Source organism: Mustela putorius, unplaced genomic scaffold (assembly GCF_011764305.1).
Source record: "Mustela putorius furo isolate JIRA1106 unplaced genomic scaffold, ASM1176430v1.1 tig00003898_pilon_pilon_pilon, whole genome shotgun sequence".
NCBI lineage: Eukaryota > Metazoa > Chordata > Mammalia > Carnivora > Mustelidae > Mustela > Mustela putorius.
The window spans coordinates 441,968-719,974 of NW_025422047.1; the positions used below are offsets into that span (position 1 = coordinate 441,968).

The following is a 278,007-nucleotide window of genomic DNA, read 5'->3' on the forward strand; positions in this document are numbered from 1 at the left end:
AAATTCATTTTCTCCAATGCCTTCGAAATTCCATTGAACTTCTGATTTGAGTTGCAATAAGTTTGTATATTAACTTTGAATGAAGTAGCATGGTTATGATAGTGTCTTTCCATTCAAGAACATAGCCACCCATTTGTTCATTTTTTTTTAAGATTTTATTTATTTGAGAGAGAGAGAGAAAGCATGAGCAGGAGGGGAGGAACAGAGGGAAAAGGAGAAGCAGACTCCCTCTGAGCAGGAAGCCCAACACAGAACTTGACCCCAGGACTCTGGGATCATGACCTGAGCTGAAGGTAGACGCTTAACTGACTGAACCACTGAGGAATCCCCATCCATTTGTTCAAACCTTGTTTCATCTCCTTCAATATGATTTTGCCATTTTCTTTACATATGTTCTATGCTCTCTTTATTAAAATTATTCTTATGTATTTTATAGCTTTTTTCCTTGGCATTATAAATGAAATATCTTTTCTCACTTCCATTTCTAGGTTCTTTTTGCTAGAATGGGAAAAAGTTATTTCTTTTGATATGTGTAGTCACCTAACTACCTTCTGTTATTGGGTGAATAGTTTTTTACTGAAATAGCTTGGGTTCTCTAGATTTATCATAATGTCGCCAGCAGAAAGATACAACTTTTTCATACTTAATTTTTGCTGGTTTGGTTAAAATCATATCCATTTCATCATCCCCTTATTAACATGAAAATCCTACTATACTTTCCTTTTTCTTTTTCATGTCTATTGTCCCTTTTCTAGTGATACATTTCTCTATTCTTATTTTATTTTTTCTTAAAGACTTATTTATGTACTTAGTTGACAGAGAGAGTGACAGAGGGAACACAGGCAGGGGGAGTGGGAGAGGGAGAAGCAGGCTTCCCATTGAGCAAGGAGCCCGATGTGAGACGTGACCCAAGGACCCTGGGATCAAGACCTGAGCTGAAGGCAGACTCCCAATTGACTGAGCCATGCAGGTGCCCCATTTTTCTATTCCTATTTTAAAATAAGATGCCAATGGGGCATCTGGGTGGCTCAGACAGTTAGGCTACCAACTTGATTTCAGCTTGGCTAATGATCTCAGGATTGTGAGATGGAGCCCCATGTCAGATTCCATAGGGGGCATGAAGCCCGCTTGAGACTCTCTCTCTCCCCCTGTCCCCCTGCCCCTCCTTCCCCCCCAACCAAAAATAATAATAATAATAATAATAATAATAATTTAAAAATAAAAAATAAATAAAATATGATGCCAACTATTTTCCCTACCAATATGTTCTATTTCCTTCCTGCCTTTCCCCACACCAATTAAGATAAGAACTTTAAAATACCTTTCTCCCCAACTTCTTACCTCCTCCCTCCCATTTAAATAAAATTAGTTTCTTTTTGTGTTTCTTGAACTTCTAATTATTTTACATATTATGCCTCCTGAGTCAATCCCCCCTGTTTGGTTTCCCTTCATGATTTCTATCTCATTATCTTTATTGTATATTCTTTAAAGTATCCATTGCCCCTAACCTTCTAGTCTCAAAACTATTGCCAGTGAATTCCTTTACATATTAATACTACTTTTTATTGAAATTAGCATCTACGGGGCGCCTGGGTGACTCAGTGGGTTAAAGCCTCTGCCTTCTGCTCAGGTCATGATCCCAGGGTCCTGGGATCGAGCCCCACATCGGGCTCTCTGCTGAGCAGGGAGCCTGCTTCCCCCCCCACCCCCTCCTGCCTCTCTGCCTACTTGTGATCTCTCTCTGTCAAATAAATAAATACAATCTTTAAAAACAACAAAAAAAGATGGGACGCCTGGGTGGCTCAGTTGGTTAAGCAGCTGCCTTCAGCTCAGGTCATGATCCCAGCGTCCTGGGATCGAGTCCCGCATCGGGCTCCTTGCTTGGCAGGGAGCCTGCTTCTCCCTCTTCCTCTGCGTCCCGCTCTGTCTGCCTGTGCTCACTCTCCTCTCTCTTCTTCATTCCTCTCTCTCTCTGACAAATGAATAAATAAAAATCTTAAAAAAATAAAAATAAAAAATAAATAAAAAATAAAAAAACAACAAAAAAAGAAATTAGCATCTGCTTCTTACAACATTCTTGTGTCCAACATCAGTCTAATATCACATATACTTAATATATGCTTTATACATATAAATTCTAATATCTGAGATGAAATTTCAGAAATCATCTATACCAATCTCTCTGATTTCAAGATTTACTCAATATATCCAGTCTAATCTTGCACTGTTATTACTCTTCTAAACTCTCAGGGTTGTAAATGCCACCTAATACATAGTGTTAGACTCCTTGTTAATTGTTGTTGGAATAATAACTTGACAACAGAAAGTGCCTAAAAATCTGAAGTAAGTAAACATCATGCCATTGGTCATTTGAAGTAAATTGTAACTCTCAGTTACAATATTCTTATGTATTGCTTTACGATAAAGTGATTAAAGAAAAGCCAACTTGAGAGTTTTATTTTTTTAATTTGATTTTTTTAAGGCTCCAAACTATGAATTAATCTCATCCCAAATATTTTCTGTTACAGTGAATGTTGATCTTAAAGACAAGTGAAATTTTCTCTACAAGATAACAAAGAACTGGAATTTAAAATAAATATCCAATCCTGTTAATCTTTCTATATATACAGATTTAGGTACTAGGTAGTTTATTTAAATTGGTTCATTCATTTTCTTCCTATATTTCTTGTTCTGGAGAGACAGATCTAAAATATTGGTTAAAAGTGAACAATCACAAAATAAAATATAATAAAATAAAATAAATAAAGTGAACAATCACAGACCATACTACTGGGTTTAAACTTGCCTTCACCACTTGCCTTACCAGTAACCCTTGAGAGAGGATTTCAACTCCCTCCATGTTGACCTCAGTCTGTACTTTTTTCACTCCCCAACCCCCCACTCCCCACACAGCTGTGCTTTCTAATTGATTAAATTATTCTTTCTAGCTTATCTCTGAATTTAGACAACAGACCCTGCAGGCAAAGCAACCCCTGATGGGAACCAAATTCACCCCCTTAAGCAACAGGGACTACCCTGATACCAGCATGACCTTGCATGAATGACCTTAGGAGGATGATCCACTGGATCTTTACTGACCACCTGCGGGTACCCGCTGACCTTTGTCCCACATTTTCCTTACATAAACCTAGAAGCTTTTTCAGCACTTTTGAGACAGGCTTTGGGACGCTAGTCTGCTGTCTCCCCAGTGCGGGCCTTACTGAACAAATTTCTTTCTTGTTTCAGCAAGCTCTCATCCCTCTGCCTTTGGATTTTGTCAGTGGTGAGTGGCCAAACATAGTCTGAATAGGACCCCCAGAGTCAAGTCCTCTTGCACCCCTATGCCCCACTTACACCCTGACCTCAGATAACTTACTTAATCTTATTGTGTCTAAGTTTACTCGTCTGTTAAATTGAAGTAATAATAGTCTGGCCTCAAAAATTGTCATGAATAAAGAGCTTAGTAAAGATCTTAGAACACATAGCAAGAATTCAATAACTGATAGCTATAATGATTTATTATAACATCCTTGGTTCACTAAATTCTCCTGGTAGTCTTTTTTTTTTTTTTTTAAGATTCTATATATTTATTTGACACAGAGAGAGAGATCACAAGTAGGCAGAGAGGTAGAGAGAGAGGAGGAAGCAGGCTCCTGACTGAGCAGAGAGCCCGATGCGGGGTTTGATTCCAGGACTCTGGGATCATGACCTGAGCTGAAAGTAGAGGCTTTAACCCACTGAGCCACCTAGGCACCCCTCTCCTGGTAGTCTTAATTCTCACTTGTCTCCCTCATTTTTTTGTCCTCTGTTCATTAGATACATTGTTTAAGATCTTGCCTTAGTCTCCTCCTAACCAGCTTCTTCTATATTCCAATTATACCCTCCCCAAAAGCTTGACCACTGTGGGAAAGGCAGCATATATGAAAGGTCTTAATACTTTCAGTACAAATGCTAGCTGAATCCAAATAGGTGTATCACTCATTCCCTGATTCTATCCTAAACAGTATAGTCATATTTCCCATTGTCTACTAAACACTGTCACCTAAATGTTTATATATCAGTCTTGTGCTTGTGGAATTTCACATGACTGCCATAAAGCTAATAATCATCTCTCTCCTCCCCATGCAGCTTTTCTTTCAGGTCTAGTATAACATTACAAGCATCTTATCCACTCAGCTCTTCTCAAATCCTCTATTTGTTTTCACTAATCCTTACCAAAACCCTACTATACAGGACAACACATCTCTCCCTTTCTAACCTGAATATGGCCAACAGATTACTCTTTCTAAGCACTTTGGTTATGTACCTAGCACCACCAAAATATGTTCAGTGGTTTTCATTGCCTCTGAAAGTACAAAATCCTAATTTAGAAGGTACTGCTATAATTTGTCTCCATACCATCTTTCTAGAATGCTTCTATTTGCAAGAAATATTTATTCCTCCTTAATACTATGTGATCTATTGCCTATAGAGGACTTCCTCTTTAACTCCCTGCATTCTGACAGCTGTCCCCTGGACTTTTAAACTGGTCTCATTGTTGTGGGGCTACTGAGGGAATGGTCAAGAAATAATTCTTGAGACATCGTCTGTACAAAAATGTGCTTTTATTATAGCTCAGGGATAGGACCCATCGGGCAGAAAGTGCTGCACTGGGATCGTGAGGAGTAACTGATTATATACTTTTTAGGTAGTGAGGATTAGGAATAACATAGTCTTTAAGGAATTTGTGTATGCTGAAAGCAAGGTCCCCAAGACCTTGGAAGGTCAGCTATTATCCAGTTAAGGTTATTCTTTATTGTTTTAGTAAAGCATTATTCATGAGACTGTTTATATATGTGTTAGTGGGCCACATGTTGAAAGATGATTGTTATCATATCCTGGAGGTTTGCAGTTATCAGATTGAAATTACACTAACCAAAGCAAAGCTGTATTGGTCAAACATTAAAGAAAATCCTTGAAGGAGTTGTAGGAGTGTTATACCCTGTATGTCTCAGGGACTTATCAGTGGGCTACAAGTTGTAAGGAAACTTCATTTTAGGTACAATTCTCTTGCTTTTGTTCCCCTTATCATCATGAAGATCACTAAATACCTTGGAGTAGCTACATCTTCATCCTTAAAATCTCTCTGCATCACTTCATACTGTTCACCATTTCCTAGTTGTGCATTTTCATTATGTTGTACACCTGAAACTAATATACTGTTACATGTCAATTATACTTCGATTTTTAAAAAGACAAAAAAAGTGGCGCCTGTGTGGATCAGTCGTTAAGCCTCTGCCTTTGGCTCAAGTCATGATCCCAGTGTCCTAGCATCTAGCCCTGCATCGGAATCCCTGCTCAGTGGGAAGCCTGCTTCTCCTCTCCACTCCCCATGTTTGTGTTCTCTCTCCTGCTGTCTCTCTCTCTCTCTCTCTGTGTCAAATAAATAAATGAAATCTTTAAAAAAAAAAAAAAGAAAGAAAGAAAGAAAAAAGAGGAATATTTAGACAAAGAACAGAGAAGAACTGAAAGTAGTAGATAAAGAACAGTGTGAACATTATTGGAGCCTTGAATTGTCACTCCATGGGGAAAAATGGGTTAATTTTTTTTTTTTTCTACCTGGTTTACAGTGGATGAGAAAAATCAAAAGTTATTCCTGGTACAGGGGCCAGAGACATTTCTGTTCATTGAACTTACAGAAAGATTCATAAAGGAAAAGGAAATGATCCAAGAGCATAGGTAGTAGAATCTATGATACTAATATAATATTATTTTAAAAGAGTCTCTTCCAGATAGCTAAGTAGATCATCTTATTTAATTTTCCTCTTTCTGAGCATTCTTTTGTGGGCACAATTGGGGGGGGGGGGGAAGACTTCTAACTAGAGTCATTAACATATAAAAGGAGTTAAATGTCAAAGCTTAGAGGCCAAGGGCAGAATGTGTCTAAACACAGTGCATAACTTAACTTTAAATATATGCAAATGTGTAAATTCTAAAACCCACTTTGAGCATCCTTTTGAGTGTTTCCTAAATGATTTTCTTTACTCTTCTCCAAACCCTCAGATAAAATGTTCTTAAGATGATTATTTAGGAGCAATTACTTTTGTTGGATCCTCAGTATAGATGGAAACTCTTATTAACCACCAGATATTGATCTTTTATACACGTGGAAAATGTCAAATGAGCTATCAGCTAAATCTGCTGATCAATGAGTCAGCTATATCATTTTTTAAACTCTTATACCTCTTCTTAATCTTATCATATCCAGAATAAATACTTAAAATCTTTTTTTGAGTATAGTTGACACCAGTGTTACATTAGTTTCACAAATACTTTTTGTTATTAGTGGTGTCTTTTTTTTCCCCTTAACTCCTTTAACATATTAGTAGTTCTCTGATCCTATTCACTGTCTATACATCATTTCCATTTCCTTATTGTTCTAATGAATCTTGGTTGTAAAACATTAGCAAGAGTCTAATCATAAATATAATACAATTATTTCCTAAATGTTATAAGTCAGACTTCTCTTAATTCTGATCTCATGTTGGCTTCAGAAAACACTAATGTTATATATTCTATTAGTATTATATATAATAGCTATACTATATCCTCTAGAAATAAATATACTGTATGTGAGAATATCATTAGTCCTCATGACTAACCAATGAGTTATAAATTCATCTGAATTAAGAATGTTTCTATCTTCTCACATAATTACAACTAAGACAATTTCTTCAAGTTCTGCCCTACCATGAACACTGCTATCTTTACCTTATTTCATTAATCATTTCCTACAGGATATGAATACCAAAATTTACAACATTATTTTGCTTTTTTCTAAAAGCTTACAGCCTCTAAAAACTTTCACATCTTTTATAGTACAATACCCAGGGAAGAGTAGAAAGAGAATATGATCTACATTTTAGAGATTAGAAAACAAGAACTCAAAGAGATTAAACAGATCACCTAATTTTGCACAACTAACAAATTCAAGCCCAATTCTTGCAACTGTTGTAAAGATGCAAGTGAATAAAAGATGTGAAGAAAATGCTAAAATTTTAACAGTTGCTATTTTCCCATGAAGGGGCTGTCAGTGATTTTTTCCCTTCTTTATACTTCTATAAATTTTCTATCTTACACATCTATTTCTCTTTTTAAAAAATATATTAATTTTGAAAATAAGTTGAGGGTGCCTGGGTGGCTAGGTCAATTAAGAATCTCCCTTTGGGGCGCCTGGGTGGCTCAGTGGGTTAGGCCGCTGCCTTCGGCTCGGGTCATGATCTCAGGGTCCTGGGATCGAGCCCCACGTCAGGCTCTCTGCTCAGCAAGAAGCCTGCTTCCTCCTCTCTCTCTCTGTCTGCCTCTCTGCCTACTTATAATCTCTGCCTGTCGAATAAATAAATAAATCTTTAAAAAAAAAAAAAAAAAAAAAGAATCTCCCTTCGGCTTAGTTCATTGTCTCAGGGTCCTGGAATTGAGCCCCAGAATAGCTCCCTGCTTGGCAGGGAGTCTGTTTCTCTCTCTTCCTCTGCTGTTTCTCCCATTTGTGCACTCTCTCTTTTTCTCAAATAAATAAGTAAAATCTTTATTTTAGAAAAAAAAAAAAAAAAAGTTGATTCCAGAGTCCAGAATCATCACACTGCTCTGTAAGTCACTGACAACCTACAGTCAAAAATAACTTCAAGGACATGGGGAAGTAGCTTCTACTACCAAGGTGCTTGATGGAAGTTCCTAGAAGGTAAAGTAGGTCTTTAGTGCCTACCTCCTCATCTCCTGCTCCTCTACCATGTACTGTCATACTGCTTTCTACATTTGCTCAATCATCTACTACCCTCATGTTGTCTCCGGCTGTCCAAGACCTTCACTATGTCATTCTTATCCAGATCTAGTCTCTTCTAAGTTCCCAGCCCCCGGTGTTATCCTTTCCAGGTCCTTTTCAGTTAAACCATTCACATGCTAAGCCATATCCACATAAAGTGTGTTAAAAAGAAATCAATAGTTACCTGAATTTCTATAAATTTAATTCTCATAAAATTTTCATTTTAGTTCTATATGTTCCTAATTGTACCATTCTTCCTAACTATTCCACACTACTCCAACTCTTCCACTCTCAATCTGCACTCCTTGCATATCAGAAAGAGACATCAACAGCTTGGCACTCAATTTCTAAAATGTTGACTATACCTAATGTTATATCCTTATAGTGAAATTTTCACACAAGTATTGTAGTTTACAGCATTCCATTGTCTGTTTCATCTATGTTGCATCAAAAAAACAACACAGAAGAATCTTTTCTGAGCCCTAGAAATGGCTCACACTCAATGCTGAAAATGTCATTAATCCTATTTGCAAAGAAAGGCAGTGGGAACCAGACTCTCTCTTACCTGAGTTAGACCAAAGAATCTATTCTTCTCAAATAGTAGATCAATTCCCTCCAATTTTTGTGACAAGACAGAGAGCTTCCATTATGTAAAAACTATAATTTCTAAAAGAGAAAAATAAGAATTAGTTCAATGGATACTGAGAACCAAATGACAGAAATTGGGAGTATCTAAAACACAGAAACGGAAAATACAACTTAGGAATTAATCTACCACAAAAAAAAAAAAAAAAAAAACCTAAAAGAAAATACAGAATAGGGGCGCCTGGGTGGCTCAGTGGGTTAAGCCTCTGCCTTCAGCTCAGGTCATGAGCTCAGGGTCCTGGGATCAAGCCCCACATCGGGTTCTCTGCTCAGCAGGGAGACTTCTTACCCCCCCCTTACCCCCCCTCTCTCTGCCTACTTGTGATCTCTCTCTCTCTGTCAAATTAATAAACACAAGAAAGAAAGAAAGAAAGAAAGAAAGAAAGAAAGAAAGAAAGAAAGAAAGAAAGAAAATACAGAATAGGGGAATAGAAAAGAATAAGAAATAGAAAAGATGAAATATACTGTTTCCTCCTCCTGGAACATCCTCTTCTAGTCAAAATCCCGCCCTTGATTCATGATCCAGCTTATTGTACTCCAAATACCTTTAGCAATACCTTCACTAGTACCCTTGGCAAAAGCCATAGTCCATTCATCTTGATACTCCTCCCCATGCCTTGCCCAGAATATATATATCACAAATATGTGGACTAGCAATTTAACTGCGTATTAGATTAAAAGAGGAAATAATTACTGAGCAATCATTGGAGAGAGACCCAAGAGTAGATTGGATTAATGTTCAGTCTGCTAAACTGTAAAACATTTGTTTTGCATACATTTTACATGATAATTCTTGAAATAGGAGCATTTTTCTAGGTTCAGGGGAGGATAATTTCACATTCTGATTGGGACTGTAACCTTTTCCAAAACAAAGAGCTTACTATTGTTTTCCTCAAGTAAAAAGGATTCTAATTAGCAACCTTGAATACTGGTGACCAAATGATGTTGTGAGTCTTGGGAATAGCCAGTTTTTCCTTGATTAGATTTTCCTGGAATTATTCCTTGGATTCCACACTGATTTTGCTCCTGGGGAATTAAAAAGGCCAAAAAGGACCAAAAAAAGAAAAGTACCTTCTGGCTATTGGATTTAATGGTGTTTTAGATGGATGTACAGAAATATTGTTGCTTTAAAATGAATCAGTAGAGGGTGGCCTGGATGGCTCAGTTGTTAAGCATCTCCCTTCGGCTCAGGTCATGATCATGGGGTCCTGGGATTGAGCCCTGCATCGGGCTCCCTGCTGGGTGGGAAGCTGCTTTTCCCTCTCTCATTCCCCCTGCTTGTGTTCCCTCTCTCGCTGTCTCTCTGTCAAATAAATAAATAAAATATTCTTAAAAAAATAAAAAATTAAATAAAATTAGTCAGTAGAGGGGCACCTGGCTGGCTCAGTCAGAAGACTGTGCAACTCTTAATCTCAGGGTCATGAGTTCTACCCCTACATTGGGTCTAGAGATTACTTACATAAATACATACATACATACATAAGCTTTTTAAAAAATAATAAAATAAAAAATAAAATGAATCAGTAGAAATATCTAAGAAATCCAGCACACTAGAAAGTTTGAGAAGCAGCTAGAAAGGGAAAGAGTATTATTCTACTGTAGTAACTAGAAATTTCCTGGCAAAAACACTCATCAATGCGAACAAGAAGATAACTGCAAATGAAAAACCACAGGACAAAAAGCTACCTCTTACTCTAGCAATTTGGGCTTTCTAGATGCTTTTCAGTCCCACAAAATCCAAAATCCAGGACTTTAGACTACATAAATTTTTCACCAGAGTGCTATCCAAGTTATAAAGTGGTAATTATTAGAGTGTAAAAAGAATTATGTCAGAAAGTTTTAAAATAAATCATTGCCCCACAATGCTATGATATTGAACAATTATAAATGCTATTAACAATTGAATAAATAAGCATGATCTAGATGAAATATATGGAACTCTGTACCCAACAATTAAAAAAGACACGTGGAGCAATTACAAAACTGACCAAGTACTTGTGGAGCATAAGGAGTTACACAGAGGATATTGGAAGATGGAGAGGAGAAGTGAGATGGGGGAAACCATAGGGGTAGACAAACCATGAGAGACTGTGGACTCTGAGAAACAAACTGAGGGTTTTGGAGGGGAGGGGTTGGTGGGTTGGGCGAGTCTGGTGGTGGTTATTATGGAGGGCATGTATTGCATGGAGCAGTGGGTGTGGTGCATAAACAATCAATTTTGGACCACTGAAAAGAAATAAAATAAAATAAATTTAAAAAAATAAAAACCTGACCAAGTAAGAGGACATAAGTAATTCTTAACATACTTCAAAGAATCAATATCAAGTAGATCTGAATCTCTGATCATAATACTATCAAGTTAAAAGTTTATAGAGAGGAGCACCTGGGTGGTTCGGTCAGTTAAGCATCTGCCTTCAGCTCAGGTCATGATCCCAGGGTCCTGGAATCAAGCCCCCAGTGGGGCTTCCTGCTCAGTGGGGAGCCTGCTTCTTCCTCTGTCTCTGCTACTCCCCTGCTTGTGTTCTCCTTCTCTCAAATAAATAAGTAAAAACTATTTTTAAAAAAAGTTTATAGAGAATTTTTTCTTTTTTATTCTTTTTTTAAAAAATATTTTATTTATTTATTTGACAGAGAGAGATCACAAGTAGACAGAGAGGCAGGAGAGAGGGAGAGGGGAAGCAGGCTCCCTGCTCAGCAGAGAGTCCAATGCGGGCCTCTATCCCAGGACCCTGAGACCATGACCTGAGCTGAAGGCAGAGGCTTAACACACTGAGCCACCCAGGTGCCCTAGAGAGTTTTTTTCCTAATTCTCATACATTCTCAAATTTTACAACTTCTAAATAATTTGCATTTCAATGAAAACCTTGTGGAAATTTAAAAATACTTAGTGTAAAGTTTTTTCTGGCGAGATAAACACAACACCAGGCAAAGTGGGTGCAAGGCAAGATTTATTAAAAACGCTCTCCAGCGAAGTTTCAGGGCTCAGGAGAAGGGGAGCCAGGAAAGTTGCACCAGGAGGCGGGCGAGGTTCCTCCACTCTGGAAAGCAGAGTGGCAGAAGTCGCACCCAAGGCAGGGAGGAGGGGGCTTTTAAGGGGTCTCGGAGGAAGCTCAGGGGTCTTTTGGAAGTTTCCCTTATTTGGATATCCCGCCTGCTCATCAGGATCCCATTGGCCCACAGGAGCCCGGGGCGGGGGTCTCAGATTCCTGCTTGGGCCTTTGTTCTCCTGTCCAAGCTCAGGTCTTGTGGCGGGAACTTTCGCCATCTTTAGTAGCCCTTCCTGCCAGCCCAACATTCCGACCTTTTGCTTAATATAATGGTGTCAGGGGCGTTGACTCGGTTCTGGCTACTTCCTGCTGACAGGGGGCGTCGTCATAGGGGTAGTCGGAAGTGGGCAGGCGAGAGTAGGGCTGGAGGCAGAGTTGATTGACAGATACTCAGGCAAGTTCTTGTAGGCGACCTGCAAGTACTGGAAAAGACAGGGAGCAACTGAGATTAGGAGGAGGATTATGCTTACAGGTCCCGCCAGAGGGAGCAGCCAGGTTACCCAGTTGTAGGGGTCCAGTCCCCCACGTGTCTCGCCACCGTGCTTGGATCCGATCCCTGAGCTCTTTGATCCTGGAGGTAACTATATGATTGGTTAACAAAGTAACAACATTCTTAATTTAATAATAGGCAGGTCCCCCCTTTTTCAGTGGTCAGAAGGTCTAAGGCCCGTCGGTTCTGTAGAGCTAAGGCTGCCAGGCTGGTGACTTGCGTCTGTAGGGCTGTGAGGGAGTCAGCAACCCGTTCCGTGTCATCATTCAGGGCTTGGGAGAGTTTGTAAGAAAAAGTCTATGGAGGTTCCTATCCCCGCTGTTCCAGTTGCCACCCCTGTGGCTATTCCTGCCCCTGTTATGAATGGGAGGTGGGCAGCCCTTCCTCCATGGTGTTGGGGAAATAGGATGGACAGCAGCTGGGATTCAGAGTAGATGGTGGTAGGAGATAGTAGAATGAATATACAGCCCAGGGAGTCATTAGTGGTCAGGCAGCGATAGATTCCCTGAGGGCACAAGAGAAATATTCCCGAGGGAGTACAGTACAGGAGGGAGGAGTTAGTGATATGGCAGCTGCGGTGGTAAGGGAGGACACATTAATAATAGGTATGTTTCCCCCATGGGGCCCATATGGACCGTATTATTTGTGGCCCTGAAGTTGGGGAGTGGCCAGTCAATAGGGTGGGGTATCCCTACGACAAGGAGTGAGGTAAGGTAGATAGGATAAAAGAGGTGGGGAAATGGCTGGAGGGCTGTGATTTCTAAGAAAGGGCCGGACGTATAGTAATTCAAATGGGCTTAAGCCTGAAGACCCGCGGGGCGTAGCCAGGAGTCTGGTGAGAGCCATAGGCAGAAGTGTAGGCCAGGAAAGACGGGTTTCTAGAGTAGGTTTGGTGAGTTGGGCTTTGAGCAGCCCATTGGCCTTTTCTACCTTACCAATGACTGTGGGTGGTATGGGATGTGAAGTTTCCAGGTTATGTTGAGGCTCTCAGCTACCTGTTGGGTTACACTGGAGATGAAGGCAGGTCCGTTGTCCGACTGGAGGGTCTGGGGCAATCCGAACCTCGGGATGATGCGCTTGATGAGTATTGTAGCCACTACGTCTGCTGTTTCCTGGGCGATGAGGTATGCTTCGATCCAGCCTGTGAATGGATTTTATGGCAAGGCATGGGAGTGAAGTCCAGGTGTCAGTCTTCCCCCGGCTGATGACCTCGGAGCTGTTGGTTAGGCCCTGGTCTGCAGATTCCTCCTTGTGAATTCACGGCAGAACAGGTTTTGCAAGCCCTGTGGACAACTTCGATTACCTTAGATAAGGAAGGATGATAGAACAATGGCTGAAGAAATTAGTGGAGAGCCTATGGGCCACGATGGAGGGATTGGTGGATGTCAGTAATCAAGGTGCACCAGATTGCCTGGCAGGGCAATCCTGTCCTGGATCCACCCCTTATCTGGCAAGGGTTTAGGCAGTAAAGTTGCAGGGTTTAAGCGGGGGGAGGTAGAGAGAGAGAGATGCGGGTTCTCTAGGAATAGCAGATGGAATAGCTGGAGACGGGAGTCAGATGGGCCAGGGATCGGTGGCTAAGGAGCTCTGTGAGTCAGCAGGAGAGTAGACTATGATGGGCTGCCCTAAGGTCATGTTGAGGGCCTTAGAGGGGGGTACTTGATATCCCTTGGCCCCCAGAAAGCTAAGTAGGGTGGAGGTGTCGTCTTGGGAGACCGAGAGGGAGGGGCTACAGAGGAGGAGGTCATCCACATATGTAGTAGAGTCCTGGCCTTAAGGACGCACTGCTGTTAAGTCTGTAGGCCTGGCCGACAATGTGAGGGCTGTCCCTGAACCCCTGGGGTAGAACAGTCCAAGTTAATTGTCCAGAAGCATGCGTGTCAGGATCCTCCCAGGTGAAGGCAAAAAGAAAATAGGAATCAGGGTGCAAGGGGACGGTGAAAAAAGCGTCCTTTAGCTCCAGTACAGTAAAGTGAGAGGTGTTTGGGGGAACGCGAGACAGTAGGGTTAGGAACGACTGGGTGGAGGGGGACCACGACCTCGTTGATAAGCCTAAGGTCTTGTACCAGTCGATAAGCCCCTGAGGGCTTGCGTACTGGGAGGATGGGGTGTTACAGAGGGAAATGATGGGGATCAGGAGTCCCTGATGTTAAAGCCGTTCTATGATAGTTTCAGGCCCTGGCGGTGGGCTAAGGAAATAGGCAACTGAGCTTGAGGGAAACTTAGAGTTATCCTTAAGCTGTACTTGAACCGGGGTAAGGTGGGAAGCAATGATGGGTTCTGAGGTGTCCCACACCTGAGGGTCTACAGTAGGTAGGTCATCTGGAGCGGGGGTCGAGGGAGTGGAGAGGTGTAGGATGAGACGGGTTGAGGTGGATAGAGGGGAGGAAGGGGAGAGGCAGATAGTTGCCCTTAGTTTCTGGAGAATGTCCCTACCCAGTAGAGGGACCAGGCAGGAAGGAATCATAGGAACGAGTGGGGGAAGGGAAACCCATCCAGGCTACAGGTAAGGGGAAGGGTCACCCTAGGATTGGAGGAGGTCCCATCGATCCCCATAACAGTAATTGGTGAGGTTCGAGTAAGTCCCGAGTAGGAAGGCAGAACAGAGTAGGTAGCCCCCGTGTCCAGCAAAAAAGAGATGGACTTACCCGCTACCTGGAGCATAACCCTGGGCTTGGCCTGGGTGAGAGGGGTGGCTGAGTCTGGGCTTCATCAGTCGTCCTCCAATCCAAGCAGTTGAAAGGCCAGACTTACTATCTCGGGGGGTCCCCCATGTTGAGGCGTCGAAGATACCCCGAGGTTAGGGCAGTCGGATTTCCAGTGGCCCATCAAATGGCATTGAGGGCAAGGCCGAGTTGGCGGCTTTGGATTGGGGCACTGGCGAGCCCAATGTCCCTCGGCCCTGCATTTGAAACAGGCCCCCCGACGGGCTGCGATTGGTTTCCCCTCTCTGCTGGCTCCCAGAGCCGGCCGGCCGCAGGGCTGCTACCAAGGCTTGGGTCTGCAACTGAACCTTTTGCTAGAGTCTGGCTTGTCGTTTAAGCTCAGCCGCCTCCTCACGGGAATTAAAGACCTTAAATGCCATTTTCACCAAGTCAGAAATGGGGGTCTGAGGGTCCTCCTCAGCCTTCTTTAACTTTCTCTGTATATCCAGTGCCGATTGAGAGATAAAATGAGTAGCCAGTACCGTGGCCCCCGCAGGAGAGGCAGGGTCCAAGCGAGTGTACTGGGTTAAAAGTTAGGTCAACTGGTTAAGAAACATGGTGGGGTTGTCGTAGGGGCCTGGACAATATCCCTAATCTTGTCGTAATTAACGGCCTTATTAGAGGCTGCCCTCATGCCGGCTATGAGACACTGGACCATGCGGTCGCGGTGCCAGTGGCCATCTTGGCCATCCTGATAATCCCAACCTGGTTCTACAGCTGGGACCGCCCGGGCTCCAGCATCAGTGAGCTGGACCTGATCCGCGTGCTCCTGGGCAGCAGCCTGGATGCGTTCCCTCTCCTCTATGGTGAGGGTGGTGGTCTGGACCACATGTAAATCATGCCAGGTGAGGTCATAGGCTTGGGCCAGATACTGGAATTCTTTAATGTAGTTATCAGAACTGGCCCAAAAGGAGCCCAAACGTTTCTCAATTTGGGAAAGGTCCTGTAGAGAGAAGGGCGCATGAACTCAAACTTCCTCAGCTCCAGCAACCTCCCTTGGGGGTCAGACTAACTCAGCGGGGGGCTTTCGAGCCCTAGTGCGGCTGGAGCCACACAGACACATTCACGCAGTCAGGCACTCTTCAGATTCAAACAGATTGGACACCCTCCCCTTTGGGTATCCCTGGCTAATGGGAGGTGATCAGTCTCCCCTTCCATTCTTTACGAAAGGATCTAGCTCAAACAGTAGCCCTGCGGCTGTTACAACAGAATTCAATTAAGCACAAAAGGTGTTTACCAACAGATTTCAAAAGCGTAAACCTAGTTCTGGCGACCAGTGCTCGGGTATTTTATCCCATTCTGTTAAAGGTTACCAAAGACTTTGAATGCTACCTTAAGAATGACCCATTAAAACTCTGAGACACAAGTAACCAGCAGTTCTAGTCATCTCTTTGCTAGCAGATTTTAACAAATAACAAGAGCCTATTTGACCTTCAGTAAACTTTGATTGGAGTTTCTCGTTTACTGCGGATAAATTTGTCAGGAGTTCGGATAGGAGTGGGAGGGGGAGAAGGAGGGGTAGACGAGAGCGCTGGTTCAGAAATCCTGAATTTAAGGGACCTTGGGGTGAAGGATCGCGGTAAAGAGGAGGAGGAGGAGGAACCAGAGGCCCTCTTGTCAGTGGATGGGTGAAGCTCTCCGGGGGTTCAGAGAGAGGAGACGGGGAGGAGAGGTCCGAGTCTTTGGGAGCAGTGGGTGGCAGGGTAGGGGGAGGGGAGCGGGCCAAGAGGACCTGTGAGGTGGAGCAGTGAGAGCAGAGGAAGGGGCGAGAGTGCAGAGTCCAGAAAGCTGGACATAAGGGACCTTGGCCCATCTGCCTTGGTGCCTGCCGAGGTTATTTAGGTCCATGAAAGTCTGATAGTTAAACGTGCCTTCCGGAGGCCATTGGGACTGATTGTCTAATCGGTATTGTGGCCAAGCGACAGTACAGTAACGTCGTTTTCGCAGGTCCTGGTCCAGTTCCAGGGTTTTAAGATTGGCCAGCAGGCCTAAAACACCCCCGGGATGTTTTAGGGTCGAATTTGGATTGGGAGGTCCCCACGATTCGTTGCCGGGCAACCCGAGGGCTGGAGGAAGGCGTCCCCTCGTCCACCACTGGGTTGCGGAAAAACTGTGTCGACTGCCGTAGAGGTTAGGACGTCTCCCAGCCTCTCGGAGTCACGGAGGTCACCTGGTGACCGGCGGGGTCCACCCTGACGCGGCCGCGATTAGGGCAGGGCTTTCCGGAAGGAGGCGCGGAATCGGGGAAACTCACCACAGCTTCGGAAGTGGCGTTCGGAAAGGCAGGTCCGGTTCAGCCAGGGAAAGGAGAGAGCCTCCCCACTGTGTGGGGGCTCAATCTCCTTCCCGGGTTTCGGCACCAAATGTAAAGTTTTTTTCTGGCGAGATAAACACAACACCAGGCAAAGTGGGTGCAAGGCAAGATTTATTAAAAACGCTCTCCAGCGAAGTTTCAGGGCTCAGGAGAAGGGGAGCCAGGAAAGTTGCACCAGGAGGCGGGCGAGGTTCCTCCACTCTGGAAAGCAGAGTGGCGGAAGTCGCACCCAAGGCAGGGAGGAGGGGGCTTTTAAGGGGTCTCGGAGGAAGCTCAGGGGTCTTTTGGAAGTTTCCCTTATTTGGATATCCCGCCTGCTCATCAGGATCCCATTGGCCCACAGGAGCCCGGGGCGGGGGTCTCAGATTCCTGCTTGGGCCTTTGTTCTCCTGTCCAAGCTCAGGTCTTGTGGCGGGAACTTTCGCCATCTTTAGTAGCCCTTCCTGCCAGCCCAACACTTAGAACTAAACTTGTAGTATGAAAGCCTACATGTACTTCAATGGAAATGCACATATAATGAAAAAAAAGAAAACCAAAAATTAAATATCTAACTTTCCAACATGAGAATTTGGAAAATGAATAGAATATATCCAGAGAAATTAGAATAGATAAGAACAGAAATCAAAGATTCTGAATATAAATATAAAATAAAAAAGAAAAGGCCAGAAGTTGGTTTTTTCAAGAGACTTATAATTACAGAATACTTTTCTTAACTTGATCAAACAAGAGAAAATTATATACTTCTATATCTTCTTTGGAAAAATGTCTGTTCAAGTTCTTTGCCCATTTTTTTTTTCAGAAGCCAATGTAACTTTTATTGTCTGTAAATGTTACTTCTTTATTAAATATCATAAAAGAATTTTACATTACATATCATTAGTTATTAAATTCCACGTGTAGCATGTTATATGCATAATGTTACAGAGTATATACTTAAAAGGCATTTGTATAATTGTTATAAACCTCAAGTATTATTTGTCATGTAAATGGTATGCAAATCTTAATATACTGTTTTAAAAGTGTAATTTAACAGTGCCAAAATTTGATAATAGTATGTCTAAGTTAAATTTAAATATGTGAAACAGAAAACTTTGGGCAGAGTTAACCTTTCTTCTTAGAGATTTGGAACTTTTTAAATTGTCAAAGCAATTTAATTTTTTTATGCTCATGAAGAAGTGAAAACTCAAAATATCTATGATAGTACCTACTTGTAATTAAATTTTTCCTTCATCTCACTGTTTACAACAATGGTTTCTTCTACAAAATCTCCCTAGAAATATATTCTCTAAGGTCTTTGCCCATTTTTTAATCTGGTATTTCGTTTTCTACTCTTGAGTTGTATAAGTCCTTTATATATTTATATAAATATATAAATTTATATATTTATATAAATTAACCTCTACGAGATACATGGTTTACAAGTGTTTTCTCCTATTCCACAGGCTGTCTTTTGACTCTGTCAATTGTTGCCTTTGCTGTAGAGTAGATTTTTAGTTTGAGGTAGTTCCACTTGTTTATTTTTGTTTTTGTTACCTGCGTGCTGTTGATGTTATGTCCAAGAAACCATTGCCAAAACCAATGTCAAGATGTTTTGTCCTAGAAGTTTTATAGTTTCAGGGGGACATTTAAGCTTTTAACCATTGTGAGTTAATTTTTGTGTATGGTGTAAGTTAGGGATCCATTTTTATTATTGTTAACCTTAAAAATAAAGCTGCCATTTATTTTACCAGCAAAAAGATGTTTATTCGGGAATAGCAGAGAATTACAATCAGGGACATGCACTCTACAGAAAAGCCTAGGCAAGTCTGGAGAACAAAAGAGAGGAATACTTTTTTTTCAGAGGGATATAGGGGGAGTTGGGAAGGGGTGCTATAAACAAAAAGTCTGGGGTACCTGAGTGGCTCAATTGTTAAGTGTCTGCCTTTGGCTCCAGCAGAGCGCAGGCTCCCTGCTCAGCGGGAAGCCTGCTTCTCCCTCTCCCCTGGCTTCTGTTCCCTCTCTCACTGTCTCCCTCTCTGTCGAGTAAATAAATAAAATCTTTAAAAAAATAAATAAATAAATAGGGGGCGCCTGGGTGGCTCAGTGGGTTAAGCCGCTGCCTTCGGCTCAGGTCATGATCTCGGGGTCCTGAGATGGAGTCCCGCATCGGGCTCTCTGCTCAGCAGGGAGCCTGCTTCCCTCTCTCTCTCTCTCTGCCTGCCTCTCCATCTACTTGTGATTTCTCTCTGTCAAATAAATAAATAAATAAATCTTTAATAAATAAATAAATAAATAAACAACAAAATGTCCACTGGAATAAACTGGGAGTTCAAACCGTAGTGCTTTCTCATTGGCTAAATTACAACAGTCCCTTATAGGCTGGGCTGTTGACAGGGCAGGAAGAAACCTTCCTCCCCTCTGCTGGTATAAGAAAGTACTATCCAGTCCAAGGTCCTTCTCTTTCTGTTTGGTTTGCAATTGGCAACAAGAAGTAGGACAGGAAAGCTCCATCTTTTGGCTTTATCACTCCATTTTAGTGAGGTTTCCCTGCATTAATTTCCACATTCTGCATGCAGACATTCAGTTTTCACAACATCATTTGTTAGAAACTATCCTTTCCCCATTGTGTATTCTTGGCAGTCTTGTCAAAGATCAGCTGACCATACACACACATATGTTTATGTCTTGGCTCTACAGTCTTTTCCACTGGTCTCTATGCCTGTCTTATTCCAATACCATACTGTTTTAATTATTGTAGGCTTGTAGTATTTGAAATCATTAATTTGAAATTAGGAAGTGTGATGCCTCCAATTTCCTTTTTCTTTCTCAAGATCATATAAATGGTCAACAGGGATATGAAAATATGCTCAACATCATTAATTATCAGGGAAATGCAAATCAAAACTATAATGAGATATCTATCACCTCACACCTATTAGGATGGCTATTATCAAAAAAAGAAAAACAGATAGGTATCGATGTGGATGCAGAGAAATTGGAACCCTTTGGCACTATTTGTGAGAATGTAAATTGATGCATTCTTTATGCAAAACAGTGTAACAGTTCAAAAAACTAAGAATAGAATTACCATATCAGTATCTCAAAGAGATATCTGCACTCCCACATTTATTGCAGCATTATTCACAATAACCAAGATATGAAAATTACCCAAGTGTCCACCAACAATGAGTGGGAAAGGAAAATCTGGTATTCATATTCAATGGAACATTATCTCACTTTCGAAAGGAAGGAAATTCTGCCACTTGTGACAAAGTGAATGAAACTGGATGACATTATGCTAAGTGAAATAGCCATTCACAGGACAATGCTACAGGATTCAACTTATAAGAAGTATCTAATATAGCCAATACCACACAATAGTAAGAATATAATAGTGATTGCCAGGGGCTCAGAAATGGAGTTGTTTTCCACTGGGTATAAAATTTCAGTTCCTACAGATGAGTAAGTTCTAGATATCCACTGTACAGCATAGTGCCTATAGTTAACAATATGGTATTGTACACTTCAAAATTTGTTAAAAGTATAGATGTGTTAAGTGTTTTACCACCAAAAAAAAAAATAAAGAGAGAGAGAGAAGTAAAGTAAAACTAAGGGACACAAGGAAACTTTGGGAGGTGTTTCATATTATCTATTATTTTAATAAGTGATGGTATCATGGATGTTTGCATATATCCAAACTCATAAAATTGTACACATTAAATATGTGTAATTCTTTATATATCAATTATACCTCAATAATACGCATTATACACAGAGAGAGAAACAAAGAGAGAGAGAGAGAGAGAAAATCAAGTAGGGATATAGCCACATGGTACAGATATCTTCTTTTTTTTTTTAATTTTTTTATTTTTTATAAACATATATTTTTATCCCCAGGGGTACAGGTCTGTGAATCACCAGGTTTACACACTTCACAGCACTCACCAAAGCACATACCCTCCCCAATGTCCATAATCCCACCCCCTTCTCCCAAACCCCCTCCCCCCAGCAACCCTCAGTTTGTTTTGTGAGATTAAGAGTCACTTATGGTTTTGTCTCCCTCCCAATCCCATCTTGTTTCATTTATTCTTCTCGTACCCACTTAAGCCCCCATGTTGCATCACAACTTCTTTTTTTTTTAAGACTTTATTTCTTTGACAGAGAAAGAGAGAGTACACAAGCAGGCAGAGTGGCAGGCAGAGGGAGAGGGAGAAGCAGGCTCCCTGCTCAGGACTGGATCCCAAGACCCTGAGATCATGACCTGAGCCAAAGGCAGACACTTAAACTGAGCCACCCAGGTGCCCAGATATATACTTCTTTAATAAAATTACTTCTGAAAAAAGCAAAAGAAGTATAAACAAAAAAATCCAGAATAGTGATTGTTTCTGGATGGAAAAATAAAACGTAAAGGGATAGGGGTTGGAAGAGTGGATGCAATGATAGATAGGCTAACAGGTATTTATTTTACTATGGTTTATAACTCAAATATATGTTACATATTTTGTAAATATGTAATATTTCAAAACAAAAGGAAAAACCATTTAGATCAGTAGATAACTTTTTTTTAAGGGTTTTTAAAAATTTATTTATTTGACATACACACAGAGCACAAGCAGGGGGAGCAGCAGGCAAAGGGAGAGGAAGAAGCAGGCTCCCCACCAGGCAGGGAGCCCAATCCGGGGCTTGATTCCAGGACCCTGGGATCATGACCTGAGCCAAAGGCAGACACTTAACCGACTGAGCCACCCAGGCACCCCAGTAGATAACATTTTTTATCTTTCAGGTTTGCAGAGATTCAAATTAATTATATATCCACTATATGCAAAGATGGGAGAAACTCATGCTCTAATTCACTGCCGATGATGGAACTTTAAATCAGCCCAATCATTTTAGAAGGCACTTTTGCCATATTTAATCAAGCCTTACAAATACATTTTGGCATAACACTTTCATTTCTATTTTTATTATAAGGGATTAATCAAAACCATGTGTAAATGAAAATGTACATCAATATCTTTCATAGCAGAGTTGTTGAAAACTAAAAATTGGAAATAAATGTCAACAGTAAAGTATTGACTAAAGCAATATGCAACAGATTACTATATGGTGACCCAGAACAACATGGTAGAAGTAGATTTATCAACATAAAATGACTTGTACCTCATATCATTAAATGGATTATAGAATAATGTGGTCCTATTTTGTACAATTTTTTCAAATGCATAAAGGAAAATCCTAAAAGAAAGATAACAGAATTGTGACAATTATATTTGAGTGAAATAATTTTCGGTGATTTTTTTTCTTTTCTTCCTTGTGCTTATGTATATGTAACCTGCAAATATACTTTAGATTGCCCAAGTTTGTTATCCTGAATAAGTTTAACATTTGTATATATACAATGGAATACTATGCAGCCATCAAAAAAATCTTGCCATTTGCGATGATGTGGATGGAACTAGAGGGTATTATGTTAAGCAAAATAAGTCAGTCAGAGCAGCCCTCAGTTTGTTTCCTGAGACCGAGAGTTTCTTATGGTTTGTCTCCCTCCCCGGTCCCTTTTTTTTTTTTTTTTTAATTTTTCCAATTATCATATCATCTCTCTGATATGAGGAATTTGAGAGGCAGGCAAGTTGTTCGTGGGGAGAAGGGAGGGAAAAAAGAAACAAAATAGGACCGGGGAGGGGGCGCCTGGGTGGTTCAGTGGTTTAAGGCCTCTGCCTTTGGCTCAGGTCATAAACCCAGGGTCCTGGGATCGAGCCCCACATCAGGCTCTCTGCTCAGCGGGGAGCCTGTTTCCTCCTCTCTCTCTGCCTGCCTCTCTGCCTGTTTGTGATCTCTGTCTGTCAAATAAATAAATAAAATCTTAAAAAAAAAAATAGGACCAGGGAGGGAGACAAACCATAAGAAACCCTTGGTCTCAGGAAACAAACTGAGGGCTGCTGGAGTGGTAGGGGGATAGGGTGGCTGGGTGATGGACCTTGGGAAGGGTATGTGCTATGGTGAGTGCTATGAAATGTGTAAGCCTGATGATTCACAGACCTGTACCCCTGAGGCAAATAATACATTATATGTTAATTAAAATAAATTTTTTTAAAAGTACCATGGATAACCAAAACAAACTTCTTAGAAATATTGCACAGCTCATAAGAAGGCAATTTGAATATAAAAGAAAGTGTAGAAAGTAAATTGAATTGTGGCATTTTGAAATCTCTATGTACAAGGAATTTTATCACTTAAAATACTTCAGTCCTGGGATGCTGGAGTGGCTCAGGTGGTTAAGCATCTGCCTTTGGCTCAGAGTCCTGGGATTGAGCACCACATCAGGCTCCCTATCAGCAAGTAGAGGGCCTGCTTCTTCCTCTCCCTCTGCCTCTCCCCCTACCAACGCATTCTCGCCCTCTCATGCTCCCTCTCTCTCTCTCTCTCAAATATATAAAGTCTTATAAATAAATGAATAAATAAATAAATAAATAAAATTCTTCAAACCCGTTAGGAAAACTGCATATTCTTGTTCAAGTTCTGATGAATAGACTTAGAAAAGAAAGGAAATAATTTGTAGACAGCATGGAAGAAGGTCATCAAAACTAAGAAGTGGTTTTAATATTTTATTTCATTTTATTGAACAGACACTTAAATAACACTATAGATCAAGAATTGTTTAAGTAATTTACAAATATTAATTTGGTCAATCCTTATAATTTTATGGGGAGGGTACCCTGACCATAAAGAACTATCATTTCAGTTAAGTCAAAAACAAATACCAGAAATTTCATATGGCTCAACTTACCTCTATTTTATAGATGACAGAATTTAGGCATAAAGAGGTTAAGAAATTTGTGTGTTAGTAAAAGGCAAAGCTAAGTTTTGAAGTCAATCAGTCTGGCTCAAGAGTGTGTACTTGTAACCATGGCACTCTAAAAGGAATGGGTTTACCTAACTCTGAGGTATTGTTGCTGTTAGGGGGAAAAGTAGCACTACTTGGGATAGAATTAATAAACAGGTCATTGTCTTTGCCTGGCCCCCATTTAAATCTCCTGACATTAGGAGAAGGAAGGGAAAAATGAAGGGGGAGAAATCAGAGGAGAAGATGAACCGTGAGAGACTACGGACTCCCAGACTCAAACTGAGGGTTCAGAGGGGAGGAGGTGTGGGGATACGTGAGTACATATTGCATGGAGCACTGGATGTTATATGCAAACAATGAATCATGGAACATTACATCAAAACCTAATGATGTACTGTATGGTAACTAACATAATGTAATTTTTTAAATTATTATTTAAAAAAAAACCCAGACAGTACAGGAATACAGCTTTTGAAAGAACTGTATTTTGAAAGAATTCATGCGTTAGTTGAAAAGCTTTAGAAGCTATAACCCAGTGATCCAATTTCAGGCTGATGTTGCAATAAAACACACACACACACACACACACATACAGACATAAAGATAATACAAAATAACTTTAGCTCTTTGCTTTCATTTATCAAAGAGCAATATATATTGAAAGGTAAGAAACAGACAACAATGTCTTTTTAAAATCTTCTTTTTGTCTTCTATCTATATTCTTCACATACTATGGCTACTCCCACACATCTCACTATAGAATCTCAAAAGAAAAAAAAACTATCCCTAATAATTGTAATTTTTTAAATATTTCCAAAGCACTTTTCTTCAGATTCTGCATTATAAACCCTGAAAATCAATCTGACAAGGTAGGATTCTCCTCAGAACACAGAGTAGGAAAGCAAATAGCAAGGCCTGTCCAAAATCCTCCTTATCAAGGAGAGGTGAGAAAATGTGGAAACAATTGTATAGTAATACTTCTTATTCCATCACATTACATAAGAAAGAACACCATATCTTCCTTGATTATGGGCAGAAAACTCATTAAGAAAGTCCTGGAATTAATAATTAAACTAGTAAGTAGAGCATCCATGGTGATATGCTTTGTTGGATTCGTGTCTGCAGCAGGGGCAGGAAATGTTAGAGATGCTTGTCTTCCTTGATATCAAAATCACTTAAAACATCTTCCTGGAGCTCAACACCTGACTGAATATCCTCCTCATTGCCACTTTCATCTCTTTATTCCTGAAAGTGTAGATGGTAGGGTTCAGAAATGGGGTAATAATTACATCGAAAATGGCAAGGAACTTATCCACTGGTACTGTGGGAAATGGCCATGAGTACACAAAAATACATGGACCAAAAAACAAGACCACAACTGTGATGTGAGCTGATAGAGTAGAGAGGGCCTTGGAGAAGCCACCTGAAGAACGTTGCCAAACAATGACCAAGATGAAGATATAGGAAATAACCAAAATGAAAAAAGTTCCCAGAGAGATGAAACCACTATTGGCAGTGACCATGAGCTCCAATTTGTACGTGTCTATGCAGGCAAGCCTAATAAATCGAGGAAGATCACAGTAAAAGCTGTCCACTTCATTAGGGCCACAAAATGGCAGGTTTACAACAAATCCAAGTTGGATCAATGAGTGAATGATCCCAATGGTCCAAGCTACCACCAAAAGTAAAACACAAGTTCTGAAGTTCATGATGGTCAGGTAATGGAGAGGCCTGCATATAGCAACATAACGGTCAAGGGCCATGGCAATGAGCAGAACCATCTCAGTTCCTCCAATAACATGAATGAAGAACATCTGAGCAACGCAGCCTTGGAAAGAGATTACTTTTCTCTCCTTGAAAAGATCAGAAATCATCTTGGGAGCTGCAATGGAGGAAACCCACATGTCAATAAAGGAGAGGTTGGCCAGCAGGAAGTACATGGGGGAGTGTAGATGGGAGTCAGAGATCACTGTGAGCACAATGAGGAGGTTTCCTAAAATACCTATTACATAAAACACAGAGAAAACTAGAAATAGGACAAGCTGCATCTCCAAAGAATTGGTGAGTCCCACCAACACAATTTCAGACACCACCGAATTATTTCCTCCCCCCATGGTTTCAGTCACTTTGGGCTCCAAATTTGCCTGAAAGAACAGGAAAAAATGAGAAATTGGGATTACTGACCATATCAGTCAAGGTTCCATTAGCAAAGCAGAACCACTAGGAGAATACATACTAAGGGATTCATTAGTGATTTGACCTTACACAATCATGGAAGGTAATACAGCAGTCTCTGTAAATCTGTTGTTTTTGCATCTGATGCTGTAGCTTGATGTCCACAGGATGGGCAGCCAGGAAGAGAAGATGAATGTAAAGTGGAGGAAAACAAAAAGAAGCTGGAACCCACAAGCGAAAGCTAAAGGACAGATGAAAATTAGTGTCAGTGCTCATTGTCCCTAACCTCGATAATGCAGATGTACTGCAAAAGTTAGAGCCCTCCACCACAGACCTGGACACACAGCTGGCCCACAAGTCAGAGAAGCTCAAGAAGGATCCCAAAGGAGGTGTGGCAGTTGCAATCCTGGCCACTGCCTCATACCAATGAGATAAGCCAGCAGAGAAATGACAACGTGCATGAGCTACAAATATGGCTGCTGTTTCACTTTAACCTAGTCATATCACAAAAGACTCTCCCTTACAATGTATTCTAGCTGGAAACACAAAGAAAAAGGAATTCTAGAGTATGTAACAATCTATTGAAGCTGACACAGTACCAAGTCACCATACTGTCTATTTAAAGGAATATAGGGGCGCCTGAGTGGCTCAGTCAGTTAAGTGTTGGACTCTTGCTTTCATGATCATGATCATGGACATGATCTCCGGGGCATGAGCTGGAACCCTGTGTCTGGCTGAGCACTCATTGGGGAGTCTGGTTCTCCTCTCCCTCTCCCTCTTCTCCTCCCCCTGCTTACACGCTCTCTCTCTCTCTCTCTCTCTCTCTTAAAAAATAAATATTTTTAAAAATAGATTTCGAGGGATGCCTGGGTGGCTTAGTCAGTTAAACATCTGCCTTCGCCTCAGTCATGCTCCCAGGGTCCTGGGATCAAGTCCTATGTCAGGCTCCTTCCTCAGCAGAAAGCCTGCTTCTCCCTCTGCCTGACACTCCCCTGCTTGTGCTTGCTCTCCCTCACTCTCTCTGACAAATAAATAAATAAAATATTATAAATAAATAAATAAATAGGTAAATAGGTAGATTTCAAAAAAAAAAGGTACGGATTTTGAAAATTAACTACCACCTCTATTCATTTGGTCAAATCATGATTACAGTGGAACTTAAGCAGACTTGAAAAAGGCTCTAAATTTATCGGTCCTAATCTCGTGTCATCTCCCACCAACTTCCCTTGTTATTACTGACTCTGTTTAAAATTTCACCATGGGTTCTCTTCTGATGCCAGGAAGTCACTTAAAGAGAGAAAAAGAAAAGAGTTTAAGTAGAGTTTTGGTGTGAAAGGAAAAGAAACGTTCTAAGTATTATATGGCAGTAAATTGTTGTTTCTACTAGATAGCCCACAGGGACTTCAAAATGCCTAAAAACATTTTTTTTAAAGTGGCAGAACTACAAAAAGAAAGAGAAATTCTGTATACTTGTGGAAATAGTGGGAGAGTGAAACACATTTCCCTCAGTGAACAGTAGGAAAAACCAAAAAATATCAGTCAGCATAATGAAAGTTTAAAAACATGATTAATCAAAATAAATTCTATAGATTCCCTGTCCCCAATACATGCAGAATACTCAAGCATTTATAGAACATTACAAAACTTTACCATATGCTGTATTATGAAGCAAATCTTAACAAATTTCAAAGATTACTACAATGTAAATTGTATTCCAGCCCCAAAGCAATTAAGGTATAATCACTAACCAAAATATACCTAGAAAATCTTCATACATTTAGAAATTATATAACACAGTTTAAATAACTCTTGGGTCAAGGATGAAATCACAATGGAAATTAGAAAACATTTTAAACTGAGTTATTTTTTTTTTTAAGATTTTATTTGTTTATTTGACAGACACATCACAGTAGACAGAAAGGCAGGCAGAGAGAGAGAGAGGAGGAAGCAGGCTCCCTGCTCAGCAGAAAGCCCGATGCGAGACTCGATCCCAGCACCCTGAGATCATGACCCGAGCCGAAGGCAGCGGCTTAATCGACTGAGCCACCCAGGCGCCCCATAAACTGAGTTATATTTTATACCAAATCCTGTAGGATGCAACAAAGCAGTATTTAGAGGGAAATATATAGTCTAACTGCTTACATTAGAGAAAGAAAAAAGGCTTAAAATTATTTAAAACTTAATGAGCTAAGTATCCATCTTTAAAAGTAATAAATACAACCACAAAACAAAAACGTTTTCTATTAATGAAAGAGAAAATAAAAATAAACTACAAAGAATCTACAGAAAGAAAGGCTGTTCTTTGAAGAGACAAGTAAAATTGAGAAACCTCTGATGAAATGAATCAAGTAAAAAGAGAGGTGGCACGTAGAACTAATATCAAGAACAAAAGAGGAATGTGAGCAGAGATGTTACAGACATCGAAAGCATAAGAGACTATAATAAACAACTTTATGCCAACATATTCCAAAATTTTGATAATATCAGCAAACAGCTAGTAAAACATAACTTACCAAAACTCACTGTGTTGGACATTCTGGATCCACTGTCCCTCTTCATCCTGCTACACACCTCTGGGGAGGGCCTTTAAGAACTGCACAAACCCCAGGGTGTCCCTGCGGTCACTGTTGGCTGGTTTGGGTCAGTAAGAGGCATTAACAAGAAACAGAAGACCAGGAAGAGAAGGTAAAAGATAAGGATATCTATCTCCTGACAGTCCCGTCTAGGCTTCAGGCTGGCAATGTCTGCATTTCTGTTTAATGGGGCAGCCCTCTCCTCTAACTGCCTTTATAGATCCCAACAACCACCTTGGGATGCTTCACCACACCTTACTGCTTTCCTTAATCCTATCCTCATCTTTCTAAATAGTCTACTCATTGTGCACCTTCCCCTATTACTCTACTTGAATGTGCTGTCTTCTGTGGGACCACAACTGATAAGATAGAAAAACGAAATAATACTATAACTGCATTAAAGAGATTAAAGAATTTAAATAGAATTTTAAAAATCTTCCCGTGAACATAACTCTAGTTTTAATGGCAAAATCTACCAAAAATTCAAGGAACCAATAACTATAATTCTACTGAAATTGCATAGAAAGAGAGAAAAACTTCTCCCCTACCTTATTTTATGAGAAGAACATAACGTTGATACTAAAATTTGACTGGGACAATACGAAAAACAAAATTTTTCAGGGTAATATCAACCAAGAATTTATTTTTTTTTTAAGATTTATTTATTTATTTGAGAAAAGGGAGCACATGCATGAGAGGGGATGGGGAGCAGAGGTAGAGGGAGAGAAAGAGAATCCCAGGCAGACTCCCCACTGAGCATGGAGCCTTAGTGGTGCTCAATCCCACAACCCCAAGATCATGATCTGAGCCAAAATGGAGAGTCAGACACTTACTCAAAGGAGCCACCCAGGTGCCCCTATCACCCATGGATTTAGATGTAAAATTGATTAAAAAAAAATAATAACAATAATACTTATGCTAAAAGGAGGAAAAGTGGGACAGTGTAGCAGTTCAGGTTTCCCAAAAGCAAGCGCTGAGGTGGAGGTTCAGATACAACATGGTTATGAGAGATTAATACCTTTAAGGAGAAGTCAGAGGAGGCAGGTTTGGGCCAAAGACAAAGTCTAACTGTGATGCAGACCCAACAAATCCCCACCACACTGAGGCCAGGAGGGAGTTTTGCTCCATCATATTGCCCCAAGTTGGGTGAAAATAGCTGGGGACTTATACTTCCCTTCACTCAGTCATCCACCACTGGTCAGGGTGTGGCCTCAGGGCTGTCTGCTGATAGCACTCCCCATGGCTACGCAGCAAGTCCCTCCTTGAAGGGAAGCTCAGGTGACAGAGAGGGCAGGAGATGAAGGATTCTAGTCTAGACCTGTAAAGTGTGAATTGAAAGATGGACCTCCAGGTACCAGTATCCAGTAGAATTCATCTTTAATCAATGCACATTTTTTTCTTTTGCCTACTTTGCATACATAAGTGACAGAATAATAGGAAAAGAAAAAGCAAGGGCTTTTTTTTTTTTTTAATTTTAAGATTTTGTTTATTTAGGGTACCTGGGTGGCTCAGTGGGTTAAGTCTCTGCCTTTGGCTCCGGTCGTGGTCTTAGGGTTCTGGGATTGAGTCCTGCATCGGGCTCTCTGCTCAGTGGGGAGTCTGCTTCCCCCTTTCTCTCTCTGCCTGCCTCTCTGCCTACTTGTGATCTCTTTCTGTCAAATCAATAAATAAAGTCTTCTTTTTAAGATTTTATTTATTGATTTGACAGAGAAAGAGAAGATGAGAGCACATGGATGGGGAGCAGCAGACACAGGGAGATGCAGACTTCCCGCTGAGTGGGGAGCTTGATGCAGGGCTTGATGCCAAGACCCTGGGATCATGACCTGAGTCAAAGGCAGACACTTAACTGAGCCACCCAGGCATCCCAAAGCAAGAGACTGTTAACACAAAAATCACATGGAGGTGAACTGTGTAAAGGAAGGAGAGGAACAAAAACAAACACAGGAGCATTGTGAGGTACTAGAAAAACTCTATCATTTAACATGAGTGATGAGTGCACAGGAATTCACATTATTTTTAATATACCTATGTTTATACACTCTTCTGTATGTAGAATATTTCACAATTTTTTTAAAAATAACAGAAAAAGAAGATGGATGGGGATATTCCAGACAGGGGACATTATGTGCCCAGGTACCGAGGTGAGAGTAAGCAAGCAGTTTTGGGCAGAGAACAATTTTTATGGTTTCAATGCAAGGTTGTGTAGGAGGAACATAGGAGATAAAAGGTAAAGATAAATAGAAAACAGACTGCAGAGGCCCTAGAAAGCCAGGCTATGGGGGATGAAATACTCCATGATGGGGAAGTAAGCATTTTGGGGATTTAAGTTGAGGAAATCGATACTTGCAAAGTAATGTTTTGTTTGTTTTTTAAAGAAGTTAAGTCTTCTTTAAAATCACTTTGAATAGGGGCACCTGGGTGGCTCAGAGGGTTAAGCCTCTGCCTTCAACTCAGGTCATGATCTCAGAGTCTTGGGATGGAGAGTCTTGGGATCAAGCCCACATGGGGCTCTCTGCTCAGCAGGGAGCCTGCTTCCTCCTCTCTCTCTGCCTGCCTCTCTGCCTACTTGTGATCTCTATCTATCAAATAAATAAATAAAATCTTTTTTTAAAAATCACTTTGAATATTATAAAGTCATAAATAAAGTTATAAATCACTTCATAGAGAGGTGACTTAGAAATCATCTGCATAGGTATGAGCATTGAAGCCACAAGAAATATATATATCTAGAGGAAAAGTCAAATATGCTATGAGGAAAGCCCAAGATTTAAAGTCTGGGAAAAAGAAACAAAAACGGGTGGTGGGGGGTGCACCTGGTTGACTCAATTGTTAAGCACCTGCCTTCGGCTCAGGTCATGATCTCCAGGTCCTAGGACCGAGCCCTGGGTCTTGGGATCCAGCCCCCGATCAGGCTCCCCACTCTGCGGGAAACCAGCTTCTCTATCTCCCACTCTCCCTGCTTGTGTTCCCCCTCTCGCTGTATCTCCCTCTGTGTCAAATTAATAAATAAAATCTTTAAAAAAAAAAAAAGAAAAGAAAAGAAACAAACAAACAAAAACAGGGAAATAAGTTTCCATAGAACTAGAGAGTTGAGAACTCTAGAAGTCAAGAAATGAGATTATTTCAGAGGGCAGATAGTGTTGCAGTGGAATGAATTATTTCAGCGTTTCTAGGATCAATAATAAGAAAATTGGTATTTGAAAACAAGGCACTTCTAGGAATTTTTCACTAATGTATTCCCAGTGCCTAGAATGTAATACATCAGATGTGCTCCATAAATATTTATGGAATAAATGAATAATAAATGGAGGAACTCAGTTTGACCAGGGTTAAGGTAAAAGGCTGTTAAGAAAGTCTGTTGAGAGTATACAATTTAAAAATAAAATAGGAGAAAGATACATGGAGAGAGCCCAAAATAAAGTACTTTTTAATGATTAAATAAAGAGGAGAAATGAGTGTTTCATAGGAACCAGTGGGGGAGAATATGAAAGTGCCGAACAGCCAGAGGTAACTGGTTGTAAGGCCCTGGAGTAGTAGAAATGGATGAAATATAAAACAAAGATAAGCAGGCTTCGCCTTGCAAAATACAAGAGCCATGTATTGTTCTAAGTCAGGAAGGGAAAGGGAAAAATATTTGTGAAGACAGAAATATGTTATAATAAGACTTCTTACTATAGCAAGAACACTAAAGTAGTAACAGGTCAGTTTGAACTGTACTAGATCAGAAGGTCTGTCTTTTAGTGGCTATACTGTCAATGAGGTCTATGAACTACAGATTTTCAAGCAGATGTATAAAATGATTTCTGCCTATTACCATCCCTTTTTTTATTTGATCATATTACCATCATATAAATAAGAGAGGGGCACATGGATGGCTCAGTTAGTTGAGTGACTGACTGTTAATTTCAGCTCAGGTCATGATCTCAGGGTCTGGGATCAAGCTCTGCATCAGACTCCCCACTGAATGGGAAGTTTACTTGTCTCCCTATCTCTCTGCCCCTCTTCCTGTTTGCCCTCTCCCACACACTCTCTCTCTCAGATAGATAAGTCTTTAAATAAATAATGAGAAGCCCCTAAACCAAGGAAAAGATCATCTGACATCCTGCAGTTTTACCTCTTGAAAAAGAAAAAAATCAAACTTTTCCATGATCTGTCTAGAATCTGGTTGGGATGGTGTGGGATCCAGAGAAGATGGGAAGAGAAACCAGTAAGAAATAGAGGATGAACCAGTAGACCAGAGATCCAAGATGATACAGTAGTGAGGACTGATGAGCCAACAATGGAAAATGCAAGGGTCCTGCAAAATCCAGAGTGCTCCAGGTTTCCAGTCTCTGCCCACCTCCACCTATTCTACAGCAAAATAATATTCCAGAAACACTAGTTGTGTCTCTCTACTACTACAAATTGGAGATTTCCCATTGACTAAAAAATAATCCGGGTATTCTAGGGCCTCTGTGTTTGGGCTCCAGCACTAATTCACCCTATGTTCAGCTAAATCAGACCCTTCACTATCTCTGAAACTATCTTTTCCTCCTTTTCTTCAGACTTTCCACTCCAAATTAAAAAAAAAAAAAAAAAGCCTCATCTATCTTGAAATATTCGTTTTTCACAGCCCCATTTAAGTTCTACCCATTTCATGAAACCTCTCCACTATCCTAGCAGGGAAAAAAAAGATCTTGTTCCCTCTCTTTCCTGTAGCACTTCCGACCTCCCACAGCACCTTTTGCCCTGCAGTATAGTTACATGTGCATGACTTGGTTCCTGTGTTTCCAAGCATAAAAGGGCAGGACCTCTGCATGAATCATCTCTGTCTTCATCCTAGAAGAGTTTTGGAGAGCAGGATTGTCAATTCTAGGAAGTTAGTGTTTGCTAAATTAATTTGAATTAACTCCTTTGCAATTTTAATGTAATTGTTTAAAATAAGATATTTTAGAAGATTAAGAAAACATACATAGAGAAGAAAAATGATGGTGAGGAGTGGAGAGAAAAAACAACTTAAGGATAAAGAAAACAAAAATTAAACAAAGGAGTAAGTAATAGGGAAAGAGTAAGAAAAAGAATCATGTGGAAGAGAAAGAGGAAAGGAAACAGAGTGAAACTTCCCTTAAGTTCTGAGACTAGAGACTCACATGACCAAGTGGAAAGATACAGGAAAGGAATTAAAAACTATCGTACACATTGAAAACCCAGTAGAAGGCTCTTAGAAAGAAACTAATCTCACAAAGACAAGGACTCAAGTTTTCCTTCTCGGAAAATATCTGACAGAAAGCCTCATCTGCCACGGAGAATGGCAGATCCTAAACCAGAAACCAAAGCTTTCCCCATTCGTTCCACTTCTTTTGTAATGAGCCATTTCCCTAAATGGTTTTCCTCCCTTACCTCTCCACCCCTCAGCTGTTCCTGCTCCAGGTGCAGGGATGCAATGTAACTTTCAGTTTCTATCTCCTACTCTCACTCATCCAGCTCAGGGCGGGGAGAAATTGTGTATTTTTCTCTGTATTCCTGGAACTCTGATTAATGTGGAAAACATAACAGAAGCTGAGAAAATATTTTTTGTTGACTGTAACAACAGATACACAAATAAGCCAGATATCAAGGTTTTCTGAATCCTTCAGGAAGACAAAGGGCCAATTAAATGAATTAGAATATTTGACCCTAGTGATTACTTCAGATTTTTTCCGCCAGTCATTTATTATAATAACTAACTAAATGGTTAGTGTAAGAGGAGAGAATATACAATTCCTGCTTCTTTGGCAAACAGTAACTAAATTGGATAATTCTGCTTGTGTAGAATTTGTGTTCCACCACCAAAACCAGACGCTATTACCAATTCTGAAGTGGATGTTTACTGCCAGACTAAATCTGAGTCAAATCTATGTATTCCATGTGCATCCTAATGTCATTTACACTCCTGTGTACCTCCTGGATCGTGCCTGACTCTTCCACATCATGGTTCTTACCCTTGCAAACATGACACTGAATACCTCTCTATCCCTTTTGAAAGTCAAAGCAAGTTCCCTGCAAAATATTTTTCAAGTCCTGACCATTGACTCAACTACTCATCTCAGCTCTTTCTCTTCTGGGTGCCCTCTTCTCATGGACCACAACTAAATCACAGTTTGAAATCTTCAGTGGTGATTTCAAACTCTGATTTAGTACCAGTAAACATCTTAGTCGAAACACAAAACCAACAATATGATTGCATGTGTTCTGCCTATCCTTCTCACCCACCTGTTTCCTGGCAGACCTGAGCAGCATCCCAGAAAACACACATCTGGCATATGGACCTATTTGAAATTCCCCCAGTGTGGAAAAGAGATAGCTAATTAGCAATGCAGAGGTTAGTCAAAAATGGTACCACATAGCAGCGGGAACACCAATATGATTTCAGTCTGTGCTGGGAATGGTCTCAGAATAAGACTGATTTTCCCAGAGCAATGTAAAAGGAGATCGTTAATGAGTCACCTAGGGGAAGAGCTCCCTCGTGAATAAATAAGTTTTATTAGGTTGTGGTTTTGGTTATGGGATTTTTGTTTCTTATTTTTACCTCAGGGCTTGAGGTGAAGATAAAGTCTTAAGATTCATGAAAATATCTTTTGATTACTGTTTTTAAGTAGGCTTTATGCCCAGTGTGGAGCCCAATGCAGGACTTGAATTCAGAACCCCATGATCAAGATGGGAGCTCAGCTAAAAAGTCAGACACTTAGCTGACTGAGCCACCGAGGCAACCCTCTTTTAATTGCTTTTTACTGAAAATAATCTTTACTGTCCTCCCATACGTTTACATGAACTCCTTGTTTTTGACACTATTCTGAATCTACCTATTCATCCATCTCAGGGTCTCATCAATATTCTTACCTCTAAATGCCCATTGCTCTGCCAAATAAATATTTATAAGATTTTTATGAATATGGTTATATCCTTTGTTTCACTTGTGACTTTTGCAATGTCTAATGAGTTCTCATGACAAAATATTTTTCTTTACATGTTCAAAGACCCTTTATCAGGATGGTAGAGAAGAGGGTAAAAATTTCAAGGAATTCACATCATTTCTAAAAACACTAATTGAGATTCTAATATACCAAGTTCTGTTATAGATGATAATTATACAGAAGGGGGAGGAAGAGGACATATGGATTCTCCCTCAAAGAATTCACAGTCTGTGAATAGGAGAAATGTAAAGAAATATTTTAAATAGAGGATAAATGTAGTATTAAAAGCTCCACACACTGCCCTATGACCCAGCAATTGCACTATTGGGTATTTACCCTAAAGATACAAACGTAGTGATCCAAAGGGGCACATGCACCCGAATGTTTATAGCAGCAATGTCCACAATAGCCAAACTATGGAAAGAACCTAGATGTCCATCAACAGATGAATGGATCAAGAAGATGTGGTATATATACACAATGGAATACTATGCAGCCATCAAAAGAAATGAAATCTTGCCATTTGCGACAACATGGATGGAACTAGAGCGTATCATGCTTAGTGAAATAAGTCAAGCAGAGAAAGACAACTATCATATGATCTCCCTGATATGAGGAAGTGGTGATGCAACATGGGGGCTTAAGTGGGTAGGAGAAGAATCAATGAAACAAGATGGGATTGGGAGGGAGACAAACCATAAGTGACTCTTAATCTCACACAACAAACTGAGGGTTGCTGGGGGGAGGGGGTTTGGGAGAAGGGGATGGAATTATGGACATTGGGGAGGGTATGTGCTTTGGTGAGTGCTGTGAAGTGTGTAAACCTGGTGATTCACAGACCTGTACCCCTGGGGATAAAAATATATGTTTATAAAAAATTAAAAATTAAAAAAAAAGCTCCACACAGAAGATAAATAATTAGATAGCAGTGGAAAGTATAAGAAGGCTTCATCAAAAAGGTAATAGGTGGGTGATAATGTGACTTTGAGCAGTGACAGATGGAGCAGCTCATATAAAGATACGAAAAATCTGAAAATCTGAAACAGCACAGCATGTACAGAAGCTTGCCAGCAGTTTGCTCATGGAAGGCCATAGTTCGTGAAGAAAGCTGAGGATTCTTAGAAATAATTGTGTGCACCCTGGGCTGGTGAGAGAAGAAATGACCAAAAATCACAGATCAACTTCCTGTCAAAGAGCACAGAAGGTGAATACAGGAGGGAGATTGGCCATTTGACAATGCACAACAAAATGAGATTGTGATCCCCCCTTTTTTTAAGAAAAATGAAAATAAACATTTTTAATCGAAGTATAATAAACATACAATGTGGCTTTAGTTTCAGGTATACAACATACTGATTCAACAATTCTGTATATTACTCAGTGCTCACGAAGGTAAGTGTAGTTTCCACCTGTCACCAAACAATATTGTTACAATGTTATTGACTTTATTCCCTATGCTGTACTTTTCATCTCCATGACTTCTTTATTTCATAAATGGAAGTTTGTACCTTTTAACCCCCTTTATCTATTTCATCCACCCCCCTCACGTACCTCCTTCTGGCAATAAGAAGTTTGTTCTCGGTATTTAAGAGTCTGTTTTTTTGTTTGTTTCCTATTTCTTCATTTGTTTTGTTTTGTTTTGTTTTTAGATTCCACATGTAAGTAAAATTATATGGTGTGTGTCTTTCTCTGCCTGACTTATTTCACTTAACATAATACCCTTTAGATACATCCATGTTGTCACAAATGGGAGGATATCCTCCTTTCTCTTGGCTAAATATTATTCCATTGTGTATTTATAACACATCTTTATCCATTCATCTATTGATGGACACTTAGATTGTTTCCATATCTTAGCTCTTGTAAATAATGCTGCAGTAAAAAGAAGGGTGCATATATCTTTTTGAATTACTGTTTTCACTTTCTTTGGGTAAATACCCAGTAGTGGGATTACTGAATAGTAAGGTATTTCTGTTTTTAATTTTTTTGAGGAAACTGCATACTGTTTTCCACAGTGGCTGAACCAATATACAGAACCACCAACAGGGCACCAGGGTTCCTCTTTTTCCACATCCTCACCAACACTTGTTATTTCTTGCCATTTTGGTACTAGCCATTTGACAAGTGTGAGGTGATATATCTCACTGTGGTTTTGATTTGCATTTCCCTGTTGATTAGTGATGTTGAGCATCTTTTTCATATGTCTGCTGGCCATCTGTATGTCTTCTCTGGAAAAATGTCTTTTCAGGTCTTCTGCCTATTTTTAAAAATTATTTATTTATCTAAGTAATCTCTACACCCAACATGGGACTCAAACATGACCCTGAGATCAAGAGTCACAAGCTCTTCTGACTTAGTCAACCAGACACTCTTTCTGCCCATTTTAATCAGATTATTTGTGATTTTGGTGTTGAGTTGTATAACTTCTTTATATATTTTGGATATTAACCCCTTATCAGATATATCATTTACAAATATCTCTCCCATTCATTAGATTGCCTTTTTGTTTTGTTTCCTTTGCTATACAGAAGCTTTTTATTTTGGTGTAGTCCTAATAGTTTAATTTTGTTTTAGTTTCTCTTGCCTGGGAAGACATCTGGAAAATTTTTGCTAAAGCCAACATGAAAGAGATTTCTGCCTATGCTTTCCTCTGGGAGCTTTATGGTTTCAGGTCTTACATTTAGGTCTTTAACCCATTTTGAGCTTATTTTTGTGAATGGTATAAAAAATTATCCAGTTTCATTCCTTTGCCTGTAACTGTCCAGTTTCCCCAGTATAAGGGCCTGTTTAGCCAGAGGGAGTCATTTTGTGTTTATGCAGTGAACTTAGATTGACCCTGCCCCTCCCAGAGGAACTTAACATGCAAAGCCTAGATACAAGGGCAGGTCAGGCCCTTGTATCAGTGAGGCACGAGTATATCTACTAGGGTAAATTGAAATTCAATTGGCCACCCCTGTGTAACCTAGCAGTTTTCTCTGTGTGTTGCAGACTTAGCATGACTGTGCAGTTTTCTCTGTGTATTGCAATCTCATTGGCCACCTGTGTATAGCCCGGCTAAACTACCTCTATAAAAGTACATCTGTGAGGCTGGGAGGGGTCACCGCTTTGTAAGAGATGGCCCTGACCAGTCTGTTTGATTCTCGATGCTTGGCATGAAATAAAGCTTTGCTTGACCTTCACTTTGTATCAGTCCTGCTCCTTTGATTACGGACCCTAACACCCAGCATAATTTGATGATGAGACAGTCTTTTCCCCATTGCATGTTCTTGCCCCCTTTGTCATAGATTAATTATATAAGTATGGGTTTATTTATAGGGCCTCTAATCTGTTCTGTTGATCTATGTGTCAATTTTTGTGTCAGTACCATACTATTCAGATTACCACAGCATTGTAGTATATCTTGAAATATAGAGTTGTGTGATACCTTCAGTTTTCTTCTTTTTCAAGATTGCTTTAGCTACTCAGAGTCTTTTGTGGTTCCATGCAAATTTTAGGAATATTTGTTCTATTTCTGTAAGAAATGTTATTGGTATTTTGATAGGGGTTACATTGATAGATTACTTAATTTCTTTTTTTTTAAGATTTTATTTATTTATTTGAGAGAGAGAGTAGGAGAGAGCATGTAAACAGGGTGAGGAGCAGAGAGAAGCAAACTCCCTGCTGAACAGGGAGCCCAAGGCAGGGCTCAATCCAGGAGTCTGGGAACATGACCTGATTGGAAGGCAGCCACTTAACCAACTGAGCCACCTAGGTGCCCCAGATTACTTAGTTTCTTAAGAGAAGCCATTTGTGGGGCACCTAGAGAGTGCCGTCTGCTCAGGGTATGACTCTTGGTTTTGGCTCTGGTTGTGATCTCAGGATCATGAGATCATCCCTGTGTCAGGATACATGACATAGCGTCTACTTAGGACTCTCCCTCCTTCTCCCTCTGCCCCCAACTGCCGGGCTTGTGCACACTCTTGTTCCTTCTCTCTCTCTCTCTCAAATAAATAAATAAATAAATAAATCTATCTTTTTTAAAAAAAGAAAGAAGTCATTTGCTCTCATTCTATATGCAATGAATCTTTATTTATCTGGCTGCCTTTAAGTTTTTCTCATCACTGGTTTTCAACAATTTGTTACATGCCTTGGTGAGCTTTCACATCATTTTCTAATATTTTTATGTCATTCCTGAAATCTATTCTTATGGATTTATTTTTCTTCTGGAGGTCACATTTATATGCTTCATAGTGTGCCCAAGGTTGTTTTTTTTTTCCCCCCACAGTGTAGTTTTAATGATTTAAGCATAGGGGTATCCCAACATGCTTTCATACATATGTTTAGAGTCCTTGAATCTTCCTTTGGGCACCTAGGTGACTCAGTCCATTAAACCTCTGACTTTTGGTTCCTGCTTGGGTCATGATCCCAAGAACTTGGGATCCAGCCCAAGTCCAGCTCTGTGCTCAAGTGCTCAGTGGGGATTCCGCTTGACAATTCCCTCTCCCTCCACATCTCCCCCTGCTCCTGGGCCCACTCTCCCTCTCTTTCACTCTTTAAAATAAATAAATCTTAAAAGGAAAAAAAAAGATACACTTATATCTTCTAGACAAATATCCGAACCTCAAATTGCTAAACCCTAAACCCTAAATCTAACTTTAACACTAACCCAAAAACTACCCAGACCCAATAGTAACCCTAAAACCAACCCTAAACAAAACCCTAAAACTAACACCAACTCTAATCCTGAACCACAAACCTTAACCCTCTGGAAAGCTTTCTGAACGGCAAAATACCATGCACATACCCTCAACCTAAAACAAATTTTAAGCATAACTCTCACATGAGCTTATAGTAACCTCAGGATTTGGGGGGGGGGGGTTATTCCCTGGGATACCTGTGCTCTGGAAAACACCAGGCACATACCCTATCAAAACCCATAACCGTAACCCCTATGCCTAAACACTACCCCTGAATTCTACCCCTAAAACTGACCCTAATCATAACCCTAACACCTAACCTACCCCTAACTGTAAAATCCCAGGTGTGTACCATAATGTTGACCCTATCGCAAACACTAACCCTAGCCCTAACTGTAACCTTAATCCCTAATTTAAACCCTAATCCCTAACCCTTGATGACAAATGCCTAATGCTAATCACTTACTTCATAATTTTTTTCTTTTTGTGTTTTAATTAGTTTTTAGTTTTTATTTAAATTCCAGTTCATTAATACAGTGTAATATTAGTTTCAAGTGTACAATATAGTAATTCAACACTTCCATACAACACTCAGTGTTCATAACAAGTGCCCTCCTTATCCCGATCACCTATTTCTCCCATCCCCCTACCCACCTCCCCTCTGGGAACCAGCAATTTGACCTCTATAGTCAAGAGTCTGTTTCTTGATTTGCCTCTCTGTTTTCTCCCCTTTGCTCTTAAATTCCATATATAAGTGAAATCATACAGTATTTGTCTTTCTCTGACTCATTTATTTCCCTGAGCAAATACTCTCTAGCTCCATCCACGTGGTTGCAAATCATGCCTGAGAATTTTTGCTTGGATGCTAGTTGTGATTTCTACATTGCTGATAATTGCATTTTATTGTATTCCATTAAATAGCTTCGGATTTTGTCCTATAATTTAGGTCATTAGAATCTTCCATCCTGCTTTTAACATTTGTTATAAGATTTGGTGAGATATTCTCTAAAGAATGCTTACAAAGCATAACCAAAGCAGAAGAAAAATCAAATCTTCTTTGGCTGATTCAGTCCAACCTAGAACTATTGTTTTGTTAAAAAAAAAAAAAAATACACACACACATATAATGACTTTTGGGGTGTTCTTAGATTACTAGGAGGGGAATTTCTTTGCCTAATACTTTCTTTAAGTAAATGATTGATTCTATTTCCTGAAACACACCGGAGCCTTTAAAAGCTAAAAAATAAACAGATCTTTTTTTCTTGTCCCCTCAAAATATATTTCAGCCATGGTTACTAACAAAGCAAGAGTTGATCTCTCATGCTTTCAAGGGTTGCCTATTGGTTGTATAACCAGCCTTTCCCTTCCAGAGAAGTCAGTCCCTAATACATTAAATGCAAGTAGCTATTCACAGTGTTTTTTTAAATAATATCAATATATCTTTTTATAAAATATAATTAGTTTTCCATTTATGTAACAAGCTTATTGTCTCACTTGTGCTATATACATATTGAGAATAGCTAGTCAAAATTCTGTTTGTTTCTTGCTTTACTCTTTAGCTTTTTTTTTTTTTAAGATTTTATTTATTTATTTATTTGACAGAGAGAGAGAGATCACAAGTAAGCAGAGCAGCAGGCAGAAAGAGAGAAGGAAGCAGGCTCCTCACTGAGCAGAGAGCCCAATGTGGAACTTGATCCCAGGACCCTGAGACCATGACCTGAGTTGAAGGCAGAGGTTTAACCCACTGAGCCACCCAGGTGCCCCAAGAACAAGTATCTTGATTAGGAACTTGAGACTTAACACAAAACTATGCCTCTTGCAATTTCCATTGTACTCTCCATTTCAAAGTAAATAACCATATTTACTTTTCATCTGTAATGTTTTATAGGTCTGTGAGTGCCCCACATTTTCTGAACAAGGCTACCATCATTGGAATAAGTATAACATTTTTTAGGTAGCCATTTGAAGGTCAGTTTTCTTTTACCTGTATAGATTTTTTTTTATAATTGACGTAATAAAGCCTGTATGCATTATTAATAAATAAAATGATCTCACTTTAATTATTTTAACTTTTAATTATTTCATTTTGTTTCTGTGAATATGGTTATTTTAGAGACATATATCCATATTTACAAAAAATATCTGTAGTGGGTATGACCCTAGGTTCATAAATTCAAAGACACAAGAAATAATGTGTTTTTTTATTTTCTTTTCATCACCTTAAACCTGACTCTGAGCCCATTCTGCCAGGCTGCTGGAGATGCGCACTTCCATCCATTATTTGGGTTCCCAATTCCAAGTTGTGCCAAGATCCTGGGATCTTTTGGCACTGAAGCATAAGAGAGTTTCTTCGTCATCTATCCAGATTGCCAAAAGTCCATGGTCCCAGTGGATTGTGATCCCCTCCTGTCCAGCCTCCCCCCTCTTCTGTGCATACTCGGAACACTGAACTCTTGGGCTGGGGGTCCTGTGCCAGGGGCCCTGGTTTCTAACAAACATGAGTTCTAGTAATTTTTATCTCCTTCCAAGTCTCTAGTACCTTTTATCCCTCTCTGTTTGTCCATTCTCTTCTTTTTCTTACCCATCCAGGACATAAATTATATTCAGTAGAGGTGATACTCTATCAAAATCAAAAAAGACTTATTGACGTAAAAATTTGTATTTCTATCTTATTAAAAAAATATCTGAAGCAAGGAATTTCTCAAGGGCCTGCCTACACACTTAGATTGGAGAAGCAGAAATAAACATATGGCAAAATACAAAGTAATACTTCCAAAAATTATGCTTCTACACATCAAAAAACTCGATTCAATGGCTTTTCTTATTTGAAAGTCTTGGCTCTGAGCAACTTCTATTTCAAGAAATAAAATCTACTAACAATGAATTCCTTCAACATGTTTTGCAAATATTCAAAAGACTGCCAGCTCCACGATAAGAACAAACAGAATTTATTCTTAAATAGCCTAACCTAGATGCTTTGCCAAGTGAATCTGGGACTGACTATTTGTGAACCCCCTTTCCCTCAAAATTCATATATTGAAACCCTAATCCCAATGCGATGTTACTTGGAGGTGGGATCTTTGGGAGGTGGTTAGGTCATGATGGTAAAGTCCTTATAAATACGATTAACGTCCTTAAAAGAAAAAGCCAAAGAGTACTCTCTTTCTCTATCTACCATACAGTGAGCACTTAGCAGTCTGCAATCCAGGAGAGGGTCCTCACCGGAATTTAACCATGCTAGCGCCCTGATCTTGGACTTTCAGCCTCCAAAACTGTGGGAAGTAAATTTCTGTCATTTAAAAGCCACCCAGTCCGTGGTAGTCTGTTACAGAAGCTTAGACAAAGACGGTGTGATTTCTAATGGCATGGGGTAAAAATTGGCTAGCTCCTTAATAGAACTGCTGTGGGTCAAGGTTGATTTTGATAGAGTGTGTCTGCCATCTACTGTAATTTTTGTGAATGACCAACCAACAAGGTGCTTGCACCTAAGAAAAACTTAGAATAAAACTGCATTAACACTGTTCTAAGAACAAAGTGAAGTGTTCTAAGAACAAAGGGAAGCAAAAAATATTGCTAGGGTTTGACATGCCCTCAGAATTATACCCCTTTTTACCTATCACCAGTATGGAGAGACACAATAAATAAGGTGTTTAGAAGCCAAACATCACTTTTGTTGGTGATAAAGCTGGTGGCAGAGTCTATTGTCTAGAAATAAGAGAGCTACATGAGCTTCCAATACTGACCCAAATTAGACTCACCAGGTAACAAGCAGTGCTGAACCAGCACAGCCCTTTCCAAGTGGAAGACTATCCTTATGGAACTTTAGCACCTAGAGAAGCAGAGAGGAACAAATGCTGCCTGATGGCAGAGAAGAGAGAGAGACATATCCACTTTCCCCCTCCAAATTCACCCACCAGACATGGTACAACATTCTCCAACCCCACGGTGTTGGGTGAGTGTATGTCCATCCACAAGGAAGGAAATGTCAGGAGGGAAGAAAGATTGACCCTATCACCTCCCATCCTACCACACTCCCTGCTTTAAAAAGGCCAGGAAATTATGAATGGTTGAAAATGAATAGAGTACATAAACAGTAATAACAGCAAGGACAAAGAACTGAGTAAAATTAATTTTTAAAATTTTTCACCAAGTCAGACAACCATGGGTAGTAGAATGTTAAAGCTCTTTGTTGTGAGAATTAAATTAGCTAACACAAAAAGCACTTACCGCCTGCCTGTTTCCACCCTTGCTCCCCTGGTGGACTGAATTTTTTAATGAGTGGAACAAACAATGTCTCTGCTCAGCTTAAAACCCTCTCTTGGTTTCTGATTCTGGTCAGAGTAAAACTTAAAACTATAAAATGACCTGTAAGGCCCGGTGTGATCTGACCTCTTAGGGTCTTCCCCACCACATTTCGTTACTCCTTCCATCACTGCACTCCATGCCCATCCTCCAACATGCAGGTGCCTTCCTCCTCAGAGCCTTTTGCACTTCCTCAACCCTCCATCTGGAATGGTCTTCTTTTTTTTTTTTTAATTTAAATTCAATTAGCCATTATATAGTACATCATTAGTTTCAGGTATAGCATTCGATTATTTATCAGTTGCGTATAACACCCAGTGCTGATTGCATCACATGCCCTCCTTAATGCCCATCACCCAGTTATCCCATTTCCCCACACACCTCCCTTCCAGCAACCCTCAGTTTGTTTCCTAGAGTTAAGAGTCTCTCGTGGTTTATCGCTTCTTGGCCTTTTGGCTAAGATCAAGTGAAGAGTCTCTCATGGTTTGTCTCCCTCTCTGATTTCATCCCATTCAGTTTTCCCTCTCTTCCCCTATGATCCTCTGTGCTGTTTCTTAGACTCCATATATGAGTGAATCCATATAACTGTCCTTCTCCGATTGACTTATTTTGCTCAGTGTAATACCTCCAGTTCCATCAACATCGATGTAAATGGTGGGTATTCAACCTTTCTGATGGCTGAGAATATTCCATTGCATATATGAACCACAACTTCTTATCCATTCATCTATCCATGGACATCTCAGTTCCTTCCACAGTTTGGCTATTGTGGACATTGCTGCTATGAAGACTGGGGTGCAGGTGCCCCTTTGGATCATTACATTTGTATCTTTGGGGTAAATACCTACTAGCGCAATTGCTGGGTCATAGGGTAGCTCTATTTTTAAGTTCTTTCTCTTTTAAGATTTTAATTATTTATTTCACAGAGAGAGAGAAAGAGCACAAGCAGGAAGAGTGGCAGGCAGGGAAAGAGGGAGAAGCATCTTCCTCTGCTCTCCCTGATGAGCAAGGAGCCCAACATGGGGCTCGATCCCAGGACCCTGGGATCATGACCCAAGCTAAAGACAGATATCTAACAGACTGAGCCAACCAGGTGACCCTATTTTTAACTTTTTGATGACACTCCAAACTATTTTCCAGAGTAGCTGTATCAGCTTGCATTCCGACCAGCAGTGTAAAAGGGTCCCCCTTTCTCCACATCCTTGTCAACATTTTTTGTTTCCTGTCTTGTTAATTTTAAGGAATGCTCTCCAGGTAGCTTCATCATTAACTCCCTCTCTCCTCAAATGCCAATGCTTAGGTAGGTCTTGCCTGATTGCAACTCCAGTCACCACCACCCCAATCTGTTCAGCACTCTATGCCCCATCCTTACTTGTTTTCTCTTTAGCACTTATCACCATCTAACACTAGGTGTATATGTTTTATGTTTTTTTTAGTCTGTGTCTCCTGTCAAGTGTTTTCTTTCTCTCTCTTTCTCTCTATCTCTGTCTCTCCTCCAGGAGAGTGATTAGTCTGTTTCGTTCATGGCTTTATCTCCAGAATCTACGACAAATAGCAGAGTATATAGTAGATGCTCAATAAAAGTTTGTGGACTGATTGACATAATAAATGAATATCTGCCCAGATGAGTGTTAAGTATGGTGTACAGACTATCTGTTCTTAAGTTACCTTTCATAATTTGGGGAATTCTGAGGCCCACCCCAGACCTCTTAAATTAAAATCTTCCTGGAAAACTGAGCCAGGAAATTTTCATCTACCTGTAAGCACACAAAAGTTTGATAATTACTGATCCAGCCCAGCTCAGTCATTTTAGAAAAAGGGTATGATGGTCAAGGTTACAGAGCTAGTTTGCAAAACTAGCTAGTTTGCAAAAACAAGGACTACGACTCCATTCCATATTCTTTCCATTGCAAACTGTTTTCATTTGTACCATTTACATTGGAGTTAAGTTCTCAATTAACTCACTTAGAGTGAGTTAATTAAACATAATTAAACATCTGACAAATAGTTGCAAAAATGAAAAAAAGTAACCCAAAAATATGTAGTTCTAAAGATTATACACATTTTTCAAGAAAATGTAGGGTTTTTTTTTTTTTAGGTTTTATTTACTCAACAGAGAGAGGGAATACACAGATGGGGAGTGGGAGAGGGAGACGCAGGCTCTCCACTGAGCAGGGAGCCCGGTGTGGGATTCCACCCCAGGACCCTGGGATCATGACCCAGCTGAAGGCAAATGCTTATCAACCGGCGCAGTGCTTATCCAGGCGCCCCAAAATGTAGGTTTTAATAGTGGAATTTTATTTTACTCCTTTGACCCAAAGTTTCCACTACTACATTTCCCTGCTGTATTAAAGAATAATAATTCATTCAAGTTATTTTTATTAAGCAATAAATAGGTGCCCAGTTCTAGAGCAGCATAACAAAAAAGACAAAGTCCCTGCCCTCGTGGAGCAGATGTTAGGGAAAAACGGAAATGGTAAACCAAAAAGTAAGTATGTATTTAAAGAGTAATTGCTTCCAGGGTGCCTGGGTGGCTCAGTGGGTTAAAGCCTCTACCTTTGGCTCAGGTCATGATCCCAGGGTCCTGGGATCGAGCCCTACTTCGGGTTCTCTGCTTGGCTGGGATCCTGCTTCCCTTCCACTCTCTCTGTCTGTCTCTCTGCCTACTTGTGATCTCTGTCAAATATATAAATAAGATTTTAAAAAAAAAAGAGTAATTACTGCTGTGAAAGAAAAATAAAACAAGTTACCAAGATGGAAGTCAATAGGAGCAGGACAGGAATGAAGGAGTGGTGCTATTTTATATCTGGGAGGGCTTCTCTGAGGAGATGGCATTTACATAGAGACCTTGTGAAGGAAGGAAGGAAGCCAAAGCAAAGTCAAGTTCCCTGAGTCAGAAGCAATCTTGCTGTAGGCCTTAGATCACGAGCTTTAGCGGCAGACAAACAGATCCATATTTAGGTGACTTATTAAAAAAATGCTCCCCAAGTTTTGATGAGGATGTGGAGAAAAGGGAACACTTGTGCACCATTGATGTGAATATAAATTGATGCAACAATTATGGAATACAGTGTGGAAGTTCCTCAAGAGATTAAAAATAGAATTATCTTGGGCCATCTGGGTGGTGTGGTCGGATGAACATCCAATTCTTGGTTTTGACTCAGGTCCTGATCTCAGGGTCATGGGATCAAACCTCACACCAGGCACTGTGCTCAACACAGTCTGCTTAAAGATTCTCTTTCCCTCCTCTTCTGCCCCTTCCACTCTGCTCTCACATTCTCTCTCTCAAATAAATAAATATATCTTTAAAAAAAAAAAAACAGAATTATAGTATGATCCAGCAATTCCGCTTCCAGATATTTATCTGAAGGAAAAGAAACCACTATCTCAAAAAGATATCCACACCTTGCGTTCATTGCAGCATTATTTACAATATCCAAAACACAGAAATGATCTGTGTCCACTGATAGACGAATGGACAAAGAAAATGTGATATATATTGATGCACACACATGCACACACACACAAAATGGAATATTATTCATCTATTTTCAAAAAGGAAATCTTGCCACTATGACAACATGTAATGTCTACAACAAGGACATTACACCAAGTGAAATAAGTCAGAAAGAGAAAAATAAATATTGTATGATCTTATTTATATATGGAATCTTAAAAAAAAAAGTAGGACTCATTGAACAGAGACCATATTATTGCTTGCTAGAGGTAAGGGAGGACGGGAAAATGGGTAAGGGTAATCAAAAGGTACAACTTCTAGTTACAAGCTAAATATACCCTGGGGATATAATGTACAGCATGGTGATGACAGTTTACTCTACCTCAGCTTGTATTTGAATGCTGCTAAAAGAGTAGATCTTAAAAGTAGACTTAAGGGGTGCCTTAAGAGGTGGCTCAGTCGATTAAGCATCCAACTCTTGATCTCAACTCAGGTCTTCATCACAGGATCATGAGTTCAAGTCTCATGTTGGGCTCCATGCTAGGTGTGGAGCCTACTCAAAAATAAATAAATAAGCAAATAAGTAATAAATAAATGTAGACTTTATAGTTTACTATACAATATTGTATATTCAAATCTTGCTAAGAAAGTAGATCTTAAAAGATAACTTTAAAAAATGTGATGGGGGGATACCTGGGTGGCTCAGTCTGTTTAGTCATGGACTCTTGATTTCTGCTTAGCTCACGATCTCTGGGTCATAGACTCAAGCCCCACTGGGGACTTGGACACAGCATGGAGTCTGCTTAAGATTGATTCTTTCTTTCCTCTGCTTCCGTTGCTCACACTCTCTCTATTGCTCTCTAAATAAATTTAAAAATCTTAAATTTAAAAAAAAATTAGATCTAGGGGCACCTAGGTGGTTCAGTCGGCTGAGCATCCCACTCTTGGTTTCAGCTAGGGTCATGATCTCAGGGTCATGCGATAGAGGCCTGCATTGGGCTCTACACTCTGGGAATCTGCTTGAGGATTTTCTTTCTCTGGGCCTCCCCTCCATTGACATGCACACTTGCTCTCTCTTGAATAAATAAATCTTTAAAAAAAAAAAAAAAGAGTAGATCCCATCATAAGAAAAAAAACTTGTAACTGTGTGTTGACAAATGTGATCTTTTCACAATATACACAAATATTAAATCATTATGTTGTACACTTGAAACTAATATAATGTTATATGTCAATTATACCTCAACTGTTTAAAAATACAATTAAAAAATAACTGTGTAGTACATCTAAAACTAATCCAGTGTTACACATCAATTTTAAAAGTTTTTTAAAAAATGACTCACTGGAACAGTATTTCCTGAGTTCCTGGGGGGGGGGGGGTGGAAGAAAGAAAGAAAGAAATTGCTCCCAAGAGAAACTAGTAAGGGAGTTAGGGAGACTGGATGGGGAGGGGAGAAAGACAAGAATGGATGCAATCGTGTGAGAAGTCCAGCCGGATCCTGGAGGGGACTTCTGGAATGTAGATAATTACTGAGAGTTTAGAGTTTATCCCAACTGGCAGTCAAAGGGTTGAGCTTTCATGCTTCTGCAGTGGCTAAGGCCTGGGAGTGTTGGCAAGGAGGAATGTAAACTTCTGGTCACTTCCTTTGGCCTTTGTCTGAGCAAAGCAACTCTAATACTGATTTCATTTCCTTTGGCTGTATACCCAGAAGTTACACTAAGTGAAATAAGCCAGATACATAAAGGCAAATGCTGTATAATCTCACTTATAAGTGGAATCTGAAAAAGTTGAATTCATAGAACCAGAGAATAGAATGGGGGTTGCTAGGGTTTAGGGGCTGGGAGAGATGTGAAAATGTTGGTCAAAGGGTACAAACTTTCATTTATAAGATGAATAAGTTCTGGGGATAAAATGTAGAGCATGGTGACTATTGTTAATAGTACTATATTTGAAATTTGTTAAGAAAGTAGATCTTAAGTGTTCTTACTACACACACACACACCAAAGTTAGGGGCACATGGCTGGCTCAGTCAGTAGAGCATGTGACTCTTGATCTTGGGATTGTGAGTTGAACCCCCATGTTGGGTGAATAGATTTCTCAAAAGTTAAATTTTTTTTTTAAAGCTAACTTTGTGAGATAATGGATGCATTAGTTTGATTATGCTAATAAGGTAGTCATTTCACAATGTATACATATATCAAATCATCACATTGTACACCCTAAATATAGAGGGTTTTTGTCAGTCATACTCTAAAAAAGCTGGAGGAAGGGAAAAGAAGTTGTAACAACCCAAGGACAGTCATCCTAAGAGTTGCAAGTTCTGGCCATTAAAAAGCATTAAGAAATATTTTACTAAGAGGTCCAAGAGGATGTAGGCAGAGCACCCAGTGGACAGGGTTAACTACAATGTGTTCAGGAACTAAATGGCTAGGAAGGGGGAGAGGGAATGTTTAGAAATAGAATTGCAATAGGTCTCCAGTGTTCAAGAACACTGTTCTACTTTTTTTTCATTAAATAAAAATGTATTGAGTACCATAATGTGCCAGATGCCATGCCAGCCCCAAGGATATAGTGATGGACAATGGAGACACAGCTCCTCTTTGTCCTCTTGGCACTTAGAGGCTGGCTATGAATAGAAACACTAAGTTAGTTTGGAGCACTAGGACACAAAACAGGAGAATGTAAGCCAGTTTGGGAGTCAGAGAAGGCCTCTCTGAGGAAGTAGGATGTGAGTTGAAGCTGAAGATGTAGTCAGGCATAGCTTAGCTGGGGGAAGAGGTGAGGAGGGAGTGTTGCAGGACATGGAACCAGATGTTCAAAACCAGGAGGCATGACCACTAGAATGAATTCAAGGAACTGAAAGAAATCTGGCATAACAAGGCAGAAAGAGTGAGTGGCAAGAGGTGAACTTGGGGATGACAGGAGTGGACAGATTGAGGAGCAGTTAGGAGCCAAGTTCAGGATGATATACTGTAATTCAAGGACAGTGACAGGATTTAAATGGGACTTGGATGTGGAAGTGGTGACTGGTCATGCTGGATTTATAATACAAATGCCTAAGGAAGACTAAGATTGTGAGAAGAAAACCAAGTTTTGGGAAAGTGTTTTGCCACTTCATTCTGTTTCTAAATATTAGTGTTTTCACTAGTATTCAATGTTTATTTTGGTGTTTCAAAAACACCTGAAATCTGAGTGTTACGTGAGGTAATATCTCATTTTTGTTTCTATCTGTATTAGATGTATGTTTATATATGAGACAACAGGTACAAAATTGTAATAATGGGTCCCTCTAGAAAGTACAATTACAGATTTGTGATTCCTATTTTGCATGATTCTGTATTGTTTGAATTTTTGTGAGCATGTGTTTCTACATAATTATTAAAATGTTGCCTATAATAATAAAAAAAGAGAAAAGAATAAAGGAAGATTGTGTGTGTGTTGTAGTTCTTTTTTCTTCCTTTTTAAAAGATTTTGTTTATTTGACAGAGAGAGACACAACAAGAGAGGGAACACAAGCCAAGGGAGTGTGAGAGGGAGAAGCAGGCCTCCCACTGAGCAGGGAGCCTGATGTGGGCCCCATCCCAGGACCCCAGAATCATGACCCAAGCTGAAGACAGACACTTAAGGACTGAGCCACCCAGGTTCCCCTCTTCTTTTTAATCTTTTTATTTGAATATAGTTGACACAGTGTTACATTAATTTCAGGTATACATAATAGTGATTTGGCAAGTTTATACATTATGCTATGGTCACCACAAACCACCTGTCACCACACAACGCACAATATCATTGACTATACTCCTTACACTATGCTTTTTATTCCCATGACTATTCATTCCATAACTGGACACCTGTATCTCCCAATCTCCTTTACCTATTTTTACCATCCCCCCACACCCTTTCCCTCTAGCATCCATGAATGTGTTCTCTGTATTTAAGAGTGTGGGGGGATTGTTCATTTTTTTGTTCCTTTGTTCACGTCTTTTGTTTTATTTTTAGATTCCACATATAAGTGAAATAATGTGGTATTGTCTTTCTCAGTCTGATTTATTTTACTTGGCATAATGCTCTTTAGATCCATCTATGTTGTCACAAATGGCACAATCTCATCCTTTTTTATTTTTAAGATTTTATTTATTTATTTGACAGACAGAGAGATCACAAGTAGGCAGAGAGGCAGGCACAGACAGAGAGGAGAAAGCAGGCTCCCTGCAGAGCAGAGAGCCAATGTGGGGCTCGATCCCAGGACCCTGGGATCATGACCCAAGCTGAAGGCAGAGGCTTTAACCCACTGAGCCACCCAGATGCCCCTCAATCTCATCCTTTTTTAAGGCTGCATTATATTCCAGTGTGGGGTGTGTGTGTGTGTGTACATGTATATATATAGTATCTTCTTTATTCATTCATCTATCAATGGACACTTAGGTTGTTTCTGTATCTTGGCTTTTGTAAATAATGCTGCAATAAACATAGAGGTACGTATATCTTTTCCAATTAGTATTTTCTTTCTCTTTGGGTAAATACCCAATAGTGGAATTACTGAATTGTATGGAATTCCTATTTTTAGTGTTTTTAGGAAACTCCATATTGTTTTCCATAGTGGCTGCACCAATATACATTCCCACCAACAGTGCACAAGTGTTCCTTTCTTGCCACACCCCCACCAACACTTGTTATTTCTTGTCTTTTTGTACTAGGCATTCTGACAAGTGTAAGATGATATATTTCATCGTGGTTTTGATTTGCACTTCCCTTATGTTAGTGATGTTGAACACCTCTTCCTATGTCTTTTTTGGAAATATGTCTATTCAGGCCCTTTCCCGTTGTTTGGTTTTTGTTTTTGTTTTTCTGATATTGGGAAGGCTCTTTTTACAGATGAATACTACGTAGAAAATATGGGGAAATGGTTGAATTAAGAAATCACCCTTTTTGTAGTATTGTGTCTCAATAACACCTCAATAAAAAGAGAGGGAAAAGAGAAAGAAATTACCCTTATGTCATCACGATGTGATAATTGACTCAGGTGGGAATCATCAATGGTTGCCAGAATCATCAGGAGAGATTGGTAGGCAACACGATGCCTGTTGTAGACTAATTGTGAAGAATGGTCTCACTTCTTCTCCCCTCTCTAACCATGTGTCTTGCAATGTGACTTTGTAGCTCCCCTGTCAAGAGATGGAGCCTATCTTCTCTACTCCATGAATCTCAACTGGCCTTGTGATGTGTTTTGACCTATGGAATATGGAAGAAATGGCATATTAGTTCCTAACCTAGATCTCACTCACTTCCACTTTCTCCCTTGGAACCCTACTATTGTCATGAGAATAAGCCCAGGTTAGCCTGCGGAGGGTGATACAGGCAATGAGTCAGCATTCAGGAACAAAGCTACCTAGCCAATCTACAGCTGACCATAGATACATGAGGAAGTCCTGCTGAAACCAGAAGTGCCCTCTAAATTCAACTTAAGGGGTGCCCGCGTGGCTCAGTTGGTTAGCATCTGTCTTTGTCTCACGCCATGCTCCCAGGGATGGAGCCCCCTTTCTGGCTCCCTGCTCCTCCGGGGGGTCTGCTTCTCCCTCTCCTTCTGCCCTTCCCCCTACTTGTGTGCTCTCTCTCTCTCTCTCTCTCTCTCTCTCATGAATAAATAAAATCCTTAAGAAAAATTAAATAAAGTAAATAAATAAACAAACTCAACTTAAATTGCCAACTCTCAGAATCCTGAACTAAATAAATCATTATTTTAAGCCACTCAGTTTTTCGGCTTACTTTGGGATACTAAGTATGCTAAATAATCTAAAACCAAGAGATTAGTTACTTATCACTAAAGGTAAAAATATGTGCCATGCAGTGGAGTGATCTGGCATTCACCACGTTAGCCCTCACTAGTGGTGGAACAACCTGACATTGTTGTTTCCTTAGGTAATACAATAGCAAATACACAGCATTAAGTATGATATGTTCTCGACAAACTTGCTTGAATCTAATCAAATCTCTAAACCTCCGGTCCTGTCTACAGGAAACACAAGGGAGAGAAAAACAAGTGATACAGCAGCATGAAGAAATAAACAAATTAAGGGTCTGGGGATTTTACAAGATGGTTGGCCTGGACTTTTTAGGAAGGAAAAACATGTCATTAAAAAGAAAAGCTAAAGAGATATAATAGCTATGGAGGATGGGAAGTCCAAGATCAAGTCATTGGCAGATTCAGTGTCTGAAAAGAGAGAACCTGCTTCGTGGATCATAGACATCCATCTTCTCACTATGTCCTCAGGTGCTGGAAGGAGCAAGAGAACTCCCCAGGATCTCTTTTATAAGGGCCCTGATCCCATTCATGAGTGCTCCACCCTCATGACCTAATCACCTCTCAAAGACCCCACTCCTAACACCATCACATTGGGGTTTAGGGCTTCAACATATGAATTTTCAGAGGGACACAAAATTCAGTCTATAGCACTAGTCAACCTACAGAATCATGAGAAATATTAAATAATTCTCATTTGAAGCCACCATGCTTTGAGATGACATGTAACACAATAGAGAACTAAACACACAGATAGTCTTCATAAAAACCCTATAAGGTAATTGTCATTATGATCCTCATCTTGTATAAGAGAAAACTAATAGTTTTAATAACTTGTCCAAGATTACAAAATTCAGAAATGGCAAAACCAAGAATTAAAACCTAAATTGGTTTGAATCTAGACCCTGACTCCTGATTAATACATTACAAAACTTCTCAACAAGGCGAATTTGTGCCCCAAGACATAAAACAAACTCTAAACTCCAGTGATGGGGTGCCTGACTGGCGCAGTTGGCAAAGCATGAAATTCTTGCTCTTGGGGTTGTGAGTCCAAGCCCAACATTGGGTGTGGAGATAACTTAAAAAAAAAAATCTTAAGGGGTGCCTGGGTGGCTCAGTTGGTTAAGCATCTGTGTTCAGCTCAGATCATGACCCCAAGGTCCTGGGATCAAGTCCTACATCAGGCTCCTGCTGAGGAGGGAGCCTGCTTCAGCCTGCTTCTTCCTCTGCCTGCCACTCCCCCCGCTTGTGCGCTCTCTCTCTTTCTCAAGTAAATAAATAAAATCTTTAAAAATAATAATAAAACCTTAAAAATAAATAAATACATACATAAATAAAATCCAACTATAGAGTAAAAAAGTTCTAGAGAGAATATATTCAGAACACAAATAAATGACTTAACTGCAGCATTTTTGTCACCTGTGGGCAATGTTTCCAAACACAGGGCTTCTAGTGAAAACATACTTTGTCATAAACAGCTTTATTAGTGTTCACCCCAGGCAATGCTAGAGCACAGGGGAACATGGAGATTTTTACAAAAAGTCAGCACCTTCCCACTGAGACTAAAGGGAGAAAGGATATTAATTAGGATCAAACATAAACACTAACGTGTGGTCTCAGCTGGTATCATGATTAAGAGGAAGAAGTCTTTGAAGAAAGATTAAAAACCAATGACAGAAGAGATGTTCAACATCACTAGCCACTATAGGAATGCAAATTAAGACCAAAATATGATACAACAACACACCTATTACAACAGCTAAAACTTTAAAAGTAGTGACCACACCAAATGTTGTTAAGAACGTGGGGCATCTGGACCTCTCACATCTCACTGGTACAACAGTAAAATTGGCAGCTTTTTATATAATTCAACATGCAATTACCATACAACTCAGCAATCACACTCCTATCCCAGAGAAGTGAAAATTGACTTCTACCCAAAAACCTGGGCATGAGGGAACCTCAGTGACTCAGATGATAAGCGTCTGCCTTTGGCTCAGGTCATGATCCCAGGGTCCTGGTATGGAGCCCCACATCAGGCTCTCTCCTTAGCAGAAACCCTGCTTCTCCCTCTCACACTCTCCTTGCTTGTGTTCCCTCTCTCGCTGTGTCTCTCTCTGTCAAATAAATAAATAAAATTGTGAAGAAAAAAAAAAAAACCCTGTGCATGGATGTTCATCACAGCTTTATTTGTAATAGCCAAAGGCTGGAAACAACCAAAATGTCCCTCAATAAGTGAATGGCTCGATAGACTGCTACACCTACTACATGGAGTACCAATCGGTGATAAATAGGAATAAATTGTGAGACATATAAGTAAGTGAAAGACATCAATCTTTTTATTTTTAAACAATCTTTTTGTGTTTTTTTTAAAGATTTTTATTTATTTATCTGACAGAAAGAGAGGTCACAAGTAGGCAGAAAGGCAGGTTGGGGGTGTGGAGGGGTGGCACAGGAAGCAGGCTCCCTGCTGAGCAAAGAGCCCAATGTGGGGCTCAATCCCAGGACCCTGAGATCATGACCTGAGCCAAAGGCAAAGGCTTAACCCGCTGAACCACTCAGGTGTCCCATTTTTTTAAGATTTTACTTATTGGGGCGCCTGGGTGGCTCAGCGGGCTAAGCCTCTGCCTTCGGCTCAGGTCGTGATCTCTGGGTCCTGAGACTGAGTCCCACCTCAGGTTCTCTGCTCAGCAGGGGGCCTGCTTCCCCCCCTCTCTCTCTCTGCCTGCTGCTCTGCCTACTTGTGATCTCTCTGTCAAATAAATAAAATCTTCTAAAAAAAAAAGATTTTATTTATTTATTTGACAGAAAGAGAGCATAAGCAGGGGGAGCAGCAGAGGGAGAAGTAGGCTCCCCACTGAGCAGGGAGCCACATGTGGGGCTCCATCCCAGAACCCTGGGATCATGACTTGAGCCAAAGGCAGACACTTAAACAACTGAGCCATCCAGGTACCCCTCTGAAAAGGTTTTTTTTTTTTTAAGTCACATGCTGTATGATCACACTTATATAACATTCTTGATGTGACAAAATTGCAGTGATGGAAAACTTAGTGGTTGCCAGGAAAGAGGGATGGTGAGGAGGAGGGGTAGGTGTAACTCAAAAGGGGTAACACAAGGGAGACCTTTGCGATGAAGGAGAAGTTCTGCATCTTAATCATCTTGGTGTCTACCTGAATCTACACATGAGATATAATTGTATAGACCTACATACACAGTATATACACACATATATACACACACACATTGGGATATTGTACTATAGCTGTATAAGTTGTAACCCCTGGGGGAAGCTGAGAAGGATAAATAGACTTCTCTGCACTGTTTTTGAAATTTCCTGTGAACTGGTAATCGTTTCAAAATAAAAAGGTAAGAAAAATATTACAGCATAAAAAAGACCTCAATAAAGTCCATTTTTAAACTAACAAGAGGAAATGAATATAAGATCTTGTTTATTCTCACTGATCTTTTCCCTGGTTCTACTTCTTTGATCTTGTTTATGCCCTGTTTTGTGTGTTCTGATTGTGAGCCAACAAGACAATTTGTGAAATATGGCATGAGAAAGTAATATATGTTACTTTGCATTTAGCAAACAATGATAAGGCACTTACTTTCTACCAGGCACTGTGCTGGACCCCATGCACATAACTAATACCTGAATAACATGCTCTGCTTTGCCTCTTTGCACGTCTCACCACCACCACCTCCATGCACAGTCCCTGACCTAGTTCTCTTCCCCACTTCATTGCTTGTTCCTGGATCTTTCACCAAAACTTAAATGGTGTGGCGCCTGGGTGGCTCAGTGGGCTAAAGCCTCTTCCTTTGGCTCAGGTCGTGATCCCTGGGTCCTGGGATCGGGCCCCACATCGGGCTCTCTGCTCGGCAGGGAGCCTGCTCCCCTTCCTCTCTCTGCCTGCCTCTCTGCCTACTTGTGATCTCTCTCTGTCAAATAAATAAAATTTTTTTAAAAAAAAAATGGTATTTCTGAGAAAGAAAAAAGGCAGGAAACAGAACTCTTTGGTTGCCTCCAGAAAAGGGGAAAGCTCAGGATAAAGAGGGAGGAAGGAATGGCTGCACAACAGCTAACATTAGACAGGGAACATGGGGAGGGTGGGTAGCTGTGGGCCCAAAGCAAAGGAGTCACTGAACAACCGTACAATGAACTATGTTGTGATGCCAACTTCAAGGCTGTTTACTTTATTCTGTACTGACCGCACTCTGACGACTCAAATTTATACCATGATTCCCAGGAAGGATTCGTGCAAATCTAATACCAAAGCTGGAAGAAAAAACTCGGACAGTAGTGGCATCTTCATAAATACCAAAGAGATTCTTTTATTTAGTGGCCTAGTATTCTATAAAAAACACTGAGAATGCTGATCTCAGAGCAGTGACTGAGGTACAGTGATTAATAGCCATCATTCCAGGCTCCTGGACTTGAGGAACTCACAGAGGAACAAGGGATGTCAGAGATCTACATTAGCTATTATTTATTTGTTTGTTTGTGTTCTTGGGGGGAGGGTATTTTTTGTGTTTTGTTTTGTAAATCTGAGACTCTCAAATACCAGAAAATGTTTATTAAACATAGGTATATTCAGCATTAAGGTACACTCAGGGCCACAGAGAAGGAATTGCTCCTCCTTCCTTGATCACATGTGTCCTTAAGCAGAAAACTCCCCTTTCAAAACCTTTCTTCTCATCTCAAACCTATTGAGTATTTTTGAATATGTTGAAGTTTAATTGTGATTTCTTTTTTTCCCTAATCTCTAATTCTCCCAAGGACATCCTTGGTAAACCTAGAATGAAGGTATAAAATCTGTGCTATCCCAACCAAGGAGAAGTCCAACCTCTTGGCTCCACCCAAAAAATGTGGCTTCATATTAAATGAGGTTCTTGCTTATTGAGATTTCATAAAAATGGTCCAGTATCAATCCTGGCTCAAGAATGAGACGGAATGGGGGTGCCTGAGTGGCTCAGTGGGTTAAGCCGCTGCCTTCGGCTCAGGTCATGATATCAGGGTCCAGGGATAGAGCCCCGCATCGGGCTCTCTGCTCAGCAGGGAGCCTGCTTCCTCTCTCTCTCTGCCTGCCTCTCCATCTACTTGTGATTTCTCTGTGTCAAATAAATAAATAAAATCTTTAAAAAAAAAAAAAAAAAGAATGAGACGGAATGAAAAAACTGGAATTCAAGTTCCACAACCACAAGAGAGATTGTGTCCAGCTCACCGTGTGTGTGTGTGTGTGTGTGTGTGTGTGTGTGTGTATTCCCAGCACTTATTATGGTGTCTGGTACCTAGGGATTGTTCAATAAACATTTTTTCACTAGGGTGCCTGGGTGGCTCAGTCGTTAAGTGGCTGCCTTTAGCTCAGGTCATGATCCCAGGGTCCTGGTATCAAGGCCCACATCAGGCTCCCTGCTTGACCGGAAGGCCTGCTTCTTCCTCTCCTGCTCCCTCTTGCTTGTGTTTCCTCTTTCTTTGTGTCTCTCTCTGTCAAATAAAAAAAACAAGCATTTTTTTCATTAAATGGAAAACAGACAAGATGGTTTGTCAGAATCCCCTCGTGCTTTAAGTCACCATATAGTAATATATTTGATCCCCAAAGCATGTGGGGAAACACACTCCTGATTTTGATTTTTCTACCACATGCTCAGACTTCTCCAAAATCTCTATCTCCATCCCCAAGCTCTACATCCACATTTTTTTTAAAGATTTTATTTATTTATTTGACAGAGAAATCACAAGTAGATGGAGAGGCAGAGAGAGAGAGAGAGAGAGAGAGGGAAGCAGGCTCCCTGCTGAGCAGAGAGCCCGATGCGGGACTCGATCCCAGGACTCTGAGATCATGACCTGAGCCGAAGGCAGCGGCTTAACCCACTGAGCCACCCAGGCGCCCCTACATCCACATTTTTAAAGGCTTACTAGACAATGCCACCTGAATCTGGCTGGTGCCTCCCAATGAATATGTCTAAATCATGTCAACCCCAAATCTTCCTAGTCTCCCAAGCTAGACCAGTGGTTTCCAACCCATGAAGCAAGAACTTAAGAGACTATGCAGTCAGTAGCCTACCAAGGGCAGGATGATGAAGAAATCAGTCCCAGGTACACAGCAATAATACTGTGTGTTGTCCATAGAGAATATAAAAACAACAACTAAGTGCTAGAAATCAGTCGGTATTTTATTATCACTGGGCATCAGCAATTCTGAGCAATGCCTGTGATCAAATACTCCTCCAAACAAAATACCCCATGAATCCCAGCTTTAAACAATTGCTGTGGTTACTTTTGAGCTTTAATAATATTTATTTAAGCTTCAAGTTGGACATTTTTATTACTGGCCCTTTAATAAACATTGTAATCTGCATGGAATTTAACTCAAAGGACTCTCAGTTGTACAATTGCCCCCAGACACAAGCAGATTCAGTTGCTATTCCCAGTCATTTAGAAAGTCTGCAAGAGTTTAGAATCATTCCAGACTACTTCAGGCATCCTTCCTGTGTCCAGCCTCTATGGTACTCTGTATTCCTACATTTAAATGGATTTGACATAAACAATGATAGCCTAGTGATATGTCTCAGTCAGCTGACAAAATACCATGGATGGCTTGAGAAACACAAATTTATTTTCTCACAGCTTCGGAGGCTGGAAGTCTGAGATCACACTCTGTTTATAGTGAGGGCTTTCTTCCTAGCTTGCAGATGTCAGCCTTCTCACTGTGCCCTCACATATCAGAGAGAGAGAGCACAAGCTATTTGGCATGAGGTCCCCACCTAGGGGTCAAGTATGCTAAGTATGTAGTGCATGGAATAATTCCAAGGGGCCTAGAAATCAATGTAAAGGTAAAATATTATCTGCAAGCTAAATAAAATACAGAACTCACGTGCTCACTTTGGCAGCACATATACTGAATAAATAACAGAACTCACATTAAATATGTAGCCACATGCCTGGTCCCTAATTAGTTCACTTTGAGTTAATCAAAAGTGGTATTATCCTGGGTGGGCCTGACCTAATCAGGTGAGCCCTGTAAAAGAGAGTCTGGAGCTTAGACCCACTCTGGTGCCAGCAGTAAAATCAAGCTACCATAAATTCTCCACTCTCAAGGAAATGAATTCCGCCAACAACTAAGGAGGCTTGGAAGCAGATTCTTCCCTTGTCAAGCAACCAGAAGAGAACATGACCCTCACAACTCCTTGACTTCAGCCTTGTGAGACCCTAAGCAGAGGACCTAGTTAAGCTGGAGTTCTGCCCTGGAGAAACTGTGATAATAAATAGAGGCTGTTATAAGCTGCTAATTTTAAGGCAAGCGTTATACAGCAACAGAAAACCAAAGTGGTTTTTTGGACATAGCCAAATCTCTGACTTAAACCAGCTTTCTGAGCAAAGAAATTTATTTTCTTGTGTAACAGAGAGGCCAGAAGTACTTTAGACTTCAATTTGGTTTGTTCAGAGGCTCAATTCCATCATCAAAGACCCAGATTCTTTGCATCTCACTACTCTATCCCATGATGCTTTATCTTCAGATAGTTGCAAGATGGCTCCAATAGTCATAGGTGTCCCATTTGGAAACACCCACAGCATAAAAGGAGAGTGTTCATTTGTAAGGCACTTTTAGGAAGAGTAAGGAAACTTCCCAAAGGATCATTCATGTCTCACTGTCCAGAGTCACACGCCCATTCCAAATCACTCATTGAACAAGAAAAAAGGACTTCTTCAGATAGTTTTCACCCACCCTGGCTGCTCCTGAGGCAAATGGCAGTGTGAGGCAGTTAGGTACTTGAACTAATCAGGGTTCTGTTAAGGGGAGAAATGACCAATCAAAAGTTTACAAAAGGGGCGCCTGGGTGGCTCAGTGGGTTAAAGCCTCTGCCTTCGGCTCAGGTCATGATCCCAGTGTCCTGGGATCAAGCCCCGCATCATTGGGCTCTCTGCTCAGCAGGAAACCTGCATCCCCCCTCTCTCTCTGCCTGCCTCTCTGCTGACTTGTGATCTCTGTCAAGTAAATAAATAAAATCTTTAAAAAAAAAAAAAAAGTTTACAAAGAAGTATTGAAACCTCTAGCCCATCAGTTCAGCACTGGCAGAATCAACTATACTAGAGCATCTAAATTAGAATAAGGCAGACAGCAGAGGGGCAAAAATAAAGAAACTGCACCTTGGCAATTAGCAGCTAATAGCAAGCACATTTGCAGAACATTTTTGCAGAAAGTTAAAGATTATTTCTTTAAAATGTTAAAAACTACCACAGATACTGAGATTGTTCTGCAATGAGTGATAAGAAATCTGAAACCGTGAAGTTACAGCATGTCAGAGAGTAGCGAGGAGCAAGAACATTCATTACAAGAGACGCAGCAGGTGAACAGACAAATGATGGAAGAATAGAGATCCACACCAGACACATTGCCTAAGGGTTTTCATCAGTTCCACAGAATCAGAAATTAGTATCAAAACTTTCTCTGTGCATCATTGATAATATGTGGTTATACTTAATTACATAATGTATAATGATTTGTGTATAATTATTATTATTATTATTACTCTGTGGGTGAGTTCTAAGCTTAATAACTCCTTCTGGTATGGGTATAGATTTCTGCCAAAATATAGAGGCATAAAAAGCAAATCATGTGTAACTACAAATTTGATAGGTTGCCTTAATGGAAGAAAAAGAATTATAAAAATATTTTAACTACCTTGGAGAGATAGATACATAGAAACCTGTTCTCCCTTAAGTAGGAGGTAGAAGAGGTACAGGTATCTAATTATCCATCACCTTAGACACCTTCAACTTTCATGTATGTCAGTAATTACTCAAGAAAATTGGAAACGATTTTTAAATTTTTTAAAAGGTAAAAGAGCTACAGAATCTGAGAACGTTTAAGAAATAAATAAATCGACCAGGATATCCTTTTGTTTCTCTGAGAATGCTGATGCTCTCATGAATACAGGTAGGAATTAAGTCAGTACATTAAGGGGCAGGAGGGAGAGAAGGGGATCTTGATAGAAGCAGAGTGACTTCTAGCGTTTGCCTGGTCCCCCTTGCAATGAAAGTGTGCAATGATCCAGCAGACCACTTCTCTGCCATTGTCCCCACTGCCCTCAGGAAATGGTGACTGACGAATGCTTAAGAGAGAAAACTTGGTGAACTGAAGGCAGCTTCTTTCCACAAGCAGGGGGGATCTCACCCCTTTTTGTCGTGGGTATTCTCTTTCTGATTGTTACTAGCTGTGGACCTCAAAGTCCGTCCAGTTCTCTGATCTCGCCATCGCCTGACAACCCGATGCTGACCACTTCATGAGTTTTACAAGGACGGTCTGCAGCTTGAACGTCAAGGGCAGAGAGACAAAGAGGAGCAGACGGAGAAAGAGACTAGAAGTGAAAAAGGAAAGCTGCCTCTGCGGTCACCCAGCCTTTCCGACTTCCACTGCCCCTCCCCAGCCTGGGCCTTGCCAGGCTCACGGGAAGCACAGGCGCCAGCATCTCCCAGGCTGCTGGGGCCCGGCGGACGCCAGGTGCGCGCGGCAGAACTGGAAATCCTGTTCAGCGCCGGCTGGACGCGGATGCCGAGAGGCGTGAGGCACAACACGGCCGCCAGAGGGCACGAGCGCCCCAAGTCCTCGCGCGATGGCGTCGCCGCCACCAAGAAGGAAGGGTGGTCGGCCTGCCAGGAGGGGTGGCTGGGGTCCGCGAGCCCACGGGGAGAGCTGCGGCCTCCGCGCACCGCGCACCGCTCCTCCATTCCCAGCCGCCCGAGGGACCCGATCTGCGCTCGCAGGGTGACCTCGACGCCGGGCGGGGTCGAAGGACGCTCTCAGCTCCGCACCCACCTCGCGGCCCCAAGCCCGCTCCGAGCCGGAGGCCTGCGGGGAGGCGGCGACCCGCTGTTCCGAGAAGAACGCCCCGAGGGCCAGGCCAGGGGTCAGCGCGCCCTGGCATCCGGCCGCCGCGGAACAATGGCCGGAGGGGCTGCGACGGGCACGACGGACGCGGTGGAGCAGGGGCGCCGGGGCGCTGGAAGCTCCGCCCCTCGGCCGGCTCCCTGACAACGCGGGCCGGGCCGCGCCGCCTGCTCCCCGCCCCTCGGCGCTCAACACCAGGCGGGGCCCCGGCCGGAGCGCTGCAGCAGCAGCCGCTGCTCTGCAGAGCGGGGCCCGGGGTCGGGGCCGGGGCGTCCTCGTTCCCACCTTCTCCCGCCGCTATGAGCCAGGGAAGTCCGGGGGACTGGGCCCCCCTCGACCCAACCCCCGGATCCCCAGCGCCCCCCAACCCCTTCGTGCATGAGTTACACCTCTCCCGCCTCCAGAGGGTTAAGGTAAAGTGTGAGTGGGGGGCGTCGGGAGGACTCGTGGGGATAGGAAAGGGAGGCAGTTTAGAGCCCAGGCAAAGATGGGGATGGGGATCCGGAAAAGAGGTGGGTGAGAGGCTTGCGGGGAGGGTGTCCGGGGGAGCGCACGTGGGGGCGGCGGGGGGCGGCGAGAAGTCCTTGGAGAGGACGCGGGCTTGGGCGATGGATAGCTCGAAGGTGTGGAAGAATTGACTAGGTGAGGATGGAGGACAGCAGGAGACCCAGAGATGAGGCGAGATGGAAGATACTGGGGAATGCGGTTTACATCCTGCGGAGGCCGATGAACTAGGATGGAGGTGGAGGCTACGGAAAGCCGGGGGTGGGGGCAGGGGCGTGCTGAGTGCTTCCTCGAGGCTCTGAATGAGAGGGAAGACGTCTCTAGATCCATAATCTGCGCCCCTGTACCCCGCCTTTCCAACTCCCCCCTCCCCTCACTGCAGCACCTCTTGGTGGGGGGTAGGGTGGCTGAGAAGGGGGCTCACTACAGGAAGTGGAGAGGCGCACCAGCCTCTGGGAACTGGGGAAGGGTGTGGGAAGGGAGTGTCCAAGGTATCTGCTACCCTCACCACCCCTGAGGCAGGCTCCTGGGGCTCAGTTTGTTTACCTGCACTCTCCCCAGGGCAGCCCCGGGAGTCACCCTGGCTCCTGGCAACCCCTACCCTGCGGAGTAGGGCCAAGCTCTTCTCCCCCGCCCACCACCACCACCACCCCCGTCCTAGGGGAGTGCTGTTGAGTGGAACTAGACTGGCCTGGGCCTAAAAAGGGGACCTCTGTGTGTTCCAACTCTACCACCTCCGAGGGCCAAAGTAGAAAGAACTATGCACCCGGTTTCTGGTGGACATAGGAGCTATTTATGGAATGCGAGGTGGGGGAGGAACTATCTCCAGCCTGCTCTCCTTCAAGCACTGTGCTGGGCGCCTCCACAGGGGTTATCATTAAACGTTCTTAACAGCCTTACCAAGTGATAGATGCATTTTATGATTTAAAAATCAGGTCCGATCCGAATTATGAGGCCCCTGGTCCTATTAATCCTTTATCCTCTCGCCTTTATTGGTACCTTCATCTCACCTTGGATTCCGGCCCCATCTTTTCCCACACCACCTGTCCCCAGACCCACAGGGGGTGATGGCTCTCTGCTTTATCCTTGTGGGGGAACGGAAGCAATGGAGAGAGTGTCTCCCAGTCCTGAAGTGACATTTTCTCCCACCCTCTGCAGTTCTGCCTCCTGGGGGCACTGTTGGCCCCCATCCGAGTGCTTCTGGCCTTTATTGTCCTCTTTCTCCTCTGGCCCTTTGCCTGGCTGCAAGTAGCTGGTCTTACGGAGGAGCAGCTTCAGGAGCCAATTACAGGATGGAGGAAGTAAGTGGGGGATCAGCCCCCAGAGACCCTACTTCTGGATTCTCTTCCCTATTATTCATTCTGCTCCGTCTTCGAGAAGAAATGGAGGGAGGGTTCTGAAGCTCTGCTACCCAGCCTAGATAGGTGAGATGAGTCAGCCAGGTACCCAGGACCTCAGCTCTAGGATGCTCCCTGATGTGTCCTAGAGTAGCCGGACTTCATTCAGCCCCTTGGCAGAGGAAGAGGGGACAAGAGAAGGGCAGCTGCTTTTCTGGGTGCCTAAGCCTGGGGGTGAATAAGGGACAGAATCACCGCCTCTGCTGATGCCCAGCCTTGTCCTGCAGGACTGTGTGCCACAACGGGGTGCTGGGCCTCAGCCGCCTGCTCTTTTTCCTGCTGGGCTTCCTTCGAATTCGCGTTCGGGGCCAGCGGGCCTCTCGCCTTCAAGCCCCTGTCCTTGTTGCCGCTCCCCACTCTACTTTCTTTGACCCCATTGTTCTGCTGCCCTGTGACCTGCCCAAGGTTGTGTCCCGAGCTGAGAACCTTTCCGTGCCTGTCATTGGAGGTGAGAGAGCATAAGGGGTGAAGGGGAGAGATGACAGCTCTGAGCAAAAAAATGGCAGGAATCTGAGCTGCTCTGGAGAGAAGAACTGGCCTCAAGGGGGAAGGGAAAGGTTAGAAGGGAAGTCGGCTCTTGCTGGCAAATGAGATGCAAATGGATACCTTTGTGAACCAGCCCCTTAGATTCTGAGGGCTGGTGCTTGGAGGTGTTGGAAGGACCTCTGATCACTAGCCTGAAAGGACAACTCACAATAAAAGGAGGGTCCCCAGGGCAAAGAGATGACTGCCAAGCTTCTCCTACTTTTGAGGAAGTGGTGGCTGCCGGTATTAAAGGCCCTGGGTGGGAACCAAGTGACTCCTTGTGTCCTTTCTGGACCCCAGCCCTTCTCCGCTTCAACCAAGCCATTTTAGTATCCCGGCATGACCCGGCTTCTCGGCGCAGAGTGGTGGAGGAGGTCCGAAGGCGGGCTACCTCAGGAGGCAAGTGGCCCCAGGTGGGTAAGGGTCTAAAAATCTCACCTTTTATGTGTTCCCAAAGAGGCTTCTCTTTTCTCCCTCCCCTTCAGGATACCCCCACCTCATTCCAGTCCCTTGGGTTTTTGTTTCCCCCAGGTACTATTCTTTCCTGAGGGCACCTGTTCCAACAAGAAGGCTTTGCTTAAATTCAAACCAGGTGAATAAAACCATAGTGGGTGGTAGGGCTGCAGGAGAAAGGAGCCCCAGACTTGGAGGGGGACTCTAGAATAACCCAGGAAGTGGAGCGGGGATCATAGGGAAGAGAGATAGGGAACTCCTAGGTGACACTGAAAAGTCTCTAGGAGTCAGAAAGAAAATTGCAAATGAAATAGAGTCAGGCCAGATATTAGGTCAGAACTGTCCCAGACCCTGACCTTCATGCCTTCTAGCTACCTCCAAGAACTAACCTCTGCCTGGGGTGTGGGGGGTGGGAATGGGATTTAGGAGCCTTCATCGCCGGGGTGCCTGTGCAGCCTGTCCTCATCCAATACCCCAACAGTCTGGTGAGTCTGAGTGCAGGAGATGAGACTGGGGGAGCCCAGAGCCTCCCTAAATCAGTGAGAACTTTTGGTATTGCGGTGGGATGTGCACGTGGGGTGGGAGCGGGGTCAGGGCCTCTGCCCAAGGAAGATGGGCCAGCTCCAGGAAAGACAAGTAATCCCTATCTCCCCTCACCTCTGCTTCTCCCCTAGGACACCACCAGCTGGGCATGGAGGGGCCCTGGAGTGTGAGTCTTGGTGTTCCTGGGGTGAGGGTGGGGAGCAGGGCCCGTCAGAGAATTTCTGGCCCATCTCAATCTCCAGGCAAGGCAAACAGACCTTCTTCATTGTCTGTTGAGAACTCTAGAGAAGAGGGTGCCTGTTTCCCTGTTTTGTTCTGATCTCCCCGTAATCTGGAAGTGCTTCCAGCCACCCCACCTAATCTTTCCTTCTGGGACTGTAGCTCCTTTGAACTTACAATCCAGTGTTTCTGAGCGATCTCCCCCATCTGTCCCTTGAGAGCCAGCATGGTTGCCTCACCTTTTCTGGCAGTTACTCACACCTCTTCTCTGGCAGGTCCTCCTCACACCTGTCCCCGCCATGCTCTCTCTTTCCCTACAGCCTTCTGGCGCTTCCCTCTGTCTCCCATTTGCTTATTTACCTAGCTCACTGTGTGGTTCGGGGTCCGTTTTTATATGATGGGAAGAACTTTCCCACTCCCCTCCTCATCCCATATTTAGGGATTGGTGAGCATCTGAGGTCTCTCTTCTCTTAGACTGAAAGTCCTCTGGCTCACAGCCTCTCAGCCCTGCAGCATCGTGGATGTGGAGGTAGGACATGTGCCACCCTCCCCAACGCCACCGTGGGTGGGGAGGCAAATGGGCATCGGCGGACCCCTGAAGGGAAAAGAGGGTGGGAGTACTCACCCATAGCTTTGAGGTCCTGATGAGAAGTGTGTGTGTGTGTGTGTGTGTGTGTGTGTGTGTGTTTCAGTTCCTCCCTGTGTACCACCCCAGCCTGGAGGAGAGCAGGAACCCCACCCTCTATGCCAACAATGTCCAGAGGGTAATGGCACAGTGAGTATCCCACAAAATATTTCCTGGAGTAGATATACAGGACATAGGAAACGGGGGGGTGTGGAGGGCTGAGGCTCCAAGGCAACGATCGGGGAGTGGGCAGTGGACTGGGTTCTACACAGCTGAGATTAGGGGTGGTTAAAGGGGCCCGGTCCCCTCCACGTTCAGCTGTCCAGACTCCGTAATGAACCCTTAGAAGACTCTTCTTCCTTGTTCTCCCCACTCTGTTCCATCACTTTTCATCCTATAGGGCCCTGGGCATTCCAGCCACTGAGTGTGAGTTTGTAGGGAGCTTGCCTGTGATCGTGGTGGGCCGGCTGAAGGTCGCCCTGGAGCCGAGGCTCTGGGAACTGGGAAAGGTGCTTCGGAAGGCTGGGTAAGTGACCTTTAATGTAAGGGTGTGGGCAGTGACAACGGATAGAGAAAGAAATGGGGAAAATGAAGGAAAGTCTTCAAAAAGAAAGAAATGGGAAGGTAGAGGATTTTTTCTTTTTTTCTTTTTTTTTTTTTTTTTAAAGATAATGGAGTAAAAGGAAGGAGGTAAAAAGAAAGGGAAAGATATGTAATAAGCCCAGTGAGAAAAGGAGGAATGGTTCTCACAGGACTGAGTTAGAGTCCATCTTAGAAAAACACCAGATACACCTGTGCTGGGGGGACTCTTGGGGCTACAGGCCAAGTTCCAGGAAGAAGCTGAGTAAGCTGTCTGCCTTCAACAATTCCATTGTAGGTTGTCTCCTGGCTGTGTGGACACTGGGGCAGAGCCGGGCCGGAGTCGAATGATCAGCCAGGAAGAGTTTGCCAGGCAGCTACAGCTCTCTGACCCCCAGACGGTGGCTGGAGCCTTTAGCTACTTCCAGCAGGTAAAGGGGCTGGACGCAGAGGCCATGCCCTCCAGGCTGATGTGCTCAGGCTCAGGCAAAGGTGGGGGGCCACACAACCTTGTGGAGCACCTCTGAGTGGTAGGAAGATGACATATGGGAGAGAACATGGTACAGGTTAGGCAGTGATGACTTTGAAACTGAGATCTTTGCAATACTTTTTAAAAATAACCCTTAGCTTCTCTAGAGGATTCCTGAACTATCTCAAAAATTTTGGCACTCTATAAATTTCCTGGAACTTCCTCTAAAGGGACAGAGAGTGTTGATTCCTTAGATTGGGGCTGACTGTGTCTGAAAGGAGTTTCTCCACTTAGCCTATAGCAGAGCAGAATCAAAACTGGAATAGCATGGTGTCACCAGGGAAGACATCCTCCATGAGTTTTTTTTGGTAAGAAATTATGCCAGTGGCCCTCTCTTTATCTGTTGGACCAGTCCTCCAGCACAGGCTGAGTCAGCAGAGAACCAGTTTTTCCAGCGTGGGGTATGTCAGAAGCCTGATGGTAACTTCAGCATTCCTGGGGGATTCCCTAACATTCATAGGAGATCCCTTTCAGGAGAGCTTTGTCCCCAGGTGACGTGGGGATAGCTTGAACGGACCCATGACCTGAGAGAAATCCCAGGAGTCCTGGAGAGTTTAGAGCTCACTGTTCTAAGGAAGAAGGCACAAGGGTCATCTCTGGGCCTGCTGAGAAGAGGGAGGAGCCAAAATCCAGGGCAGGAGGGAGGACGCAGCATTAGTCCTCATCCTGCCCTGGTTTCTCCCTCCAGGATGCCCAAGGTTTGGTGGACTTTCGAGATGTGGCCTTGGCACTGGCAGCTCTGGATGGAGGCAGGAGCCTGGACGAGTTGACTCGCCTGGCCTTTGAGGTATCAGAGAGATGGGGGCGGGGAATGCATGGTGGCTGTGCCTACCCCTACCTGGAGGCCTCTGTGGGGTGTTGCTCCCAGTAGCTTCTAGACGATAGGTGCTCAGTATCCCCCACCCCAGTGCCCCAGTGTTGAGACCTGGCTGAGAACAGGGCAAGGGCAACAGCTGTGAGTTTTTAATACTGTGCAAAGGGCCAGGGTGTGGGTGGCAGGGGAGAAAGAGAGAGCCTGTACTCCATGCTCTTGGAAGAGGAGGTACCCGTCAGGCAGACCTGCAGGGCGGTGTGGGGCCATGGCCTGAGGACAGGGCTTAACTTGCATCTGTTTCTGTGCCAGCTCTTTGCCGAGGAGCAAGTAGAGGGGCCCGGCCGCCTGCTGTACAGAGACGGCTTCAGCACCATCCTGCACCTGCTGCTGGGGTCCCCCCGCCCTGCTGCTGCAACTTTGCATGCTGAGCTATGCCAGGCGGGACCCCACCAAGGCCTCTCCCTCTGTGAGTCACTGCCTTCTCTGCCAAGAGGGCTGGAGCCACCACCAGCACCATGCTGGGAGGGGACAGGGGCTGGTGGCTCATCCTCTTGAGAGGTGAGGCTGGGAAGGCAAAGAGGACAGAACCTCAGATCTGAGAAGTGAAGCAGGGGTGAGAGGGACAGGACATACTGATTCTGAAAAAGAACAGGGCTACCCTCTCCCCCTCCTCCTTCGATGGTTTGACTTTTTCCCTTCTCCCTCTTCCCTGCCCAGGTCAGTTCCAAGACTTCTCCCTCCACGACCCGCTCCACGGGAAGCTCTTCAGCACCTACCTGCGCCCCTCCCCGAAACCACAGGCCTCAACCCCAGGCGGCCGCATGGCTCTGGCCAACGGGACTGTGCCAGTGCCCAAGCAGAAGGGCGACTAGAGCCTTGACCTCCCCAGCTCGCCTCCGGCCTACCCTGTGCCTCAAGCCCATTTCTGCTCCTGCTTGAGTTTTTTTGTTACTGTTGTTGGTTGTGTTTTGTTTTTGTTTTTTTTTTTTAAGTTGATTTTCATTTTTTGTTTGGGTTTTGTTTTTTTTTTTGTAAAAAACTATTTTATATATAAATATAAATATATATCTATATCTATTTAAAAAAAATAAGGCTATTACATGGATAGTAGCAGCTGGGAACAAGAGGGATTAATGGTTGCAGGCTACCCATTGGAAGATCTCAAAGGTTCCCGGGCTCAGTCCTCTTGGCTGTTGCTGGACACAGCCCAGCCGCACTTCAGCTGGACCAGATGGGGCTCTTTCCTACACAGAAATCATGCCCATGTCACATCCTCCCCTTCTGTTGTCATACCCTATATATGTACCTTTTAACAGGCTTCCTCGTGAACCTCTTTTCAGTCTATTCCCTCTTGTTCTGTCCTCATTAGAGATTAAAAAATAGCTAATGACCATTTTATATTTAATAATCCCCCTGAGAATGATTCCCCCTCCCATGGTGGGAGCAGAGAGCTGTGTCCCGAGCAGCCTCTGCCCTGCAGCTCAGACCAGCGTCAGGAGGGTGTTTTGTTTTTTTTTTTGCCAGGGATGGATGATTGGAGGACGTTTAACTCCCTTCTGTCCAGCCTCTTCAAGGAAGGTGGGGGAAGCCTCCCTTAAAAAGGTGCTGTCTAGATAGAGTTATGGAAAACTAATTAGATTTAGGAAATTAGATATCTAACCCAGAGATCTGACAGTTTAAAAAAAAAAAAAAAAAAAAGGCATCTTTCCATCTTACAGACGTTTAAAGAGAAACAGATAATGATGGCCTTTCCTGAGAAGCACTCCCCAGCATGCAGTCTAGGCTTTTCATGAGGGGAGGGATAAAGTGATCCTTGGGGACTTCTCAGGTGAGGAGCTCATTGGGGAGCCTGGAGTGGCATCTAGATCCCATGAATCTGGAGCACCCTCCCCCTCCTTCGCAGCACCTCACCTTGACTAGCAGCAAAGACAGGAATACTAAAGGGCACATGGCAAACATTTTCCAACAACCAGAAAATCTTTATTTTTCTTTTCCCCATACAACTTCCAAACTAGCCAGTGTGACCTCCCTTCCCACACTCGCCACTTTTGCAAACAACAAAATACCATGGGGTTGAGAACCAGTCTTTGCTGGTGTGCAGCTGGAGTGAAATCTACTCTGGGGGCCCCCACCTTTAGAGATCAGCAGGGTGGGTAGGAGGGTCCCACTGTCCCCTACTGACTACGCCGACGTTTCTTCCTTCGGCCAGTGACAAAAGTGTCACGCCGCCTTTTACGAGGCTGTGAGGCTCGAACCACTCCAAGAGCCAGGGGTTTCTCCCCAGAGATGCCAAGGTCCGCATCCTGGTAGGGCCTCTTTTCAGCAGGAGAAGGGCCTCCACTGAGAGTTCTCTTCCCAGACTTGGCAACAGGATGTGGAGATTGGCCAAGGCCTCTTGCCTCAGCAGAGAGGGAGTGGGATGCTCTCTGGGCCCCCCGCCCTCCCATCGAGGGCAGGCCTGAGGTTGGGTGAAGACTGAAGGGAGGCCCCCTTGGCGGTGACAGGCTAAGTTTAGAGGCCAAGAGGTAGGCAAAGCTGGAGAGTTCCTCATCCTCCCCTTCCTCCTCCTGCTCCTCCTCCTTCCCTTTGGCCCCGTCTGTTGAGCTGCATGTTTCACTGACAGGAGAGCTTTCTTTCAGAGTTAAGGCATCCCTGGCTCCCCATCTAGAGGAAGTGCTTCCAAGGCCCTGGTGAGGAGATGTTGATTTGGGGGTCCCATGAGCAGAAGACTCTTGATTCCCTGGTAAGGGAGCAAGGTCTTCAGGCTTGGGTAAATCAGTATCCTCCCTGTCTTCTCCTTGGAGGTCATAAGAATTAAAATTTGGTGGGTGGGTATCCTCACTGACCTCTAGCTGGAGGCCACAGGCATCTCTAATATCTAGTATGTTGGCATGTTCTCTGGTTTCCAACAGAGGAGAGATGGAATGGCTCCTGCTCCCCACTTCCAGGCTGGCCTCGGGGAAGGAGGAGATACCCTGGGTCCCCAGTACAAGGATATTGCCTTGACATGCAGGCTGAAGGGTTTCTTTGGGAACCCCCGGTGTGGGGGCACAGATATTACTTTCCAGCAAAGGGGAGCAACCTTCAGCCCACAGATCTCTGGGATCCCCTGTAGCCTCAGGGCTCTGTTCTTGATTTTCTTGATGCCTCATGGATGGGCTGTCAGCCCTCAAAGGTCCCAGCAGGCTGCAGTAGCTTATCTTCTGCAGGGCAGCTGTGCCATCTGTGCCTCCACAGGAGATGGCACTGCCCCCCCCATCCCCAGGTGCTGTGGCTTTTCCAGGACCCAGAGAAATGTTGCTTCTGGAGCCCAGTGCCTGGCAGCCTCCCTGATGCTCAGTGACACATTCCCCATCGTGGAAGTTCTCTATGACTTCCTCAATTTGTAAGGGCAACTCTAAGCCCACGGCATCCAGCTCACTGCTCAGCCAAAGTCCTGGACTGACAGAGGCTCCATCTCCTTCCCTGTCACCAGCTGCTCTAAGGGAAAGGTTCTGGTCATAACCCTGAACCACGGGAGGACTTTTGCCATCTCCCCACATGGCAACTGAAGAACCTTTCTGGGTTACTGCTAGTGGCTCCGTCCCCTGGGGAAGCACTCCAAGACGCCCTAGCTGCTGGCTGTCCTGCTTTTCTAGCCCCTGTCCTTGCAGAGGAGCCAGCTCTTTGAGTCCCACATCCGAGCTAGGAAATGTCTCGGGCTGGGGGCCTTCCTGCCAATGAAGGGGCAGAGTTTCAGAAGTTCTGTCAGCCACGAGGGGGTGCCCGGGAGACCTAGCACCTCCCAGGTGGTCATCCTGATGTGGGCATATTTGATTTGCAACCTTCCTGGCCCCTCTTTTCTCTGTATTTAAGGACCCTTGAGTTCCCTGTGGAGCTGTAGGTTCTAGCTGTAGGTCCCAGCTGCCGGGGGAGGAGGGCACAGTGTTCCCATCTCTGTGCATCCCCCTTGGGCCATCTAGGGACCGCTCCTGCCCACCATGCACTTCTCTCACCCGTTTTCCTGGAGAAGCAGCCTTTCCAAGGCGAACAGTGCCCCCAGCCACCCGAGGCCCAGGAGAGGGCCGAAGCCGCCCACCCCCATCTTCATCCTCATCAGAAACAGAAGGACTGGAGTCTGATTGAGCTCCGCTACAGCTAGGAGGAGCCTCTACATCCTCTTCCTCCAAGGCCAGGAGTCTCTTCTGGACGAGCTAGAAGGAGAATGGACAAACACTGTTTTCTACCTGGCTGTGAGAAGCTGTGGCGGAGGGGGTGGTCAGGAGATGGCACTGGGACAGGGCAGGGAATGCAAGCAAGTGGCATAAGTCACGGCATCAAAAACAGACATCATAGCTCTTCTCTTCCACCCTCTTGGGTCTTAATTCCATGCTTTGACCCCTTATGCTCACTCCCCTTTTCCTGTGTATCCACAATCTCTTGCCTACTTGTTCTGCACCTAAATCCCAGTCCTGAAGCTGTCTCCAGAAGTCATACCAGCCAAGACAGCATAGGGTTAGAGAAAATCACTCAAGCTTCTTACTCTGATATTTCCTGCTTCCCAGGTTTACCTGGGCAAGACTGAGTCCTTCTTCTTGCTCCAGCTCCTCAATTAAGGCCAACGGATCCCTCTGCTGTTCTGGGGACAGCAGATCTGCCAGAAACTGAGGATGAATGACAGCCTCCACCTGGGGAACAGAATAAACAGTGATCTGAGTCCTCGACAGAAAGTAACCTGTGAACAAAGAGGCTCTAGAGAAGGAGCCATGTGGCCCCCTCCCTCAACCCTCCCCCATGCATGCATGCATGCACACCCATTTCCAGTAGGAAGACAGCATAGTTCCTAACTGCCTTCGGCCAAACCCTAGGTCTTTTGTCCCCTGGAGTTTCCATCCCAGTATCTACTAGAAACCAGACACCCAGGTCCAGCCCACCTTGGAGACAAAGACCTCCTGAGAACAAAGCTCATCGATGTAGCTTAGGAGGCCTGGATCCGGATACATTGCTTCCTCCTGCTGCTGCTGCTCTTCTTCCTCTTCCTGTTTTCCATCTGCCTCCCCGATGGCCAACTGACTCCCCACCAGCCCTTCCATGATATCAGCATACTCCTTCACAGCTTCTGGTGGGACCTCCTTGGGGGCCTCAGGAACCGGAGGCCTCTGCGTTTTGCGCTGCCGCCGGCGGGGGGCCCGTGCCTTGGAGGCCGCCTTTTTGGGAATGTACACTAAGGGAAGAGATGAAAGGAGGAATTGGGGTGGCACAGGGACTGTGACTTCTGCCTCCCAGCCTTCGGTTTGTCAGGGCAGCAATCTGGGGTATGCTGGAAGGATTACAAGCTAGATGAGGCCTGAAATGGGAACAGCCATGGGAGAAGATTGTGGAGCTGGAGGGTCTAAGAGAATCACTGCATAAGACATGTGGAAACCCCTGAAATTCCAAGAAGTCCTCTGATCCAGCCCCCATTTCTTAGGCAAATGAGGTATTTTGTGCCTCATGTACAGTCTGTTAGGGAGTAGTTTACTTTGCCAAGATCACAGTTTGGGACAAAGGGAACCTGAAAAGCCAGCCTCCTATGTATGTACGTCCTGTTTAGAACATCATTGCCACCCCCTGGAGGGATAGTGAGAGAGTAAGGGCAATGCTTTCCCTAGTCCATGACTGCTCTGTGCACACCTCCCTTTGAGCCTTGAACCGCAGGTTCCTGTTGCAATGAGGAAGTCTTACCTGGCTGCTGGCTAACCTCAGTGGCCGGGAGCCCTGGAGGGTCAAGTTTCAGAGGCGCTGCAGGAAGCAGGCCTTGGGACCCATTCGTCAGCTGTGTGTTCTGAACCTGCATCTCCTCCTCAGCCTCAAATTCCATGAACCTGCAGAGGGTGAGGAAGGCCTGGACAATGCCGAGAAGTCCAGACACCAGGGGGAAGCTGCTCACAGACAACCCAATAACAGTTCTGGGGGAACCTCACAAGGTCACCACAGAATCCCTTATGTGCAGTCATGACTTAGGAAACTTGTTGAGAAATGAATGTTCAGCTTCTCCAGGAGAGAACCATCACAGCATCATGGAGGATGTATATCAGCAATTAACACAGCCTTGTTGAAGCCAGTCAGGCCTATGCCAAAGCCTAGCTTCATCCTTCCATGGGGCCCTGCGAGGCCTCATGTGCCCCTACCTACAACCATCAAGGCTGAGGGAAATCCTAAAGCAGGGCCTGGGGTTGCAGTTCCAGGCAGTTCCCACCAGGAGGCAGTGCTGAGACCCGTGTCCTGAGACTGGGACTGGTGGCCAGGAAGAGTAATTCTGGGAGGTTTGGGTTCAGAAGGGAGGAAATGGAAACTAAGTTTTGGAGGAGAGGGTTCATTTTCCCCAGAGTTACTCCTTTAACCAAGAAGACAATCGTGGATAAATGAGGAATAAAAGCCAGGAGACTACTCTGGGCATCCAGGACCTTCCCCGGACCAAGCTCTGCAAGCACCAAGCCCTCCCTGGGATAATGGGGTAAATGATTTCTGTGCCACTCTGGCCAGAAGAGGAGTGGTCTCAAGGTTGGCATCAGTAGCCACCTACTACCAGGTCAGTGAGCTAGAAAAGAATCTGCCTAGTAGGGCTTACCTCCTCTTTGCAAGGTCCCTTTAACAAGGAATTTTTACACCAATTGTGCTCCAATCTCATTCTAAGAGCTTCAATATCAAGGACCTATATAATTCAGGATCTGGAGGAAGGAGAGCTTTCAAGGTCACGGGACAGAAAACCCCTAGGGTCAAGGTGGTAGAAGCAGTGAGAATCCAGGAGACCCCTATTCTAGTCTACACCACTCCTCCTAGCATCCCTTTTAGTAAGCACCCCCACACCCGATCCAAGCCCCTTACATGCCCCCATCCATCCCATCCCTGCACAGCACCCCTCAGGGGAATGGGGGTTAGTCAGACTCACTTTTCTGCCATCTCATAAAAGATCATCCGGTCAAAGTTGCTGGTGTGCTCCCACTCCTGCACAGCCCTTGGCAGTCCCTCCTCCAGAGTCATAGTGGGCTTCAACCGGGCCAGGGAGCGAAGCACTGGGCTAAAATCCCCATTGTGTCAGTCATGTTCTACAATGTGCCCCCCCCATGCCCCTGTCCCGACAAACACCTCAACACACACCCCTTGTCCCTCAGCAGAGCCAACTTGTCCCCTAATCCTTGTCATCCCTCTGGTTAGACTTCCAGACCCCCAACTTCCACCCATCTCTTATACTGGACTCTCTTCCTGCTGAAATTTTCAAATCTCACACAAAATCAGATGATTGCCTTTGTTCCCCACCTTTTGAAATCAACCACCCTTAATTCTCACGGTGCAATCCTCAACTAAACATGAGGAAGAAAGCACTCACATTATTAAATTAATGGATTCATTATAAAGTACACTTCTCCCTGTCCAAAGGCTCTTGCTTTTCAAAAAAGGCACTACCTAACCCAAATGAATCTCTTAAAGGTTTTGAGGTGTTTTTATTTGTTAGTTTTTAAGTTTTGTTTTGTTTTTTGCCTCGGGGCTACCCTTCACAGACAAATATCAATACTCTTTAAGTTCTTTATGATTCATTTTTGTCCTCTGACTTGCCAGAGTCCTCAAGCACTGTGTCTAGAAATCACCTGCTAAAGCTTGTTATAATTAAAGATTCCTGTGCCCGAGGATCTTTGGACTTCGTATTTTACCAGCCTCCTGGGTTACTGTTGCAGAGAGACTGGACTGCATTTTGGAGGAGACCCTGCCTGGAGCCCCTGAGCATGGAGAACAGAAAGAAACTAGGAGTTAGAAATTCAGCCTGCTAGGCTCCCAGAGAACCAGAGCCATTTGGAGAAAGCAGGGAGCTGGTAAGGTGATCAACACCAAGGACTCTGGGGGAGGCTTTTGATTTATTCACTCCAGAGTCAGGGTAGAAAGGGAGATTCCTCTAGGAGCTCAGAGACTGGGAACACAATGTACCTGTTTTTTAAGTTAGCAAAATGTGGACATTTTCTTTACACAGAATGTCAAGAGTGCAGGCAGTTGAGGGAAGCAGTGGGTCTGGATGGGAAGAAGAGAAAATTCCCCAGACTCGGCTTTAGACATAACAGACAGCCCCTGACCCCTGGGGTCCTTGGCTAAGCATCCACTCACATAGACATTCTGGCCTTTTGTGAATTCTTTTCCTCTTCTCAATTGCCTTTTTTCTAATAATAGGAATAATAATAGCAGCTGCCACTTAATGAGGCATTCTCTGTGCCAGGAACTCTGCTAAGCACTTCACAGATAATAACTCATTTCATCTCAGCAGCCCTCTGAAGTCATTATCATCATCCCCTTTCTAGATGAGAAGACTGAGGGCAAGGTAGTACATGTGGGGCCCAGAATCACCAATCTAGCAAGCAGTGGAACCTAGGCCATTGGTCACTAAGGAAGTTCTACCACCTTCCTATTTCAATGTGAACTCAGAATAAAATAGAGGGTGGTAGGGGAGGGTGGCACTTCCTTTGCCTCGCCCCCCACCATCCTCCGCTCCTGCACTTGGTCAGGGCTCAGCTGTTTGGATGGCTCAACGTGATGCCAGATGGTAATAAAATCATAATAAAATAGAATGGAAGGCCTCTGTACTTGGTGTCAGAGACCTAAGCTCCACTTACAGCCTTCTTCTTAATCACAGGAAACCTCTGGGCTTCAGTGTTCTCGTTTATCTGTGAAGATTACCTGAATATGCTTGCCTGAACTCACAGGGTTGTGAGCATCACTTGAGAGAAGACACCTGAAAGCTCGTTATAATCTGGGAAGTAGGTAAAGAAGCCTATCATCATCATCATCGTCATCATCATCATTATGCTTTTTTGTTCTCATAGCCTTGATAGCACCCTGATGACCTGCCCTCAAGTATTCCTAAATAGCCTAACTTCCTGTCCAGCCCAAAGTCCTCCTTGTTTAAAAGTGCTAGGCTGGGGCACCTGGGTGGCTCAGTGGGTTAAAGCCTCTGCCTTCGGCTCAGGTCATGATCCCAGGGTCCTGGGATCGAGCCCTGCATCGGGCACTCTGCTCGGCAGGGAGCCTGCTTCGCCCTCTCTCTTTGCCTGCCTCTCTGCCTATTTGTGACCTCTGTCTATCAAATAAATAACAAATAAAATTTTTAAAAAAAGTGCTAGGATAATTAACCTCAGATCTCCCCACTTACATAAGAAAGCAGGAAAGGGCTTCTGCATCAGGACTTTGAGACAAGTGCCTCCGAGCCAAGGCTTTGTAGCGCTGCCAGCGTCGGAAGTTTTCATAGACACCTTTGGAGGTGTAGGAGAGGTCGCCCAGGGCGGGCTTAGATTGGGCAGCCAATGGACTTCCTTCTCCGGTTGCCCCATGTAGCCCTGGCCAAGCCTTTTCCAGGGGCACAATGGGGGCCATTTGGGCAGCTGGTGGTAGAGCCTGAGCAGGAAGTCCCTCCTGGCTCATCCCAATGGCCTTAGTGGGCAGAAGGGTCTTCATGTTAGAAGCTGTCATGAATCGAGGGGGAGGACCCTCAGGAGCCCCACAGGGAGGGCCTGAGGCAATCCAATTGAGGGCTGGCTGAGTAAGGATGAAGTTCTGAGTTTGAGAGGGCTCAGCTGGCCCCCCTTCTGTCTTGACTTTGACAATGACTCCAGCCCCAGTGGGGCCAGGGCCCCCATCCCCTGTCACCAGCAATGGGCTGGGGAGAGTGGAGAGCACCAGAGGGTTTCCTGGAGAGAATGTTGAAGGCATGGGAGGCTGCAGAGGCGGCTCCCAGGGTGGCTGGTCTGGTGGGCCAGGAGCAGACTGGGGAAAGGGAAGTGCAGTGAAAGGAGACAGGGCCGCACCAGCTTTCATGGTCATGTCCGGTCCCGACAGTGGAGATGCTGTTGAGACGAAGAAAAAGAGAGAATGGACTAGAAGAAAAGGAGGTCAGAGATTAGGTCATTGGAGTTCCTTAGTCCCTGGACAATCAGAGCACTGATTCTCAACAGGTGAGGGAGGAATAAGGATGGGGGAAACTGCATAGTTTGCAAGTGTCTCCCCAAGTGATTTTGATGTCCCGTACTCCTAGGTGAGAATTATTGCCCTAGAGAAGCTGCAAGGACCGTTGGGCCCATGAGCTCATACTTCCTAACACACGGCAGCCAACACCCTCTTATATACTTATTCCCACCCACTCCAAACATGTTCAAACCACCTGAACTCTGCCCCCAGCTGCTCTGTGGTCCCAGCCATGCACCAATCTCTGTCCCAAGTGCTGTCCCCTGGAGAGCATGTGTAGATTAGATATTTGGTTTCCCGAAATTTTGTTATGTAACAGCCAGGAATGACTAAGAGATAGGACCAGGAAGTGGGTGAGGGAAGGTTTGGCCAAGAAGGGAGGTTTCCAGATCTCTGAGTAGTTGCTGGACATGTTAAAATTTGGTGGATTTGGTGGTGTAGACTGTCTGTGGTCCTTCTGCTTGGAAGCACTAATAACAGAAATTTAGGGTGTACTATGAACAAGGTACAATGAAGTCTGAAACACAGTACCTGCTGAGAAGGAGCTATGTGGACTCTAGGCCAAAAATCCATGGATAAATACATAAAATTTGTACTTAATCAGGACATGTGTCTCAGGATTTCCAATTATAATAGTAGATCATTTGCCCAATTTCACACAAGTCTCCTCCCCATCTACTAAAGAATATTCCCCCAGCAAACTAACAACACTCGGCTTCCACTTCCTGACCATGAAGGAGACATGGACTATGACCAAACTCATCACCTCAACCACAAAGCAGAGGGCCAGGAGGATTCTGCGAAGTGAAATGGGTCTGAAGGCCTGAGTTCCACAAAAGGTAGAAAAACTGAGAGCATTTAAGGGAAGCCCCAGCTCTCATTCCGGTTGGATAACTCCAACTTCCTGGGAAATCAAGGAAAACTGCTCTCGAAACTGGAAAAGAAGCCATCTCTGGAGCAAAAAGGAGCCATGAGGCTCTGAGCAGAGGTACTTCCAGTACCTTCCAGGGTAGCTTTTAGGAAGATATTTCTCCACAGGCTAGGCAACAGAAACCCAGTAGAGTCGTTTTCCAGCAAAGGTCTCCACCTACCCAACTCGATAAGGTTGAGAGTGACTGCAGCTCAGCTCTCTCAGGATATAATTCTAGAGCAGGCTCCAACTGCCTACACAAGACACCGGAATTTGGACCTTCCCCTTGAACCCTCTCTGTGCTGCTTATACCACACACACACACACACACCCCTGCCCATGCCCCACAAACACATGTTGAGGGGAATCCTTCTTCCAGAGAAACAAGTTGCTAACTGCCATCCCTTTTCTATACCCAGCACTTTCCTCTGAAGGGCTTTCATCTGCTTCCCAGGAAGCCCTCTTCATCCCCTAGCCCTGGTGTTAATGGCACAATCTCCTTCCCCAGCCTCCCCAAGTCTCATGACTTTGCTGGAGTCTAGTGCTCTTACATCTGTCTAGGTCAGCCCCAAAAGCTGGTCCCCAGGGAAAGTCAAATCTGAATCCCTAAGGATGTGAGCAGGTAGTCAGGACCTTCCCCACCACTTGCAGACTTACCTCCATCTGAAGCCATCCTCTCAGATTCGGACACTAACCGTGGCTGTCGGGAAGCTTCCAGAATGAGACAGTCTGGTCCAGGACCCAGAGAGCGACCTGGCCCCAGCAGATACACAGGGATCCAAGGAAGGGAAGATAAAGATCAGATCAAAACAGAACTAGAATCTAGGACTCAAGACATTCTGCAGAGGGGGAGGGGAGGAGAGCAGGGGCAGAGATAGAGAGAGATGCCAGAGAGCTCTGGTAAGTAAGCAGTAACCAGGAATTCCCTCCAAACCAGAGTATGGCAACACAACTGTTCTGTGTCTTTTTTAGGGCAGTTTGTAAATTCTTTCTGATTCCCAACATTATAGTTTTATATCTCGATTACTTATACATTTCTTCACCAATATATATACAGTTTTATCCCCTTCAATCCCACTCAGTTCTGTAACTGACTTCCTATTAATCGAAGGTTGTGACAGACCCTTGGCTTAATTCAATATTGGCTCTGTTTTCCAAACCAAATTCAAAGTACCTAATCTGTGCACTTAAGGATCAAAGAAACAATATTTGAAAGTCGGATTGTCTCAGAAAATCAGGGTTTATATTTGGCCGTATGCATATCATTTCCTTAGAAAGTTGTCTTGTTGGGGCATCTGGGTGGCTCAATCTGTTAAGCAGCAGCGGCTGCCTTCAGCTAGGGTTATGATCTCAGGGATCCAGCTCAGCAGGGGGCCCTGTTTCTCTTTTTCTCTATCTCTCCCTTTTCCTGGTGCTCCCCCTGCTTGTGCTCTCTCACTCACTTTCTCTCAAATAAATAAAATCTAAAAAAAAAAAAAAAAAAAGCTGCCCTGCCATCTCAAATAGTCCACTTCCATGAGCTCTGCAGTTCACGGAAAGTTCAGCTTACCCTTGGCTGAAAAGCACCGCTCTGTCAAAAACTGCCACTCGGCCCCAAATTCCAAAACCAAAAAGGCCTTCCTTGTGTTAAATTACTTTGTTGTTTAAAATTTTTGTTAAATAATTTTAGTTTTTGAAATGGCAAATACATTAACCTGGTTCAAAAGTCAAACTACACAAAATGGACTATTCAGCCAGGGTCCTTCCCACTCCTTTCCTCTGGAACTGATTTCTCTTTCTCTCTTTTCTTTCTTTTTGGAACCAATTTCTTTATCACAGAGGAAACCAATAGTATGTTTCTTGTGAATCCTTGCAGAGATATTTTATGCAGCTACAAGTAAATACAGACTATATACTTTAAAAAAAGAAAAACGCTTTCAGGCTTTTCTTGGTTATAAAATTAACGTATGTTCCATTGTTTTTGCCATCGTAAATAATACTGCAAAGATCGTCTTTGTAATATCTGGGTTCCAATTGTCATTTTTTAAAACCCAGAGTTCTATAAAGAGAATTTCTACGTTCTTTAAAAAATTCGAAATAACCCTAGGAAGTGCATCATATTATGCTATTATTAGCTACTCACCACTATAAGAAAGAGCGCTGGATTTGTGATAAAGAGACCTGAGTTTAAATCTTGGTTCGACCACTAAAATATACTTCACCAGTTTCATAAAATAACTTTACGCTCTCTTCGCTGTACCTGATATTGAATACCCATCATGCACTCTTTACCGCCAATACTTTGAAATAGGACGGGGAAACTGGATGTAAAAGAGGGGAGGGAAGAAAATTTTCTTCTTTATGTCGTAAGGTAAAGGGGCTCTGAATCCTGGAGCCTTTGTTTCTTCAGGCACTAGAAATACACTGCCTGTGAAATGGGTGTGCATCTCGAGATAAAGATAGGATTCTATTCATCAATGTTCAACTCATATCCATTCCTACCCCCCTCTAACTCCTAGCAGTGTTTTGCAAACAGTGGGTACACTCCACGTGTCTCCCAACGCCTGCAAAGTTGCAACTGGAAGCCAACGCCTTGCAAGGTTGCAACTGGGTTGCAACTGGGCCAAATCCTGCACTAGTTCGCCCCCTCTTGGCCCACTGGAGCGAGGCCTAAATGGACTACATTTCCCGGCAGGCCGTGAGATAGACTTCCGGCTCTACCGGAAGGAACTTGGCCGACACGTGAGACCATCAGTTGGAAAGAGCTGCAGACGAAATTGGAACATCTCGTCTCGGCGTTGTCATGTTTCTCCAGTATTATCTCAACGAGCAGGGAGACCGGGTCTATACGCTGAAGGTGAGAGGGGAAAAAAATGGGTAGTAAGTGGTCATGGCGGGAAGCGGAGGTGGGAGGAGCGGTTGAGACCCGCTACCTAATTGCGTAGGTGGGTAGGGGGAATTAGAAAGCCCAGAAGCCACGAGTGGTGGAGGGAGTGTATGACTTGTTGATCTAATCGTCGCGTCTCCTGTCTTCCCGCTTGCTATTTTTCGCGCAGCCTTTCCCCGTCCCAGCTTCTGTCTCTTACGACGCCAGGGATGGGAGTTTTCCCACCACTCCTGTACTGAAATTATGTCTCTCATTCTTCCTTGAGCAGAAGCTTGACCCTATGGGACAACAGACCTGCTCGGCGCATCCTGCTCGGTTCTCCCCGGATGACAAATACTCTCGACACCGAATCACCGTCAAGAAACGCTTCAAGGTGCTCATGACCCAGCAACCGCGCCCTGTCCTCTGAGGGTCCCTTAAACTTCATGTCTCTTCTGCTACCCCTCAGAGACTTTCTGAAACCAAGCTCTTCAAACTGTGAGCCTTGAAGCCTTCTTACCACCCTTGCTGTTTGGAATCTGGTTTCGTCGTTTTCCTTGATCGTGCTTGTGCAGAGCAGTCATGGTAGCCTCCCTCTTAGGGGAACAAGTTTGAATTTTCTTTCCCTATTTTGAATCACTGCTAGGTTATTAAAATGATTTGAAAAAGCTCTTATTTTTGTATGTTTGTATGTATTATTTTGTATGTTGTGTGTTGTATGTTGTATGTTTTGTATGTTGGGGAAAAAAGGAGGGGTTTAAAAACAAAAGAGGGAGATGAGAAAGAAGAGCTCCCCAGGGTTACAAGACCACTTGGAAGAACTTAAGTCACTGCTGATCAGTAGTGCGCGATAGGGTGTTGGGGAACTGAAAGAATGGTTGAGACTCTTCCACGACTGTCAGGATTCAGTGAAAAATACCCTTGTTCTCATTTAAGTAAGTTCTTGCCCCCTTGAAATGATGTTTTGACTCAAAATGGAGGAGTTGCTTGAAAAATAATAGCAGCTATATTGTAGAGGGAATGTAGTGAATTGGAAGTTAGGAGACCAGGATTTTCCCTTCTGCATAACTGAGAAAGTAAAATTAACCAGTTTAGTCTCATTTTTCTCATAATTTCTAAGCCTTCTTCCAGCTTTAAATTTGATAGGGTTCAGTGGTGGGTCTCTATCTATCAATATCTATCTACACTGTGTGGCAGATAGAACCGTTGTTAATACAAATGCCTTGATACATCATTTATGCCCCTCCTGAAAATATTCCCAGGTATTTAGTTCTCTCCATCAAGAAATTGTTTTCTCACATACACTTAACTTTATATTCTCCTTGGCAGCCAGCTGCTTTGTGGAAAGCCACATGGATCTTAATTTAGAAGATGAGATATGAGAGATTCAAGCAGGGATTTTGCTGTTTTTTGTTTTTTGTTTTTTTTAAGCTACTGTTGGGGTTAATTAAAAAACAAAAAAACCCTCGGAGATTTCTTAGGACAATTCATAGCAGAGGAATGATGAGGCAAAATACTGTATATAAGCTTTCAAGAAATGCTAACTTTGTCCTTTCTTTGCTAAGTTAATAAACTCATTAGTTTCCAGTCTTCCCATTTGTGACTTTTGACATTGGATTTGAATGTCTGCTTAGTGCCACTGATTAAAAAATTGCTGTATGGAGATTGTGTTCTAATTACACAATCTTTTTCTACTCTGTCAAGAGTCTAGGCTCTAGAAACAGATGTAACTTAAATTGGCATAAATTTGATTTATCAGCACAGGTCCTGGAAGGGGATAGATACGTTTCTGTTGGACTCTGATGTCTGAGTATCTCAGCAGAAAAATTGAGGATAGTTGCTGACTGCTGGGGAAAAAAAAAAAAAACCTCTTGACTTGGGTGGTAATAGAAGACAGATGATTTTTGAATCACTTAACTTACAGCAATGGTAAAATGAGAAAATTTGTTTCCTGTCAAGCAATTTTTAATTTCTTAGCCTGTTCACTTAACAGGGATTTTAAAGTGTTACTTATTAAGGGGATAATGAGGGAAGAAATGTTAATTTTGCAATAACTAGAAAAAGGATCTGCTATGTAAACTTCTTAAACACTAAAATCTGTAAATGAACTCTTTTAGTAATGTTTTGTAATAATGACTGTAACTTTGTCTTTATAAGTAACCCACTAGCTGCACTCACTCCCTCAAAAAAGGATTATTGTTTCATGCTACATGCTGTGTAAACTGAAAAGACTTTGATCTGGAAATAGTCCTAATTGAAATAGAGGAGAAAAGGTGGACTTTTCCCTTAAAAGATTCTTGGGATATTAATATCTTCTAAGCTATGCTCAGAAACAGGAGAAGAGTTTTAAGAGGTATAGTATATTGGTATTAGGTAGTATATGGAAATGAATGAAAATACATTGTGGTATGGAACAAATTGGATTTTGCAGAAATCCACCATTTCTTTATAAATATGAGAAAGTCTGTGAGAGCAACGGGGCCTGGCCAAGCCCAGCAGAGTCAGATGTGGAAAGCACAGGAGCCTATGCCACCTGGAACTGGCCTGGGTCCTGTATGCCCATGAGTCAGGTGCTCCATCACCTCCTCAACATGCATCCTGATTTATCTTCACACTTGCACATTGAAGAATGTAATGCCTTGATAAACTTGCTTAAGGAATGCCACGAACACCACAGCATTCTGAAAAAAATTTTTAAAGATTTTATTTAGTTATTTGAGAGAGAGAGCACAAGCAGAGGGAGGGGCAGGTAGAAGGAAAGGGAGAAGGCTCCCTTGCTGAGTAAAGGGCTCAATCCTAGGACCCTGGGATCATGACCTGAGCTAAAGGCAAATGTTTAACTGACTGAGCCACTCACTTGCCCTGGCATTCTGAAAATTTTTGGTCATTACAGTGGCCTTAGTCGGTAGATGAGAAAATGCTTGAAGAATGAATACGTGGAAAAGAAGACCAAGAGCAGGGAGCAGTACAATGCAATGTGGAAAAGACTTCTTAATCCCACGGAGGAATCTGAAAAATAAATTACAGACACATCTCATTAAAAAAAGGGGAAGTCTGAGATTGGAATGACCAACAGTCCTGCCTGAGAAAAACAGTAGTAGCTCAGGAAGTGAATTTCTTGCTGCCTCAGGAAAGCTCTAAGCTGGAATTGTTAATCAGAGGCTTTAAAGAGAAAAAAACTTTAAGGGGCTTTACATTTTAGCTTATTTTTTAAAAAGATTTTATTTATTTGAGACAGACAGAGATAGTGAGAGAGACCATAAGTTGGGAGGAGAGGGAGCAGCAAGCTCTCTGCTCAGCACAGTGCCTGAAACGGCTCTGTCCCAGGATCCTTGCATGACCTGAGCCGAAGAGAGGTGCTTAACCAAATGAGCCATCCAGGTGCCCCACGAGGTTTCCCATTTCAATTGGAAATTTCTCATTTTGTTATCTGCATCTTTCTTTCTTTTTCTTTTTTTTTTTAAGGTTTTATTTATTCATTTGACAGAGACAGAGACATCACAAGTAGGCAGAGAGGGGGAAGCAGGCGCCCTGCTGAGCAGAGAGCCTGATGTGGGACTCCATCCCAGGACCCTGGGATCTTGACCTGAGCCGAAGGCAGAGGCTTTAACCTACTGAGCCACCCAGGTACCCTAAGAAGTTTTTATTACTGGGTCTTTTTAACCACGTTTTGGATTTTATGTGTCATTTGATAAAAGAGAATTTCCTGACTCAGGTTTTCAACACAGTTCTGACCTATTGCTAAGGATGACATTTAAACATTTCCACTTGTGAGGGGTAAGGACCCAGGCAAAGCTAGGGCACAGATTGTTAAATTTAAATGTCTCGATCAAAGCTATAGGAAATAACTTTCAAACAAAACATTGATGAGTCAAATTTATTGAACACTTGAAATAAACATGCTAAGAAAAATATTCTGGTGACAGTGGAGTAAAAAAAGTAATTCACTGTTTTCTCCAGGTCTAAAATAAAGGACATTCTCTTTGATTGAATCTTCAGTCTAACTAGAAGGTGAAAATACCATTTTTCTCCAGCCTCATTGAGATATAATTGACCAAATTGTATATATTTAAGGTGTATAATATGATGAGCTGATATATGCATACATAGCAAAAGACATTTTAAGGACAGGGAAAAGAAATTTAGCACAAAATGTATATAATTGAGAATACACCTTAAAAATTTCAGTTGGGGGGGGGGGCCCTGGGTGGCTCGGTGGGTTGAGCCTCTGCCTTCAGCTAGGTCATGATCTCGGGGTCCTGGGATGGAGCCCCGCATCAGGCTCTCTGCTCAGCGGGGAGCCTGCGTGTGTGTCTCTCTCTCTCCCCAGCCTGCCTCTCTGCCTACTTGTGATCTCTCTGTCAAATGGATAAATAAAATCTTTAAAAAAAAATTTCACTTGGTGTCATAGCTACGCATATGGTATGGGAGGTTTGTGATTTTTTTTTAATATTTTATTTATTTGTTTGACAGAGATCACAGGTAGGCAGAGAGGCAGGCAGAGAGAGAGGAAGGGAAGCAAGCTCCCTGCTGAGTAGAGAGCCAGACGCGGGGCTCGATCCCAGGACCCCAGGACCCCAGGACCATGACCTGAGCCAAAGTAGAGGCTTTAACCCACTGAGCCACCCAGGCGCCCCGAGGTTTGTGATTTTTAAAGAAATTATGAACGGGGGGCGCCTGGGTGGCTCAGTGGGTTGAAGCCTCTGCTTTCGGCTCCGGTCGTGGTCCCAGGGTCCTGGGATCGAGCCCCGCATTGGGCTCTCTGCTCAGCGAGGAGCCTGCTTCCTCCTCTTTCTCTGCCTGCCTCTCTGCCTACTGATGATCTCTGTCTGTCAAATAAATAAATAAAATATTAAAAAAAAAAAAGAAGAAAGAAAGAAAGAAAAGAAATTATGAACGGAATTTTCCGAGACGCTTTTGAGATGGTTTTGGGGACTCGGAGGGCAAGGGCCATGTGTGCTCCCCGAATGCTTCCAGAGTGAGTTTGTGCAACACAGCGTGACCCAGAAAGAAAATGGTCTGTTTTCTCCAGTGCACGCAGCTCAGACCCCAACACTTAACTACAATACCCATCTTCCTCCGGGCCTCGCACATTTTGCTCCTCTCGTCTCGCCGCGACGGGCAGCGCATGCGCGCAGCCCTTTACGTCCCCTTGCAGACTGCAGAGCCTGGGCGGGGCTCCTCGGCGCTCCCGGGACGGTACCGCCCTCCGACCGCTCCCCCGGGCTTTTCTTCGGACCGTTAACCTCGAATGAGGAACGAGCTGGGAGGGGAGGGAGGGGCTGCGGCGGGGCTGGCACAGCCCGCCGGGCCCGGGGCCGGGGGCGGCGAGGTCACGTAACGGCTGCTCTGGCGTCGGCCCGGGGAGGGGGCGCCCTCCCCGGCAGCCGGAGCCCTCCTCCGCGCGCCGCGGCTGCGAAACAGTTACCGGCTCGTAAACAACAGCTGCGCGCGCACCCGCATCAGCTGGCGCCGGGATCCCGCACCTGCGACCTCCTCCTCCCTTCATCTCCGCGGCCCCTTCCTGCTCAGCCCCGGCCAGCCTGCGAGGCCATCTCCTCTCTTGCTAGGACCCGAAGGAAGAACGGCGAGGGGCTGACCTGCGCCGCGGCCCTGGTGGGGGAGAAAGCGTCCTCCGGCAAAGGGGTGGCCCGTCCTGTCACACGCAGGAGAAACCCGGCGAGCCGACCGTGGGCTCGATGGACTAGCAACGACCTGCCACGACCCTGAACTGCAGTCCGAGGGGTCTTTATCCGCTCGCTATCCATCTCCTCCCAGATCCCAGAGACCGTTCCGCCAGAAGAGCGGGTGGGCCACCCCCGCAGATCTCTTGGAGACGGGAATCCGCTCTGCCCCTGCACCCTCTCCTCGCCCTTTTCATTCTCCTCTATCCGGTAGTGTGGGGTATTTTCCCGTTATGCATGCGCATCCCTCCCACCAGACCCAAGCGGATTATTGGCCTCCAAAACATCGGGTGGCTCTACACACACTTCCCAGCCAGACCTGTGGGGTATTCACCTGATACACAACAGGTGGCCGGGTGTACACCGTTTCGCAATCTGATCTGTGCTATATTCGCCTGATAAGGGTGGGCCTGCGCGCTCTTTGCTCATCTAGAACCGTGGGACATTTACCAGATAAAAGACTTAACTACCTCGGCGGAAACCTGGGGGTCGAGGGGAGAAAGCCTGCACCTTCTCTGAGACCATGGCACTGAGCCCGCAGTCCTGGGCCAGGAGAGACATCTAGATAACTCTTCTTTCCGAAGGAACGAAGTTCCACGGGACTGGCATCGTTTCGTCTTTTTTTTTTTTTTCCCCCTTAAATATTTACTGCTAGTGCACTTTCCAGCATAGTCTGTCCGAATTCTGGGTTAGAAGGATTCTTATTTGGGACTTTTTTTGATGGGTAAATCAAGGTTATTGAGGGTTTGTTTTTGGTTTTTGTAAGTTGTCTTTTTTATCTTTGCGATCAATAAAGTAGCTAGTGTAGGAGGAAGAATTTTGCAGGGTTTTCCTTTTTTCTTTGTTCTTATAAAGGAGAAGAAAATAATGCATCCTCCAGAAACCACCACCAAGATGGCTTCAGTTCGGTTCATGGTGACACCAACGAAGATCGATGACATTCCAGGTTTGTCAGATACCAGCCCGGACCTCAGCTCCCGATCCAGTTCCCGAGTAAGATTTAGCTCACGGGAAAGTGTGCCTGAAACAAGCCGTAGTGAGCCTATGAGTGAGATGTCTGGAGCCACCACTTCACTAGCAACTGTTGCCCTGGATCCAGCTAGTGACCGGACTTCTAACCCCCAGGATGTTACTGAGGGTAAGTGGAGACACAGATGACAGGATACGTTGATTACTGGCTTATATATCTAGTTGATTGCCTATTGGGAAATTACTTTTCCATTATACAGTAATCATCAGGAACGAGGAACCTTTATTTGAGGTGCTTAGGAACCCTTTGGAATAATGGTTAGCACAATAACTGTCTGCAATAGTACTTTGGCATGTGGGAAGGAAAGTAGATTTATATTTTGACTTCTTCATTTTTGCCTCGTTGGAATTGAGATGGGTGGTTTGGGTTAAAGATGAATATCGAAGAATTTAGTAGTTTTCTGCACAACGAATCCTAAATTGTGAAAATTTAGTGGAGAGTTAGCTCTGGGGCTCTATTACAGTCTGCTTTTAAGGCTAGTTACTAGCAATAGTTATTGATTGTAGCTTAGTTATTGGCTTTCCTACAAAGACTTCAGTTATTGTATCACAAAATTCTTTCTTAAAAAATGCATTTTTTACAGACAGGGGTTCAAGAAGCTAAGCTCAGGGTAAGGCTGGTGGATCTATTGTGCTGTCCTGTCAAATGGAGAAATTCTAAAGAGGCTTTTAGGGTCTGAGTCCCATATAATTTTTTAAAGAGGCTTTTAAGGCCTGATTTCTTTTCTTTCTTTCTTTTTTTTTTTTTTTTTAAGATTTTTAAAATTTATTTGACAGGGAGAGAGGGAGCACAAGCAGCGGAAGTGGGAGAGGGAGAAACAGGCTTCCCGCTGAGCAGGAAGCCTGATGTGGGGCTTGATCCCAGGACCCTGGGATCATGACCCGAGATGCTTAATGACTGAGCCACCTAGGCGCCCCTAAGGCCTGATTTTTACATAATTCTTTCACTTTGCACTTTAAATGGGGTGTACTGAGTCTGTAGTCAGGAAGTAGTAGTAATAAGCCACTTCTGACTTCACCACTGCAGAAATTTAGCTGCCTAAACTAATTTGTGTTAGCAGGTTTGGAAGTTTTTACTGGATTTAGTGGGAAGAGGTGATGCAAGAAAGGGAGGAGATCAGAAAAGGTCATAACATTTTTCAGACTGTGGGGTAGAGAAGTTTGAGAATTGCTGAACTGCTTTATATGTTTAGTTTTGTGTTAAATTCTGACATAGATATGTCAAGTAATGAGAGTTTCTCTTAAGAATCTTAAAGACTCTTAAAATGGTATTCTACCCGAATTTGAAAACCATAGCTTCAGCTACTGACTTGACATTTTCCGGTGTCAGGAAATACTGTTCCTCTTAACCTAAAGGGTGCAGGAAACCAGAATGATTTTAGTTCCTTATTTCGGTTTGTGTTTTTGAGTGTTTGGAAACAAGGTAGATTTGGTAAAGTTTGTAGTCCTCGAATTCACTTATCCATGACTGATTTATTTTATGGAGATATGGACTTAACTATTTACAACTTCTTGACAATATACTGTGGTATTAAAATTACTTTATGGAATAAAAATGACTTATCGATTTCTCTTCCTCCAAATTCTAAATTGTAGTTTTAGTTTTTATCCATTGTACTATATTTAGGTTGTAATATATATGCCAGGTAAAGATATAGCAGTGTTAAAATTTTTTTTTATTGCTGCAATTGTCATTAGTCAATTTATAGCTAAATGTTACACTTGTGACTTATATGTTATAGAATTGTACTTTTATTCTGTTTAAAAAGTGGATTTCAGTAATGTGTTATTCTTGTGGAACAGGATCCTGATCCAGGCTGCTGTCCTTATCTTATTTACAAGCATTCTTTACAGTATAGAGTGGTGTCATTTTACATGATAAGGGTAAAACTGGGACATGTGTAGGTGAAATCTATGTTGTCTAGGTGGATGTAAAATTTAAAATTTGGCTTTCTTTCTAACGTGTTCGGTAATGTTTACTCTGGTACCAAATGAAAGAGAAATCCATAGTACAGCAATTTTAGATTAGATTAGATTGCAATTAGATTAGATTGCAATTTTCACTATATTCACAGGAAATTAGTTCTCTATTTTACTAATGACCTATTTTTTGCTCTTCTAAAAAAAATTCTTATGACAACTATAATTTTATGATATATTTTTGTCACTATCAGAAGGACTGGTCAAAAATACTATTTTTCATCTTTGGGTTTTATAATATGTGGATACCCTTATTAGACTTAGATATAGATATTTACAGGGTGCTGTTGTCAAGAAAATCAAGGACATAGTGATCTACATTTGTCTCTGGGATGGCATTTGTATAGGAAAACAACACTGCGTTTTCTTTTTTTTTTTAAAGATTTATTTATTTATTTATTTATTTATTTATTTGACACAGAGAGATCACAAGTAGGCAGAGAGGCAGCCAGAGAGAGAGAGGAGGAAGCAGGCTCCCTGCTGAGCAGAGAGCCCGATGCAGGACTGGATCCCAGGACCCTGGGATCATGACCCGAGCCGAAGGCAGCAGCTTAACCCACTGAGCCACCCAGGCGCCCCAACACTGTGTTTTCTGTAATTGAGTCTGTCCTTAGGCCCACAGTGTATTTCAAAATTGTGTTTGCAATTTTAATATTTAAATTCTGTGATTTGGGGGCCTTTTATACATTCTTCTGTGGTTATGACATTGGTATGATTATCTCTCCTTTTTCCACTTTCTCCACTTTCTCCATTCCCATGCCTCCCACATTTCTTCCACATTTAAGCTTCCCACCTTAAATTTCTTTTCTTGTCATATGCTTTTTACTCACATTACGCTGCACAGTGGAGGGTAGGGGTGGGTGGTGTGAAGCAGGAAATTTTAAATACTTATTTGTTATAATTTTTTTCTACTATTGATTTTTTGAGTAGATAATTATCTTTCTCTTGTCAAAGTATTTTTTGAAAGATTTTATTTATTTAAAAAATGATTTTATTTATTTATTAGAAAGAGAGCACACAAGTAGGCGGAGCAGCAGGCAGAGGGAGAGAAGCAGACTCCCTGTTGAGCAAGGAGCCTGATGTTGCAGGGGCTGGATCCCAGGACCCTGGGATGGGGACCTGAGCTGAAGGCAGAGGCTTAACTGAGCCACCTAGGTGCCCCTGTTATTGAAGTATTTATAATTGTCCTTTCATTTTGTCAAGGTTCCTCTAGAATTGATGGGACTGTGCAGTTGGTAAATAAAAACAAGAATCTTAGTCTATACTTGCTTAGACATGAACAATGCCTTAAAGATACCAGGAACTGTTGAGAGTGGTCACCTTTGGGAAGTTATGAAAATAGAGTGGAGAGTGGGAACTTCCCTTTACCTAAACAATTCAGAAGGGCATGTATAATTTTTTATATTGAGGGTATATCACTTTTATAATACAAATTTTAAGAGGCATAGCATGTTAGGGAACCTTAGATGATGAAGAATTGAATTTTGGGGGGGGGGAAGAAGAATTGAATTCTGATAAAACTCCATTTTAAAAAATGAGGAAACTAAAGCTCACAGAGATGGTTATTTGTAGATCAGAGTGGCAAAGCCAAGACTGAAGCACAGGCCTCCCGAGTTATTGCCAGTGCTTTCTATTATATTGTTTTGTCTCTGCCATAATGAACATTTTTTACATTTGCCTCATAACCATCTGGTTATCTTAAATGATTGTTGAAATAATCATTCCAAAAAAAGAGCTGGGAACATATTTTTAAATTATTTTTATTAACATATAATGTATTATTAGCCCCAGGGGCACAAGTCTGTGAATCATCAGGCTTACACACTTCACAGCACTCAGCATAACACATACCCTCCCCACTGTCCATAACCCAGCCGCCCTCTCCATAACCCCCTTCCCCCAGCAACCCTCAGTTTGTTTTGTGAAATTAAGTGTCTCTTATGGTTTGTCTCCCTCCCAATCCCATCTTGCTTTATTTTTTCCTTCCCTACCCCCCGAACCTCCCACTCTGCCTCTCAAATTCCTCATATCAGGGAGATCATATGATAATTGTCTTTCTCTGATTGACTCATTTTGCTCCTCATAATGCCCTCTAGTTCCATCTGTGTCATTGCAAATGGCAAGATTTTTTTGATGACTGCATAGTATTCTATTGTATGTAGATATCACATCTTCTTTATCCATTCATCTGTTGATGGACATCTAGGTTCTTTCCATAGTTTGGCTATTGTGGACGTTGCTGCTATAAACCTTTGGGTGCACGTGCCCCTTTGAATCCCTACATTTGTATCTTTAGGGTAAATACCCAGTAGTGCAATTGCTGGGTGGTAGGGTAGCTCTATTTTCAACTTTTTGAGGAACCTCCATGCTGTTTTCCAGAGTGACTGCACCAGCTTGCATTCCCACCAACAGTGTAGGAGGATAAGGATCATATTTTTGTATGTCTTACACAGTATTTAATACATTTCATCCTTTTACAATTTAACACATGCTCCATGAGGTTCTGATATATGTGAGGCACCATATTCCCAATAGGAATTATAGGAAATATGTAGAGTAGGTAGTCTCTGCCTTTGGAGAGCTTGTTGTCTGGTGGTGAAAATGACCAGAACATTTTACCCATTCCTTTGCCAAACATTTACTGAATACTTATTGAGGGCCAGGCCCTGTTCTGGGAGTTAAGGATGCAGGGCCAAGAATAATAATCCAAGAATGTTCTTCAGAAAGTTATGATCTAATAGAGAAAACAAACAAATATTGATATAAATTATAATGCTGTATGATAAATGCAACAATAAAGATACAGCAAAATATAAAAAAAATAGCACATTGTAGAATAATATAATGGAAAGATACAGCAAAGGAAAATTATGAACTGAGGTAAAAATGGAGACACGTAGAGACTGGAGGACTTGGTGGGGTAAGGTGGTAGTTAAGGAAGGAGAAGGTTTAAAGATTATGGCCCAACAGTTGGATGTTGGAATTAACGGTTTCAGAGGGGCCAATTCCAGTGTTAACATGGTCTAGTGTGGAGTCTTGGGAGTGGGTTTTTAAAGTGGAGTAAATGTAGAAGCCATTTAGGTCACGGAGCTCTAAATATATCTGCTTTGAGGGTGACTGTTATCAAGTTTTTACTGGGGAGTGTTAGGTGTTAGAGATGCAAAAACAACTTAGATAAGTCCCTCCTTCAGAGTCACCTTCTCTCTGAAACTTTTTCTGATTCAACCCCACACCCAGATAATAGTTCAGTTCTTTATATCCCTATATCCCTTATACAGACTATTACTATAGCACCTATTTCACTTAATTTTGTTGTTTTTGTTTATATGTTATCTTTCTCAATTAGGCAGTAAGGTTCTCGTGGACAGGGACACAAAGTTGTCTTTGTATCAACAGCACCCAATATAGTATATGATGCCACGTATAATTTGCATACAATAATGATTTGCACATATAATAATTGCACTCAGCGTGACTGAGTGGGTTAAGCCTCTGCCTTCGGCTCAGGTCATGATCTCGGGGTCCTTGGATTGAGCCCTGCATCCCTCTTTCTCCCTGTCTGCCTCTCTGCCTACTTGTGATTTCTCTCTGTCAAATAAATAAATAAAATAAATAAAAGCTTTAAAAAAATTAAAAACGTGCTATAATAAAGGCAAATGAAAAAAAATAATAAAGGCAAATGAAATGTACCCAATAGAGCAATGATGCTACATTTGGCTGAATATTGGCATGATCTATAGATCTTTTTAGAAAATACCTCTGCCCCTTATCCATGGATTCTGATCCATACTAATTGCATCAGTATTTTTCAAAGCTTGTCAGCTGATTCTAAGAGAAAGCCAGAGCTGAAAATCAAAGCCCAAAAGAGTGATTAATGCTGTACATATGGGAAGAACTTTCCTACCTAACTGGGATTTCACTGAGTGGATAGGCACAGCAGGCTTTTCCTTAAATGTTAGTAGAGCTAATAGAATAGAATATTTATCTGCCTCTGGAGCCATTACAGTACATGTATGTTTAGCCTGTTTAGCTGATCTGCCGATTCTGTGTGTTATTGGTAGGTCTCATAAATGTCTCAAAGTACTTTTCTGTACTTCTCCAAAAAACTTCTAATTTTTGCCCCAAACCAAAACAAATTAACTACAGAGTTTTGTCAGTCAAAGGTGACTATGATCCTTCTTTTAAATATATCTTTCATATTATAGTTGGCCCTTGAACAACACAGGGGTTAGGAGTGCCACCTCCCCTGCAATAGAACATTTGAATGTAATTTTTTACTCCCCCAAACCATAACTGCTAATAGTCTACTGTTGACTGGAAGCTTTACCAATAATATAAAGTCAATTAACATTTTTGTGTGTATTATATACTGTATTCTAAAAGTAAAGTAAGCTAGAGTAAAGAAAATGTTAAAATCATGAGTGGTGCCTGGGTGGCTCCATCAGTTAAGTGTTTGCCTTTGGCTCAATCCCAGAACCCTGGGATCATGACCTGAGCCAAAAGGTGGAAGTTTAACTGACAGAGCCACCTAGGCACCCCTAAAGCTTATTTTTTTAATGTCCAAAAATAATACTTATTTTCACAACTGGGTTATATCTAAGATGCATGTAAAAAATTTACTTAGTTGATTTTTTTTATAGTTCAACAGTATGCTAATTTGACCCAAGTTTCAGTAGATCTATTTGTTTTTGGTTTTGGGGGCGTGTTTTGCTTTGTTTATTTAGTAATCTCTACATCTCTAACCCCAATGTGAGGCTGAAACTCACAAACCTAAAATCAAGAATTTCATGTTATACTGACCGAGCCAGCCAGGCAGGCACCCAGCAGTAGATCTATTTCAAAATGGAGGTTTTTTTGCAAGAGAGGAAAGAAGCAATAACTTATTTATTTATTTATTTATTTATTAAAAGATTTTGTTTATTTGACAAAGAGAGATCACAAGTAGAGAGAGAGAGAGGAAGGAGCAGGCTCCCTGCCTAGCAGAGAGCCAGATGCGGGACTCGATCCCAGGACCCTGAGATCATGACCTGAGCCGAAGGCAGAGGTTTAACCCCCTGAGCCACCCAGGTAGCCTGCAATAACTTATTTAAACAACAACAAAACACTTGTTCTCTGAGGTGAGATTAACAAGAAAATTTTGCTTTGTGTTTTCATTTTCCTTTCTTTACATTTTTAGAAATATGTCTTAAGTTTTGACTGTGTGTTACAGTTCCATTTTCTCTGCATTATTTGTAGTGTTGATTAGAAGCCTATCAAGCAAGTATTTCATAATAAAGAATGAAGTATCATACATCAGAAATGAAATTCTGAGTGAGGTACTGAATAGTCCATGCTCATAGTGCCACTGCTGTTTTTGGTCAGTGATTCTTGGGTCCTACAATAGCTAGGCTTGTAATGACATTAGACTAATGAAAGAGATGAGCAGCCTTATATAGGGAGTTGCAATATTGTAGAAAAAGAAAAGAATGGAAGCTGAGGACTCTGAGTACACAGAGGCTTTTGATAATGCCTTCCTTAATATTTGGGTCAGCAGCCAAAATGGGTGACCTAGCTAATCAAATTAGGTAGCTATCAACTATCCTTCTACTACATTTTTTCCTTTAGGGATGACTCACAGCCTTAGTCCTTGAAGAAGTAACTAGGCAAGGTAGTAGTATGCTCTGCTCTAAAGGTTCTGTCTATGCTTACACTATCTTGTACGTAGAGTCCTGGTTTAAGATTGTCTTTTCCTTTTTAGTGAAGTAGATAATGTGATTGTGAGCTCTTCGAGGGCAGGAACAGTGCCTTGTTCTCCATAGTATTCCTATTTCCTGTCACATAGTAGGCATTCATATATATATATAGAATAACTCATGATTTCTTTAGCTTCAGTAAAGCATGAGATTTTCCTGATGTTTTGATTTGGAGAAATCTTTGTCTTCCTTGCATTGCAATATAATATGTTTACTCCATCAGACAATAAGATCTTTTATGTATTTATTATCTTTCAGTTGTTAGCCCCAAAATATGTTATATATTCATCACTGATGCCATTTTATAAAAATCTGTTTTCATAGACAATTTTTTGTAATTCTGAGATTTAGGAGTTTTCAATTCTTACTACCCATGATAGTTGGTCATCACCAATGTAACTGATTAACTCATTAAATTCTTTCTATAATCGTCCACATAATAAGGCATAATTTAGAATTTGTAATCATTTTGATATTTTATTTATTTATTTATTTATTTTTAAAGATTTTATTTATTTATTTGAGAGAGAGAGAATGATAGAGAAAGAGCATAAGAGGAGAGAGGTCAGCGGGAGAAGCAGACTCCCTGCCAAGCAGGGAGCCCAATGCAGGACCTGATCCTGGGACTCCAGGATCATGACCTGAGCTGAAGGCAGTCACTTAACCAACTAAGCCACCCAGGCGCCCCCATTTTGATATTTTATTTTTTTAAAGATTTTATTTATTTATTTGACAGAGAGAGATCACAAGTAGGCAGAGAGGCAGGCAGAGAGAGGAGGAAGCAGGCTCCCTGCTGAGCAGAGAGCCCGATGTGGGACTCCATCCCAGGACCCTGAGATCATGACCTGAGCCGAAGGCAGCGGCTTAACCCACTGAGCCACCCAGGCAAACCCCCCATTTTGATATTTTAAACCACTATTTATTGTCCTGTGTCTGAAGGAGAAAAAGGATTTGCCAATATGCTAAATAAAACAAATATATGTACATTTTCTGCTTAAGAATGAGAGTCAGTATACTTTTATAGCTATAGCTCTAAATTTAAGTAATGCATTGCTTATTCTCTGCTAGTAAAATGTTTACAACATTCTGTAACACCACCATTTGGGGTGTAGTATGTAAATGGCGCTGGTCCATGAGCTGTTTACTTAACCTGTCTGTGAGGAGGTAAGTTCAGAAATTGAAAGTTTTTAAAAACTTGCATAGCAGTGTAATTGAGCGATTTTATGTCAAATCTGATAATAAAAATTAGAACTTGTGTTTTGTATATTCTCCATTTTTTCTAGTATTTCACATGAATTGTGAATGTAAAGAAAGATGATCCTTTACCAGAGATAATTTGCAAGCACTGTTCTTTTGAGTGTTTGCCTAACCTTCTGAAAGATGCCAAAGGAGGTATTGTTTCCCTACCAGTGGCCCTTTGAAGCCTGAGTAACTGAATGGGGGTCTGGGAGTGGGTTGGTCCTTAAGAATCTTCCTTAAGAATCCCTGTTCTAAAATTTTTTTTTTTTAAGATTTTTAAATTTATTTGACAAGAGAGAGACCACAAATAGGCAGAGAGGCAAGCAGAGAGAGAAAGAGAGAGAGAGAGGGAAGAGGAAGCAGGCTCCCTGACCAGCAGAGAACCCAATGCGGGACTTGATCCCAGGACCCTGAGATCATGACCTGACCTGAGCTGAAGGCAGAGGCCTAACCCACTGAGCCACCCAGGGAGCCCCAAGAATCCCTGTTCTAATACATGATCTCTTTCCTCTCTTAATATTTGAAGATAAGAAATTAAAAATTTTTGGAAGTTATATACTTTTTTAAAAGTTATATAATCCAGACATTTTAAAGAAATACTGTAATTCAGTTCTTTTTCCTGTCAAACAAGATCTCTTAAGATGAATTATTACAGATTTATTGTTAGAATTATAGAATAAAAAGTGTGAAGGATTTACAGCTGAGAATAAAACAAAACTTTTGTTACTCAAAGTTTATCATAAATTTACCTTGATCAAGAAGACTAAAGCGTAATGCAGTTTTCTACTTATATTTAGTTGCTGGCTGGCAGTTACAGTGATTCAATGAGAATGTCTATCCTAAATATTTTGAAGTAATAACTTGCTACATTAGAAGCAACTGCTTGGAGAAAAACAAAAAACAAAAAACAAAAAAAACAACTGCTTGGAAGTAGATTACACTTTCTTTACTATTTCTTGTAAAAATACTACTTGTAACAAACCAACTTTTCTTTTTTCCCCTTTTTAAAAAATTTTTAAATTTTTTAATAAACATATAATGTATTTTTATCCCCAGGGGTACAGGTCTGTGAATCACCAGGCTTACACATTTCACAGCACTCACCATAGCACACACCCTCCCCAATGTCCATATCCCCACCACCCTTGCCTGTCCCCCATCCCCCCAGCAACCCTCAGTCTGTTTTCTGAGATTGAGTCTTTTATGGTTTGTCTCCCTCCCAATCCCATCTTCTTTCATTACAAACCAAATACTCTTAAGCACAAAACTATTAATTGGCTATAATTTTATTTTATTTTTTAAAGATTTTATTTATTTATTTGACAGAGATCACAAGTTGGCGGAGAGGCAGGCAGAGAGAGAGAGAGAGAGGAGGAAGTAGGCTCACCCTGAGATCATGACTGGAGCCAAAGGCAGAGGCGTTAGCCCACTGAGCCACCCAGGCGCCCCTACTTGGCTATAATTTTAAAGGTTCTCTCAAGTGCGGCTGGATCTTAATAGTGGATAAAGTACTCTGAGTAGTATCTTCAAACTCCGGTTTAGGAGAGATTCCTAAGATTTGGATCTGTTTCCAAATCAGAATCCATTGTTCTTTGCACACTGCTCCCACCAAATTTATTTGTGTGTGTGTGTGTGTGTGTGTGTGTGTGTGAGAAACAGAATTCTTTTTTTTTTTTTTTAAAGATTTTATTTATTTATTTGACAGAGAGATCACAAGGAGGCAGAGAAGCAGGTAGAGAGAAAGGAGGAAGCAGGCTCCCTGCTGAGCAGAGCCTGATGGTGCAGGGCTTGATTGCGGGGACCCTGAGATCATTACCTGAGCCAGAGGCAGAGGCTTAACCCACTGAGCCACCCAGGCACCCCGAGAGACTGAATTCTATGAAAAGGTGTAGACAGATAAGATGAGTTAAGTCTACGTTGTGTGTATGTCATGGAAGCAAGTCTGGTCTATTTTATACTTTTCCAGCTTTTTATTAGCATGCTGATACCATTGATCAAGATCTGGTTGCATTTTTAATTAAAAATAAAAGAATACTATTTAATGTGTTACTAAATACTTAACATTATATCTACAAGATGCTCTCAGGAATGAGTAGAATGACATTTGGTAAAAACTAATGTGTTCAAAATGTATGTGGCTCTTTAATTCCAGGGATTTGCTTACTGCTCACTTATAGAAGTTTTTTTGCATCGTGGATCCATTTTTAGCATGGATTACTAAATTCTTAAGAATCACTTTAGCTGGGTGCCTGGGTGGCTCAGTCGGTTAAGCATCTGCTTTCGGTTCAGGTCATGATCCTGGGGTCTGCAACCGAACCTCATATTGGGCTCCCTGCTCAGCGGGGAGTCTGTTTCTCCCTCCACCCTTTCCCTTGCTCTTGGTCCATCTCTCATTTTCTCTCTCAAATAAATAAATAAAATCCTTAAAAAAAAAAAAAGAATCACTTCAGAACATATGTGGTTCTGGATTATTTGTGTATGCCTTTGTACAATACAGTTCTCAGGTTCTGAGAACAAAAAGGAAATACATATATGATTAGCTCTAAAACTGAGTGATGTAGTATAACAATATAGTACAACCTGAAAGAGAATTCTTATGTTGAAAATTTCCCACCGACTTTTCCTTGTTTAGGTCTTTTCAATACATCTAATTTGTCTTTGTTTTTTAAATAAATGGGTTGAATAAAACAAAATGCTAGTTGTCATGGGTTGTTAGCTGTGATTAAAAAGAGGCAATTGGGTTGTGTAGCTTGGTAAACTGTACTTTTACAGTATTACCCATAGTAGATCCATTCTTCTAAAGAATGGGCAGGTACGCTTTTTTAGGAAAACAGGCCTAATGTAGTCAGAAAGTTTTACTGAAACTGATTAGAAACATAAATACAATATGTATAATATTTGACCTAACATACAAAGCACTATGAGAGTAATGCCATTATAAATGCCCTTTTTGCCCTAGCCTCCCCTATGTCTTACTATTTAAAAATGCCATCGTTTATTTTTATTTTTATTTTTTTAAAAGATTTTATTTCCTTACTTGACAGAGAGAGAGAGCCAGAGAGAGAACACAAGCAAGGGGAATGGGAGAGGGAGAAGCAAGCTCCCTGCTGAGCAGGGATCTGGATGCGGGACTCTGTCCCAGGACCTGAGGATCATGACCTGAGCCTAAGGCAGACGTTTAATGACTGAGCTACCCAGGCGGCCCACCCTAGTTGTTTTTTTTTTTTATATATAAAACTGTGAATATTTCAAATCTGTATGATGACTCTGATTTCAAACAGCATTCAGCACTATAAAATCAAAGTACAGGACTAGCATTTATGTAACTGCCTAAATTTTATGTGAAATGGAATTTGACCCATAAGTGATTATACTTCGATCTAGAGATCTTTATAGAGTTTGTTGAACTTCTGTTCACTGTATTTTTTCCAACATTTTATTATGAAAATTTTCAATTATATAGAAAGTTGAAAGATTCTTATAGTGAACATCTGTACATCCACAAGTCAGAGTCTATTACTAACATTTTTACGTACTTTTCATATTATGTATCTGTTCATCTAACATATTATTTGCATTTCAAGGTAAATTGCAGATATCAGTTCACCTCCCCCAGATAATTCAAAATGCATATTATTAATTAGAATTCAGTATTTGTAGCTTTTTTCTTTTGGGATTTTATTTATTTATTTGACAGCAAGAGAACACAGCCAGGATTAGGGGCAGAGGGAGAGAAGAGAAGCAGGCTCCCCACTGAGCAGGGAACCTGACTTGGGGCTTGATCCTGGGACCTCAGTCCTAGGACCTTGAGATCGTGATCTGAGCCAAAGGCAGATGCTTAAACAACCGACTGAACCACTCAGGTACCCCTGCAGCTTTTTTTTTTTTTCTTTTTTAAGCAAAGTTTTCATATAATGAATTACACTAATTTTAAGTGAACATCAATTAAATTTTGATGGATGCATATGCCTATGGAATAAACTCTAACAAGATATAGAATATTACTTTCACATTGGGAATTTTTGTCACACTCCCATATACCCAGAGGCAACCATTGTCCTAGTTTTTTTGCACCATAGATTAGTTTTGCCTGTTCTAAAACTTCATATAATGGATTCATATATTGTGCCCTCTTTTAAGGCATTTATTTATTTATTTGGCAGAGATCACAAGTAGGCAGAGAAACAGGAAGAGAGAGAGGGGGAAGGAAGCAGGCTCCCTGCTGAGCAGAGAGCCTGAGACGTGGGACTCCAACCCAGGACCCTGAGATCATGACCTGAGCTCAAGGCAGAGGCTTAACCCACTGAGCCACCCAGGCGCCCCACCCCCCCTTTTTTAAAGATTTTATTTTTTTATTTGGCAGAGAGATAGCACAAGTAGGCAGAACAGCAGGCACAGGGAGAGGGAGAAGCAGGCTCTCCACTGAACAGTAAGCCTGATGGGGGCTCCATCCCAGGCCCCTCGTATTGTGACCTGAGCTGCAAGCAGCTGCTTAACTGACTGAGCCAGGCAGGCACCCCTCTTTATGGCTTCTTTTACTTACTATAATGTTTTTGAGACTCATCCATATTGTTACATGTATCACTGAGCCATTTTTATAGCAGAATACTAATCTTTTGTGTGAGTATATCATACTTTGTTTATCCATTCTTCTGTGGGTATATATCTTGTTTGTTTCCAGTTTGGTGTTATTGTTAATTATACTGCAATGAATATTCTCAGACAAGTCCTTTTGTGGGAATATGTTTTCATTTTGCGGAAATAAATACCCAGGAGTGCAATTGCTGGGTTATAGGGGACAATGCTAGATCTTTTAACAAAATGAGTGAACCAATTTACACCCAGTAACAATGTATAAAAAAGCACCCTTTGTTTCACATTCTCACCAGATTTGGTGTTTTTAGACTTACTAATTTTAGCCGTCATAGTGGGTATGCAGTGGTACCTCATTTTGGTAGTGGTTTTTTTTTTTTTTTTGCAATTTTATTTATTCTTCAAGTAATCTACACCAAATATAGGGCTCCAACTTAAAACACCAAGATCACGAATCCCATGCTCTACCAACTGAGCCAGCCAGGTACCCCCATTGTGATAGTTTACTGTACTTTAAATAGCTATTTCTAATTTTTAAAAAAGATTTATTAGAGTGTGTACACTCTATGGAAGGGGGAAGCAAGGGAAGAGGGAGAGAAACCCAAGCAGACACCACATTGAGCACGTTGTTTGGAGGAGTAAGAGGGAACTCAATCTCAGGACTCTGAGATCAGACCTGAGCCGATACCAAGAGTTGGATGCTTGCCACCCAGGCATTCCTAAATACCTATTTCTTACATCCTACCATCTCTATCTAATCACTCCACACACAGCACTCCCCTCAGCTTTACCAGTTCTCCTCCAAATTTTTTCTGTATTACTTTAACTTTGCTCTCAATTTTTTATGCTTCTGCACTTTTATCTACAGTCCACTCTACAAGAGAACTTTTTAAATTGCTGAGCACTATGGTATCAAAGCATTAAGTTGGTAAATAAATACTCCTGTCACAGATTAACAGGAATGTGTTATCTTCCTATTTCTTTAGTTTGAGGATTTTTTTTTTTAAAGGGAGAAGCAACAGGGTAACATTTGACATATGCTCATATGCACGAGCTGTATGCAGATTATAAAAGTCATTGTTGGTGTTCAACTGTAGATGATTAGCCATAGATCAGGTCTCTTTATTAAGTAAATATGAAAGGCAAGATCCCATTGGAAATATCCAGTGGTAGTGAAATATTAAAGAATTGGGAACTGAAAGTATGATATTGAAATCTTTGACAATTTAATAGATAAGTTACTTTGAAAAAATTAGTAGAGTAGCTACCTGAGTTGTTATATATGGAAAAATCACGAAGGGTGCACTACAACTGACTTGGGTTTCTCTCAAAGATAAAATACTTACAAAGATTTCTTAGGTCATGAACTTTTCTCTTTCCCAAATCCTAGTAATTTGCAACTTTGGCTGTTGTTAAAACCATCTGAGAGGTAGGGGAGCTTTTAAAAGTCTTATTGCCTAGGTTTTACTCCAGAGCAGTTAAATCAGAGTATCAGGGATAGGACCCAGACCTCAGTAGTTCTCAAATCTCCTCAGTTGATTCCAGTGTGCAGCCCAGATTACAAATCAGTGCTATACAGGAACCCATGAAATAAAAGTTGGGGGGTGTATATGAGTTTTCTTTGTATGAAACTTCTATGCCACGTACTAACAAGGGTACTTCAGGTTTTTAGGTTGGGCTTCGCTGTTTATAAACTCTGTGACTTTGAGCAAGTTTCTTAGCCTAATGTTTCTGTGCTGATTAAATGAAATCATAATGGAAAGTTTCTAGTGCAGTTCAGAGTACAAAGTCGGTCTTCAACAGCTATTGGCTTTCTTTTCTTTTAGAAATAGTGTAGGAATAAATGAGGATTGTAAACTATCATTCCTTCTCTGTTAAATTTAGTGCAGTCTTACAAGTCAGGTGTTACCAGCAACAAAGCCCTTATATTACATCATCAACATGGAAGTTAACACAGGGCTCAATTTACTGAACTCCCTTATCTAAGTTCAGAGATACTCTATAGTTAAAGTTATCAACTGAGCATTTGACACAGTTATCTGATATAACACACCAAGAATTAAATATGTTAAATGTGTTGAAGGAACTGTACACCTCTTAATTAGAAGGATTTCCTTGAATTTCTTTTATTTTAAATACTATGTTTGTTCTCCCGGTACAATGAAAAAGTCTGAACTATTCTCTTTAAAAACGTTTTGCTCTTTTAAAACGAAGTTGGGCTTTTGGGAATATTAATGTCCCTTCTTGGATATCGTGGTATACACTGCAGTGTCTAGAACTATGCCTTGTATAAAATATGCAGACATTCACTGAATGCTTGTGGAATTAGTGTTCTCATCTGAACACTAAGAAATTACTATTTTTCATATGCTTTAAAATAAAGCAACAACAGAAGCTTATATATAATTTGTTTCATTTTCTAAATTGATGTAGTGCCAGTTTTTCTTTAAAAGGAAAGTTTGTATAATGAACTGTTCCTTAATCTTTCTCGGGTGAAATATGAGGGCAGAGGCTGAGATCATGACGAGCACTTAGGTTTGGAAATAACTTGAGTTAAGGAAATGCGTGGGTGAGTGCACAGTGGGCGGCAGTTCATGAATTCTGCCCACTCTCAGCTTTTGGCAGCTCTGGGAACGCTGCCTAAACAGTTCTTGGGATTCTTGAGCTTAACAACCATAAGTAAGGGGTGGAGTGCTTAATCCTTTGAGTGAATGATAAACACCGTGGAAGGCGTGTCTTTCAGCGTTCCACTCCCTTGGGGCTGTAGGTCACGTGATGAGAAAGTACTTCCCTATTCCGTGTCCCGGTCTCCCGTAGGCAGTGATTAGAGTTGGGAAGGGGCACGGTAAGAGGTAGGCAGGGAAAGTAGACTGGAAGGAAGTTCACAGCAAGAGCGAAGAATTCCTAACTGTAACAATGCCGCACTTTACGGTGACAAAGGTAGAGGACCCAGAGGAGGGGGCAGCAGCTTCGGTCCCCAAAGAGAGAGAGTCCAGCCTAGCAGAAATAAAAGCCCTGATTCAGCATTCGGATGAACTAGGTGAGTACTCGGTTTAGGAGCTTTTGGAACCAATGGGGTCTTTGTGAAAAAAGTGGTAACTAAAATATTAAGGAGAGAAAGTATTGTGGTAAAGTCTTTCTCAATCAACTGTTTTTACTCTCTTGTATATCTGATAACTTCTTTCTTTTCACATTCTGGTTGGTTTTCCCCACAATGAGTTCTGTGTTCATTACCTACAGGTGAAATTGAATCAGTGGCAATGTAAGAAAAGACTTCTAAAGCAAAAAGAAAGCCACAGTAGAAGTCAATTTATGCGGAATTTAAGTTGCACCTTTTGCTCGGACAGTTTAAAATTTATCTGGAAAAGTACATAAAGGGGAAGAGTATATGGTTCAGTAGTTTTGTGCAGTGGACTCTGCACTTGTGACTTTTAAGGTTATTCAGTATTTTGCCTCAGTTTACCAGTTAAACATTAATTCAGTAGCAAATGATCTAAGAGCTCTTTAATGAAAGAAGTACAATATGATCATTATGCTGACTATCCTAGCATTAGGTTTAGTAAGTTTGATGAATGTGATTATCCCTATTATTTTCTCTAAGCGGTAACAGTTAGACTTGCTGGGGGAATTGTGGTTTTGAATTTTTAAACATGCAGTTATAGCGCTGATACTGCATTAAATACAGGTGTAGTTTGAAGCCTTTTATTTTTTAAAACTATATGTTTCAAAAATTGTCAAAAAAATTTCTCTTGTCTCTGAGTAAAGGTTAAGAGAATAATCTCTCAGAATTCCTTTAATTCCATGAATCTAACTTTTCTTTATAGCAAGTAACACATAATTCCTTTCTGTTAACTGCTATTTACTGTCTCGTCTCTTTATGAATTTTAAGAATCTCTAACTTAACAGACAGGGACTATTTAAAAATGCCTTTTTTTTTTTCCTTCTAGTGAGAGAATTTACCAGGGGGAGATATGATTTTTTTTTTTAAAGATTTTATGTATATATCTGACAAACAGAGATCACAAGTAGACAGAGAGGCAGATGGGGCGGGTCAGGGGGGGGGGCTCCCCGCTGAGCGGAGAGACCCATGCGGCCCCAGGACCCTGAGATCATGGCCTGAGCCAAAGGTAGAGGATTAACCCACTGAGCAACCCAGCTGCCCCTGAGAGTTAGGATTTTATGGAAAATCTTCGCCAGGTTATTTTCATTTTGCTGTATAGTCAAGGGTGATAAGTTGAAGTGTTTAGCCTACTTTGAGCTTGAACCCGATTCTCCCCAACTTTAGTGCAAAGAAGTTAAGGTTTTCTTTTCCTGATTGTGTGTGTTTTAAGTTAAAATTTCTTAGTTGCTTATGTTTGCTGCCTTTAGATTTTAATCCCTTTAGGCTTTTGGCTTTGCTATTGTCTTAATTTCACAAAATGCAAAGAAGCAAAGTCTATCTGTATCTCATTTCACTTCTCATTGGTTTTTATTTCCTTTCTTCACCATCTCTACTCTTTTATTATTTCATCTTTACTGGTCCCATCATGTTTGGTGAAATCTACTTTACTTAAATTACAATAGTGTTGAAGTCATTTAATCCATTAGCAACTACCTAGAGAAGTTGTAAAACATTTTTGATAGTAGCCAACTTTGTAATAAGTGACATGCTAGGCTTAATTTATGTTCTTCCGTAGTTATTGCTTTGGGCAAAGAAGAAGTGACAGATATAATCTAACTTGAATTTAATAAGGCTTTTTATTTTGGCGTTTTCCATGACAGCCTGAAAGTGTCCACTTGAATGAACTGTTGTTTGGTAAGTGAACAACTGATGGGAATATATTATCTAAATTGTATTTTCTTTATTGTAGGGCCAAATTAGGGAAACATATGGGGAAAACTTAATTAAACTTAGTTAAAAGGTTTTTTGTTTGTTTTTTAGGATTATGACATTTTTGACTATAGATGGTGTTTTGAGAGCAGTTGTTTAAAATGTAATAAGTTTTAGCCCCCTGTTTTTCTGAGTTAAAAATCTAAATTGTTGGGGCACCTGGGTGGCTCAGTGGGTTAAGCCACTGCCTTCAGCTGGGGTCATGATCTCAGGGTCCTGCAATAGAGCCCCACATCGGGCTCTCTGCTCAGCAGGAAGCCTGTTTCCCTCTCTCTCTCTCTGCCTGCCTCTCCATCTACTTGTGATTTCTCTCTGTCACATAAATAAATAAAATCTTAAAAAAAAAATCTAAATTGTTCATCGTTTTATGACAAGCACTTCTAAACTAGCCAGTTTTGTAACCAGTTACTCTTTTCCTTCTTTTTCTGTCTGTATCTGTGAAGAGAGAAAAATACATACTGTCATATAAATGCAACATATTTAGAAAGCAAAATCCTTCTTTTAAATGTTTTTTAAAGATTTTATTTATTTGACAAGAGAGATACAGCAAGAGAGGGAACACAAGCAGGGGGAGTGGGAGAGGGAGAAGCAGACTCCCCTCTGAGCAGGGAGCCCAATGCAGGACTCGATCCCAGAATCCTGGGATCATGACCTGAGCTGAAGGCAGACTCAACCAACTGAGCCACCCAGGCGCCCTTAAAATATGTTTTTTCAAAGGTGAGATTTATTTGAACTAGACAGGCAATTTGAGATAAAGTAGAAATATGAATATAGACATAATCTAATTTTAAGAAGTACCTTGATCCCTGCCATGCTAGCTCCTAGAATACCGATCTTTTAAAACCCTGCTTAATTAGTTTTGAAGGGAAAAACGGAAACTCAGACTTCCTAACATCTTTCTTTTTTAACTTCATTTGAGAGAGAGTGTGCACACAAGCAGGGGTAGAGTGCAGAGGGAGAGTGCAGAGGGAGAAACAGACTCCCCACTGAACAGGAAGCGCCTGGGATCATAACCTGAGCTAAAGTAGATGCATAAGCGACTGAGCCATCCAGGCACCCCTCCTAACATCGTTCTTGATTGACTGTTTTCCTCCTTCCCTGTTCAGTTTAGGTGCCCCCGTCCTATGTTTTCCCAGCAGCCTGTCCATAAAAATCCTATGAAACACATCTGTATTGCATTATGTATTATACTTGTCTCTCTTCCCCCAGCTGACTAGTCCTTGAGGTCGTAGAGACCTTGTCATATCATTGTGTATCTCCAAAATCAGTGAAATGCACCTAAGAGGCTATTTCAGTAAATAGGACTTTTTCTCTGCCTTTTAAATTCACTAAACACATGTTCAGTGCAAATATCATGCCAAGTGTTGTACTTTTTTCTGAAGGCTACAAGGCACAGAAGTGTAAGTTCCCCACCAAAGGCAGCAGAATGGCTTTGGAGCCAAGGACCTGGCTTTGAATCCCAGTCCTACTAATTATTGCTAATTAAGAGTAGTGATAATTTGTATTAATTATTACTTGAGTGACTTTGAGCAAGTTAAGTTCTCTAACCTTACTTTACTCTTTGATAAAAGGAATAACAGTACCTACTTTACATGGTAGTTGTGAATTACATGGGAAAAATGAATATAAAGCACTTAACACATGTGTGACACAGCATCCTAAAAATAAGAGCTGCCTTTTACTTATTGTGACTAGTGGTTTAATAAAAAACAAAAAGAAACAGCTTTGGGTAACAGGTGATGGAGAGAATAATAATATTGCCTAGAGGGGACTCTAGACAGGTACCTCAGATGTTGGGATACAACTGATTTTTGAATCAGTCTAGAAAAGATTACAAGTAATATTAAAACAATAGAAGGTATGAGAAGAAGGTACAGCGCAGGTGGGAAATTAAAAAAGTTTAAGTTAGCATATTAGATGTGTGAAGGGAGCCAAGAGATGAAGCTACTTAAGGAAGAATTATCAATTTCATCTTCTCCTTACTCTATGGGATAGTGAATGTTAATGCCTTTTTAGAGATAAAGAAACCAAGGCTGTGTTCAGTAAGTACTTGCCTCTGGCTACATGGTGAGTAGTAGCAGAGCCGGTGTTCAGACTTACAAATTTTATGTGCTTCCCGTCACACCATGATGCCAATCATAGTTTTTTAAGAGTAAATTATTTTATATCTTGATGCTCATGTATCCACAGGATTTGGTGTGTTACCAAATCTGTGATAGTTTTTATAGGAACAGTGCAACTGAATGTTATTGTTTATTACATTTACTTAATCAGGTATAAATGTTTCATTCTTTTCACTTATTTAAGTATTTACTGAGTTTGTTGAAGTATTTCTTTGAAATAATTATTCCAGATCTTCTCCCTAGCTCCTTAGATCTTGTTATAGTGTCCATGGATTAAGCAGATTCCCTTGCTGGATTTACCGTGATACAGTTAGCAGACTGGAAGATTTCCTCTTCCTTTGAAATAGGACTCTAAGGATAGTTTCAGAAGAGAAAGGAACCTGTGTTGGTATTGAACTGCTGCATCTCCAGACATTAACTGTCAAGTAATCCAAATGGATTGAAAGAGAGACTTTGTGTTAAATAGAGTTTAAATTTTGTTAAGAATCCACAAGCTGTTAGACTTCTATTCTGCTTATTACCCATGAAAGTTTATGTTCTAAAGAAGGTGATGTGACTTCTTTCTTTTACTGACTAACAGTGAAATAGGTTGAAGTAGACAAAGAATTTCTTTGTCTTTTCAGGGAGCACTTCGCTGGCTCAGCTGGTAGAGCATAAGATTCCTGATTTCAGGGTTGTGAGTTCAAGCCACATAGTGGGTGTGGAGTCTACTTAAAATAAAAAATTAAAAAATGAAAATTAAAAAATTATATATATATATACACATTCTGTGGTAAAGATGTAAGAGTTTGTGTGTGTGTGTGTGTGTGTGCGCGTGTATGCGCGCGCCCTTTTAACTTTTCAGTGGGGTTTTACCGACCCAACTAAGAAAATATCAGATTTGCTGTTTTAAAATAGGAGGGTCGGGGCGCCTGGGTGGCTCAGGGGGTTAAAGCCTCTGCCTTCTGCTCAGGTCATGATCTCAGGTCCTGGGATCGAGCCCTGCATCGGGCTCTCTGCTCAGCAGGGAGCCTTCCTCCTCTCTCTCTCTGCCTGCCTCTCTCCCTACTTGTGATCTCTGTCTGTCAAATAAATAAATTTAAACATCTTTTAAAAAATTAAAATATGAGGGTCAGGAGTTTTCCTTAAATATGACTCAGTGAGATGTGTTTTTCTGCCTTCCTTCTGAGCCCTTAAGATTCCATCATTGTCAGAAAGAACAACTTCCTGAATTTCAATACTCTTAAAAGAGTTTTTTTTAAGAATCTTTCCCCAGTTTTCCTTGCTTCATGTCCATCCCTCTGTGTACCACCTACTACTTTTGCCCCAAAGGGTATACACCAGATTGGAATTCATTTAATGGTATAAAGATAAAATTTCTTCAAAATATATATACATGCATACTGCTTAATATTCTTATATTCTATACTCAAAGCAACATTTAGTTTAGGGTTATAAAAATATTAAGTGTAGTTGTAGCATATTGTAAAATCCAGTTTCACATTTCAGATTGAATTTAGACATTTGGCATAGGTTACAAAATAGATTGTAAGCTGGTAAATTTAAAGAATTTAGCATGTATTAGTTTGCCACCTTGAAAAAGGGAATGACTTTACATTACAAAATGTCTTCAACATTATGGTACTCCTGGTACCTGGAGTGTACCAGGCATGTTACAAATACTGGCTTATTTAATCCTCACAACAGTCAGGACAGGTAACTATTATCCCCAATGTAACAATGAGGAAAATTAGGTGCCAAGAAGTCAGATAGGCTGTCATAAGTGATAGACACGGAATTCAGACGAGGATCTCTGTGACTTGAAGGCCTTTTTTCTTTTCACTACACCACACTGTCCTTCTACTTTAAATAGTCACATAATTATTTATTGCTCTGTTGTCTCAGTAGTTACTAATTCTTCTTAGGTTCTGTTTCTTTTGTCTCTGTGTATTTCTCAAAATTAATTGAAGGTTAATTGCTGCTTCTGCCTTTTCATGTGTTAGATTTTTTTTTTTTTTTCAGATTTGGTGTAGAATATTTCCACGTGTAGAATACTCTTTCAAATGATGCTGAAAATTGAGAAATCTGAACAAGCAATGAAACTAGTTTACTCTGACAATCCTTTACTAGCCCTCTGCTTCTGAAATTTCTGGGGAGATGTATACTTATCAGTGAGATAGGAATAGAGGCTTCATTAAAGACTATGTGTTAATGATGGGCATATGGAGTAAGTGAAATAATTTTAATATAACTTTTAAGACTATATATACTACTGAATGTATCAAAGAGGAGTTTATTTTTAGTGTATTAGAAAAAATTGTATTTCTTTTCATGGATCTTAGAATGAGCTATGTAAAAAGACAAGTCTGTTTAAAGAAAAATGCTAATATAGATAAGAGCAAAGACATGGTAAAGGTTGACTGTGGCTGCATAAATAGTGGAAATGATTTTGATCCATTCCATACCTTCACATAATAAATTAGATTTCCTTTCCTTTCCTGTGGGTTCCTTCCACTACATGGAGCCTTTGGTGACAGGAGATTTCGATGGTTTTATTAAGAATGGTGAACCTGTAGTAAGAGTCCTTTCCAAAAGCTGTCTTTATCTTTCCCCCGTCACATCACCTTTGTTCATATTTTTTTCATCTGAACTCTTTTTTCTCTTCTGCCTACTTTCTGTGTACCACAAAAAAATGTACAGACTCAAATCATCTGAAGACCAAGATGACTTGCCTGATCCTCTACCCCCACTTTGATTATTGCATCAATCCATATCCATCAGCACATATACTTGGTAGTATGGCCCGAACTTGGAATGGCTTTGTAATTATTTTCATATCTCTTCAACCATATTGTGAATTATATGAGGGCTAGGGATAGTATGTTAATATTTTTTGAAAATTATCTATTTTTATTTTATTATGGAAAATTTCAAACTCACAAAAGCTCAATGACTTTCTATTCATACCTCTTACCTGTTGGTGTTTTTCTTTATCTTTACATGTTCTTTATATTTAAGGATATGAGCTCTTTGTGATTTAAATTGCAAATATTTTTCCCTACCAATATTTCTTTTAAAGTTTTATTAAAGTAGGGGGGTAGGGAGAGGGTGGTGGGATTATGGACATTGGGGAAAGTATGTGCTATGAAGTGTGTAAACCTGGCGATTCACAGACCCTGGGGCTAATAATACATTATATGTTAATAATATGTTAATAAAAAATTAAAAATAAAGTTTTATAGAAGTATAGCTGATATAAAATAGATTGCACATATTTAAAGTATACATTTTGATGAGTTTGACATCTGTATATACCCCTGAAACAGTTATCATAATCAAGATAATGAACATTTCCATTGTCTCCAAAAGTTTCCATGTACCCTTTTGTAATCCACTCACCTAACTCCTTGGTCTCCAGGCAACCACTGATCTGCTTTCTGTAACTAAACATGAGTTTGCATTTCCTAGAATTCTATATGAATGGAATAATAGAGAATGTACTCTCCTTTGTCTGACTTCCTTTATGTAACATAGTTATTTTATGATTCATTCCTCCATCTAGTCAATATCCTTTAAGTCCAAGTAACATTAAGATCTTCCTTCTCTCTCAGAGCTTAGCATTAAGGGCAATAGTTGAAAATGATAGAACCCACAGATATTTGGACTTAACAGAGGCTTTTTAATTTTTTGATCTATTTGCCAGGATTTGAGTGTTTTTAGTATTAGTCTGTAAACAAAATGTACTTTTCAGAGGAGGTTTTGGGAAGGTGAAATCCCACCATCCCTCTGTTCCTGATTCCAACCTGCCTTATGTGACATTTATTCCACATAATTATTCCTTATTCCAGCCTTATGTGAGCCAGATGGCCCCTGGATCCAGTGACCAGTTAGGTGCAAGTGAGCCCGGGGCTCTGTGGGTGATCTGTTAGTGAGAGATGGCACAGGACTTGTTCCTCAGGGGCTGGACAAGAGCCTTGGATGAGGATAACAATGGCAGATCCAGGAAAGAGCTTGGCTTGGTATAGATCCATGGACTCTTGGGGGAGAGAAGAAAGGAAAAGAGTCAGGGGACTGATAGCTCTTTTTCTGAGGCTGGGAGATGTAATGTGACCTGAACACTGGGAGGCTTCCTCGTGGGCCTGTATAAGGCTTGCCCACTGGACTGCCCACCTACGGGCATTACGCCTGCTTTGTCTCTTCATTCTCTGGAGACTGCTCCCAGTCACTTGTGGTCCTTTGTCAATGAAACCTAAGCCCCTCTGAGATAATAAAGGAGAAGAGCCCATGTCGGGAAGCCAGGCAACCAGAAAGAGAAAGATCACTTAGAATAAACAGTGTGGTAGAGTAGCTAAATAGAAATGCTGAAGGAGACAGTAACTTGAATATGAAAATAATAAATAACAGAAGTATTTAAGGAAGTTCAAGTGAAGTGCAAAAAAAGTTTATAGAGCAAAAACATGTAATTTCCCAGCTAAATACTTAATACTGACTCCCAATCCATGTATAAACACTTTTTTATTTTTTATTTTTATTTTTTATAAAAACTTTAAAAAATATATACTATCTCCATTAAAATGTTAGCACTATAAGGGCAGGAACTTTTTCTTCCATATACACTGCCAATCTTTTGTCAACACCCAATGCCTAGAACACTTTCTTGGCACATAATAAGCATGCAGTGCATAGTAATTGAATAAAGGAATGAATATATGATCATTTATTGGCCTGGCAGATCTAGTGGAAGAAATATTTCAAAGCACAGAGCCAAAATTACAAAGAAATTGAAAAAAAGAGACTGGGAGTGTAGATTCGGGGCACCCAATGTGGCTAATACAAGTTCCAGAAAAAGAAACAAATGTAAAAGAAGCAATAATTAAATGAATAGAAAAAATTACTGAGGTAAAGACTTAAGTGTACAGAAAGAAGTTCCAGGGAAGATCAGTGATGAAAAACTCAAACTTAGGGTTATTCTGGTATTTTTAAACTGTAAGGATTCATCTGGGAGGTGTCCAGATAAAACAGGATATTATCTACAAAGTGTCAGACTGATATCATAATTCTAATCCATGGCACTGGAAATTAGGAGACAGTGGAAGAGTATCCACAGATTACCAAGAGAAAAAGACTGTTAATAACAAATCCTTATTTGTAGTGAACATATCTCCACAAGTGAGATGCATGTTACATAGAGAATATGTCTACTTAACCCCTTAAATATTCTGAGAATATTTATAAGATAATAACAATAATAAGAAGAAAGGTTTTTTACCAAATAAATGGGGTGGAAGAGAGATCATAGCGGGGAAAGAAATAGAAATAGTAGGAAATGACAGACTCTCCTGGGAATGTGTTGTGTAAATGTTAACCAAAGGGACATAGTTCAGGGAACAATTCAATAGTAATAGTGATGTAGAAGGAAAACCTCAAAATTGTGGGAGTAAAAAGAGGGAAAAGCTTTTCAAATGGAGATGAGAGAAAAAAAGGTTCCAGTAAGCACATATAAAGTTGTTCAACATCATTAGTCATCAGGGAAATGGACATTAAAACCTCAGTGAGATACCACTTCACATCCATGAGGATGGCTCTAATAAAAAGATGGACAGTTACAAGTGTTTGACAAGGATGTGGAAAAACTGAAGCACTCATATTTATGGTGGGAACATAAATGGTGTGACCACTTGAGAAAATAGATTGCCAGCTCCTCAAAAAGTTAGAAATAGACTTACCATATGGCACAGTGATTCTGTTCCTAGATACATACCCAAAAGAAATGAGAATATATGTCCACACAAAAACTTGTATGGGAATGTTCATAGTAGCATTATTTACAGTAGCCAAAAACAGAGAAATAACCCAAATGTCCACTAATTGATGAATATATAAATGAAATATGTTATATCCACATAATGGAATATTATTTGGCAATAAAACCAGGTGAAATACTGGGGTGCCTGGGTAGCTCAGTGGGTTAAGCCTCTGCCTTTGGCTCAGATTATGATCTCAGGGTCCTGGGATCAAGCCTTGCATTAGGATCTCTATTCTGCAGGGAGCCTGCTTCTCCCCTCCACCCCTGCCTGCCTCTCTGCTGACTTGTGATCTCTCTCTCTCTCTCTCTCTGTGAAATAAATAAATAAAAATCTTTTTAAAAAAATAAAAATAAAAATCAGGTGAAATACTGATATATCCTACAATATGAATGAATCTTGAAAACGTTATGTGAAGTGAAAGAAGCCAGTCACAGAAGAAATTATTATATAATTCCATTTATATGAGATGTCCAGAATAAGCAAATTTAGAAAAAGGAAAGTAGGTTAGTGGTGGCTTTGGACTAGGTAAGGTGGGGGAGTGAGATGGAGATTGACTGCTAATGGATATGGTGACCAAAATGTAAAATTAGATCGTGATGGCAGTTGCACAACAATGCAAATATATTAAATATTGAACTGAACACTTAACGGGTGAATTATGTAGTATGTAAATCCTATCTTAATAAATTTTTTAAAAGATTTTATTTTTTTGACAGAGAGAGAGAGGGAACACAAGCAGGGGGAGTGGGAGAGGGAAAACAGGCTTTTTGCAGAGCAGGGAACCTGATGCAGGGCTCAGTCCCAGGACCCTGGGACCATGACTGGGGCTCGATCCCTGAGACCGTGACCTGAGCCAAAGGCAGAGACTCAATCCACTGAGCCACCCAGGCGCCCCTATGTCATTTCTTTATACAAATCTGAATTCCAAACCAAAAAAAGTGGTCTTCTAAGAACACTTCTTTTGCTTGGCACACTCTGCTAGACAGCACTGGTTTCCTCAAGGGTCTCTATTAATTTAATGAGTACACTTGACATATGCATCAGAGTTTGAAGGATATTTTTGATGAGCACTCAGCATTGGTGACAGATCTGCCTATATGACCTAGTGTCTCCTTCCACTTCTGTCTAGAGCCCATTGTCTCCCAGTGCCATCAGTTTGTCATCTGGCCACATCAGGCAACATCAGGCTGTCCCTGTCCCTGCACTACAATGGGTTTCTGCTGCAAGAGTCAGGATTGAGTGGCCTAGATAAGACTCATGACTAGTCCTGGGTTCTTGGTCTGCTCCAGCTTCAGCTACTTGCCTGCTGGCTGCTATTGTCTTGCCACCTTTTCTTCACGACAAATCTGATGGATCAGAAGGAATATTGCTAAATGAATTCTCATCATTTTTTTCAGGATTTGTGTATAGTGTTCTCTGATCCCATTGACTCTGCATTTTTACTACTTTCTGCCTTTACTACTCTTCTTACCCTTTTAGTGTCTGGTTTTATCGGGGAAATTTGACATGACAGCAGTACTGTCATAGCTCTTTCAATGATTTTTTTTCTGTTTCCTTCTGTGTTTGCACTTTGTTCTACTCACTATTATTTCCAGGACCTGATCTCAGTTCCTCTCTCTTTAACATTGACTTCTAGGAAAGTTTTTCCTTTTATCTTAAATTTTGTGTTTTGATGATTTTTATTTCCATTATTAACTTTTTATTGAAACTAGTCCTGAATTTCTATCTCTGGGTATTTTTCTTTGAAATTAGTTCATCATCCATCAATTAACAATCATACACTGAGTATTTTATATCATGTACAAGCTACTGCTATGTTGCAAAGAGCTATGATTGTCACAGCAACACTAAGACAAAGTTCTGGCCCTCAAAGCACTTAAAATGGCAGATAGGACCTTGACCCTGACCACCCCACCACCCATGGGTTGACTTACTGGGCTTCCTCTTATTCTCTTTTCTTTCTTTCTTTCTTTTTTTAAAGATGTTATCTGTTCATTTTTCAGAGAGAGAAAGAATGCACAAACAAGCAGGAGGAGTGGGAGACGGAGGAGGAGAAGCAGGCTTCCTTCTGAGCAGGGAGCCTGATATGGGACTTGATCCCAGAACCCCAGGACCATGACCTGAGTCAAAGGCAGAGGCTTTAACTACTGAGCCACCCAGGCACCCCTCATTCTCTTTTCTTTAAACAAATTTTTTTTCGTTTACTTTTTCGTATATTTCTCAATCTTGGCAGCTGTGTTGCTTGGGTAGGGACACGGGGGTGGTTATCTCACATCTATGAAAATTGGTGCCGGGGCGCCTGGGTGGCTCAGTGGGTTAAGCTGCTACCTTCGGCTCAGGTCATGATCGCAGGGTCCTGGGATCGAGTCCCGCATCGGGCTCTCTGCTCAGCAGGGAGCCTGCTTCCTTCTCTCTCTCTCTCTCTGCCTGCCTCTCTGCCTGCTTGTGATGTCTCTCTGTCAAATAAATAAATAAAATCTTTAAAAAAAAAAAGAAAGAAAGAAAATTGGTGCCACCAAAAATTCATTTCCAACTTCAACTGTACTGTTAACACTATTCAGAAATCCTTCTGAGTCATCCCAGTTAGCCTCCTTTCAGCTTCTCATAAAACTTAAAGTGTTTGTTAAGCCCCCAGTCCCTCCATTCGCTTATATTCAGCACATGACTGAAGTTACACTTCTCAGAGTAAACTTCAATTTCAAAACGCCTCTTCCCAGCACCCATATTGACACCTGTCCTTTACCTTCATCCTTCTTAGGTAACACACCTGTACACCTGTGCTCTAGAGCTTTTCTTGCCCGCCTCTTCTGTATTGGCTCTTTCCCTTCACTGTAGTAAAACACTCCCCCATCCCTTTCTTTGCCCCTCTTTCCCTCTCTTGCACCACTTGTTGACTGTTTAGTCTTCAAAATATTTCTCAAATCTGTCCTCTTCTCCCCATCCTCACTGCTACTACATTAGTTCAGGATAGTTTATTGTTACTTCTTGTCTAGCCTCCTAAAGCCACCCTTATAGTAGCACCTAGAGGAATTTTTCTCAAATATAAATCTCATCCTTTTACTCCCCCATTTAAAATACTGTATTGTCTCCCCTTTGCTTGCAAAATAAAGTTGATTCTGCTTAGCAGGTCATACATGTACATTCATGATCTAGAACATTCCAACTTAACAGTCTCCTTAAGGGGCGCCTGGGTGGCTCAGTTGCTAAGCATCTGCCTTTGGCTCAGGTCATGATCCCAGGGTCCTGGGATCGAGCCCCACATCAGGCTCCCTGCTTAGCGGGAAACCTGCTTTTCGATCTCTCACTGCCCCTGCTTGTATTCCCTCTCTCGCTCTCTCTGTCAAATAAATAAAATATTAAAAAAAAAAAAAAAGAACAGTCTCCTTAAGACTAAGTTGAAACTTAACTTCTTCCTTGATGGCTTCTCCATTACATTCTTCAGGGAATGTAATGTATTTTACACACTCCCGTATCTCTTCGTCTATACCTCTACTGTATAGTGCTCTAATCACCATGATGTAATTGTTTTACCCATATGTGCTATAAGTCCCCAAGAATAGGTACTGTGTTCTGTTCTTTGTGTATCCCCAAGTGCCTAGCATATAGGATTGACACATACAGGTGCTTATAAATATTCTCTGAAATAATATGCTGATTAATGAAAAGATAATACAAGGCAGTATATGCCCAACAATTCAGAAGAAGGTTAAAGCTGATAGAAAATTAAACCTCCGGGGCGCCTGGGTGGCTCACTGGTTTAGGCCTCTGCCTTCGGCTCAGGTCATGATCTCGGGGTCCTGGGATCGAGCCCTGCATTGGGTTCTCTGCTCAGCGGAGGGCCTGCTTCCCCCTCTCTCTCTGCCTGCCTCTCTGCCTACTTGTGATCTCTATCAAATAAATGAATAAAAATCTTTAAAAAAAAAAAAAAAGAAAGAAAATTAAACCTCACGGTAGGCCCAGAAAAAGAAGTAATTGAGTTGGCCCTTTTGTTTTTTTAAGGTTTTATTTATTTATTTGACAGAGAGAGATCACAAGTAGGCAGAGAGGCAGGCAGAGAGAGGGGAGGAAGGAGGCACCCTGCTGAGCAGAGAGCCCGATGTGGGACTCGATCCCAGGACCCTGAGATCATGACCTGAGCCGAAGGCAGCGGCTTAACCCACTGAGCCACCCAGGTGCCCCATGAGTTGGCCCTTTAAAGGATATATAACTCAGGTAAGTAGAAAGAAAGAAAAGGAAACTTTCAATGAAAAATTGACGTAATCAAAGATACATGGGTCTGTGGCATGCCTGGGTGGCTCAGCTGGTTAGGCGTCCCACTCTTGATCTCAGCTCAGGTCTTTATCTCAGGGTCATGAGTTCAAGCCCCAGCAAATGATAAGTTAGAGAGAAATAAGCTAGTGCTACATTATAAAAGAACTTGAAAGACAGGATGAGGTTTTTGGAGTTAATCCTGTAAGCCAAAGGATCCAAACAAGTAAACCAGTGTCTGCCATAGGTGTTTAATCCCTTAGCTTCTGCTACCACCAGTATCCCCATGCCCCGCCTGGGAATTCACAGTAGGAATGGAGGTGGAACCTACAAGAACAGTCGTTTCCTTTTCTTAGAGGGACTTGAACCAGTACCCACATATGATGCCTGGATATAAGTAAGTGAGAATGATCATATCTTCACAAAGTTGTTGGGAACTCCTGGCATTGTCATTAGGAGACTTTTGAAAGTGTTTTGTTTTTTAAACAATGAAGCAACCTAATAAAGACAGAATTTAGTATTATTAATATGAAGGGAAATAAAGGATTGTTTGAAGTTGGGAGAATTGGTGACAGGGAGAATAATTGAGCTATTTCAGTGGTCCAGGCTGGAAAGGACAAATATCTAAACGCTGGCAGTGCAGTAGAAAAGAAGAGATGGGTATAGAAGCTACAATTGACTAGATTTTATGAATGAGGGAAGGGAAGAATCAAACGTTGGAAACACATATGCTGACTGGTTCTTATTAAGCATTTTTTTTTTATCAATGACAAATTCTTTGTTCCTATCAATTTAAGTATATGTTATATATTAGGTACAATGTAGTTGTATTTATTATACTATAGACCAATATATAATATTACATTATATATCATTATATATTGGTTGTAATATATACCAGGTATTATATAAAGGTGTATCATTAGATGTAGTAATTCCTATTGTATCTCTCGAATTTCTCCATTAGCTATGTCCTGACTGTAAATCCCTCTGTTTAGAATGTCTCCCCTTCTCCATTTCTCTTACCCTTCTTCTTCTTCTTTTTTTTTTTTAAGATTTTATTTATTTATTTATTTGACAGCACAAGTCAGCAGAGAGGCAGGCAGAGAGAGACGAGGAAGCAGGCTCCCTGCTGAGCAGAGAGCCCAATGCGGGGCTCCATCCCAGGACCCTGGGATCATGACCTGAGCCGAAGGCAGAGGCTTTAACCCACTGAGCCACCCAGGCGACCCACCCTTCTTTTTGATAAACTAACCATCCTTCAAGATTTGGCTTAGTTATTCCTTGATACCATTCCTGACTGCTTTATTTTATTTTCTTTCCTTTTTGATTCCCACAATATTTGTACCTATGCTGTAACAATTATTTTTATTGTTTCATAATTGTATAATTCCTCTCCAAACTTCTTGAGAAGAAAGGGTAACTCTTTCAATATCTGCAGTGCCTAGCACAGTACCTGACACATGGTAGGCATTCATAGTATCAGATGAATTAATAATAATCCTACAGACCATATTAGAGGTGGTTGTTAGCACATGGATCCATTACAGCGGTCTAATAATGATTATGCCTGCCTGTGTCTAATAACTCTGGCATTCATTTCATTTTGCATATTGCACTTGTTTCCTGGCCTGAAACACTGCTTTTGTTTTTAGACTTCCATGTAGAGAATTTCAGTTGTTTTCCATCTACTTTAGACTCCGAGACTTTTGCTAATATGACCCTAGTGTTCTAAGCAAACCATTCCGGACCTGTGCCATGTTTATTCTGCTCCTGTGATTTTGAGTTCTCTCTGATTTTTAAGGTTTTTAAAAGTTCCTTCTTAAAGCGTGTATGCCTCTATCCATGTTGCTCCTCTCCTTTGGACCCTTAACAGCACTAAAGGCAGAACCACAGGTTATTGGCTCTATCACCTTGGGCAAATCCTTTCAGCTTCCTCTGAGCTAGTTTCTTCTAGAACATAGGAAAATTTCCTCCTCACAGGTTTGCTGTGCAGATTTGGTATGATGATAGTAGGACATGTGCTCTAAATTGAAGTCATTTAGAGACTGCCTTTATGATCTTTCTATTTTTATGTATCATCTTTGTATTTAAAATTTTTTTCTTAAATTGAATCACTGAAAGGAGCTTTATCACTAAATGAAATACCAGCGTGCTTGCCACTCCATAAATAGAGAATAAACTAAAAATAGATGTAATATAAATGGTATTAATCTTGCTAGATACTGTTGCCAAGCAGAGGCTTTTAGCCTGTTAAAAAAAGATCAAGGGGAGGCAGTGCATCTTACTGGGATAAGTGGTGTGGGGGTTTTTTGTTCTTTTTTTTTAAGATTTTATTTATTTATTTGTCAAAGAGAGAGAGCAAAAGCAGGGGAGCAGCAGAGAGAGAAGTAGTGTTCTCTGAACAAGGATCCCAATGTAGGATTCAATCCCAGGACCCTGGTATCATGACCAGAGCTGAGGGCTGACACTTAACTGACTAAGCCACCCAGGCATCCCATAAGTGGTGTTTTTACTGATCACTGTTAGTTCCAAACATTATTTTCTTGATTTGTAATTTAATTATTTTATAAATATCTTGTAATTTCCCAATTTATTTTCCTGGATAATGGAGAGTTAATTATATTACTAATATTCATACTTTTTTTTCTAATATTCATTCTTATACCTACTTTTTATGACCAGCATAATGTAATAGAAAATCAGAATTCAGGTTCAAGCCAGTCTTTGAAATTTACTGACAGTATATCCTGGCCAAACCATTGAACCTAACTTAGCTTTAGCTTCTTTATAAGGGTCCTACCTATATCACAGAGTTATCATGGGAATCAAATGAAGTATGTGAAAGTATTTTTAAAACTGTAAAATGTTATTAAACATAAAATGCCATTATTACTACCATTCATTTTTAGTTTCTTAAGTTGAATTTGGCTCTTCAACTAATTTGTGAGTCTTGTTAAAATTATTATTCATTTGAAAAAAAATTATTATTCATTTGAGAGAGAGAGAGAGAGAGCACAATCAGTAGGAGAGGCAGAGGGAGAGGGAGAAGCAGACTCCCAGACTCCTTGCTGAGCCAGGAGCTCGACATGGGGCTTGATGTGGGGCTGGATCCCAGGACCTGGAGATCATAACCTGAGCTGAAGGCAGATACTCAACCATCTGAGCCACCCATGCACCCCTAGTTTGTGAGCTTCTTAATGTCAGGAAATACCTTATTCTCATTCTTTTATTTTTTGCAGTATCCAACACAGCTTTTGGTGTATTTAAAACTTACTGAATTAAGTTCTTGTTTATTTGAATAGGAGTCATTAATAAACTTGTGTTGGGAATATAATACAGACACTCCTGGACAATTACTATTGTAATTATTTTATCAGAAAGTCCCAAATCATATGTTATTGCATATTTAGTCCAAACTATCAATGTATCAAATTTCAAAATAAGATGGGTGACTTAAAGTATTAGTGTCACGTGACTGTACAGTTTTAATCAATGTGTATACCAATCCAAAGATTCACCCAAATTACTTCTGTACTCCCATATTACTTAAGTACTGTTGTACTTCAAAATGTTTAAAGTTCTAAAAAAAAATCTCTTGCTACCTAAATTCTAATTTAATCATGATTATTTGCAACACTAAGTTTTTATTATTTTTCTTAAGGATCATTCCATGGGTCATCTCAGTTTTCTTAACAGTTACCTTTTACTGAGTATCTACCATATATAATCCTCACAATAATTTTCTGTGGTGTAGTATTACTCTTGTTGCATTGATAGTAAATAAGGCTAAGAAATATTAAAACATTTTTGCAGAGTTACACAAATAGCATATATAAAGCTAGGATCTCAGCTGAGCTTCATCTGCTTCCAGATCCTGTGTTCTCTTTTCATTGTGCCTCACATTTGCTCCAGGACGGCTGCACAGCTGTCACAGTGTGACCCTCTCCCCACTCCATTCATCATCACCATCATCACTCTTCTCCCAGCCTCCGACACTCAGGAAACAGCAACCCTGTGTGTCTAATTGCTCTTGGAAAGAACTTTAACTTGTTTCTCTGCACCCCACCCCTACTACCTCCAGTCAGTCAGTGTGCTAACTTTGTGAACCCAGCCTGTGAACTCTACTCACCAGCTCTGGTACTTCTGACCATATCCAGACTACCATTACCTTTCCTTGGGCCATTACAAAAGCCTTCTGAGTCCTACTTTCTCACTTGCCTCCTGCAGTCTATTCTCCAGACAACAGCTAGATTGAGCGTGTTAAAATTTAAATCAGAACTTTCCAGTGGCTTCTGAGCTCACAAAGTAAAACCCAAAGTCCTCACTATGTCCCACAAGACCCCACTGTGTCCTACAAGGACATGCACCTGCTTCAGAGTCATTGCACCAACCATTCCCTCTGCCTGGAATGTTCTTCCTACAGATATTTGTATAGCTAGCTGCCTCACTTCGGGTTTCTGGTCAAGTACCACATCTGAGAGACATTTTTTAGACTCAGTATCTAATCTACCACGCAAACCATGCCCCCACTAATCCTTCCATTCTCTTATTCTGCTTCTCGATATGTTTTAGAACTCATCACTCTTGACATATATGTTGCGTTTTGATCATGTGAGCTCTTTAGTGGCAGGGGTTTTGCTACTGCATTTCTGGTAATTAGAATAGTACTTAAGCAATACTTTTGAGTATTGCTCAAAAAATTTTATTGAGTAAGTGAATGAAAAGAACTACACTCTAGAGTAACGTGGACATGGCCTCTGAAGACAAGCTCAACAATTCTCATTGTGGAAGATCTCATCACTTTCTCCACCATGGATTTTACCATCTTCATTACAGCCATTTCCATGTCTTCCTAAGACTCCTGTTTCCCCTGTTTCTGCTCTTCCTCCTTCCACAGTGCATCCTTCAACCATTAACTGAAGAGTTAATCAGACCTGTCTTGGGGCTTTTAAAACCTTCCAGTTGTGTCACCTCACTTTCATAGTAAAATTTCCACTCTTCACCATGGTCTGCAATACTACAAGCAGGTATCTTCTACCTAGTTTGAGAACTTTTTTTTAAACTGCTTTCTTCCTCATTGTGCTTTAGCCACATTAATATTTCCTAAACATGCCAAGGTTATTCCCATCTTAAGGTCTTTGCATGGCTACTTCTCTGCCCTCATCAGTCCTCTTCAAGATCCTCACATGTCTGCCTTCTTTACATGCAGGTCTCATCATAAAAGTTACCTTCTCAGAAAGGCCTTTACTGTCCACCCAATCCAAAATAGCTTCCCTAGTCACTCAATTTTGGTTTATGATAAATTTTATAAGGAAAATAATTTTGATTATTAATTTTCTTTCATTCTTTAAGATTTTATCTATTTATTTGGCAGAGAGAGAGACAGTAAGAGAGGGAATACAAGCAGAGGGAGTGGGAGAGGGAGAAGCAGGCTTCCTGCAGAACAGGAAGCCCGATGTGGGACTCCATGTGGGGCTTGATCCCAGGACCCTGGAATCATGACCTGAGCCAAAGGCAGACACCCAGGTGCCCCATTTTTCTTTTATTATTTATCTCCCCATATCTGCATGAGAACAGGAAATTTGTCTTGTGTATTTGTTGCTCTATTCCTAGCACCTAGAGCCATATCTGAGTCTTCTTAATCACTCATTTAGGTGAATCAGTGAATGAAGATTTAGAATAGTCATCTGGGCACTTTATAAACAGCAAAATCTCAGGCTTTTCCCATGAGATCAAGTCAATTAGGGCTAGTTATATGATCCAGGAATTTGTAGTTTAACAAATAACTCCAGATGATTCTTTTGACTGGGCAAATTTGGAGAATACTGGCTTAATAGTAGTATTGCTAAGTGAAAGGAATAAGTAAATGGCAGTGATGATTCAGAGAGTTATCATTTAACCCTGGTACACTGAAATGAATTTGTTGGACATTTCCCAGAGTGTATACAGTGGAACACTGATTACATAAGATGTGTGGTCATGAATGAGTTATGTCTTCTGATATATTTAAGAATGCCAAATCCTATATTCTTTAGGAGATTAGTTAGGCAGCCATTAGCATATTAAAGGGTCTGAGAAATTAAACATTATAGGAATTTACTTGAGTGTTAAATATATTTGCCAAGTTTGTTTACCAACCCTCCCCCAAATCATTTTCTCACCAAATATCTATTAACATACTGAAGGAAATGTGGTACAAGAAATACAGTACTTGGTTCACAACTACAATAGCTTATTCTCTCAATGATTAGCTGTCTACACAAATCACTTGCATGACTGATGGTTTGGACTAGATAGAATCCTAACAGAAATTATGTTTTTTTTGGCAGAAGTATATTCTATGTATCTTTTTAAAAATATGTTCTTACTATAATAAAAATTCAGATAAGTATCTTTTGATTCTCTTTTGTTGGGTGGGCTAGAAATATAAAAAACTAATGATTTATTAACTTCTGTATGCATCGCTTTACATTTCCATCTCACAGATAAATTATTTTGCCTACATTTGCCTTGTGTTTTTCACCCACTTCTTTATTTAAACCCAATTAATTACATGTAAATTTTTCTAGGTCTTTCTGGTCTCATTGCAGTAAGTTTGAAATGTATATAAAGAAGATAGGCTTTTTCAGATTTTACCTTCTTTCAGTTTGTTTTCCTTCTTGGGTTTCCCACTATAATAGTTACCCATATAGAGAGGCAGAATCCAGTAAGTGTGAATGTTAGCGTAATTATCTTTGATTCCATTTTTGATCCACTTTGCCTAATTCTGAGTCAGAAGGGTTTCTTATCATAATGTTACTTTGGTTTTTTAAAAATTGGAGACCAGAGAATTAGGAATGTGTTAAGACTAGTGATTTCACGTATTTTGTATACTTGTATTCAAGGTATGTCTAGATAAAATAGACTATAATGAGCCTCTTGTCCTCATGCATATGCACTTGATCATGCCTACTTTTTCTAGATAATTAGGCCTAACAGTTTCCACTATTGATTGTATTACTTAATGAAATTACTGATACTATCTTTAATGAAGACTAAAACCTGCTACGCTGAATTTCAGATGCAAGGTACAAGCTAGCCTTTATTTGCTTCAAATTTTCTACCAAGAATGGTAGATGAAGTAATTAGCAAAGGAAATTCAGAAAAAGGTTATTGCTATGGACAAAACTAAGGGAGATAATAAGGCTCTTCAGAAAAACTATTTACAGAGGCAATTTTGCAAGCTGGTACCACCCACAATCATTTTTCTCTCTATTCTCCAAGGCACATGACAAGAAACTAAATAAAATCTCCATTCTTTACCATTTACCCAGGATAAATAAAATATACTGAGAAAGTGCCCATTTATAAAACTACTATATCATTTCTTTTTTTTTAATTTTTTATTTTTTACAAACATATAATATATTTTTATCCCCTGGGGTACAAGTATGTGAATCACCAGGTTTACACACTTAACAGCACTCACCATAGCACATACCCTCCCCAATGTCCACAATCCCACCCCCTTCTCCCAACCCTCCTCCCCCAGCAACCCTCAGTTTGTTTTGTGAGATTAAGAGTCACTTATGAGGGGCGCCTGGGTGGCTCAGTGGGTCATGATACCAGGGTCCTGGGATCGAGTTCCGCATCGGGCTCTCTGCTCAGCGAGGAGCCTGCTTCCTCCTCTCTCTCTCTCTCTCTGCCTGCCTGTCTGCCTGCTTGTGATCTCTCTCTATCAAATAAATGAATAAAATCTTTAAAAAAAAAAAAAAGAGTCACTTATGGTTTGTCTCCCTCCCAATCCCATCTTGTTTCATTTATTCTTCTCCTACCCCCTTAACCCCCCATGTTGCATCTCCACTTCCTCATATCAGGGAGATCATATGATAGTTGTCTTTCTCTGCTTGACTTATTTCGCTAAGCATGATATGCTCTAGTTCCATCCATGTTGTCGCAAGTGGCAAGATTTCATTTCTTTGATGGCTGCATAGTATTCCATTGTGTATATACCACATATTTATCCATTCATCTGTTGATGGACATCTAGGTTCTTTCCATAGTTTGGCTGTTGTGGACATTGATGCTATAAACATTCGGGTGCATGTACCCCTTCGGATCACTACCTTTGTATCTTTAGGGTAAATACCCAACTACTATATCATTTCTATAACAAGGAAATACTTTCAGGTCATTTTTCTGATTGTATTTACATGTGAAAAGGTACATGCTTTTATTACTGATAGATTATCAAAGGCTTTTTTTAAAAATTTTTTATTTTTTATAAACATATATTTTTATCCCCAGGGGTACAGGTCTGTGAATTGCCAGGTTTACACACTTCACAGCACTCACCAAAGCACATACCCTCCCCAATGTCCATAACCACACCCCCTTCTCCCAACCCCCCTCCCCCCAGCAACCCTCAGTTTGTTTTGTGAGATTAAGAGTCACTTATGGTTTGTCTCCCTCCCAATTCCATCTTGTTTCATTGATTCTTCTCCTACCCACTTAAGCCCCCATGTTGCATCACCACTTCCTCATATCAGGGAGATCATATGATAGTTGTCTTTCTCTGCTTGACTTATTTTGCTAAGCATGATACGCTCTAGTTCCATCCATGTTGTCGCAAATGGCAAGATTTCATTTCTTTTGATGGCTGCATAGTATTCCATTGTGTATATATACCACATCTTCTTGATCCATTCATCTGTTGATGGACATCTAGGTTCTTTCCATAGTTTGGCTATTGTGGACATTGCTGCTATAAACATTCGGGTGCACGTGCCCCTTTGGATCACTACGTTTGTATCTTTAGGGTAAATACCCAGTAGTGCAATTGCTGGGTCATAGGGCAGTTCTATTTTCAACATTTTGAGGAACCTCCATGCTGTTTTCCAGAGTGGTTGCACCAGCTTGCATTCCCAACAGTGTAGGAGGGTTCCCCTGAGTATCAAAGGCTTTTGAGTATAACCTGGTATAACCTTTTGAGTTGTAACCTGTGAGTAGCTTAGTTTATAAAGACCATCAAAGGTAAGAATAGTCATCTTATTGGCAACTTGTTTCTATTACAGGAAGTAATTTGGTTAAAATAAATGTCATTTTGAGTAATGTTTAGGACAACTCCCAGTCTTTGGCAAACTTGGGTTGCCCTCACCAGTGACATAGCAGGAAAAATGTTAAATGGGAGAGTTCAGACATTAGACAAGAGACAGAGGACATAACAGCCATATCTCAGAGCAGTATTATCATGTTGATTATACAGTTTGGACTGCATACCCAGAATCATCCCTCAACTTAAACCCATTTACCAATTGTGATTTTTATAGGCATGGCTAATTTCATTCTCATGAATTCTGAATTTTTTTACTCCTAAATTTGCCCTTGTTTTGGGTTTTATGTGTATCAGTGAAGTACTGGTGAAGTACTTGAGATTAGTCTTCAAATTACCAAAGAAGTATTAGGTAAAGGTTGCCCTACGTTCCTTCAATTATAAAAAAATGAAAAACAGAAGTCCAAGTTGAACTTACAGGGAACTACACAAAGAGTAATTTCTACTCAGCTCAAACATGGAGGGTGTTCAAAGGAAGAGGCCTGGCCTGCGTAGAAAATGCATGTATGGCATGTGCGCACAGCTTAGAAGGCAAGAGAGTGTATAGTATAGAAGGAGGTAATTTGTAAGAGAAAAATTGTTTGTATTTCCCCATCTAAAATCATATCTGTTCTGCCCAAGTTATCTGAGATGGCCTTCTATTTTTACTCATACATTCCCTGGAAATTCCAAATAACTTGTTTTAGGCTATTTTTCTTTTTTTTTTTTTTTAAAGATTTTATTTATTTGAAGAGATCACAAGTAGGCAGAGAGGCAGAGAGAGAGGAGAAGCAGGCTCCCCACTGAGCAGAGAGCCTGATGTCGGGCTTGATCCCAGGACACTGAGACCATGACCTGAGCGGAAGGCAGAGGCTTAACCCACTGAGCCACCCAGGCACCCCTAGGCTATTTTTCATTTCAGGACAAAAAAGTTAGAATTCAGAGTACCAAGAAACATGAAGATAGGTCCCCAAAGCCTAAGATTATCTCTCTAAGCTTTCTCTTTTGACAGTAGTGTGCCATGTCTTTGGCCACTTACTAACAGCATTCATCTTCTGAACTATAAATATTCTTTAAAGATTTTTTATTTCTTCATCTGAGAGAGAGACCAAGCAAAAGCACTAGCAAGGTGAGGAGCAGAGGATGGGAAAGAAGCAAACTCCACACTGAGCAGGGAGCCTGATGTGGGGCTAGATCCCAGGACCACGGAATCATGACCTGAGCTGAAGGCAGATGCTTAACCAACCACCCCTCAACTGTAAATATTAAGAGATTCTAAGCTTTGCCCCATCCCATCATACATAAGAGGTGTTCCCATTAATGACAGTGTCTGAGAATCATAATCTTAAAAAGGATTGTTGATGATATTTTAGGAAAAAAAATAGATGGTGCTGGTAATTTCTCAAGCTTTTCCTTTAGAATCAGTAGAGTAGAGCTAGATGATGACCGTAGTTATTCTGGTTATGAAACTGTGATTTTTTTTTTAAGACTTATTTATTTGACAGAGATCACAAGTAGGCAGAGAGGCAGGCAGAGAGAGAGGAAGAAGCAGGCTCCCTGCCGAGCAGAGATCCCGATGCGGGGCTCCATCCCAGGACCCTGAGATCATGACCTGAGCCGAAGGCAGATCATAACCCACTAAGCCACCCAGGCACCCCTCTAAGTGCTTTTTTTATCAGTACATTTAAGAAGACCTAGCAGCCTTTTAATTACTACCATAATTTCAAAGTAGTATTGCACTTAAATGAGATTAAGAAATATATATATAACAATTACAGTGTCATATGAAAAATTGTACTTATTGTTGATAAAGCACAGGTACTTTTATGTAGTTTGTTTCTGATGTCATACTTGGAGAAAATACTAAACTTCAGTTACAGGTTAGTGAAAATAAAGTTGCAACCTTCTCCCCATTGTTCACAGACCCCCTTGTCTAAAATTACTTTTGTGGCCCAGACACATTCAGGGAAACCAGATGTAATCCTCAGTATCTCAAGAGACTTAATCTTTGAGGAAATTGGAGTTCAAAGTCTTTTCCATATTTAGCCCTTAATGGTTTTCAAACCTTTAAAATAACCATGTGGTTAGTTGTTAAATGATGATTGTCAATATCTCTTGCATTAGGAACTTGGCTTATTGCCACTAATTTTATTATAGATTAGAAGAAGTAGATATTTATAAAAGCCAGGTTAGTAATTTTATCATGAAGTCCAATCAGAACATATCTGCTGGTAGTAATGAGTTCTTTACTTATGTCTTGACTTTGAGCTGCTATGGCCATATGTTTCTTTGGCATTAAAGAGAAAATGTAATCCATGTGGTAAGCCCCAAATCATTCTACTTTATTGAACTTGTTTTGCTTGATCAAATTTGTGTGATTATCTTTTTAATTAATTTTTTTCTCAAAATTTCATTTAAATGCAATTATACAAAATTTGTCCTGCTTCTGGCTTATTTTCAAGGTTCATCCATATTGTAGTATTTTCTTTTTTATGACTGAATAATATCCCATTGTATGTTCATACCGCATTATTGTTTATCCATTTATCTGTTGAAGGACACTTGGTTGTTTCCACCTTTTGGCTGTTGTAAATAATGCTTGGATGTACATTGTCATACAAGTGTCTGTTCTGCATCCCTGTTTTCAGTTCTTTTGAGTATATGCCTACAAGTGGAATTGCTGGGTCACATGGTAATTCTGTTGCTTAGCTTTTCAAAAAAGCTGTGTGATTATTTTTTATAATAGTTTATTCTATTTATACTATCCTTTTATTAATGTTTTTTGAGCATTAAAAAACTTTTTTTTTCTTATTTCCTTCATATACTTTTGTTGCTGATTTTTAAGAAATTATTTGTTTTGGTCATTCATTTTTTTCTTTTCTTTTCAATTGTTTGTTTTTCAGACCCGAGTCAGAACTCCATCACAGGGGAACACAGCCAGCTGTTAGGTATAGTATTACTGTGGGGATTGACTTTCACTAAAGTCACCCTTTTCCTGCCTATACTAACAGACATTACTCCCACTTCTATTTTCTATCCCCTCCTTTTCTGTTTTACACTCCTCAACATTTTTTCCTGCTGTTTGCATTCCCAACTTGGTAAGTTTTAGGAAACTACTTCTGCAATTTATTATTAAGACCCAATGTAGTACATTTAAAAGTAATTTATAGAATCTGTTTTTAAAAATAAAATCTGTAAGAATTAGAGCTTCTTTGTTCCAAGATAGTTTTGTCAAGAAGATACTATAATACTCTATCATATCTTGGGCCTTGTAGCTACTTTGTCCTTTTTATTATTTTTCTTGGTCTTTTAATCACCCTTATTTTTTAATTACTGAAAGTACTTCATGGATAGCAAGAGCTTAAGAAAGATGTAGAAGTAGATGTTCCAGTTCTTTATCTGTTAAATAAGTGATAGAAATAAATTTCTTTCTTCTAGGGATCACATATTTTAAATTTCAGCAATTTAACAGTAATTGCACATCTCAGAACTTAAAAATTTAAAATATAGAAATAAAACATGCTCTGGTGAGGATTTCAGACAATACAAAAAGTATATGTAAGGAAAGTAAAGTCCTTTAAAGTATCTCTTCTCCCTACCACTTCACCTCACTAACTGGAGAATTCTTTTAGAAATGTTTATTTATACATTTTCTTATTATATATGACTATCTTTTTTCTTTTTTCTGTCCATGGGATTATACTCTGCAAACTCCAGCTTCTTTTCTTTCACTTAACATTTTATCTTAGACACATTGTTTCAATACATAAAGATTTGCCTATTCCTTTGTTTGTTGAAGAATAATAGTCCCTGTATTCCTGTGTTCTAACTTTACACAGCCAGTTTCCTATTCTTGACTACTTATTTCAAGGTGTTTTACTTTTAAAAATTATGTTACAGTGAACATCTTATACATATATTCTTGCATTCTCATTGCCAGTATATTTGAAGGAAGAATTCCTAAGAGAATTCCTTGGTCAGAGGGTATACATATCTTCAGAAAGATACATCCTTACCATAAAAAGCAGATGCCAATCTTCAATTTTTTCTTTTTCTAAGAGGTGAAGATAGCATCTCCATTAAGTACTTTTCAATATATTAACAGCCATTTTGTGTGTATGTCTTTTGATTTGAGTCTTATTTTTTTTGTTGTGTGTTTTTGTTTTTGTTTTTACTGGAGTATAATTAACATACAGTAGTGTTATATTAGTTTCAGTTGTACACTATATTGATTGGACAGTACTCTCACCAGGATAAGTGTAGTTACCATCTATCACCACATAGCATTACTACAGTATTATTGACTATATTCCCCATGCTGTACTTTTCATCTCCATGACTAACTTATTTTATAACTGGGAGTTTATATCTGTCTTTTTTTTCTATTAAAAATTAAGGAAATTTATTTATAGTTCATATTGCAATGTTACATTAGTTTCAAGTGTACAACATAGTGATTCAACTTCACAAATTTATAACCCCTTTTTTCTCACCCATCCCACCCACCCACCTTCTCTCTGCAACCCACCAGTTTGCTCTTTGTATTTAAGGGTTGTTTGTTTGTTTGTTTGTTTGTTCTTTTTTGATGGGAGGGGCAAAGGGAGAGAGAGAGAATCCTTTTTGTTTGTTTTGTTTTTTGTTTTGTTTTGTTTCTGGTTTTTTTTTTTAAAGATTTTATTTATTTATTTGACAGAGATCACAAGTAGGCAGAGAGACAGGCAGAGAAAGAGAGGGGGAAGCAGGCTCCCCACTGAGCAGAGAGCCCGATACAGGGCTCCATCCCAGGACCCTGGAATCATGACCTGAGCCTAAGGCAGAGGCTTTAACCCACTGAGCCACCCAGGTGCCCCTTGTTTCTGTTTTTTGAGAGAGAATCCTAAGCAGACCCCACACTGGGACATGGGCTCAGTCTCATAGCCCTAAGATCATGACCTGAGCCAAAATAAAGAGTTTGTTGCCTAACCAACTGAGTCATCCAGGTGCTCCTATTTTCTTTTTATATACAACTTGTAAGTGAAATCATGAGATATTTGTCTTTCTTTGCCTGACTTCACTTAGCCTAATGTCCTCTAGGTCCACCAATGTTGTTGGGTGGCAAGACCTCATTCTTTTTTATGGCTGAATATTCCATTGTGCATATAATACCACACTTTATTCATTTGTTGATGGACAATTGCATCGCTTCTGTAGTTTGGCTATTGAAAATAAATATTGTTGCAATAAACAGAGATACATATGTCTTTTCAAATTAATTTTCTTTGGGTAAATATTCAGTAGTAGAATCGTTTGATCATATCGTAATTCTAGTTTTAATTTTTTGAGGAACCTCCATACTGTTTTCCACAGTGGTTGGTCCAATTTACATTTCCACCAATGGTGCATGAGGGTTAATTTGACGCTTTTTTTTTTATTTGTACATTGCTGAACTTTTTGCTATTTGAGTATGTGCAAAGCAGTTGTGGAAAATATAAGCTATCAAAAAGTCCAAAGTAAGGAAATTACTTGACTTGTTTGCTTATTACAGGTTCAGAATATGAGTTGATACTCCTTTTTTGCTCTTTCTTTGTTAAGGACATAAGTTTCTGGGTTTTTTCTTAAGATTTTATTTATTTCAGGGGCATCTGGGTGGCCTCTGCCTTCAGCTCGGGTCATGATCTCAGGGTCCTGGGATCAAGCCCCGAGTCGGGCTCCCTGCTGGCAGGGAGCCTGCTTCCCCCACTCTCTGCCTGCCTCTCTGCCTATTTGTGATCTCTCTCAGTCTGTCAAAAGATTTTATTTATTTCAGAGAGAGGGAGTGAGCAAGAGAGAGCATAAGCTGGGGGAGATGCAGAGTGAGAGGGAGAAGCAGACTCCCTGCTGAGCAGGGAGCCTGATGTGGGGCTTGATCCTAGGACCCTGAGATCCTAACTTGATGGAAAGGTGGATGCTTAACCATCTGAGTCACCCAGGTGCCCCATAAATTTCTGATCTTAGAAATTCTCATTTCTTTGACAGAGTTTATGTGCTGGAACAGTAACTCACCTCCTAAGTACTCAATAAATATTTGTTAGGTAAATGTTTGACATAAACATTTGGCTAGAAATCTGATCACAGGGTCCTAGACTTATGATATTGAGGCTGTCACTATTCTCTTTTTTTAGAGTTTTATATTTGATAGTTTATTTAGACTGTTCAATATTATTCTTGTCTATATAAAAATTTCATATTTGGACCAGGAATGATTGAGAGTTTATTGAAAGATTTAGGCAGACCATGAAAAGTACATTTCTCTCCTAAGCTATTAAATTGTTTCTGTCTCTGATACATGCTGACAAGTAGAGAAATTTGAGAGTGGTTTATCATCTGGCCAGGAACATGTGTGTAATGGAGGTAGGGAGGACTTAGCTAATGAAATGGACAGTCAGGGGAGCTGGTACCATTCCAGTGTAAGCTGGATTTTGTTTCCAGTGAAGCATTCGTAGTAAAAGATAGAGTGTATTGTGGGCAGAAGAAATGGTATATGATTGTGAAGACTTCTCTTAGTATTAGCTAAAAACCCTAGTATTTGCAAAGAGGTTACTCTAGATATTAATCTCATTTGGCAGCCTGTATTTGCATTCAATTTTAAACAATCCTGGGAATTTATCCAGAGTCATCTGGCTAGATTCTCAGGTAAGTTCATCTTGCTACCCTGAGTGCTCCCTCTTAGGTTCGTTAGATAAGGTCTTTTTTCTCGTGCTCTTAATAACTGCCATCTTCTGTGTCCTAACCTGAATATCTTTCCCTTTCTTTCTTCCTTCCTTCCTTCCTCCCTCCCTCCCTCCCTCCCTTTCTTTCTTTCTTTCTTTTTTTAAAGTAAGCTCTAAACCCAGCTTGGGGCTTGAATTCAGGACCTGAGAGTTGCATGCTGTACTTACTGAGCTGGCCAGGCACCCCTCTGAGTATCTTTGCCTAAGCTTCAGCCTCAAAGGCCTTAAAAGGCCAGGTTATTTAAAAAAAAAAAAAATCCTCAAAAGATAGAAGGGTGATTTTTTAAAATTATATTTTCTAGCCATCATACAGAAGGGGCATTGGTAGCTTGAAGTAAAATCTTGCCAGCTCTTGGGGCACCTGGATGGCTCAGTCGGTTAAGTGTCTGCCTTCGGCTCAGGTCATAATCCTGGGTCAGAGTCCTGGGTCAGGGTCCTGGGATAGAGCCCCAAGTTGGTCTCCGTGCTCATTGGGGAGCCTGCTTCACCCTCTCACTCTGCCTCTCCCCTCCCACCCCCAGCTTGTGCTCTCTCTCACTCACTTCCTCCCTCCCAAATAAATAAAATTAAAAAAAAAAAAGAAAGAAAAGGATCTTGCCGGCTCTCTATAAAAATCTTGCTTAGGGGCACCTGGCTGGCTCAGTCAGTGGAGCATGTGAGTCTTGATCTAGGAGTTCGAGTTTGAGCCCCACCTTAGATGTACAGATTATTTAAAAACAAAATCTTGGGGGAAAAAAATCTTATTTAGCATAATTTGGCCTGGTAGGTTAGAAAGTGCTTCAGTTGCCTTGCTTGCTGAATGGAATTTATAATATTTCTCAGACCTTCTAAATGTTCTTCCTGTCAATAGGGCACAGTCATTTTAATGTATCTGTTCCCACTGACTCATCAGATCTCTCATAAAACTCAGGGTCAGGCTGAGCCACTATATGGAAGAGTGAAACTGCTATTGTGGTAAAGAATTAAGTTGTATACTTAAAATTTATGAACTTTTCTGTGTGTGTATTTCTATACTTTTTAATTTAAAACATTTTAGTAAGCAAGTAAGCAAATGAGCAGTGGGCCCTAACAGTTTTAAAACAATTTTTACCAAACATTCAAGGAAAAATAATTCCTCTTACACAGTTTCTCTCAGAGAACAGGAAAACAAACAGACCCTACCTGACTTTGAGGATTGTGTAACTTTGATACCAAAACTTAGCAATGACAATATGAGACAAGTATAAGCCAGTTTCAGTTATGAATATAGATACAGATGTCCTAAATGAAATATATGCAATCTAAATCAAGTAATACATATATTTTAAATTACCCCTGTGACCAGTTTGGGTTTCTGCTAGAAATACATGGTTGGGGCATGTGGGTGGCTCAGTTGCTTAAGCGACTGCTTTCAGCTCAGGTCATGATCCCAGACTCCTGGGATCAAGTCCCACATTGGGCTTCCAGCTTCATGGGGAGTCTCCTCTCTCTGACCTTCTCCCTTGTCATGCGCGCGCTCTCACTCTCTCTCTCTCTGTCAAATAAATAAAAATAAAATCTTTTATAAAAAGTTAAAGAAAAAAAAGGAATACATGTTTGGTTTACCATTAAAAATCAATGTATAGGGAGCGCCTGGGTGGCTCAGTGGGTTAAAACCTCTGCTTTCAGCTCAGGTCATGATCCCAGGGTCCTGGGATCGAGCCCTGCATCCCCACATCAGGCTCTCTGCTCAGCAGGGAGCCTGTCTCCTCTTCTCTCACTGCCTGTCTTTCAGCCTGCTTATGATCTCTGTCAAATAAATAAATGAAATCTTAAAAAAAAAAAAAGGGTATTTAATTCAGTATGGTAACCAAAGGAGATTAGGGGCACCTGGGTGCCTCAGTCAGTTAAGCTTCCAACTCTTGATTTTGGCTCCAGTTGTGATCTCAGTGTTATGAGATAGAGTCCTGTATGGGGCTTGCACTGGACATAGAGCCTGCTTAAGATTCTCTCTCTCCCTCTGCCAAACTCTCCCCACCCCTTAAAAAAAGGGAGATTAAAGAATGAATCACCTTAACTAACACAGGAAAAGAATTTCATTTGAAATCTATCCAATATTTAAATCCATGAGTTTGTATTGATACTTTAAAAAACTAATTGATCGCAGTTGGACTATTCTAGTGAATTAATTCCTTATTCTGAGAATTGGTTAATAAAAGGAAAGAATGAAGTATATATCTTACTTTACAATACCAACGGATAACCAAATTGTATATTAGAGAAAGTATCTCTATATAAAATTATTTCAGGTAATAAATTAAGGAAGAATAATAAAAAAGAGTATCACCACTTTGTAAACCTTATAAATTGATGGGTTTAGTCATTAATCACCAACAGTTGTTAGTATCCCAAAAATAAAGAAAATTAGATGACATGTATCTCTCTCTCTTTATTTATTTATTTATTTATTTGACAGAGAGAGAGAGACACAGTGGGAGAGGAAACACAAGCAGAGGGAGTGGGAGGAGGTGAAGCAGGCCTCCTGCTAAGCAGGGACCCCAATGTGGGGCTCAATCCTAGGACCCTGGAATTGTGACCTGAGCCAAAGGCGCCTAAAGACTGAGCCACTCAGGCACCCACAAATGACGTGTGTCTCGTAGCAGAAGATCAAAATTCCACTAAAAACACTGAATGTTGATAAGCCTCTAGATCTAAGTAGCAATAGATAGGAAATACAAAAAACAGTAAAACAATAAACAGTATTATGTGTATGTCATCATCAAAATCAGAAACTCTAGGGGCACAAGGGTGGCTCAAGTCAGTTAAGCATCTGCCTTTGGCTCAGTTCTTAATCTCAGGGTCTTGAGATCAAGCCCGGTGTTGGGCACCCTGCTTCTCCCTCCCTCTACCTCCTTTGCCCTGCTCATGTTCTCTCTCTCTTTCTCTCTCTGCAGTAAATAAAATATTAAAAAAAAAATTAGAAACTCTGATGAACATATGACCTGTTTTCTTCAAATAAATTGTAGAGAAAAAGAGAATAAGCTATTGACTTAAGAGATATAGCAATCAGTTATAATGTATGACTCTTGACTACTATAAAATCAAAAACATAATTTATAACATTTGAGACAACCTTTCATGTTCACACAGTCACATAGTTCAGACCCAGATCTGTGCCAAGGGAAATTAAGTACATTTACTGCTCTTGTTCTGCCTAGCTCAGACCAGCAAAGACCATTTGACAAGATCAGAAGACTAAGGGAAGAATCTGAGATTGATTTATCTTAGCCCTAAATTGTATAAGTGGCAAATTACAAAAAGCACAATGTGGAGATAATATCATAAACTTTTTTTTTGACAGAGAAAACATAAAGTTTTCCTCAAAAACTTTATAAAAGTTTTTATAAAGAACAAGACATCTGATACACCATTTTTCCTCTACAAAAAAAATTGTGTGCCATAAAGGATGGAAATTTGAAATCTGTAATAGAATCAATGGCACTTGTATCAGTTTTTGTTTGAATTGTGCAGTGAAACACTGGTAAATTCCCAGTGGTGTTAGCATTATCTAGATAGTAAAATAAGGGTGAAAAACCAACATGATGATCTGATGGACTGTTTAATTCATAGCATTATTGAGAGCAGTCTCAGAAGGTGCCTTTCAATGGAATTCTCTCAGGATTCTGGATAATCCTAAAACAGCCCTAGGACATGGATTTGGTTCTTAGTTCCTGTTCAGTAAAACTTACTTACTATTCAGAAACTCTAGAACTTCCATTCCATTTGAGATTTCCTGAGGCCACAGTAGTGACCCAGACTTCTGAAAGGCTCTACTATCTATCTATCTGTCTATTTATCTATTTTAATTTTTTTAGAAAGAGCATGTGAGGGGGGGGTAGAGGGAGAGGGAGAATCTTAAGCAGGCTCCATGCTCAGCACAGAACCCAACCAAGGGCTTGATCTCACAACCCTGAGATCATGATCTGAGCCAAAATCAAGAGTCAAACACTTAACCAACTGAGCTACCCACTTTTATTAAGGCTGTACTTTTGAAGCAGTGTGATCTCCCACCAAGAAACTGAGATTGACAATGGATCCATGCCTTTCAGTTAACCACTCCTGATGAGAACTTTGTCTCTTGCCTGGAAAGCCTTGTTCTTTCATGATTGACCAGGAGCTCTGCGGGACCCTCACATTCCCAACACCACCACATGTAGACCCTGATAAGACCATCTTAGAGACATCATTGGTCTCATAAATGTAGGCAAAGTATCCAGGAATATTCTTCTACCCCCCCCCCCAATTTAAGCAAGCAAGCAGAGTTGGGCCAGAAACATCTAGGATTAAAGTGTCAGGAAGTTACGGTGGTTGCATTTGAAACTTGAGACTCCAGAGGCTGCAAATGTAGAGGTGGCAGGGCTGCAGTGGGGTGGGGTTGTGGGGGTAGCTGTCAGGACAAGGCTTGGACCAGCAGGCAGCAGAATGGGGCAGGATAGTTCTGAAGCCAGATTTTTTTTTTTTAAACCAACAATATTGTAAGGCTATTGAGCCAGCAAGGAGTAGTATGTTGGGTCTGGGACTTCTCATATAACCCTCAAGAGGGGTGAAGTGGTCCAGAGTCTGTGATACAAAACTATTAAAAGTTCAAATCAATAATGGGTGCAGTTAGGAAGATGAGCATACTACTCAGGAATGAAAGACTGTTTAGAGAGAACAAATGGAACTTGTAGAAAAGAAAAGCTAGTTATTGATATAAAATGTCAAGTTAACAGATTAGAAACAGGTAAAAGGGGTTTGTGAACCAAACAAAAGGAAAAACTACACCTAGACATATGTTAATGAAGCTGCAGAACACCAAAAAAGGATCTTGAAATCAGCCAGAGAGGAAGTGCACGTCATCAAAGAAACAGTAGAATGACAGAATTCTCAATGGCAAAACAGATAATGTCTTAAAGTGTTTGCACAGCTGTTATTATCCTAGAATTTGTGCTTATTAGCAAGACACTCAGTAATAAGGACGAAATACAGACAGCTGTTGCTAAATAAAAGCCAAGAACATTTTACACCATGAAACTTGCTCTAAGCTAGTGGTTTACAACTGAGGACAGTTTTGTCCCCCAGGGGATATTTAGAAATGTTTGAAGACTTTTTTTGATTGTCACTACTGGAGATGCTACTGGCAGCTAGTTACTCGCAGCTAGGGATGCTCTTAAACAGCCTACAGTGCACTGGATATCCTCCACAACAAATAATTATGTGCTGAGTTTGAGAAACTCCTCTAATGGAATTCTCAAGAAGATACCTCAAGTAAAGGCAAAATGATCCCAGAAGACTAGTGCTCTGAAATGCAACAAAAATATTGAACAAATAGAACTGTAAAGAAAGCCAAAGTTGGTGGCATCACAATTCCAGATTTCAAGCTCTATTACAAAGCTGTCATCATCAAGACAGCATGGTACTGGCACAAAAACAGACACGTAGATCAATGGAACAGAACAGAGAGCCCAGAAATAGACTCTCAACTCTATGGTCAACTAATCTTCGACAAAGCAGGAAAGAATGTCCAGTGGAAAAAAGACAGCCTCTTCAATAAATGGTGTTGGGAAAATTGGAAAGCCACATGCAGAAAAATGAAATTGGACCATTTCCTTACACCACACACGAAAATAGACTTAAAATGGATGAAGGACCTCAATGTGCGAAAGGAATCCATCAAAATCCTTGAGGAGAACACAGGCAGCAACATCTTCCTAGGAACATCGCCAAAGGCAAGGGAAGCAAGGGCAAAAATGAACTATTGGGATTTCATCAAGATCAAAAGCTTTTGCACAGCAAAGGAAACAGTTAACAAAATCAAAAGACAGCTGACAGAATGGGAGAAGATATTTGCAAACGACATATCAGATAAAGGACTAGTGTCCAAAATCTATAAAGAACTTAGCAAACTCAACACCCAAAGAACAAATAATTCAATCAAGAAATGGGCAGAGGACATGAACAGACATTTCTGTAAAGAAGACATCCAGATGGCCAACAGACACATGAAAAAGTGCTCCATATCACTCGGCATCAGGGAAATACAAATCAAAACCACAATGAGATATCACCTCACACCAGTCAGAATGGCTAAAATAAACAAGTCAGGAAATGACAGATGCTGGCGAGGATGCGGAGAAAGGGGAACCCTCCTACACTGTTGGTGGGAATGCAAGCTGGTGCAACCACGCTGGAAAACAGTATGAAGGTTCCTCAAAATGTTGAAAATAGAACTGCCCGATGACCCAGCAATTGCACTACTGGGTATTTACCCTAAAGATACAAACGTAGTGATCCAAAGGGGCACGTGCACCCGAATGTTTATAGCAGCAATGTCCACAATAGCCAAACTATGGAAAGAACATAGCTGTCCATCAACAGATGAATGGATCAAGAAGCTGTGGTATATATACACAATGAAATACTATGCAGCCATCAAAAGAAATGAAATCTTGCCATTTGCGACAACATGGATGGAACTAGAGCGTATCATGCTTAGTGAAATAAGTCAAGCAGAGAAAGACAACTATCATATGATCTCCCTGTTATGAGGAAGTGGTGATGCAACATGGGGGCTTAAGTGGGTAGGAGAAGAATCAATGAAACAAGATGGAATTGGGAGGGAGACAAACCATAAGTGACTCTTAATCTCACAAAACAAACTGAGGGTTGCTGGGGGGAGGGGGGTTGGGAGAAGGGGGTGGGGGACATTGGGGAGGGTATGTGCTTTGGTGAGTGCTGTGAAGTGTGTAAACCTGGCAATTCACAGACCTGTACCCTGGGGATAAAAATATATGTTTATAAAAAATAAAAAATTTAAAAAAAAAAAGAAAGAAGATCCTAAAAGGTCTCATCACCGGAAAAAAAAATTAAATAAATAAAAATAAAATAAATAAAATAAAATAAGCTGCTAGAAATATTGGACAAAACAGTAATATATAAATCAGAGGAGAGAACAAAGTGTTTGAAAGTCTTTGTTATTGTTTGGGAGGATTACTTTTTTAAACTCACTTAACAGTTTGGGGTTTTTTTGGTTTTTAAGATTTTATTTGAGAGAGGGGGAGAGAGAGAGAGAAAGATCATGGGAGGGGGTGGGATGGAGGAGGAAGCAGCCTATCCCCGCTGAGCAGGAAGCTGCATGTGGGACTCAACCCCAAGACCCTGGAATCATGTCCTGGGCTGAAGGCAGACACTTAACCAACTGAGCCACCCAGGTGCCCCTTTATAGTTAAAATAAAATACGTGGAAAATTTCAAAGGTAGTTACTGAAAGAATAGATAGAATGTGGAATCTCCAAAAGAGGAAAGAGAACAAATGGAATAAGGGAAAAACAAACCAAAAATCCAGAGAGAAGAAATGAGAATGAATCCTAAAGAAAAAAGACCGAATAGAAATTTTTAAATGGTAGAATCCAGTCTAAACTTATAAATTGCTGTGTGATGGACTGAACTTGACAATTAAAAAGACAGATCATCAGATTTTTGAAAATACAACTATCTGCTATTTACAAGAGATGTACCCAAAACATAAGGACCCAGAAAAGATGGACAGTTGAAAGACAGAGAAGGACATTGAACCAAAGGACAGCTGTATAGATATTGTCATACTTTCTATTGTCTTAGAGTTTATTCTGCTCTCTAGCTTGTTAAAATAGGCACTTACCTCAAATAATTTTTATTTTTACTTTGCTGAAGTAAAACTAGGACAATAGCTTCTCATTGAAGTGCTACTTTTGGTGGATCCTACAAGTTTCAATAGCTGTCTTTGTCTCATTTTTTTAAGTATTTTAATCTTGGATCCTTGTGTTGTTCTACAATGTATTTTCTCTAATTTCCAAATTTGGAAGGATTTAAAAATTTATCTTTTCACAATTTTAACAAGTTTTGTTAAAGATCAAAATTGTAGTCCCTGCCCTTTGAGTGAGGGCTGGACTTCACGATGCTTTCTAATTAATAGAAAATGGCAAAAGCAAAGTCACTTTCAAAATGAGATTACAAAAAGACTGTGACATCTGTCTTGTACTCTCTTTCTGGCTTTCTTTGATGACTTGCTTTGAGGGAGTCCAGCTGCCATGCTGTAAACTATCCTGTGGATAGGCCCATGTGGCAGGGAACCAAGAGAAACCCTTCGTCAACAACCTGAAAGAGAGTGAGTCCTGCCAACAACTGTCTCAGTGAGCTTGGAGGTGGGTCTTCCCCAGGCCTTCAGATGAGACCACAGTCCTGGCTGAGCTTTGACTGGAGCTTCATAGGAAACTGAAGCAGAGGGCTCACCTGAGCCATGCCTATATTGCTAGCCCACATAAACTGGGTGATAAAAAGTGTGCATTTAAGCCACTAAATTTGGGAGTAATTTATTATACAGAAGGATAACTATAAACTATGGATGTATTTTTAAAATACTTTCTTAGGGGACCTGGGTGGCTCAGTAGGTTAAGCATCTGACTCTTCATTTTTGCTCGGGTCGTGATCTCAGGGTTGTTAGATGGAGCCCTACTTTGGATTCTCCCTCTTCCTCTCCCTCTGCCCCTCTCCCTGTCTCACACGCTTGCTTGCTTGGTCTTTTCTCTCTCAAAAAAAATAAATAAATAAAAAATAATTATAAACTGCTTTCTTGGTGAATTCAACCTTTTGTTACGTGGTTACCTTTTCATTCAGAATAAAGTTCTCCCCTTAAAGAAAAATTTATCTGGTGCTAATAAAACCATATCAGCTTTTTTTTTTTTTTGGTTAGTATGTACCTGATCTCTTTACTTTCAGCCTTTGTGTGTCATTATATGTCACTTGTAAACGGTATATGCCTGGATTTTGTTGTTAGTTTAAAATTGGCATGTGTGAACATTTACAGTGTGGAAATTGGCTAACACTGTAAATTGGTTTTGTATGTGTGGTGTGTGTTTTAACTGTCTTTTGTGACTTCACTATACACACAGTGAAAGCGACGTCTTTAAATGCATTGTCTACTGCTATATCCCCAGGACCTAGAGTGTGCAGCACATCATAAGAACATAATAAATGTTGGTGAATTAATTGAATAAATGAGTTACTCTGAAGTGGTGATAATTTTAAGCTGTGCCATTCTTTCTGGAATATTCTGAAACAATTAGAGGAAAATAATTACGTTTTCTTTTTTTTTTTTTTAGATAACTTTTTATTGTGGAAATTTCCAAAGGTATAGAAAAGCAGATAGAATAGCATAATGAATCTCCATGAAGCCATCACTCAGTTTTAACAGTGTTGAGAATCTGTTTTCAAGCCCTATGTAATTTTTTCTGGGACGTCTTTAAGAAAACTCCATCACATGATTTTATTTACCTTTTTTTTTAAGTTTATATTTAAATTTCTCTCTTCAGAATTGTCTTTCTACATTTGATTTGAGTCAGGATTCTAACAGATTTCACACCTTGCACTTGGTTGATGCATCATTACCTTTTTTTAGTTTATGCCATTTATTTGTTGAATAAGTCAGATTATTTTTTGTCATATAGAATTTCTCACATTGTGAATTTGATGATTGCACCATCTTTATGGTAATGCTTAACATGTTTCTCCCCTGTTTTTTGTGAACTGGTAGTTAGATTTAGAGGCTTGGTTAGATTCAACTTCTATTCTTTTGGTAGGAATACATCACAGGTTGTGCAGTGTACTTTTCATTGTACTAGATTGTTATCCACTTTTAGCGATTTTGAGATCTTTGAGTTCCTGATCACCCTGATCCATCCATTATAAAATTATGTCTCAGCTTTTCATCTAATGGTTTTAGCAACTATTAGTGATGATTACCTACATCCATTTTTTTCATTAGGGGTTAAAAATTGTTGATTTTTTTCCTAGATACATTATTCCATATGCATTAAAATTTTTTGTTTAAATTCCAGTTAACATACAGTATTATATTAGTTTCAAGTATAGAATATAGTGATTCAGCAATTCTTTACATTACTTAGTGCTCATCATGATAGTGTGCTCTAATCCCCATCACCATTTACACCCATCCCCCTAAACCCCTTCCCCTGACAACCGTCAGTTTGTTCTCTATAGTTAAGAGACATACACATGGCTAAAAGACACGTGAAAAGATCATCATCACTCATCTTCAGGGAAATATAAACCAAAACTATAATGAGTCAGCAAAGTTAAGCTTAGAAGATAAAGCATAGCTCTTTGGGGTGCATCTCTGTTCTAAAAGTTGTAGTTAATGAGTGTTGAAGAAACTGAGGAATTTATTTAGGGATAGCAAGTGTTAAGACTGATATGAGTTCCAGTAAAAGTTAGGATGAAGAACACATTGGGATGCTTAAAACACATAGGAGCATTGTGTCCAGTGGTAGAATTAAGAAGAATAAGACTTTTCCATCAGTTTAAAAGAAATATTTTTAAAATCAGTTTATGTAGGGTTATGGGGTTGTCCTGATGGCTCAATTGGTTGAGATTCCAATTCTCTGTCTTAGCTCAGCTCTTGATCTCATAGTCATGAGTTCATGCTCCAAGTTGGACTATGCTGGGTGTGAAGCCTACTTAAAAAAAAAAAAAATCGGCTTCTAGTGGTGATGGTTATACAGCATTGTGACTGTAATGCCTCTGATTTGCACATTTAAAAATGGTTAAAATTGCAAGTTTTTAAAAATTTTACCAGAAATTAAAAAATTAATGATGTAATATACCCCAAATTCTAATATTGTATACTTTAAATCAATGAATTATATGATGTCTAAATTATATTTTAATAAAGCTGTTTAAAAAAACAATCTATGTATAGAGTTAAGCCAGAAATTTCTGTAGAAGTGAAGTTAAAGGGACTGGTCTGGTCCTTGAAAACCGGCTTAAGCATCCTGTTTGCTCTGTCTCTGGTACTCAGTAAATATTTTTTAAGTGAATCAATAAACAAATGAAAAATTAAAAAACTACAATGAGATATTATGCCTGTCAGAATGGCTAAATTTAACAACATAGGAAACAACAGGTGTTAGTGAGGTTTTAGAGAAAGGGGAACCTCCTTACACAGTTAGTGGGAATCCAGACTGGTGCAGCCACTCGGGAAAACAGTATGGAGGTTCCTCAAAAGTTAAAAATAGAGCTATCCTACGACCCAGCAGTTGCACTACTAGGTATATACCCAAAGGATGCAAAAATACTGAACCAAAAGGGCACATGCACCCCAATGTTGACAGCAGCAGTTGTCCACAATGGTCAAATCATGGAAAGAGCCCAGATGCCTACCCACTGATGATACAAAATGGAATATTACTCAACCATAAAAAAGGAAACTTTGCCATTTGCTCTGATATGGCTAGAGCTAGATTGCATTGTACTAAATGAAATAAGTCAGAGAAAGACAAGTACCATATGACTTCACTCATGTGTGGAACTTAAGAAACAAAACAGATGACATGATCCAGTTATTTTGATAGCTTGTTGGCTATTTCCCAAACTTGTATTTAAGGTTATAAGACTTTAATTTCTTTAACTTTTATATTTGGGTTTATTTCCTGAATACTTAAAGTGTTAGTTCTTAATGACATTTACATAATTTTTTATTTTCTCTTTCCTTCTATAAGGCAATTATAATTATATATAACTCTTACACAACAAAAACCCAGTCTCTCTTTTTTTTCTTTGTAGCTGGTACAAGATTCTTCTGGGGTACCTCCCCCCACCCAGAGATTTTATTTATTTATTTATTTATTTGACAGAGAGACAGACAGGAAACCAAGCAGGGGGAGCGGGAGAGGGAGAAGCAGGCTTCCTGCTGAGCAGGGAGCCTGATGTGGGGCTGATCCCAGGAATCTGAAGGCAGATGCTTAACAACTGAGCCACCCAGGCGCCCTGGGGCACCTCTTTTAACATAAAACAACAACCAAAAAAGTGTGCCAAGAGTTTGTACAAAAACAATGCTTGGTTATGTGACCTAATGTCTTTTTTTTTTAACCTAATGTCAGCTTATAAAACGCTGGACAGCCCGGGAGGTAGAGGGGCTTTTCTATCATTATCAATAGCAGCAGTGTATAAAGTGTATAGTAATACACTGAGTAAGAACTCAAGAAGCAACTTTTTAAAAAAATTTATTCTAGATTTGAGTGGCTTTGGGAGTAGGGCCCTATATAGACTAGAATCCTGAAAGAATAGTGTTTCCAGAGGTCTTCATGCTGTTAAGCCTTCCTATTGTTTGCCTCTTAGAGATTTAATTTTGCTCCTGTTTTAGAGGGGGCCTCATTCTCTAAGCCTGGCTAATTGAGTTCTCCCTAAAATTTGAACATGAAAATGGATTCTTTCATTACAGAGGCAATATGATGTTATTTGGTGCTGATACTTCTTTAATACCAATGCAAAACTAACTTAATTTCTTTTTTTTTTTCCAGATGATGGCCATAAGAAAGCTCGAAATGCTTATCTCAATAATTCCAACTATGAAGAAGGAGATGAATATTTTGATAAAAATTTGGCCCTCTTTGAGGTAATATTTGAGAGAAAACTACGGCAGAAATTTCAGGAACAGAGATTTCAAGATAACGGTTTTCTGTCCCATTTAGTTTTAAAACAATACTTTTAAGAACTAATTGTTAAAATATAATACTTACTATAACTTGTCATTATAGTTGACTTACTCTGTATAATCTAATTATCACTAACTAATAAGTAACCATTAAATCAGATTTCTGTGAGTTGAGGTAGGATTTTGACATCACAGGCATATGGAGAACCTTGTGTCTAATTCAGCTAGGATTTAAATACTTGCATTGGAATTATTTATGAAGTATAAAGTAGAGTGTTTTTCAACTCTGTGTTTGGGAAGCCCATCATTTACCTTAGAACTACTGATCAAAAATCAATGTAGGAAATAGGTTGCTCGATTAAGAGGGCCTATATGTCTTCCTTAAGACCATAGGGACTCTGATGGGCTCTGCATTTGGGTTGTTGAGAGGAGCCTGCTTTAGTCTAGCACTGCCTTTGTGTCTAGCTTTGGACAATGATAGGACTTCCAGTTCTCTTGGGGTACCTGTTTTTTAAATGATATCCTCTTTCAGCTTTGTTCAAGAAAAGATCTGAGGTGACCATTTAGTTCAGGCACAAAAATTTTTTATTGAGCGGTCTGTGCTTGGTGCAATAATTAATAGTCATAAATGTTATTAGAATGTTAGTAGCCAAGGGGTGCCAGGGTGGCTCAGTTGGTTAAGCATCCCAACTCTTGCCCTCAGCTCAGGTCTTGATCTCAGGGTCATGATTTCAAGCCCCACATTGGACTCCAAGCTGGGTGTCGAGCCTACTTAAAAAAAAAATGTTAATAGCCTAAAGAAAGGGGCACTGTAGTTAAAAGTAGTATCATCAATGTTTTTTTCAAGGTTACAGCTATCTGTAGGGGCCAATGTGATTTTGTTTTTACTGTAAAGTTAAGTCATTAGAAAGAGTGATAAAGCTTTTCACTTAAGAATTTTGTAAAGATTTGGAGTCCCGCATCAGGCTCTCTGCTCAGCAGGGAGCCTGCTTTCTCCTGTCTCTCTCTCTCTCTCTCTCTCTCTGCCTACTTCTGATCTCTCTCTGTCAAATAAATAAATAAAATCTTAAAAAAAAAAAAAAAGAAGAATTTTGTAAAGATTTGTATAGTCCTGGGGCGCCTGGGTGGCTCGGTTGGTTAAAGCCTCTGCCTTCGGCTCAGGTCATGATCTCAGAGTCCTGGGATCGAGCCCTGCATCGGGCTCTCTGCTTGGCAAGGAGCCTGCTTCCTCCTCTCTCTCTGCCTGCCTCTCTGCCTACTTGTGATCTCTGTCTGTCAAATAAATAAATAAAATCTTAAAAAAAAAAAAAAAAGGATTTGTGTAGTCCTGATTAAGTGATATTTTAATGTGGGAGGAGAATAAAGCCTTATTTATAAATTTTCTTAAAATATTTACCTGTGAAATATTTTCTCATTTAATTTGCAACTTTTTGGTAGAAGTCCACTTTGATGCTTATTTCCAGTGTTCTTTATTACTCATTTCTTCCATGTTCTGGCTTTATAGGAAGAAATGGATACCAGACCAAAGGTATCTTCTCTTCTCAACCGTATGGCCAATTATACTAATCTGACACAAGGAGCAAAGGAACATGAAGAGGCAGAGAACATCACTGAAGGGAAAAAGAAGCCCACCAAGGTGAGACCTACAAAAACAAGGATAAATAAAAAGAGTCCACATACAAGAAAGGAAGAAATATCCAGGTCATCACTCCATGCTCAAAAACTATTGAATACTTGATACATGACAGGCACTGTTCTGAGCAGTGGGGTGGTCATAGAGAAGCGGATCATATAATGTCTTATTCTCATGCAATCTAAATTCTAGTACAAGGAGATAGTTATCAAACTTTGTATTATGTGTTGACGATGGTCTGAAAAAAATAAAGGCAAGGACAGATGGTAGCTACACTTGTGATGAGCAAAGCATAACATATGCAAAGACTTGTCAAATCACTTTGTAGTACACCTGGAACTAATGTAACATCTTGTGTTAACTTGAGGAATTAACTGATTTTTTTTTTAAAGGCAAGGTAAAGATACTGAAACTGGCCAGCAAAGAGAGCCAGGGCAGAAGTTGTTACTGTTGTAGAGAGGTTGGCCAGGGAAAGCCCTTTCTGACAGGGTGATGTTTGTGCAGAGGCCTAATAATGTGAGGCAGTGAGCCCCCTGGGTTTTTCAATAATAAATAATAATAATAATAATAATAATAAATAATTATTTTTAATAATAATAATAAGTTTCAGGATTTCTCAAAAGGAAAATATGGAACAATATTACAAGTTAGCTTTCTGGTTGTTCAGGGATAAAATGACTCTCAGATCTTCATTTTACCAACTGCATTTACCAGCTACCATGAAGGACTTTTGCCAAAATCTGAAAGAAGTCCATCAAATCATTATTCAATTTTTAAATGGAAAAGGAAAGCTAGAGGCACCTGGCTGACTCAGTCAGTGGAGTATGCAACTCTTGATCTTAGTGTTGTGAGTTTGAGCCCCACGTTGGCTGTAGAGATTACTTAAAAATAAAATCTTTTTTAAAAAAAAGGAAAGAGAAACCAATAGTTTCAAAGAACAGAACATTTTAAATTTGGAGGGGTACACTTAAAAGTTTGTGGTCAAATGCCCATGTAAAAGCATATAGGGACCTGTGTAAAGTAAAAATGTATAGCTCTAGGAATATTAAAAAGTTGGTGATCATTTGTAAGATGAAGATTTTATATGTGCCTCTTTTAAGATATTGATTATACTAATTATCTCTTTTGTAAGTAATATAGTAGGGAATAAGTTTGTATATACAAACAAGAGGATAAAGCATCTTTTCTAGATGACTATATAATTTTTCTTTTGTCAACATCTTTCTTTTCAGACCCCTCAAATGGGTACTTTCATGGGTGTCTACCTCCCGTGCCTACAAAATATTTTTGGAGTGATCTTGTTTCTACGCCTTACATGGGTCGTGGGCACAGCTGGAGTTCTTCAGGCCTTTGCAATTGTCCTTATCTGCTGCTGCTGTGTAAGTCCCCAGTTGGCTCTTAGTGATCACCTGGATCCTAGAGATCACACTTAGAGTGATCTTGCAGGAGCTCAAGATTATATGCACTTGACCTCTTTGAGAATAACACAAAGACTAGTAGGGAAAGACTCATGATCTCAACAGGAGAGATTATTTTGATATTAAAGTCTGAAGGATTTTCATTTATTTAGTGTCTACTCTTTGCTGCTTGTATGCATAGTATGATGTACTAGAAATTACAAAGGAAGACTTGTAGAGGAGGTAGAAGATAATAGTCCTTGATTCAAAGAATTCAGAATACAAACCATTTGCGTTTGATAGCACCAAAGTTAGAAAATGATGTACTACTCCAGTATAGTATTAAGGAACAACACTGATTGTTGTTTGAGGTAAGGAGTATTTCTTTTGTTTGAAGTCTCATCTGTTGCCCCTTCCTCAGAAATTCAGATGTGGTTTCCAGGTCTTCTTGCCCACTGTACTGAGAACATTCTGATCTTGAATTTAAACTCCTCTTATCCACATATCCCAGCCACATCTATCCATTTTATAAGTTGGTTATTATTAAAAAATTATTTTTATTCAACTGTTGGCCTCTTTAATTACCATCATTATTATATCCTCATGCATTATGCTCAGCTGGGTGCTATATAAAGCGGGATGAGAAGATATAGTTTGTATCATTAATAACTCAAAATTAATAGTACCATCTTTTTTTTTTTTTGTACTCTTTCTTAGTCTTAAAACTTCAGGGCCATGTTTGGCTCCTTGATTACCTCTCACATCTATTCAGCTACCTAGGTCAATCAAGTCTCCCTCTGGAATCTCTTATATACAACTCTTCCTTTATATTCCTGTTACTAGCACTAAAGTCCTTAATTTTCACTGAACTATAATAGCCTAGTAACAAGTCACTATGCCTTCATCTGCTTCCTATCTGCAGTCCATTTTATACTCTGTTCCTACCAGGTAATGTTATCAAAATACAGTTTTTATTAGTTCAGAAGTCTTCAGTGGCTCCCCTCTTTACTAAATATTGTTCTTGTAATTATAGCTAGTCCTTAGTTTCTGATCTGTTTTCCAAGTTAACTAGGAAACCAGGGTGAGATCAGTGGCTCCTGTTCGCACCTAACCTATTGCTTACGATACAGAAGCATTTTAGGAAAATATTCAAGATAATAGTAATGTGACAAGGGCAATGAATTGAATCACATCATCTCATTTCCATACTATTAGGAATAACAGCCAACTCCCTTCATAAAGGTAAGAGTTAATTTTTCAAAAAGTGCTCTGAGGCCCACAGGCAGGAAAATAGTAGAGGAATACAGTAACAATCTTCTTTCGCCCTAGGACCCAGCAATCACACTGCTGGGTATTTACCCTAAAGATACAAATGTAGTGATCCAAAGGGGTATGTGCATCCAAGGTGTATAGCAGCAATGTTCACAATAGCCTAACTATGGAAAGAGCCCAAGTGTCCATTGACAGATTAATGGATAAAGAAGATGTGGTATATATATATACAATGGAATATCATGCAGCCATCAAAAAACCCAAAATCTTGACATTTGCCATGACGTGGATGGAATTAGAGGGTATTATGCTAAGCGAAATAAATAAATCAGAGAAAGACAAGTATTATACATCTCACTGATACTAGAAATTTAAGAAACAAGATAGTGGACCATAGGGGAAGGGAAGGAAAAATGAAACAAGACGAAACCAGAGAGGGACTCCTTAAACCATAAGAGACTCTTAATCTCAGGAAACAAATTGAGGGTTGTTGGAGGGTAGGGGGTAAGAGGGATGGTGTGACTAGGCCATGGACATTGGGGAGAGTATGTGCTATGGTGAACACTGAATTGTGTAAGACTGATGAATCACAGACCTGTACCCCTGAAACAAATAATACATTACGTGTTAATTTTTTAAAAATCTCCTTTCACTTCCTTTACAGACAATGTTGACTGCTATCTCCATGAGTGCCATTGCCACTAATGGAGTGGTGCCAGGTCAGTAGGCTAAGATTGGATTTCAGGGATTGTCAATGACTGTATGTTTATGCTATAAAAACTGTATGTTTATGCTATAAAGTCAGGGGTGCAAACTTCCGAGGACTAGAATACTATTTAGTCTCTTGGTCATAGACATTCACACTTTGACTTCAGAATACATTCTTTAAAAATCTTTTATGTTGTAAAGGGGAATATAAAATGGTGCAGCCACTTCGGGAAAGAGCATGGAGGTTCCTCAAAAAATTAAAGATAGAAATCCATACAGTCCAGTAATTTCACTGCTGGGTATTTATCTGAAGAAAAAAAAATAGTAATTCAAAAAGATAGATGCACCCCTCTTGTTTTTGTTGCGTTATTTATAATAACCTAGATATGGAAGCAACCTAAGTGCCCATCAGTAGATGAAGATGTGGAGACAGTCTCCCTCTCTCTCTCTCACCAGAATATTATTCAAACATAAAAAAGAACAAAATCTTGCCCAACACAGGTGGACCTTATTTCACTTTATGCAAGTGAAATAAGACGGAGAAAGACAAATACCATATGATTTTACTTATATGTGTAATCCAAAAAAATAAATGAACGAAAGCCAGACTCATGAATAACAAACTGGTGGTTGTCAAAGAGGAGGGGAATGGAAGAACGGGCAAAATATGTGAGAGGAAATAAGAGGTACAAACTTCCAGTCATAAAATAAGTCACAGGGATGAAAAGGATAGCATGGGGAATACATTCAGTCGTAATAACATTGTGTGGTGTGCGTAACGTACAGAATCATCAGATCACTGTGTTGTACACTTGAAACTAATAGACCATTTATGTCAACTATACTTGAATGAAAAGAAAAAGGAAAAATCTCTGTTCTAAGCTAGAGTCCTTAATTCGTGTAGCCTTCCTAGCTTTTCTTAGTTAGATTATATTTTATTGGGCTGTCTCCTGACTGTTGTAAATAATCTCTGATGCTTACCTAAGCAATACTGACAAATGGTGCTACTTCATGTGGAGCATTAGATGTGCAGCATATTTTACCATAAAGGTTTTATTTTTAACTTCCCATTAGCAAATCTGCTTTTTATTACAGAGTTTTAAAAAAAAAAAACCAACTTGAAACACTTATCCTTCCTATTTAGGACCTGTTTGCATTCTTCCTACTGATATACTTTCTTTATCCTGCTTACATTCTGTTTTGTCTTTTAGCTGGGGGCTCATACTTTATGATTTCCCGGGCACTGGGCCCAGAGTTTGGTGGGGCTGTTGGCCTCTGCTTTTATCTTGGTACCACATTTGCAGCTGCCATGTATATCCTTGGTGCCATTGAAATTTTTCTGGTGAGTAATGACTTAATTGTGGTCTGCAGTATAGAAAAGATAGAGATTTGGATTTATTTTGTTGTTTGGTAGCAAAACATCTGAGAGATCCACTTACAGAATCAATCAAGTGATTGACTGTTGACCTGTTACTGACTTCCTCTTGTGAACATAAGTCAGAAAGGTTGAGAGTATCCTTTGCCTGCCTACTGCTTCCCTTCCTCCCATTAACCAACACCCTGCCATTTCATCCATCAAGTTAAAGTCATGAGGCAAGATTTGCACTAATAGGGAAAAAGTAAAAGTTTTCATCTTTTTTAATATCTTCATCCCTATTAAATAAAATGTTTTTCATTTCTTTATTCACTGGAATTCTTTTTTTACTATTTAAAATAATCATAGGTAAGTAGGAATAGTGAGGTAGGACTCAAGATAATCATAATTATTTTATATAACCCTTTGAATAGATTACTAGAGCTTTTTTTGCTGTTTCCATTTGGAAATGTAGGTGTTCAGAATAGCATGTAGACTTAAAAAAAAAAGATAAATGAGGGACACCTGGGTGGCTCAGTGGGTTAAGTCTCTGCCTTTGGCTCAAGTCATGGTCCCAGGTTCCTGGGATTGAGCCCCAAATCGGGCTCTCTGCTCAGTGGGGAGCCTGCTTCTCCCTCTCTCTCTGCCTACTTGTGATCTCTTGTCTGTCAAATAAATAAATAAAATCTTTAAAAAAGAAAAAGATAAATGATACCCAGTTTCCGTAGGAATTAGGTTAAGTCTCCAGTCATTTTCTGTCTTAGCTTTGCTTTCCTGTGTGAAAACAAAACTACAACAGCCCTTTTACTTGATGACTTTGAAATGACCTCATTTTCTACTTCTTTTGCTTAACAGGTATACATTGTTCCCCGAGCGGCCATCTTTCGTAGTGATGATGCACTCAAGGAATCAGCAGCCATGCTCAATAACATGCGTGTCTATGGCACAGCCTTCTTGGTCCTCATGGTGTTGGTGGTGTTCATTGGTGTACGCTATGTGAACAAATTTGCCTCACTTTTCCTGGCCTGTGTCATTGTGTCCATCTTGGCCATCTATGCTGGAGCTATCAAGTCTTCTTTTGCCCCTCCACACTTCCCGTACGTGTCTGTCTCTCTGGCCAGCCATTGTTTACTGGGTAGTCATTGACAATATTTAGTGATGGGATCACTTCAAGTACAATTTCAGTCTCCTGGAGATTTTGCTCTTGGGTGAGCTCAGTTAGTGTCTAGGCAGGAAGCCTCCCAGCAAACTTCTCATGTTGATCCTCTTCCTGATGTCCTAAGCATAGAACTGGCAACTCTGAAAATCATTTGGGTATAGATATGATATAGATACTAGGTTTTTCTCAAAACCTCCTTATAATGATTGTGTATATTTGGACAACTATACACGAAGAGCTTTATGATAGTATAGTTATTACCAGCAAGCTTTGTAAAGTATTTAAATGTTGGACTGCTGTTATCAATATCAAAACAATCAAAGAAACCTAAACTCCTACCTTAATATTTGCAGTGAATTAAACTTTTTAGCCTGCTGTGAATACCATAGCAGACTTTCTAGTCATAAAATAAAGAGAAATAAATGTCACATTGTTTGCATATGTATCCCTATATAAAGATTATATGATACGATATACATAGTGCATAAGTAGTGCAGGTACATTAAAGTGTATTTTTTGAAGTATTGTAATGGATTTGTACAGCTAGGTAACTCTCCAGTCACCTCTTCTCTATTTGACTAGTGGCATAGAGATTGGTTAGCGCTGAATTGTGCTTGTAATCTTGTTACAGAGATTGTCTTTGAAAAGTCATCTGGATTATCTAGGTATCGGACTCCTTGCTCCTGTGTTGATTTAACCTGATTACAGAAAAATAGGGGGTTTTTTTGAGATGAAAAACATCTTTAGAGATTAAATGATTTGCCCCAAAGTTAATTCATGGCAGAGAAAGAACATGAACCCTTTGATTTACTAACTCCTGGTCCAGTATTTCTTCTACTGTACTAAATGATGTCAGTGATAGATTCCATCTTCAATTTTTAGTCTGCTCATGTAGGGACTGCAAATTAGCTAGAAGTTTTGAAAGCTATATTCTAGATATCTTAACTTGAGAAATTCCATTTGCCTCAAGTTCTCCTTTGATGCTTCTCCTTTTTGGTGGGAAAAATGTCATGATGGGTATTTTCTTTAACATATTGACCAGAAGAAGACCAAATTCTATAGAGGAATGCATGAAACAAGCCTGGGAAATGTTGAGTTGTTGAAGCTGAGTAATGAGTATATGGTTCATTATGTATGTATGCTATCATTTTTGCAGATTTAAAAAGTCGCTTTGTTCCTCTTGAGAGTTACTCTAACTGTGGGAGTAGTATTCTTTTGTTCATATTTATAGCCCTGGGTAAAAGGAAAAAATAAAATCAGCAGTTATTATTTGTAATGTCCTTAAATACCCTCACTCCCACTGGGTCTAGGCTTATGTTCAAAAATAGTTTTCTCTTAGGCCATAGTGGGATGTGTTTTTATTCCAGCCAAGCTGTCTTTCTTGTAACAGTAGCCAGAAGGTTTGACCTTTAGTGTAACATTTTCAAATGGGTCGTTATGAACATAGGCTTTTCTAGGCCAAAAAAAAAAAAAAAAATGAAGGGAGGGGTTTTTTTAAATTTGTTTTTCTTTCTTTTTTTTTTTTAGTACAAAAGGACTCTGGGATTCTTTTAGACCTGACAATTGGTTAATAACCTAGAAAATTTGGAAGATGAGTGAGCATAGTGTCTTCAGACAGTTCTTCTGTTTGAACTCTTATCACTACTGGTACCGGTATGACTCAGGCAGACTGTTTAATTGCCCTAAACTTCAGTTTCTCCATCCACAACATAGAAATACTAATGCATATTTTGTGAGATGGCTGTCAGGATTAAATTGCAAAAAGTGTAAATGAATCTTCATCTACAAAGCAAGTCAATAAATATTAGGTCCTTTCACATCCTCTTAGAGATGAGGGTTTTTTTTTTTTTTCATTACCTATTTCTAACCTACCTTCTTTTGTTTTATTTTATTTTATTTTTTTTACCCTTACTTCCTCTTTCTCTGTGTTTGTTTTCACTAGGGTCTGTATGCTGGGTAACCGCACCCTTTCATCAAGACACATTGATATTTGCTCTAAGACCAAGGAAATTAACAACATGACAGTACCGTCAAAGTTATGGGGCTTCTTCTGTAACTCAAGTCAGTTTTTCAATGCCACCTGTGACGAATACTTTATTCACAATAATGTCACTTCAATCCAGGGCATTCCTGGATTGGCTAGTGGTGTCATTACAGGTAAGTCAGGAGGTTTTGAACAAGTTTTTAATTTGCTCAGGAAAGTAGGCTTTTCCATCATAGACTCTTCTCTTGTCCATGTCTCACTGCCACACCATCGCTTCCCTCCTCAAGCTCAGCACATCACTCTTAATTCAACATCTTTCTGCTTTTCTTTTAGTGAACTTACCCTTTTTCAGACTCCCTTGTGGCGCTTTCTGCTAAAATATCCCTCTTGTGGGGGAACCTGGGTGGCTCAGTTGGTTGAGCATTGGCCTTCAGTTCAGCTCATGATCCCAGGGTCCTGGGATCGAGTCCCTTGTTGGGTACCCTGCTCAGCAGGGAGTCTGCTTCTCCTCCTTCTGCTGCTCTCTCTGCTTGTTCTTTCTCTCTCTCAAACAAATAAATAAAATATTTTTAAAAAATAAAATAAAATTTCCCTCCTTTTGAGAACAGAGCTAAGCAAGTTCTGTTACTGTAAAATGGCCAGTGTTCTTCCCACAGTGACAACCAGATGGAGCTTTCAGTGTCACCGCAGCCACATGTGCTGTTTTCCTCACTCAACCCAATTTCTGAAACTCTTGCCTTAAGTTACTTTTGTCTTAAATGTTTGGTCCACAAATATCTTTGCATGTAAGCAACTTTACACTAAGGTGTTAAAAATAGCATTGAATACTAATTAAAAAAAAATAAGCTGCTGAGCATTCATCTTTAGTCCACTTAACTTCTACTAATTTGCATTTGTGTATTTAATTGCATTTGTATGTAACAAAGCACTTTGTCAAATTACATTTGAATCAGATGAGAAAGAACAGTAGGTTTTTATTTATATGTTCTTTATTATATGATATATATGTGCTCGTGTAGAAGCAAACATACCTTTAAAAACTATGTACATGAGGATTTAGAATATTGTTTAGGTAGAAAATTACCTAATTATCTTCTTTCCATATTTCTGTTGCTTATATACATTTTTCTTACCACTGCAGAGAATCTTTGGAGTAATTACCTACCGAAGGGAGAGATCATTGAAAAGCCCTCAGCCAAATCTTCTGATGTCTTAGGCATTTTAAACCATGAATATGTCCTTGTTGACATCACCACATCTTTTACTCTTCTGGTGGGGATCTTCTTTCCCTCTGTCACAGGTAAGCAGAAGAGCTGTTTTCTATTTTAGAAGTTAGGAGACCCAGGGAGTGATTTTTCTCAGGAGACAGAATTATATTCTCCAGCTTCTTATTTGCTTCCAGGCTTTGGTATCAGCATGAATATCAAAGTGTCCAGGAACTAAGAAGTTAACTTGTTCTTTTTTCCTCCTCTAAAGGTATCATGGCTGGATCAAACAGATCTGGAGATCTGAAGGATGCTCAAAAGTCTATCCCCATTGGCACTATCCTCGCCATCCTGACCACCTCCTTTGTCTGTATCCTTTTCATGGATCTAGGCTGAGTTTTAGTCATAGGCACATCTGTGGAATGAGGCTGATCAATACTTTCATCTTACCAGCTCGCTTCTCACTGGATAATCTACCCACCTCAGCTCTAAAATTCAAGGAAGAATTGACAACATTAGTGAATTTAGTACCTCATTTTACTGATAGAAGAAATATCCTGAGTGTTTACTTTTTATCTCAGAGCGTTGGAGGTCACCTTCCTTGACTCTCAGTATGGTAGATTTAAGCAATGTTGTCCTTTTTGGTGCCTGTATTGAAGGTGTTGTTCTTAGAGACAAGTAAGTAGTTGATCTCTTTGTAACATTTATGTGTCTGTCTTCCATTTTATCTGATCATTCCACTTTGCCCCATGACAATCATAAACTTGGAACCCAGCCTGAGGTATAGATCATGACTAACAATTAGGAAATATATGTATGTAGTTCCCATAATGTTAGTAAATAATAAGTACCAGCTATATTGTTATAAATATATGAGATGCAATGAATATAGCATTTCAATAAAGTAGTGAATTTGTCTGCATCACAAGGGCTTCCCTGCACATGAAGAGCTGTTGGAAAACTGAAACCAAAAGTGAAGGAGAGCAAGTTAAAACAAAACAAAAACTTCTAAGTGTCTCTAGCATCTCCTCTATGAGACATATAAGTATGTATCTGTTTAGCATTCTAAATACAGTCTTGAAAATTTCTTCATTTCATTCATGAAGGTTGCTGGGTGTTTTTCCTTTCCTCTCACCTATGAGCAAAAACTATGTTTTTGTAAGAGATACCAAGAAAATCTTTCCCCTAACCCTGCTACAGCTCTTCCCCCTTTTCCCTATCTGGGGGAGTTAACTAGCCTCCCAATTCACCTTCTTAAAACAGAAACATGGGTGCCATCCTAGACTTTTTCCACCGGTTCCCTCATCCAGTTAGTTTCTAAGTCCTGTGAAGTCCACCTTTCGTCTCAGTAGATCTCTTCCACTATTCTTTACCTCTGTCCCCTTTCCCAGGCCTCTGGGATCTTCTGTCTAGATTACTGTAGTTATCTCCCTTTAAATATTACCATCTTCAATCCTTCTTTCCTGTTGCCACTAGATTTTTCTACAACACAAAATTAGATTGTACAAACCTTCCTGCTTTACAGCCTGCCAAAAGCCCCTTGAAACCCATCATTTCGATCTGGCCCTGTGTACCATTTTCTGATGTCCTCTCCCAGCATTCCCTTGTAAACTCCCTGGGCTCCAGCCATAACCTGATGCTAAATACTCAGCCACACATTTGTTTGTGCAGTTTCCTTTGCTTAGAACAGTTAATTCCCTCCTAGTAGACACATCGATCCTCTAAAATTAGACTGAGTGTCTTCTGTCCTGTGAATCTTTCTCACACTCACCCAGCAGAGATAACCATATACCCCTTCTTATTCAGCCACTACAGTATTGCACATACCATATACACTGTAGCTTTTCATATCACTCTTTCCAACTCAATCGAGTTCTTTTAGGACAGAAATCCCAGTAGATGCTGTATATGCATATTGTTGACAAAAAAGAATAAGTAGCACAGTTTACTATTACTGTACTATTGTCACTGAAAATATATGGGTGTATGAGCTTTGGTAAATTACTCCATAATATAAAAAGTACTGAAAATGTAAGCTGGTATTCCTTTGAAAGACTGTTGGTCATTATCGGGGCACCTGGATGGCTCCGTTGGTTAAGCCACTGCCTTCAGCTCAGGTCATGATCCCAGGGTCATGGCATTGAGCCCCCACATGGGGCTCCCTGCTTAGCAGGAAGCTGTTTCTCCCTCTATCACTCCTCTGCTTGTGTTCCCTTTCTCGCTGTGTCTCTCTGTTAAATAAATAAATAAATAAATAAAATCTTAAAAAAAAAAATAAAAAAGGAAAGAAAAACTGTTGGTCGTTATCTTCTAATGTTGAATGTACACATACCTTATGACCAAGAAGAAATGCATGCACACGTGCATTAAGAATCATGGATAAGAATTCTCGCAGCACTATTATCATTAATAGTCAAAATCTGGAAATAGTTAAAATGTTCATTAATAGTAGAATGAATAAATTATGTATTCATAATGGAAATGGAGTGGAAAACCATAGAGCAATGAAAAATAAATTATCCACAGCTATACACAAAGTAAATAGGATGAATTTCACAATGTTGAGTGAAAGAAACAAAAGACCTATACCTTATTTCATTTATTGAAAATTAAAAGGACAGTGGTGGAGGGGACAAAAGGGCTAGTGTTGGCCCGTAGGCATAAGAGCAAATTTGGGTGCTGGCAGTGTTCTGTTCCTTGACTAGATAGTAGCTGCATGGATGTTTGTGAAAATTCATTGAAGTGTACATTTTTTTGTACATTACTTTTTGTGTGTCATACTTAATAAAAGATGGTTAAAACCATAAATAATTAAACAATGACATCACATGAACCCATCAAATTAGGACTGACTTTTAGAATTTTAATACTCAAGGCTGGTGTGGAATAGGTATGTACTATAAAACTTAAACCTTCATATACTTCCAGTGGAAATAAAATGTATTATAACCTTTCTGGAATTTAATAATAAAATGTATTATAACCTTTCTGGAAATTTATAACCATTTTGGTAGTGATTTTGAAATATTTTAGATATTGATCTCTTTTACTGCAGTTATTCCCTCTTAGGAATCTGCCATAAGGGAACAAATCTGGGATGTGTGAATGTAGATATGTGCATAAAGATGTTAGTCACAGTATTTTCCATAGTGTAAAATCAACACTAGAGAAATGGATTATGTAAATTATGATGCAGTATTGTTAAAACCACTAAAATTTTTGTTCCTGAAAAGTTTTTCATGACATAGGAAAATGTAAGTTAAAAATATGGAATTACAGGTATACTGTGATCTCATCTGTATTTTTAAAAACAGTAAACAGATTCAAATGTGAAAGTATACTAAATATTACCAGTTATGTTGTGATTATGGATTTCTTCCTGGTTTTTATATTTTTTGTATTTTTCTAATTTTTGTTGCAAAGAGCACAGATATTTTGATATTTTGCGGGGGAAGCTATAATTGAAGTTTAGCTTTATTTTCTGGGCCTACAGGTTATTTTTTCTTAATATAAATCAAATCTGCCTACCTTTACATTTCTTAATACTTATGTCTGTCTCAATTTTAATTCTCTAAAAAATTATAAACAGAAAAAATTAGGTGAATGTCTCTCTAGTCTTCCAGTATAATTTTCCATACCCTCATTTCTTACGCAGGTTTGGGGATGCTGTGAAAGGTAATCTGGTGGTGGGTACCTTATCTTGGCCTTCCCCATGGGTGATTGTTATTGGCTCCTTCTTCTCCACGTGTGGGGCTGGACTTCAGAGTCTCACAGGTGCACCAAGGCTGCTACAGGCAATAGCCAAGGATAACATCATACCCTTTCTGAGGGTGAGTGTCCCTTTCCCATACCCTATTTCCTTTTTGTCAGATTTTATGAGAAACTGTGTGGGTCTTCATAGGCTTAGGAATTACTAGATCATACAATGTGAAGACGTGGGTTTTTAGTACAAAACCTTCTAAGTCGCTATGGGGGATGAGTTTATATGTGAGTAGGATAAAGTTATTTAAAAGATGCCACAGTTGTTAACACCATTATCCATCATATATCTGAAACTGTCGCATAGAGGAATCAGGGAACATTGACTCAGACATATCCCACCACCTGTGTCTGATATTTCCCTTCTCTGTACAGGTTTTTGGTCACAGCAAAGCCAACGGGGAACCTACCTGGGCTTTACTTCTAACTGCTGCTATTGCAGAGCTGGGGATTCTTATCGCCTCCCTGGATCTTGTGGCCCCAATTCTTTCTATGTAAGAGCCAGTTCTTCTCTTTTTTTCTTGCTTATATGATGTGTAGTACGTGTTGATTTCCATCAGGCATGCAACAGTAGTGATAAAAGAGTGAGCCAAGTACAGGTGTAACTTCACCTAAATAATATATATTCCTAAGAACTTCAAGGCTAACTTTTATAAATCATCATGGTTTCTTCCTACCTGTATAACTTCAAAAGTTCTTTGCCTTCATTTCTTATTCATTATCAGCTGGTTGTAGCTTTTACTGCTGCTGTTAGCTTTGCTCCTTCAGCTGCGACTTAGTAATGACTTAATACCTGCCTGGCACTGGGCAGCATGCTAGGAATACAAAGATGAATGACAGAACCTTAAGGAACTGATGAGAGAGAGAGACCAGTAATCCTGTGTAGTGGGATGAGAACTATGGTAAAGGTGAACACTGCTATAAGAGCTCAAAAAGGACTGAGATTCAAGAAAGGTTTTCTAGGAAAGGAGACACTTGCATCTTGAAAGAGGACTGGTTATTTACTAAGCAAAGAAAGAGTGAGATGTTCCAGACGTGGAATGTGTGTAAAGGAATTGGGAATGAAACCACATAGCACATCTGAGAATTCAAAGTAGTTTGGCTTTGGATAGAATGGAGTGTGACTGTTGAGAGTAGCTGAGCAGAGAGGCAGGTAGAGCCAGGTCACAAAAGACCTGGAACTTTTACCTGGAGGTTGTGAGTGATCCTTTGAGATCATGTTTATGTTTTAGAATGATCAGTTTGGTATAAAAGACAAGTGAGAAGGAGGCTGAAATTGGGCTGAGAATGCTACCCGTAAACTTATTTAATCCAGCAGGGAAGAAATGAGATCCTGAAATAAGGTGATAGCAGTAGAGATGGAAGGGAGGAGAAAGGTTTTAAAATGTGTAAATAGGTAGAATCCATAGGACTTGATAAGTTAATTTGGAACAAAGATAAGTAACAAAGAGGAAACTTGGATTATCCCAAAAACAACTGGGTATAGAGTGGATGTGTCTTTCACTGTGAGAGAATGCAGAAAAATGAGCAAATTCATGGGGAGAAGTTAAATTTTTCTACATCCTAGTCTTAATCAAAGGCTATAGTGAGCTAGAACAGAAGCTTAAACACAACAAAGGTCTCTATTTACCATAACCCTTGGAGAATCATTTTACAATAATAATCATGCCTTTTACTATTTTTATTCTGCCAGGTTTTTCCTGATGTGTTACCTCTTTGTGAATTTGGCATGTGCATTACAAACATTACTTCGAACACCTAACTGGAGACCCCGGTTCCGCTACTACCACTGGTAAGTCTGTTCTTTTTTTTTTTCTTCCCCAAATTTGGAGAGAACCTGTCATGAACTAGAAAAGTAGGAGATTCTGGGTTGGTTAATAAAATTTTTCTTGGCCAGCCATCCTGTCCTGCCTGTTTCAGCTTCGGTGATCACCTGAATTTCTACCAAATTACCATGTGTTTTCGTAGTTCACTTTATAACACCTACTTGAGAATAAAGACAGAAACTATGAAATATGTATTTCCAGTCTGCTGTATTCTTCAGCTTAAACCAGCCTACCCTTTGCATTATTTGTTTTCCCATTTCCTTCTTAGCTAAGGGCTGGGCTTCACCCCTTTTCTGTCTTCATTCTCATTTTCTCATCAGTTTTCATTCTCGAACTCTCTTCCTTACGAGGTTCATTTAGCAGGTAAGAGTATGAGCTGTGGAGTTAGATGACCTTAGCTCAGTGTCAACTCTACTATTCCCTAGCTTTGTAGCTTTTAACAAAACACATAACTATATCATATTTAATTTTACCATCCTGCTACATAGTAAAGCTCACAGTGAAACGTTGCTATAGCTGCTGCCTTCACATCTCCACCACTAAGGGAGTCATCACGCTTTTAGCTGCCATCCCATCTCCTCCTCATTTCCTTCCTGTCATAGCTAAAGGTTCTTAATATGTCCTGTGTGCACCTGTTGCTACATTCCTCTGTGCTGCCTTCCTCCTTGACCCTTTCCTGACTTCACTCACCAGTGGTAGGCACTAGTGTGACCTTTATGTGGCAAAAATTTAAATCCTTACTGTATTATTACCTCTAATCCTCTTTCTAGCTTTAACCTTAATTAAATGTTCACTATGAACTTTGTTGTGTTACTGTTTTGCTTTGTTAGCTTTTCCCTTTATCCTTATCCTATGTTTTTATTAGAGATAATTTTCTCCATATTAACAACTCTCCTGTTCACTCTTTCATTCATCGTAGAGCTAAGAAGTTCCTTCTGTACACAGAAGAACTTCAGTAAGCATGGTTATCTACTTAATCTATTTGATCAAAACAGGCATTTCATCATTCTCTTGCCAAGTTTTTCTCTCTCCTTTTTTTTAGAGGGAGACAGAGAGAGAGAGCCACCACATGTGGGGGGGGCAAAGGGAAAGAGAGACTTTTTATTTATTGATTTGACAGAGCAAGAGAGCACAAGCAGGGTGATTGGGAGAGGGAGAGGGAGAAACAGGCTTCCTAGTGAGCAGGGAATCTGATGTGGGGCTTAGTCCCAGGACCCTGAGATCAGGACCTGAGCTAAAGGCAGACACTTAACCGATTGAGCCACCTGGGCACTCCAAGAAAGAGAATCTTAAGCAAACTCCACACTCAGTGCTGAGCCCAATGCATAGCTCGATCCCAGGACCTTGAGTGCATGACTTGAGCCAAAATCAAGAGTTGGTCACTTAACCCACAACCTACTCGGGCACCCCTCTGCCAAGTTTCTCTTAATGTAAAGTAAGAAAACTAATGGCAGATTTCCTTTAGTGGGTTCTGCATGATGCTAAGGAATGTTCATAAGGTTTTAAGCAATATTTACATGAGATATTTCTTTTTAAAAGACCATGTTCAGGGGTGCCTGGGTGGCTCAGTGGGTTAAAGCCTCTGCCTTCGTGGCTCAGGTCATGATCCCAGGGTCCTACTCTTTGCATAGCAGGGAGCCTGTTTCCCTTCCTCTCTCTCTGCCTGCCTCTCTGCCTACTTGTGATCTCTGTCTGTCAAACAAATGAATAAATACTTAAAAAAAAAAAAAGATCATGTTAATAACTCTGTGTGCCCCATTCTTGCTTTGCCAAGTAGGTATTTATTATCCTCACACCTACAGATAACTTTCATTACAACCTGTTCATTTATATGTTTTTCCAGCAGTGGGAAACATCAGCACAAAGGATGGTTCGGGCCTCAGTGCAGATTTGCTGACTATTGCAGTCCATGATACGATAACTATAAAAATTGAGAAAAATCATTTTGAAACTTTTATAGCAATTTGACATTCTCACAGCATCCAGGCATATAGTAATGTTTCTAATAATTCATTTTTATTGCATTTTATAAAAGTTCAGTCTGCAGTATATTGGAATTAAAAAGATAATAATAACAATCCTTCACCAGTTTGAGAAGCACCTCTAGCACAGGCTTCTTTTTAGCTGCTTAGAAAAACATTTTCTTGTTTGCATTTTGGTTTTTAATTTTCTAGGGCCCTCTCTTTCATGGGAATGAGTATCTGTCTGGCTCTGATGTTCATTTCTTCCTGGTATTACGCCATTGTAGCTATGGTAATAGCTGGTATGATCTACAAGTACATCGAGTACCAAGGGTGAGTCTGTGGATTTGACCTTAATTACTGCTACAGGTATCAAAATGGACTAGTTTGGTAGAGCCAGCTCAATGAAAATTGCATTAAGGATCCAGACAGCTTCATTTAACTGCAACTAAACTCTATAACCCCAAATTCTTTTAGCCATCTTACAGACACAAACTACAGAATCAATAAGGAGAACCCATTGAGAAAATATGAACAGATCAATTTAAAAAGTTGCTAGAAGGACATGTCAAAATAATGATATTAAAGTCTAACACAAATATAAGTATTTATGTTTCCCTCTTCAGTTAAGGTAAAATCTCTGAAATAAAAAAGAAATTAATACTGAGAAACTTCATAACAACAAGACTACAGAAAAAACTTACAAAAATTAGGAATAAATAACACTGGTTCAGAAGATTACATTGAATTTTGCTTTCTCCCTATTATTTTCAAAATTAAATTAAACTTTGTGTCTGTTGTAATTTCCTTCTCCAAATTGCTATTTTACATCATTGCTTTTGAACAGTTACATAGAAGAATGAGCAAGTGATCCTTCCAGCCTTTGTTTTGAATTGTTTATTGTACAGTGTGGTCCACTGCTGAAGGGCAATATGGGTCTGCTTTTCGTGGGTTCATTATGTTAAGAGCATTATATTAATAATTAATATGAGTTTTAATTTTCAACTGCATGCATATGTTCGTTTTAGAAAGAGGGAAAAAAAACCCTTGTTTTGAAATTATACTTGCTATAGTTGATACTTGTCTCTGCTTTTTTCTCTTTTTTCTCCCAGAGCGGAGAAAGAGTGGGGTGATGGAATCCGTGGGCTGTCCCTCAGTGCAGCCCGGTTTGCTTTGCTCCGGCTGGAAGAAGGACCACCACACACTAAAAACTGGAGGTAAAGAGATCAATAGAGCTTAGTGGTATGGTGTTTGGCACATGGTTAACACACACAACTGTGTGCTTCAGTGATTATAGGATAAGGAATTCAGGTGGCTCAAAGAATTGGTGTGAAGGACCTGTTTTGAATGATTCCAAATCCTTCATACTTTATTTTCTTTGCTTCATGGGATATCTGATCTAGACTTCTGCCATTTTTTTGTTCCTCGCAGAATGATCAATCTGTGGTAATACTGGGAGGATTCAAATAAACTACAGCCTCATCCTAATGTTTCCTCTAATCTCTTCCTTCTTCCCATTTACGTTTTATTTAGATCTCCTGAATTAAAGGGTAGAATTTATCATTCTGTTCCCCAAACTCAAAAGTGTTTTTTCCCTCCCACTCTCCCACCAACCTCTTTACAGGCCTCAATTACTTGTATTACTGAAATTAGATGAAGACTTACATGTTAAGCATCCTCGCCTCCTCACCTTTGCCTCACAACTTAAAGCAGGAAAGGGTCTCACTATTGTGGGCTCTGTCATTGTGGGGAACTTCCTGGAGAACTACGGGGAAGCTTTAGCTGCTGAGCAGGTAAGAGTCAAGACGTATTGACTTAGTGGAATTTAGCTTATGACTTTGTGATGTTAAGTTGTCAGACATTATATTTCTAAGTTAATTGCTTTCCTGCATGTTCTGGGAGGTTTCCTTGTTAGTGCTAACTTTTGAACCATCATCGTCTCCTAAATAATGAGATGACCAGAAGATAATAATTTATGTTTTCCATTTAACAAGCGTTACTAAACTTTCAAGATTGTCAAGGCTAAGCACTGTTTCCAAATAGACTCTAAACGTTGACTCAGGCCTCAGAGAAGTCATGTAAATAAAACTATCCTTTGAACTGTGGAGATGGTTCTGCTCATTCTGATGATAAGGGGCCATGAACAACTTTCCTTTCTCCTTACCAGCCTACATTGGTATGTAGTCATGACCAAGGTTGCTTTACTTTTGATTAACTTTCCAAGTGAGTTCTCCCTAAAGAAGAAAGCGGTTTTGACTCTAATACTTACTTTAATGATAAAACCAACCCTGCTGTTCAGAGAAACGTACAATTACTTTTCAAAAATTTTACTGGATTTCATTTTGGAATACTTTGAAACCCTGAAAACTAGAAATACTTGAAGAAACATTAGTCTGGAATGATGGTAAAAATAAATAAAAAGCACAGGGTTGGAAATCAATAAACCTTGCTTATTACCCGTGCTACACCACTGACTTAATCTCTGCCTTCAGGAAAATCATGTCTTCTATGCCATTATTCCCTTCGTCTTTCCACTAAGAGAGTGGAGTAAGAATAAATGAAATATTATCTCAAATTGGCTTGAATAAATAATAGTAAAGCAAAGACAATGGTCATCAGTAATCATCATTAAAATATCAAAACAGATGGAAATAGGAGAAATGAAAAAACATACCTGAGAAAATTCTTAAGCGAAACTGAATCATCATATTGAGTTTCTAATAGTATGAGTCGGGGCATCAGGGTGATTGAGGAAGGAAGCAGATCATGTTCACACTCCGCCTGGTCAGTTAAGAAAGAATATTGAATATTTGTTTTATGAAGATCCCTGTTCTTGATTTGTTTAGTATGTTACAGAGGAAAAGGCAGAAAAACTCTATGTAGTCAACCAGCACTATATGTAGTAAGCACTTAGAGAGTGAAACAGGGTGAAGCAATTCAGCATTGAGGTTCTCTTTTTCAGACTATAAAGCATCTAATGGAGGCAGAGAAGGTGAAAGGGTTCTGCCAGCTGGTGGTGGCCGCCAAGCTGAGGGAGGGCATTTCCCACCTCATCCAGTCATGTGGCCTTGGAGGCATGAAGCACAACACGGTGGTGATGGGATGGCCTAATGGTTGGCGCCAGAGTGAAGATGCCCGAGCATGGAAGACTTTTATTGGTACAGAACACTTTTCATTTTATCCAAAGGGCCCAAATAGGGGATACAGTCAAACCTCTGTTGCCTTAGTCCCACCCCATAGCCTCCAAAAGTAGAGACTGGGCCATTGCTGAAGCATAGTCCTATAAGGGCACCTAAATAACTACTAACAATGATAATCTTATTCTCCTCACCCCCTCCAGCTTTATATTATGTTCATGAATTGTTTATCTCTGTCAAGTATCATGCTAGGAATTATCTCTGAAATTGCCCAGTTTTCATTTATGATCTGCCACATTGACATTCTCACAGGAATTGGAAGGATTGTCTTTCATCAAAATCTTCAGAATTCACATAACCCCCCAACCTTAGAAATGCAGTGATCGGAATTTAGTAATGTAAATCATGGTTCTGAATCTAATTCTGTTAGTTATTCAGATTTTTCTTAATGATTGTTGTTATCCAATGAGGTATAACCCACTATGTAAACAGAACACTTTGCTTAAAGAAATGTAAAAAACAAAAAAACACAAAACAAAACAAAAAAAACCACAACCAACTCAAAAACCATTATTCTTGCTTTCCTGACATGGTAGGAAGCAAGGCAAGTGTGAGGAGTCTTCTCTGTTTGTCCTGATTCTGTTTTCTCCCTAGGCACAGTTCGAGTGACAACTGCTGCCCATCTGGCCCTGCTGGTGGCTAAAAACATCTCCTTCTTTCCCAGCAATGTGGAGCAGTTTTCTGAGGGCAACATTGATGTGTGGTGGATTGTGCATGATGGGGGCATGCTCATGTTATTACCTTTCCTACTCAAACAGCACAAGGTACATTAGATACCTTTGGAAAAAAAAAGTCTTTCTCCCTTAATATCTGTCCTGGTTCACTAGGCTGACCCTTTCCCTCTGATTACAGTGTTGGGGCTTAGGATCAGAGGAGCTGGGGATTTTTCTTAGCATTCCCATGATCCTAGTTCCAACTGTATGAGAAGTAGTCTTTTTTCTATTTGATATCTATCTCCAAGTGAAATTCAGCAAATTAATAAAGTTCCATATGAACTCTTGGAGAAACACTGGCAAGTGAAACACATCCATTTAAAAGAAAAAAAGACCAAAGTCTCTCAAATACTGGAAACCTCTGTTCGGATGTTTTTGTATCTTATACATATGCATGCTCATCCTTTGGTAAGACTAGTTAAGCTGAACTTTAAAATTTAAGTTTAAAAGTTAAAATAGTCAAGCAGAGAGAGTCAATTATCATATGGTTTCACTTATTTGTGGAGCATAACAAATAGCATGGAGGACATGGGGAGATAGAGAGGAGAAGGGAGTTGGAGGAAATTGGAAGGGGAGGTGAACCATGAGACACTATGGACTCTGAAAAACAATCTGAGGGTTTTGAAGGGGTGGGGGTGGGAGGTCGGGGTACCAGGTGGTGGGTATTTGAGAGGGCACGGATTGCATGGAGCATTGGGTGTGGTGCAAAAATAATGAATAGTGTTATGATGAAAATGAATAAAAAATAAATTTAAAAAAGTTAAAATAGTAACTTTTAGAGTCTGCATGGGGCCATCAATATGCTATCCAAATACAGCACCCTCCTAATGTATTCTGTGTCCCCTTTTGCTGGTTTTCTTCTTGTTAGGAAATTAAGAACTTCTTAAAGTTGTTTTTTTGTTTTGTTTTGTTTTGTTTTGTGACAGAGGGAGACCACAAGTAGGCAGAGAGGCAGGCAGAGAGAGAGGAGGAAGCAGGCTCCCTGCAGAGCAGAGAGCCCGATGTGGGGCTTGATCCCAGGACCCTGAGATCATGACCCGAGCAGAAGGCAGAGGCTTTAACCCACTGAGCCACCCAGGCGCCCCTTAAAGTTGTTTTTAATGTGTTTCTTAGTCAAGCTTTTGCTCTCATACAACAGTATATCCAGTTAGAAGCTAAAAACAAATACCCTGATACTACAGGAAGGTTGTCCAAAGCAAAAAATGTCTTGTGTTTTAGGAATCACTCTTTTTTGGGGGGGAGGGGGGCTTCTTGCATCTAACTTGCCATATATGTATGGTACTTTCTCAGGTGTGGCGAAAATGTAGCATACGGATCTTCACAGTAGCCCAACTAGAAGACAACAGTATTCAGATGAAGAAGGACCTGGCTACCTTCCTCTACCACTTACGCATTGAAGCAGAGGTGGAAGTGGTGGAGATGGTGAGAAAGCGGAGTTTGAGATCAAACAGACCACCCTTCCCCCGTTTCCTACTCTGTCTTCCTAGAACTTTTTCTGGTTTGGGAAATTGTTCAGCTGCAAATGTGGATTAATCCCTTAGTTCTGACAGAGCCCTAATACATTGATCTAGATAAGTAGACTATGTATGTTTTGTGTATTTGGTGTTGTTTTTTAAATTTTTGCTTTCTTGTTTGTTGTACAGCCTTTATATTTCTCCCAGATTCTTGTCTGCTTAATATGGTTTTATTAAGTTTTAATTCATTTATGCATGTTAAAATCACACACAGCTTTTTAAAAATAACCTGGCAGTATTTTAAAAAAAGACTAGAGTTTGTATTTTGTTTCAAGGAAATATATATGTAATGGTTAGATTACGGAAAGGAATGTCAGTGCTTCTGTGTTTGATAGTTCATAATATTATATAACTCAGTAACTTAACAAAATAGGGGTGTAACGTAGGTTGATATTGTGGTACTTTCTCTGGCTTAATTTAGCAAATGGAAATGAAAGTGAGTGGTTCAGTTCTTCTTTCTCTTTTGTGCTTGTTGCCCACTCTGCGTTGTCTATGGCAGCATGACAGTGACATATCCGCTTACACTTATGAGCGCACCCTGATGATGGAGCAAAGGTCCCAGATGCTCCGACACATGCGACTGTCCAAAACAGAGCGGGACAGAGAGGTGAGACCTTCCTGCATTCACTGAATCCTAGTCTGTCACTGAGAGGGATGATACTGTATTATTCTCATAGAATGACACATTCTTTCCATCTTACTTTATCAGTTCTCCCACTATAACCACATTATTGTTTGAAAATAATTGAAGCTAAAGCATGAGAGGAAACTGGGTATAGAGGTCATAGCTGTGTTGGCCCCTCCTCAGGCACAGTTGGTGAAGGACCGGAACTCAATGCTGCGATTGACCAGCATTGGCTCTGATGAGGATGAAGAGACAGAGACCTACCAGGAGAAGGTGCACATGACTTGGACAAAAGACAAGTACATGGCATCCCGAGGACAAAAGGCTAAGTCGATGGAAGGATTCCAGGACCTGCTTAACATGCGTCCGTAAGTTTTCCAACACACAATCTTATCACATAACACAGTATCCTAGTCAGTGGCATACATGTGACTTTGCCTGGATACAGAGGATGAAGTATCTTCTTCATTTCACCCCAAATCTAGCCATCTCTCTGTTACTTGCCTGTGCATATCAGCTACGAGTTAACATTGTGCATAAACTAACCACCCTTCTTTCTCACCATACTGTGTTCCTGGCATAAAACAAGCAAATGTAGAATGAGAAAACCCAGTGTATAAGGAAATCATTTGTTCATTACATTATTCATAGTCAAAGCAAAAAAGCTCTGTATCTCACTGTTTTTAAAATTGGCTATAGCCTAGCTTTCTCTTTGCCTTAACCACCTGTTTCTCCCTTTCACCCGCCCAGGGACCATTCCAACGTGAGACGGATGCACACAGCAGTGAAACTCAATGAGGTTATAGTTAACAAGTCCCATGAAGCGAAGCTGGTTTTGTTGAATATGCCTGGGCCACCCCGAAACCCTGAAGGTGATGAAAACTGTATCCTTTCCAAGAGTGGAGCTACCAGTAGGGAAGGTCTTAGCCTGTTTCTTAGATGAGACCACTAGATAACCTTAAGTCATTGTCTGTGCCCATGTTTCTCTCTCAAGGAGGGAAGGCCATTAAAAGTCTTTGGTAAGGGTTCTTACACAGCAGTGAGATTGATCTTCTTTGGGGGAGTTGGGTATATATATTCTCTCTGAACCCTAAAGAGAGTTTTTAGATGGTAAACTTGCAAAATGACTTCTGATATTCACAGTATAGAACCCTTTCTGAAACAATCCTAGAGATGCAATACCCACGTCCTTTCTTCTTTTCAGGCTCCATCCATTTTGCAAAGCCCCTTACTTATGGATGTAGTTAGGAGAGAAGCAGTTTCAATTAAATCTCCTCTGAGGGGGAAAAAAAGATAAGGGTTTTTCCTCATACCCTGATCGCAGGGTTTTTTTTAATGGGACCCCTTCAGAAATGCAATGGTATAGAATGGCCCATTCCCATCACTACCTTTAAGAAAAAGAGATTAAGAAAAAAAAAGCACTGGCAGAAAAATCTGATTTGAGCTGCTTCACTTAGAAATTACTTGGGTTCTCTCTAGCACCCTTATAAGCTGTCCTGTTGTGGCTTTTTCCTCTTTTTTGGCTTATTTTAATGTGGTACAAATACATTACTTATAAGTTTCCCCATTTGTAAAATAACTTTTAGAAAAAAGTCTAACAAATGAAGGTCTTAGATTATATACGTAAAGGAGTTAGATCCCTAGGTTATGTCACAGTGTTAAATTGAACCAGAGTTCAGACATCTCCAAATCTTGAGTTGTTAAAATTGTTAAAACAAGCATGTTAATTTTGCAGTTTTGAGTCAGATGAACCCTGATTATCATAATGTCAGGTTATAAAGTGTGATCTTCTCCCACCTGTTTGTCTCCTTGACCAATTCGGAAGACATGGAGTTCCTGGAAGTGCTCACCGAGGGACTAGAGCGAGTTCTCCTGGTCCGAGGTGGTGGCAGTGAAGTGATTACCATTTATTCATAATCTATTCCTGAAGACTCTGCTTGGCCTCACCTTTCCTAAAAGGCTCCCATTCTCCAATGGAAGTGCCAGCTCTTTACTACTGCTCCCATCAAGTAGAGGTCCGGGTTCTGTATACATCACACTGAACTCTTGACAAGCTGAGCCTCAAGTACTTGTACAAAGAAGTACACATGGTTTTGCTCTTCACTGTCATATGATCTGCTGTCCTTACAGAAGAAGCAGATACTTCCTCAATATCAGAACACTGGTCAAGTCCTAAAAGCCATGTCTGTACTAGTTGAAGGCAAATTAGAATTAACAAGCTAAACCATTAAAATGAATTGGCAAAAGGGGTGCTAGAAATTCAAGAAGACAAAAAGTAAAGTACATGTCCCACATGGAGGGGGAATGTCAGAAGTCATGGTTCAGTGATGATACCATGGGGGTAACAGCCAGAGACACAGCTTCATCATATGAAAGAATTCATGACCAAGTATGTGGGGACCTAACATCCTTGTGGAGATAACCTGTGCCCAAGATGAAAACCTTTTTTAGCTGACTTTCTTTAATGTATCCACTGCTCTCCAGGACTGTCTTTTTATTTTAGGGTACTATACAAAAACTAAAACATGGCTACAGCTTCTGCTTCTTCCTCCAAAACAAGATTCCCCCAGAATATCAGGTTTAAGTATACATACTGTGTCGGTTTATATGTCATCTGGTTCTCAAAACCCATTCTATGGTTAAGATGGTAATACAGGCATTGTTATCCTGGAAGATGTTTTTTTAAAGGTAAAAGAATTTCTTTCAGGTTCTTTTCAAATGGCTAAGTTAAGGAAACTCCAAATTAAGATCTGCTGAAACAATCTGTAGTTACCTGTGGGACATGGTCAAAACATACAAACTGTTATCTAAAAAATCTAGATGATGATACACATTGACCAGTAGTTTCTCCTCTCCTTTCTTTTATGCCCTCCAGGTTAATAGACACAGGTCCAAAATCATAGGAATAAACTAGGAAGACTGGCTAAAATCCTTCTCTAAAAGCTTTGGACTTTTGACTGTCTTTTAAAGGGGAACCCAGCAATGGAATTCAAAGTTCTAGAGCCATACTCCTTCCATAGTGCCAAAGATTGAGCTGCTGCTACTCTCCCTACCTGCTTCACTAAAGTGGCATATGATTGGCATTGACCTGGTTCAAGAAACTTACTTTTAACTCAGAAACCTATGGACTCATTTCCAAAGCCATAGCAAAGACTTGAGGCACTCAACTCACCTAAACGCCCAGAGTATGAGCGTTTTTCTTTTATAGATTTCATTCTTCATTGTGACTGTAGGAACTTGGCTCTGAACTAAGATGATCCAATCCAACAGTCCTCTTCTATTCCAGTTGTTTTCAGAAAGCTGTGTCAAGGAAGCACTTGTACAAGCTTAGCTTTTTATTTGCTCTTCATAAAACATTTATTGGTCATTTTAATTTACCGGTCATAAAACACCTAGCTTTCAAGCATAGGGAAACTACCTTGAGTGGTAATTGCAAATATGTGTGAAATGTTCCTTTTATAGGATAAGTATTTAGAAAAACTATTTTGCCTGTATTCATGACTGCTTTTGAATCACTTTTACTAATGGGAAATAGTGCCACTCTTTTTTGATCACCCAATAGAATATGGAGCAAGCAAACCTAGGTACCAGCAGATTATTCATTTGACTCTAATGGACAGAGAAAACTCTTCAGTATGGCTTAAGAAATTGAGTATTTTGTTCCCTTTGCTCTTTCTTCAACCTCAAGACTCAGTCGGGGTAGCAAAGCAAACACAATCTTTTAAGTATTTTTTCCTGCTCCTTCCTGCAGAAGGTAGAAGCGTTGTTTACAGTTTCCACTATAATACTCTATAGCTTAGCTGAGTCCACAGTAGTGGAACAGGTTCTCTAGGATCCAAGATATTGAAGCCCCCATGCTTTAAAGGTAAGCCTGCCCAGGAATTCCTCTACATTTACACACATCCTCTGGCCAAAGTGGTTGATATGTACTTTTCTTTTTTCCAGATAAAAAAAACATGAGCAGAAAACAAGGTTAGTTTTAGAAGAGCTTTTTGTGGTTGGAGCTCTCTAAGAATCTTTTAAAGTTAGTGGCTATTAACACAGCCACTACTTCAGCCCCTAAAACAAAATCACCATTACATAGGAAAATGGTTATTAGGCCAGATTTAAACTCCTCTCTGTCTAGAGCATTTCATGTTCATGTGTTGCTGATGTTGTTTGTCTGCAAAGTGTCTTATCTCTTCTAATCACTGCAAATAAAGCAATACTGAAAACTTGATAAGAGAGAATGCACCTTAGGGGAAGGGGCTTTTGTTTCCAGAAGGAAGAGAAAGGAAAGACCTCTTCCTGCCTTTTGAATAAGATCCAGCTTTTAAGTCTTAGCTAAAATTTACCAGGGCAGGTTATAGCTATCCATTCTCCAGTTGCTGGCTCTCTGCTTTCTGAAGCTATCTTAAAAGCTGAAGTCTGAATTGCAGCATCTGCTCAACAGGTGCCCGGTTCCTCTTGGCAGGGGAAGTTCATTACCTTGTATCTTCCTTTGCCTCAGATTCTGTGGCCCTAACTAGCCCACCAATCCTCACTCCCCCTAAATGTGTTTAAAAACCCCTTATTGTGGATATTAAAGTAGCAATTACACTGTAAGCATATTTATGTGCTCTTTTTGTCTGGTTTGTTTTTCTTTTCATCATGTATAATCTGAATCCAGCATTAGTTTCTCACATCTTCCACAAGTGTTTCCAACAGAATTTCTGTGTCCCAGCTTGTGTTAAATAGAAGTGAAATATTAAGGAAAATAGATTTAAGGGAAACCTGTGCAACTTTTTTTTTAAGCATTGTTCTCAACCATTTAATTTATTGAAAGGAGATGCTGCTGTGGTTCTTGATTTAGCAGCAACCATTCTTTTGTTTACATAGTTATAGTTTTGTTGTTTTGCTCTGTACTGGAAACATAAATAAAGTTTTCTACATTATTTTCAGTCAAGGGTTGTGGTACAGTTTCTTTGTGTTTGCAGTGATACATACATTCTTTCTGGGATTCATCTCCTTACCATGGAGTAAAGAGAGCTTTGGGCTCCTTTCAGCATGAGTGATAACGTTAAGAGTTAGTATGCTGAGAAGGAGCCACGGGGCACAAGAAGAAGGTTGTAAATGAGATCCCGATACACAGGCACCAGGGGCTTCCTTCTCCTCTTCACAGAAGCAGTCCTCCACCGCTGAACTCCATCCTCTGAAAATAGAAAAGGTAAACAGGTGATTGGTGAATTGGTGTTGAACTAACTTATGGAACCAAGTACTTCATTTAATCACAGGCTCTATTTAGCCTTATCCTTAAAAAATTAACAACTTTCAAACTCCCAAGGGATCTTATTTCTTACGAAATAAGCTCTCGTACCAACTTAAACCCCCCATAATCAGATGGGTCTGCTATTTACATTACAACTGCCCAAAATTTAACTTCTCCTTTGCCTTACCTCAGGGGGCTCAATGAAGGCTAACCAGTCTGATGCATGTGTAGGCAACAGTCCCATTGACTGGCACTTATAAACAGCCAATGCCAAACCCATGAGGTTTCCAATGAGATACACCAAACCCTGAAGAAACTTCTGGCTTGAACTTTCTAGCATCTTGAAAGCTGTTGGGGTAATAAAAAGTTTCAAAACCAAAACAACTTTTTTTTAATAGGATATATGTTAAAATAATAGAGATTAAAATTAAACTAATAGAGATCCAAAGTAAGATAGCAAATAGGACCATTAAAAGTGAACAAAAAGCCATGATAAGCTCCATGTCCCTCCACCATGCCACCACCTCTACCATCACCACCCTGCAAACCCTCCCTCCTGGCAACTAGCCAAAAGCAATATGAAAGATTTTCATGGATTTCACTAAAATTTGTCTTTAATTCTTAAAATTTAAGAAAGGGTTGTTGTACCAAGAATACTTACTGGCTGAAATGGCCATAAGTGCCTGAATGGGCCGCCAAGCCATCATACACACCATCATAGTAGGGAAGATGGAGATAGTATTGCCTGCCATGTACATGATGAAGAGGTTCATGGGAATCTGCTTGAGGGGACCCAAGGCGATATCCCAGCAGCGCTAAAACAAAACACAATTTTAACCTATGATCTCTATCTTCAGTCCCGCATTTTAAAAAAATTTTTATTAACATATAATGTATTATTTGCCCCAGGGGTACACATCTGTGAATCATCAGGCTTACACATTTCACAACACTCACCATAACACATACCCTCCCCAGTGTCCATAACCCAGTCACCCTATCCCTAACCCCCACCCCCCCAAACAACCCTCAGTTTGTTTCGTGAGATTAAGAGTCTCTTATGGTTTGTCTCCCTCCCAATTCTGTCTTGTTTCATTTTTTCCTTCCCTGTCCCCCATCAGTCCCCCCCCCGCCTCTCAAATTCCTCATATCAGAGTGATCATAAGATAATTGTCTTTCTCTGATTGTTCAGTCCCACATTTACTGATGTTAAAGTCAAATGAACACAATTCCCAATTCTGTGCTCTTGACTGAGCTGACTCCGCAGTTCCACCACCTCTGTCTGCCCTTCTCCATGTTGTCACAGGAAGCCTGTTCTTGGCTTAAGGTTTAAAAATAAAATAAACCTTAGGTTTAAAAATAAGGCATCCTCACCATTTGTTATATTTTTTCCTATTGGTTTTTCAGAAGCCATTTTTTCCCCATGATCTAGCTAAAAAATAAAAACAAAAAAACTTCCCTACATTTGTTCTTATGCTTCTGCATCTCTCCTTTCCCCATCTAAAACTGAAATAGTTAAATCCATAGGGTGGGAGATTAGCACACCTCAATCAATAAAAGAACAAGCTGAGGGACACCTGGGTGGCTCAGTGGGTTGAGCCTCTGCCTCTACCTCAGGTCATGATCTCAGGGTCCTGGGATTGAGCCCCACATCAGGCTCTCTACTCAGCTGGGAGCCTGCTTCCCCCTCACTCTCTGCCTGCCTCTTTGCCTACTTGTGATCTCTCTCTGTCAAATAAATAAAATCTTCAAAAAAAAAAAAAGCTGACAAATCAAGATATTAAGATCTAAATGACATTATTAACAAACTTAACTGACATATACAGAACACTGCATTTGGAGAATTCACATTCTTTTCAAACACACACGGGACATTTTACAAAAGCTGGCGACTTGCTGACCCTTGAAGAAAGTGTCAACTCAAAGAACCCAAATTATACAAAGCATGTTCTTTTCTTATGCAATTAAGCTAAAATCAGTAAAAAGAAAACTGAAAATTCCCTAAACATTGGAATTAACAAATGTATTCTAAATAATCCATGAATAAAAGAATAAATTACAATGGAAACCAGAAATACTGTTAACTGCTAACAAAAAGCCACATATTAACATTTGTGGGACACAGAGCACTGAAAATTTTATAATAAATACATATTTAGAAGACTAAAAGTGTCTATTTCTTCCTTTTTGCAATTTTTGTAAGTTTAAAGTTCCAGTTAACATACAGTGTAATATTAGTTTCATGTGTACAATATAATGACTCAACACTTCCATACAATGCTTAGTGCTCATCACAAGTGCCCTCCTTAATCATCACCTCTTTCACCCATCCCCCCACCCACCACCCCTCTGGTAACCATCAGTTTGTTCTCTATAGTTAACAGTCTGTTTCTTGGTTTGGCCCTCTCTCTCTTTTTCTTCCCTCTTTGCTCATTTGTTTCTTAAATTTCATATATGAATGGAATCATATGGTATTTGTCTTTCTCTGACTGACTTAATTTACTTAGCTTTATACCCTTTAGCTCCATCCATGTCATTCTCAGCATCTATTTCAAGTTAGAAAAAGGAACAAATTAAATACAAGGAAATGAAAAGAAAAAATGAGAAAAGAAATTAATTTTTCTTTAAATCAACAAGGCTAAAAGTGTCTTCTTTTAAAGATTAATAACATCAATACTGGTGAACCGGATGAAGGAAAAAGAAGAGAATTGTGCAACACTGGGAATAAAAGAGGGAAAATTCTATAGTTCTTGCAGTGAATTAAAGTGATCATATGAGCACCTGGGTGGTTCAGTGGGTTAAAAGCTTCCGCCTTTGGCTCAAGTCATGATCCCAGGGTCCTGGGATCCAGTCCCACCTTAGGTTCCATGTTCAGCAGGGTGCCTCCTTCTCCCTCTGCCCCTCCCCCTGCTCATCATCATCTCTCTCTCAAATAAATAAAATCTTAGAGTGATCATATTATAAATTTGGGGAAATGGAAAAATTACTAAAAAATACCTAATGGCATAGTAAATTGAGTATTTAAATAGTCATAAAACTGTTTAAGAAACTGAATCTGTAATTAAGTCCAGATGGTTTCTCTTGGCAAATTCTGAACATTTAAAGAAAAGATAAACCCCGTCTTATATAAAAAATGAACATTCTACAACTCATTACATGGGGCCCCATAAATACCTGACAAGGACCTGACAAGGACATTATGAGTGTAGTTTATAGATCGATACCACTCCTGAATCTAAATGCAAAAATCCTACTAAACAGAAGAGTAACAAAGTAAATCTAGCAATATTAGAAGAATATATCACTATCCATTTCAGCTTATTCATGTTAAAAGAAAAAATATTTATAAGCAGTTCCCTGGTGTGTCACTTATATAAAAGATCATTTATCTGGGAATTTAAAGATCAAACCCGCCATACAGCAGAACTGTTCTAAAGTAAGTATAATAACCTACCTTCAACACCAGGCCATTTTAATCATACTTTCATGTTATTGTTCATATTACAAGTACCACGATGAAAAATGATAAAACTGTTCAAGAAAAGAACTGATACCAGCTGTCATTTTTATGTAAAAATCACTGCATTTCATGAAATGAAGATCACTTAGTATTTAACAATATTAAGGCTAAGAGGAAAGAAAGTGCCAGGCACTATACTGGGCACTTGGGAGACAAAATCTGCTTTCTTGGACCTTACAAGTATAAGGTAATAATTATATCATATGTATGAATGACATGAAGAAATGCAGTAAGTAGGAAAGGATAAGTAGGAAAACAGGATAAGAGTGCCATGAGTAGGCTTCTCTAAGAAGGTAATATTTGGGAGACCTAAGGGAGATAAGAGAGCAAGTCACACAGATATCTGGGGGAAGAGTATTCCTGGAAGAGGGAAAGAACATGTACAAAAAGTATGAGATGGAAGCCTGCCTACTATATTCAAGGAGCAGCAAGAAGACCATTCTGACTAGAGTGGAATAAAGAACAAAGGGGAAAGTGGTAAGAGAGGACTAGTGTCAGACTAGAAGGATAGGTAAGATAAGAAGTAGTGATAAGCAGCAAAAATTTTAGTCTGTTTTGAAGATAAAGCCAAAAGAATATCCTGATACACTGGTAAGGGAACTAGAGTAAAAGGATGATGTCAGGGACTACTGGGTGGCTCAGATGGTTAATAAACAAATCTTTAAAAAAAAAAAAGAAAAGAAAAAGAAAGAAAGAAAAGAAAAAAAAAAGATGACTTCAACTGTTAGGCACTGGCACCAATAGATAATCTTCAATCCACTTCCTTCTATGTTCAAACATCTTTTATTTTTCCAACTATTAAGCACTTTTACTACTGTAAATTAATCTCAAGCAGTTTACCAATATTAGGGGCAAGAGTCCCACAGTAGGATCCACATGCTGCCTGGGAGAGGAGGGTGGATGCGGAGGTCAGGACTGGCCTAAAAACTATTGTGATATCTATACCTCTGTACCTTCTCCACCAGGATCCGGTCTGTCTCTTGCACGCTGGTATCAGGCACTTGCTTGTCCAAGTAACCCACAGGGTACAGCGAGTCTCCCTGGCCACCGCCCCGGTCACTTCGGCTCCTAAAGAACCAAACCAAGAAACTAAAGCTGCAGGCTCCCACACTTCATATCCCACATTCCTGTTCTAATCATACGCATAAAGACCCTCAGATACACCTGCCCAGATTAGAGAAAGCCCTCTCGTGGGTTCGTCAGACCTTTGTCTATTGGGAGTAATGAAATAAGCATCTTTGGAACAACAAAAACCTCCACGGAGAAGCCGCTGGCTCCTCGGGAGCCGTCTTTGTGCCACCCATCATTTTCAGAGAGTTGTACTTGAGGGGTCGGGTTTTACTCCTCTGCGGCAGTTCTGGGGTAAAGGGCTCCTCACCTGCTGCCTCCTCCAGGCCCGCTCAGCTCAATGGCCCACTTGAAGCGCCGGCCTCGGTTGGCCACCAGGCTCCCCTGGGCCGTCATGGCAACGACCTTCTACCAAAGCTTTGAAACTCCTTACTCTAAAGCGGGTCCCAGGCCCAAGTCCACTGACACCCGCTATTTCTTGGTCTCACTCTGCAAGCCCGCTTCCGGCGCGCAGCATAGACGTCACTTCCACCCCGGAAATTGGCGGGCGGAGGAGGGACTAGAAAGTACTTGGAGAGGGAGAAGCTGGGTGGAGAGAGAATCTGACCAAACTTACCTTCGTCTTTTCTGTGAGGATTTCTGTTGTGTGTTCCCCGACCTCTGAGGTGCGCTTGCGGGACAGTGGGAAAGTCCATACTCACTCTGGGTTAGGAATTGAAGCCAAAGACACCTTTTTTTTTAAATATTTAATTTATTTATTTGACAGACAGAGATCACAAGCAGGCAGAGAGGCAGGCAGAGAGAGAGAGAGGAGGAAGCAGGCTCCCTGCTGAGCAGAGAGCCCGATGCAGGGCTCGATCCCAGGACCCTGGGATCATGACCTGAGCCGAACCTGATTCAAATCTTTCAACCTGGTTTCACCATGGGTTTTGTGTGATCTTGAGCAAGTAATTTAGTAGCTTCCGAGTACTGAATGTCTACCAGTCCCAAGAGCTTTGTGTTTAGTATTTAAGTCACATGAACCCTGCGAGGTAAATAGTTCCATACCCATTCTGCCCCAAAGCTAGGAAGCAGTGTGGAGGTGGGAAGGCTCATGAGTTTGAGAATCAAATGGGCTCCTTTTGAATCCTAGCTTTTTTACTCGACTGTGTGACTTTGGACACGTTAAATATTTAACGCTTCAACCTCTTCAAGAGTTAGATTATCTATTTTCGAGGCTTGTGAGGTAAGGAAGTGCCCGCCACCTATGCATGATTTTTTTTTTTTAAGATTTTATTTATTTACCAGAGAGAGAGAGAGGGAGAGAGCGAGCACAGGCAGACAGAATGGCAGGCAGAGGCAGAGGGAGAAGCAGGCTCCCTGCAGAGCAAGGAGCCCGATGTGGGACTCGATCCCAGGACGCTGGGATCATGACCTGAGCCAAAGGCAGCTGCTCAACCAACTGAGCCACCCAGGCGTCCCTTTTTTTTTTTTTTTTTAATTAAAAAATTCACACTAGTGGGGCGCCTGGGTGGCTCAGTTGGTTAAGCCTTCCTTTCCCTTCAGGTCTTGATCTCAGGGTTCTGGATGGAGCCCTCTGCAGGGCTTCCTGCTCAGTGGGGAGTCTGCTTCTCCCTCTTTGTCTGCCCTCCCCCCTCCCATCTCCTGTTGGTCTTCTGTTGCTCACGCACTCTCTTTCACTCTCTCTCAAATAAATAAATAAATAAATAAAATCTTTTTTTTTTTTAAAGGCGCACTGGTGATTGGATTTCGTATTGAGTTGTATACCTATATAATAATATAACCTGTTATTGAATATTTGTTTCCCGTTTTTTCCCTCCTTTTATAAAGTGTTTATAAACACTATATCTTTGCTTATTTCCTTAAGTTAAATTACTAGAAGTGCAATTGCCGGATCAAAGACTATGCACATTTCAAAGGAATTTTAAAATGCCTGCTAGCAAAATCGCACCTATTTGCATTTCACCAGCTTTATAATATTTTTAAATTGGCGGTTTGAAAATGGTACTGCATTTTCAAACCCTAATTCCTTTGGCTCCAAGTTATTTGATATGATTGTGTGAGAGTGAGGGAAGAGGAGTGCTGTGAGAGTGTGGTTGGGAGGTAAGGTTGTAAAGGGCCAGTTAATGAGTTTGGACCCTTAAAAGTGATGGTGAACTGGAGATGCTGAAGCTTCCACCCCCACGTTTTTTTTTGTCTTTAAAAGGATTTGTGTTCATAGAGACTGTTTGAATAAGGCAGTAATGGAAAAGGCTTTTCCCCTTCCAGTACATTCTAAAATGTTTATTTATCTGATCATAGAAAGACGGAAATTGTAGATTGCTTTCCTGTTTCATTCTACTTTTCTGCTTTTATCTGTTGTCTCTGATGAAACTTTGAGACTGATTTCAGATTTCACAAGGGTCTTGACCCTACTGGCCAATCTTTGTCCCAGTGAAATCTGCGTAATAGCACTTATCACACTACGTTTGTGTTTGTTGACATCCTCTGAGCACGTATCTACCTCCTCTTACTGCACTCTGTCCTAAATTCCTTGATGTTAGAATACATGTTAATTATATTTGATTCCACTGCCTAGAACATAATGTATTGAATGTTTAGTGAATGTGAGTAAATTAATTGAAAGTAAATACGATGCAGAATTCAATATACTGTAATTAGATTTATGTGAAAAAATGTAAAAATTAGAAGGGAATACATTTTAGAATACTATATGTTATATCCAATTAATGGTTTTCGTGCGATTTTTTTTATATTCAAGCTGTTCTGCTTCTTAAATAAATTATAAAGGAACACTTTTAAAAACATTGTCAGTCATTCAAATCATGTATTCCTTCCCTTTAAAAGTACTCCCCCATGTACTATAAAAATGTTTCAACTATAACCCAAATCAAGGTTGCTTTGGCCTCAGGTCAGTACATGTCATTTATTCCTTTATCCTAGGAACCCTCATAGTGTTGTTTGCTAAAACATGTTCCAAAGAGCATGAAGACTGAGGTGAATATTGGAACTTAGCTGAAGAAGGATTCCAAGGTCAAACACATCTAAGAAAAATTACAGATGCTGTTCTGCACACACACCATAGAGATTCTCAGTGAGAGAACATTAAAACCTGATAAATGATTCAGTAAAGAATCTCCTTTAATTCTGCTTCCCATTCACCTAAATGAGAAGCTCCCCCCACGCTTTTCCCCCCTATCACATCTGTTAACTTCCTATGGAGTCAGTGTTCCATAGAATACAATGAAGGCAACTTCCTTTAAGCATGGCTAGAATTTTTCAGAAAGATGAAGGTACTTCTTTTTTTTTTTTTTTTTAAGATTTTATTTATTTATTTGACAGAGATCACACGTAGGCAGACAGAGAGAGAGGAGGAAGCAAGCTCCCCGCTGAGCAGAGAGCCTGATGTGGCACTCGTTCCCAGGACCCTGGGATCATGACCTGAGCGGAAGGCAGATGCTTAACCATCTGAGCCAGCCAGGCACCCAAGATGAAGGTACTTCTTGAAAAGCTCTTCTTGTTTTTTTTTTTTTCTAAGATTATTAGAATATAAGAAATAATAGAGCCTTTATAAAAATGGAGTTTCAAGTTTAAAAGTTAAAGTCGAAGATTCAGAGTCTCCTGGGTGGCTCAGTGGGTTAAGCGTCTGCCTTCAGCTCAGATCATGATCTCAGGGTCCTGATCAACCCCACATCGGGCTCTCTGCTCAGCAGGGAACCTGCTTCCCCCTTTCTCTGCCTGCCTCTGCCTACTTGTGATCTCTGTCAAATAAATAAAATCTTTAAAAAAATAACCTCAAGGATTCAAGGTCTGTTTTGTTGTTGTTGTTGTTTTTATAAATTATGTTTTGCAAGAAAAATCAAGGGAAACCTAGATTGTAATCCTGACTCCAAATGGACTAACTGTATCACTGTGAGTGAGGAACTCGGCCTTAATTTCTTCATCTAGAAAATGAGAGACTTCTACTAAGTGACTTCTAAAGTTAGCTTCTATTTCTAAAATATATTTTTAAAAACATTTTGCACATTATTCTTTCATATATATTTCTAGAAAAAATTATAAACACATAAAGGAGTAATGGGATTTCAGATAATTTTTGAATTGTGCTTGACCATATATTTCCTAATTCTCTGCATTGTACAAGTACCACTTTTGGATTTAGAAGAAGTATAAACGTTAGTAATATAACATGGTATGTTTCCAAACCTCAAAGGATAATAGTTCTCTGTTCTGGATTCACAGGAGAATCACCTTGCAAGCTCTTTAAAAATACTGAATGATACCTGGGAATTCTAATTCATTCGCTCAGGTTAGAACATGGGCATCTACTGTGCAGCAAGAACCAAGAACCACCAACCCAGAGCATTTTGCTGCTTTAAAAGGTTTGAACTTACACAAAGTAATCTAAGCAAATAATCATCAGTTTAGGCAGCCTCCTGGCATACCTCCCACTGGACTAAATTTGAATTACACAGTAATGGAAATACTCAACTTGTAAAAATAAATGTCAAACTCCCCTTTGTGTCTTTGAGCAAATATGATTTTAATTAAAGAAACTGAGAAGGCACACCAGGGTTCCATAGGTCATGTGAGTTGCCTCATCTGACTTATATTTGGGCCATCTACACACTTTTTGTATTTGTTTTTGAATCTCACCCCCCACCACCACTTTAGGGGGCTAAGAATCTGATTATTTCTATACCTCATGCCATTTTCTGAGCAGTTGCATTTGGATTAAAACTTGAAAAAGGAAATTTTCTTTTTATTTATTTATTTATTTATTTTTAAAAATATTTAAGTAGGTTCCATGCCCAACATAGGGCTCAAACTTTCTAACCAGAGATTGAAAGTCATATGCTCTTCTGACTGAGCCAGCCAGCCAGGTGCCCTAGAAAAAGAAACTTCCTATTCAAACAGCCAGATTTGCAAGAATGGATCTCTCTAAAGGGGGCGAGAAAAAAAAGCTTCTATACATAGTATCTTAATATTTTGGCCTATGCCATTTAATAATGTCTCTATAATAGTTCTGTTCAGTTCTCCTCCATGGTCCAACCAGTTACTCCAGTATGCTCTAAAGGGTCCTAAGATTTATGGCAGCTTCCATAAAATGGGTTTCCATTGCAAATCCCCAGTTATTTGTGTTATTTGACTCCAGTATTATTACAGCCTTCTGCAAAGGACCACCTTACACTACTTTATTCAAGAAGCAATTTATTTTTTGTCAGTAAGAGTCTTAATGAGAGGAAACATTTCCCCTCCATTTTGTCTGTTTGAAATTTAAAACCCCTTCAGTGAAAAAACAAGTTTGGGATTTTTTTTTTTTTTTTGTAATATTACCTCCCTAGTTATTGCTGGGTTTCTGCATCATTTCTATGCGGATTACTTTTTTTTTTTTTTAATTTCTGGTTTACGGCTCTGCAGTATCATGAAATGCCCCTGTCAGCAGTGACATGAACTAGACAGCGCTGGAAGAAAACGATGGTTAGTAATACCATTCTTCCCTTAGCAATTACCTTTTTTTCATTTCAGGAGAGCTGTTGTGCAATTCCCATTTCAACAAGTTCCCATTATAGCACATCCCTCAAGCACTTGCTTAGGAAACTGGGAGGACTGCCATTCCCACAGATCTTATTAAAGGATAAGAATGACAACCATGGCATGAGTCATAATGATACATTGCTGATGGCCTAGCATGTTTCTTCAAGCTTGGTTACTCTGGATTCATTCTGATGATTGATTTCAGCTATCTTGGAAGTGAGCTAAACTATCTCCACATCAGGTGTCTGAATGACCAATTCAGGTCTTTTATGGTAACTTTTCCTGTGTGCTAATTTTTTAAAAAGATTTTATTTATTCCAGAGAGAGAGCATGAGCAAGCAAGCGAGTGGGGCAGGGGAGGAGCAGAGGGAGAGGGGAGAGAGACAAGCAGACAACACTGAGCACTGGGCTCGATCTCAGGACACTGAGATCATGACCTGAGCAGAAACCAACTGAGCCCAACTGACTGAGCCACCCAGGTGCCCCCTATGTGCTAATATTTAAAAGTCTCTCTTGGTTCAGGTATAAGCATTGCTTTATGGCCTGATTTTTTTGGAAGGAAGATTGTTGTGGACTGATTGTGTTCCTCCAAATCATAAACGTTGAAGCCCTAACCCCAAGTATGATAACATTTGGAGCTCGGGCCTTGGGAGATAATTAGGGTTAGATGAGGTCATGAAGGTGGTGCTTGCTTAATAGGATTACTGTCTTAAAGAAGAAACAGGAGTGCTCACTATCTCACTCTACTGACAGGAGGATGCAATGAGAAGGTGGCTGTCCGCGCGTGCAGTCCACATGGACCAAAGAGAGCTCTTGTGAGTAACTGAATCAGCAAGCACCTTGATCTCAGACTTTGTAAGCCTCCAAAACAGTGAGAAAATAAATTCCTGTTGTTTAAGCCACCAATCTATGGTATTTTGTTATGGCAGTCTGAGCGGACTAATAACGAGGGTGAAGTGGGATTCAGAAAAATTGAAGAACAGTAAGTACCTTTTGTTATTTGAAAGACAAAGTTATCCCTTAAAACATAAACATAAATGTAGGCTTGTTCAATTTGTAGGAACTTATAGTATAAATAGAAACACACTAAACCCTGTTCACTTATTTATTTATTTTTACTCTATCTTGGATGCCTTCTATATCTGTCTGGTTTTTTTTTCTTTTTTTTATTATTATGTTCAATTAGCCAGTATATAGTACATCATTAATCTTTGATGTAGTGTTCAACAACTCATTATTTGCATATAAAAGCCAGGGCTCATGACAACACATGCCCTCCTTAATACCCATCCCCCCAACCCCTCCCTTCTGTAACCCTCAGTTTGGTTCCTGGAGTCCAGAGTCTCGTATGGTTTGTCTCCCTCTCTGATTTCTTCCCCTTCAGTTTTCCCTCCCTTTAAAGGCTATATAGTATACATGGCATGGATGTATGATAAGTTACCTAACCAATCCTTAGTCGATGGACATTTAGGTTGTTTCCATTTGTCACTATTACAAAAAATGTTGCTGTGAACATCCCTAGGGAACTTGTGAACATGGTTCTCTAGGAGAGTCCTGTAATTAGGATTGCTTACCAGAGAGGTTAAAACATTGATAAATTCAAAGAGGCCCTCCAAAATGTACAGTTTATACTTTGAAGGGTTTGTGGACTAAATTATTTCTGTAGTAAATTGAATAATGTCCCTCAAAATTGACATCCATCTAGATAGAAACCCAGAATGTGACTTTATTTGAAAATAGGGTCTTTGCAGATGTAGTTAGAAAGATGAGGTCATTTTGGATGATCGTGGGCCCTAAATCCAATGACTGGTGTCCTCATAAGAAAAGAGGTAGATGCATAGATGCACAGGGAATAAGTCCATGTGGTAATGGAGACAGAGATGGGAGTGATGCAGCTATAAGCCAATGACTTCCAGAATGATCAGAAGCTAGGAAGAGGGCAGGAAGGGTACCTCCCTAGAGCCAGCAGAGAGAGCATGTCCCTGTAATGCCTTGATTTTGGTCTTCAGGCCTCCAGAACTGAGAATGACTCTATTTCTGTTGTTTTAAACCACCAAGATTCTGATACTTCTTTACAACAGCTGTAGGAAAAGGATGTAAGTTTCTTTCTGAAAGGGGTCCATCCAAATGAATCAAGCTAACCAGGGTTAGCGTAAGTGGAAAAACACACACACAAACAAAAAAACAAGTAATAGAATAATATCACCAAAGCTTCAAATTAAACTCTAAATTTTCAAAAATTTGCACAAAATTTTTGTTCAATATCCTAATTACTTATGATTGGTTCATTTAGTAAAGTGATTTTTACAAATTAATTACAAAAGAAGGACATTTATTATATAAAATGGAAAATACGGTTCAGTAAAAATAGATGACAAACTGTAGCATGCAAAAATAAAAAATTTTTCCCCATGGACATTTTGATGTAGACTCTTCCAGACTTTCTTGATTTATATTTAGGCTTACTTAGCATACTGTTTTATAACATGCTGTTTCATGAAGAGCCATAGTTTGTTATTTTTTTTTAAGATTTTTATTTATCTATTTGAGAGAAAAAGAGCAAGCACAAGTGGGGTAGAGGGGCAGAGGGAGAGATTCTGAAGCAGATTCCCCACTGAGCATGGAGCCCCACACAGGATTCCACCCCAAAACCCCAAGAGACCAAGCCAAAGTAACCAAGAGACCACCCCAAGTGACCCAAGTCAAAGTCAGGCACTTAACTGATGGAGCCACCCAGATGTCCTGCCATGTTTTCACTTTTTAAAAAGGCAAAGAAAAGGGGCGCCTGGATGGTTCAGTGGGTTAAAGCCTCTGCCTTTGGCTCGGGTCATGTTCCCAGGGTCCTGGGATAGAGCCCAGGTTCAGCCTCTGCTCAGCAGGGAGCCTGCTTCCTCCTCTCTCTCTTTGCCTGCCTTTCCGTCTACTTGTGATCTCTGTCTGTCAAATAAATAAATAAAGTTTTTTAAAAAAAATTTTAAAAAAAGGCAAAGAAAAAAAGCTATGGCTTATTCTTTATTTCAGTTTTTTTTTTTTTAAATTCATCTTTTATAGCTCTAGCCAGATGTTCAGGCTCTGTCACTGTCATCCAGCCCTGACCAATCCTGAGGCACCCATCCAACTTCCACACTCCTCTCCACCCAGCCCATAGGTGGAGACACACCCCATTCCCCAGGGCCCATGTTAGTCCCCCTACTCTTTTTAGATGGGAGTCATTCTTTACAATATTTGTTTTCTCCCCTATAAAAGATTGAGAGTTTGGGTACGTTTGGGCAACACTGTATACATCTTTCTTTTAGAGATTTACAAATGATGTTGGTATTTTAAAGACTGAGAAGTACTACAGTAAATAAATATTTACTTAATATTTGTTTAATCCAAAGGTACCAAATTTTGTGGCCAAGGAAGCCTTTTTTTTCCTTTTTCTTTTTTCCTCCTTTTTTTCAATCTGTCAACATCTTATAGAACCAGTGTTGTGAAGAATATAGCTAATTTGGAGTAGGAACCCAAGCTCATCTCTCGAGGCTGGGATCTGCTCTGCTCTCCCAAGTCTCCTTTCCATAGACGTTATCTTTTTTCTTATAATTGCTGTCCTGCCCATTTCATTGCTTTCCTGCCTGCTCCCAGCCCTTGAACTCCTCTCCATGAGGCCTGTTTGTTATGAGGCCCCAGTAGTCGTGAATCCCCTAAGCAACAGCACGGCTGGGTTTGTGTTGCATATGGCCATAGGGTTCATATGCCATGTACTAAGTACCAGGCCGTCAGCACCACAGTGAGTCTGTCTTCCCACCACTGGCCCCCCTCCTAAAGCTGGTGTCATTCCAGGGCTCTGCTTTCCAAGGCAGCGCCCAATCATACATTTTTCTCTCAGAAAAATCACTGAACAGGTAAACAGGGGTGTTTTGTAGAGAGATCACTGCACTAGAGTCTATTGACATGTTTTACCAAGGTTACCCTACTTCGCAAACAACCCTTAGAAGAACAATGTTATTATCCCCACTGCGCAGCTCAGATAAAAATGAAGTAGAAAGGGCCCAAAAGCAGGGATCCAGGCTTCTGATAGAGATGAGCTTGGCTCCAAAGCTAGTGTTCTTTCTGCTCTAACACGCTGCTCCCCACCGTCTTCTCCTTGATGACAGTGTACCCTGATTGCAGGAAATCTGCTGGGAGAAGGGGGGGAATGGTCTCCTGGGATGCAAATTTGAAAATCTATAAATAGTGAATATCCTCACCTGCTTTCCATCTGTAGAGGTGTAACAGAGAGCTGCTTCCGAAACTGTCTTAACAGAAGGATCCCCTCCCAATCAACCATCTCCACCACTCCCACCCTCCAACTCCCCCTCCCCCACAAAAAACCAGTCTGCTTCTGCACCATCAAGGGCATCAGTACTGCGGTGGTGATTGAAATAATCCTGAATCTGGTAAGCTACAAGTAAGATTTGCTAAATTCCACTGCCACAGCCTTACCTGAAACGTTCCCTAATAACATTCCTTCCTTCTACAGTCTACACAGGAAGGTGGGCAAGAGAGGAGCAGAAAAAAAAAGGACTGACTTCCCACTTCCTCACTTTGACTACCAAAGTCAAGGGAGTGGAATTTTTCCAAAGGCTCTGAGGCTGAGCAGTGGATGTGTTTCCTTAAGGAATAGATGAGCCATTGCTGTCCTTTATTTAGGTCTTTTCAAACATTGTCCTTTATCAGACCTGGCATCAGTCTGCATTGATGAGAATGACACACACCACAGTAAAAGCTGTAGCTTCCTGAACCTCTGGTCTGAACTACAACACTTTCATACCTAACATTCTTGCTGTCAGTCTTCCCTCTGTCCCACTAGGGACAACTCGGTGACAGAGCAATCCTTCTAAAGTACTGAATTAACTTCATCACTTTCTCCCTCAATGCCTATGCCTTTTTTTAACTGCCATTTTTCAAAAAAGATTTTTATTTACTTATTTGACAGAGGGAGAGATCACAAACAAGTACGCAGAGAGGGAGGGAAAGAGAGAGGGGAGAGCAGGCTCCCTGCTGAGCAGAAAGCCAGATCCCAGGACCCTGAGATCATGACCTGAGCAGAAGGCAGAGGCTTAACCCACTGGGCCACCCAGGCGCCCCTTAACTGCCATTTTTACTATGTACATTTATATTAATTGGCATGGTTTGGCTTATATAATGTGATATTTCTCATAAAAGAGCAGTTTACAAAGTTGTACGTAGGATATAATCTCATTTCTGTTCTTAGATACAGCTACATTTGCATAGTAAAATACCAGAAAAAAACCCATATTCAAATGGAAATAGTGCTTATGCATGTGCAATAGACTTTTAAGGGTTTCTAGTGATTTTTTTTTCTTTCCCAAGAACCTTTGCTTGATCATTCCAGATCTTCACAACCTGTCAAGTGACTGCATACCTTTTCAGTCATTGCTCTCCATACTCTGCAGAGCCACCTCCCTCACTCAGATTGGGAGAGAACTTACTTCGCACTCCCTCCCCTGCCCCCAAAATGTCCAGAGTACCCTGCTTGTCAAAATCCTGTCCAGCCTCTCAGGCCTGGTTTAAATCTTCCCCCATGATCCTCCCCAATGGGGTTAGAAGGAGGCATAAGACTTTGCATGAGAGTTCTTTTTTCATATGGGTGTTTATGGTCAGTGTCACTCTATACACCCTGAATGACGTTCATACCCCTAAGAAAGGCAGATGGGGTGGGGGCAGAAAGGCTGCCTGAGCCTTCAGTTCATTTAGATGCAAGGAAGAGAAGGTATTTAGAATGAAGGAATGAGGGAATAGTCAGGGGAGTAAATTCCCTTGAAGACCGCTCAAGGTGAGGGCAAGCAGGGACAAGGATGGGTGGAGGGATAATAAAAGTATGTATAGACTGCACTATATATATATATATATATATATATATATATATATATGGGACTTGAACTCACAAACATGAGATCAAGAGTTGCATGCTCTACCAACTGAACCAGACAGGTGCCCCTCTTTTTTTTTTTCTTAAATCATTTTTTATCTATAAGAGGAAAAAAAAAATTGACTGGGCTCCAAGGGAAAAAAATTCAATTTTGATCGACTAAAAAGTGTCAATGAAGGAAACTGACCTGCATTCTCATCACTAAAATGGTATATATTTCTTTATTTTTTTTAAGATTTTATTTATTTATTTGACAGAGAGAGATCACAAGTTGGCAGAGAGGGAGAGGGAGAAGCAGGCCCCCTGCTGAGCAGAGAGCCCGATTCAGGGCTCGATCCCAGGACCCTGAGATCATGACCTGAGCCAAAGGCAGAGGCTTAACCCACTGAGCCACCCAGGAGCCCCTAAAATGGTATATATTTCAAACATAGCAATACAAAGGCAAATTTCTTTATTTTCACCTTAAGTTATGTTGACACTTGGCAGCCACATGAGATCTATGGGTCTGGGCTGCTCATCACTGGTATAACCTCAAAACCAGAGTCTAGGGACGAACTGCTTGAGAGACTGTGTCCTGAGAAACTCTATAAAGGCAAATATCGGGATTCTTCTCTGGCTTCAAACCACCTGAGGCCTTGTTTTAGCTGAGATCCTTCTATGTTAACACAGCAGATTCCCTGGAGTCCTAGGACTCCGTTATTTTCTTCTCTCATCAACCAGCCTCCCTTGAGGTAAAGTACTGTGTCTTACACTCTTTTTGTCCTCTTCTGATGAGGGCCCCACACGATGCCTTTTGTGGGTCATCAGGAAATTCCTGTTTATGATGAGAGTGATGAAGAAATAGCTTGATAAAAAGTGACTTCACCCATGTGCGTTGAATTTTTATTTTCTTTAAAAGAGCACACCTACTTAGTGGAAGTCTAACTCAAGGAATGTTCTGTGTTGCACAGCCCTAGAACCCAGGGTTCCTGCTCCCTTCCCTCATGCACCCTGCTGGAGTCTCTCAATAGTCCCACCTGTTACAGGTGTGGCCCCACACATAGGCATGTGCCTGCTTGTGCTTGGCTCTCAAAGGCATCGCTTACGCAAAATATATCTTAAAAGATTTCTCCCACCAACTCAAGTGGTGACCCAAATTTTCACCTTTACTTAATTTTTTGCACTAAGTTACCAGAGAAGAAAAATCTATTGTTTGTTATCATCTAATGACATCTTAGTTCTGATTAGTTTGTCTACCACGCCTCCCATTGCCCTGAACTCCCACAACATTTAGTATATACTAATTTAGTATTATATACTAATTTAGTATATACAACATTTAGTATATCATCGCACCCACCAGTGTATTGGAATGATCTCTTTTCCTGTTTGTCCAAGCCACCATGAGCTCCTCCAGGCTACCTATGGCAACTGGTACAGTGTCAGCCTGGCACGTGGTAGGCCCTCAAAGATACTGGTTGAACCAAACATAAGCAACCCAAGCTCTGGAGAGTTTAGGAAAAAAGAGGCTAAAAAAAACAAGTCAAGGAATGTAGTAATTGCAGAAAGGAAATGTTTCATCAAAAATGAACCACTTGATTGGCTTCTGCAAGAGGTGAGAGGCCTAGCAGAGACAATCTTGCTCCTGTCACAATTTGGTTAACCTTGAACAGTGATTTACCTTTGAAGATGGGTACACTCTGCCTCTACTATGATGAAGAGAATTTTCCTCAGTGATTCAAAGTAGGTGAGGGACAGACTCAACCCTCACCTCATATTCCAGTGTTTCCCACACCAAAGAGCTTGAGCTTGCTTCCTGAGGATAGGGTTTGCATCATAGATATTTCTTGTGTTCTTCAGAGTCTAACATAGAGTCTGACGCGTATAGGAACTGAAGCATAATAGCTAACAAAAGGTATAGTGCTTGCCATATACCAGACACATTCCTCTAAGCATTTCATATGTATGAATTCATTTAATCCTCATACCTGTGAGGCAGATACTATTATAATCTCCATTTTACAGATGGGCAAACCAAAGCACACAGGAATTTATGTGACTTGTCCAAGGTCACATAGCTCTAGGGTCCATGACTTTAAATACTTTGCCTTAGTACATTTAAGTGGGACTGAATGAATACAACTCTCTCCGCCCCATACTTTTAAAGCAGATTGTTTCATCTCCTGGGACAACACTTAAAGCACGGTCTCCCTCACCAGACTGTTACTAGCTCAAAGTCATTCTTTGCCCCTTGTCCATCGTCAGTTCCTGGAGAGTCACTACTTGCCGCCCCATAGCAAGACTACCGCGCGCGCCCGTGGCCACCAGGGGGCACGATGGCCACACGTCCTGCTCCCCCTCCCTTTGATCCTGCGAGACCCGAGGAGGGCGGAGCCAGCGTTGGGCGGGGCCGGCCAGCCCTCCCTCACTTCCCCCCCACCCAACCCCCCGGGAAGCTATCCCGGCGGGCTGCGCGCGCGGCTGTGTTTGAATGGCACAGAGTGGGGCTCGGCCCGGGAGCCGAGGGACCATCTGGGCTACCGAGCGCGGTTGGTTAGTGCCGGAGCTGGGCTGAGGCGCCGCGCTACCATGAGGCGCGGGTAAGTGACGGCCGGGCTTCTGGAAGCCCGGCTCCCGCAGCTGCCCTGCGGAGGCTGTGCGTCTCGTCGCGCCCGGACGCGCCCTGGGCCCACCTGAGGCCCCACGGCGGCCTCCACTCGTCGGAGCGCGGCAGCCGGGCTGCGGGGTCGGGGGCGGGGCGGCGAGGCCGCGGCCTGGGAGCTGGAGCCCCTGCCCGGCTACGGCGTGGAGCATCCGGGCGGCTGGGGTCCGGGTCAGGAGAGGCGTAGACGCGGCCAGCTGTCACTTAATTGATCTGCGGGTGGGGCCGGCTTTTTGCACGCCGGGGAGGGGAAGGACGGAGCGCGTCTGCGGCGATCTGTTTAAGGACCTGTTTTCCCGAGCCGCCTAGGCCGGGCCTTGGTATTTCCTTATTTTCTGCCGGGTCTTGGTTCCCTGACAGATAAGCTTTTGTTTAGCCGGACAAAAACTTGACATAACTGCATAAGAATTGCTGACTACAACTTTAAAAACCTCATTGTATTTTCTGAAAAGTTGTTCTGTAACAGTACCTAGGCTTTTACCACGCTTTTAAATCGGCTTAAATATGGAGATAACAAAGAGTTCGGTTGTTTTCTTGTGGCTTGTAAAGTTCCTTGGAAACAGAGGTGTCTATGTCAGTTTCTTTACAGATTAAAAGAAAAAAAAAACTGGAACAAATATTAGTTGTGTAGTAATCAGTTTAGCACTAGCAAAAGTTCTGAGAACCTAGACGACCTAATAGCTTAAACTTGTGTCAGTGGTTTATTCTGTTTTGTTTGAACCTGCTTCAGACTTGAATCAGAACGTTACACATTGAGGCTTTTACTTGGCTAATAGCTAGCATTGTAATAATAACAATGGTAAATATTTCTTTTGGGACTTCTATATGCTAAGCACTGTTTGAGAGCTTTACTTTGGGACGGATACTATTATCCCCTTTTGGACAAGGAGGAAACTGAGACACAGAGAAGTTGAGTAACTCGTACAAGGATACACGGCTATTATGTTTGGGACCCAAGCAGGCTGGCTTCATGCTTTTACCTATGCTGCCTTTTTTTTTTTTTTTTAAGGTTATTTATTTATTTATTTATTTATTTGACAGACAGCCATCACAAGTAGGCAGGGAGGCAGAGAGAGAGGGAGGGTAGCAGGCTCCCTGCTGAGCAGAGAGCCTGATGCGGGACTCCATCCCAGGACCCTGGGATCATGACCTGAGCCGAAGGCAGAAGCTTTAGCCCACTGAGCCACCCAGGTGCCCCCTAACTATGCTTCTTTAACTGCGTTCTTTACATGTGTGTCTTTTTAGTTTACAGAGCTCTTTATTTACTTCTTCAACTGGGGATACATTATATGTGAAGTGTGTTTGTGTATATATACGTTCACACACTATTAAATTCAGTTCTCTGCTCTTGTTGACCATACTTACGTTTTGTGCACTGAGCAGATATTTTAAGATAAATGGAGTTCATAAAGTTCCATGTTTGTGTTGTAGTTTTAATTCCTTTGTATCATTTCTTCAAAGTGTAGAGAACAGTTTGAAACCTATATATTCCTTAAAATATACCATTATATATTGTTTTTGTTCTAAGTCTGTTTCACTCAAACTATTGAGTGGTTACTCTGTACTTGGAATAATTATACTTCCAGCTCCATGACAAGAAATAAAGAAATAAAGGAAATGTAGAGAGTGTGAAAAAATTTAAAAGCACTTATAACCTCCCAACCCCACCCTGAGCAGAAAAAAACAACTGTTTTAACATTTTCGTGTGGTGGTTTTTTTCAAAAATTTTTTATGCTGATAATTATTTTCCTTTCTGTAAAACTAGGATTATACATTTTTCCCCTATGGGTTTGTATTGTTTTGCCTTTTTTTTTTTTTTTAAAAGATTTTATTTATTTGACTGACAGAGATCACAAGTAGGCAGAGAGGCAGGCAGAGACAGAGGAGGAAGGAGGCTCCCTGCTGAGTAGAGAGCTCAAGGTGGGGCTGGATCCTAGGACCCTGGACCATGATCTGAGCCAAAGGCAGAGGCTTTAACCCATTGAGCCACCCAGGCGCCCCCCCCCCCCTTTTTTTTAAGTCAGAATGTCATATGATTATTTCCCATTGCTTGAAAAATGCTCTTTTTAATGGTCGCAGGCCTTGTTGTGTGTGTGTACTTTTGAAATTGGAATTTTTGCTTTATTCAAAAGAGACATTTTGAGCAAGATACGGAATATGGTGACTGACTAACTATAGAAAACAATAGGGGCAAAAGTCTATGGTATCTTCAAGGTTTTAAGCCTCAGAAACTAAAAGAATGGCAGAGCTACGGAAATAAATTGGAAGTCTCATAATAATTTTTTGAGGGGGGTTTCTCATAATAATTTTCATCTTAGGTATGGAAACTGCCATCACAGACACCCATAATGAGATTTTAATGAGGATCCTTGTTCCTGTCAGTTTACATTCCTCCTAAAAGAAGAATTTTTTTTTTAAGATTTTATTTATTTATTTGATAGAGATCACAAGTGGGCAGAGAGGCAGGCAGAGAGAGAAGAGGGGAAGCAGGCTCCCCGCTGAGCAGAGAGCCTGATGTGGGGCTTGATCCCAGGACGCTGAGATCATGACCTGAGCTGAAGATAGAGACTTAACCCACTGAGCCACCTAGGCACCCCTTTTCATAAAATTTTTAAAATCAATAATCTTTCTTCTCTTTTCTTTTTTTGGGGGGGTGGTGGTGGTGGTACAAAGCTGATTTTTCCATTCTTAGCATGTCTTATTTTTCTCTTGAAAGTTTTTTTAAAATATAGTTTCTATTAGAATACGAATAAGGCTCATGTTGGTTGTTCATGAATCTTTGAGAGATTAAAGGGAGAGTTTGGGTTTTCAAATGTATAAATTGGTACAATTTATAAGCAAGAGATGAGTGTAACCATTCTGGAGGAAGAGGAATTATCTTTAAAAATGCTAGCCTAGTGCCTCACAATAACATCACCCTCATTTTTGTTTTTGTTTTTGTTTTTTATTTGACAGAGAGAGATCACAGTAGGAGAGAGGAAGGGAAGAGATCACAGAGAGAGGAAGGGAAGCAGGCCCCCTGCTGAGCAGAGAGCCCGATGTGGGACTCGATCCCAGGACCCTGAGATCATGACCTGAGCCGAAGGCAGCGGCTTAACCCACTGAGCCACCCAGGCGCCCCCTCACCCTCGTTTTATCAATCATTACACTCATGACCCATATCAGTAATTTGGTACTTTCTGAAAAATGTATTTAGGAAAGTAATTTTAAAAAGAAAAAAAACCACCTTAAACTGAATACAAATGGTATCTTTACTGGGAACGTACACTTTCAGCTTGGATAACTTACAGTTTGACTTTGCTAGATTCAAATGCTGTGTTTACTACTTTGTGCTCATGTCCAGGTATCTTCTCTAGTATGTATTAACTTTGGAGAGATTTTGTATTTCCTCTCTTTGTTCTGGGGGCATTATAAGGATAGAGATGGGGGAAAGAGTCTTCTGAAATGGACCCCCAGTTTGCTTCCCCTATAACCACCTCTCAAGTTTACACACTGCCTGAAATTCTTTTTGCCTTGAACAGTCATCCAGAAACGTATCACCTATGTATGAATCATGAATCCCCATTCTAGCATCTCTTCTTCTCACTGGTATAATCTTAAAACGCGTTTGGTATTACATGGAAAAGACACTAACACTGGAACTCACAGTTCCAGGTTTTGCTCTCCTACCGGTAACTGAGTGTTCTTGGCCAGATCTCTTAATCTCATTTGTAAATTGAAATTATCTTCAAGGTCCTTCCCAGCTTTAAGAGTCTGTGAATCTGTGAAGTATTTACTTTTCAAGGGTAATTATCTCTGGTGAGACTGTTAGTCTTTCACATCTTAGCATGCATTAATCAGATGATATCTTCCAATGGCATTTGTAAAAACTACTCCCGTGTAATAGGATTGGGGGAGAAATTTTAGAATGGAATTTAACTGCCACTAGCATATAAGTTGCAGTAGGGCAGGGATCATTGTTTTGTTCACTCATGTTTTCTCAATGCCAAGAATGGTAATTAGCCTGTAACATGTACTTAATATTTGTTGAATGAAAGGAATGGATTGTTGCTGAGGAAAGACAAGCTTGTTGGAGTGCTGCACAGATGCTCTGAGTCGTTTGAAAGAACTCCGAATACAACCCAACTTGATTACAACCCAGTCATTTCTGTAATATAAAAATACCTCCCAAGAGATAGTAAAGCATCCGTTGCTCACTTGGTTGCCTTTCAGAACTCTGTAGTAATTACTGCCCTGATTGCCCCTCATACTTAGAATACAGTTTTGTCCATTACCAGATCTTACTTTAGTGCTACCTTGACTTTTGAGTGTGCCTTTTACTCTTATTTGCAAAAATCTGGGCCTTACTGGGCCTTTTGAGTGGCTCAGATCATTAAGCATCTGTCTTCAGCCTCATCTAGCTCTCGGTTCAGCGGGGCATCAGCTACTGCCTCTCCCTCTGCCCCTCCCTCTACACACACACACCCTCTCTCTCTTAAATAAATAAAATATATTTTTTTTAAGATTTTATTTATTTATTTGATGAAGATCATAAGTAGGCAGAGAGGTAGGCAGAGAGAGAGGAAGGGAAGCAGGCTCCCTGCTGAGCGGAGAGCCTGACATGGGGCTTGATCCCAGGACCCTGGGATCATGACCTGAGCCAAAAGCAGAGGCTTTAACCCAACTGAGCCACCCAGGTGCCCCCAAATAAATAAAATCTTTAAAAAAAAACCAACTTAGGCCTTGCTTATTTCCTGTACTACTTAGTACCATCATTAACAGTATGTTTAGTGTTGTAGCCAAAATAAATCATAGAGATTGATTAAAATTTGGCCTTTTGTCTATGGAGGATTCATGGCACAGCTGTTGGAAACTAGTACTCTTGGGACTCCTGTTAGTCATCCTATTTCTATAACTGCCATATAAAATAATCTTCAAGAATAGTTTTTTTTTTTTATTAAAAAAAGTTTACTTAAGTAATCTCTGTACCTAATGTGGGGCTCAAACTCACAACCCTGAGATGAAGATCCTCCTACTTGACTAACTGAGCCAGCCAGGTGCCCCAAGAATAGTTTTTAATCATATAATTTCTATACAAAGCTTCTCAGTAAGTGTATTTTGTCTAGAAAATTAAAGTTCGGGGCACCTGGGTGGCTCAGTGGGTTAAAGCCTCTGCCTTCGGCTCAGGTCATGATCCCAGGATCCTAGGATCGAGCCCCGCATTGGGCTCTCTGCTCAGCGGGGAGCCTGCTTCTCCCTCTTTCTCTGCCTGCCTCTCTGTGTACTTGTGATCTCTGTCAAATAAATAAATAAAATCTTTAAAAATAAATAAATAAATAAAGTTCAGGTTCCTGACCCAGTATCTAGGGACTTTTGCATTTTATCCCATCTACTTTTCTAGTTTGTTTCCTCCACAATGATCTGAACTCAGTAACTATTTAATTATTGAATAGTTGCTGTAGATAATAAACAAAAAGCACAGTTATTCTCACCTGTTTCCGGGTAAGGAAAGACTGGTAGGTATCCCTTTATAGGGTGGCATTCATTATTTGGGGGAATATTTAATGAAAAATAGCATAAGGGACAATAACTCATAACCTCCATGTAAACAGTTTTTTCTCTTCTTGTTGGCAGATCTATTTGGAAACTGAGTAAATAATCAGAAGGAAATTACTTATGTATATTCAGTGGCATCAGTTGACTACTTAGTGAGACGGACTCCATTATTATGTAGCCCACAACATTGTTTGGATGATTTCTCAATCTGGATGGCCTATGTTATTTTGCAGTAACAACCCCCAAATCTCAGTGGCTTCAAATAACAAAGGCTTATTTCTCCTTGATTCATCTTACATGTGAGTTATCTGGAGGCTCTGCTCTGTGTTATCCTTGCTAAGGAATGTGGACAGATGGAACCTTAATCTCTGTCCTGTTGCTAGTTGCCACAATAGAGGGATGGTGATAGTAGTGAATCATACAAAGTGGCTCTGAAAGGCTTCTGTTTATATTTCAGTGGCAAAAGCAAGTCATACGACCATACCTAACTTCAAGATGATGGGCAAGTATAAACTTACCATATATGTGGAAGGAGAACTGAAATATGGCACAGTTTTAATTTTTACCACAGTTAGATACTCTCCCATTGACTTTTTTAAAAAATATTTTATTTATTTGACAGACAGAGATTACAGGTAGGCAGAGGCAGGCAGAGAGAGAGGAAGGGAAGCAGGCTCCCTGCTGAGCAGAGAGCCCGACTTGGGGGCTCAATCGCAGGACCCCTGGGACCATGACCTGAGCTGAAGGCAGAGGTTTTAACCCACTGAGCCACCAAGCCATCCCACTGACATTTTTAACTATTTTGTGACTCCTCACTCCCAGCTGACCATTATCTTTCAGGGTTGACTTTGTCTTTCTTCATTCATCAGCTGTTTATTAAGCATCTGTTATGTGCCAAGCACTTTTTTAGATGCAATGAACATGATTTCTGCTGTCAGTGGAGCTCACAGTCTATGGGAGGACATGAATAATTAGCAAATAAGCAAGCTAATTTCAGATACTGATCGTTGCTATTGTAGGGGGGGAAAATACAAGGTACTGGTATAGAGAATGGAGGTAAGGTTGGGGTTATTCTTGATTGGGTGGTCAGGGAAGTGCTTTTGGGTGGGTAACATCTGAGCTGAGAGGTAGAAGCCGGGAGTATATAGGAGGAATGTTTAAGCAGAAGGAATGGTTTGGCCACAAAATGGAAATGAACTTGGCATGTTGAAGGATAGAAGTCCAGTGTAGCTAGAGGATTTAGGAGGAAACCGATACAGTCCAAAAGAGAAATGATGGTAGTTTGGTCTAGGATGGTGGTAACAGAAATGGAGAGAAATGAATAATTTGGGAATACATTAAAAAGGCAGAATCAGTGGATTGGAGATATGGAATTTATGAATCCTTTGGAGCTTTCAGCAACTGGGAGGATGGTGGTTCTATTTACTGAATTAGGAACAGTTGAAAGGATCAGATTTGAGAGGGTGGATATTAAGGATTCTATTTTCAGTATGTTAAGTTCAAGAATTATTGACTGTGGAACTGACATCCACATGGAGCTACTCACAGGCAGTTGGTGATAAGAGTTCAGAGTTGAGGGGAAACATTGAGAGGGGCATTTTTTTTTTAAATGAGGTCAATATGTTTAATTTGGTTACAGTTAAGTTTTAGACCGGTTTCATTATACTTCGTTAAGGCAGTGTGTGATTCATATGCTGGAAAAGGGTGTTCCCTAAGAGAAGAGGGCATTTTCAAATTTCAACATATATTCTGACTTCAGCCCAGGGGACATGGTGATAACAAACCACTGTAATGGATAGGGATATGTGGTAATCCTTGCAAGTGTTGGAATGTAAGAAGGATTAAAAACTATTCTTATAAAAGGACCCTAGCATCAACTACTTTTGATTTAATTCTCAAAGGGTAGTCTACCCTTTCTTTTAAGGTGTTAGGGTATACTCCCCTTTGTTGTCGTCCCACCCCCCACAACTTCAAAGTTAGGCACAAGTATTATAGATTGATAACCTTAGTCCAAATCATGAAGAGAGCACATTAAAATTAGTTTATATTACCTTGTCTTTTTTGGAGTTGTATATCCTATTGGAATATCCTTTCATACATAGTGTCTTACCTATCTTGAAAGCATCAGAAGTACCTTTAGTAGCTGATCAGGGGATCAGAAGGAATCCTTAAGGTGATGTTGTCTTATATATGTATATATTTATGTACATTTCTGAGTTTAAGAAGACTGTAAGAAAGGATTAGAGTATTTTTCCTCCCTATAAATGTTTCCAGAAAAAGACTGTAATATTTTAACAGAGAGAATAAGATATTTAGCAAAACATGGTAAGATAATCATCTACTTGGCTTTAGAAGCCCTAAGTCTTCCTAAAGATTCAGGTGTGTAGCCATTTAAGAAGAGAGGTATATTATACTATCAAGACATTTTATAACTTTGTAAAAAATAATTTTATCACATTTTTATTTGACTTCCAGTTAACATACAATTTAATATTAGTTTCAGGTGTAGAATTTAGTGATTCATCACTTATATAGAACACTCAGTGCTCATCACAAGTGTCTTCCTTAATACCCATCACTCATTTAACCCATTCCCCCACCCACCTCCTCTCCAGTAACCTTTAGCTTGTTCTCTGTAGTTAAGAGTCTATTATGGGGGTGGGGAGGGGGAAAGATTTTCTTTTAAAGTAATGTCTACACTCAACTTGGGGCTTGAACTCACAACCTCAGGATCAAGAATCACACTCTACCAACTGAGCTAGCCAGGCGCCCCACTATCAGTACATTTAGTTTAGTTAAAAGATAATACTTGCATTTGATACAAAATTCAAGAAGTCCAAAAGGGAAAAGTCTCCCTCTCATCTCATCCCCGAGCCATACTTACTACCCTCTCTTCTTGTTTAACCTTTCAGAGATATTCAGTGAATATACAGGCAGTCACTTCCATACACATTTTGTTTTTACATAAGCTGTAACATACTTTTCTGCACCTTCTGCTTCATCAGTGATATTTATGTGTAACTTAATGATAGCCAACATTTACAGAGTGATTAACCATGTGCCAGACGTTGTGGCAAATGGATTATTTTATTTAATCCTCACAACACTACCCTGGAAATAGGTTAAGTAATTTGCCTTTAGTCACATAACTATTAAATGGTTAAAGTGGGACTCAAACCCAGGGAATCTGACTCTAGGACTTGTGTCACCTGGTTACAACATACGGCTTCATCCTTTCAGTTTAATCACCTAAGAAAAGTACAACTTCATATTACTTCTTTCAGATGCAAACTAAAACATAATCTTATTTATTGTCTGTCAAATTCTCAGGGATAAAAATTCATAATACAGAATCTTCTATCATCAAGGGTGCCGATAGTGGTTATTGCCCTCCTCTGTCTGCAGGAGTGTGGATTGGAGGGCAGCTTTCGATCTGCCCATTTGCCAGGCTTACATAGTTGCCCAGTTCAGTAAATGCAGCAGTTTAAAATAGAAGTTTAAAAGCGTTGTTTTGGGGTTGGTTGAGTGTCTGCCTTCAGCTCAGGTCATGGTCCCAGAGTTCTGGGGTCAAAACCCATATTTATCAGGCTCCCTGCTCACTGGGTAGCCTACATCTCCCTGTGCTACTCCCCATGCTTATACTCTTGCTCTCTGTCTCTGTCAAATACATAAAATCTTTAAAAAAAATAATAAAATGATTGTTTCTATGAAAACTAATTGCAATGGTTTAGATACACTAGATGAAGGGAAGTGTGACTTAAAAACTTCGTATCAACTTAGGTGTAGCTTTCAAAGCTAAAGTTATGTGAAGTAAAACCATAGTCATTTAGAATTTTGTACTGGGGCACCTGGGTGACTCAGTGGGTTAAGTGTCTACCTTTGGCTCAGGTGATGATTCCAGGATCCTGGATCTAGCCCCACATCAGGCCTGCTCAGCAGGGAGTATGCTTTCCCCCACCTCTTTCTGTCTGCTTCTCTTCCTACTTGTGATCTTTCCCTCTGTCAAATAGATAAAATCTTTAAAAAAAAAAAAAAAAGAATTTTGTACTGATAGTGCTTTGTGAGTGGCATTAGTTCTTGGTCCACTTGAAATCCAATGTAGAGGGGCGCCTGGGTGGCTCAGTGGGTTAAAGCCTCTGCCTTCGGCTCGGGTCATGATCCCAGGGTCCTGGGATCAAGCCCCGCATCGGGCTCTCTGCTCGGTGGGGAGCCTGCTTCCTCCTCTCTCTCTGCCTGCCTCTCTGCCTACTTGTAATCTCTGCCTGTCAAATAAATAAATAAATAATTGAAAAAATAAAAAATAAAAAATAAATTAAAAAAAAAGAAATCCAATGTAGAAATCATAGATGATGCATATGCATTATTTTAAGGTACATGTATACATCTCTGTTTCAAATCAGTCTTCAATTTTAAATGACTTTTTGATTAATAATAAAAAAATTACCACTCCCAGTCACATTATATGAAAGGGCCTCTATCATATATTTGAATATGAATATAATCATATTTTTGACCCAATAATGAACTTATCTAGAGGAAATAATCAATTTTGTACAAAAATATATGTCTATTAAAGTATTTTCTGATGGGCCCCTGAGTGGCTCACTGGGTTAAGCCTCTGCCTTTGGCTCAGGTCATGATCTCAGGGTCCTGGGATTGAGCCCCACGCCGGGTTCTCTGCTTCCCCCTCTCTGCCTGCCTCTCTGCCTACTTGTGACCTATCTCTCTGTCAAATAAATAAAATCTTTTTCTAAAAAGTATTTTCTGATATTTCAAAAATAAAAATATTCTTATGATAAAATAGTATTGTCATTTAAATCATTTTCAAAAAAACTTTCTAATATGTAGGAAAACTATGTTAATGACAAAATGCAGGCTATAAAACTAAACTGCATGGTGGGGCACCTGGGTGGCTCAGTTGGTTAAGCATCTGCCTTTGGCTCAGGTCATGATCCCAGCATCCTCAGATTGAACCCTGCATCCAGCTTCCTACTCAGTGGGAAGACTGCTTCTCCCCCTCCCTCTGCAGTTCCCCGCACTTGTGCTTTCACTTCCTGTCTCTCTCTGTCAAATACATACATAAGCAAGCAAACAAACTAAACTGCATGAGAGGAGAAGCACCAGAATAGTATTGGTGGTCGAATTACTAGTGATTTTTTTACTTTAATTTGACTTGTTTTTAAAGCAGGTAATACTTGTATGAAAGGCAAAATTTTGTATAAAGGGAGCAAAAAGTAAAAAAGTTTCTCTACTGTTCCCCAGCTGTGTGGTTCACCTCTGTGGAAGCATTCAGTGTTTGTTAGGATGCTCTAATGTGAGAGAGGTCATTGTTATCCATGTTTATTTTATTTTTTATTATTTTTTAAAGATTTTGTCAGAGCACAAGCAGGGAAGAGCGGCATGCAGAGGGAGAAGCAGGGTTCTCACTAAGCAAGGAGCCCTGATGAGGGGCTGTATCCCCAGGACTTTGAGATTATGCATGGCCTGAGCTGAAGGCAGGCTCTTAACCAACTGAGGTACCCAGGCGTCCTAATCCATGTTTATTTCTGATTTTTTTTTTCCTTTTATGCAGCATACTTCCTTCTGCCTCCAAATCTAGGGATGTGGAGTTACAGAGGGAGGGACAGGACCATAGACTTCCTGCCCACATGTTTTTGTTTCTCTCTCTCCCCCACCCCCACTCCCACATGACTCTTCTTGAGACAAAGTTGACTGCATCTGTAGTCTTTAAAGGGAATACTACCTCTAACCCAAAGAGCAAGGACATGACATGCCATTTAAATTGTATCATTGCAGAACATTGCTATATATATATGTTTATATAGCCCACACATAAGATTTGCTGTCTGATCTGTTTCTTTTATGAAAATTTTTAATCCTGTGGAGAGGATGATATAATGAATATCCATCCGAATTACCCAGCTTCAGCCATTATCAGTGTTTCTTGTTTCATTGATTTTCCCCTACTCTGTAAATCCCAAACATCATCTCTTTTCTTCTGTATGATGTATGTATATATATCTCTAAAAGACTCTTAAAAAAAAAAAAGATGTGATAATAATAATACCATTTAACTAGAAATAACTAATGGTGTTTCCTTACTATCATACACTGCTAATGGAAATGTAAAACGATACAACTTTTCAAAGTTTGGCAGTTTTCTTAAATAGTTAAACATAAACCTACCCCCATCCCACTCCTTGGTATTTACCCAAGAGAAATGAAAGTATCTGTTCACGCTGCGACTCGTACAAGACTCTTCATAGCAGCTTTATTAGTAATAGCCAAAACTGGAAACAACCCAAATGTCTATCAGCAGATGAATGGAAAACAAATTTTGATATACTCACACAATAGAGTACTGCTCTGCAGTAAAAAGGAATGGACTGTTGATACATATAACAGCATGAATGATTCCCAAAATAATTATGTTGAGTGAAAAAAACCATACCCCTCTTCCAAAGAAGAGTATATACTATGTGATTCTTTCTGTATAAAGTAGTAGAAAATGCAAACTAATCTGTAGTGACAGAAAGCAGATCAAGTGTTTGGGGAAGAAGTATAAAGGGACACAGGAAATTTTTGAAGATGGTGGATAAAGGGGCACCTGGGTGACTTTGTGGGTAAGTGTCTGCCTTCGGCTCGGGTAATGATCCCATGGTCCTGGGATCGAGCCCTGTATTGGACTCCCTGCTCAGTGGGAAGTCCGCTTCTCCCTCTCCCTCTGCTTGCTGCTCTCCGTGCTTCTCTATCAGATAAATAAATAAAATCTTAAAAAAGGATGATGGATAGGTTCCATATATTGATTGTGGTAGTGGTTTAATGGATATGTGTGTGTGTGTGTGTGTGTGTGTGTGTGTGTATACACACACTAAATATTAAATATGTACAGTTTATTATTTGTTATACTTTAGGGTTATAAACAAGTAATTCCTTAATATCACATATCCACTTAATATTCAAATTTCCCTAATTATTATACATTTTAACAGCTTTTAAAAAATAAGATCTTAAGCAATGTCCACACATTGTATTCAGTTGATGCAATGTCTTTTAATACATAGCCTCCTTCTCTATTTATTTTTTTTCTTGCAAAATATTTGTTGAGGAAACTGAGTTTTGTGTCCGAAAGATTTCTGTTTTCTGGATTTTTCTAATTATATCTTCGTGGTAGTGTTTAACAGGTTCCTCTCTGACTTCTATTTCCTTTAAATTGGTAGTTGGTAAAAAGCAGTTGAAGCCTATGTTCAGGCTAGATTTTTTTGGCAAGAATATTTAAGTGTTGTGAAGTGTATTTCCTATTGTATCACATCAGGAGACATGTAATGTCTGACTGTCTCCTTGTTTGTGATGCTAAAGTTGATGAGTGGTTTGGGTGTTATTGGCTTGATAGATCCATTATACAGTTCTCAGTCAGCTTCCGTATCTGTTTTGGCTTTGTATTCATACTCCAATTGAACAATCATTTCTGGAGAAAAACTGAAAATACGGAAATAAAGAAAGCTCTAGTAGATTATGATTTTTGAGTACGTAAGAGTTTTTACTGTAGTTGCTTAAATAGAGAGCTTTCCTTTATTTCATTTTTACAATTTCTGTTTGTCTTCAGGACTCAGATCTGGTGTGACATAAGATGTATTTCTAGATACTTGATTGCCTCTCAAATTAGATTCACTGCTGCTGCTTTTTTAACAACCTGTACTGTTTGTCTTCTGTAGCAATTACTGTTTTATATTTATTGACTTTATTACTTTCTTGTCACTCTCCCTCCACCCCAGGCCATGAGCTTCTTGAGAAATAAGACATGAACTTCTTACTCATCTCTTGATACATAGTAGGTGCTCAGTAAATGAATGTTAAATACATGCGCTTTCTTTAATCATTTAAAAAATGAACTTTAAAATGCTAGTACTTCGTGATGATGTTCAGTTCCTTACTAGAGGAAATACACTCTATAAGGATATATTTTTGTGTCTTTGTATATATTTAAATTAAGAATTATTTAATTACCTTTTAGACTGTGTATCTGAAGGTGTGAGATACAGCTCCTGCTCATGAGTAGTTTTGAAGTCTAATTGGCAAGAGGAGACACACCTGGATCAGTCAGTGCTCAGTCATGTCTTCATGTAGGCCCTCAGTTATTTGTTAATTGTTAGAGTCCTAAACTATGTGACGTTAATTTACTATGTACCATAAAAAGGTGAAGGAAGAGATCATTGAAGATAGGAATCAAGAAATGATTGAGAGAGGAAGATTTTAACTCAGTCATGGTCTGATAGGCTGTGATGGAATTGAAAGGGACACTTCTGTTTCATAAAAGAAGAAACATTCTGTTTCCCAAAAAAATATGAAACATCAGGAAGGGCAGGAAGTATTAATAGCAAAACAAATGAGACTTATTGTTATAAAGTATGCTTTTTCTGTTTAAGAGTGGTTACAATGAGTCTTTACCCTTTTCTCTGTTTCTTTTTTGAAAGTCTTAATGTGGTTCACTTTTTAAATCTTTGCCATCTTCTGGGATGCTTGGGGGTCTCAGTCGATTAAGGGGCCTGCTTTCGGCCTAGGTCGTGATCCCAAGGTCCTTGGATTGAGCCCCACATCAGGCTCCTTGTTTAGTGGAGAGCCTGCTTCTTCCTCTGCTTGCCACTCCCTCTGTTTGTACTCTCTTTCTCCATCTTTCTCTTTCTCTCTGACAAATAAAATCTTAAAAAGAAATCTTTGACACTCTTGATCCTTCTGTGAACTTCCAGTGTTAGTGCTGTCCCTCCCTGAAGTTTGCCTACTGCTTTGAAATCTCTTTAATCAGTTAAAGTATTCTGTTCAGTTTTGACAGCTAGGTAATTAACTTATTTACCTCCATTCCCTTTGTCCTCCATTTTCCCTTTATTAAAAAGACAAAACCAAAACCAAAAAAATGTGTTTTATTGTCTGCAGGTTTTCTTTTACTTTAGAAGGCAGGGTAAATACACAGACATTTTCACTTTTACAGCTGAGGAAATGAGGCTCAGCTGTTTCCAAGGTCACATAGCTAGTTAAGCTGGAAAGCTGGGGATTTGAACATGGGACAATTTGACCTAATCTTTTAGCTACACTAAACTTTAAGGTTGGATGAGTCATTAATTTTTCACCCAGGTTGTGAGGTTTGATACCTACTACATAGTGAGCAAAAAGCTTTCCCAGAGAGCTTGGGAGAAGCAGGAGGAGCCTGGAAGCCTTTGCAGGTTAAACTTTTAACTCCCACTAGCTTCCAAGTGAGAGCACTCACCCCCCATCATTGCACACAGAGGGCACTGAGGGCATCTTCTGTCTTCAGGGCCAGACAGCCTACGTAGATGAGTAGAACATAGAACCAGAAGGGCAGGCCTTGGTAATCACAACTCAGAGCAGATAGATATATTTCAGATGCTTTGAGGAATGTTTCTGGAACCTCCGGCACTGAAATCTGGGCCAATTCCTGGAGAAGAATGGATGTGGGCCCAATGGAACCGTATTTTTTACTTTGTCAAATGAGTGTTGAGTATCCAAGGAGCCTAATGAAAAGCCATGAATGATGTGTGTTTTACACCCCAGTTTTTTAAAGTCAGGTTATTGCGTCGTCTTCACGGACATGAGGTTTGTTTTTTTTTTTTTTTTTTCTTAAAGATTTTATTTATTTATTTGACAGAGACACAGCGAGGGAGGGAATACAAGCAGGGGGAATGGGAGAGGGAGAAGCAGGCCTCCTGCTGAAGAGTTGTATGTGTATAGTCACTAACACAATCAAGAAATAGAACATGTCCCTCCATCCTCAAGACTCTGGCAACCACTGCTGTTTTTCTTTCCCTACAGTTTTGCCTTTTCTAGAGTGTCATAAAAGTGAAGTTATATAGTATATAGCATTAGGAATCTCACTTCTCATTTAGCATAAGAAGATTGAGACATTCATGTTGTCATGTGTATTAGTAACTCCTTCCTTTTTATTGGTGAGTAGTTGGTAATTTTTATAGAAAAAATATTGAAAAATCAGTCTTGGAAAATAAATCTTTTAACCAAGGTGAGGTGACCATACATCCCAGTTTGCTTGGGACAAACCTGGTTTATCCTGTTGACCTAGCATAATTCAGTGAAGGAAAAAAAAAGGTCAGAATGGATCCAGGAAATATTTTTTTAAATTTATTTATTTGACAGACGGAGATCACAGGTAGGCAAGGAGGCAGGCAGAGAGAGCGAGGAGGAAGCAGGCTCCCCACTGAGCAGAGAACCCGATGTGGGGCTCGATCCCAGGACCCTCAGATCATGACCCGAGCTAAAGGCAGAGCCTTTAGCCCACTGAGCCACCCAGGCACCCCCCATGAAATATTTTGAAGAAAGATTCAAGAAGACTTAGTGATTGGTTGGAAGGAAGAGAGAAGTCAAACAACTCCTAGGTTTTTAGTTGAGAGAAGTTTGATACCAGCAATTTAAAATGTGGTAGCTAGGAAGGGCAGTTAGATGGTTTGACATTGGAAGAGATTGAAGAAGTTTGTTTTAGATGTGTTGACTTGGACTACCAATGCCAGGTCAGGAGGCCAAATAGAAGTTGGAGGAGAGACTGGGGCTAGAGAAATAGCTGAAGCCTTGAAAACATGTTTTTCTGATTTTGGTGTAGAGATAAGAGTTGTTGAAAGAAAAGGAACCAAAAGGGAGTAAGGGAGCAAGGAGACTCAAGATACCGTAGTGCTGTGTTCTATGAATAGATACTCTGCGTGCGCATGCAAGTGTGTGTGTGTGTGTGTGTGTGTTGGGGTGCAGTGAAATGGTGAAAAAGCTAAATGGTGATTAAGAATGAGCAAAGTCTTTAGAGTTGGCTTAGCTGACCTTGATATGAGCATCATCGGTGTTATAAAAGGTTCCCTTACAGCAGCAAGTGACCTTGAAGATGGATTTTTTTTTTCCAGATGAGAGGACAAAATAAAATCAAGGTTGTAAAGGGTTAAAGAGAAAATGGAAACTAAAAAGCACTCATTGTAGAAGTTTGGCAGGAAAAAAAAGTAGAGAAAGAGTATAGGAGTTGATAGAGGAAACCTGAGCATGTTTGAAAGCAGAAGGGGAGGAATCAGTTCAAAGGGAGAAATTGAAGATATAGAAGTGGGGTGGGGCGGGGAGCTAAGTTCTAAAAGAGGTGAGAAGGCAACAACTGAGAAAATTAGATAGAGCTGTCCTAATTTTGGAAAAGGTAAAATAGAGCCTTCCTATGAAATGTTACCTTTATGTGTTGGCATTTACACCTTTTTCACTTTTTTACTATAAGGGAGTTATATAATTAAACTATTTTATAAGACAGTGGCCTCATTAAGTTAAAGTATTTTTTAAAAAAAGTTAAAGTATTTATTCAGATTATGAAAATAATTCATGTTCATTGTAGAAAATAGAGAAACCTATAAATGAAGGGAAAAATTACCTGTAATTTCACTAGCAATAAATAACTTATGTTGATGTTTTGATACAGCTCTTTTTTTTTTTTTAAGATTTTATTTATTTATTTATTTATTTATTTGACAGAGATCACAAATAGGCAGAGAGGCAGACAGAGAGAGGGGGAGGAAACAGTCTCCCTGCCGAGCAGAGAGCCCGATGTGGGGCTCGACCCCAGGACCCTGAGATCATGACCTGAGCCAAATGCAGAGGCTTTAACCCACTAAGCTACCCAGGCACCCCCTCAGTTCCCTTTTTTATCACCTTGTTTTTTAACCTGATCCAAATTTCACTGTTAAACGTTTAAATAAGTGCTGCAGATACTGAAGCAGTTCTGTGTCTGGTAGCTGAATATAGAGGGAGGGAATCCATATCCACAGGCTCTAAAGATTCTACCAGAAAAATCTCATCTTTACCTTCTGTTCCTCTCCCCCTCATTGAAATTCTTGAAGAAAAAAGGCCATGTTCATCCTTTCCATTCATTTTTTTTGTGTCACAGCTGCATTATGGGGGAAACCTGTGATTTGTCTTTAAGCCTTAAAAATCCATTAGTGGGACTTAGAAGAGAGAAGAAAAGGTTACCCTTACAGGATAAGGGAAGGATAGGAGGTAGGACTCCTTTATAATTTATGTTCATTTGTCTCTCTCCTGTCATCTAAGAAGAATTAGTACTCTCATCTTAATTTAACTATTCTGGGTTGAAGGTTGACTGTATTGTGGCTAGGCATGAGTTGCATTTGATTAATGAAAACAAAGTTGTGGTAGAATAGCATGGATTCTGTGCCCTACACTCTGCCACTACTAAGCCTAGTGTCTTTGGGCAAGTTACTACATCTCCTGGGCTTAAAAAAAAAAAGAGCCTAAAGCTTTAAATTCTAAAACCTCTTTAGTTCTTATTTTTATGTATTTTATTATTATATAATAATGTTTATGTTTAGTTTTCAACCTCAAGACTCTTGGGGAATATCATTCAAGCCCTTTGTGAAAGTCTGTGATAGTAATTGAAGAATACTTGATACCAGGAATATTAATTATTATAATTCTTTGTACACAAGCATGCTTTGCTCTTTTTTTTTAAACATTTTATTTATTTATTTGACAGACAGAGATCACAAGTAGGCAGAGAGGCAGGCAGAGAGACAGAGAGAGAGGAAGGCAAGCAGGCTCCCTGCTGAGCAGAGAGCCCAATGTGGGACTCATCCAGGACCCTGGGATCATGAGCTGAGCTGAAGGCAGAGGCTTTTACCCACTAGCCACCCAGGCACCCAACCATGCTTTGCTTTGTAAGAAGAAGAATGAAATTGCCTAGTGAAATTGCAAAGTTAAATGCAATGTAAATAATTGATGTGCTTTAGTATAGTATAAAAAGAAAGCTTAAATTAATTTGATCTTAAACTGTAGCAAGTTATTAGAGAAAGAAGTCTGGACATGTTTCATACCTGTATGATGAGTTTTTCTCATCATTGTGAGTAGATAGGGAGTATGTGAACATTTAGAGCTGTTTAATCTTTTCATTTGGCAGCCATTGTAGATTATATGAATAGATCCCTTTTCATCTTTCTGATAAGAGATAGCTATATATAAGGGGAATTCAACCCTCCAACTCCTTCTACGTGCCAGTTTTTTCCTGCCTTCTCAAGAAAATATCCATAGCAATCACTGTCTTATCTTTTTTTTTTTTTTTTTTGGTCTTATCTTTATTTAAGAAAATACGTGTTATAGTCAATGTTCAGAACAGTTCAGCCCTTGTTTTTTATTCTCTTTAGGCTTTTCTTTTTAATTTTTGCATTAAAAGATTATCCTTTCTAATTTCTATCCTTTCTAGTCATTGTCTTCAAATACTCAGTCTTTTTGTATCTTTTCAGGCAGCACTGTGGAAACACCTTGGAGCCCCAGCAGTTACTTTAAACTATTTTAGTAGCACTGTCAGATGCTCTGGAGGGGATAATCTTATTGCCCAAGAAAAATGCTACCAAATGTATAAGATATAAAGCAAAATGGAATTTGTAGTGTAAAATCCTTTGTAATGACACTTTACCAATTATATTTTGATAATTTACTTTTTAAAAGCCTTATTGAATTGTAATGTACATACCATAAAATTCACCTGTTCTAAATGTACAGTTTACTGATTTTAAAAATACACAGAATTGTACAGTCATCAACCATAATCTAATTTTAGAACATTCCATCACCACATCACCCCCAGAGAAGCCTTGTATCCATTTGCAATTATTCTCACTCCCACCTCAGCCATAGTCAACTATTAATCTACTTTCTCTCTCTATGCTCTTTACTTTTTTTAAAAGATTTTATTTATTTACTTGAGAGAGAGAACACAAGCAGGGGGAGGGGCAGAGGGAGAGAGACAAGCAGACTCCCTGAGTGGAGAGCCTGACTTGGGGCTCCATCCCAGGACCCCGAGATCATGACCCACGCTGAAGTCATGCTTAACTGACTAAGCCACCCAGGCGCCCCTCTATGCTGTTTACTTTTATGGACATTTCATATAAATGAAATAACGTAATCTCTTGTCTTTTGTGTTTGGCTTCTTTCACTTGGTATGATGTTTGTACATATTGTTACATGTATTAATATTTTGTTCAATTTTTGTTGTTGAGTAGTATTCCCACCAGACATATCACCTTTTGTTTTTCCATTCACCAACTGATACACATTTGGGTTGTTTCTACTTTTTGACTATTCTGAATAATTTATTTTATCAACATTTGCATACCAGTCTTTGTGTAACATAAACTTTCATTTCTTATGAATAAATATGTAGGGATGGAATTGCTGAGTCAGTTAAATCAGTATTTAACATTTCAAGAAACTGCCAAATGTTTTCCAGAGTCATTATGTCATTTTATATTTATATGGTAATGTGTGAGGATTCCAGATTCTCCACATCCTTCTCAGCATTTGTTACTGTATGTCATTTTTATTATAGCCATTCTAGTGGTTGTGAATAGTATGCCATTGTTGTTTTAACTTTCATCACTATCATGGTATATCCATGTTCTGCTGTTGTTGGTCGGAGTTTTCTATTAATGTTGATTTTATCCTATTGATTGATGGTATTGTCTTATAGCCTTGTTGAATTTCTCTGTTCCATCAGTCATTGGGAAGGGATATTGTTTGTTTCATATGTTTTCAGATTCTTTGGTGCTCTGAAATTTGAGTTATGTGTGTTGTAGGTCTATTTTCATCTACAATGCTGACCCTAATTGTACTCTTCTCAATTTTATTTTTTTTAAGGTTTTGTTTATTTATTTGTGAGAGAGAGAGAAAATGAGTGGGGAGGAGAGGGAGAAGCAGGTTCCCATGAGCAAGGAGCCTGATGTAGGACTTGATCCCAGAACTCTGGGATCATGACCTGAGCCAAATGCAGGTGCTTGACAGACTGAGCCACTGAGGTGCCCCCTCATTGTGCTCTTTCAATGTGGAAATTCATGTCCTTCAGTCCTGTACAGTTTTCAGTTATTTATTTTGATTTTTTCCTTATTTTCCCTGTACTGAAATTCCATTTATTTGGATATTGGTTCCTCTAAGCCAATCTTACCCCCCCCCCTTATATTTCAGGAGATATCCTCAAGTTTCTCTACCAGCTTTCTATTGATTTTTTTTTTTGCTATCTTATTATATCCTGTTTTTTAATTTCTAAATCTTTGTTTTTTGTCTCATTTGTGTTTCACATATACAATTTGCTCTTATCTCTCAAGGATTTCTCAAAGTCAGGTTTATTGAGATATAATTTACATATGATAAAAATTCACTCTTTTTGGTGCATAGTTACATTAGTTTTGACAGGTAACTACCACCATAATCAAGGTGGAAAACAGTTCTTTGGGAGACTTGAACCATCACTGATGTCAGTATTTTTAGATGTGTGTGTATGTATGTGTATTTTCTTCTGGGACTGATCAGAATTCCCAAAGGATCTTCTGTTCTCTTCCTGGAGTGTATAAGGCTAGCTGCAAGCTTTCATGAGACAAATGGTAGAAAGAAGCTTAGATCTCAACATGTAGTATGTAAACTTTCACTTGATGCCCTTTTAGACAATATTCTTCTTCATTTGTGCCTGGTGTTTCCTATCTCAAGGACTCTATCTCAAGGACTCTTGTTTTAAATTTTCCATACAACATTTATTGGAATGGGGAAAGTGAAATTGGAGCTAATTTTGTCTTAAATGGATATTCAGTCATTCTCCTTCTTCTTCTTCTTCTTTTTTTTTAAAGATCTTATTTATTTGTCAGAGAGGGAGAGGGAGAGAGAGCGAGCACAGGCAGGTAGAACGGCAGGCAGAGACAGAGGGAGAAGCAGGCTCCCTGCCGAGCAAGGAGCCTGATGTGGGACTTGATCCCAGGACACTGGGATCATGACCTGAGCCGAAGGCAGCTGCTTAACCAACTGAGCCACCCAGGCGTCCCCATTCTCCTTCTTCTTAAGCCCACATTTTCCCCCCACTTCTTGAGGTCTTCAATATTGCCAAGTCCTGAACCTTTGGGGAGTCTGCTTTTACCTTTCCTCATTGCTGATTTAGGACTTGGCTTTTTCTCAGATCTAATATCATTTATCACTTTTACTTTGCAGTTTCCAAAACGTTACTGCCATCAACTCATCTTTTCTTCTTTGTCCTTATAGGTTTTATGCCTTTAAAAACCCTTTACTGTCATGGTGATGAGGTTTCAGGGAAGCGTAGAAGTAACTGCTTAAGTTTAGACCATTATCTTTAATTAAAAGTCCCCCTTTCTTTAAGAAAGAAAAACTTACCTTGTGCAAAAGATCTTTTATGATCCCAGCTTCTGTCTTTCCAGCTTCACTTTTTATTCTGCTACAGTCCATCTCCAGCCTAAGCTCCAGTCACATGCATCTTCTTAAGAGATTGCCAAACAAGCCATGTTGCTTCATGCCTTTCAGTTCTGCACATGCTATTTTGTCAATGTGCTATTTGTCCTTTAAGTCTCTGCTCAGTGAAGCTTTGCTGATTCACATGACTGCCCCTCTATTGGAGTGTTTATTGTATTACTGCAATTATTTATTTCTTAAAAAGTCTCATCCTAAAGGTTTTTTAATCTGGGGGTGCAGCTGGAAGGGATGCCCATGGATTAATGGCAGGAAATCTCAGAATACCCTGAAATTATTTGCAAATTTTCATGTTTGGGCGTATTTTTGGAAAATTCTCTAAGGCAGATTTTCTTCTAAGAGTGTACATCAGAAATGCTGTGGAGCTTTTTAAAAATATAATTGCTTTGGGCTTCACTCCAGAGCCCTGCTGAGGTATAAGTTAGGGGCCAGAGGATATATTTTCTAAAAGCTTCCCAAGCGATTCTTTGGAAGAGCATCTCTGGTCTGTCATCTTCATTATTCTGGGGCTTGGCATATAGTGAATGCTCAGTAAACATTTTAAAAAGGAATGAGGGAGGAACTTGTGTTCAGGTCATGTCCTGAAATAAATTTCCTGTGTGAAACTTGAATCCAAGTGGGGGAATCACTAATTTATTGTTATATAAAGGAAGTAATAGTATCTATTTTCCCTTCTTTGAGATAATTGAACGAATGGGAAATGGTGAATTGTTTTTTCAAAGGTAGAGGAAAGCTTTGGAGACCTTACTGCAAGAATGAAAGAAAAATTTAAGGATCAGGCATAAAACTAGTCAGATATATTTAGTTTGATTTTTGTTCACCTGCTGCTTATAGTTGTATTTTTTTAAGATTTTATTTATTTATTTTACAGACAGAGATCACAAGTAGGCAGAGAGGCAGGCAGAGAGAGAGGGGGAAACAGGCTCCCTGCCAAGCAGATAGCCTGACTGGAGCTGAAGGCAGAGGCTTTAACCCACTGAGCCACCCAGGCACCCTGCTATAGTTGTATTTGAATCAGTGATTTGATTCTAAAACTAGGCTTCTATACATTTGGGTGTCATTGATATATACTATTTATACCTGACTTCATAACCTCTAAATTTAAATTTAATATATGGCCAGTGACATAGATAATGGGGAGATTGACATGTTGCATTGGCAAAAAATACCTCATATTATTTTTAACTGATTGCAAATAAGGAATGCGAACAGGAGCCTAATTTTCTGCAATGCCCGGCCTTGTGTTTCCTCTGTTTAAGGTTTTAAAACATGTATAAATTAAAACTATGTTCTCTGCTTTACTCATAAACCTCTTTTACATAGTGTTGTATTTTTGTCTGTTAATGATCAGGCTCTTTTGCATTTTGTACTTTCCATTTCTTATTTTTGTTTTGCTGTTTAGGTATTTAAGAGATTATGGCATCTGAAGCCCACAATGTTAAAAAACGAGGCTTTTGTAATAATATTGAGGATCATTCCACTGATCTTCCTAGAAAAAGGATCTCTAATTTTACTAATAAGAACATGAAGGAGGTAAGTGCATGGCTTCTAGGTAATGGATAAGACAGTATCTTAATCTTTTCATGCTACAGCAGAATACGATAGACTGGGTGACTTACAAACAAAAGAAATTTGTTTCTCACAGTTCTGGAGGCTGGGCAGAAGTACAAGATAAAAGCTCTAACCAGTTTGGTTATCTGGTTAGAGCCTCTTTCCTGGCTTATAGTTGGCTGTCTTGTATGCTGTGTCCTCACATGGTAGAAGGGGCAAAGAGCTCCCTGGGGGCTCATTTATGAGGGCATCATCCTCATGACCTAATCCCCTCTTAATATCATTCATTTTGGGCATTAGGATTTCAGTGTGAATTTTGAGGAGACATTGGTCATTCAGTACATCATAGATAGTTTAAACTGTTAAGTCTGTAGATAGTTTTGGTTGAATTATTTAAATAGTAGGAAGATGATAATTTGCTTAATCTCCCAGAATTAAGTAGAATTAATGAAATATTGAAAACTTTATATTCCAAAAACTCTAAAGACTTTATGGACAGTATGCTGTTTTAATATGATACCATTTGAATATTGTAGTTTAATTCTGAAGAGGACTCTCAGAGGTGCTTTTGTTCACCTTTGCAAGGCTCATTCATGCTGATATTTCTTTTAAACGATATTAAAAGTCAAAACACTTATTAAGTACCATGTAAGTAAAATATATGACTAGTGGCATGGAAAATAGGAAGATGGTTATGTTGGTTTGTCAAATATACCTATGCACAGTGGTGTTTACAGACTGAAACTGCTGCTTTAATCTGAAAAATTTAACTATGGAATTTCAGATTTGTTGATATCAGTCACAGAATTTACATAGCTTCACAGAAGAACCTAAATATGCTGTTAACTATCTAGTTTTATTTTTCAGGTTAAGAAATCTCCAAAACAGTTGGCTGCTTACATAAATAGGTAAGACTTCTTTTTTTTTTAATTTTTAATTTTTTATAAACATATATTTTTATCCCCAGGGGTACAGGTCTGTGAATCGCCAGGTTTACACACTTCACAGCACTCACCAAAGCACATACCCTCCCCAATGTCCATAACCCCACCCCCCTTCTCCCAACCCTCTCTAGGTAAGGCTTCTTTAAAGTTTGTGGGAAGCAGAAGTATTGAAAGTTAGGTAAGAATGAAAAAGAGTGGGAAAAAATAAGTCTTCTCTTTTATTATAAGTAACTTATTGTCAAATAATTCCATTGTGCCAGTCACAGTGGAAAACACATCAGTATTTCTCTAATCCTTACAACAATCCTAGTAGAAAGGTATCATTGTCCCTAATAGTTGATGAGAAAAACTAAAGATTTGTGATTTGTTCAGGGTCATACAGCTAGATAGTGGTAAAAATGGCATTCAATCCCAGATCTTTTAAACTCTAAAAGCACTTTCTACTAAACTACTTGTTCTTAAAATGGATCGGAGACAGTGGGGTTCCCTTTCAGGTAGTTAGGAGGTCAAGACAATATTCATAACAATAACATTAATTCACTTTCCTCATTTGCACTCTTACAAATAGAGTTTTCCAGGGGCTACATGATATTTGTTAGTGGATTGAATGCAGAAGCAGATATGAGAATCAAGCTGTCTTAATTAAATATTAGAGATTTTGTACAAATGTAAAAAACGGTGCCATTCTTCTTACTATATTTTATTTTGGAAAACAGGGTTTTTTTGGCAAAATATTCTATGTTATTATGTAATAAGGTTATTATTTCTTAAAAGAATCAGTAAGTTTCTTGAGTGATACAGTAAATATCAGTAGATATTGCCCACATAAAAATATTCTTTTGAAACCTCAATTTTTAAGAGTTACAAGGTATCCTGAGGCCAAAACATTTGAGAATCACCATATGAAACTGTGAGGTTTGCTCTGTTGTGTTTTATCTTCTGTAAACAAATTAAATATACTTAAGTTTAATCAAAATAAGTATTCTTGGGACACCTGGGTGGCTCAGTCAAGCATTTGCCTTGGGCTCAGGCATGATCCTGGGGTCCTGGGATCAAGCCTGCAGCAGGCTTAGTGGTGAATCTGCTTCTTCCTCTCCCTCAAGCCTTCCCTCTACTCATGCTCTTGCTCCCTCTCTTTTTCTCTTTCAAATGAAAAAACAAAAAAATCTCTAAAACATATATGTATACTCATATTTGCACAATTCAAATATATTTCATTTTTTAAAAAACTTAGTGGTGAATCTGCTTCTTCCTCTCCCTCAAGCCTTCCCTCTACTCATGCTCTTGCTCCCTCTCTTTTTCTCTTTCAAATGAAAAAACAAAAAAATCTCTAAAACATATATGTATACTCATATTTGCACAATTCAAATATATTTCATTTTTTAAAAAACCTAGTTATTATGCTTCTTGGTTTAGTTTAGTACAAAGTATCCAGATGATTTGTAATTTTTTCCTTTTTATTTTCCTCTATGATCTAAGAGTTAACATTTTTAAAATTTAATTTACTTCTAATTTTAATGGATTGTGATCACAAAATGTGGCCTATTAAATCTTTCTGCTTAAAAAGTTGTAAAGGTTTTCATGTAGTTCTTTTTCATTTAAGCAAATCAATTCTTCTTACAGAACAGTTGGACAAGCTGTGAAAAGCCCAGATAAACTACGTAAGGTGATCTATCGCAGAAAGAAAGTGCATCATCCTTTTCCAAATCCTTGTTACAGAAAAAAACAGTCCCCTAGAAGTGGGGGCTGTGACATGGCAAATAAAGAAAATGAACTGGCTTGTGCAGGTCACCTGCCTGAAAAATTACGCCATGATAGTCGAACATATTTGATTAACTCCAGTGATTCTGGTTCTTCACAGACAGAAAGCCCATCATCAAAATATAGTGGGTTTTTTTCTGAGGTAAGTAATTTAAATGAACTTAATTTTAATCCTGTTATACTACTCGCTTTTTTGTCATATTCTGCTAGCAGAGTCATTCATTTCCTGTTGAATTCAGAGTAAGTGATTCTAATTCCCTGAGACAGTTTTCTAGATTAACCAAATTTGAATCAGTAGTTACTCCATTTCACTGAGTTAGTGATATCTGAGATGGAATGAAATGGTTGACAAGCTGCTATAAATATTCAGAATGGCAAGTTGGCCAGCAGAAATTTAAAGGAAAGGAAAATAAGAAATCTGCACTAAAAAGTAGACCACCAAAGCCAGTTATCCAGGAACAAACGATTTTCTTGGCTCTTGGAATTGCCATTGGAAACTTTGTTCAGGCAAACCTGCTAAGGTTTGCTGCTCTTCTAGCTCAGGTGAAATTAGTTGTTCGAACAGGCTCAAGGGAATTTGGGGGGTGGGCAGGTTTGAAAGAAATACTCTAAAACTGGATTGTAATGATGGTTGTATAATTCTGTAAATTTATTAGAAATCGTATTACATACTTTCAGTTGGAGTTTATGATATAAAACCTCAAAATTTTTTTAAAAAATGATCATTTGAAGGAATAGTTTAGAAACATGAGTTTATAATAATTATTATTACAGATTTATTATATATGTTGTAGAAAATGAACCCAAAGGAAAAAATTATTCATAATCTCAGCATTTGGAAATAACAGTATTAAAACTTTGACATATCTTTTCTCTTCATATTGTACATGTTACTTGATTACTTGATTTTTATGTTTAATAAATTTGGATTTTTTCCATGTAATTAAATAATCCTTCTACAATTTTTTGATGGATACATAATGTTAATTTCTTTTACTATGATTTGCTGAACCTAGTATTGTTTCTATCTGGCATGACAGCTTGAAAAACATTTTCTATGGCATACAAGCAGAAAAATATTTTTTTAAAGATTTATTTATTAAGAGAGTGCACATGTACAAATGAGGGAGGGACGAAGGGAGAGGAAGAGAGAGAATCTCAGGTGGATTCCTGGCTGAGTGCCGAGCCCCACACAGGGCTCCATGTCATGAACTGAGATCATGACCTGAGCAGAAAACAAGAGTCTAAAGCTTAATCAACTTGAGCCGCCCAGGCACCCCAGGGGAAAAAAATACACTTTTTAAAAGATTTTATTTATTTATTTTTCAGAAAGAGACACAGTGAAAGAGGGAACTCAAGCAGGGGGAGTGGGAGAAGGAGAAGCAGGCTTCCTGCCAAGCAGGGAGCCTCTTGTGGCACTTGATCTCAGGACCCTGGGATCATGACCTGAGCTGAAGGCAAATGCTTAACAACTGAGCCACCCAGGCACACCCCCCTCCCCACTGCAAATTGGTTTTAATTAAAATGTTCATAGTGCATAGGTGAATGAAAGTGAGCATCACGTTTAGGATAATGATTATGAGTAAGATGAAAGAAAGATGGAAATTTAAATGTTATTAAGTAAAACCATAATAAAATGATGCAAAAAAAAAAGTTGTATTTGCCAGTGAATATGTTCTTACTTGTAAAAATAATATCCTGGAGTAATAGGAAGTAATTCCAGGGGAAGTGAAGGAAATGCATATAGAATCTGTGAGAAGAAGGGAAGTAGGGGGGCACTGGGTGGCTCAGTCACTTAAGTGTCTGGCTTTTTGTTTCCACTCAGGTCGCGATCTCAGGGTCATAAGATTGAGTCGTGGGTAGGGCTGCAGGCTCAGGGTGGAGTCCGCTTGGGATTCTCTTCCCGTTTCCTCTCCTTCCCCCTTCTTCCCTTCCCCCCTTCCCTTTGTGTATGTGTATGCTTGCTCTCTCTCTCTAAAGTAAATAAATAAAATTAAAAAAAAAAAAAAGGAACCAGGGACTATTTGATTTAATAGTGAATTAACATGGACCCTAGAGAATAGGATGGTAACCAGACTTAGTGTTAAAGAGAATCACTGTCATGCTTATTCATTCACAAATACATTTTGAGGGCTCCCAACTCTGTAATGCATTCTGCATGCTCTGAGGAATTACATTGGTAGATGTAAAACAGGCAGTGCTCCTACTTTAATGTAGTTAGAGAAGTGACAAGGCCCAACACTAATCAAATAATCAAAGAAACTACATACCCCGAAGAAAAAGAACATACGATTATATAACCCAGAAATCTGGCCTAGATTGGGACCTAAGTTGGTTTTTCAGTTGAATTGAGGGAATAAACATTCTGAGTGCAAATACCTTTAAAACAAACAAAAAAAGCCTCAGCTGTACATTTGAATTAGTGCCATGGTGAGTCATTTTTTTCAGGGTCCCCTTTTTACTTGCTCTCATTTTACTTTGCACTTGCACAAACCTTCCCTAACAAGGCAATTAATAAGTTTATTGATTTTTTTTTTTTTTAAGATTTGTGTATTTTGAGAGAGAGGGCTCATGTGCGTGCAGTGGGAAGAACAGAGGGAGAGAGAGTCTTAAGCAGACTCTGTGCTGTGTAGCCCAACACAGGGCTTGATCTCACAATCCCGATATCGTAACTTGAGCCAAAACCAAGAGTTGGTTGCTTAACCAACTGTGCCACCCAGGAGCTCCTTATCTTTTGTTATTTCATACCTTTTTTACTGACTCAGTTTCTGCTCTAAAAACCTAAATCTAAAAATGGTAACATTATCTTGTCAAAATTCAAATACTCATAACCTTTTGACCCAACAGTTCTATGCCTATGTATATATATACCCAAGAGAAGTGAAAACATATGTCCACACAAACACTTATAAACAGATGTTCATAACATTCATAATAGCCCAAAGTGGAAACATTCCAAATGTCCTTCATCTGATATATGGATAAATAAAATGTCATATATTCATACAGTGGAATATTATTTGGGCATTATAAAGGAGTACAATACCAGTATATGCTACACTATGTATAAACCTTGAAAACATTATGCTGTATGAAAGAAGCCACATCAAAAAAGCCACATATTGGATAATTCAGTTTATATGAACTGTCCAGACTAGGTAAATTCATAGAGACAAAAAGTAGATTAATGGTTGCCAGGGGCTGGAAAGAAGGGAGAATGGAGTTCAGGGTTTCTCTTAAGGGTGATGAAAATGTTGATTTTAAAATTGATTGTGGTGATGGTTGTACAATCCACAGATACACTAAAAACTACCAAATTATACATTTTAAGTGGTTAAGTTTTATGGTATGTGAATTATACCTTAGTCTCTTATTTTTAAAAATGGATCTAGTTGTTCTGGTGCTAAAATTAATCTTACCAAAATGTATGTATAAGTGTACATATTTACATACATAATGATGTTCACTGATGCATAGTTTTAGTAGGGAAAAAACACAATAATATAAATAAATTTTAGTATATAACAACTGGAGACTATATAATTATTTTTTTAATTATGAGGTTGATCTATGCTTTGACATTAAAGTCTTTATAATATATAAGTGAAAAATAAGGTTTTAAAAAACACAGCTATTATAATATTTTAATTTTGTATCTATAATTTATCTGTCTAGGAGTAATTTGGAAGGATGCATACCAGTCTGTTAACTTTTATTACTTCTGAGAAGTATTACTAGATTTTATCTGGGCAGATAGAGATTATTCACTTTTTCTTTGATACAGTTCTGTGCTATTTGAGCTTTTTAGAATAGGAACATATTACCTTATTATATTAAAAAATGACTGAATGAATTTAAATACTGGTCAAAGAACTGAATTTTTGTGGTTCCCTTCCCATGTTATTCAGTATATATTTACCTTTGCCTTTAATCCAGAAAATAAATTAAATCCTAGGTTTGTAGGTGAGTTACAAATAATTTATTTTACAAATTATTGAGATTTTAAAAGAAAATGGTAACAAATAAAAAGTACTGATAAAAAAATAAACAAGGACCTGGGTGGCTCGTTGGTTAAGCATCTGCCTTCTGCGCAGGTCATGATCCCGAGGTCTTGGGATAGAGTCCCACATTGGGCTCTCTGCTCAGCGGGAAGCCTGCTTCTCCCTCTCCCACTCCCCCTGCTTGTGTTCCTGCTCTTGTTGTCTCTCTCTCCCTGTCAGATAAATAAATAATCTTTAAACAAACAAACAAAGTAAACAAGTCCTGGGTGCCTGGGTGGCTCAGTCTTTAAACGTCTGCCTTCAGCTCAGGTCATGATCCCAGAGTTGTGGGACTGAACCCTACATGAGGCTCCCTGCCCATCGGGAAGCCTGTTTTCCCTCTCCCACTACCCTGTTTGTGTTCCTGCTCTTGCTATTTCTCTCCGTCAAATAAATAAATAAAATATTTTTTAAAATAAATAAATAAACATGTCCTAAAATTTATTCAGATCATTTGTTTACTATGTTCAGCTGCAACATTCCTTTTTTGGGGTCAGTAAAAGGAGTCACCTCTGCATAATTTTAAAACATGTCTATCAGAATAATTTAATTGGAAAAAAATGGTTTCATGTCATGTTTCAGTGTGTTTTTTAACAAAGTAGATTACTGCCTTTCAGGTTTCTCAGGACCATGAAACAATGGCACAGGTTTTGTTCAGCAGGAATTTGAGATTGAATGTAGCTTTAACATTCTGGAGAAAGAGAAGTATAAGTGAACTTGTAGCTTATTTGGTGAGGTAAGTGTGACCTTTTATGCTTTTGTTCAGTTAAGTAATTTCCATGTTTTATGTTGAAGTGCCTCTTCTTTTTTGTGTACCAGCTAAAATTCTAAACTTCCTTCATTTAGCTTAAATAGCAACAATATAGTTTGTTTGTTTGTTTGTTTTGCAACAATATAGTTTAAAATACATTTATCACCAGTCTATGAACAAAGCTATTACCTTCTCTAGGATCCTTATAAGTAAAACTAAGAGATACCAGTTTGGGAGAAATAACCTTTTAAAAATCCCCTTTGAGTCAAAATTTTAAGCATGGCTTTCCTCAGTATATTCAGGTCTCTTCTCAAACATCATCTCTTTTTCTCCCCCTTGAGAGAGAGGGCAGGTGGGGCGCATGGGGAGTGGAGGTGGCAAGCAGGCAGAGGGGCAGGGAAAGAGTCTTTGAGCATGCTCTTTGCTCAGAGCCCCACACGCGGCTAGATCTCATGTTCCTGAAATCATGATCTGAGCCAAAATCTAGAGTCAGATGCTTAACCTGAGCCAACCAGGCATCCCAGTTTTCTAATATTACCTTAATGAGGCCTTCCCTGACCACCTTGTTTAAAAATACTTATTTCTTCACTCCCTGTCTCTCCTGTTTTATTTTTTTCCATACCACTTACCATCAACTTGCTCTGTATATTTTACTTGTTATCTGTCTCTGCCTTCTTCCACACCAGATCCCCACATACACTCTGAAATACAAGTACTGTCTCTTTGTTTACTGCTGCATCCCCAGCACCTGGCTCATCGTAGAGACTCAGATTATTTGCTGAATGAGTAAATTTCTCAAAAGCAGTGTGAAGGTTATAAATAAGGAAATCAGCACTCTAAGCAGTTTTGTACCCACAGGATAGAAGACCTTGGAGTTGTTGTGGATTGCCTTCCTGTGCTCACCAATAGGTAAAAATATTTTCAGAAAAAAAAGTAAGTTTAAAGAAGGAACATGACTTGTTCTTATTTTTACAACTTAGTTTTTATTTTAGTTTACAGGAAGAAAAACAATACATCTCACTTGGCTGCTGTGTAGATTTGTTGCCTCTAGTAAAGTCCCTACTTAAAAGCAAGTTTGAAGAGTAAGTGCTAATGTGGCTCTCAATTCATTTTACTCTTTCAACGTCCTTGATTTTGTTGCTTGTGAGTGCCTGTCACGAGACATGCATGGTTTCTGTTTCCTAGGAGCATATAGCCCAATTAAGAAAAGGAGATGAACTGATTAAAGAGTAATTACAAAAGCATCTATAAACAACTTAAATAAACTACAGCTTTTTAAAGTACCAAAATGGGAAAAATCAGTGTGAATATGTGCTTTTTGAGGTGGGGGCAGAGTGTGTCTTTTTTGTAATGGCTTTTGGGTAAAAACACTTGAATAACAAAATGTCATTTCAGATATATAATAGTTGGTTTAAACTGGCTTCAAGCAGTCATAAAAAGGTGGTGGTCTGAACTGTCATCCAAAACAGAAATTATAAATGATGGGTGAGTATATCTTTAAAAATAAACTCAGTCTAATAAAATATTTTTTTCAGGAAAGTGGTTTGATTAAGCTAGGTTATAATTCTGTTCCATGATCATCATTAAATAAAAATTTATTTTCTTCATTTTCAGAGAAATATTAAATTGAAATAGTGTTCACATATGAAAATTACATATGGAATTTTAATTTCAGAGTCCAGTAACCCCCTCTATCTCTTTTTCTGGCAGAATCTTATACTTCGTTTTAGGACGAAAAAGCACAACAGTGGTTTAACCCTCGTACCTGTTATAATGAGTAAGGGAAAAAAAAAAAAGAGATGGCTTTTGGGGGGTTAAGTATTGAGGCACAGGGATGGAAGCATCCTGTATCCTATAGGTCTTTTGACTACGTAAACCTTAACCTGAGAATCCAATGTGGATGATCATAATTCTAAAAATTATACTATAATCATCATACTTTGAATATTGCCTTGATGTGAAAATATGTGGGTATTCTACCAGATGAATCAGATTATCATGAAGCTTCAAAAAAATATCTCCCAGGGTCTTAAAAATTTTCTCTCTAGGCTCTCAAAAATTTCCCACTTCATACCCAAGACCAGGTTGTCCAACTGCTGCTCCAAATGCCTAGTTTTCTTGCCTACTTTAACAAATATGTAATCTTTAATTTCCGTGATTGACAAGTAGTATTTTAAAGAGTTGCTTCATTTCAAATGATACAATTTCTCCTGATAAATACTTGAAAATTTAAAACTGTGTTCATTAAGTGCTATTTACAAAGTCCATGTTCTTATATTTGCATTCTTTTTTCTTTTCTCATAGAAATATTCAGATTTTAAAACAACAATTAAGTGGATTATGGGAACAAGAAAACCATCTTACTTTGGTTCCGGGATATACTGGTAATATAGCCAAGGTAAAAAGTTAACTTAAAAAGTAATGCTTAAAATATCTATTTAAGCTTAATTGAATATTAGAAATAATATATTAGTATTATGCATTTATACATGAAGTCTTTCAAATGTCCAATACAGTACTATTCTAATAAAACCTAAAATCAGTTTCATATTTACAAATGTTTAAGGTCCTCTGGATATGAATATGATTTTGGCAAGGAACACAGGAATTAGCCATTGAATGTGTTTCAGATGCAACTGTGGAAGTGATGTGCTAGAGGGAATTTAATGAACTAGCTCCAATTAGAGATAAGGTTAAGAAGGCATCCAAAAAGAGTGACACTCGGAAAGCAAGGGGTGAGGAATGTAACAAATGCTTTCAGGATATTATTTTTCACTTGGCTTTTGCTAATGTCATGCTTTTGGGACAGTAAATATTCAGATCACAGTATGAATTTGACATTGTTCTTTATTAATTTTCTTAGCTCTTCAAGGAAAAGATATATTGCTAGTTTGGATTTTAATATTTAAACTCCAGAAAACATTGGTAGTTTAAATATAATTGCAGAGGGAAAAAATCACTATTAAAAATATTTACACCCTTTTACTGGGCATACTGCTATCATAAATGGTCATTAATCAGAAATACACAAGCATTCTTTAGTTTAAAATATACAGTATTCTAAGTAAGAGGTATTGTATTGTGGACTTAGTTGTGAAATTCTCCTTGGATACCTTCAAGAAAAGAAGCAAAAATGATGTATCAAACAAGTATGTGACCACTTACATAATTTTACTCTGTAGAATTCTTAATGATTAAAATCTTATAAACAAATATCAATTTCCCAGTTTTTTGTTGTCGTTTTAGTTGTTCTTTCAATAATGAGGGGGAAATGAAGTAAAAGTTGATAGAAAATGAATATAGAGTATGTATTATATATCACCTTGTTCTGGAGGTACCATGCATTCTTGTTAGTAGTATTGAAAATACATTGTCTCCTTAGAAATTTGCTTTCAATTATAATATTTTATAAAGAGAAACTTTATTTTGATTATGACTCTAGATGCCATATTTATTATTGAAGATGGTATTGAGTGATTTTAAAAGTTCTGGGAAGTTTCTTAAATTATGATTAAACCTCTTTTATACTGTTAAGCCCTCAATTGCAATTTTTCCAGGGTAGAAATCAGAAAGGCTGTCCTCAGGCTGGGCTAGAGTGTATATAGCACTGAAGGAATTGCTGGGAATGATTTAATGATTTTTCTTAGCTATAAAAGCAGAGTTGTTTGATCACAGGAACCAGAACATTCACTCAGCACCTAACAAACATTTATTGAGCATGTGCCATCTGCTAGACACCGTGCTAAACACAGCTAAAAAAGTTTAGTACGAGGGGCACCTGGGTGGCTCAGTGGGTTAAGCCTCTGCCTTCAGCTCGGGTCGTGATCCCGGGGTCCTGGGATCGAGCCCCACATCGGGCTCTCTGCGCTGCAGGGAGCCTGCTTCCTCCTCTCTCTCTGCTGCCTCTCTGCCTACTTGTGATCTCTGTCAGATAAATAAAGAAAAAATCTTTAAAAAAAAAAAGTTTAGTACGACACATTTTTTACTCTCAGAAGATCATAAGGAAGCTAAAGCAAATTAAGTGATAAAAAGGGAGAAGAAAATGGAGTGTGCATGTATGTATTTACTGTACCAGCTAATGAAGTGTTTTTTGTCTTGTTTTCTAAGGATGTAGATGCTTATTTATTACAGTTGCATTGAGAGACTTCATCTACTAAAGAGCATTTGATTACTCAAAACGTCCCCAGATTTCCAAAAAAAAAAAAAAAAAGAAAGAAAGTCTCACCTGAGAACTGTGAACTGTGGAAGAGATCAAAACGTTTTTTGTTTTTTGTTTTTTTTAAAAAGCCACATACGAAACCACTAATGAAACCCTAGCAATCTACTTCACATTGAAGTGGAAAAATATCCAAAAGGAGCAGCTTCAACTTCAAAGAGGTGAAAATGCATTATGAAGATTGTTCGTCTTTGCTGCATTTGGGATTTATATGGTTATTTGGTAACATTGTTTAAGAACCACTGGGTCTCAATGCAGTCCTGCATAAGAATATAATTTATACTATGTCAGAAAGAAGACAGGACTTATTACTAGGAATCACAAAAACCAATCATCGTGACTTTTGTGAAGATTGTGTTTTATAAGAAAACACTTAAATGTGTGCAGCTATTTTCTTATTTTGAAAAGACTTTGCAAGTTTAAAATGTCATAGCAAATAATCAATACTAAATATTTGTCCACACTAAGATACTGTGTATACAAAATGCCTTAATTATTAATAAGCCAATGCATATGATACCAATATCTGTTTAAGAAAAATTAAAACCAACCATGCTTCTGGCATGATAAGATCATGGAATTAAATCAGGGGTTTCCACTCATGTAAAATGTTGTTGTTAAAACTATTCCATACCATTTTTAAAACTTGAGAATATTTTTAGTATCTCTGATTTTTCTTTTTGCCAGAATCATTCTGTCATGTATGTATGTGTTATCACTATAGAAAAGAAAAAGGTGAATATGTATTCCTATGAATGCTTAACTAGAAATGTCCATGGAGTTGGCTAATTTATATTCACTTTTTATTGTATATGGAATCCTAATATTTTCAGTTCTGTATCATTTAAGCTTTCTTCATTTGAGTAAATTCACTAAATATTTCTATTTTTTGCTTTTTAAAATTCTGCTTTTGTATCAGTTCTAATTCTTTTTCATTACTTATGTTTTAAAGAATTACATACAATGCTTTAGAACTGTTTACAGTTAGTGCTGACCTTGTGTTCTAAATTCCAACACTTTACATTACTACCTCCTCCAATGGTTGATATGAAATGCCAGCAGACTGTCTGAGGTCTTTTTTTTTAATACCATTCTTAGTGTCAATGAACCCACTTCTGGAATGTCTTAACAGCTGCATATCTTACCTTAAAAGTGATAGAGATTCAAAATACCACTGTTGAGGGTTTGTGCATCATCTCATCTTTATAACTCTGAGAGGCATCTGAGTAAAGATTTTTAGTAATTGAATTTGTTTCCAGAAATCTTACAAGCACTTGAATGTAAATCTTTATTTTAGCATGTATCCAGTTAGCCACTACTGATGTGAATCACAAGCAACTTTTTTGCTTTAAAAATGTTATCTTTCACTGAGTTCTGTTTTTTTGTGTAGCTATATTTTATATAGCTATGTATTCCTCACAGCGAACATCAATTTTAATCATTGGTTCTTAAGTCTTTAGAATAATTTAAGATTACTGCATTTCTGTGATTTGAGAGTTATTTAAGAAGTTGTTTTTCAGAAGGTGGGAATTTGAATAGTAAACCTGCGTCATCTCTGTGAAACCTTAAGGTGATGAAATAGAACCTTTCTTTGTTCCTATTTCTTTAGTTATCACTGTCTTATCTAACACTTTGAACCAGTTAACTCAGTTGGAGCATGGTGCTAATGCGGCTAAGGATGGGAGTTAAATCCTTTTATAGGTCCCTTAACTTTACACACTTACACAGAACTCTTCATAGCTACAGATTGCCACTTCTTGTAGGTATATATCTCGCAATTCAGCTCTTAGTCACAGGGTAGGTGAGGAGTATAGCTTAGCATAAGCTTTTCATCTCAAATGGAAAGACAGCTTAAATGATTGGTATATGTGATACTATAGACTTTTAATCTAATACTTAAATTAAGCATAATAATGTAATATCTAAAATATGTGTCACTATAATTTTCTCTGGGTAAGACCATTTTCTAAATAGTATCTTTTAAAAATTAAATTTCAATAAATTAAGTTTCAGTAAAAATTAGGTACACATACAAATAAAACATAGTACGAAAAGGTGAAATCCTGTTAACACTGAGTTCTTGTGCCTAAGTTTGGGTTTATTAAAGGAAAGTATACTTGGTGCTATACAAGGCAGCAGAGTCTTCAGTTCACATATACTATTCAGTATCACACAACTCCTAATTTCTGTTCTTGGCCTTTGCAGTTTATGTTAGTACCAGTTCATGTTAGTAGTTTCTCAGTTATGAGTTATGATTAGTATTATTTTTAGTACAATTTTTTGGTAAAAGATGTTAGATAAGTAAATATTGTTAAACACTTCAGTTGCTCTTAAGCTCCTCGCATGCTATTTAATCAGAACAGTGTTGATTTGATCTCCAGAAAGAACCAAAGAGAGTTTACAAAGTATTTTGGCTGTTGTACTGACCTAGATTAGGATAGTTGCTGTCTGTCATTGCTCATTTGATATTGCGCTGCTAAGCATTATCCAGAACTGAGGGACTACCCAACATCTCTATGCCTTTTTACCTCTTCTACCATCTTAGGTATTCTGTACTTGACTTTGCTAACTTTGCAGGTCTAGGGATGAGAAGTTTATTGAGGTAATAGAGGGTTATAATCAAGTAATCAAGTAATTTGCTTCTGCTAGAGATAAAGTGAATGGATTTTGTAATGAGTGGTCATGATCAGAATAAAGGTTAAAAGGAAGCAAGCATTATCAGATGGTTTTTAAAACTAATCTTTTGGCAGTAATTTCAAAAGTAATTGACACAGATTATTTACTTGAATCCTGAGATGTGAGGATTTGGATCTAAATCCTGTATCCACTTTGGGGAATCATTAATATCAGGACTAAACTCTAAGGACTATTGAGGAATTAAATCTTAATGACCTTGAACATTCTTGATACATGTTATGTCCTAATCTAAAAATGGTCATTTAGATTCAGAGCTACATTTGTGGCCTTTGAAATAGGCCAACTTAGAACATTTCTGTATTTGGCAAGTTGTGGATATAATTAATATTAATGGATGATTTGAGAAATGGTTATTAACTATTAAATGCTGATAATAGGAATAACATTTAGATAGTTACTTAAATTACTTAAATTAATCAAGGAACTTGAAAAAGCAAAAATTAAGTTAGTATTTTAGCAATCATTCTCAGTTATCTTTCTTCTTAAGAGCAAGATGGTAATGTCAGTTACCTTTGTTGATTTAAAGAAGGAAAAAAAAAAAGAATCACAAGCAACTGACTTAACTGGAGTGATCCATTTGGAAGCACTACTTATCTTTCAATATGAACTTTTATTTTCTGGATTTACTTCAAATGGAAATAATATTGCTGGACATTGTTGGTAGGTATTTATTCACTCCTATTCATTCTCCCTTAATTTCTAACTCTAACTATGAAAATTGTCATAAAACTTTCCCCACTATTCCTGTTCCTTTTTTATTCTGTAACAAGAATATAGAATAAAATATTCATCCCTAAACACTATATGCTTCTAATTTGTAAGATAGCTTGATTAATTCAGTAACAGCATCAAGTATAACAATAAGAATACTACATATTGTATACCTAGTATAACAAGTATATTTTCCAGTATTGTACTTAAAATAACATTTAAAATATTGTAGTCAGTGTAATGTTCTGTGGATCAGCCCCCAAATACACTTGAACTAGTATTGATTTTTTTCCACATATATGCCCATTATTATACAAGGTATACCTCAAAACAAGTGTAACATAGGTCAAAAATTTTAAAGTATTGTTTATAATATAACAAATATCACCCACCTTAAATAAAGTACCACAGATACAATTGAAACCCCATGTGTACCTTCCCCTGTCCCATTATTTCCTTCCTGCAAGGTAACTTGCTCTTCTAAATACATCCCTTGTCATGCCCCTATGCGTTTTACAATTTTCATGTAAATAGGGTCCCACTACACATTCTTCTGTAATTTGCTGGGTTTTGCTTTGTATTATATTATATTATATTAATATTATATTTTTAAGATTCATATCTGTCAATACACATGGCTCTAGTTCATTTGCTTCCAGGATGATACGATATTCTGTTGTGAAAATATACCCTCATATATTTGTCCATTTTGTTGGTGATCTAAGTATTTGAACTACTATTGATTCTTATCCTTTATAGTATTCTGTATTTTCATTTGGATTTAAACCAGGATTTTTTATTTTATTTATTTATTTTTTTTACAATGTCTTGGACCTGGCCAAGACTGTTGTGACACTATGAATTTATACCAAAGCCAAGAAGAGTTGATCTAAGTATTTTCTAGGGTAAGAAAAAGTTGTGGTAGTCCTGGAATACAGTGAATTGCCAGAATTACTGGCTTCTAGAATTAACTATGTTGCATTTATCAACCAAATCTGCAACATGGAGCGGATTACAATTAGATGTCACCTTCCTGAAGTCAGGAGGAAAATTTTTAGCATTCGTTTACTTTTCTACTTTAATTTAAAAAGAAAGAGAAAAAAAAAAAAACTTCATTTGCCCTTTGTATAAATTTAGTTAAATAGGTGAGGGCCTAATTCACCCCTCACTTGCCCTGCAGTCCACTCACCAGTTCCTTTCTGTAAAACTGTAGTTTAGCCTCAACAACAACAGGAAAAATGAAGGTTGATACTTTTAGGCAGATTTTAAAGCTTCAAAAAGCTTTAGAAGAGCCCTGTCTTTCCCTTTACCCATCCAGATTCCATTTCCTCTACTACGAATAGATTGGAAATCAGTAAAGGGGATACCCAACTCACTTTTCAGTCTCTTCTTTTTTTTTTTTTTTTAAAGATTTTTTATTTATTTATCAGAGAGAGAGAAGGGGAGAGAGCGAGCACAGGCAGACAGAGTGGCAGGCAGAGGGAGAAGCAGGCTCCCTGCTGAGCAAGGAGCCCGATACGGGACTCAATCCCAGGACACTGGGATCATGACCCGAGCCAAAGGCAGCTGCCCAACCAACTGAGCCACCCAGGCGTCCCTTCAGTCTCTTCTTTTGAAGGCTTCTCTGCCTGTCCCTTAGATGTTGGTGTTCAAGGTTTTATTTTAAGGTCTCTTCTCACTATCAGTTCCCTGAAAAATGTTTATTCCTGTGACTTTCTTTATTATCTACATTAATTGTTCTCATTTTGGGGATGGACAGGAGGAGGTCACTTCTTGGCAGATCAAATGGAAGTGGATTTTTTTAAAGGTTGTGAAAACACTGAACTGTACATTTATCATTCTGAAATAGAAATCTTGCCCTAAATCTCTTAGCTCATAAATTATATATGCAATTGCCTACGGGAACGTCCAACGGGACATCTAATAGACATACTAAATTCGGTATATCCAGAATTCACTTCATTATCCACCTCCACTCCCCTCCATCAACACTACTCACCCCTCACTCCTACCCCCACCCCAACCCTCCAGGGACAGGAGGTATTCTGCTTAGGTCCTGGGCTTCCATTCTCACTGAATAGCCCTAATATCAGCAATTATCAAGTTGCAGAACTTTGAATCATCCTTTGAATCATCAAATCCTTGGTGCGACTTCCTCAATTTCTCTCATCTTTCTGTATCTCTCTACCTCTCCTGCCATTATCTTAGTCTGCATTAATTTCAGCAGCCCCCAGACTGGTCTCGCACTGGTCCTGCGTCTCTATATGCTCTCCTTCACACATGCTGCCCCAGAATGGTCTATAAAGCACAAATTTTCTCTTAAAGCCTCTTAAAGTGAACAGTATGATTTACAATCATACTGTGTGTTGACCACACTTGTTCCCTTCTTCCAATATTTCAGCTAGAATGAACTTGTTTTAGTTTCTGGGAAAACTGCAAATGCTGAAAACATTCTTTGCAAATGGTTTTGTTTGCCTGAACATTCTTCCCCAAGTTCTCATTTATCATTTTCTTAATGTTCAGGTCTCAGCTTAAACACAGTTTAAACACCTCTTAAAACCGTTAGAGGTGTTTGCTGCACACTCTTATCTTAACCCTGTTCTCCTAACACTACCGATATATGTGTTTTCTAATTGTTCATCTCTCTTTCCAGATAGATTGGTAACTTCATGGGGCCAGAGACTATGTTCTCTGTCACATATCCAGTACCAAGCACAAAGCCTGGCAGGCAGTAGGCATTGATTCTTACAAATTAATGCAAGGATGTGACATCTTTGGGCATACATCAAGGAAGTAATTGAATAATCCAAAGCTGTTTGTGATAGCAGCTAAAATGTGTAATTTTAGAATAAAAACACCCAGTTTTCTTATCTCATTTTTTTTTTGTTTTAGGAAGTTGGTTTGTAAATGTTCATGGTACAACAGATAAAACCTGTTTGATTCTTAAAGGTTGTTACGTTTGCTTTTCTATTGTATAGTTTCTGCATTTCACACAAGATCCATGTAAGAGAGGACCATCTATAAAGTGCAAAGTGAAGGTGTTTTCATGTAATGTGTAAAACACATGCATTTGCTTGAAATTTAGAGCATCTCTTTGATGTCTTGTGTTTCTCTTCTTTTATCTTAAAATAATTGAGAATCATGTGAGGTACAGTGGGATTTCCCCACCATAGGTTTCTTTTTTAAATTACAAAAGTAGTTTATACTTATTTTTGAAAATAGAATAATAAAAAGAAAATTATCCATTATCTTACCTACCTGGAAGAGCCAATGTGTTTCTCTCCTTCCAGATTTTCTTCCAGGTATATGGATATTTTTAATGTAAATGGATTCAAACTCTAATATTGATATTGGGTATATTGTTTCCTACTTTCCATATACTGGAAAAGCTTGAAGGTGACTGAAAAACTTTTTGCCTATTAAAGCTATGTATTCTGAGAAGTTATTAATTTCTTTGGTGAAATTGGAAGTAGCCAAAAAAAAAAAAAGTGAGAATTACTTTTGAAGCATTTTTACTATAGGATTCTGTTTTCTTTGGCAATTGCTACTTATTACCTAATTTTTTTTAAATGCTAGCAAGAGGGCATATGAGGAAAAGCAGTTTTTCTGTTTTGAAAAAGAAACATGTAGATGTGTTTAAATGATCTTAAGTAATTAGGAACAAAATTTCAACTTATGTTCTGGTGTATTCTAGCCGTCAAACCTAATTTTCTAATTAGGTCAGCCTTTATTTCTGAAACTGATAATGTTAAGCAATACTCTGAATATCAAGTCAGTATAAAACTAAGATTTGATTTTTAGGGTTCAACCCTATCTGAATAAATGAATTCCTAATAACCTGTCAGTATATTTTCTACAGAAAGTCTATCTAGTATATGCGCTGCTGAGGCGAGCACCAGAAACTCCATCTATTGAAGTGCTTCTAACTGAATAATTTTCTCTTCTGCCTAAATAAATTTCCTTAGATTCTTTTTTTTTTTTTAAGATTTTATTTATTTGAGGAAGAGATAGAGAACAAGTGATGGGGAGAGCGGAGGGAGAGGGACAAGCAGACTTCCTGCGGAGCAGAGAGCCTGGCTCAGCTCTATCCCAGGATCCCAGGATCATGTCCCAGCCAAAGGTAGATGCCTAACCAACTGAGCCACCCAGTGACCCAGATTCTGTATTCTTAACTAAAAAGTAATCATTGCATTCTGTCCTGAAGGAAAGTTATGTAATGCTAGAAATGGAGAAAAATTAATTAATGGTGAATAAGAGGAACAGAGATAGGTAAAACAAGTAATTCTATACACACACATTGAGGTGTATAAAAAATGTGAATATTCTCTTATACCTAGAATCAACCTATTCAATCCTAGAATAGGATTATGCTGTAATCATAAAGATGATTATATCTTCATATGGAATAAAGAGAGGAGGATTTTCCTTTTTTTTAAAGATTTATTTATTTATTTGAGAGAGAGAGAGTGTGTGTGTGTGTGTGCGTGCGCGCGCAAGCGCGTGCTTGTCAGCATGTGGGAGGGCAGAGAGAGAGGGAGAGCGAGAATCTCAAGCTGACTACCGGCTGACTGCTGGAGCCCAACACCAGAGCTCAGTCTCTGTGAGATCATGACCTGAACTAAAACCAAGAGTCCAACAACTCAACTGACTGAACCACCCAGGAGCCCCAGGGAAGAGGCTTTTCTTATAAATGGATGCACTAATGACTTTTACTCAATTCTCCTATAGCTTCTTAGTGTTTTTATACCACCTACCAGGTAAAATTCCTTAGTCTTTGTCAACTCTAAGGTCACACTTTACATTGGCTTGCTTTCACATCTATTTAAAGGTTTGTTTTAAAGAAGAGCAATAAAATTTTATTCTCCATATTATTTGTGAAGTTATTAGTGATCTAGCCAGGTACAGTTTTGTTTCCTTTGAACTTATTAAGACAATTAACAGTAAAACAGATCAACAGAAAATTGTTAGTACCCTTCTATTAATAATTTTAAAATATTCAAATATTTTGTGTTTGTTTTGTTACTCATAAACTTTAAAGATAAATTAATTAAAGATAACTATATAGCAATTGAAACAAAACAGACCTAACATTTTAGGCTTTTAAGAATGATGGTATTGATCCAGGGCCATGTTATTGTTACCTTAGTGTAATAATTTAATGTATAATTTAATATACATTATATTTAATATACATATAATTTATATTTATATGTATATTATTATGTGTATATTAAATATGTGTGTTTAATTTACATATAGTTTATATAATTTAATATACATATAATTTAATAGTTAATGTATATAATGACTTTGTTCTACAAATCTTCAAAATATGAAATAGCAAAAGTTTGCTTGAAAAGTTTTTGATGATAATTAATTCATACTTTGGTAAAATTATTCATCTGAAGTAATTTTCTATAATTATTTAAATGCTGACCTAAGTTTTGAATTAAATAATGAAAGCTATAGTGATTCTGATCATTGATGTGTGTTTGGTATAGTCTTCAAAACCATAGCTGATGTTTTAGGATCGTATTACACTGTTTATCTTTTTAAGGATTTCTTGGACTAAGTTTCCTTGATATACTTTTGTAATTTGAACTAAATGAAAACAACTTGACTTTCTTTTTATGTTATCTTTATTAGGTAGTGGGGCCTAATAATTCTTTGAAAATATAAGTTGACATGGAAGGACTCAGTTACAAGTTTTGTGTTTAAATGACAAAACTTAGTTCTTCTAAATGTTAATTCAGCTGTTGACTAGTGTGATATTTGAGGAACTGCATTATATCCTTGAAATCAAATACTTCAATTAAAAGATATTTATAAAATATACACTGCCTCCGTGAGCTGCTTGTAGCAGCTGGTACACTCCATTTGTCGTATTGTGGTGTGAGTTTCATGTCTGCTACTTTTATCTCTTGATCAGCCTTTTCAGAGAAAAAGTGACAGCTGACTATACAAGGAAAAGCTTCCTCAAGAACATCCTAGTAGGATTTATTAGCAATGATCTGAGTAAATTCTAACACTGATAGTTTAGAAATATATGTATATAGCCAAGTGTTTACAGATACCAAAGAAACACTAGGTTTAACATTTAACAATTAAGTCATTAATATGAGTTTCATTTAAAAAACAGCCTCAAAATTAAAGTTTAATCTATGGATTTTTTTTTCCTTTTTCAAATTAGGCTAATCGAAATTTCTCCTGTTAGTCTAATTATGCAGCTCTCTAAAAGTCACATTTCAAGTTAAGTTTCCCAAAACTTATTTGAAAATTAAGGAGGTGGTTTAAGTCCCAATGAATGCTAACAGGTATGATTGAGGCAATGCCTAAAGTTCTCTATGTACTGCAGGTCAAGGTTTCCTGCAAAACAGAGGCATAAGCTACCAGATTCCCAGTAGGTAATAATATGTCAACTGGTTAAGGTAGCGAAGCTGTCCATAATCAATAGATACTTGCTATATGCTTATTGATCTTAAGCACAAAGGTTAGGTACAGTTGCTGTCAGAGAGTTGTTATAAACTACTAAATGTACTAAAATTCTAAAACCACACTATTGGCAAAGACTTTGAAAACTTTAGTTCTCAATTTATACTTTTAGGAAGAGTGAGATTTAAGCAGTTTCACAAGTGCCCAAGGTACTATACTAAACATTTAAAAATTTTTTTCTTTACGTAGTCCATGTTACTATTTACTAGATGACTGACTGACTGTGGAAGAGGGAAGCTATTTGTCCTGCTGTTGGTAAGTCCCTCCAACCTTTATAATCAAAATTTAAGTAATAAGTTTAGTAGGGAGTTTTGTATACCCTGTTTATTTTTAATTTAGATACATGAGATTCACACTTCTGTATTAGCTTATCACCCACACCACTGTTTTTTTAGAATGGTGGCATCAGGGGGTTAAGGTACAACTTTCAAGGACATTTTCTCTTTCCACCTTGTCCCTGCATATTATGACTTGTATAACAGGTAACTGCTGGGAAGTTTTCCTTACAAGAACTTAGCCCAAAAGAATTCTGATTACACAATTTCTAGATCATCTTAAGCTTGCTTTAATTTTTTTTTACAGCTTTACTGAGGTATAAATGATAAAAACTGTACATATTTAATGCACACAATTAGATGGGTTTCAACATATACACAGATGTTTATCTGTGATACCATGACACCATGACCACAATTAAAGCAATAAACAGATCCATCATCTCCAAAGTTTCCTTGCGTCCTTTTTTGTGTATGTGTTAAGAACTTACCACAAGATCTACGCTCATCAAAATTGTAGTTTAATACATCATTATTCACAATAACCAAGACAAAGCAACCCAAATGTCCACTGACAGACTAATGGATTTTTTTTGTAAGTGTTATTAGTCAGGGGGGGGGGCGGTGAGAAATCTTACCATTTGTGCCAACATGGATGGAGGAAGACATGCTAAGTGAAATAAATCACAGGACAGATACTACATGATTCCACTTACATGAGGTATCTCAGTTTATAGAAACAGGTAATAGAATGGTGGTTGTCAGGAGATTTGAGGAGAGAGAAATTGGGGTTCAATGAATATCAAGTTACATTTGTGCAAGATGAGTGAGTTCTAGAGATCTGCTGTACAACATAATGCCTGTATTTAATGTCGATCTTGTTTAGGCATTAATCCCTTTAGAAGCAGAGGTGAATGCTCCATTAAAGAAACCAATTTAAATTTTTACTAATAGTGAAGTTGTTTTTCACCTTCCTTTATGATGCCTCTGTGTTTTCTTCTATGTGCCACCATGTGCCGGGTATATCCTTGTTTGTATTGAATTTAGATTTTAAGTCTGCTAGACAGCATGTGCCCTCAGGACTTGTGTCCTGCCCTATACTGAATAAATGGCTGGTAAATTCTAAGTGTCCATTTTTCACTTTTTCTTTCTTGAATTGTTACAGCAACATTCTAAATTGCTATTTTAGCTTTTCAGGGAAAGGTTTCAGTTTAACTATAAATTCTATGCAAAAGCAAAATGGAAGATCTCCTTTGGGTTTGTAATGCCATTATCTTTTATAGAAAAAAAGGTATAAATTATGTAAAATCATAGCCTTTAAATATCCCTCCTCCCCGAGATACCATTTTTAGCTAAAATACCACGGTCTATGGAACTGGCATTGTATGGCGGTTATGTAATGACTGCAGATTACATTCCTAACACAGAGAGAAAACCACACGCCAAAAACATGACCTCTGAAGGGGTGTGGTTAGCCTAAAATAAATATAGTTCCTAAACTTTCTCAAATGAAATTGCTGAACATCTAATTCCAAAGTGGCTTATGTTCTGGTCATCAGAGTTTTTTCTTTCAAGAATTCAGAAGGAAGCTGTCCCCGAGCACATGCTGAGTCACAGGCAGTGTGACAGGGGAAGAGCACAGGACTAGAACCAGAGCACCCTGAGTCCGAAATGCCTCAAAACAAGCTCAGGGAGGTTATTGGGTGAAGTAGGTTTTATTTATGTGGATTAGGAGAACTGAGTCTGACTTCAGCTCAATACCCCACAATCATGATTAACTTCAGTCCGTGATAACAACTCCTCAGCATACTATCTCACCTGTGATTGGACCCCACAGAGGAGGAGCATCATGATAAAGCCATGTCAAGTTTGGCATGGAAAGAAAAATAGGTTACATCAGCTGAGACATTTTTATATTTATGAAGGCTAGGCCAGGAGCTGAGCTAAATCCTTAATCCTTAATAAGCTTACCTCCTTCTCCATAGTCTGACCTGCCCATTTTTTTGTGTACTTAGGATATTAAAGAGCTCTATAAACATACAACTAGCTGGTTATAAGCTTTGAGTTTCTGTAATCATAGAAACACTATACTTTATTTGAAAAGCATTCAGTAAATTAATTGCCTTCAAATAGCATTTGCTGAGTCACTTGATTCAGTTCGTGATTTCTGCACTATTTTTAGGGAACTAAACATTTCTATGAAGCACCAGCGAAGCTGTAATCATATCCCACCAGCACATTTTTGATTCCTACATTCAAATCTTGATACCCACTCATGAGCTCTTCCAACATGTCATACCAATTTACCCAAGACTATTTGTCCAAGTGAGAGCTTTATGAAAAGCAGGTGATTTCTTTTTTCTCCTCCCTGCTCCCTACATTTTTCTCTCAAGAGTTGTTATAGACTTTGCTAATAAACATTTTTCTAATCCTTTGACTTCTTGTTGACATTGAACATATCTGCATGTTACTGAAGATCAAAGATAATGTTAACACAAGTATTTCACTCTTTAGAAGCCCTTGCTGGCTTTGAAGATCCTCAGAAGAAACAGTTTCTAAAGATCATGATGATAACTAATGCTGAATACTAATTGTGCACTAAGCAGTGATCTGGGTGCAACACATGTATTAACTTTTTGTTCTCAGTGGCATGGTAGGTACCCTCACAGTTCTTAGGAGGAAATGGAAGTACAAAGAATTTAACCGACTTGCCCAAGGATACACAGTTCATTAAGTGGCAAAGCAGGCACCCTGACTCTATCTGTGCTTTTAACCTTTAAGCTATATTCCTCTCCCAGAACAGTAGAAGTTAAGGAGGTGGGAAGGAAGGGTAAAGGTAGGGAGGTTTGAGTAAAATTTGACCTTTGAATATGGCATTAAGTTAAATCGGTACTACTACCCTCCATAAAAATATGTGAATTTTGTAATTCTCCAAAGAATATTTCACTCTCTTGAGATATGCATCTGATGTTTTTTCTTTTGTATGATACATATTAAATCTTTTTTTGGTGAAATACTAATTTATTATTTTCCCAAGTGTTAGTAGTGAAAAAACTGAGTGAGGGTTGATTGATAGGACATTTAAACATCATCTTACCAGTGAGTACTGAAGATTAAAAAATGTCACAACTGTATATTTAAAAGCATTTAAAATTAGCACTAAACATAACTGGAGTAATAGGGAGTAATAGAGAATACTTTTTCTATGCTGTATATTAAATGCAGAAACTCCAAAGATAATTACCATGGCATTTAATAGGCTTTATTGGTGAATAAAGGTAAGTGATTGAGAAATGAGAAAAAAAAAAAAAGCAAAATTCACCTCTGGCAGTCAGAATTTTTTCAAAAAAATGAAAAAGTATGACAATTTTTTTTCTTTTTAAGGTTTTTATTCAAATTCCAGTTAATATACAGTGTAATTTTAGTTTCAGGTGTACAATGTAGTGATTCAACTCTTTCATACAATACCCAGTGCTTATCACAAGTGTACTCCTCAAACGCCATCACCTGTTTCACCCATCCCCTCACCCACCTCCCCTGTGGTAACCATCAGTTTGTTCCCTATACTTTAGAATCTGTTCCTTGGAGCGCCTGGGTGGTTCAGTGCATTAAGCATCTGCCTTCCACTCAAGTCATAATCCCAGGGTCCTGGGAATCAAGGTGTCTCAAATCAGCAGGGAGTCTGCTTCTCTCACTCCCTCTATCCCTCCCTCTGCCCCCTCTCTGTCCCTCTCTTTGCTCATCCTCTCTCTTGCTGTCTCTCTCAAATAAATAAATAAAATTTTTAAAAACAAAAAGATTGTTTCTTGTTAGGTTCTGCACAGAAAAGAATAGAACTAAAAGGCAACCTATGCAATGGAAGAAGATATTTGCAACTGATATATCTGGTAAAGAGTTATCCATAATGGGGCACCTGCGTGGCTCAGTGGGTTGAAGCCTCTGCCTTCAGCTCAGGTCATGATCCCAGGGGCCAGAATCAGCCCCCGCATCATCGGGCTCTCTGCTCGGTGGGGAGCCTGATTCCCTTCCTTTCTCTCTGTCTGCCTCTCTACCTACTTGTGACTTCTGTCTGTCAAATAAATAAATAAAATCTTCAAAAAAAATTTATCCATAATATATAAAGAACTTACAAAACCCAGCACCCCAAAAATGAATAATTCAATTTAAAAATAAAGATATGAATAGACATTTTTCCAAAGAAGACATACAGATGGCTAACAGGCACATGAAAAGATGCTCAACATCATTCATCATCAGAGAAATACAAATCAAAACTACAATGAGATACTATGTCACACCTGTCAGAATGGCTAAAATCAACAATACAAGATGGCAAGAATGTGAAGAAAGGGAAACCCTCTTGCACTGTTGGTAGGAATGCAAACTGGTATAGCCACTTTGGAAAACAGTATGGGAGTTTCTCAGGAAGTTCAAAATAGAACTACCCTGGTATCCAGCAATTGCACTACTAAGTATTTACCTAAAGAATACAAAAATCCTGTTTCAAAGGGGTACATGCTCCCCGGTGTTTATAGCAGCACTCCCTATAAGGGAACTAAGCCAAATTATGGAAACAACCCAAAGTCTATCGACTGATGAATGAATAAGGAAGATGTTGTGTATCTATATATGACTCTCTCTATATATATATATATAATGGAATATTAGCCATTAAAAAGAATGAAGTCCTGCCATTTGCAATGACATGAATGGATCTAGAGAGTATAATAAGTGAAATAAGTCAGAGAAAGACAAATACCATATGATTTCACTCATGTGGAATTTAAGAAACAAAAATTAACAAAGGGGGGAAAAGGCAAACCAAGAAACAGTCTCAATTATAGAGAACATAATAAATCTTATTAATGGATGTTTTGATTAGTTTCTACTGTCTCAGTTATTCTCAGTAGTAATCATTTCTCTATAATAAGGTCTAGAATATATCTTGTGTGTTCATATTTGTTAGATTCATACTTTTAACCATGTATCTTTGTTACCACAGCACCACACAAAATAATCCCATGGTGCTGTGCCTTTCCAGTTAAAGGTAGAGCAAGAAAGTAAAATTTCTGTCTAAAATTTCTTTTACTAAATATAACCAAGAAACAGACTCCACTATAGGGAACAAATTGATGGTTCCCAGATGGAAGGTAGGGGTGAGGGGAATGGGATAAATAGGTGATAGGGATTAAGGAGGGCAATTGTGATGAGCCTTGGGATATGTATAGAAGTATTTTACTATCTTGTACACCTGAAACTAGTATTATATTGTATGTTAACTGGAATTTAAATAAAAACTTTAAGAATGTATTTTGTTAAATACAGTAAGAAATCAAGGTGTTTCTGCTTTTATTTTTCCTTAACTGTGGATATTTTTAGTAGATATCAAAACCTCCTTTGCATCAAAATTGGCAAGATCAGGTTTAATCTGTGACTATATTATAATCCATCGATACCCTATAAAAGGCAAAACTATTTAAGAAAACTGATGCTAAATTACTCTTCTGTCTCCCTGCACAGCAATGACTCCTTACCACCTTGTGTAGAGAAGTTTCATCTTATGTACCTGAAGCTGAAAATGGTTGATGCTCACTCTTCTAGCTTCCCTTGCGGCAGGGATGTGGTCTGTTGCAGACAAACCTGCCCGGGTATGAGGCCAGGTCCTTCCAACCCTATCACTCAGCTACACTAAGGCTGCATGCCTCATGATTACAATTGTATGATACAATGTGAACAAATACTGCAAAAAGAAGGTGGTCTTGTATGTTGAGTTATTGATTTCCTAACGGTTAAAATAAGCCAAGTTAACAGAGCAGAATGCAGCTAAGATATAAACATAGTTCTGTTTCAAAGAGATAATTGCATACCCATGTTCATACAACATTATTCGGTATAGCCAAGAGATGGAAACAAAACAAAATGTGACGTGTATATAATGAAACATTATTCAGTCTTAAAAAGGAAGAAAATTCCGGGGCACCTGGGTGGCTCTGTGGGTTAAAGCCTCTGCCTTCAGCTCAGGTCATAATCCCAGGGTCCTGGGATCGAGCCCTGCATCAGGCTCTCTGCTCCGCAGGGAGCTTGCTCCCCCCCCCCCTCCGCCTGTGTCTCTGCCTACTTGTGATCTCTGTCTGTCAAATAAATAAATAACATCTTAAAAAGGGAGTGGAGAAAATTCTGACACATGCCACAACATGTGTGAAACTTGAGGACATTATGCTAAGTGAAATAAGCCAGTCACAAAAAGACATATTGTATGATTCCACTCATACGAGTAGACTACCCTAGATAAGTCTACTACTTATCAAGATACTTCTCTGGATAAGTCAAATTCATAGAAACAGAAAGTAAAATGGCAGTTTCCTGGAGCTGGATAGGGAGGGAGAAATAGGGAGTTGGTTAATAGGTGTAGAGCTTCAATTTTTAATTTTGCAAGATGAAAACATTCTGGAAATTTGTTGCACATAATGTGAATACACTTGACGTTACTGAACTGTACACTTAAGTGGTTAAGATGGGGAGCACCTGGGTTGCTCAGTTGTTTAAGCATTAGACTCTTGATCTTTGTTCAGGTCTTGATCTCAATGTTGTGAGTTCAAGCCCCATTTTGGGCTCCCATGCTGGGTGTGTGGCCTCCTTAAAAAAAAAAAAAAAACTGGTTAAGATGGTAAATTTTGTTATGTGTTTTTTACCACAGTTAAAGTAAAATAAGTGTATGATGTTTATGAGCAAGGAAAAAGAAAGAAAAATTTGATGCTAAAATAGTTAATAAGCCTGTGCCTTAAGTTATGGCAGAGAAAAGAAACAATTATGCTGCTATTATATCAAAAGTAGTTTGTTTTAAAAGGCAACCTACTGGGGGCACCTAGGTGGCTCAGTCTGTTAAATGACTTTTGATTTCGGCTTAGGTCATGATCTCAGGTCGCAACACTGAGCCCCACTTCAGGCTCTATGCTCAGCAGGAGGTCTACTTGAGATCCTCTCTCTCACTCTGCCTCTCCCCTACTGACACACATACACACACACACACACACTCTCTCTCTCTCAAGATAAAAAAATAAGTAAAATCTTTTTAAAAAATGAAATGAAATAAAGAAAACTCTTCCGTTTACAATAGCACAAAAGAATAAAATACTTAAAAATAAGTATAACCTAAGAAATTTTATACTCTGAAAATTATGAAACATTGTAGAAAGAAATTAAAGAAGTCCCACAGAAATGTAAAGATGTTAATAGTTTGGAATACGTATTGTTAAGACAGCCATACTCCTGAACTTGATCTACAGACTCAATGCAATCACTATCAGATTCTCAGCTGACTCTGCAGAAACTGATAAGAGGATCCTAAAATTCATATAGGATTGCAAGAGAACTATGGGGGGTTTGGGGAGGTGGGGAAGGAAAAAAACAAGATGGAATCGGGAGGGAGACAAACCATAAGAGACGCTTTTTTTTTTTTAATTTATTTTTTTATTAATTAATTTATTTTCAGAAAAACAGTATTCATTATTTTTTCACTACACCCAGTGCTCCATGCAATCCGTGCCCTCTATAATACCCACCACCTGGTACCCCAACCTCTGACCACCCCGCCACTTCAAACCCCTCAGATTGTTTTTCAGAGTCCATAGTCTCTCATGATTCACCTCCCCTTCCAACTTACCCCAACTCCTTCTCCTCTCTAACACCCCTTGTCCTCCATGATATTTGTTATGCTCCACAAATAAGTGAAACCATATGATAATTGACTCTCTCTGCTTGACTTATTTCACTCAGCATAATCTCTTCCAGTCCCGTCCATGTTGCTACAAAAGTTGGGTATTCATGCTTTCTGATGGAGGCATAATACTCCATAGTGTATAAGGACCACATCTTCCTTATCCATTCGTCTGTTGAAGGGCATCTTGGTTCTTTCCATAGTTTGGCGACCATGGCCATTGCTGCTATAAATATTGGGATACAGATGGCCCTTCTTTTCACGACATCTGTATCAGGTAGGGAGAGGGTGGTTGGGTTATGGACATTGGGGAGGGTATGTTGCTACGGTGAGTGCTGTGAAGTGTGTAAGCCTGATGATTCACAGACCTGTACCCCTGGGGCTAATAATACATGTTAATTTAAAAAAAAAAAGAATTGCAAGGGAACTAGAAAAGCCAAAACAGGGGGGCCTGGGTGGCTCAGTGAGTTAAGCCTCTGCCTTCGGCTTGGGTCATGATCTCAGGGTCCTGGGATAGAGCCCCACATCAGGCTCTCCGCTCAGCGGGGAGCCTGCTTCCCCCCACTTCCTGCCTCTCTGCGTACTTATGATCTGTCTGTCAAATAAATAAACAAAATCTTTAAAAAAAAAAAAAAGAAAGAAGAGCCAAAACAATCTTGAGAAGGAAGAATAAAATTAGAGTACTCACACTGTGTGATTTCAGAACTTAGCTCAAAGCTACAATAACCAAGACAGGTAGTGCTGGCATAAGAATAGACATATGGATCAATAAAATGGAGTGGAGATAGGAAGAACACCCTCACATTCACAGTCAGTTGATTTTTCCACAAGGGTGCCAAAACAAATGGGCAAAGAACAATCTTTTCAATTAATGTCGCTTGGACAATCAGATACTACACGCAAAGGAGTAAGTTTGGACCCTTCATATCACCCACAAGAAATTAACTTAAAATGAATCAAAGACCTAAATATCAGACCAAAACCTATGAAACTCTTGAAAGAAAACATAGGCATAAGTCACTGGCCTTGGATTAGTAAACAGTTTCTTAGCTATTAGCACAAGCAACAAAATTTTAAAATCAGATAAATTAGGCTCTATCAAACCCAAAACTTGTGCTTCAAGGAACACTAGTAAAACAGTGAGAAAACAACCCACCAAATGAGAGAAATTTTTTACAAATCAGATATCTGTAGGGGACTCGTATCTAGAATATGTAAAGAACTATTACAACTCAATAATAAAAATACTATCCAATTAAAATATGGGCAAAGGATCTGAATAGACAGTTCTCCAAAGAAGATATACATGGGAAACCAGCACAAGAAAAGTTGCTCAAATCATTAACCACCAGGGGAATGCAAATCGAATTCACAATGGGATATCACCTCATATCCACTGTGACGGCTACAATAGAAGACACAGATTACAGCAAGAGCTGGTAAAGATGTAGGGAAATTGAAGCCTTTGTACACTTCTCATGGGAATGTAAAGTGCTGCAGCCACTTTGGAACACAGTGTGATAGTTGTTCAAACAGTTAAAGATACCATAGAATAGGGGTCATGGGTTTTCCATGTGACCATCACCATATGACTCTAAGGGAAACTGAAAGGAAACCAGGAAAGACTGCTTTTCTTGCTGCCTCAATTCTGGCTAGGACCTACACCCTCACCTTCCACACGCCTTGTATTTCAGATAATGTATGTCCTTCATGTAAAGGTCGAGAAGTTAATGATTTCTTTGTGGAGTCTTCCAATCCAATAGATGCCCTCTAAGGAGCCACCTGGCAAGGTAATCATGCAGGTTTTCCAGACCACTGACACCAAAACCTCCTGGTTCCAGGGCATATTTAACTTATAGAGGACATCTCAACACTTGTCTTGGTACTGACAAGTTCCTGAATGTCTTGAGAAGACATATACACCAGACCACAGTCCTCAATAAAAATCCCAGATCTCAAGAAAGGGGACAATCACTCTCATTTCCTTTCCAAATCTCCCAAATATCCTGGCTGTATCTGCACTCCCTCCAGGTCTTCAACAAACTCCGCTCACTTCCTTGCCACTTGAATTTGACTTCTATCCTTTGTGAAGACAAGAATGCTCTTGGCTGGTCCTTCAGGACCCCTCTAGGTCCTTGGGCCCAGCCAGCCCGTATCAACCCACTACTTCAGAAACGTAAAGGTCGGGAGTACCACAGAGCACCATTTAAGGATAACAATCATAATTTCAAATATTTAAATTTAAATGTAGAGTTTTTGCAATAGGAGGGACATATGAAATCTGCACAGCTGAGGTCCCTTTGGCAACCCTCTTGCCCATGTTGGGAATCTTTTGGGCTGATCTGTGTAGAAGTCTCCACTACTTTATTTTTTTGCTTTACTTTTCCCGTCCGATTCAACACCAAAGTTTGGGAGAGCATGAGCTCTCAATTAAGTCTTCAAGTGTGTTGTGACCAACAGATTGCTATACAAACAAACACACAGATTTAAAAACATATCATCATTTCAAAAAGACCTGTTATATGTACCTGCTGTGTACAAGGTTTCATAGGCTCTATAAGGAAACACGCTAGAGTAAAATTGAAATAAATAGCATAAAGCATGTAGAAGGAGGGGTATGGTTGTGTTATTGTTTTTGTTTATATTTTCCTTTTTGGTGGCTGTGGTTGGCTGGAGATCAATTAGCCTAAGGACTTCTGGAAAACATGGTCTCTGCCCTCAAATTAGCAATTTCAGGCAATATATACCAAATACCTAATTTGTTCAAATACCATATAAGCTTATGGTAGATAGAATTTCTTTATCTTTGTCTTCTAATCAGAATAGTTTTATTACTGATATAAACCAAAGTAATATGTTCTTCAATTTTATGGTTAGTTGGGATTAGATAGGTTTTAGAAAGATAAGGAGAGAAAGCACCAACACATACAGCAAATACCAAAAAAAAGCCGAGCCCTCTTTATCTTATTTTTAAAAATATGTCTAGCTATGATTATTTACTCAGGCATAATGTCTATCACATATGAGTTGTTACAATAAGCTAGTCACTGACTCAATGTTAAATGGTAGATCCAATTCTGCTGCTGACCACATTCCCTTTATTTTTTTTAATTGTGTTCAGTTAGCCAGTATATAGTACATCCTAAGTTTTTGATGTAGTGTTCAACAATTCATTAGTTGCATATAACACCCAGTGTCCATCCTAACACAAGCCCTTCTTAATGCTCATCACCTGGTTACCCCATCCCTCCACCCCCCCTTCTGTAACCCTCAGTCTGGCTCCTGGACTCCAGAGTCTGTCATGGTTCATCTTCCTCTCTGATTTCCCCCCGTTCAGTTTTCCCTCCCTTCCCCTATGGTCCTCTGTGCTATTCCTTATATTCCATATGAGAGAAACCATGTCATAACTGTCTTTCTCTGCTTGTCTTATTTCACTTAACATAGTCCCCACCAGTTCCATCCTTGTCAATGCAAATGGTGGGTATTCATCCTTTCTGATGGCTGAGTAATATTCCATTATATATATATATGAACCACATCTTCTTTATCCATTCATCTGTTGAAGGGCATCTTGGCTCCTTCCACAGTTTGGTCGAGCCCTCTTTAATTTGGCTCAGAATCTGCTTAGCGTTCATCACTTTACCTCACGGCTGCTGGTGACCCAGCTGGACCTTCCTGGCAACCTTAGTATGGTTTTCGTAAATTTAGAAAATACCACAGGCTCCTGTTTGGGATGATAAAACTTCATGAACCTATTTGGCAGGTTGTCTTTGAGGTAGGAGTTGAGAAAATGACTAAGTCTTCTCTCTTCTCTTTTGGACAACAGATGGATCTCTCCAACTTGGAACCATTCGTTTCCTGATTTGAAATTTCTCAGTGGTTGTTTGTTGTTTCAGGCTGAAGTGCTTTGGCTTCCTCCACCCTTGGACCCTTCGGGTTCCTCTCCAGCCTCATCTCATCTTGACGTCACATGCATGCACGCATGCCGCTGGGAGCTAGCATGTGCTTCAGCCGGTAGGTCTGACCGCCCTGCGATTTCCCAATTCCAAACTTTCAAACTTTCTCTTCCCTCTGCCAAGAACTCGCCTCCCTCCCTCTCTGCCTCTTCCCTCCAACCATCCTCCCCACCTTCTCTTAATTTTCCCATGAACCTGTGAGTCTTAGTTTTTTCTGCGCTTCTAATTTTGGTGTACGCCAGGTGTCTGTGCTCTGAGGGGATGCTGCACTTCCCTCTCGTGGGACAGGGTATAATTGAGTTACCGCATTTTTATCTATTTACTTGTCAGCAGCTTCTCAGGCAGGATCAGTCTGTTTAACTCACCATTTTATCCCCAACTCCCAGCTTGGTGTGTCCTAAAGAAGAAATGTTCTGTGCAAATTTGTCGAATAAATGAGTAAACAGAGGAGCCAAGGGCTGCTGGGTGTTCTTACTCAACTAGAATATTCAGATAAGGCCCAGGTGCCTGTACTTATCAGTCATCCATTCTTGGCTGTAGCTACCAGCGAGCACCTCTTTTTCTATCAAGGGACGATTCACTCAGTAATAGAACTCCCGTAACAGGACCCCACCGTGCTGTCTGGGAGTACATCTGCAAACCCTCTGTTATTACCATTGGGATTTGCTGCTTTACACTTGGATCATTGATTGTGAGACTTGCCTATTTTGTTGCAGATTTAATGTCAGGTGCTTGCTCAATAAGGTACCCAACACCATACCTTTTAGAGTTTCATTGTTTGATAGATGTGTGCAGATCCTTATGATAAAACCCAGAGGACTGGGAGCAGCTCATCAGGATCAGGCTTGAAGGTTTTTGCTCACCACATTGGTCAATCCTCTGACCTGTTCCCAAGAGGAATGTGAATAGGGCGCTTAGCAACTCTGTTGTTCAGCACTCTCCGCCTCTGTTCAGGAACCTCACCGTGAGCCTTTTTCTGGCCTTACCTCTCCTTCGCCCCTCCTCATACAAAATCCTAGTATCTGGGAAATGAAAAGTTGTCCTTTTTTCCTTTTTAAGATTTTATTTTTTTATTTGACAGAGATCACAAGTAGGCAGAGAGGCAGACAGTGAGAGAGGGGAGGAAGCAGGCTCCCCACCAAGCAGGGAGCCTGATGTGGGGCTCCATCCCACGACCCTGAGATCATGACCTGAGCCCAAGGCGGAGGCTTAACCCACTGAGCCACTTAGGTGCCCCATGAAAAGTTGTTCTTATAGAAAAAGATTAGGGATTTTTGAGAACCAGAGTTGGGTAAATCTGGGATAGGGGGATTGAACTGCCTTATTGGAAATACAGTTGTTGATTATTTATCTAATAACTGTTCATATTCATTTTATTTTTTCAAGATTTTATTTATTTGGCAGAGGGAGAGAGAGCACAAGCTGGGGGAGCGGGAGAGGGAGAAGCAGACTCCCTGCTCAGCAGGGAGCCTGTCATAGGGCTTGGTTCCAGGACTCTGGGATCATGACTTGAGGCACACTTAACCCACTGAGCCACCCAGGCATCCCTGTTCATATTCATTTTAATTTAATGGGTTAGAGCACTCCAGCAAAAAGAGCAGTGGTTAATGTTAGCTGATTACTCATCACTTTTCTGTCTGGTGTCAGGACAAATGCTTGTCACCACTAAAAGACTGATTTCTTTTTTTGTTTTAGAAAACACATTCCAGCTTGGAGGGAGCACTTCCAAATCTCAGGTTTCCATAGCTTATGTCTGCTGTGTGGTCTGGAATATGACACAGGCATCCTGTTCAGGGCATTACATTTTTTCTGTAAAATCATATCCCTGTGATAATGGGAAAGTTTATGTCTAAGTGATAAAAACAAAAGAGGAATGGAAAGGACTAGATAAAATGATTTTTAAAATAGATAAAATATTGATTTAAGTGTATGTAATGGATATACACATATGTTTTACCCTCCCCTGGAACAAATGGTCACAGGAAGCTCATTAAATCGATCCTGTTTCAAATCCTGCATTAATCACAGCAGGGTCACACTGAAATCATCTAGTGATTGGTCATCATAATGATAGTATTTCCATTTATTGAGTGCTTTCCACATACTTGGAGCTGTGCTAGGTTCCCCACTTATATTAGCTCATTTAAATTTCATAACAACCCTGTAGAATAAGTACTCTAATTCCTGTTTTTTTCTACCTGAGGAAATTGAGGCATGACAAAATGAAGCCACTTGGCCAAGGTCTCCCTGTTAGTAATTGAAGCAACCAATTGCTGCTTCAACCCCACAGCTGGTTTATGCATACTTAACCCCTACACTTTTAAGAGTTGAGTTGGAGCTAAAGAGAAATTCATTAGTAAACTAATGAACTAATGAACATAATAATTCCTGCTTCTGGGAATTTGCTAACAATAGCCATGCAGGAAGCATTCTGTTTAAAAACAAAGGTCAGCATTTATATTATACTTTGTTTTCTAAGAGTTTACTGGACTGCTTGTTTAATGCAAATGTTTTCTGTTGAGCTAGGTCAGCAGCTTTCAAATTTGGGGTGCATCAGAGTCACCTGGGGAGATTATAAACCTGGAAATACCCAGGGCCCCATCCCAGACCCACTGAGTCAGGATCTCCGTGGGTGGAGACAGGGCACCTGGTGTTTAATAGGCTTCCCAGGTGATTCTGACACATAGAAGATTTTGAATCACTGAGGTCTGTGAATAGTAGGAGGGCTCTTTTCAGGAATGATAATCCTCAGGTTTGTAGATTTACTGAGGGCCTCATAGGAAGCTTAGGGATGGCTAAATTATAACTCATGAATTTCAAACCATCATCCTGTCTAAATTTATAGAAAAATTATCAATTGGCAACGTCTGTGGTATGATCTCTCCTAATGGAACTGATTGTCAGCTCATTTTTCCTTTTCCCTGTTAAAAGATTGTTAATGATAATAGCACTCCGTTTTGTGTGTGTTCAAGTCTTTCTTATTCTGCATGTGAGCAATGGTAGTTGTATTTCTTGTAACCACTATTAATAAAAATCTCAAGCAGTTTAACACAACAACTATTCCAACTCCAAATAATCACAAAAAATCCCAAGACTAAAGTCATCATGTGTAGCTGTATGTTACTTGATTCTTTTTCACAGCATCTCTACGAAATGATGAAGTGGCCGGTTCCTGTGAGATGGCGGCCACTTCCTGGAAACAGTCTATTCTGTCTGACTTAAAAATTCGCCCCTTTAACAAGATGAAACCTATTTCTCTAGAGCTTTCGTACACTGGTCCTAGTTCTGACTCCTCTATCAGAATGTCTTACCCACATCAGCCAAAACCTCGACTCAAGAAAGTCACTCCCTGATTGCTGTTTTCTGGGAAGTTTGCAGGATGCCTTACTATTTGACGGAATCTATTTGTCCCATGACAGGGCATCCACCAGGCTACTTTCTGACAGAGGCACTTAGAATGACAGGACTTCGACTAAATTCATGATTCATATTTTTGAAAAAATACATTTTAACAATTCTATAGAGAGAGACTTATTTGGGGATATTTAAATAGAGAGGTCCAATTGGCAGAAAAAAGAATGTGATCTTACGTTTTCTCAAAGCATTCTGAGTGTTCTATTTTATGTTAATATCATTAGCATGCTGTGTTAGATGTTGCCACCCGATTGAAGGTTGAAGGTGTTGTTTACTTTCTCTGTGAGATGTTCAGGACCTTCTAAAGACCTGGTGGTTGTCAGCAAGTCTCTTCTAAATGAGAAATATAGTGCATACTGGCTTCCTGTGATTGATTTGCTACTTTGAAGCTCAAAGGAAAAAGCACATTTATGTCTTCACTGTCCAAGAACTTCTGACTCTAACAGTCCTTCTTCCAGGGACCCATTTCATTTTTACTATTCTTTCTACGAACCAGAATATGACACAGTCCCTTTCCCAATATCCTTTTCCTGGGGCCAGAATGAGAAGCCATCACTCTCCTCTGTCTCCTCTGATACTTGCAGCCGGTTGTCCTTGTATCATGGATCTTCTTTCCTGAAATTACTCTGATCTCTCTTTGCTGCTCTTAGCCAACTGATTCAAGATATTTTTCCACCTCCTCTTTTGCAGCTGGACACCTACCATCACTGATGACCTCTTCAACAGTCAGGTTGATTCTTCATTTTTAAAAAATAATTTTATTTATTTATTTATTTATTTATTTTAGGGAGGGAGAAGGAAGGATAAGCGGAGGTAGAGAGAGAGAGAGAGAATCTTAAGCAGGCTCCACACCCAGCGCAGAGCCCAACAAAGAGCTCCATCTCATGATCTGTGCCAAAATCAAGAGTTGGACACTTAGGGCTCCTGAGTGGCTCAGTAGTTAAGTGTCTGCCTTCAGCTCAGGTCATGATCCCAGGGTCCTGGGAAGGAGATCCATATCAGGCTCCCTACTCAGCAGGAAACCTGCTTCTCCCTCTCTCATCCTCCCTTTGTCAAATAAATAAATAATCTTAAAAAAAAAAGAGAGAGAGTTGGATGCTTAATTGACTGAGCCACCCAGGCGGCCCTCAAGTTCATTCTTCAGATGTAAAACAAAGAACAATAGTAACAAAACCCCATTTGTGAGTCATTTGTATTTACTTTATAAGAGAATAATATGAACATATAGACATGCTCTGACAATTGAAAATTATACCATGGGAAATTCTATATCTGCTTTAGCAAAAGGGACTGAATTGTTGACATTTAGAACTACAATAATACATGTATATCTTCAAGTCTAATTTTTGGAAAAATACATTGATTTTTATCACTAAACTTTCTAGGATTAACTTCCATGCAAACTAACAGATAAGGTGCATTAATTGTGATTTATAATTAAAAAGCAAGAAGAGCAGCAATTAAAAATTGTGACCAACTCACAACACTGCTGATGCAGTGTTTCAGACAGCATCCTGTCTGAAAATTGTAGGAATTCTAACTATCTGACTGCTCATTAATTGTGGGAGCTCAGTAGCCTGCCAAGTATTGTATGACTGCCAGCATTCCTCATGGAACTCTGATTTAGCTTTGGCAAACCAGTGCCGACTTATGTATTAAGAACCATTGACACAATGCCTAGGGCCCAGGAGACTTTTAGGGAGCCCACAAAAATATCTTAATTTCTTTTAAAATAAGAAGAAAATAAATAAAACAATAATAAATCTGCCTGAATTACATTTGTCTTTATACCAGTGCAGTCACAAAATAGAATTTTAATTTTTTTTAATGGAAGAAGAGGTTAACAAAGGCAAAAGTGCCTAGAACCTCCCCAAATCATAAGGCTCTGTGGTAAACTCTAATACTCTGCTAATGTAGCCCATGGATGCCAAATTGCAATCACTCTTAATAACTTACAAAGCATATCATTTAGTGTTATATGAAGTTCTATGGAACTGTTTTTCATGTGATCATAAGGAAGAACTTGAATTTTAGCATCTGGACTGGAGGATACTTATATCCTACTCGTGAATGGAGGACAATTTTTATTGATTACAGCTTTCCCAACAACATCCCTACTCAAAATATAGTCCATGGTCTAGCAGCATAAAGGAGTTTATCAGAAATGCAGAACCATAGGCCCTATCCAGAGCTTCCTAATAATGTGTTTTCGGGTTTGTTTTTTGTTTTGTTTTGGTTTGGTTTTTACAAAATACTCAGGTAATATGTATGCATGAGAAAATTGAAAGGCACTGTCAGTTTTAGAAGAACCTATACCTAGGAACTATTCTGCATTCTAATAGGGAAGAATTCTCCAAAAGTGACATGACTGAGGGGGGGGGAGAGAAATCCTTGGTCAACACCACCTCTACCCATCAAAAAATGAGTAGTTCATTCTTAAGAAGCAGAGGAATCTTCTAACAAATGTGGAAGAGGCGGTCGTAAAAAGACAATAAAGAAACTACAAAACTTAGAAGAAAATGCAGGAGAAAAGCCTCATGACATTAGATTAGGCAATAATTGCTTAGATATGACACCAAAAGCAGAGGCAACACAAGTAAAAATAGACAAATTGTACTACATCAAGAATTTTAAAAAAGATTTTATTTATCTATTTGGCAGACAGAGATCACAAGTAGGCAGAGAGGTGGGCAGGGAGAAAGGGGGAAGCAGGAGAGAGGGGGAATCAGGCTCCTTGCTGAGCAGAGAGCCAATGTGGAGCTTGATCCCAGGACCCTGAGACCATGACCTGAGCTGAAGGCAGAGGCTTAACCCACTGAGCCACCCAGGCGCCTCCAAAATTTTTTAACAGCTTTATTGAGATATGTCATATTCCACATAATTCATCCATTTAAAACTTTTAGTGTATTCACAGAGCTGTGCAATTCTCACTACAATCAATTTCAAAAACATTTTTGCCACCTCGAAATAAAACCTCGTATGCATTAGCAATCAATGTTCTCACTTCCCCCCAGATCCCGGCATTAGCCTGCTTTCTCTTTATGAATTTACCTACTGTGGACATTTTATATAAGTGAAATCATATAATCTGTGGTCCTTTTAGGCTGTCTTCTTTCTCTTAGAATATTATTTTTAAAGTTCATTCTTACTATTAGAGCATATATCAGTACTTCATTCCTTTTTTTTTAAAGATTTTATTTATTTATTTGACAGAGATCACAAGTAGGCAGAGCGGCAGAGGGTGGGGGTAGGAAGCAGGCTCCCTGCTGAGCAGAGAGCCCCATGTGGGACTCGATTCCAGGACCTTTGGAATCATGACCTGAGCCGAAGGCAGAGGCTTTAACCCACTGAGCCACCCAGGTGCCCCAGTACTTCATTCCTTTTTATAGCCAAATAATATTTCATTGTATGGATATACCACATTTGTTTAGCTACTTGTCAGTATATGGGCTTTGGGTTATTCCCACTTTTTGACTATTATAAATTATGGTGCTATGGATACTCATGCCCTGGTTTTTGTGTAGACATAGGTTCTTGTACATTTTGGGTACATACTTAGGGTAGAATTGCTGGGTCATATGGCAACTCTGTTTAACATTTCAAGGAACTGGCAGGCTATTTTCAAAGTGGCCACTCTATATTCCTATCAGCAATAAAGACTTCAACTTCTCTACATTCTTAGCAATGCTTGTTATTATCTGACTTTTTGATTATAGTTGTCCTGGTGTTTGTGTATATCACATTGAGATTTTGATTTGCATTTCCCTGATGGGTACTGACACTGAGCGTCTTTTCATGTGCTTATTGACTATGTGTATTTCTTCTTTGGAGAAATGTTTATTTAGAGCCTTTGCCCATTTTTAAATTGGATTATTTGTCTTTTTATTGTTAATTGTAAGACTTTTTAATATATTCTAGCTACAAGTCCCTTATCATATGTGTAATTTCAAAATGTTTCTCCCATTATTTGGATTATCTCTCTACTTTCTTGTTGGTGTCCTTTGAAACACAAAAATTTTTAATTTTTATGATATCCATGTAATCTATTTTTTTCTTTGGCTGTTTGTGCTTTTGGTGTCATATCTAAGAAGCCATCGCCTAACCCAAAGTCTTGAAGATTTATGTCTATGTTTTCTTCTAAGATTTTTATAGTTTTATTTCCTATCTTTAAGTCTTTGATCCATTTTGAGTTCATTTTCCCAATGACATATGGTAGGGGTCCAATTTCATTCTTTGGTATGTGGATATCCAGTTGTCCCAGGACCATTTGTTTAAAGGGCTATTCTTTCCCCCCATTGAATTATCTTGGTACCCTTATCAAAAATAATTTGAATGTGGGGCGCCTGGGTGGCTCAGTGGGTTAAGCCGCTGCCTTCGGCTCAGGTCATGATCTCAGGGTCCTGGGATCGAGTCCCGCATCGGGCTCTCTGCTCGACAGGGAGCCTGCTTCCTTCTCTCTCTCTCTGCCTGCCTCTCAGTGTACTTGTGATTTCTCTCTGTCAAATAAATAAATAAAATCTTTAAAAAAAAAAAAAAAAATTTGAATGTAAATGTCAGGGTTTGCTTCTGTACTCTCAATTCTATTCCATGTATATATGTCTGTACTACATTTTTTAAAAAAAACCTTTTATACATCAAAGGACACTATCAACAGAGTGAAAAAGACAACCCACACAGTAGGAGAAAATATTTGTAAATCAGATATCCAAAAAAGGAGTTAATATTCAGAATGTATGAAAAGTCCTATAACTCAACAACAGCCACCACCACCAAAACAACAAACAACTATCTTGAAAAAATGGGCAAAGGACTTGAATAGACTTTTCTCCAAAGAAGAAATGCAAATGGCTGATAAGCACATGGAAAGATGCTCAACATCAATAGTCTTAGTCCATTTGGGCTGCTATTAACAAAATACCACAGCCTGGGTAGCCTATACTCAACAGAAGTTTCTTACAATTCTGGAGACTAGGAAGTCCAAGATGAAGGCACCAGCATGGTCTCATTGCTTCCTGATTTGTAGATGGCCATCTCCTTGTTGTGTCCTGGCATAGTAGAAGGTGCTAGAGATCTCTGTGGTGTCTCTTATAAGTACACTAAACTCATTCATGAAGGCTGTCCCCTTATGACCTAACCACTTCTTAATACCACCACCTTTAAGAGTTAGGATTTTAACCTCTGAATTTTGAGGGAACACAAATATTTGACCATAGCACTAGTTATTAGGGAAATGCAAATCAAAATCACAATGAGATACAGCTTCTCATCTATTAGGATGGCTATTATAAACAACAACAAAACAACAACTTAACAAATGTGAGCATGTAGAGAAACTGGAACCCTTGTGCATTGCTAGAGGTAATGAAAAATGGTGCAACTGCTGTGGAAGACAGTATGGAGACTGCTCAAAAAAATTAAACAGAGAAATACCATATGAGGGGCGCCTGGGTGGCTCAGTGGGTTAAAGCCTCTGCCTTCGGCTCAGGTATGATCCCAGGGTCCTGGGAATTAGCCCCGCATCTGGCTCTCTGCTCAGCTGGGAGCCTGCTTCCTCCTCTCTCTCTGCCTGCCTCTCTGCCTACTTGTGATCTCTGTCTGTTAAATAAACAAAATCTTTAAAAAAAAAAGAAAGTAAGAAAGAAAGGAAGGAAGGAAGGAAGAAAGAAAGAAAAAAGAAAAGAAATACTGTATGACCCAGCAATCTCACTTCTGGGTACATACTCAAAAGAAGTGAAAGTAGAGATTTGAACAGGTATTTGTATACCCATGCACTATTAGCAGCACTAGTCACAATAACCAAAAGGTAGAAGCAACCCACATGTCCATCAATGGGTGAATGGATTTAAAAAGTAGTATAAACATACAATGGGATATTATTCAGTCTTAAAAAGGAAGAAAATTGTGACATGGTAACACATGGTACAACAGGGGTAAACTCTGAGGACATTATACTAAGTAAAATAAGCCAGCTACAGGATATATACTGTACAATTCCACTTACATGAGCTATCTAAACAAATGCATAGAAACTGAAAGTAGAATGGTGGTTCCCAGGGGCTGAGGCAGAGGAAATAGTTTGTTTAATGAATATAGACCTCTGTTTTGCAGGATGGAAAAGTTCTGGAGGTTGGATGGGCAAGACTTAACACTACTTAAGTGGGCATTTAATGGTATATTTCATATTATGTATATTGCACTACAATTTTTTAAAAAACATGATAAGACACAAACCAAGAAGAAAAGCCAAGAAGTTTTAACACATGTTATGCACAGATGTAAACAGAGGGTTAATGCATTATGAAGGCTGGCATATAAAGCAGACAAAACAGGGATGTTGCAAAGAGTGCTTAGAGATGTCTTGTGTGAAACTGGGGTTCAATGATTGTACTTCACGGATTGTGTGACTGGTTTTGGAGCCAGTCCTTTAGCCTGGGTCCTGTGGTGCATGGAACATTGCTATCCTGCAGCTACAGGCCTGTGAGAAGCTGGGTTCCTCAGGAGGAAAGAGCCCAAATGCACAGAGGGTAGTATTACATAACTCTTCATTTTAACACTTTAATTTCTTATTCACTAGTGTTCCAACACAATAACTAACAATATTTATATCAGCGTTTACAAAGCACTTTCTCTAGAATTTCCCGGGATGTTGAAAATTTTGCCTTTTTGCTTAATATTAAAAATAATTGTTTCCCCCTCATGTTTAAATTTTTTAGTGCATCTTCACACTATCCCAATTCATTTTACTTAAGATTTTCCGATAACCTGGTGGAAGGGATTAGAACTTAAGAGTAAAATGAAAAGTGAAATATCTCTCATTTATTTCTGCAGGACATTAAGTCAAATTAGATGCCTTTTCAGCCCTCTCTGAGAACATCCCATTTCAGAGGACTCCACAGGGAACTTCAGAAAGCCAAACTTGGAGTACTAGTGGATGATGGGCATTTTTAAATATTAAGGAAATTGGCTCCAGATTATTTGAGTGAAAAAGATTAGCTAATCTACTTGAAGTAAATGAGGTTTGAGAACTCAGAGTGCAAAAATCACTTAAAGCAAATAGCAGGGTGTTTGGGTATTGACTCAGCTGAAGTTTCTAAAGCTAATATTATTCTGCGAATATTATTCTATTTTTTAAACACAAACCCACTGATTTAAATATAAGAGACGTAGAGAAGGGTATAATCCTCATTATTTTGTAGTCACACCTTAAAATCTGCTACCCCTTCTGTAACAGCCAATGTACGAAGAATTGTTTAAAAAGCTCCTTAACACTGAAAGATGCTGACAAGCAAATTACTGAAGGGAGGAAAAGACCAAAATCATCATCAAAGGTGCCACTTTAAGTGATCATGGAAAAATCCAGATAAGGATGACAACCGTTTTTTGGCTTATTCAAATTATAAGATGTCAGGGTAAATTCAATTATTTATTTTTAGTAATGTTAGCCTCTGTTTTTATTTTTAAAATAGCTTTATATTTTTGCAATTTATATTGATAAAACATTTATATTATAAAAAATTGCAAAAAATCAGAAACGTTAACACCTTTTTAAAACATTAAATAAATACTACCTGTAAAATCCAGACTCAACCTCTGTTGGTACAATCCAACATTTATAAAAATGCCTTGTGTGGTTTTTGAATGTTGTCTCTGTCCCTATCCTTGTTCACCCCCTTGTGGCCATGATATGAAGAAGCCAAGAGCCAGGCCTCAAGAAAGAGAAAAATTAAAGGGCTTGGATAATAAACTGATCATCTCTCATTTTAACAGTATTTCCCACAATTAAGGTAAGTAGGTCTGCTTGAAATCTATACGGGTCAAAATCTTGGCAGGAAATAGTTGGAAGCCTTGAGGGGGTTATTGTAAATTATCCCTTCATTAAACTTCCTTGCAATTATTGGCAGAAGTGAGAAAAACTGAATGAGGTGTCCTGCATATACCTCCTAATGGCTGAACCCAATTACAACCACCCAGAGGTCAAAGGAACCAAGTTTTTGCAATCCTTCAAGATCCAGTCTTCTAAGACACAAAGCAGAGTGAAGGGTAGAGAATGAATCTGGCTGGGCAAACAGAGCAAGTCTAGTATACAGTCCTTCTAAAATATTTCATTATAATTATAGTTTCTTTTATAAGGCATGAGTCCAAGAGATACATTATGGAATAATTCTTGCATAATTTAAAGTTGAATACCTATGCAGTTCCTAGAAAACACCAGAGATAATAGTATTTCACACTGTTAGAAAACATTACTGGGACTTCTCTACTCCATCTATGCCGGCGGAGGTATAAGCTGGCATTTGAGGGGTTCAGATCATTAGTTTTTTTTTGTATTAGAGTGACAGTAAGGTAGGGGAACAAAGAGAAAGGCAGAAATGGGGATGCAGAGTTCAGTTGCTGTTTGCTGCTGGTGTTCTTCCACTCTGCCCACTATAAAAAGCAACCCCCCCAGCTCCCACATACAGTATTAAGATCAACACTGATTACCTACTAATTAAATTGAACATGTGTCTAAGACACCAACAAAGCAGGGTCACCAAGAATATGTAAAAGAATATCAGAAAATTTAGGGATGAAGCTATTTTTATGTCAGCATATTGGTAAATTTTGTAACACTTTAAAAAAGTGAAATTTTCGGGGCGCCTGGGTGGCTCAGTGGGTTAAACCGCTGCCTTCGGCTCAGGTCATGATCTCAGGGTCCTGGAATCGAGTCCCGCGTCGGGCTCTCTGCTCAGCGGGGAGCCTGCTTCCTCCTCTCTCTCTCTCTCTCTCTGACTGCCTTTCCATCTACTTGTGATTTCTCTCTGTCAAACAAACAAACAAACAAATAAATAAATAAATAAAAAGAAAAGTGAAATTTTCTTTCATAGTTTAGTGTAGTTGTACTACACTAGCGTAGTGTAGTTTAGTGTAGGGTTGTAGCACCTGATAATCTTTTTACCGTAGCTTTGCATCTTCCAAAGACCAACTGTGAAGCAATGGCTACCTTCAGAGGGAAAGTACCCCTAACCCACAGTCGCTGATGCTCAGGAGAATATAGAGTATGGTGTGGCCCCAGGGGCTGCATCTCTACCCCCTGCCAGCGGCTCAGAGGACTTGGTTCTCGTATCCTTTTCCCCAATTTTTGTTATTTTTCTTTGGGACGCTAAGTCTAGGAGTTCACAAGGCAAAAAAAAAAAAAAAAAAAAAAAAAAGGCGTTTCCCTCGATAATCTTCAATATAGATTTGTACCCAGAGATTTGTATTCGAAAGGACAACGTTGATAGCTAACAGAAACCTTGGGCACGTTCCTTCCCTTTCTATCATCAAGAAAATGAAAAGATTGAAGATGATCCCTGAAATCTTGACTTAATCCCCGGGATCAGTACTGGCAGGTCGCCCCATCCCTAACGTTGTGTTTACGGTAAAGCGTTCAAAATCGAACGAATGGTGTAGTACCAGACTAAATGTCCCTCAACTCTTTCCTTTTTCGCCAGAGGCAACCCTTAGTAAATCGTTGTGTATCTTTTCCAGCTATTTTCTATGCCGATACACGATCGCCTTTAAACACTCAAATGGGAACATTTTCATCTCACACGCCTTGGGGAATCTCTAGAACTTTTCTGAAAGCTCTCTTCGGAACCCGTTTCCCCGAAAGCCGGAGCCTCATTCGCAGACACAACTGAGAGCGTCGCGGCTCTCAGTCTCACAGTCTTTTACTCTGAGGCGGGGCCGGCTGCCACAGCAACACACACCTCCCCACTTTGGCTTTGTGGGCGGCCCCCCTCAGAGGCAGCTGACACTTTCCTCGGACCGCCTTCCAATCCCGAGCGCCGGGAGTTCGCGGCGGTGCTTTGCCTCATTTCCGCCTCGCAAGGCGATTGGCTCAAGAGTCCTTCCTTCGGGTTTGAGCCCTCAGCTCGCGCCAGGACCCCGCGCACTGTGATGACGACATCGGCCGGCGGCGGCGCCGACGACACCTGGGAGGCTGGGAGGGCTTCCGGGGCTGCCGGCCTGGCCGCTGAGAGCTGCTGTCATGGCGGCCGCTGTTTGGGGCTTCTTTTCCGTCCTTCTTCTGTTGCTCTCAGGGGATGCCCAGAGCTCGGAGCTGCCTGGGGCTACTGCCGATGGATCAGGCGGGACTGGGGTCGGCACAGGAGATCGCTTCAAGATTGAGGGACGTGCGGTTGTTCCAGGAGTGAAGCCCCAGGACTGGATCTCGGCCGCCCGAGTGCTAGTAGACGGAGAAGAGCATGTCGGATTCCTTAAGTGAGCATCCTATGGGCAGCGGGAAAGCGGTTGGCGTGGAAGCCGGAAGGGAATTCCTTCTAGGAGAGCCAAGTGTCAAGAACTGACGACGTCGCTGTCGGAGGGTGAAAGGGTGGGCGTCAATAGCATTCTGTGCCTGGAGACCTTGGGAAGCAACTCGACGCTTTCCCCTATTTTCCCCATCACCCCATTCCGTGTATCTCAGAAATAAGGGTGGCAGGTGCTTGCCCCAGGGCCGGAGCAGTGGGATCCGTTATCTTCAACTCCATTTTTGCCTTGTAGGGGTCGACCCCTCCTGGGCCCTGGCGATAGGTGGACCCCTTATTTGTTTTGTGCTGAATTCTTTCCTTTGCATCTCATTTGGTCTCTTTAGAATCTGGCCACTTTTTGCATTCATTTCAGTCTTTTAGCAGTTTGATGTTGTGTAGAAAGATGCTAAACAAGTGGGAATTCTCAAAACCCAAAGGACTTCTATGATGGCATAGACTGGGAGGCTAATGTTGCTGCTTCTCAAATTAATGGGCCCTGAAGTCCCTAATCAAAGCACCTTTTTTTTTTATGCCTGGTGGTGGGATTGTTGTTCTTTTTTACAGTTGAATTCATCGAGGGATTTGAAACATCACACTTGGTTGCATTTATGTGAGACTGGGGTTTCTCCACATTTGCTTACATGCTTCTTTCTTTTCTAGTTATTAGCAAAAATGGGATTTCAGCCTATATTAAGGAACGTAGTGAATTTATTAGCATTCCAGTTTTGCAGTCGCCTGCTTTTCAGATGTTTAGGCACAAATGTGATGTTTTAAGCCTTTCAATCACTGCTTGGGAGGTGAAACTGTGAACTGAAAGAAAATATTTAGGAAAGGAAGTGTTTCTCTGATAGGTTTGTATACCAGCAAGTGGTATTTGCAACCCATACATCTTAAATTTGGACGTTTACTTCTAAATCTGATTTGCAAATATTCAGATTATCCAGGTGCTGTTGAATGAGATTTGAATCTCAGATTAATAGATAATGATGAAAAGTTAGTCTTTTAATACTATTTGTATTTACAAATCTGGCATTAGGGCATTCTTTAGGGTTTGTCCCAAGTAATGATGTTTTAATGAAAAAACTCAATTAAACCTTGGTTTAGTTAGTGTAAATTGATAATGTAAATAGTGTAAATTAATAGTGTAAATTGATGTTTTGGCTTCTCTTTTCTGCAGTATTCAATTCTTTTAAAAAGCATTTATTAGTTTAGTTTTTTGAAGATTTAATTTAATTAATTTATTTATTTAACAGACATACACTGAGAGAGGGAACATAAGCAGAGGGAGTGGGTGAGGGAGAAGTGGGCTCCCCGCAGGGAGGCCGATGTCGGTCTTGTTTCTAGGACTCTGGGATCATAACCTGAGCTGAAGGCAGACGTTTAACGACTGAGCCACTTAGCTGCCCCTATTATTTTTATTTTAAAGTAATGTATAAGCAATATGTTTATTGAAGAAAACATAAACAAATTAGGGATAACAAGACTTAACATTTTATTGTATCTTTTCCAATGAATTTTTAATAGTAAAATACAATATGTAGTACTTTGTTATCTGTTTTTTTTTTTTAATCCCCCAGTTAATATTTTGGGAGCAGTTACTTACACTATTTCATGTTCTTCTGTTTGTAGAAAGGCTAAGAATTAATATGAGGTGCTTATGGTGGGAAACTTCTTGGAATAGGGATAGTAATTGTTTTGTACTTGTTATGCATAATTAGCTTGTAGTTTTGACTTACAGTTAGGCTTGTTGGAGGTGACTTGGGCCTTGTCTAATAGAAATGAGGGGAGTTTTGACAGAGGGTGCTTCATGCCACTTATTGCCCCCATTCACTGTGTATATAAAGCATGACTTATTTAAGCAGTCTTCTGTTTGGGGACATTTAGGTAGTTTTCAGTTTTTTGATGTAGTAGATTTTATGCACTATACTTTTGGGGGGGGAACTTTTTGTTACGGAAAATTGCAGACATACACTAAAATAAATGATAATTTCATGAATGTTTAGGTACCCATCACAATCTACTGTTCCGTTTCATGTCTCCTCTGTACCACATTTTTTTTTTCTGGAATATTTAAATATCACCCTAAATATAATCTCCCTTGAAAAAGCATTATTATGTGTCTCTAAAAGGTAAGGGCTTAAACGCTCACAATACCATTATTGACTTAATAAAATAAGTAATAATGCTACAGATTCATCTAATACCCAGTTCGTTTATCTCAAAAATGCTCCATGTAATTCTCTCAAGTCAGGATCCAACAAAGCTTACATATTGCAGAATACATTTTTAAAACCAAGTTTTAAAATTACATTATAAAATTTATATGTTATCTTTCGCAAATACTTGTCTTACGGTGAAAAATAGATTTGCTTTTTCCTTTGGGTAGTTAGATCTGCTGTTGTGTTTCTCAATCATTAGTTTAATTCTTTTCTGGATCTAGAAAAATATTTTGAAGATGGTTCATTGAGGGTCCGATAAAGAAGCAGAAGACACCCAAATTAGAATAATTCAAGGAAAGCTAATGAAGGGATTAAACACTGTAGTCATGGTATAGGGAAACAACCAGATTGTGCAGTACTCTAGAGGCTACTATTACCTCTAAGCCTGAAGGAATTTGGGGAGGTAAAGTTTACTGGGACCTAGCGGGGAAGAAAGGACTGCCTTCAGAGGAGCACTGTCCCTTGACACAGCAAGTCAGAGGTGGCCTCTCAGGGAGAGAGCTGGGGAAAAATATGCTAAGCTCATTTTCTTTCCTTCCTTCAGTCTACAAAGAGTTGAAGGGTAGTGAGTGGGTGCAAAGGCCCAGCAATGGTATCTAGCCCAGGAACAAGTTAACTTGATGTTTACATTTCAGTTCTGTTTTAGTTCAGTCTGTACTTTGAAATAGCAAGGAATGTCTTTTCCTTTTACTTTTAGTAAATATTGTGGGTGTGGCAGAATAAATTAGTCCTTCAGCTGTGAAACAGCCTAAGGATTTTTTTTTTTAAAGACTTTATTTATTTATTTATTTATTTGGGGGAGAGAGAGAGCGCGCGAGTGAGCAAGCACAGAGGGAGAGTGAGAGGGACAAGCAGACTCCGCACTGAGCAGAGAGCCTGATTTGGGACTCAATGGCAGGACCCTGAGATCATGACCTGAGCTGAAGGGAAACACTTAACCGACTGAGCCACCCAGTTGCCCCGAAAGAGCCCAATGATTTAAGAAGCATTATGTAATGTATTATGATCCAGGGACTTCTCTGATAAAGCAGTTCCTTTTAGGATCATTTGTTTTTTCCTGAAACAGAAACTTCGTTTTCCTCAGAATGTCAGTTTCCCAATATTAAAACAAATTGATTTTGATCTGTGAATCTGAAATTATCAGCCCTTGGATGGGGTGGTTTTCTAAGTCTAGAAGGTTTTGAAAAAAATCAGTATGGAAAAGGCAGATAGTTTTAACTACATAAACCTGTTAAACTTCTGTATATCCAAACAAAAGTAACCAGAGTAAATGGGAACTATTTGTAACAAGTGGAACAAATTGTACTTGATGGCCTTCTTGTTAGAAAGAAAGACAACAAAATGCAAACAAAAACTAGGGGGGGGGGAGCCATTTATTTTTAATTAAGGAGTTGTTGCAGGCAAAATTGGAACCTTAATGTAGTAATGATGCATATTGATAATTTCTCCTGAATGAAGACATGGCTTCAGAATTGAAACTGTGCCGCTGTTATCAACTATCCCCCAGAAGGAACTAGAAGTACTTTCTATGTCAGGATTCTCTGCTCCTGTGGAGTGCTGTGGTGTATTTTCCAGAACCCTTACTGTGTGATTATGGAAGCTGAAGCATGGGGACAATTCTTGCCAGTTTGGGGACTTTTTTTGTTGTTGTCAATTTCTGTGTCATTTGATGGGGGGGTTGATTTGGGAGTTAACAGGTGATTTAGAACATAAGAAAAAAGCAAGCTGTTGATCAGAAGTATCTAAATATGATTTTCATTTTTCTAGGACAGATGGGAGTTTTGTGGTTCATGATATACCTTCTGGATCTTATGTAGTGGAAGTTATATCTCCAGCTTACAGGTTTGATCCTGTCCGAGTAGATATCACTTCAAAAGGAAAAATGAGGTAAGGGCACCTGATTTAGTTTTTACAAAAGGCAAGGCTGCTGAGTACCTCCTATATTCCTTTTAGAATTTATAGTTAGGGCTGAAAAGTTTCTCATTTAAACTAGGTATTCCATAAAAATATCCTTATATTGTCTTTAATTTTAAATTTTTTTCCTCTCTGCCCCAACCTCCCAATATCCTTACATTGTTTTAATTGAGCATTGGTAATACTGCAAAGTTGAACTTCCTCCTGCTCTGGCTTAAATTTATTTTACTCCTAATATTATAATAGAGAAGAGGCACTTCTTCATTCATTACCTACTGAAGAATGAAGAGGCACTTCATTCTTCATTACCTACTATGAGAGCAAAAGCCCTGTGAAAGTTATAATTGAAATAATGATTGTCAGTTAGTTAAGCTTCTGTCTTCGACTAAGGTATGGTTCCAGGACCCTGAGAGTCCCACATCTCATCCTTGCTCAGCAGGGAGGCTGCTTCTCCCTCTGCCTGCTGCTCCCCTGCTTGTGCGCTCTCTCTCTCTTTCTCTCTGACAAATAAATAAATCTTAAAAAAAAAAAAAGGAAATATGATTATTTAAAGTGGGAAATTATTTAACTTTTCTAAATTAGAAATAGTATATGCCACCTGTTTTTCACTGGGATATTTTGACAGTACCTCTTAATATCTACTTAATAGTTGTATTGATCTGGAAATTTCTTTAGTTCTTCCTTTCTGAAATATTTAGTGTGCAGTGGAAATTTAGTATTTTGGGGGCAAACAGTGGATTACATTGTATAGTTTATCTCAAAGTGAGGATCATGATGAGAAAAGAAAAAAGCACAGTATAATTTCTAAGTAGATGAGCATATGCTTTGAAGTTGAGGTGAAAAGAATGTGGGAATAATTCAGGCCGTGAGTATAGAATACCACAAATCCATTTGAAGTTAGAATCTGTTGTGTAGATGTCCACAGTTATTCCTTCTGTTATTCAGCATTTAATTTATTTATTTATTATTGTCCCATACTAGTAGTATTCTCTTTGGTCTAAACTGACCAATAAATAAATAAATAAATATTTTTTTTATTTATTTGTTTTTTCTAGCTTTATTGAGGTATGGTGACAAATATGAAAGAATTTTGAGTGGTAATGTCTCTTTGAGCTATCACAAAATGACTCCATGTTACAGTAATAAAGCGTAAGTCTTGGAAAGGCAAAAATAATTTGGGGGTTCTGTTTTATTGCTGACCTTTTTGGTATGTGCCGAGAATATTTGGGTTGATTTGTAGCGACCCCAGATTGAGCTGAATGATAGAGATATGTTCAGTTGATACCATAATATTTACATTTGAGATAGTGTTTACACCTAAAATGTTTTTCTTCTTTCTTCACCTTATGTTTTGCTTTGTTTTGTTTTGGGACACTGAATGTCATAAAAGTATATTATAATTCACGTAGAGTGAGTCTCACGTAGAGCTGTCTCATCCTTTATATTAGCTACAGAGTAGTCCATTGATGCCTGTGCCTATTGATGGGTAGGTAGGGTTTTCTTTCTCCTCCTTTTTTTTTTTTTTTTTTTTTTTAATTTTTTTAAGGATTTTATTTATTTACTTGAGAGAGAGACAGTGAGAGAGAGCATGAACGAGGAGAAGGTCAGAGAGAGAAGCAGACTCCCCATGGAGCTGGGAGCCCGATGCGGGACTCGATCCCGGGACTCCAGGATCATGACCTGAGCCGAAGGCAGTCGTCCAACCAACTGAGCCACCCAGGCGTCCCTCCTTTTTTTTTTCTTTTTTTTTTTTTAAGATTTTATTTATTTATGAGAGAGAGCTATAACAAGAGAGAGCAGAAGCACCCGAGAGCTAGAGAGGGAGAAGCAGGCTCCCCACTGAGCAGGGAGCCCAGTGGATCCCAGAATCCCAGGATCCTGGGATCATGACCTGAGCTGAAGGCAGACACCCAATGACTGAGCCACCCAGGTGCCCATTCTTTCTCCTTTGTTAACATGTGTAATGAACAGAGACAATTACAACTTACATTCTTGATATTATCATGAAACTAATATAATGATGCCACCAAAAATGATGTCACTTAGAAACGAATTACCCCCCTGATTTTTGAAGTTAAAATTGTTGTCTTAGAATAGTCTAGTTTGTCCAAGTTCTTTTTTTTTTTTTAAGGTTTTATTTATTTATTTAGCAGACAGAGATTACAAGTAGGCAGAGAGGCAGGCAGAGAGAGGGGGGAAGCAGGCTCCCTGCCGAGCAGAGAGCCCAACGAGGGGCTCGATCCTAGGACCCTGGGATCATGACCTGAGCTGAAGGCAGAGGCTTAACCCACTGAGCCACCCAGGCGCCCCTAGTTTCTCCAAATTCTAATCATATTTCTTGCTGTTGGCTGTTTAGAGCAAGGGTAAAGCTTGAATTGAAGGTAATCTCTTGTAAATATGTTTATAAATATTTGATTAGAATAAGTGGATTTTTTTTAAAGTAGTTGAAGCACATTAGGTATCAAATTTCTCACTTCTTTTTTTAGAGGCATGAAGATTTGTAAGAAAATATATAGGTAAAATCTTAGTATGTTAAATTTAAACTTTAAAGGACTTACCATGGGACGCCTGGATGTCTCAGTCATTAAGTGTCTGCCTTCAGCTCAGGTCATGATCCCAGAATCCTGGGATTGAGTCCCGCATTGGGCTCCCTGCTCAGAGGGAGGGAAGCCTGCTTCTCTTTCTCCAACTCCCCCTGCTTGTTTTCCCTCTCTCGCTGTCTCTCTTTCTGTCAAATAAAGAAAATCTTAAAAAAAAAAAAAAAAAAAAAACCTTTAAAAAAAACAACAGACTTATCATGACTTTTTATATATTTTAAAATTGTAAGTTTAGAGATGGGTGGGTATGTAGATTACACTGTACATTATGTATACATTTCACAGGTTTTTAAAGAAATATCAAAAACACTAAATACTGGGGGAAATGAGAGTTGTTAAAAGGGGATGCTTGGAGATGCCTAGGTGGCTCAGTCAGTTAAGCTGCTGCCTTCAGTTCAGGTGTGATCCCAGAGTCCTGGGATCGAGTCCTGCATCTGGCTCCTTGCTCAGCCGGGAGCCTGCTTCTCTCTCTGCTTCTGCCTGCCACTCTGCCTGCTTGTGCGTGCACGCTCTCTCTCTCTGATAAATAAATAAAAATCTTTTAAAAAGGGGGGGGCATGCTTGTCTATTAGAAACTATAATTTAGGGCGCCTGGGTGGCTCAGTGGGTTAGGCCGCTGCCTTCGGCTCAGGTCATGATCTCAGGGTCCTGGGATCGAGTCCCGCATCGGGCTCTCTGCTCAGCAGGGAGTCTGCTTCCTTCTCTCTCTCTCTGCCTGCCTCTCTGCCTACTTGTGATCTCTCTCTGTCAAATAAATAAATAAAATCTTTAAAAAAAAAAAAAAAGAAACTATAATTTATATTTATGTATTTTTGCTCTGAATTTTGAATAAAGTAAGCAAGTGGAAATATTTTTCTATATATAAAGGTTTTTGCTTTGGGTAAAGAGTACTTCCTTCTTTAGCATTTAAGGACTGATTGCAGCAGTGGGATTCATATTCTCAGTTCCATTCCTGATGATTGGATGCCTGAAGCATATTAAAAACAAGGCCTTTATCATTTTAATAATTGTGAATGGGACAGAATAGAGAAAGAGGGGGATTTAAATAAGATCCTAATATTCTTGGCCAGTATTTTGTAAGCATGCTTGGTATATGATAAACATCTCCTTTTAAATGTATAAGGAAAGTCCTGGGGGACAAATCATAAGCCACTTTCATTCCTGGGGGTTTGATGTTCTAACCAAAACACTCAGATTTGGGGCATCTGGGTGGCTTAGTTGGCTAAACATCCAACTCTTAATCTTAGCTCAGGTCTTGATCTCAGCCCATGGAGCCTACTTTAAAAAAAAAAAAAGAAAAAGAAAAAGAAGAAGCTTAGATTTTATTAGCAGTATGTAGGTAAGAGGTAAGTCTTAGGCTTTCTTTGAGCCAGAATTAGATCTAGGACTTGATTTTCCCTTTGACCCTTGGCACTAAAATCCAAAAAGACCAGGCTCCCAATCTGGGCCTGGACTTTTGGAGGGAAAAATCTCTCCTGAAATTTAATAGTCACCATCCTACCCTCATTGAAATTTAGTGTGTGAATTTATTACTTCCCACATAATCCAGAAACTTTCAGGACATGCAATTAACAAGATCATTCCTGGTCACATTCCTGGACTTGTGATAGAGACAAATGCATAACCTCTTTGCAAGGAGATACTCTCTGTCCAGGCCCGTATGTAAAAAAAAGCACATAACTTATCAAATACCCAAGAAAACAATGTACATTGAGTCAGCAGATGAATTAGACCTCTGAGAACCTTAGACAATAGAATTACTGGATATGAACTATGAAATAGTTTATATTTAAAATGCTAAACCAAATAAAAGACTTATTGCCATAAGAGTAAGATACTACAAAAATAGATCATAGATATTTGAAAAAAGAACAAAATAGAACTTCTCCAATAAATACAGGCTTTGGAATACAAAACTCAATGCATGTGTTAAGCAATTGAACAGAGGTTTGAGGAACTATAAGATGGATCAGAAAAAACTTACCCAGAATCTAGTACACATAAAGGAATGGACACTGTGAAAGAATTTAGTTAAGATGCCTAGTAGAGAATGAAAAGGTTGAACAGGTGTGAAATAGAAGTTCTGAAAGCAAACGAGTGAGCAGCGGGGAGGCAGTTTTCAAAGAGTAAGCTGGAACATGTGTGAAAGTGGGTTAGAGTTTTGATTAAAGTTAGTGCATCTCAGGTGAAAATGTAGTGTTACCTATAGCACTGTTGCAGGACTTTCTTGAATCATAAATTTTTCTTGCAAAATAGACTTGAAAATTAGGTATGTTTATTAATTCATCTCAGACAACCAAAGAGATATGCAGCAATTTTGTATATTTATAGCAAAATTAATTTATTATTAAATATAATCAAAGAGCATTAGAGCTAGAAGAATTTCTAAAAGAGCTTTTGATATAAACAGAGAACTTGTCTAATCCCATAGGCCTATATAATGACAGAGCTACAGCTCAAAATTAGGTCTCCCGATTTCAAGTTTAGTGTTCTTTCTCTACATTTTGCTAAATGCTTTAGAAATATAGATAAGATTTTTAAGATCAAGAGTTTAGATGCCAAAGCATTTTGGAAAAAGCGAAAGGTATTGCTAAAAACTATGAGTAGTTCTTTTAACTAGTAATGTTTTTGAATAAACTACTGATGCTTTTCTCATGTGGCTTTATCAGAGCAAGATATGTGAATTACATCAAAACATCAGAAGTGGTCAGACTGCCCTATCCTCTCCAAATGAAATCTTCAGGCCCACCTTCTTACTTTATTAAAAGGGAATCATGGGGCTGGACAGACTTTCTAATGAACCCGATGGTATGTATCATGCTACAATTAAGTATCTTAACTACTCTCTAATTTGATTCTAGGTAGTCAAAAATGTCTAATCCTGGTGAGGAAGAAAAGACGTCAGATTGTTAGATGAATGGTTAATGGTGAATAGGTTATTGATTTATTGATTTCAGGAAAATAGTAGCTTTGGAAATAATAATGGAAATAATGTAGTGAGAATTGCATGGTTGCTTTGACACTGAAATGTGCAACAGAAATGGGATAAATACTTATGATGAAATGTTTTAAAATGCGAATGGAATAAGAGTATGTGGTTAGTCAAATGTGGAGTTAGCAGTCTCATCCTTCGTTCTACCTGCCTATTAGTTCACTGATGAATGTGCCATCATTTATTGAACAGCTACTATTGGTGGCTTGAGTAAGCATTTTTCTCCTTTTTTCACATGTGTAGTAAACAGAGAAGATATTCTGTGATAATTTAAATACTTGGTATGAAACTGATGTTATGGTATCCAGTAATAATAAAACACTAATAGGATACATTC

At 39.7% G+C, this 278,007-nt stretch overlaps 8 protein-coding genes and 1 long non-coding RNA gene across 17 annotated transcripts in view; 6 read left to right on the top strand and 3 right to left on the bottom strand.

Annotated features, from left to right (window-relative positions):
• Positions 1-24,997: 24,997 nt before the first annotated feature.
• On the bottom strand, positions 24,998-25,936 carry LOC101694469 (olfactory receptor 4F3/4F16/4F29-like). The gene has a single exon (XM_004751365.1). The coding sequence runs from the start codon at positions 25,934-25,936 to the stop codon at positions 24,998-25,000; it is 939 nt and encodes a 312-aa protein (XP_004751422.1).
• Positions 25,937-63,679: 37,743 nt separating this feature from the next.
• LPCAT4 (lysophosphatidylcholine acyltransferase 4) lies at positions 63,680-70,853 on the top strand. The gene is made up of 14 exons (XM_004751012.3): positions 63,680-64,042; positions 65,292-65,434; positions 65,758-65,978; positions 66,356-66,468; positions 66,587-66,647; positions 66,935-66,993; positions 67,183-67,217; positions 67,745-67,799; positions 67,963-68,045; positions 68,296-68,421; positions 68,773-68,905; positions 69,692-69,790; positions 70,127-70,283; positions 70,535-70,853. The coding sequence occupies exons 1-14, from the start codon at positions 63,929-63,931 to the stop codon at positions 70,687-70,689; spliced, it is 1,554 nt and encodes a 517-aa protein (XP_004751069.1). The 5' UTR covers positions 63,680-63,928; the 3' UTR covers positions 70,690-70,853.
• A 933-nt stretch (positions 70,854-71,786) lies between these two features.
• NUTM1 (NUT midline carcinoma family member 1) lies at positions 71,787-81,476 on the bottom strand. Its single transcript, XM_004751013.3, has 7 exons — positions 81,348-81,476; positions 78,972-79,662; positions 76,728-76,856; positions 75,521-75,660; positions 74,731-75,020; positions 74,368-74,484; positions 71,787-74,010 (listed from the first exon to the last, which is right to left on the bottom strand). Exons 1-7 carry the CDS (start codon positions 81,361-81,363, stop codon positions 71,992-71,994), a joined length of 3,402 nt encoding a protein of 1,133 aa, XP_004751070.1. The 5' UTR covers positions 81,364-81,476; the 3' UTR covers positions 71,787-71,991.
• Positions 81,477-83,369: 1,893 nt separating this feature from the next.
• Positions 83,370-84,210, top strand: NOP10 (NOP10 ribonucleoprotein). The gene is made up of 2 exons (XM_004751014.1): positions 83,370-83,526; positions 83,825-84,210. Exons 1-2 carry the CDS (start codon positions 83,473-83,475, stop codon positions 83,963-83,965), a joined length of 195 nt encoding a protein of 64 aa, XP_004751071.1. The 5' UTR covers positions 83,370-83,472; the 3' UTR covers positions 83,966-84,210.
• A 5,750-nt stretch (positions 84,211-89,960) lies between these two features.
• Positions 89,961-178,337, top strand: SLC12A6 (solute carrier family 12 member 6). Of its 5 annotated transcripts, none has more exons than XM_004751016.3 (25): positions 89,961-90,357; positions 132,796-132,840; positions 148,973-149,067; positions 150,611-150,742; positions 151,972-152,118; positions 154,073-154,127; positions 155,328-155,458; positions 156,326-156,567; positions 158,572-158,786; positions 159,755-159,913; positions 160,090-160,188; positions 160,439-160,496; positions 163,474-163,648; positions 163,953-164,071; positions 165,271-165,369; positions 167,578-167,697; positions 168,477-168,581; positions 168,989-169,157; positions 170,327-170,522; positions 171,156-171,325; positions 172,565-172,696; positions 173,288-173,395; positions 173,597-173,781; positions 174,164-174,297; positions 175,239-178,337. In XM_004751016.3, exons 1-25 carry the CDS (start codon positions 90,087-90,089, stop codon positions 175,328-175,330), a joined length of 3,453 nt encoding a protein of 1,150 aa, XP_004751073.1. In that variant the 5' UTR covers positions 89,961-90,086; the 3' UTR covers positions 175,331-178,337. The 5 variants fall into 5 exon arrangements, 4 of the variants coding, with proteins under 4 accessions (XP_004751073.1, XP_004751074.1, XP_004751075.1 ...); XM_004751018.3 differs by lacking the exon at positions 89,961-90,357 and adding an exon at positions 106,529-106,832; XM_013055368.2 differs by lacking the exon at positions 89,961-90,357 and adding an exon at positions 108,573-108,587.
• On the bottom strand, positions 178,175-183,755 carry EMC4 (ER membrane protein complex subunit 4). 2 transcript variants are annotated; one of them, XM_004751015.3, is made up of 5 exons: positions 183,539-183,751; positions 183,114-183,228; positions 179,302-179,455; positions 178,828-178,988; positions 178,175-178,583 (listed from the first exon to the last, which is right to left on the bottom strand). In XM_004751015.3, the coding sequence occupies exons 1-5, from the start codon at positions 183,622-183,624 to the stop codon at positions 178,548-178,550; spliced, it is 552 nt and encodes a 183-aa protein (XP_004751072.1). In that variant the 5' UTR covers positions 183,625-183,751; the 3' UTR covers positions 178,175-178,547. The 2 variants fall into 2 exon arrangements, with proteins under 2 accessions (XP_004751072.1, XP_012910826.1); XM_013055372.2 differs by lacking the exon at positions 178,828-178,988 and having other exon boundaries at positions 183,539-183,755.
• A 9-nt stretch (positions 183,756-183,764) lies between these two features.
• On the top strand, positions 183,765-189,672 carry LOC101678228. Its single transcript, XR_001179115.2, has 4 exons — positions 183,765-183,893; positions 187,471-187,610; positions 188,650-188,709; positions 189,520-189,672. It is a non-coding gene; the product is annotated as an uncharacterized LOC101678228 (long non-coding RNA).
• A 7,426-nt stretch (positions 189,673-197,098) lies between these two features.
• On the top strand, positions 197,099-235,910 carry KATNBL1 (katanin regulatory subunit B1 like 1). 3 transcript variants are annotated; one of them, XM_004751021.3, is made up of 11 exons: positions 197,099-197,259; positions 202,935-203,155; positions 220,555-220,685; positions 221,571-221,611; positions 223,271-223,550; positions 228,066-228,184; positions 229,058-229,108; positions 229,192-229,281; positions 229,595-229,684; positions 230,504-230,597; positions 232,307-235,910. In XM_004751021.3, exons 3-11 carry the CDS (start codon positions 220,569-220,571, stop codon positions 232,337-232,339), a joined length of 915 nt encoding a protein of 304 aa, XP_004751078.1. In that variant the 5' UTR covers positions 197,099-197,259; positions 202,935-203,155; positions 220,555-220,568; the 3' UTR covers positions 232,340-235,910. The 3 variants fall into 3 exon arrangements, with proteins under 3 accessions (XP_004751078.1, XP_004751077.1, XP_044923660.1); XM_004751020.3 differs by lacking the exon at positions 202,935-203,155; XM_045067725.1 differs by lacking the exons at positions 197,099-197,259; positions 202,935-203,155 and adding an exon at positions 208,240-208,372.
• Positions 235,911-267,600: 31,690 nt separating this feature from the next.
• EMC7 (ER membrane protein complex subunit 7) overlaps positions 267,601-278,007 on the top strand; it is a 14,166-nt gene continuing 3,759 nt past the window's right edge. The window contains exons 1-3 of one of the 2 annotated variants that reach the window (XM_004751022.3): positions 267,606-267,919; positions 271,935-272,054; positions 277,348-277,486. In XM_004751022.3, coding sequence (XP_004751079.1) covers positions 267,687-267,919; positions 271,935-272,054; positions 277,348-277,486 — 492 coding nt within the window. In that variant the 5' untranslated portion in view covers positions 267,606-267,686. Of the gene's footprint in view, positions 267,920-271,934; positions 272,055-277,347; positions 277,487-278,007 lie in introns of both variants that reach the window. The other variant, XM_004751023.3, reaches the window with a different exon arrangement.

What these genes read in the sequence shown, in the direction of transcription:
- NOP10 (XM_004751014.1), top strand. Translation starts at nt 83,473, where the DNA reads ATGTTTCTCCAGTATTATCTCAACGAGCAGGGAGACCGGGTCTATACG. An exon ending in ACCGGGTCTATACGCTGAAG is followed by an intron (nt 83,527 to 83,824) that starts GTGAGAGGGGAA and finishes TTCCTTGAGCAG; the next exon opens with AAGCTTGACCCTATGGGACA.
- LOC101694469 (XM_004751365.1), bottom strand. Translation starts at nt 25,936, where the DNA reads ATGGGGGGAGGAAATAATTCGGTGGTGTCTGAAATTGTGTTGGTGGGA.
- KATNBL1 (XM_004751021.3), top strand. Translation starts at nt 220,569, where the DNA reads ATGGCATCTGAAGCCCACAATGTTAAAAAACGAGGCTTTTGTAATAAT. An exon ending in TTGGCTGCTTACATAAATAG is followed by an intron (nt 221,612 to 223,270) that starts GTAAGACTTCTT and finishes TTCTTCTTACAG; the next exon opens with AACAGTTGGACAAGCTGTGA. An exon ending in ATACTGGTAATATAGCCAAG is followed by an intron (nt 230,598 to 232,306) that starts GTAAAAAGTTAA and finishes TTGTTTTCTAAG; the next exon opens with GATGTAGATGCTTATTTATT.
- SLC12A6 (XM_004751016.3), top strand. Translation starts at nt 90,087, where the DNA reads ATGCATCCTCCAGAAACCACCACCAAGATGGCTTCAGTTCGGTTCATG. An exon ending in GGCTAGTGGTGTCATTACAG is followed by an intron (nt 158,787 to 159,754) that starts GTAAGTCAGGAG and finishes TTACCACTGCAG; the next exon opens with AGAATCTTTGGAGTAATTAC. An exon ending in CTTCTTTCCCTCTGTCACAG is followed by an intron (nt 159,914 to 160,089) that starts GTAAGCAGAAGA and finishes CCTCCTCTAAAG; the next exon opens with GTATCATGGCTGGATCAAAC.
- LPCAT4 (XM_004751012.3), top strand. Translation starts at nt 63,929, where the DNA reads ATGAGCCAGGGAAGTCCGGGGGACTGGGCCCCCCTCGACCCAACCCCC. An exon ending in CAGGAGGCAAGTGGCCCCAG is followed by an intron (nt 66,469 to 66,586) that starts GTGGGTAAGGGT and finishes TGTTTCCCCCAG; the next exon opens with GTACTATTCTTTCCTGAGGG. An exon ending in TTTGCTTAAATTCAAACCAG is followed by an intron (nt 66,648 to 66,934) that starts GTGAATAAAACC and finishes AATGGGATTTAG; the next exon opens with GAGCCTTCATCGCCGGGGTG.
- NUTM1 (XM_004751013.3), bottom strand. An exon ending in GCCCTTTCCTGCTTTCTTAT is followed by an intron (nt 76,857 to 78,971) that starts GTAAGTGGGGAG and finishes TGGGGATTTTAG; the next exon opens with CCCAGTGCTTCGCTCCCTGG. An exon ending in AGGAGGTCTTTGTCTCCAAG is followed by an intron (nt 74,485 to 74,730) that starts GTGGGCTGGACC and finishes TCTGTTCCCCAG; the next exon opens with GTGGAGGCTGTCATTCATCC.
- EMC4 (XM_004751015.3), bottom strand. Translation starts at nt 183,624, where the DNA reads ATGACGGCCCAGGGGAGCCTGGTGGCCAACCGAGGCCGGCGCTTCAAG. An exon ending in GGGCCTGGAGGAGGCAGCAG is followed by an intron (nt 183,229 to 183,538) that starts GTGAGGAGCCCT and finishes TTGGTTCTTTAG; the next exon opens with GAGCCGAAGTGACCGGGGCG. An exon ending in CCTTCATTGAGCCCCCTGAG is followed by an intron (nt 178,584 to 178,827) that starts GTAAGGCAAAGG and finishes TTCTATTTTCAG; the next exon opens with AGGATGGAGTTCAGCGGTGG.